Source organism: Haliotis rubra, unplaced genomic scaffold (assembly GCF_003918875.1).
Source record: "Haliotis rubra isolate DU_JTF1 unplaced genomic scaffold, ASM391887v1 Scf541, whole genome shotgun sequence".
Lineage (NCBI taxonomy): Eukaryota > Metazoa > Mollusca > Gastropoda > Lepetellida > Haliotidae > Haliotis > Haliotis rubra.
Window position 1 is genome coordinate 455,210 of NW_025767237.1, and position 205,359 is coordinate 660,568.

Sequence of the window (205,359 nt, forward strand, 5' to 3'; positions counted from 1 at the left end):
GCGTTCCATTAATGCCATTAGATGCTAAACACGAAGTTGAGCGCTCAAGATATTAACTTGTGCGCACAAGATACTAACTTGTGCGCTCAAGATATTAACTTGATGCGCTCAAGATATAACTTTGTGCGCTCAAGATACTAACTTGTGCGCTCAAGATACTAACTTGTGCGCTCAAGATACTAACTTGTGCGCTCAAGATAAGTAACTTGTGTGCTCAAGATATTAACTTGAGCGCTCAAGATAAGTAACTTGTGTGCTCAAGATATTTACTTGAGCGCTCAAGATATTAACTTGTGCGCTCAAGATACTAACTTGTGCGCTCAAGATAACTAACTTGAGCGCTCAAGATATTAACTTGTGCGCTCAAGATAATTTTTATTTCATGAGGTCCCTTCGGTTATGAGACACATCAAAAATATTTTCACTAGGTTGCATACATAGATCTACACGAAACGCAATCTTGTCAAGTATTCTGAAAAAAAAACATTCTAAAGTACTCACGAAAATAGAAATGAAATGTTTTTTGGTATAGGGTATATATTTCGTAGTTTTGAACGCATCTAAAGTTCGATTCTATAACTATCGTTTTTCCCAACTTTTGTTTTTAACACTTTTTGTAAAATCATCCGAAATAGATGAGTTTACAGGAAAGCAAATCGTGTCATTTTTACCCCTTGAAATTTCATAAAAATCGAAATGTACGTTTCTGATGCAAGCTTTGCAGACTGGTTAAATACTGCTCATAAATCGCCACCTGTTCTTTCGCAACACAGTATCGCTGTGTGGAGCTTGTCAGGGCAACTGCATGTTCCGCTATGTAGAGACAGAGCCTAGTTGTGTTTCGCGTCGATTTATCGTTGACCAACCATGTCCTTCATCAAGGGTTTTTTGTCGGGGACTGTAGCATCGGTTACATGTTACACGTTGTACTCATTGTTAGATGTCACGTCGAGAAAGTCAGATGTACTCAGTCCTGTGGATTCTGCTTTACTGGGTATACCTTCATAGGGCGCACGCACGTGTAGGGTGTTGTTTATATACACAAAGATCAATGTTGTAGCCAGATCAGTCACGTGGAAGTCATGGCGAATGTTGTTTGTCGGCTGGGCAATAGTTATGGGTTCGACTCCCGGTTCACAACACAACACGAGATACTACACGGAAATGTTACACCATGCATCACTTTCTTCCAGCATGACTTGTAACATGTACTTCATTCACTGCAATAGTGTCTAAAGCCTTGTCACACACATTTTCCCACAGTTAGTATTTAGATGGCAATAGGTATACCAATTTTCTAAACTGACTAGCAACTAAAATTGTTCATTTGCTCTAGGTGAAATGTCCCTCCTCAACTCACAGCAAACCAGGAATAGTCAGTTTTCACATAAAAAAATATATCAGTATATAATATATTTAGATAGCACATTGTCACTATATTTTCAGTAAATAACCATGTTAAACTGTATCATAATTATTTGATGTTATTCATTATATACATGTAAAACAACATATAATATTTCAAGACGAGTGAAGATCTGGGTTAAAATTTGTCTTCAACGACTGGGGCTTCTATTTCACACCGACTAGCTGGGGCTTCTATTTCTGAACACCCTCACTCTATATAGCTGGAATATTACTGAGTGTGGTGTAAAGTAACTAAACTCATGTTGATCTCACTCACTCACTCACTCTATTCTGAACTGCCCATTTTGCTTCTATTTCTGAAGACCCTTTAATAAGTAAGTGACACTAATTTTCCATGTTGATCTTATTTTCTACTTTATATGTCCCTGAGATAAAATATTAAATCTTAACTCACTCACTCATTATGCTTTGAAAGCGTGTTGTGGTATACAGGTATACCGGTAATACTGTGCAGTCCTAGTACATTGTGTCTATGTGGGGAGTTGAACCAAGGTCTTCGGCTTGAAGAACGCATTCGTAAAGTGAACACTTTACCCTCAAAGCTACTCCACTGTCACTCTGGGCTGAACTCTGTGTGTACATGCGTGCGTGTGTTTAGTTTTACGCCGCACTCAGCAATATTCCAGCTATATGGTGGCGGTCTGTAAATAATCGAGTCTGGACCAGACAATCCACTGATCAACAGCATGAGCATCGATCTGTGCAATTGGGAACCGATGACATGTGTCAACCAAGTCAGCGAGCCTGACCACCCGATCCCGTTAGTCGCCTCTTGCGACAAGCATGGGTTACTGAAGATCAATATTCTAACCCGGAGCTTCACGGGTCGGGCTGAACTGATAAGTGTCTACAAACTCCTCTTCTTGAGGCGATGAACACTTTTGGTACTGATGTGTTGTTCCATGTTAGTTGGGGCCGTGGGGTAGCCTAGTGGTTAAAGCGTTGGCTCGTCACGCTGAAGGCCCGGGTTCGATTCCCCACATGGGCACAATGTGTTAAGCCCATGTCTGGTGTCCCCCGCCGTGATATTGCTGGAATATTGCTAAAAGCGGCGTAAAAAACTAAACTCAGTCAGTCAGTCCATGTTAGTTAACCCCTCACTCACTCACTCATAATCCTGTGAAGATTTCTGGTTAGAATTGGTCTTAAGTCATGCTTGTTGTATGAAGTGACTAAAGGGATAGACAAGAACTCTCACTTTGTTATTAGATGTTATTGTCTCCCATATGAATAAATTGATGTTTGAGATATCAATATTTGGATTGTCTTGTCCAGACTTGATTATTTCCTGACAGCTGCCATATAAATGAAACATTGCTAAGTATGGCGTGAAACAACAAACACTTCCTCACTCTTGCAGAGGATGTGGCCAACTTGGAGAAGACTCGGGAGATACTGAAGTATGGGGTCCCAGACAGAGGTCCAGCCATTCGTTCCTATAGCGACCATGTGCTAGCGTATGACCAGGCCAAGAAGACCCCAATATGGGTTGCTGAGCACCTTCACCGAGGGAAGTTGACAGGTGGGTTTTGTAATGCCATAAGTACAGCTGGTATTTGTCCTTGGCGCCTATTTGATTTGATCTAAAGTTTACGCTATTTCTTGTGAGTGACTGTGTTGCATGGTGGTATAATTTATTGGAAAACAGTATTGTTATTGTGTAACAATATGTAGTTGTCAGGAATGAAGTAGTTTCTAAAATAAGTAGGGTAGAAGTTTTTTAGTGTTTTACGTTATTGGAGTCAAGAATAGACATAATCCAGAATAATACAGATACAGAACTATAAACTATTATTATTATTATTTGAGTGGGCATATCAAGATCAGAGGTCATATATTTTTTCTAACATTATTTTTAAGCTTGACCTCTGTTACTGCTAGGTGAATATTACCATCACTGACTTGACTATTGTAACAGCTATTAGTAGCCTATTACACTGTGTATCGTGTGCTGACTTGACTATTGTAACAGCTATTAGTAGCCTATTACACTGTGTATCGTGTGCTGACTTGGCTATTGTAACAACTATTAGTAGCCTATTACACTGTGTATCGTGTACTGACTTGACTATTGTAACAGCTATTAGTAGCCTATTACACTGTGTATCGGGTGCTGACTTGACTATTGTAACAGCTATTAGTAGCCTATTACACTGTGTATCGTGTACTGACTTGACTATTGTAACAGCTATTAGTAGCCTATTACACTGTGTATCGTGTGCTGACTTGGCTATTGTAACAGCTATTAGTAGCCTATTACACTGTGTATCGTGTACTGACTTGACTATTGTAACAGCTATTAGTAGCCTATTACACTGTGTATCGTGTACTGACTTGACTATTGTAACAGCTATTAGTAGCCTATTACACTGTGTATCGTGTGCTGACTTGGCTCTGTCCGGCAGAGCCACGCCCTTGGCTTGTTCACTCACTCATATGTTACACTAAATTTAATGAGCCTAAATGTGTCAGTTCACAAAGAAATTTAGACAGCCATTGACTTCACCTAGACTCATCCTCAGACTCACTCACTGTCACACCTTTACTCCTCTCATGCCCTCACTCCTCCTTCACTTACTTCACACTCACTCATTTTCACTCACTCCTTCACTCACTCATGCCCTCACTCCTTCACTCACTCACTCTCACTCACTCCTTCACTCACTCTCCTCACTCCTCCTTCACCTCCTCCACTCACTCCTCCTTCACTCACTCACTCCTTCACTGACTCCTTCACTGACTCCTTCACTCAATCTCTCTCCTTTACTCACTCTTCACTCTTTCACTCACTCCTTCACTCGGCTCACTCATTCACTCACTCACTCCTTCACTCCTCCTTCACTCAATCTCTCCTTTTTCTCCTCACTCCTTCACTCACTCACTCACTCCTTCACTGACTCCTTCTCACTCACTCACTCCTCCTTCACTCACTGACTCCTTCACACTCACTCACTCTCCTTTACTTCCTCACTCCTCCTCCCTTCACTCACTCACTCAATCTCTCCTTTACTTGCTCACTCCTTCACTCACTGACTCCTTCACTCACTCACTGACTCCTTCACTCACTCACTCACACACGTGGTTTGCTATTCTTGCCAGGTTCAGCCAATCGGAAGAAGTCTCAGTTTCAACCGGATCTGGACGTAGAGAGCATGTTTTCCTCTACCAACGACGATTATCGCCACAGTGGCTGGTCCCGTGGTCACATGGCGCCGGCTGGCAATTACAAGTTTGACCAGGTAAAGCTTTATGTCCAGTCAGTGTGGTAAGCTTACCTTACTAAGGTAAGATCTGTTTAATGTTTTGAAGTTTATCTTTCTACCCCAGTGACGACTGAAGTGAGTGAAAAATTGTCATCTTCCCGCATCTTACTTTACAGCAGTTGAGGCAAAGAGAAATAAAGTTAGGTCTTGCAAAAGTGAAGCTCCATATTGTTCAACCTTCTCCAGTTGGATGTATAGCTCAAGGGCTACAATTTCAAGATGGCTGTCATGAGCTCTTGAAGGCTCTGTGGTCACAGGAACATCAGCTGTTGAATGTTACTTATATCACCACCATCTCGTTTAAAGGGAAATGCTTGTAATACTACTGCTCCTCACAGATCCGAAGAGTTCCCATAAGGTTTGGTTTGGTTGTTTAACGCCACACTCGGCAATATTCCAGCTGTATGGCGGCAGTCTGTAAATAATCAAGTCTGGACCCAGTGATGAAGCATGGACAATGTGAATGACCCACTTAAAATATATGTACAAAGTAAGTGAAACCCCCTGCATGTCATGTACAAAATCAATGACCCCACCTCCCTTCCCATAATTTTTAAGCATAATTTTTTAATATGGACAACCTTTCCTGAACATAAGGCAATCAGAAAGCAACTTTCCCGTGTTTAACAATGCTAGTTTCAAACTGGAGACTTCCCTTCCAGACAGCACTTTGACCATGTTCTCAATCTAAAAGTTGGAAAGTGAACAAAAGAACATTCTAAACTAGACTGAATGAGATTGTATGGCTTCCCATGAGCTGTTGTAAGTCATTTCAGAAATGTTTCAGAAATGAAGCAAGTGAATCAAGATGATTTTTGTGAAAACTGTCATACTGCCTTTCACTGATCAAAATACTTTCTTTTGTATGAATAGAAAACACATAGTCACTTTCCCAATCTGGCGGTTAGCTCTGATTGGGTCGGATGAAAGGTCATTACAGGATTTCCTTTGTTCTTTAGGAGTAGTGACCATATAGGAATATTGTGTTTGATAATTCTGCCATCTTATTTTATTCTCCGGCAGTTGGCAGTAAGAGTGGTGGAAGGGTTCCAGATCTCTAAGTGCAACTGTTTAATCTGATTTTTGTGAAACATATTTGTATCTGCTTCCACAGAGAGCCATGAGTGACACGTTTTACTTGACTAACATCCTGCCTCAAGACCCAGACAACAATGCCGGCTTCTGGAACCGATTTGAGATGTACTGTCGTGACCTCACCAAGAAGTTCAAGGACGTCCGCATCTTAAGCGGTCCTGTGATGCTACCGGAGTCAGAGGAAGATGGGAAGCTGTATGTCAACTATGAAGTGAGTGAAACTGTCGTCATCGGTACTGTTTCAATATTTCAGTTCTAACTTCTTTCAGTTGCATTTTAGTTGGGAAGTACAATAATAGACAATCTTTGGAAAACAACTTCTTATATTTTGTGAGTGCGAAGTTTGATACAGAATCTTGTACCATTGTCACTCAGACTGACTGACTGAGTTTGGTTTTACGCCGCTTTTAGCAATATTCCAGCAACATCACGGCGGGGGACACCAGAAATGGGCTTCACACATTATTGTACCCATGTGGGGAATCGAACCCGGGTCTGCGGCGTGACGAGCAACGCTTTAACCAATAGGCTACCCCACCGCCCCTTGTCACTCAGAACCGACATTCAAAATTACAATCTGTATCGAAACATCACGCTCGCAAAATACAAGATTCAGTTCTACTGCTCAGTGTCAGCATAAGCGTTAGCACCAGAGGCGCCACAATTCTAACCGATCTTCACTCGTTCACTGGATAAAGGTCATTAAAATAGGTCTTCAAATATTTGGAATTTAACTTTTCCACACCAAACAATTGTAATTTTCAATAACTGAAAAACAGATTATGGGTATATTTTTCTTATGCAACCAAATGTTAAGCTCACAGGATCTGTAAGTCTAAGTGAGATTTTGCTGCTTCACATTGCGACAGACCGCCTCCGTGGTGTAGTGGTTAGAGCGTCCGCCCGGAGAGCGGAAGTCGCGGGTTCGATGCCCGACCGCGTCAAACCAAAAGACGTTAAATTATGGTACTTGTTGGTCCCTGCCTGGCGCTCGGCATTAATGGGTACAACAAGGACTGGTCGGCTCGGAGTCAGTATAATGTGTCTGAGTGGGGTATTCATGCTCCACTGCGGCATGGTATCTCAGTGGGCTAGCACTATAAAACCAGCTTAAGTCTGGGCTAGTACAAGCAGCCGCACATACACAAACACACGCATGCACGTCGTCATATCAGCGAAATATTCTCAAGCACGACGTTAAACACAATTTCACCTCACCTCACATTGCGACAAACTAAAACCTTCCAAGAGTGATCAAAGCCGTCATGATTTGATTTACACACCAGTTTCCTTAGATTTACCGGACATCTGAGAGATGCCTGGATTTATACAGCTGAAGCATTGTGTATGTGAATGATCTGATTTCAAGCAATGTAACGCTGTGTTTATGAATCTTCTCACCAATGGCGAATGGTGTCACTCATATTCCATATCACTGAAATCGCCCGCTTTCACTTCATGAGTAATAGAACACAGACATGTTAATTAATTTTGATATTTCAAGAGGCAACGACTACAGGTGTAACCCGTCTTGATGAAAGTTTCATTATTATTGTCATTGCCGTTTTGCTGGAGTGCGACGTTAAGCAACAAACGGACATTGTCATTGCAAGTTATATATCTGTTGTTCTTTCAGGTGATTGGAAAGAACCAGGTTGCTGTGCCAACCCATCTGTTCAAGGTCATTGTTGCAGAAAATGATGATTCGGATAAGAAATATGTTGGAGCATTTGTTGTTCCAAACAAACCAATATCAAGTCATAAACTACAAGATTTTGAAGTGAGTGTAGATTATTTGGAAAGAAAAACAGGTGTGAAATATTTACCCAAACTGGACAAATCAAGGCAATCAAGTTTATGTGGAAAACATGGCTGTGCCATTATGTCCAGTAGCGAGTTTGAGCTGGACATGACAAGGAAGAGAATAGAGAGGGCTTACAGTGTCCATCAGCTGGAGAAGGCTTGGACAGAACTTCAGAACAAACGTGTACAACCAGATGAGAAACTAGTTGCTCTTTACCAGAATAGAAGAAATGAACTTGTAGAAAAAGAGAAATTAAAACGTGAATTGTGACATACTTGACTTGTTGTCAAGGAGATTATGTTATGGGTGTTTGTCCATTTGATAAATCAGCCCCATGCAGATAGTTTCAGGTTTGTGCCGTTGTTATGCCAGGTTTCAGAAAGTATAGTTTACTCCACTTTTATCAATATTGCAGCAATATCACAGCAGGACTCTAGTAATGGGCTTCACACAGGAGGGGAATAGAACTGGGTCGCCATGAAGTGCATGCTGTAGGTGTCTCAGTTGGCCAGAGCCCCCCCCCCCCATGGTGGTAGCTCTTACTGTCAAGTAATGGTTACCTGGCTTCTGAATTTGTTGGACCGCCTCCGTGGTGTAGTGGTTAGAGCGTCCGCCCGGAGAGCGGAAGGTCGCGGGTTCGATCCCTGACCGCGTCATACCAAAAGACGTTAAAATATGATACTTGTTGGTTCAGCATAAGATGAATTGTTTTTGTATATGGATCAACTTAGTTTTCTTTTCGTTTTTGAAAAAGATACACTTCACTCATATCAAACATTTATTTAGTTTTCTCAACTGTCTCCTGGCTGTTATTGTATTTATGATTTAACGTTTAATATACTGTAAGCCATTAAAAACGCAATTTGACATTCATACTGTCTTTACTCACACCAATTTCAACATATAAAAACCTAACTGGCAGATATGTTTTAAGTGAACATCTGTGAATAATTTCACCTCAAAATGTCCAGTCAACAACAACATCAGTGACGCAACAACGACATCAAACAAAGGAGGGGTCACTTGCAGTCAATATCGTGTGTGTCCACCATGTGCTGCAAGACATGCTCGCAGTCTTTGGGTCATTGAAAGACACACATTTCTCAGGAACAGCTGTTGGATAGTCTGCAGCCTCCGATGGTCTGATCATCACACCACCCCCTCCAAAACGATCATGTTCAAGGACACAGTTTGGCGCAAGTCTTTCTCCTTTACGTCGATAAAGCTGTGGACGTCCATCTGCAAAGGATAAGTTAAACCTGGATTCATCTGACAAAATGACATCTGGCCATGTCCTGTTGCCAAGATTGGCCCCATTTGCTGCCCATCGCTGTCTGGCAAGTCTGTGGCGATGCAATAAGGTTGGACCATGGTACGGGTGACGACACCGGATGTTGAAGGCAGCAAGGCGTCCTTGCACCTTTTGGGCGCTGAAATGACGTTGACTTGTCCCAATTGTCTTTGCCTCATCATCAGCTGTTTGGAACCGATTTTGCAAGTGTGAAACTCGGATATTGCGGTGTTGTCGAGCAACACTTCCGGGTAGCCCAAAAACGTTGTCTGAGTCGACTTACAGTGGATGGATGCACATTAAAGTGCCTGGCAATCATCACATCTGAAGCACCTTTGCTGACCATACCGATAACCTGATTCCTGTCGTCTTGTGTCAAGTGTGGCATTTTCTCAAAGTGATTGAGTTCCACAATTCCTTGTGCTTTTACAGGGCCTGGGTGCAGGTAATGCATGTGCACAACGTGGTTCCTGAATGTGGTTGTGTTTACGAGATATATATGATAAATAGGTTCAGTTTTAAGTATCAAAGTTCATGTGAGAGGAATGTTCCGGGACTCGAACTCGAAATGGGCCAGAATAACAGCTTTTTATCCCTACATCCTCTGTATCGCAGGCAAAAATCTTCAATAGAACTTTTGTGAATTTCAGGACAACAAATACCAATTGCGTTTTTAATGGCTTACAGTACATAATCTCAACACTATTATGAGAGAGTGAGTATGGTTTTACGCCACTTTGATCAATATTCCAGCAATATTATGGCCGGCAACACTAATATGAGCATGTAGAATGCCTGATAGTGACTGAGGAGGTGTATTAACACATGCAGCAGAAACAGAAGTCTTCACATCCAATGTGGATTCGGGTCTTCAGTGGCCCATGCTTGTTGTAACGGGATCATGCTCACTGACCTGCTTGACACATCATCGTATCCCAAGTGTGTAGATTGATGCTCATACTGTTGATCACAGGATTATTTGGTCCAGACTCATGAATTTACAGACCACCCCCGTATAGCTGGAATATTGCTGAATGTGGTGTTTAACAACAAAACAACTATCCAAACCTGTTGAGGCACCGCTGTGTCTCACTGTCAAGTTCAAACACTGCTGGTCATAATCCACCCCCTTGTAACCTATATAATGGCCACTGGCAACAACAACAACAACAAACTTAGGCTAATAATGATGAATGTTTATTGGACTTGTAAAAGTTGGAGAGAAGTTGTGTTGGTACTTCCATCAATTGTACATACAACTCTAGTACAGGTTAGCATTGTTCATGTAGGATCTGGTGACAAGGTGGCATCACCATGGGAGAATAGGTAAGAATTATCTCCCCTTTCAGAGTTATCTTCCCTTAAAAACGTAAGCTGCAATCTGAGAGCACACTATGAATTTTTCAAATGTCTTCTGAATATACCATGACAAAAAAAACCTTAAAAACATCTTCAAATTGATATATATTTTGGCATATTCTGTCACACCCATAATATATCTGTTTATGTTTTTGTTCCGTGGTGATTGCAGAGACTGGTGTGACTGGTACGTGTAATTTCGTAAAGGATAGAACTTGGTGAACATTATGGGAAGATAACTCTTCAAGGGGAAATAATTATGTCAGTCTGAAGAGTAAAACACAGTACAAAACATTCACCAGATGGACGGGATACACAATCTTGTCTGTTTATATACATTAAAATAACTCTCCACTAAATATGTTTCCAGTACGGTACTCGTAACTGAACACGGTGATGCTGGACCTGTTCTCCCAATATTCACCTTGTTAGGAATTGTCAGCACACACAAACGCAGGATTACAAGTGGTGGGTATTAATGGTAGTGCAAGTGACGCTTTGTTGGTTATACAGACATTATACCAGACGGTATTTTTGTTTGGTTTACAAAGTGGCTGTAAAATACAGGTGGGTAGCATGAAAAAAGTAAAATTATTAAATCCCAATAAACAATGATATATTTTATTCTCTTGACTTAATTTCTTGTCTGAATATTTAAATAAATATTTACAAAATGTTTAGTTTTAGACATTAAATTCATTGCGATAGCGACAGTAACTGAGTAATTTTCAATTTACATATTTCAGAACAAGGGAATACAAAAAAACCCAACTGTGTTTAATTAAAAATATATATCAATTTTTTAGAGCCGGTGGATTTGTAAACCAAGTTTTTTTTCAAAAACAGTCTGGCATGAGATCTCCAAGTAAGCTTCTTTGAACTGGTGAATAGTTAAATACAAGGTACTGACTAATAGGTAATTATTGGGCCGAGGCTATATACAACAAAATGTCTTGGACAGCCTTTCGTCCAGATCAGATCTCCTGTGATCTTCTTGTAAATTTCTGCTATATATCAAGTGAACTTTGTCTCACAACAAATCATAGAACTGGGGTGTGAACAGTGTTTTGAATTATTTGATAAACTCTAGAGTCACATTCTCTAACATCTATTTCAAATTCTTTTTCCAGTGATCTGAGAAAAATAAGATCTGATGCTCTAATATTGAATAAGAAATAAGTGAAAGGCACAAATCTTTCACCACCACATTCATAATTCTTTATGCAAAGTTTTCACAAAAGGTTACTTTTTAAAACAATTCAGATAAAATGTTACATTTTAAAAGCCAGTTGATATGACTGATGAAATGACAAATAACCACATACTTCTGGGACTGCTAAATGGTCGTGGCCCAGATACTGACATTCAGTTCAATGTCCTTGTTGGCAACACTGTTCAAAGAAGCTTAAAGATGGCTGGGACGGACTACTGATACTGACTCAGATGATGACGGCATTGTTGACTGGTTCTCTCCCTTTTGATTACAGGATCTTGAGGTGCAGAGCAGGGTCACAGTGAATGTAAACAGCCCTCTTACTCTTGTCCCTTTGGGCAGGTTGCAGTGGACTGGGCCTTGGATACTGACTGTTTCTCCACCTGCCCTCAGACAACCATGAGGTTCCAGATTGGTTTGTGAGATGGTGCTGGTTGAAAGGTGGAAACTTGTCATTAGCCTCACCTCCCAAATTATCAGCCCCAGTTGAGTATTAGAAACAGTTATGCCTCTAGCTAAACATGGTTGGGCTACACTGTGTTGTCGAAGAGCCCTTGATGAGTATATATGACAGTTCACCAGCAACAAGAGCACAGTGTCACCATATTGAGTCAATGTCAGTAGCCAATGCGTGATAAAAACCTTGGCAACATAAATCTGCTTGAAAAACACATATATGATCACTCGTCAACAATTCAGATCGATACAAAAATAACATCATCTTCAAAGAATTTATACACCCAAGTTAGTCCATTATATACAAACTATTGTCGTCATGTACAAATGTTCAACATAGTCACAAAGCCCTTCTTGCACGAATATTCCCAGAGTCGATCCTCTGAGTTATCCATGGACACCCTGCCAAGCAGAAACAGGATGTAAATGTTTGGTGGGTTGAAAGCTCTTTACTCACAAACAAGTAATATATCTGGATAACGAAAAATGTTATGAATGATCTGTTACCATGGTTACGTTTTCATTATTACCAGTTATCTGGGTTACTCAAAATCTCAATATAATTCAAATCAATATGGTTGGTAATAATGGCAAGATTTATGGATTGTTTGAATGGAAATTTGGATATAAAACTTGTAAAAAATTAGTCACATTAACTGAGGTAAACTGCGACTAAAATGTCAAATAAAATGAGTTTAGAATGATAATTAAGAAATTTGAAATATCTCTTGCCTGAAAACAAGTGTCAAAGTGCAAATCTCCGGGACGGGTAAAATGTGATTCTTCATTTCACACATTCAAACATTTTGTTACTCATAGCAAACAATGAGAGAAGTACAATTTCATGAATGTAAAAAACTTCTGCTATATACAGCTGCATAAAATAAAGTATTAGTTGATATGCTGAGTGTTAGAGATCACAAACTCCTGTCATTCATGTCCACTTTAACAAACAAAGGGTCATGGGCTTTGTACAAGTAAAAAACGTTCGACGAAGATGCCCATTCTAATATTAAAATGAGATTAAACACCTGCAAAAGAAGATTCTAATACAAGTTCCAACTTGACCTTTTTACACTTATGTAACACTTATAAATACATTCATAAAAACCTTAACACAATAAATTAAACAAAACAGTAAACTTCCATAAATAATAACAATTTTGTTGCTGTTGGCTTGTTTATCTGTACATACTTGAAATATTAACCTACAGATGTTTCCCGACATGAACATAATTATGCCATCTTATGTGGAACGTAGATCTTTCATTGAGGTCTGTTCATTGAGCAAGTCCTGACGTCATGACACACAGACAGACAGCAGCTGTAATGGTCGGCCAGTAGAGATTCACAGATTTGGAAGTGGGTGCTTTATCTACTCTGTTGACAAGCCAACAAGTTAAGGATATCGTTAGCAAGCTGACAAGGTAAGGATGTCGCCAGTGGGATTATTAGTGTTGCTACAATCATTACTTAACTGTCCTGAAGGGATATCTGCTTGTTTGAGTTTGACGCTCGATTGTCGTGCGTGGCAACTCCAGGCATCTCTCTTAAGACATGGCACTGATGTGTTATCTGAGAAATAACTTTCCGACAAAATCCTATGAACATTATACATAAAAACAAAGTGCCATCTTTCCTCAACAACAATTATCAACGTCCACATCCATTTTAAGGTGTGTTGGTAGCGTGAGACACCACTCCACTTCACAACAGCCTCACCATGCTATAAACCTCATCTGTTCCAGACTGTGTTGGCTCTCTGTGCCCTGGCTGTATCATACAGTGGAACTGACCCATAACAACTCATTTATTGCAGGACGTATCACATTATGAGCCCTATCGTCACACCGATGTGATCCAGAGCTTGGCAGACTCTGTGACATTGATTATGCATAAATGTTGAAATGGAGTTGATATTGTTTGACGACAGAGTGTAAATATAGCTGAATCACACACCCCAACCTGCACAATCCAAAAGACTGCTTTCTGGTTTAAAAACAGAAAGTGACCAGAAGGGCCCTGTTTCATAAAGCAGTTGTCGTGTTATGATTTACGATAGTCACAGAACTAAGATTGTCCTAACTCCCACTGTTCAACAGACCAGAAGACATACGACAGTCATAGAACTAAGATTGTCGTAACTCCCACTGTTCAACATACACATACGACAGTCATAGAACTAAGATTGTCGTAACTCCCACTGTTCAACATACACATACGACAGTCACAGAACTAAGATTGTCCTAACTCCCACTGTTCAACAGACCAGAAGACATACGACAGTCATAGAACTAAGATTGTCGTAACTCCCACTGCTCAACATACACATACGACAGTCATAGAACTAAGATTGTCATAACTCCCCTAGTTCAACATACACATACGACAGTCATAGAACTAAGATTGTTGTAACTCCCCTAGTTCAACATACACATATGACAGTCATAGAACCAAGATTGTCGTAACTCCCACTGTTCAACATACCAGAAGACATAGGACACTCATTGATCTAAGATTGTTGTAACTCCCCTAGTTCAACATGTACATACGACAGTCATCGAACTAAGATTGTTGTAACTCCCCTAGTTCAACATGTACATGCGACAGTCATCAAACTAAGATTGTCGTAACTCCCACAGTTCAACATAGACATACGACAGTCATAGAACTAAGATTGTCGTAACTCCCACAGTTCAACACAGACAAACATGCGACAGTCATTGAACTAAGATTGTCGTAACTCCCACAGTTCAACATACACATACGACAGTCACTAAACTAAGATTGTCGTAACTCCCACAGTTCAACATAGACAAATAACACTCATAGAACTAAGATTGTCGTAACTCCAAGTGTTCAACAGACATACGACAGTCATAGAACCAAGATTGTCGTAACTCCCACAGTTCAACACAGACAAACATGCAACAGTCATCGAACTAAGATTGTCGTAACTCCCACAATTCAACATAGACATACAACAGTCATCGAACTAAGATCATCGAACTAAGATTGTCGTAACTTCCACAATTCAACATACACATACGACAGTCATCGAACTAAGATTGTCGTAACTCCCACAGTTCAACATACACATACGACAGTCATCAAACTAAGATTGTCGTAACTCCCACAGCTCAACATACACATACGACAGTCATCGAACTAAGATTGTCGTAATCCCCACAGTTCAACATAGACAGACACACGAAAGTTATAGTACTAAGTTCTTACAGTCAAAGTGTAAAAATGTCTTCATGAAACAGGGCCCTGATCAAATATGTCTTGATAATCAAACTCTGGTTTAGTTTGAGTCTACTGCCTGTTCAGCTGTGAGTCTAATACCTGTTCAGTTTAGCTACTAGTATCCCCAGTAATTAGAACCAATCACAGCAGATTTTGAAAACTTGAGTTTGATTTTGTACAGACAGCCAATGACAGAGGCGCTCATGACAAATCTGATAGAGTGAGTGAGTGAGTTGGTAGCTACACGGTGGAAACAAATACAGCATTAACTGAGATGAGATTCATACATGTGACAAACATAACAGCCCTACTGAGTGTATTATGACACCCTTTCTGTAAGTGTATTGTGACAAGCCTTCTGTTAGGTTTAATACATCATTTCCCTTAAATGTACAAAGACACCCAATTAGGAGTATCACGACACCTTTGTCAGGTAATACCCTCACAAAATGTACAAAGATGTACCTTGTGAAGTGTATCACGACACCCAACACCCTTTTCCATATAAGACAACACCCTTGTTGGGTGTACAAAAACACCCATTTTGTTAAGGACATAAAGCAAAATAGGAATGTGGTAGAATTGCAAAAACACAAAAACTCATCAAAAGTGTCAATAAAACCGAAATGTAAACAAACTCTCGTCTTCCTCATTAGTTCAACACCAAATCTCACAGAAGCATTTCCCATGGAGAAGTGAAATCTCTTGTGGTAGGAAGTGCAGTAAAGAGGTCGTATATATGTATGCCTCATTCCTGAAGCAATTGCCATATACATTATTGATAACAAGTACTTGTCTTTTAGACACCAACAATGCTGTACGCATCCATAATGTGTTCACATTGGCCTCCTGTAGACAGGTACTCATCAGCCAGTGAGTGAGTGAGTGAGTGGGTGTTCACACATTGTATCCCAGGCACCATGAGTCTACTGGGTGTGGAACAATCACCTGTACTACTGCACATTGCATGTTGCTCGAAACACGAAACACAGTACAATATAATGTTTTTACTGAAAGTGCGTGGAGAGTCAAAGAAACATAATTTTGTCGTAATTGCTTTTTTAAGGTTGTTATTGCTGTTCTGTTTGTAAAAAGTGCAAAAGGATTTGTATATGTCGTGTCATGTATGCAAATAAAAAATGGTCAGATCTGCCATGGATACACCGTTCCTTGCAAGTGAAACGCAAACAAGGTATGATCAACAACCTTATAACGTCTAAAAAAAACATGCGTAAATACGTAAAAATTGATATGTTCATAGTAAGTCACAGTTTAAAATTGAAGGTGAAGCAAGATCATCAGGCTGACTAAATATAAAAATATTGTGTCATTATGGCATGGACATTTCACACACAGGTATTGTTCTACAAGCAGACATATACTACGCAAAACAAGTTTAGGTGTATCCGATTCTTTCATAGTACTATACTGTATCTGCCCTCCGATGACTGAGTATGTATACTACTATGAAAGAATCAGGCATTCTGTAACTTCTATTGAGTAGAATATGTCTGGTGCCTGTGATAAAGGAAAAGCTCCACAGGAACAAGAGTTCAAAAACTAAAAACATCTTGTCACATCTTCAATTCTTAAAAATGAACTAAAAAACAATCTGCAGCTTACAAACATTGTCTGAATAAGTTGATATGTTCTAAAGCCATAAATCTTGTACCTGATGCAAAAATTAAGAAAAGAATTCATTCAGGAGCCTATCCCTACAACTAGTTGTGAAACATATGATTAACATGAAAATTTGGAAAGCCAAAATGTATTCAGATTACTAAGAGAAGTATCATATTTACTGAATGCTAAATCATTGTTGTATATACAGTCTAGTGAAAGCGATTCATGTCTTGAACAAAATGTCAACATAGTTAGACAATCTCAATGTTACGCCAGCTCCTTCATTGTTGATAATATCACAGATTTTTACCTCATCTTGGAATAACACACATTCATATATACAATAATCTGCACCCACCTGTTGAGGCTATAATACAAATCCTAGTACATACATCACCAGCAGAGAGTTTCTCCTGTGTCCTGTGTAAAGGCTTATTCACAAAGAACAGAGTATAATATAATAATGAGGTACACATGCACTATACCTGTGGACACATGTCGGCCATATTTGTTTGAGGAGACTAAGTGCAGAAGTAAAAAATATTCCCGTTTCGGAAAATACCGTATCCTAATTTCTGGCATTATTTGTTTAATGTACAAGCAAAGTGCAAATTGTCTCACCTATGTCTGTAGGCATTATGAGAATGCCCACCAGTTAACCAGTCTACCGATCCATGTTTTTACATGTATTTTAGCGATGTTTACGAGCCCAAGTAACACTTACAGCTCCATGTTGTCTGCACTGTTGACAAGCCCCCGGAGCACTAACTTGTCCCTAAATTTAGTAAACAGCAACTGATGAAAACCAAAACATGGCCGAAAGGTCATCATGTCACATGAGCTCTCTGCTGGCTTTGTATGAAACATCTGCTTGAGCGTTCACTGATCAACCAGAAAACACTGATTCGTCCCTCTCTCCTCCTGTAAGGTGACACTTAGACACAGCAATACAGTAACACTCAACATGAATGTAAGGTGCAATCACAGTGCTGCATAAAACACGGACCAATACTACGTGTCAGTATCTCACAGTGGAAAGTCCTGTGAAATCTGCTCTCAAACCCCAAATTTGGTCTCTGTATAAATTCCCATGGATATTAGCACATTGTTGTTACCAAGTCTGAATACTAGAGATCTCACCTAAAGTGAAAATTGTCTTACACTAAGAGTAGCATCAAGATACTGTGTATAACATGTACATCATTATTTAGAGCCCCATACTGAAAATATGACTTATTGTTAATGTTATATGTCTTACATTGATATTGTTTACTTTACGCAACCCACTAAACTAAATTGTGGCCTTTATGATAGTGCAAAATAGAACATTGTCTCCTTGAGTTATCTCCCCTTGCTGTCTCATGCCTCGGACTCCACTTGATATTTTGTGCCAGTCGGGGTGCTGGACTTCCAGAACTTGATGTTGGCAATCTTCTCCTTCATCTGGCTGGGACGATGCTGCAAAGAAAACAGTGACAGTCAGTTACAGGCCTAGATGATTCATAAGCGAGAACAGTGATGATACAAGAATCTGTATCGAAATGTTGCAATCACAATAAAAGAAGTTGTTATTGTGAATAATGTCCTTCCAACTTCTAACTGCCACTCAAAGCATAATAGTGCAGTGACAGACCAGGGCGCAGTAAGGAGATCGAGAACAGTGATAATGAACAGGAACAGGAACACACATTCAGGACACCTTGGAAAATAGTCAAACTGTCTTGACCTAGCACATATTTCACTTGAATAATTACCAACACCAATTTACACTGTCTCACTAACAACCACAATGAGATACACACAACCCAGTTGACATCAACACCATAACCCACATTCAAACACTAACACCCCATACTCTGTCCTTAACACTAATGATACGACAAAAACATCCACACTCCCACACCCATACCAACGTCCACTCTGACAGCCCGAACTCACCTCCATCAGCCACATCCCTGATGCTGAAGTAGGATGTGTGTAAGCGTAGAACACCCACACTCCCACGCCCACAAACACCACCAAGAGGAGGATGACGATGGCCACAACTGCTCCAACAGGGAAATCTGAAACACCAACAAATCATCAACACTCTCATAATGATTACATTGCCTTAAAGTAGAATTGCTAGGCTCTGTAGCTCACTTAACCCACAAACTCAAACCGTACTGTATATTACGGTCTATAAGCCGAATTTTGAGGACCCCAAAAAGCAGTCTGTAGAAGGGGGTCGTCTTATCCACGGGTTACACTTTCGACAAACTTTTTCCCAGGGGTAAGAAAACAGCATTGAATCACTTTCGTGCTGCGATTAAGACCCCAACGCTGGGGGATCGACTTATGCACGAAACATACCATTTTGACAGTGATTTTAAGGGTCAAGTTTGGGGGTCGTCTTATCCATGGGGTCGTCTTATAGACGGTCATATACGGTAAAGATAAACTTGTGCAACATATTCTTCAAAGTAGAAAACTGACTGTCAGTCAAGCAAGCCAGGACTTATCCTACTTTTAGTCATCAGTAAAGACTGCTTGGGAACAAGAATCTAATACAAACTGTCATCTGTCCCACCCAAAGTTGTAAGCCTTTGGTCATTCATATCCCCCTATTATAGGGTTCCCAAAACCTGGATTTATAAACAAGGGAAGGTAACTCTAATATGCAGGCCAACAAATAACCAAGCAACCTGCACATGGCACATAATGACCCTCTGCAGGTGTGTGGAAGATTATAACACCTTCAAGGCTCGTCGAGTGAACAGGTCATGAATCTGTGAAAGGGGCTTTCTAATAACAGAATGTTTTTTTCTTCCAAAATATGAAGATAGTTAATGTAATGCAAATGAACTGTCTCACCAAACAAACCACAAAAAAATGTGTCATCATGTCATGTTTGGCCAAACCAAAAGACCAGGAATGCAATATTGTGTTGTCAGCCAAAGAGAACCTGCCTGTAGCTAGTCGAACATCCCTCGAGTTCCAGCTCCAACCATTCACGAGAACATGAGACAAGGCATCGGAAACATTGCTTTCTCTATCAGAAACTTGCAACCATGATTTTGTTTTGTTTGTTATTTGAAGCCATACTCAGCAATATTTCAGCTCATTGACAGAGGTCTGTAATAAGCAAACCATGACCAGACAATCCAGGGACTGGCATTATCAGCATTGATCTACTCTGTTGGGATACAACGACAGGCATCAACCAGGTCAGTGAGCCTGGCCTCCTGATCCCATCTAATAGTGAGTGAGTGAGTGAGTTGGGTTTTACATCGCTTTTTGCAATATTCCACCAATATCATGGCAGGTACACCTAATATGACAAGTATAGTGGACTATTTTAACAAGCATGTGTTGGCGATGACCAACTGTAACCTGGATCTTCACAATCAAAACACAAAACACACTTACTGTCAGGCACCTTGCATAGTCCTTCAGTGTTATTCTGTAGAGAAAAAGAAAACATTATAAAATATCACCTGATGTAATAAATATCCCCTATTACTAAACATCTAGGGCTATGAAACAGTCCAGTTATTGAATACGTTTGTCATCAGTAGCCGTGACTACCAGTATCACAGACTGCAGGTACATGTTCGACAACCATACAGGTAGCTCACTTCTCATGTCCAGACTGTACAAGACCAACAACTACCCCAATCACATCAACATCAGATCATTTACTGGAATCAGACACCTCTCTGTGTGAACATCTGACAACACCATGAGACCATGTGACTTTCTAATTAGCCAATCAGCATCAATGCTTCTTTATCCAAGGTCGGAGCAAAACATTCATATCGAGTTGGATTTGTTTGTAGTTTAACACTGCAGCAATATTCCAGCTATATGATGGTAGTTGGCAAATAATCAAGTCTGGACCAGGCAATCCAATGATTCACACACTGTAGACCTGGGATATGATGACAAATGTCAACCATGTCACCGAGTTGGACCACCCACTCGTCTCTTATGACAAGCACGGGTTGCTGGTGACCGATTCTAGCCTGGATCTTCATGGTAGAGAGTTAATTAGCAAACTAAGGTTGCTGAAACCTGAAACCTTCACGGGTTGAACACAAACATAAAGACATGTGGCTACACCAGATGTTGTCAGGTGTTCACGCAGACAGGTATATCGTTATGATTAAAACATGTGATTGTGAGGATTGTGATAAGCAACAGAAGTGGTACAGTTAACCCTACTAACCAGACATGTGAGCTGTTTAATATAAACATCTCAATCTTAATCTGATTTATGTCAATACATTAATTATCAAAACAGATTAATTAACTAGACACTAATGTCTATTGTGCTTAATATATATTGAAGTTAAGACAGTATAATAATAGATTGATTCTCAGAGGGTCATGATCAGTCGGCTTTCACAATAATCTCTTTGACTCTACAAAGGAATTAATAAAAATCCTATAAAACATATTGATAATACAGAAATATGCTACTGTTAACATAAACAAAAATTAAGAAATAATTCCCAACCACGGAAGATTATTTTGTCAGATAAGTTACATAGCAGCAAAACTATTTCTAGGAATACATGCAGCCAGTGTGTGAAATACTCTCAAAATATCAATGGTTATAAGTGGCCAGCAGGGAGAGCTAACCTTCAAAATTACCAAGCAGTTTCAAACTTCACTTGCTCAAAAATGCAAAATTTTATTTCTGGTCCTAACAAAGTTTGACACTGGCAGTCAAACTTTATAAAAATAGTTTAAACAAGAAATTACCATCAATCAAAACAGGTTTTGTATACACAATGTTACACTCAGAACAGCCACTCAGACAAGATGACAGGGGATAACTCTAATCTTGAAACTGATTCAACACCAATATTAAATCATTTATTTTCATTTTTGATGGATTTACAGGAAATGGGAGAACATATATATTTAATCAACTAAGAGTTGTACATGAAAAATCCATGAAAAATCGGAACCTTCAGCCTGACCTGTTTGCTTGCCACGTGCTGGAGGGCAAGCAGCTATTTCACACACTGCATGCTACCAGTCTAAGACTGCAAACTAAACATTCATAAACTGACAAGACGGACCCATCCACAAGCATGTACAAGCAAATGTCCCCTGTACTGGGAGAGGCAGTCATTCACTGCATTGCTTTGCTGCTTGGAAGATTTAGTCTAAGCCGTACATGGTGTAGAGAAAGATAGGCAGAGAACCGGGTGAGCTGGGTACAGGAGAAGCCAGATATGTGCACATGTTACTCTGTCTTCACAGGCCAGAGGGCCTGCTCTGATTTCACAAATAGCTTTTTTTCTGAAATTGTTAGAAATCTGTACACAAAACAAACACTGTTTGCTTAGTAAGCTTCAAGGGAACATAATAAGTCACATATACAGACAAACAAGTTTTCACAGAACAGAAAAAACAGAAAAAAGAAGAAGAGGATTTGCTTGGTTCCGTACATGTTGGTACGTCAGTGTTGGAACAGAGTGAGGGTGAGAGTGAGTGTGTGTGTGTGTGAGTGTGAGTGAGTGAGTGAGTGTGAGTGTGAGTGAGTGAGTGAGTGTGTGAGTGTGTGAGTGAGTGAGTGAGTGAGTGTGTGTGTGTGTGTGTGTGTGTGTGTGTGTGAGTGAGTGAGTGAGTGAGTGAGTGAGTAGTTGTATGCTGCACTGTGCAATATTCCAGCTATATGGTGGTGGTGGTCTGTAAATAATTGAGTCTGGACCAGACAATCCCATGATCAACAGTATGAGCATCGACATGTGTCAACCAAGTGAGCGAGCCGTTAGTTGCCTCTTACAGTTTGGAACTGATCATTGTTCAGAACACCGTTCTGTGTGTCTGGTCACAGAAAGACTGCAGTCAAATATCTATCCACACCTTCTGAGGCCACAACACCTGGACTTCAACAACTATAATATACCACTCTCAGGAAGTCACAAGAACTATGAACCGGACAGTGCTGACAGATCTTAAACACTACCACGGCCATGACACCTGGACTTCAACAGCTACAATAAGTGAGTGAGTTTAGTTTTACGCCGCACTCAGCAATATTCCAGCTATATGGCCAGTCTGTAAATAATTGAGTCTGGACCAGACAATCCAGTGATCAACAGCATGAGCATCAATCTGCGCAGTTGGGAACCTATGACATGTGTCAACCAAGTCAGCGAGCCTGACCACCCGATCTCGTTAGTCGCCTCTTACGACAAGCATAGTTGCCTTTTGTGGCAAGCATTGGTTGCTGAAGACCTATTCTATCCTGGATCTTCACGGGTCTCAACTACAATACACCTCTCAGGAAGTCACAAGAACTATGAACAGAACTGTACTGACAGATCTTAAACTTTAACATGGCTGGGATTTGAATGCAATACTGACCAGCTGATTGTGCATTTTGGCCTCTTGGCCACCACAGATTATCAGAGGAAAGTGGAATGTGACCGGCTATCCGTCATACTGGATCTTGGACTGGATATAATCCTGACTGGGTCAGGTCATGTGTGAATTGATACTGATCCAAGGTGATGGGACCAATTCCATGTCACATTACAATGAACTATATTTCAGTGACATCAAGTCATCAAGGCTGAATGAAAAGCCACAGCATTTGGATATTTTCAGTTTTTGATTAATCTCTTTAGCAGTTGCATTGATGATGCAGAGGCCAAAAGATTACGGTTGAATGTGAGATTCAAACCCTCAATAATGAATCCGGCTACATCGAAGGGACAAAACACTTCACAGAATGCTTAGTTGCCCCATACAACTTATGTCCCATACAAGACATTAGTTCAGGCTGTCTGTGTCCAAAGAACTAACGAACTAAAGAACATCTGATTATATCATAACACTACAGTTAATCTATCATGACTTTGACAGAAGTCATATGAAAAGCGTGGGAATTCCGTGAGTTATTTTGAGCGGTATACATGGAAGAAGACACATGAAAGCAATCATTTGAAAATAAACAAACAGCCTGAAATAGCTACACCCAAGTGCTGCAACAATGACAACATTAAACTACTCCTAAAACAAAGTAGAGAAGAGAAACAATTGCAGATTGAGGTGAGTGCTGTATGGCAAACAATCACATGTCATTTTAATTCACTCTTTAGGTCAAAAGTGAACAAATATGGAACCATTTCAGGACAAATGAATTGCCAAATAAAAACGACTTTTCCCTCTGTGCAGCTTTGCCAGTAGAAACCTCATCTTTGAAGGTTGAAGGGTCAATGTTTCACATGTTCCTACCAAGAGCTGTAATATCTATGAAAACTTTGTAATTTGACAATTATTTAAATTGCACAAAATGACTGAGCATTCATTCATTGACATTTGAGATGATGATGATGCCACACTTCCTTGTTTTGTGCAATGTCTACAACTGCTGTGCAGGATGAAGGCAGGCCAGACAGATGCACACACATGCCACAATGAATCCATCTACACACTCTTTTACAGAACAATAGATATCTCAGAGAGAAACAGTATAAGCAGTAGTGCATCAAACAAGGGGACAGATCTCTATGACAACCAATCAAGGCCATGCATTATCCACTAAGTAGTGTATAACAACCCGTATCTCATGTACAGTCCCTTAGAGCCTTGTTCTTATCCTATGTATATTTCTTCTTCTTTCAATTAGACAAATAATTACTTTGGAGTAATAATATTTTCAGCTGCTTATTTGTAAGAACTTGGTTTTAGTCTTGATCAATGTGTTCTGCTGACAATGTTGGAATGCACACTTATTCTGTCTGTCTGTCCACCTTGTTGTATAGTCAGTGTGTGTGTTCGAAACAGTCAACCGAAGCAGATTTCACATGTACGACACTTAGAGAAACAAAGTCATTTACATCACACAGGAAACCCTCCAAGAGACTTGATGCTGATCCTGTGATTCCAGACTGTCCGGAAGCTGTGTTGCCATCGACAACGTGATAGCGGACATTCTTGTCACCGATCCTAGTTCTTGGTGTAGTGAGTATGAGTGAGTGTATGGCTCTGTTGTCGGTTGATGTCCCTTTCTCAGTGTTTTCACGCAAAGTGGATACTATTTTTGTGGAAACTGTCGTTAACATGAACTGTCGGTCATTTTGTGAAACTTTATCATATGAAGCAGCAGTATTAGTATTTGTCATATCAGCAGTATTTTCCAAAGCAGTAGCAGTAGCAGCAGTGGCAGCAGTGGTATCCCCAGCCAGGTTAGTTATCTGTGTAGCAGTGTTTTTTCAAAGGGTTAGTTGATGGTGAGTTGTCTAGGATATTGTTACTAGCAGAACTAGCTGTAATGCAACCAGTATCAATGTCAGTCTCCATGCTCGTTCTGCTCACCCCACCACAATCCGAACGTCTGGCACTAATGGGGGCTGATGATGAGGTAGATGGAGGGGTAGTAGTAGTAGTAGTGGTGGTGGTGGTGGTTGGAGCTGGAGTTGTAGGAGTAGTTGATGTTGTAGTAGGAGTAGTTGATGTTGTAGTAGGAGTAGTTGTTGTTGTAGTAGTAGGAGTAGTTGGAGATGCAGTTGTTGTACTTGTAGTTGTTGCATCACACTGGGCTGTACTATTTAGCGCCTAAAATCAAGTTGCACTTCCTTGTTAATGCACCAATATTAATGTTAAGTTTGTATTCTATAGACCTGAACATTTACTACGTATTAATGAACTTTTTGTGGATCACTCAAGATGGAGATCATAGATGACATCATTTAGCCACTGCACAGGGTTACCTAAAAACTAAAAGCACACAGCAAAAATAATAGACGGAACGTCTCGCCTGTGTTGGAACATACATGGGAAGAACATGAAGAACATTCTTCAAATTCTTGAGTAACACCCATGTGGTTAGTATAATGAGAAATGACACCGCTATTGACCTATGATGATCACCGCCAACACGCTGACACAATTACTGTCCTGCATATTTAACACCACATTCAGCGATATTCCCGCTATTTCACAGATGTCTCATGATATAACATGCACTGAGCTGACTACACTGAATAGAAGTTTACTGGACTCTGGCTTTGGACATGTGGCAAGAGTTGCAGACAGCTCATGTGGCCGTACTCCAACCATCAAACCTATTTATTATAGCAACAGAGCGTTAGAGTACCAGTACAAACATAATCATTGTGCATGTCTACCTGTGTAGTGGATTCATGATTGGTAATCCAAAAAGCATCCATGTTATTCGAATGAAAAAAAATGCTATTGTTAATTAGTCAGACTAAAGTTAAAAGAGAGGGTGTGACTACAGCTTTTAGTTGGGGTACAGCAGTTGTGTACAACAGCAATAGAGAGAGTATGGTTAAGTGAGTATTGTGACGAGTGAGTGAGTGAGTGGGTGAGGTGGGTTCAACACTGCTTTGAATAGAATACCAGACAATACATGTTCCGGTATATCTGCTTGTATGGGAGGACAGCCCGAAGTGATGAAGGTCTCCAATGTTTAACATTTCAGGAAACCTATGCTCATGGGCATGGTGGCAACAAACCATGAAACACAATCAGGTAGGTAAATGCCCTGCCTTCAGAGTTATCTCCCCTGCGATTCAGAGTTATCTCCCCTGTGATTCAGAGTTATCTCCCCTGTCCTTCACAGTTATCTCCCCTTTGCCTCAGACAAATTACTGAGCATGCTTGGTGAGCCATGTGGTCTCCAGTCAGTTACCTCAGACAAAGTTGGACAGAATCGTTTCTGCCCTATCTTCCAACATGGAATATAGGTCACAGGGCTACAGGCCAACATTGTGTCACTGTGTCACCTCATATTGTCTTGGCTTCAGACACTCCTTGATAATGAATGGACAGTATGACTTGCAGATCACCTGTCCATGGCTTCAAGGCTAGAATGGGTTAGATTGCCGACTTTGTGTGCTTGTGATTAGGTGCCTTGACAAGAATCTTTACTTTACTGAGAAAGTGCAATAAAGTCCAAACATAAACATAAAGTCTTCCACGTCTTGGCAGGGATTTATGAAGAATTCTATACCAAGTTTACTGTTCAGTCAAGTTGTGAGAAAATCCTTATTTTGTCTCAAACTAGGAATTCTCTGGTATGAATGTGAGTAAGTGTGTGAGTTTGTTTAACACTGCTTTTAAAAGCATTCCAGTTACATCATGGTGTTTCATCTCAGTGTGAGAGTCACGTGATCATTGTCTAAGAGGTGAGGTGAAATAGGGTATAACATCGTACTTGACAACATTTCGCTCATGTGACGTGCATGCGTGTTCAGGTGTGGCTGCTTGTACTAGCCCAGACTTAAGCTGGTTTTATAGTGCTAGCCCACTGAGATACCATGCCGCAGTTAAGCATGAATACCCCACTCAGACACATTATACTGACTCCGAGCCACCAGTCCTTGTTGTACGCATTAATGCCGAATGCCAACAAGTACCATATCTTTACATCGTTTCACTGTCTAAGATGTCTATATAACCTGGGAGCATGCGTATGGTTGAGACAAACCTTGGAACACAATAGGGGTGTATCGGGATCACGGCCCTCTTGATTGTACTGATTGTACTTGTACTGATGCACACAATATTGAAAAGCAACAAATGTTCAGGGAATATTTACAGGGATATGGAAATAAAAGTTCACCGACTCTGAGAACAATGCTTGCTTTGGGCCAAATGATAGCATGGGAGTTATAGGTTAATATTCAGCATGGAGATTGTTAGACAAAGAGAGGGATAGTTTCACATGGAGAATAGACTGCTACAAATATATCTGTGATTATTTAAGTAAAAATAGATAATGATATGTCATTCTGGACTCATAAGTGTTATAATCTAATTGATTCCTAAGTAATAGAAATACAACAACAGCAGCTTGTGTGATGTATCCTATGTTGATCAATATTTCCCTCTTTAAGTGAAGTTGTGTTTACTTTACTGGGCAAATTCCCAAAGCAACTTTCAAGAATACATCAATATGCTGCACACTTCCCCATGTTCCGCGTGTAATGTTTGAGCCTGCACCCACCAAGGAGAAACAGAATAATGACCAAAACAAAAGAGCAGAAGAATCTAAGAAAGAAAAATAAAATGAAAAAGTATTGAACCTTTGAGGAAAATAAAATGTGCACAATGTACACGAACTTGCCACACCATTTCACTCACTGGTAATTATCTTGATGAAATGTTTTTAATTGAATTATAAATAATTGCAAAATTTGGATTTCAATTGATTCTACAAATGGTATGCAATATCATGAAAATTGCTCCAAAATAATTTAATAATTTCATAGTATTCTTCCTGTACCAAACATTGGCATCATATTGCTGGATGCTATCTTGGATCTAAAATGTTATATAACCAACAATCTGCAGTATTCCATACCACTGAGAGAATGGTTGGTTCCTATGTCCACAAGACACGGAAATCCCCATGTCTATAAATAAACTGAATACACTGTCACTGACATCAACACTACATGCATGCTGTGATACATTAAACATACCCGAGACTGGGAAAACTGCAACGAAGCAATAAGAGAATGAAAATTGGAAAATGATTAGTTGTCTTGCAATATAAGGCCCTTTACTGACTGTCCACAGATTGTAAAAAAACCAACCCCAAATTATTTGGAAATGACAGGTAGGTTGGTTGGTTGGGTTGCTGTTTAGGTCGTACTCAGCAATATTCCAGCCATATAGCTGCGGTCATGTCAATACTGCACTGTCAAGAATTCATTGCAGGAGCATGTCCTTCCAGTAACAAGTTTTGATGGCAACGTTGATTAACTACATTGCAAGAATCTAGAAATTCATTCTGGCATTCCAGTACAAAAGTTTTTCTGGTCAGTACTGACATAAGATACACTTACACCCAGTTGATCTCCTCTAACTCTAGTAGGTTTACTGGGGGTATGACCTGAAACCCCACCTGTAGTCGAATCTGTTGACCTAAGCAGGACCATTCCTCAAAGAGACCTTACCCCTATCAATGTCACGTATCTGGGACTGGATCAAACAGTTTTAGTGAATAGTGAGTGAATTTAGTTTTACGCTGCTTTTAGCAGTATTCCAGCAGTGCCAGATAGGGGCTTCACACATTGTACCCATGTGGGGAATTGAACCTGGGTCTTCGGCGTGACAAGCGAACGCTTCGACCACAAGGCTACCCCACCACCCCTTTTAGTGATAGGAATGTTAGTCAAAATTGAAGTGGTTACATTGTTTTGTGGAATATTGTTGCAAGGATATACTGAAAGCGAGTGATCTTACAGAGGGGTCAGGTTGTCATGCAGACATGTTAACAAGTTCGACAAATACGGCGGTCCACTAGACAAGTGCCCATAAAACATAACAGGAGCAATTCGGTGATTTGATAAGTCAAGTTCGAAATCACTCCATATTTTGTGCATGTTATACTGAAAGAGAACACAAAATATTCATGACAGAGATTTTGAAAATATTCAGAAATACTTTAAACTGATGTTTCGCAAGTTAACTGTCATCAAAACAAGCCACAAGAGGCTTCATGAAAAAACATGCAATTTAGAGCCATATGATGTTGACTGCACAGTACTCCAGCCTGGCTGATATCCAACAAGACAGTTGGTAAGTGAGTGAGTGAGTGAGTGGGTGAATTTAGTTTTATGCTGTTTTTAGCAATATTCCAGCAGGGAACACCAGAAATGGGCTTCACACATTGTACCCATGTGGGGAATCGAAGCCGGGTCTTCGGTGCGACGAGTGAACGCGTCACAGTCACTAATGTGACACTAACGGCCACTAAGGTACCACAGTTTGCAGCCATTGTCCCCTTACTGCTGTCACAGAAGGCTCATGCTGGGGGTGACAACAAGTTAAAGTGTTTAATAAATGTGGATAGTTAAAAAAGTAGTTAGCCCTTATCTACAGGAAGTACAATGCACTTGTCCACTCACAGGAGAATTGGGGTTCGTGAATGTTAGTGTGTCTAAATCCTGAACAATAATTTTGACAGTACTGATAAAACAAGGTGTTTGTGTAGGGGTGCAATTAGTTCCTACCAGCTTGGAGCATCCACTGTTGAGCCACTCCGCACGGTGCCAGTCTATTCCGTCTGAACAACGTCCCAGTGAACCACACCACTTGCAGTCAAATTTCACTTGTTCAGAGTCGTGATTCACACACTTCCTGCAGTCCGAGATGATGTTGCATGCTGGAACATTCATTGGAACATCGCTTAGCAATACAAAGGCGGATGCAGGCATCGTGTGTTAGTAATGCTGAGTGTGCATTTTGTTTCTTCTGCTATAATTAAGTGCCTGGTACAGTGGGAACTATTCTTGAGGTGAAGGGAAACTGGGCTCAACATCCCATTCAAGCATGCATACACATGTGTGGCTGCTTGTATCAGGAAACAAATACTGAGAATGGGGGAATCTATTCTTGAAAAAATAAGTACTGAGGAAATAAGTACAGATAATGTTATCCGGACAGGCCAAGAAGCAAGAGGTATTGGGGACCTGTTCTGCCCTGTTATCCGCACAGATCAAACAGCAAGGTGTATTGGGGACCTATTTTGCTCTGTTATCCACACATATCAAACAGCAAGGTGTATTGGGGACCTGTTCTGCCCTGTTATCCCCACAGATCAAACAGCAAGGTGTATTGGGGACCTGTTCTGCCCTGTTATCCCCACAGATCAAACAGCAAGGTGTATTGGGGACCTGTTCTGCCCTGTTATCCCCACAGATCAAACAGCAAGGTGTATTGGGGACCTGTTCTGCCCTGTTATCCACACACAGATCAAACAGCAAGGTGTATTGGGGACCTGTTCTGCCCTGTTATCCCCACAGATCAAACAGCAAAAGGTGTATTGGGGACCTGTTCTGCCCTGTTATCCCACACAGATCAAACAGCAAGGTGTATTGGGGACCTGTTCTGCCCTGTTATACACACAGATCAAACAGCAAGGTGTATTGGGGACCTGTTCTGCCCTGTTATCCCCACAGATCAAACAGCAAGGTGTATTGGGGACCTGTTCTGCCCTGTTATCCACACAGATCAAACAGCAAGGAGTATTGGGGACCTGTTCTGCCCTGTTATCCACACCACACAGATCAAACAGCAAGAAGTATTGGGGACCTGTTCTGCCCTGTTATCCACACAGATCAAACAGCAAGAAGTATTGGGGACCTGTTCTGCCCTGTTATCCCCACAGATCAAACAGCAAGGAGTATTGGGGACCTGTTCTGCCCTGTTATCCCCACAGATCAAACAGCAAGGTGTATTGGGGACCTGTTCTGCCCTGTTATCCACACAGATCAAACAGCAAGGAGTATTGGGGACCTGTTCTGCCCTGTTATCCCCACAGATCAAACAGCAAGGAGTATTGGGGACCTGTTCTGCCCTGTTATCTGTTATCCACACACACAGATCAAACAGCAAGGGGTATTGGGGACCTGTTCTGCCCTGTTATCCCCACAGATCAAACAGCAAGGTGTATTGGGGACCTGTTCTGCCCTGTTATCCCCACAGATCAAACAGCAAGGTGTATTGGGGACCTGTTCTGCCCTGTTATCCACACAGATCAAACAGCAAGGTGTATTGGGGACCTGTTCTGCCCTGTTATCCCACACAGATCAAACAGCAAGGTGTATTGGGGACCTGTTCTGCCCTGTTATCCCCACAGATCAAAGATCAGCAAGGTGTATTGGGGACCTGTTCTGCCCTGTTATCCCACACAGATCAAACAGCAAGGTGTATTGGGGACCTGTTCTGCCCTGTTATCCCCACACAGATCAAACAGCAAGGTGTATTGGGGACCTGTTCTGCCCTGTTATCCCCACAGATCAAACAGCAAGGTGTATTGGGGACCTGTTCTGCCCTGTTATCCCCACAGATCAAACAGCAAGGAGTATTGGGGACCTGTTCTGCCCTGTTATCCACACAGATCAAACAGCAAGGTGTATTGGGGACCTGTTCTGCCCTGTTATCCCCACAGATCAAACAGCAAGGTGTATTGGGGACCTGTTCTGCCCTGTTATCCCCACAGATCAAACAGCAAGGTGTATTGGGGACCTGTTCTGCCCTGTTATCCACACAGATCAAACAGCAAGAGGTATTGGGGACCTATTCTGCCCTGTTATCCCCACAGATCAAACAGCAAGAAGTATCGGGGACCTGTTCTGCCCTGGACTCCTGGGGACACAGAACCCTATAATGGGCCTGCTAAGTACTGGAGTGAGACAGGTAGTTACTTGGCAGTGGCTTCATGATGATGACGGTTCCCTGCTCAACCTGGTCTGGGTGGAAGGACACTCGGTGATACTCGTAGATCGTTCTACGTCGTATACCTGAAACACAAACACCAACATTTTGTCACTGTGAACAAGTATATTGCCATCATGCTATATACGTCTTACAGCAAAACAAAACAACAGAAAATATCACAAACTGAAGCTGGATGGTGAATTCAAAATACTTTAAAGACAACAGTCTTTTCTGACCAAGTCAACGTTGACAAATGATTGTGTACAACAATACTTTGGACATAATTTTAGGATTCAAGATTAGCAGATCCTGGCATGGTGAAGTGAGGCAGCTGTGGTATTGAAGACAACATATGCCCAAACTTTAGCTGCTAACAACTATTAGTAAAGAGTTAATTTGAACAGTATTTCAGTCAGATCACTCTGTGCCAGCTCCTTAAGGCCGGAGGTACACGGCACACTGTTGGCTGTTTAACCACACACTCAGAAATATTCCAGTTACATGGCGGCAGTCTTTAATAATTGAGTCTGGACCAGACAATCCAGTGATCAACATCAAGATACCACACACAGACAAGTCCAAGAAAAATGAGTGTCCTCTCACCCTGGGCTTTGAGGTAGGAGTCAATATAAAAGGCGTCGGACACACCGATCTTCACTGGGTGGTTCTGACTGGATATAGCAGACAGTTTTATCGGTAACTATAACAAAGAAAACATCATATCATCACACAGAGAGGAGCAATAAGCATCATAATGACCTGCTGTCTGTATTCATTAACATTAACATCTGCTGCCATCTCAATCTGAGCATATCACTGGACAAAGTCAGAGTCATTCAAACAGTTTCAGGGGAATAAACATTAATATTTTTTTTAAATCATAGTTCATTAATATTTGTTTGCATAATGATGCAGAAAGTAATATTCCATCTTTACAATGGTGGCGTGTCTGGATCATCCAAACCAGCAACCCATGTTATGACCAATCATGGATCCTGGGATACAATGACATGCATCTTACGGTCTTACAAAGCCAGGGTTCGAAATACCCCATATATTAGGGTGCCATGGCACGGTAAATACTGAAATGGCACGGATAAAAAATGTTCTTGGTGTTCTTATGGCACGCATACCTCACCCTTAGTCATGTAATCCCCAAAACAAAACACTTACGCAAATGACAAACAAGCAAAAACATTTATTGACTTTATCGCCAAGGAAATTACTGGAATTATGATGGATGATGTCAAGAAATCTGGTTGTTTTTCCATTTAGAGTGATGGGAGTACTGATAGATTGGTTATTGAAGAGGAAATTGTGCATGTTAGATATATTGAACAAGTAAACCTGTCACAAAATTCTTAGCTATTAAAGGTGTTGGGAAAGCAGAACAAATGAAGCTTAAGAAAGCCATCTTAAACAAGACATATCGGTAAAAACAGAAAACAGGTTACATTTGTTGTTTACTGACATTACATTTCAAATGATCATCATCATTGCTACATGTGGGCACACTTGATTTCTGAAAGGCACGTTTAAAATATTTGCCTGGTGCCCTGAGGCACACTTAGAAAAAGAAGTATTTCTATCCCTGAATGCGGTTCTCTGAGAGGCCAAAGCAATTTACTTTTACCCACAACAGAACATCCACAATTACTTTTGTTTAGAAATATAACATATCCCGAACCCTCACTTGTAGAAATCCTAGCTCCTGCCCCTAACCCTCAGCCAGGTTTAATTCATATTGCAAACTCAACATGTAACACAAAAGAATAATGACAGAATGTAGGAAGAAGCCAACTCAAGTGTTTCTCTGTGAGATGTAACAAGATATTTTATGGGCGCTTCACACAGTCTGTGCTCACCTGTTTGTAGAGGAACTTTATAGTGCCATCTGCATGAAGCTGAACTTGGAAGTCGAAGGTACCAGCTGGAGCAACAACATTGTAACATTGTAGCCAACAGTCGCACCATTATGGGCAGGAAATATATCATTTATACGTTTTACCCAGCTTTCTACTGGCCTTTGGGAGTGTTCAATATATAAACATGATTAAACTGGATTCCTAGGGAATGTATACTGAGAATATATTTGCCTTCAGCGAGCATATTTCATAATTGCTAATTGATTCAGCAATCTTGGCAAACGGATTAGAAGAGTGCTCACCTAGATAGTTTGCCACTCTAAGCAGTAATCATGGAGTGAGTGTGTGACTATAACTGTGTCTGGATCAGACAATCCAGTGACTGATGTGAGTAGCGATGTATGCTGTTGAGGTACGACGTCAATCAACCAAGTCTCACCACCACATCCAGTTAGTCACCCCTTACAACCGACATGATTCTTGGGACTTATTCTAGCACCAAACGCCAAGGAGGTAGTCAGCAGGATAGTTTTCATTAAAAGATAATAGGATATGGTTTCACACTCTTTTAAAACTACTGCAGTGATGTCATGGCTGGGTCAGAAATGGGCTTATTACATTGTAAACATGTGTGGAATCAAGTGAGTGAGGTTAGTTTTACGCCACACTCAGCAATATTCCAGCTATATGGCGGCGGTCTGTAAATAATCGAGTCTGAACCAAACAATCCAGGGATCAACAGCGTGAGCATCGATCTACGCAATTGGGACCAATGACATGTGTCAACCAAGTCAGCGAGCCTGACCACCCGATCCCGTTAGTCGCCTGTTACGACAAGCATGGGGTTACTGAAGATCAATTCTAACCCGGATCTTCATGGGTATGAGTGGAATCGAACCCAAACTGAACAAGCGATTGCTTCAACTGCAAGGCGGCCCCACTGACCCCAGATATAACAAGTTCTTACTCTCGTTTTGATCCTTCAGCACAACATTTTTCCACTGGACTGCAAATCTGTCACCTGGAATAAACAAAATTACATTGAACATCCATCATCGCTTGGGTATACCCTTCGTAGACAACTTCATTAAGTCACTTATCTACAAGCCGATACAACAGGGTGTCTTGTAGAGGGTTCTCGAGCATAGCTCGCACACATGCACCATCCTTCATGGAATTCGTCTCACTTCAATTCTGAAGTTATTTTCTCGTAACACCTTCAAGTGTAGACATGACTGGCATCATGTCAGGGATCTTGTTGCAAGGTCAAGTAAGGTCAAGATGTCAATGTCTTGATTTGTCCCATAGTTAGGGTCAAGAAAAAACAGCTTGACAGTCAGAGTGTCTTGTCCTATAGTTAGGTTAAGGAGGCGATATGCTGTCAGAGTGTCTTGTCCTATTGTTAGGTTAAGGAGGGGATATGCTGTCAGAGTTTTTTTCTGGATAATCCATAAACAGTTATATACTTACATAGTCTCATAGTACTTACATTCCAGCACCAAGACGGTTATGTTCCACATTTTCTTTTGGATATTCTACCCAAAAATATTTCAGGAACACAAATACTATTGTAACTATAGTTAATCTGTCATGGCGTGACACAGTGAGTGAGTGAGTGAGTTGGGTTTAATACCATTAACATTATTTCAGTTTTCTCACAGTGGGTCAGTTACATGGAGGAGGAAACCCGAGGTAATACAGATAAACCTCAGTATGGGTCCGGTGCTGACAAACCTAGAAACAAAATCTAAGTGAACTAGGATTCAAACCCAGAATCACAGGTTCTGGTTCCATGGGTATGCACTAAGTTACACGGAAAGTGAAAGAACTGGATGTACAATATGAATACATGACCTGTTTTTCGATAACATCTTTTTTCATTTTCTATCTCAAAATTTCAGAGCTAATTCTTTCTCCCTCATCAGGTGAATGCTGAGTTATCTCTGTACATTCTCCCACCATGCTTTGTGTAAACATGTTCTATCTATATCTATCTAAGTATATACACTCCGATGAAGGAGCAAGAATTAGCCCTGATAAAGAATACAAAAGTTGTAATCCAAAAACATGTCATGAATGCATGTTCATCCAACTTCTAAATGCCTCTGAAGAAGTGGATGAAAAATAATCATGTGTACTTGACAGTCAGCTAAGCAAGGCTCTATTTCCTGTCTATCCACCGTACCTCCACCGTATCTCCCAGCATAGAGTGAGTGAGTGAGAGAGTTTGGTTTTAACCGCTAGGCTACACCACTGCCCCCACAGGGAGACAAGCATGAAGTACTGGACACCATCCTGACTGAATCTCCACAGGGAGACAAGCACAAGGTACTGGACACCATCCTGCCTGAATCTCCACAGGGAGACAAGCACAAGGTACTGGACACCATCCTGCCTGAATCTCCACAGGGAGACAAGCACAAGGTACTGGACACCATCCTGACTGAATCTCCACAGGGAGACAAGCATGAGGTACTGGACACCGTCCTGACTGAATCTCCACAGGGAGACAAGCACAAGGTACTGGACACCATCCTGACTGAATCCCCACAGGGAGACAAGCATGAGGTACTGGACACCATCCTGACTGAATCTCCACAGGGAGACAAGCATGAGGTACTGGACACCATCCTGACTGAATCCCCACAGGGAGACAAGCATGAGGTACTGGACACCATCCTGACTGAATCACCACAGGGAGACAAGCATGAGGTACTGGACACCATCCTGACTGAATCCCCACAGGGAGACAAGCATGAGGTACTGGACACCATCCTGACTGAATCTCCACAGGGAGACAAGCATGAGGTACTGGACACCGTCCTGACTGAATCTCCACAGGGAGACAAGCACAAGGTACTGGACACCATCCTGACTGAATCCCCACAGGGAGACAAGCATGAGGTACTGGACACCATCCTGACTGAATCACCACAGGGAGACAAGCATGAGGTACTGGAGACCTGTCTTGACTGAATCACCACAGGGAGACAAGCATGAGGTACTGGACACCATCCTGACTGAATCCCCACAAGGAGACAAGCATGAGGTACTGGACACCATCCTGACTGAATCACCACTAGGAGACAAGCATGAGGTACTGGACACCATCCTGACTGAATCACCACAGGGAGACAAGCCGAAGATACTGGCGGTCTATCCTGAATCGCCACAGTGGGAAATTTTGCCACCAGCGTGAAGGCCAGAATGTCAACAATACACTGTAACACATACGTCATTAAACTATTCTGGCTAAAAAACCAAGAACTTGTGAAAAGAACACCTTCCTTTGAAAGCATCACAGGATGAAACACTTGAAACAATTGTTCTTTTCAAGGACATGAATAATTTTCCATCTCATGATGGAGTGTAACATGATCTAGATATTAGCAGAGAACCCAAACATGGATCCACACATCCAACACAGATTATACTATCTCGGTTTTTCCTTCAACATCAAAGAGATCATATTCAGGTACAGCTGGCACTGGGACAACATCACAGCAGCGTGAGTGGACAAGCGATTGGCTGACAGAATGAGGGACTAAGAGAGTGAAATCAAACAATGTCAGCTTTTCACCAACAAGGGTTAATCTGAGTTATCAAGTATCATAACCAGATTCAATCGGACAAGCCTAAGGGACACAACTCTACACAGTAATGTGCATGTACCATTAACAATAACCCAACATTTTCCTCTTTTATGCTTTGTTTTCCAGATGTTCATGAATATCAATGTCTGTGTGTCCTACTGAGATTAGTCTTGCTTCAGACTGCAAGCCAGATCGATGATATCATGATGCAAAAGCACACCTCTGGACAACAGGACACCTCAGGAGAACAGGACATTTCAGGACAACAGGACACCTCAGGACAACCAGACACCCCAGAACAACAGGATCCAAGTCAAGTCCATCATTCTCTCTCCACTGCATGGCCCCACACAGGAGGTAGCTCAAATGTCGTACTGTTCCTGTCCAATATGAGCACGGGTCAACAATAAATAGCCTGATAATTGGCATCACCCATACCCCTCCTAAATCTTGAGTAGTGAGATCCCAGTCATAGACAAGACTTAAGGAAGTCATTACCTCGTTCCTCACAAAAGCCATCTATTTCATTCTTACATCATATTGCCCAGAGTCTCTGGTCGTCGATGAGAAAATGATCGGGCTTTTGGAGGCCCTCAAATAGATACCAGGCTTGAAAAAGACAGCATGGTTGAAGATTCAATTAGACCTGTGACCCTCTATAAAACCTGGGTAGAAAATCAATTTCTATTATAAAAGTCATTTACTACCTTGCATACAGTGTGGCTTCCGAATTTGACTGAACCCTGCTTAAAGTGGCCTTAATATTCACGTAAAATGTAACCGCAGTGTGATTGCTTGTAGAACAGATCCTTAACTGGAGGGTTAGTGTCTGAACCTTTCTTAATGGAACAGTCAGATGTGGACCTGTACTGGAGGGTTAGTGTCTGAACCTTTCTTAATGGAACAGTCAGATGTGGACCTGTACTGGAGGGTTATTGTCTGAACCTTTCTTAACGCAACAGTCTGGCGTGGACCTGTACTGGAGGGTTAGTGTCTGAACCTTTCTTAACGCAACAGTCAGACGTGGACCTGTACTGGGGCGTTAGTGTCTGAACCTTTCTTAACGCAACAGACAGATGTGGACCTGTACTGGAGGGTTAGTGTCTGAACCTTTCTTAATGGAACAGTCAGATGTGGACCTGTACTGGAGGGTTAGTGTCTGAACCTTTCTTAATGGAACAGTCAGATGTGCACCTGTACTGGAGGGTTATTGTCCGAACCTTTCTTAATGGAACAGTCAGATGTGGACCTGTACTGGAGGGTTATTGTCTGAACCTTTCTTAATGGAACAGTCAGATGTGGACCTGTACTGGAGGGTTATTGTCTGAACCTTTCTTAACGCAACAGTCAGACGTGGACCTGTACTGGAGGGTTAGTGTCTGAACCTTTCTTAACGCAACAGTCAGACGTGGACCTGTACTGGGGGGTTAGTGTCTGAACCTTTCTTAACGCAACAGTCAGACATGGACCTGTACTGGGGGGTTAGTGTCTGAACCTTTCTTAACGCAACAGTCAGACATGGACCTGTACTGGGGGGTTAGTGTCTGAACCTTTCTTAACGCAACAGTCAGACGTGGACCTGTACTGGGGGGTTAGTGTCTGAACCTTTCTTAATGGAACAGAGAGAAAAGAATCAATATTTGTGAGTTGTGTCTGAACATTGCTCAATACAACTGTCAGGTCTGAACCTGGTGAATTTGTGTCTGAATGCAAATGACAACCAGTTGCTCTCTTCTACACCAAGGTATATGCCTAGAGTGTGCAGGACTACACCAGAGATAATCACAAACAGAGAACAGTTAAAAAATGTGGTTTCAAGCCACTTTTAGCAATATTCCAGCAATATCATGGTGGGGGGGGGGGGGACACCAGAAATGGGCTTCACACATTGTACCCATGTGGGGATTCGAAGCTGGGCCTTTGGCGTGACGAGCCAACGCTTTAACCATTAGGGTACTTCATCGACCCCCCTTTCTCAGGTGAAATGGGGTTTAATGTTGTACTTAAGAATATTTCACTCATATGACAACATGCATGTGTGTGTCTGTGTGGCTGCTTGTACTAGCCCATACTGAAGCTGGTTTTATAGTGCTAGCTCACTGAGATACCATGCCTCAGATAAGCATCAATACCCCACTGAGACACACAATACTGACTCCGAGCTGACCAGTCCTTGTTGTACCCATTAATGCTTAGCACCAGGCAGGAAACAACAAAAAAACATATTTTACTGTCTTTTGGTATGACGCGAACCCGCGACCTTTCTCTCTTCATGCGGATGCTCTATCCACTACACCATGGAGGCGGTTGTCAGATAAACAGAACTCCTGCTTATTAAACATACACCAAACCTACCGAAGTCGTCATAGTAGATGTCAGATGCCTCGCCGATCCTGGTGTCAAAATTGGCCATCAGCGGGGCTATGTATTGTGTTGCGGTCAGCCATTGGTGGAGGAAGGGACTGGCATAGATGAAACCTGTTGACATGCAAGACACAGAGTCATGGAATGTTAGAGCAGCTCAGTCCTACTATGTGTACATAATCTGCTGTTTATCAGACTATTGGGCAGTAGTCCCTAGGTTGATATGATGCTATATCATGTGGGTGAAATGTTATAACAATCTGGAGCTTAACTATCATCATAGAGCAACAGAAAATGCCAAAACATACCAAATTTCCATATTAATTTTACTGGTGATGTCAAATAATTGATGTTACTATTGTTTTACTTGTATCTAACTTTCAGGGCTAATATTATAATCAACCATTTTACTAATAATGATTTGGAATATTCATCGGAAGCTAGTGTCAAACCAAGCAGCTTAATCAAAGTGTAATTCTTGATTCAAGCCCGTGTAGGTAACAAGGTCGTATAATTTCTCTTCCTATCGAATTCTTATTTCAGTCAGTATCCTGACCAACACTGGAGACTGTCTGTATCAGGAGGCAGGGTGTGAGACACACACACGCTAAACCATCACCTACCTCCTGTTGCAACCGTGATGTTTGTCACATTGTGTCCATAGAAACGGAACTTAAAGGTGAGGTTAATCGTCTGAAAGAAAAAGCCAATTTCATGAATCATAAAAATAACTTTCATATTGTTTTATTAATTCCTGTATGAGATTAAATCCCATAAAAAGTAACCTCATTTTGTGTCCAAGTCAGGGAGCCTGACCTGTTAATCTACTCTTATAACAAGCATGGGTTACTGAAGATCAATTCTAACCCGGATCTTCACGGGTCTTCTGGTCTTAAGGGGTGACTGAATAGATCATGTTGTCTGGCTTGGTGACGTTGTTCAAACTGTATATCCTGATGTGTTGTTATGTGACTGTGTCCGGTTATTGTGATCCAGTCGTTGATGCTACTGGCAGGAAGTGTGTAACACCACATCATGTTTCTGTTCATCATGCTTCAGCTTAAGGTCATACTTCCCTGCCCTATTGCACTCACCACAGCGGTCCTATGACTGGTTGACAGAGTCTTATGCCTCTTGGCGTTGGTCAGGTCCTCCCAGTTGGCGCTGATGGCGTCGGGGATGATGGAGGAAGAGTAGTACTGGTGGTTGTCCTGAAACAGATGGCAGAGATCACAACATGGCCCACATCTCAAACCAAATTTATGAGTCTCAATCTAATAAAACATCGCAATGGAAGAAAGCGACTGTAAAACTAGTTATGTTTCCCTCTTGGTGGATGAAGGTAAATTTCAAGTGTTGTATTCAATTTCTGAAAGGAAGGATGAACTTATCGCTCAGAGTACAAAGGTAAATTATTTTTGCCTCACCTCTCAAAGGGGGTGGGGTCAGAGCTCGACTCGGCGATGATGTTGATATATGATGTGTGTTGTTGTAGTGGGCCGTGTGGTTGTTGCTGTAGTTGTTGGAGAGGGAGTGGTGCGCAATGGAGCAGGTGTAGTTGCCGCAGGAGTAGTAGAAGCTGGTGTAGTTGGAGCAAGTATAGGTGTTGTATGTCTTACCTCCTCTCTTACTGGCTGTAGGTGTAGGTGTAGGCGTAGGCGTAAGCGTTGGTGTAGGTGTAGGCATAGGTGTAGGCGGAGGCATTGGTGTAGTATGTGTAGGCATTGGTGTAGGTGTAGGTGTATGTGTAGGCGTTGGTCTAGGCGTATGCATTGGTGTAGGGAGTAGATGTGGGCGTTGGTATTGGTGTAGGCGTTGGTGTAGGTGTAGATGCACATGTAAGTGTAGGCATTGGTGTAGGCGTTGGTGTGGGGTGGATGCAGTTGTAGGTGTAGATGTTGGATAGCTTACCTCCCGAAGGGATGGGGTTATTGTGCTTCCAGTAACACCTGAGGTCGTCTCTATGACGGGTGCTATTGTAGTGGACTGTGTGGTCATTGGTGTAGTTGGAGAGGGAGTTGTGGGTGATGGAGCAGGTGTAGTCGCCACAGGAGTAGTCGGGGCAGGAGTGGTAGGAGCTGGTGTAGTTGGAGCAGGGGTTGATGGAGCCTGAAATCAAATGTCATATGTTTAACCATAGGCAAAAGTACAGGCAGAATTGAGGTTCACACATTGTACTCATGTGAGGAATCAAACCTTGGTAATCGGCATGGTGAAGTCTTTCTCCTGGGATGTTATGGTTCTCCACAGAAGAGTGAGTGAGTTTGGTTTTATGCCACTTATAGCAATATTCCAGCAATATCACGGCTGGGGGCACCAGAAATGGGCTTCACACATTGTACCCATGTGAGGAATCGACCCCGGGTGGGCGTGACAAGCGAACGCCTTAACCTCTAGGCTATCTCACCGCCCCTCTCCACAGAAGAAACAGTTTCATCACCATAATGCTAGCCAGGCAATGTTCTCTTTACATTCGGGCAGAAGTACATAGAGACATAGACACATTCATTGTTACAAGTTGCCCAATAAAATCAGGTGTATCTGCTACAAAATGACGTATATTTTCATATGAGATGACTGAACACTTCTGCTGAGAATCAGAAGTCAGAAATGCTGAATTCTGAAACCATTTCCTTCCTCATAATGTTTTCAATTCTCTGAGACTTTATTAGCTGTACTGACTATGAAACGTGATGACTCGTTGATTATCCATTTCCTTAGTGGTGGCGATGAATAACGTAACAAACAAAATGAGAGAATTGGAAATAAGTAGATATTTACACAAGATACCTGGAAGTTTGTTGCATACGGACAAAGAGTGAGTGAGTGAGTGAGTTTAGTTTTACACAGCTTTTAGCAATATTCCAACAATATCATGGTGAGGGACACCAGAAATGGGCTTCACACATGTGGGGAATCAAACCCGGGTCTTGGGTGTGATGATCGAACGCTTTAACCACAAGGCTAGCCCACCGGCCCGAGAGTGAGTGAGTGAGTGAGTGAGTGAGTGAGTGAGTGAGTGAGTGAGTGAGTGAGTGAGTGAGTGAGTGAGTGAGTGAGTGAGTGAGTGAGTGAGTGAGTGAGTGAGTGAGTGAGGTTTAATGCTGTTTATAATAGTATTCCATCTTGGCATGCCAGATAAATGTCAGAGGAAGCCCAGAATGATGCATGTAACAGTTCCCCATGACCTTGGGTATGGTGCTGACTCTTCCACTCACTCACTCTCAGGGCGGTTGGCTAGCCTTGTGGTTAAAGCGTTCGCTCATCTCACGGAAGACCCAGATTTTTATGGATACAAATCAAGGTGGTGGTAAACCAATGTACACATGACATGCATACCTTTTCACATGATCTACAACAGCAGCCTAATGAAGCGGCTTCTTACACCGGAAAAGCTCATCCATCAAACGACCCTTCAGTCTCTTACTTGTGAGAAGATCTTCATACACTTTCCATATTTCTTTTCACACATAATTTTTTAAGATTCTATTTTGATGCCTTGAAGACAGTTCAGCCTCCACATGGTAGATTTGTCAATCATAAAGGTTCATCTCAATCCATCAAGTGACTCAAGAGAAAATGCAAGCCATACTTTTTCACACTATCACTTTCAGCAACCTTATTAGATACTGGATATGAAGGATTGGAAGAACTTAAAAACTCATAAGTTTTAGCTCTCTGCAGCTAGTAGATTCAGAGATGATTTGTAACCATTTACGAAATATTTGACCCAAAATATTTTTTGTTTAGATATAACAAAATCAAGAATACTGGGTAATGAATAAAATACTGGGTAACGAAATTAAACAAGTCAGTAGTTGATTTATTAATAATAATAATAATTATTGAAATTTAACAAAATGTTTTCTTTCACATATTTTGATCATGTTAACAGTACTATTGTATCATTTGGCAGCCAAACTAAATACATAAGACTGCTGACTGCAGCCTAGGGCATGTTCCAATTTACATATCTCGCTTTCACAAATAACCAAATTCAAATAACAACATTCCTATTTCAAAACTCAAAGAATAACAAATTTAATTCATGATGGAATATGGTTGGATTCACCAAATACATGAGCTGAAAATGATCGTTCATTTCTGAAAGAAAACACAACATTCTTCTTTCAATTTTCTATTTTTCATTTTGAGCAAAATGTGTGTGGAGGGTTATGAATAGTCAATCCCTTACATTGTCACAAAGCCGCACCCTGCTCAGAAAGCAATATCAGCCTTGGCGGAAACAAGAAAAGATCTTAACTTAAACTTTTTCTATTTCCGCACAAGTAATTAGAATACCTTGCTCTACTATTCACGTTTTATGCCACTTTCAGCAACACACCAGCCACAGGGAACATTGGACATCAGATCCATACATTATTACCCATGTGGAGAATCGAATCCAGGCCTTCAGCACAGCCTTTGAATGAACACTTGACTTATAGAATGAGTGAGTGAGTTTAGTTTTACGCCACACTCGGCAACATTTCTTCTAAATGGCAGCAGTCTGTAAATAATCGAGTCTGGGCCAGACAATCCAGTGATCAACAGCATGAGTATCAATCTACGCAATTGGGATATGATGACATATGTCAACCAAGTCAGCGAGCCTGACCACCCGATCCCGTTAGTTGCCTCTTACGACAATCATGGGTTACTGAAGATCAATTCTAAGCCAGATCTTCACGGGTCACCTATAGAATGAAGAGCAGATATACTCAATATATAGTAAAGGGTAGGTGAAAGAAAGTATTTACGTTTGTTGAGGTCACTGTGACGGCGTCCGGTGCATTGGAATTGTTCAACACAGTCGTTGTTGGAGGTACAGTCGATACGTTGCCTTGTCCTCCCGACCCTGACGCCTGGCGTCGGTAGCGCTGATTGGCCAGAGGTTCATACTCTATCACAAACTGGTGACTGGCGGACGGATTGACATTCACATCATAAGACACATGGAACTCTGGAAGAAAAGAACATTTTTGTAGGATATGCCAATATCTAGCAACAAGAGGTGAATCGAGTGGTTAAGTGAAATAAAAAACAGATACATAACAGCCAGTCCAATTAGTGTTTTGATACAAAACACGTTGGGACAAAGTATATGCAGTGATGTGTAGGGAACATCATCGGTCGTAACTCTTCAGGTGACAAGTCATAAATGTAGCATATCAGGTGTGAAGCAGTTTTAAGACAACACGTAACAGCGTACCATCTTGTACAGAAACACCTTTGAAAGGAGTATCAATTCTGAGTCAAATGCTACGACACTTGAGAGGTATATCAAGAGTGAGTGAGTGAGTGAGTGAGTTGGGTTTTATGCTGCTTTTAAAAATATTCCAGGGGACACCAGAAATTGGCTTCACACATTGTACCCATGTGGGGAGTCGAACCCAGGCCCTAGGTGTGACGAGTAAACACTTTAACCACATGGCTACCCCACCACCCCAGGAATATAAAAAACTGACTGGAAGTATTGTGTGTATGTTTGAATTGAACCCTGGTTTTGTGACAGGAGCTCCAATACTTTAGCCACCAGGCTTTTTGAACGCCCTTTGGCAAAAAAGGTTTGAGTTTATTATCAGTCTGCTCAGTTCACAGGGAAATAACAAGAGTAACCCTATAAAACGTTGAGCAGTGTCAACACAGTACATAGTCACCTTCCATGAGTAAAAACCCTTCTTGCAATGGACAATACTCACTCAAGACAGATAGACTATTATCTTTGACGAGTGTAAATCCAGTTACTATCATCTTGCTTAACTATTTCGAGAAAGAAATTGCCATAAAACAAACAACAGTCAAAGCCTAAATAAACCTTGGAAAGAAAAACGATCAACAGAAATTCAGAACTTCAGGAAAGCTGGACATTTGTAAACGCATCATTTGCATCAGTTCCTGCCTGAAAACCATAGTTAACAGGCGTAAGAAATGCCTCTGATAGAACTTGTTCCAATCTCCTGCATTAGTGGTGGCACTTTGTCCTGTAATGCATGCTACAGCTCCATTGACTCTTGTCAGGAGGTGCTGACCCACAATGCAGCACAGGAAGTGGAATGTTTGCAACACTGACAAGACCATTGCCCCGAGATGTCGGAGAATTATCGCCATGGAGCCAAAGCCCATAGGTTATTGGAACAAATCGGACTGTGAAAATAGTAGCAGCACTGCTAATTGGCACACACCACAGTCATTTTAAGGAGAGTGGATTCTCGTTCAGTAATGGCATCTGAAAGCAATATATAGATTGCTAATAGCTCAAGGACAAGTTAACCATGTACATTTAAATACAGATCTGGTCTCGATAACTACTGGCACTGTCAACAGAGAGAGAGCGAGTTGGAAGGAATGAACCAAAAGAATTCAGGGGACTTCCTGAAGAAGTTCTTCACTGACACAGGCTACAACAAAACAATTCTACATTCATCCGATTTTTTTGTTCAGATCTCACGGCCTGTATTTTTTTTCTTAATATTACAAACTGCTGCGCAAATGAAAGATAAGTCCACATTTCTGGAAGGAGACTTGTGCATCTGATACCTCTTTTCCCCAACAATATACTACCCATGTTTGGAACATAGACTGACTGACTGAGTTTAGTTTTACGCCGCTTTTAGCAATATTCCAGCAATATCACGGCGGGGGACACCAGAAATGAGCTTAACACATTGTGCCCATGTGGGGAATCGAATCCGGGTCTTCGGCGTAACGAGCCAAGCTAGCGCTTTAACCACTAGGCTACCCCACCGCCCCTTGGAACATAAAAACAAACATGTTCCAATCATACACAGGGTAGGTAATGCAGGCTGTTTTCACTTAATTTTTATAATGACTTGTTTTTCTCTTGCGAACCAAAATAAACATACACAAGGAAGGGAAATTTGGTGTGAGGTCATTTCTACCTTGGCAGTAATACTTTCAAAAATTTCAAAATCATAGTTCAATCACTTCATTGAGTCATATGTTTTGTTTGATTGATCAATGATGTATAACATCACACTTAGCAGTATTCCAGCTGTATGGCGCAGGAGTCCAATGTGATAATTTGGATGTCACGTCCAAAAAGATAACAGCATGAAGTCTTTGTAGGCTGGCCTGCTCAAATGGGCAGTGACTTGAGAATAGCCTGACTTCATGATACCATTTGGTAACCATTAAACATTAGGAGAAACAACTAAGTATTACCCACATTAGAACACGCCCAATTCAAAAAGAGTGAGTGAGTGAGTGAGTGAGTATGGTTTTATGCCGCTTTTAGCAATATCACGGCTGGGAACACCAGAAATGGGCTTCACACATTGTGCCCATGTGGAGATTCAAACCTGGGTCTTTGGCGTGACAAGCAGATGCTTTAAAAAACCCAACTGCCCCCAATTCAAAAAGAGCAACCACATTATCCACTGTGCTACTCCACTGCCCTGAAAGAATGACAACGGTTGTGAGTCACGTAAATTCTGAAAACTGATCAAAATATGATTTACTTGTGCCAAAACAAACCACAAACTCTAAACACTGGCCACAGCATACAGAAAATCATGAACAAATACTTCGATGATCACATGGAAATACCCCAACAAGAAAGTCCCACACCAGAAGATGAGTGTGTCCATGATATGAATGTGCCCTAATCGACATATAGGACATAATACAATCCTGTCAATAAAGATTATCTCGATTGTAGGCCAGCCATTCACCAGCCACTGAAGCTACGAGCTCCAGAATTCTTGTAATAAGCATGTGTCACAGGCCAGCCTGACAAGTCGACAAGAAACATTGACAGACTTATTGGATTGGGAGGGTCACTGTCAATTTGCGATCTGCTTCGATCTCATCAACCAGAGCTATATGGCAAATCGTTTTAACAGGAGCTATTAGCCCATCCAAAATGTTAGTGCTAGGACGGAACACATATTTCAAACATGTGACAGCAAATATCACACTTTGCGGTGGAAGCAACAGTGGGCTCTTTTTGCAGTTCTGGGCCTGTCTCACCGTTGGCAGAACTCCTTCCTGCTGACACATGCCACTTCTTCGGTTCCATCACGTTACTTTCTCCACGATAGGTCGACGCCATTTGAGTTGTCTACTCCATTAATCATCACTACAGAACTTTATTTTCAGTTTTTATTCTGCACGTCTGTTTTTGTCAGTAAATGAAGCTGTTAGGAGCACCGGAGTGTTCATTATTTAAACCAGCAGCGGAAATAGAAATAGGATTTCGGCATGGAGAAACTTTTTTCACCATCCTTTTTTTCTCAACCAGGATGAACTGCTGATCATACCAAGCTGGTGTCAACCTTTTTCATGTCAGATAAATGATATTTTCCCCACAAAAATTACAAGGAATTAATTATTATGGGTTTCTGATGACACAATAACTAATTGACACTATCCTCTCATCTGCGTAGAAATGTTAGTACATCCTCACTTGATCTCCAGCATACTGGAAACATAATCCCAAAGCCGTACTAATTTCTGAACTTAAACACATTTGTGTCAATCAAGAAAACAAATCTACATGTTAAATGCCCCTCCTATTCCTCCTTAATGAACAAAGATTAAAGTATCAAGAAAATATTTTGTTCTTCTCTGACATGCAAATCCTCTGACGTTCATGATCATAAGATTTGAAACAGATAAATCATTCTATTCTAGTGCTATAAAATTACCATATTCACGAAATTGGCAGTTTAGATACTGGCGATTACACAAGACAGAGTATTGATCACATGACACTGAAGGACCAATGCTGTCATAGAGTCGCTCGTTGGGTGAAATAAAGAGCTCACTTGAATCTTAACAACAAATCATTTCTCCAGGGTGGGGATGGTCCAATGACAGGATTAAATTTCCATTTTTTCCACCTTCATTCTAGGTTCAAAACGAGATTGGACGCACTGAGCCCAAAGGTACTGAACACTGACTCCGTCCCGAGAGTACCTGCGATATGGGTAGGCAGCAACTTGTTGTGCCCAAATGACCTCTACCATTTAGAGGTGTAGATCCTGCCCGAAAAGCTTTTAAGCATCAGGAGACACATATGACTCTCTATCAAATGGAGTGCTGGAGAGGGCCACAGAATCAATGACGGCCATCTCACACAGCTTCGTGTCTTGTCCTGTCCGCACAGTCCGTACAGGGGAAAAACTCTTGCATCCGAGCTCCATTGATTTTTCTCAGTAACTATCATTTGTGTGCAACATGCATAACCTAATAGAAATTGAGGGAGGCCAGCGAACATAAGAGGCTCAAGTAATCTAGCTTGCAAATACACACTGCAAAGACTTCATCTGGCATTCTGAGGCAGCATCAGCGTGCAGTCTCCAAAAGTCACAATGTTTTTTTGTTGAGCTGGTACTGGTGTCAACATGTCCGCTCCAAGACACGAGAAGCATCTTAAGTCGGCACACTACGTAAAGGAAGACATTAACGTTACTCCCCAATAAAAACTGTAACAATCAATACATCCTTCAATTTCAATATCAAAGTTAAAGATGATGGCGGCCCCTTACCCTAAGGATACCTGCTCCTGGTTCAGGGAAGACGCCTCACATTAAACAGCCATGGCTGGCTAATACAGAACTTAAACTTCCATCATCCAGCATTAAGCTGGATAGAATTTCCGTACTGTAAACTCCCTGCCGGCATCAAGTCTGATATATTTACATTCAGATCAGGATAAACAGTATTGACGAAGCAATCCATTCTCAAAGAACTCCAGAGCCCTCTTTTGGTACATAAAATGCACTTTTTTCTTAATATATTTTTCTATAAACGTTTTATGAATTTCAGCAAATATTTCATTCAATCTCATGAATGGGTGACAGGGATTAAATGCAACTGACTAGATTTTATTTAATTTAGTTCATGCTTCTTTCTTACACCTTTATTTCTATCAAGAGATTGTTTATTCCAAGCTTTCAGATACAAATTTCAGTTATGTTGGAGGAGGAAACTCAATAGTGAGTGAGTGAGTGAGTGAGTTTAGTTTTACGCAGCACTCAGCAATATTCCACATATATGGCGGCGGTCTGTAAATAATCAAGTCTGGAGGCTGGCTATGGATACAGATCACTGAAATCTATAATTGTTAACTAGATATTTATGATTCTTGATACATATCAGAGACGTACCTTTCAGTAAATATGCAAAGATATTTAAAATATCAACTGGTTACTGGTGACACATATACACATGGATAACTAACAAAAATCTTCTGAATATAATCTAAAATGATTTAACTACAAGGTTATCACACTGCCCTTTGTGACTCTTGAACAGGAATGAAGCAAAGCTTTGAAGGGGGATGGGTGCTGGGTATTTTTATCGTAACTGAAGACGGACATATTCTAATTTTGTAATGAGTGAGTTGGGTTTACGTCACTTTTACAATATTCCAGCAATATCATCAGGGTGACACACAGGAATGGGCTTACACACGTCAGGAATCGAACCCAGAACTTCGGCATGCTTAGACCACTGATACAATGTAACATGTTATATTTGGGATCACACTTTCTTAGTAAAGTACAGATTTTAGTACCTTTGTTGGGTTGAGTCCCATCCGGGATTCGAACCCACACCCTCAGAGTGAGGCGCCTAATCGCCAGCACACAAAGTCAGGCGCCTAACCCGCTCAACCATCATGGCTTCCACAAGGTTGACACAATGATGAACAATGGGGGCAATTATTGTGGGGAGGAGTCAATCACTAGAGGAGGATTATTCCAAATGTGTGTCTGCTGAAGCCGACAGACAATTCTCATTGAATAAAAGTTCACAAACAAATCTGGTGTTGAAATCACTTATGACACTCAGAAGACAAACCTATCTAAAATCCATCAGAACACAACCAGATTTCCTTCTGCTTATGAAAGAAGATAATACAAACTGAAAATTGTTGTTGATTTGGCAGATTTGTGTGCAATCAGGTGTTATTGCATCCAATAACACTACAACAGGCTGGTAATACAAAGCAGGGTGACATGAGTGCCATAAGATTCATTGGGAAAAAGCTGAAAATGACAATATTTCAAGTATGAAAACTTAGGTGAAAATTCGAATGCTAACAAAATCACTACGAAAATAGAATCGATTTGAGTTAGTTCTTTAATTTTAGATTTTGTTAGTCGTGATGACACTTTTTGTATGGTGTAATAACACCCCAAAAAATGGGTGTTGTTTGGCTTCTTTTGTGTAGAATTCACTGGAAATTTATTGCACCCGACTTGTGTTTTGGTAACACCTCACATGTGAGGTAACAGGTTTTACATGTGAGGACATAAAGGGCAACATGTGCTGCAGAAAATCAGGATACGTGACCAAACAGGTTGAACTTTTTAAGCTGGGATTATGAGATAAATGTATTTTTTGGCTACATTGGACACATTTATGTTTTTGTTTGGTTGTTTTTCTTTAGTCACATCAAGTTGACAGGTAAAATCTGTCAGTTGAAACAAAAAGCTGTCACTTGAATATGCTGTTCAGGAAGTGACACAAGTTTTCCCTTCTTATCAAGCTAATGGTGAACTGAACAAGAAACGTGAACAGCTTAACACTGTCAGCTTGCCATGTACCAGCAGCTATATCTATATGTTACTCAAACACGCTACAAACATCTCACATGTACAAAGTTACTTCACAGTCGGGAAGCCTGACTGTAGTTAATAAGTAAAATTCTTTGGTCTAGTAAGCTCATGTGATACTGTTTCATATAATAGCAATAAAATGATATTGACAGTCAAGTTTGGTGAGTAGACTCACATGTTTTAGGCTAGACTTAAATAAGTGAAAAATCTTGAAGGTAAATTTTAGTAACCCATTTGGATTGGTTGGGAAGCAATGGTTGCTATGCTTGGTCCACGATGACAGACAGGTTTTAGCTAATTGGTGCCAGCAATGTAGGATAACAAACACCTCTTCCAATGTTCCATCAAATAGAGTGTCTCTAATTGGTCCACAGTTCTGAGTTTACTTCAGGAAAACACTGGTGAGTTACCATGATCCACTGAAACTAGTTTGTCCAAAGTTCATCTTTGATTTTGAAATGCATAGCCCCACTGAGACTATGAGATTAGAAAGAAGAATCTTACTTCCGCACAACCGTCTGATTTAAACGCTCGTGACATTATACTGATCGCAACTTTACTAAAGTTGCCATAATTGGCCAAGATCTGAGTGGCACTGACAGCAAGGTTATCGGAGTTGTGAAACTGTGCTCTGTGTATTGACTGCCTGTATCACCTAGGATAAATACATGGGTGCTGTGACTGGCAGCTGGAGTTGGAGAAGGATTTAAAAAACCAGAAGAGCTAGGCTAGAATTTCTTTGGTACTACCAATCTTAGCATTATTCAAAACCATAGTGATCCTCGATTACATGCAAGTGAAAGGGGAAATAAAACTGACGAAATTCAAGCAAAGTAACACACATGCTGCTGAAACAGAAAATCATCCTGAACAGAGAAACATCTGCTGTCTTTTAACTCATCAGACTGCCACATTTAGCAGCTTGGGAAACTACTATCTATTGTTCATTTTCCTGGAGACACATGGGATTTATTCTAAGACTGTGATATAATTATATTTGACATGAAACATTATCATGGGACTGTTCTGCCAACAGCTACAAACAGCATGTTGTACCATGTCTCCCAATCTGGTACCATCAACCATCCACTGGATTCAGGAGTCCAAGCTGGGTGGAGGCACCGTTACATGCTGCATGGTGTGTCATAACTCATAGCATCATCCATCCACTGGATTCAGGACAGACAGGAGTCCAAGCTGAGTGGAGACACTGTTAAACCCTGCATGGTGAAACTGGCTGTGTCATGTCAGCTGTGGAGCCAATTCCTAGCTCACATGCACTCTCACATACTTTAATGCTGTCTTGTGACAGTCCTAGATAATATCACCTTGAGACTCTGGGAATTTCTGTCTGTATAACTGCAATTCATTTCTGGGCCGGGCAAGTCAGAAGTTGACAGCGCAAGCATACAGTGTTTCAAATTAAAGGAAGTCCTAGGTGAACGAGTGTGTTTAGTTCAAGGCTCTTTTCAGACAATATTTCAGTGATAACTCGTCATGTCAACTACACGTGGGACAACTGAGGGAAGTGATGCAGATTTTACAAGGCTCGATTTAAGTATTTAGAACATGCACCAGTAACCTGAAACTGCTTCCAGTGCATGTATATGCTTTGCAGTTGAAAAAGACTTCAGCTAGGAAAACAGAACAAGGAACTGACATGGAGCGTTGACAGTGTCCACGTCATTCCCAGAATAATTTTGTGATAATGTTTTAAATCATCCATATAAAAAGTCAGGCATTAGACATAATTGTAGATTGAGCAGCAGGTGCAACCTATTTTTGTTTGGTGCCCCAAGGTTATAACCTAAGGTTGAACAGGGTGCAAGTAATTTGTTTCCTGAAATTGAGCCCTGTCTTAGATGATGTTTACCATGTGGTAAAAGCACAAGGTAATTGTGGGACTGGAACACCTATGCCTCCAGTAATGGTTGGTTTGTTGTTTAACGTCGCACTCAGGATTATTCCAGCTAGATGGCAGGTCTGAAATAATCGAGTCTGGACCAGACAATCCAGTGATCTACAGCATGAGCATCGATCTATGCAATTGGGATATGATGACATGTGTCAACCAAGCCAGCAAGCCTGACCACCCGATCCTGTTAGTAACCTTTTATGACAAGCATGGGTTACTGAAGACCAGTTCTAATGCAGATCTTCACGGGCACTCTAGTAATAGAAGGAATATGATATATTTGGTCCAGGTGAGCTTGAAGGCTTTCCACTGAAGGAAATATTTTATTTCAAGGGAATATTCCCTTCATTTCAAACAGAATAAAAAGAATTTGCCAAAATGCTTTTATAAGTTTTAAATTGAAAACATTGGTCCTAACAAAAAAGAAGCTCTTAAAAAACTCAAATTTCAAGCAAAATAATTGAGTGCAGCAAAGTTAAACAAGTTTTAGTTTTCTTTCTCAATATTTCCCCTTATGGAAATGCATTTGGGCAAGAAGCATTAACAAGCCCTACAGTGGATGCAAACGTTCTTTCAATGTTTGCTTCAAAAGCAACTGGAATGGGTAATTTGATGTAAAAAGTTCGGTTTTAGCTGACATGTTGCATATAATCAATGTTGAACTAAACTGGAGAAATATCAAAGGTAGTTGGTGATGGCACAGGAAATTGTGATATTTTGAGTTATTGCCTAGAAGTGGGTTGACAGTGGTGGGTTCAGTTTGGTTTGTAACTGGTCATGTGTGCTTTGGGATTCATTAAAACTTGAAGATGTCACAGCAGAACTTGTAGCTGACATAACAAGCAGAGTGAATGTGTGTGGTTCTAAGACTGCTGGAGACAGTATTTCATAATGTCATGTCTGTTTGATGTAGGAGGAATGTCAGCTAGAGGTCTTTACCACAACTTCTAGCACATCCAAGGGTTGTGGCTCTGCACACACAGCAAACTGTGGTGCCTCAAATGACTGGATCATTAATGACTGACTGACTGAGTTTGGTTTTACGCCGCTTTTAGAAATATTCCAGCAACATCACGGCGGGGGAACACCAGAAATGGGCTTCACACATTGTACCCATGTGGGGATTCGAACCAAGCTCTTCGGCGTGACGAGCCAACGCTTTAACCACTAGGCTACCCCACCGCCCACTGGATCATTAATGCTACATGCCAAAAAATATATACATTGTAATATGAAACTACAAAGTTCACATTGGGTTTAACATAATTATTTCACTTCTGTAGCCAGTGCGTGTGTGTGTGTGCATGCATGTCTGTCTGTCTGTCCTGTTGGGGTACCATTGTTGAAAGTCTTCTAAAGAAGCCGGGGATCAGGGCGCTGTCTTCTTCCTTTCACTCAGATGCTCATACACTGGACCATCCACTGGTCTTTGGACAGACACTCAGTTCCCTAGACCACTGAGCAGTCCAAGAATGTAGAAGTCACAGCACAAAAATCACCAACAAATAACAAATTGGTTGCACTCTACTTTCAATGCACATGACAAGATGTTTTGGTTTGTTTCTTGTTTAACGCAGCACTCAGCAATATTCCAGCTATGTGACGGCGGTCAGTATATAATTGAGTCTGCACCAAACAAACCAGTGATCAACAGTATGAGCATCAAGCTATACAGTTGGGTGGTGGTGGAATTGGGTTTAACGTCGTGCTTGAGAATATTTCACTCATATGACGACGTGCATGCGTGTGTATGTGTGGATGCTTGTACTAGCCCAGACTGAAGCTGGTTTTATAGTGCTAGCCCACTGAGATACAATGCCGCAGTGAAGCATGAATACCCCACTCAGACACATTATACTGACTCCGAGCTGACCAGTCCTTGTTGTACCCATTAATGCCGAGCGCCAGGCAGGGACAAACAAGTACCATATTTTACTGTCTTTTGGTATGACGCGGTCGGGGATCGAACCCGCGACCTTCCGCACTCCAGGTGGACACTCTAACCACTACACCGCGGACGGTCTATACAGTTGGGATATGATGACATGTGTCTCTTACAACAAGCATGGGTTACTGAAGACCAATTCTTACCCGTATCTTCACGGGTCATGACAACATGAAAACATCACTGGAGAAACATGATGGTCATGTTGACTGGCAATCTTTATGTTTTATTATTAAATGCATTGTCTTTGACCGCAGCTAGATCATAGATAACATAATGACCTTTGCAAGAAGTCACTACTGGTTCCTATTTCATCTTAAACATCCAACATTTTACACTGAGTTTCTAAAACCAACAAGTTATCCAGCACATATTATGAGGCTTTTTGAAAATATTATTAGTTTCCATCCTACCAAATGTCTGTACACAACAGGAAAGTGTGTTCTGAGTGCGACTGAGTGACAGGCGGATAATGATTATCGACTGCAGGAGGCAACAATGTGCAACATCAAGGTAATCCTGTGCTATGATAGAAAATAAACCAACTTCTCCAGTAATACGTTTACGCCACCACATTCAGCTCATGTGGGTGAGTGGAAAGCTGGTGAATCCTTTCGTCTCTTTGCCTACAGCCATGTGATTGTTAAGGAATACTGGAAGGGACAAGGGAATTACTCCTCTCCATCGCTACCTCGTCTTAAATCAAATTAATTATCTCCATTCAATCTTACACAAGTATGATCCAATTCTCTTCTTTAATCTAGTGTAGCTGATGCTGGGATTGTCCATGATACAAACGGTGGTATTAATCAAATAAACTACTTCTTTGACGTGGAAAGAACTCATCTACCAAGCCTCGTCTACAGGCTGTGTATCATGTTGTGGAACAAGAGAAAAGAATTCAAACAAACAGACAATAGGAACTGGGCTGCTTGGAAGGTTTCACTGACTTTCTTCACATGAGCTTTCATATGTTATCCTCAAAGAAACAGCAGCAAGATCATTGTCCAACTATCAAGGGTACTTGTTGACATTAGAGCATCTCCAGTACTGTGATGATGCATTGGTGAGTGTGGTTAGGCAGTGAGTGTGGTGAGACAGTGAGTGAGTGGGTGAGTATGGTGAGTGTGGTGAGAGAGTGAGTGAGTGGGTGGGTGAGTATTGTGAGCGTGGTGAGAGTGAGTGAGTGGGTGAGTATCACATATCGATGCCTCCATAACACCAGCCCTGACTATCTATCTGAACTCTTGACTCCACATACTCCAGCACGTAAACTCCGATCAAGTGACCAAAATCTCCTCCAAGTTCCTAAATATCGACTGAAGACATTTGGCTCCAGATCCTTCTCCAGCACTGCCCCTATCCTCTGGAACTCACTTCCATCAGAGTTGAAACTGTGTCCAACTTTTGAGAAATTCAAATCAAGACTAAAGACCCATATGTTCTCCAAGTATCATAGTGACATTTAACTCCACTCAACACTCCCTGACTTTTATCTTTATACATTCCCATTGTAGCGCCTTGAGCAGGCATATCTGTCTGGATTGCGCGCATTATAAATGCACATTTATTATTTATTATAGTATGGTGAGTGTGGTGAGAGTGAGTGAGTTGGTGAGTATGGTGAGTGTGGTGAGAGTGAGTGAGTGGGTGAGTATGGTGAGTGTGGTGAGAGTGAGTGAGTGGGTGAGTATGGTGAGTGTGGTGAGAGTGAGTGAGTGGGTGAGTATGGTGAGTGTGGTGAGAGTGAGTGAGCGGGTGGGTGAATGTGTTGAATGAAGTGAGTGTGAGGCATGAGTGGGTGTGGTGAGAGAGTGAGTGAGTGGGTGAGTATGGTGAGTGTGGTGAGAGAGTGAGTGAGTGGGTGGGTGAATGTGTTGAATGAAGTGAGTGTGAGGAATGAGTGGGTGTGGTGAGTATGCTTAAGTTACTATGGTGAGTGGGTGGGTGAGTGGGTGGGTGAGTGTGTTGAATGAAGTGAGTATGAGGCATGAGTGGGTGAGGTGAGTATGCTTAAGTTACTATGGTGAGTGGGTATGGTCATTATGGTAAGTGCATATTGGTGAGATTAAGATCAAGTTGGGTAACTAAGTTAGTATGGTAAGAGAGTGAGTGAGTGAGTATGGTTTTACGCTGCTTTTAGCAATATTTCAGCAATATCGTGGTGGATGACACCAGAAATGGGCTTCACACATTGTACCCATGTAGGGAATTGAACCCCGGTCTTCACCGTGACTAGCGGACGCCTTAACCACTAGGCTACCGCCCCTAGTATGGTGAGTATCCTGAGTGTGAGAGTATAGCCAGTGAGTGAATATGGTCATTGTCTATGGTGAGTGAGTATCCTGAACGTATTGGGTAAGTGAGTGAGTCAAAGCTGATATCGAAACACGGATGTTACTACAGTAGAAAGACAACATTTTATTACTTTTCCTGCTACCCAATTCCACCTGAGATAAGGGACAGACAGTTCCTGAGTAGATCATAATCGGGCTGTGGAGGATGTCTGATATATAGACCTACTGCTTGCACTGTAGCAGCAGAGGCATTTATATAACCAAACATCAAAGCCAGAGTTGTCTTAACCAAACAAATGAAACAGAATTTCTCACACACCATAGAAGAATGTGTAGCATCTAGAAACATATTTGATATATTGAAGTCCAGGTTATGAAGTATAGGGTACTGATCTTCTTAAATGTTATCCCAACACAATATATACCACAAGTCATTTATATTACTTGCACAAAAGACATATCAATGTGCACTGACCATGCTGCAGGGAAAAGATCCTCAAATCAATGAAATCATATATATAAGCTGGATCTCCTACAGCGTTATCGGAACTGAACACATACAGTAAATCCTATCAATTCGAAAATATCAATGGCTCTTTGAGACTTGAGAAAACCTGTTTGAGCTGATGGGGCTCTTTCTTGTTCTAGTAGCACAGACATCCTAGGTCTCAACTCATGGCAAGTGGAATGGTGCCAGAGAACAGTGTGAGATAGGCAGGTCTAATCTAACAAGAGACTATTTTTTGTTTGCAGTTCAATCACACGACAAGCAATGGCAGCACAGAAGACAATCTGCTAGAAAGAGCAAGCCCAGGCTGCTCCTGGAGTCAATGCCATGTGTAGAATCAGTATGTAATACACAATCCGTATCGATACTTGTAGTGTGTAGAAAAATCTTACTGATAGGGTTGTCAACATGGAAAATAATCATGTGTGTGCCCTACATGACTGGAATAATGAAGCAGTTGGACACAGCTACAGATGGAGTAGAGGATCGTGGAACTGACGTTAAAAAACCCGCTTCCTGGCCGCGAGCTGTGGGAACAGCCTAATGATGTAACCCCGTAAAAAAAATCATGAAAGTATCATGAGGGTGCTAGATTGTTGGCCTCTTCATCCTCATCAATGAAAACAGCCTACTTGAGACTCCATTGATGTAGACAGGATGATAACGATGATATGCCAATGCGTGATACGGTAAATATGACCATGGTATAACACCAATCTACACTGGACACTAGCAAACATGCAGGCTTTATGTAAGCACATGGGTGGAATATCTGAGGACGTTCTGCCAGCCTGGTGGTGATACTGGCTCAGTTGGAGATATTTTCCTGCAGGGTTCCACATATGAGGAGTGATCAAATTTACCCTTGTCAAAAAACATGTTTGACAACCATGTGATCAGAACAGTTATTAACTGCCACGAGGGGATGAAAATAATAATTGAGCCATTTTGAATTTTTAAAAACCTGAGAAACTCAATCAGTCCATACAATGTCAGGAAATCCCTCCAACTAGTTCCTGCAGTGTTTGAGAACTCCCAGCCACTGTTCACAATTAAGCACCCTGGGGTCATGGGGGATTTCTGTCTTACAATTCAAATCAATTCATTTTCTTGGATACTGACTGATTACATCCCAAAATGTCCTCAGATTTTATCTAAATCTCGAGATAAATGTTACACAAAAAGGTAATAAAATTACACAAATGCCCCAATGACATTTGTCCACAGCAAAATCACTGAATATCTGAATAAAAGGGACATATAAATCTTTCATTGTTAATATTAGCGTTATGATGTCAGGATATCTGGATTTTCATGCTGAACACACAAACACTATTCAATGTCTTTCAGTTGTGATACGGTGGTTATATCCTGGTTGGTGCAGCCTATGGCAGCACACCAAGGATTGTTGAATGAGGAAGACATATCACATGGTCACACTTATACCATTTACATTTTTAGCCCTTCAATTGTGACTGGGGAATGTTTTCCTTCCTTGTTCAAACAGCAAATCTATGCCTCTGCTAACACTTAAATCAAACTGATCTCAAATCAAGTTATGACATCACACGCCATGCGAGGATCACATGTACATGTATCTCCACCAAGGCAAAATCATGAGGCTGAGGATCATGGGTCAATATGGAAAACTTCTGATTGAGTCTACACACTCACAGCATTATTCAACTGTCTAGCCCAGTAATGTTAAAACCATATCTGTGTACACATCTCCAAGCCATGCAATCACTTGGCATTAAGACATTGAAAGCCTGCTTTTCAGTCGAACTTGACCATCTTGACCAGACTCGTACGAATAAGAATCAATCACTGCGATTATCTCCCCTTTACACCGAAAAGAAGGTAAAGTGAGCCGGGAGTCTGGAATGTTTACTGTCAAGTTTTCCCTACTTCTGACTTGAGATATAGGAGCCAGGGCCTGTGTGTTGGTCCACAGCGTCTTTCTGTGTCAAAGGTCAGCCCAACACGCGTCCAGAACACGTTCCATTGTTGACGAAAAGCTTCGTTCCATTGAGATGGAATTCTGCGCTTAAACAAAGACAAGCTTGTTGACTGACTTACATGAAATTAGCTGTTGATGTGATTGGAGGAAATATACGTTTCCCCATTCCGACACCATGTCGGTCAAATACAATGACAGGCTATCTATTTCTGATGTGGGACGGTGGAATCAACATCCTTTAACTGACGTACAGCATTTGTTCTGTCATCTCTAACCTGACAGCGTGAAAACCACAGTTGTGGACTTTCCATTATTTTGTTTTTTGAGGCCACTCATTACATCATTAGAGCAAAAAATTCTAAAAATACAGAAGTTATACCAAAATTGAAAGGTTGTCTCCATGATAAAACATGGTCTTGCTGATCAAATGTAATTGTAATCCATGATAAAACATGGTCTTGCTGATCAAATGTAATTGTAATCCATGATAAAACATGGTCTTGCTGATCAAACGTAATTGTAATCCATGATAAAACATGGTCTTGCTGATCAAATGTAATTGTAATCCATGATAAAACATGGTCTTGCTGATCAAACGTAATTGTAATCCATGATAAGATATGGTCTTGCTGATAAAACGATTAGTATTCAGTCATAGATACAAATATACAACGAGGTTGTTTCCCCATGTGACGCTGCCCTAGTTATCTCCATGTATTATGTATACTGCTTCAACATATCTGTTCCCTTAGTCAGAACAAGGCCTTCCTCATGGCAACTGACAAGACATCTACTATTATTCACATCCAACTATATAGTCCCTTACTAAGCTAACCATTCAATATGCCATGATGAAAGCTTTGTACAAGTGACTTGAGCAGGTACAACACATCTCCCGCTTCTGTGACACTAGGTGATATTCTCTGGGGACCGATGTTCATGTAGACGTGTCAAGTGGTATGACATCTGTCTCGCTGGTGTGATTCCTACAGTAAACACAAGACTCACATAATCCGATTACCACTTGGTATGTACCTCGCCACCACAAGCCTTTGATCAGGCAGGCAGCGATGACACCCAGCATTAAATACACGAAATAACTACACGGACACTTCCACCACGCAACAAACCTTGGACCCTCCATACACTGTGCTGAGAAGATTTAGGGTGAAATGGAATACTTCCCTTGTAAGATGTACTCCAGATCATCCAAATACTGAGTTATGTATAGCACGACAACCTTATATAATGAAAGGTATTAAAAAACAGAATCTGGGACAATTTCATACGTTACTGTAATTGACCAAGTGATCACTGGAGAAGGAAACATGTCTGAGGTAGTGGGTCTGTGTGTGATAAGAAGTCAACCTTCACTTCAACACACTGTGGGGGTGGGCCTAGTGGTTAACGTGCTCTCTCACTTCAACACACTGTGGGGGTGGGCCTAAGTTTCTCTCACTTCAACACACTGTGGGTGGGCCTAGTGGTTGGTGTTCTCTCACTTCAACACACTGTGGGGTGGGCCTTGGTTAACGTGTTCTCTCACTTCAACACACTGTGGGGGTGGGCCTAGTGGTTAACGTGTTCTCTCACTTCAACACACTGTGGGGGTGGGCCTAGCGGTTAACGTGTTCTCTCACTTCAACACACTGTGGGGGTGGGCCTAGTGGTTAACGTGTTCTCTCACTTCAACACACTGTGGGGGGTGGGCCTAGTGGTTAACGTGTTTCTCTCACTTCAACACACTGTGGGGTGGGCCTAGTGGTTAACGTGTTCTCTCACTTCAACACACACTGTGGGGGTGGGCCTAGTGGGTTAACGTGTTCTCTCACTTCAACACACTGGGGTGGGCCTAGTGGTTAACGTGTTCTCTCACTTCAACACACTGTGGGTGGGCCTAGTGGTTAACGTGTTTGCTCACTTCAACACACTGTGGGGGGGTGGGCCTAGTGGTTAACGGTTCTCTCTCACTTCAACACACTGGGGGTGGGCCTAGTGGTTACGTGTTTGCTCACTTCAACACACTGTGGGGTGGGCCTAGTGGTTAACGTGTTCTCTCACTTCAACACACTGTGGGTGGGTGGGCCTAGTGGTTAACGTGTTCTCTCACTTCAACACACTGTGGGGGTGGGCCTAGTGGTTGCGTGTGTTCTCTCACTTCAACACACTGTGGGGTGGGCCTAGTGGTTACGCGTGTTCTCTCACTTCAACACACTGTGGGGTGGGCCTAGTGGTTAACGTGTTCTCTCACTTCAACACACTGTGGGTGGGCCTAGTGGTTAACGTGTTTGCTCACTTCAACACACTGTGGGTGGGCCTAGGTTAACGGTTCTCTCCTAGGGGGTGGGCCTAGCGTGTTAACGGTTCTCTCACTTCAACACACTGGGGGGGTGGGCCTAGTGGTTAACGTGTTCTCTCACTTCAACACACTGTGGGGTGGGCCTAGTGGTTAACGTGTTCTCTCACTTCAACACACTGTGGGTGGGCCTAGTGGTTAACGTGTTCTCTCACTTCAACACACTGTGGGGGTGGGCCTAGTGGTTAACGTGTTCTCTCACTTCAACACACTGGGCCTAGTGGTTAGCGTGTTCTCTCACTTCAACACACTGTGGGGTTAACGGCGTCTTCTCACTTCAACACACTGGGGGTGGGCCTGGTTAACGTGTTCTCTCACTTCAACACACTGTGGGGTGGGCCTAGTAACGGTTAACGTGTTTCTCTCACTTCAACACACTGTGGGGGTGGGCCTAGTGGGCGTGGTGGGCCTAGCGGTTCTCTCACTCAACACACTGGGGGTGGGCCTAGTGCGGTTAACGTGTTTGCTCACTTCAACACACTGTGGGGGTGGGCCTAGTGGTTAACGTGTTCTCTCACTTCAAACACACTGGGGGTGGGCCTAGTGGTTAACGTGTTCTCTCACTTCAACACACACTGGGGGTGGGCCTAGTGGTTAACGTGTTCTCTCACTTCAACACACTGTGGGGGTGGGCCTAGTGGTTAACGTGTTTCTCTCACTTCAACACACTGTGGGGGTGGGGGGGTGGGCCTAGTGGGTTAACGTGTTCTCTCACTTCAACACACTGTGGGGGTGGGCCTAGTGGTTAACGTGTTCTCTCACTTCAACACACTGTGGGGTGGGCCTAGTGGTTAACGTGTTCTCTCACTTCAACACACTGGGGGTGGGCCTAGTGGTTAACGTGTTCTCTCACTTCAACACACTGGGGGTGGGCCTAGTGGTTAACGTGTTCTCTCACTTCAACACACTGGGGGTGGGCCTAGTGGTTAACGTGTTCTCTCACTTCAACACACTGTGGGGTGGGCCTAGTGGTTAACGTGTTCTCTCACTTCAACACACTGTGGGGGTGGGCCTAGTGGTTAACGTGTTCTCTCACTTCAACACACTGTGGGGTGGGCCTAGTGGTTAACGTGTTCTCTCACTTCAACACACTGGGGGTGTGGGTGGTTGGGCTCAGTGGTTAACGTGGTTCGTGTTCTCACTTCAACACACTGTGGGGGTGGGCCTAGTGGTTAACGTGTTCTCTCACTTCAACACACTGTGGGGGTGGGCCTAGTGGTTAACGTGTTCTCTCACTTCAACACACTGTGGGGGTGGGCCTAGCGGTTAACGTGTTCTCTCACTTCAACACACTGTGGGGGTGGGCCTAGTGGTTAACGTGTTCTCTCACTTCAACACACTGTGGGGGGTGGGCCTAGTGGTTAACGTGTTCTCTCACTTCAACACACTGTGGGGTGGGCCTAGTGGTTAACGTGTTCTCTCACTTCAACACACTGTGGGGGTGGGCCTAGTGGTTAACGTGTTCTCTCACTTCAACACACTGTGGGGGTGGGCCTAGTGGTTAACGTGTTCTCTCACTTCAACACACTGTGGGGTGGGCCTAGTGGTTAACGTGTTCTCTCACTTCAACACACTGGGGGTGGGCCTAGTGGTTAACGTGTTCTCTCACTTCAACACACTGGGGGTGGGCCTAGTGGTTAACGTGTTCTCTCACTTCAACACACTGTGGGGGTGGGCCTAGTGGTTAACGTGTTCTCTCACTTCAACACACTGTGGGGGTGGGCCTAGTGGTTAACGTGTTCTCTCACTTCAACACACTGTGGGGGTGGGCCTAGTTGGTTCTCTCACTTCAACACACTGTGGGGTGGGCCGTTAACGTTCTCTCACTTCAACACACTGTGGGGGTGGGCCTAGTGGTTAACGTGTTCTCTCACTTCAACACACTGTGGGCCTAGTGGTTGGGCTCACTTCAACACACTGTGGGGGTGGGCCTAGTGGTTAACGTGTTCTCTCACTTCAACACACTGTGGGGGTGGGCCTAGTGGTTAACGTGTTTGCTCATCACACTGAAGACCTGTGTACAGTGAAGTCCATATCTGGTGTACCCCACTAAACTCACTCACTCATCAAACTGTATATTGTTTGGACTGTCATGTGTTTCCAGCATGGCACAGGAGTCTCCTAATGATGACCTGCACACTGGCCCCCACGTTATCAAGGGCACAGACAGAAGCAGGGCTGGAAACTATGAAGAATATATCGTACACCATCAACAGCATGCAAGTACAATGTTTCCCTGGCTACAGGATGCAACTGAACTAAATACACCACCATGAGGCATATTTCTGCTGGCGTCGAAGGGACTACATATTCTCTGCTGATGAACAGATACATATTATATGTAAAACTTGTGTCATTAATCAAGTTTTCTGGGCAGAAAGTCACAAGACAAGGCACAATGGTTTCAGTCGTGGACAGACAGAGACTTGCATCAAATGAGGCCACATCTGTTGGTAGCTGATCAAGAAGCTTCATAAAGATTCTGGGGAAATGAGGACAACATAATAACAGAGCAAAGAGGTTTTGCAAATAGCTTAATTTCCGAACATAAAATTGGAATATAATAAGAAATTCAATCTTCCAAATCTACAAATCCTAATTACATGATAAATTTAAATGTATGTCAGCCATTCAAACAGCAAAACTTAATCCCAAGTCATGTTTCAATTAAGCTTTTAATGAAATATGATGTTTCCAATCAGTGTTTGAAATGCAGTTCCCCATGGTATTAGGTTTCCAATCAGGGAGACAACATGGCTGAAGCTACAACAGACAACATGATAACAGAAATGACGTCCGTAACGGCGTAGTTTCACTGACACCATTGTTCCTGTATCAAGTTTTTCAAACAATGTTTGGGCTGGCCAAGATCAGTACAGCGCCATGACAGATAACTATCAGTTCCGTAATTACTAGATTGAAATTCAACAGCGTCATGTTTGTCTACTGCACAATCAGAATGTTAAAAAGCTACCTTTCGCATACATTCCCTGTTGGCGACATGATCCAAGTCTGATTTACAACAAGTGAGCTATTGTCATTCATCAGTCTCAATGTTGATATGATCTTTTCAAATTAATTGAAACAATGTCAGCTCAAACTCCATCACATTTAGATGAAATATTCCTTAAGGGACATAACTCCTGAATAATATTAAAACTAAATCCCTGTTGTCCACTGCAGCACTTTCCTCTTACATCGGACCTGAGCTGATCTTGTATCTGGGACAGTGGTCAACTGCAGCACTGTCTGGTGAGTGAGTGAGTGAGTGAGTGAGTGAATGAGGGAATGAGTGAGTGAGGGAATGAGTGAGTGAGGAAATGAGTGAGTGAGTGAGGGAATGAGAGTGAGTTAGTGAGAGTGAGTGAGTGAATGGGACTGGGACATTCACACGTGAGACATCAAGTCTAGGACACACGAGACAACCAAGTGATACACATTGTTTCAAATTATGTATTCACAGACAAGAAAAAAACAAACTGCAAATTTGATACTCAATCAGTTTTGCGTGAGTTAATCAACTGAAAACATGTCATTCCAATAACTGTTCCATTATCAACAATTTGGCAATTTCCATACAGCATTATCAAAATCAATGCATCAACTGGTTTCCTCTTTGAGATCTAAAGTGAAAGCACTGGAACGTACTAATAGCATAAAACACAAGGATTTAGAATTTCTAAATGCCACAAATAAAATTTACTGAACCAATGCTCCATTTGAGAGGACCAAATCAACTAGTCTGAGCACTTAACTCAAACATTCTTGATTAATAATGAACAGGTATCAGAGAGAGAATTCACACTAATAGTCACAGAGAAACAAACAATATCTCCTAGCAACAAGAAAACATTTACAGGTGAACAAATAATGCTAACGAGACAGCAATTCCACATTTTGGGCTGAAACCAGCGAGCACAATGACAAAGAATTCAGGAACTTGAAGTAATTATTATGTTTGTTTGTTTTTTAATGCCATACTCAGCAATAATCCAGCTGTATAACACCAGTTTGTAAATAGTTGACTCTGGATCAGACAATCCAGTGACTGTCAATCATGAGCACCGATATATCCAATTTGGATATAATGACATGCACCAGCAGTCAGTGAGCCTGACCACTCTGTCCTGTTAGTCAGCTCTACAACAAGCATAGACTGCTGAAGATTGAGTCTTACCCATTATACCCTGTAGCAAATGCCAGCTGCGAGTGAGTGAGTGTTGTTTAATGGCGATGCAAGTAATATGCCACCAAGAAGCCTATAATTTGATGTCAAGCCCCAAGGGCAAGCAGAAACTTCAGGTCAAGTAAGGTGCTATAGTTTCTCTATTTCGAAGTGCTGCAAAGTGACCACAATAGATGCTCCCTCTACATAGTCACACTAAATGCTCCCTAATGACCCTGTCTGATAAGCTGTCCTGTATTGTTCAGAAGCTCACATGATGGAAATACCAATCTTGGAGCTGTGACTGAAAAAGGATTATTTTCAGGCCAATAATTCCTGCATGATGCTACATTCTAACAACATTAAATTGTTTCCCTATAAGAATAACTGGAACTAAAACTGTAAAAGTAGCTTAACACATTGCGGGGAACTAAGGCCTTGAATGCCACAGTGAAACAACAGTATACCTGGGTACTGCACTGAATCTCACCACATGACAAGCTGGGACCGGCTACTTTGTAACACAATATACCTGGGTACTGCACTGAATCTCACCACATGACAAGCTGGGACAGGCTACTTTGTAACACAATATACCTGAGTATTGCACTGAATCTCACCACATGACAAGCTGGGACCGGCTACTTTGTAACACAATATACCTGGGTACTGCACTGAATCTCACCACATGACAAGCTGGGACCGGCTACTTTGTAACACAATATACCTGAGTATTGCACTGAATCTCACCACATGACAAGCTGGGACCGCTACTTTGTAACACAATATACCTGGGTACTGCACTGAATCTCACCAACACAATATACCTGGGTACTGCACTGAATCTCACCACATGACAAGCTGGGACCGGCTACTTTGTAACACAATATACCTGGGTACTGCACTGAATCTCACCACATGACAAGCTGGGACCGGCTACTTTGTAACACAATATACCTGGGTACTGCACTGAATCTCACCACATGACAAGCTGGGACCGGCTACTTTGTAACACAATATACCTGGGTACTGCACTGAATCTCACCACATGACAAGCTGGGACCGGCTACTTTGTAACACAATATACCTGGGTACTGCACTGAATCTCACCACATGACAAGCTGGGACCGGCTACTTTGTAACACAATATACCTGGGTACTGCACTGAATCTCACCACATGACAAGCTGGGACCGGCTACTTTGTAACACATAATATACCTGGGTACTGCACTGAATCTCACCACATGACAAGCTGGGACCGGCTACTTTGTAACACAATATACCTGGGTACTGCACTGAATCTCACCACATGACAAGCTGGGACCGGCTACTTTGTAACACAATATACCTGGTACTGCACTGAATCTCACCACATGACAAGCTGGGACCGGCTACTTTGTAACACAATCCTGTCATTCACTCTCAATCTGGACTGTCATGTCTTGCAAGGTCACCGACAAATATCATCCATTACTGGCTAATACTGGCAACAAATCGTCATGACTTTTTAAACAACAAATAGCTTGGGGGGTGGGGTCCTTTCACAAGTTGTTGCCATACACCTTCTCTACAATGGTTTCAGCTATGCACCTATTCAATTGTTTCAGCAATACACCTCTTCAATAGTTTCAGCAATACGCTTTCTCTACAATGGTTTCAGCAATAGATCTTCTCTACAATGGCTTTTCAGCAATACACCTTCTCTACAATAGTTTCAGCAATACACCTCCACAATGGTTTCAGCAATACACCTTCTCTACAATGGTTTCAGCAATACACCTTCTCTTCTCTTCAATCAAACTGCGATATGTAAACATATTCAGACCAATTCTCTGGTTCTATCATTACTTTCTTGAATCGTTCAATCAAAGGTTTTAGGAGTTATTACATGCTTGATAAAACATGGTACATCACTCAAAAATGTATGCAAATAATTTGAAGACGATAGGTGAGAGGCAATATATGTTAAAGACTCATATTTTTTTTGTCCCATATCTCTTTCAACATTGTTCAAGACACCCTAAATATCCAATGAACAATTTACTTCATAATATTAGCATCAATAAACATCATGACAATAATTTCCCGACTAAAAACAAATGAAACTAAGCTGCTGGTATTAACACGCTACAAGAAACTAAAACCGTATATCACCGTAGATGAGCCGATCTCTTGTATTCAGCTAATCTCCGGTCATATACGGCAGGTTCAAGTCAGTCCCATGGAGTACCTGCAGGACAACAGTCCCACACATCAAGTGTGTCGACATTCAACATGCCACGGTGGTGTTTCACGTCACACCTGATGCCCTGTGTCATGGAACTCAGCCTTCACCTTGACATGCTGCCATCTACGTGCTATGATGATGAGCTATGGAAATGATTACATCATGTGATCATGAAGCGTGAGACACAGTTGGTCTTAACTGTCAGTTTCCAGCTTTGGAGTATGAGTAATACATGGCGGACAAAGTGTGCCGAGTGCATGAAGCTATTACATACTTCAATAATCATAATAATGATAATAATGTGTCCATTTATATAGCGCCAAACTCCACACCAGGTATGCTCATAGTGCAAACAATGAATAGCACAGCACATTATTACTCAGGATAACCTAAGTTGCCTGTTAGACGCTAGAAGGTTATAGTCAAAGGCTCTCTTTTTGAGTGAGCGTTCGTGAGTTTAGTTTAACGCCGCTTTTAGCAATATTCCGTCAATATCACGGCTGGGGACACCAGAAATGGGCTTCACACATTTGTACCCATGTGGATAATCGAACCCGGGTCTTGGCGTGACGATCAAACGCTTTAGCCGCTAGGCTACCCCACCGCCCCTTTTGAGTGAGAGTGAGAGTGAGATGAGTGAGTGAGTCAGTGAGTGAGAGGACAAGAGACACACAGAGAAAAAGATATGCTTCTGTGTTCATAAAAGACTGAACCTGCCCAGAAATATACTCTTCTCAGCACTCACTCAAGTGAGTGTTCAGCTTAATACTAACGGCATCTAAGTTTGTTTGCCTGTTTGTTGTTCAATGTCACACTAAGCAATATTCCAGTTACATGGCGGCGGTCTGTAAATATCCAGTCTTGGCTACACAATCCAGTGATCAATATCATGAGCATCAATCTACCAGTTGGGATGTGCCAACCACGACAGTGAGGCTGACAACTCGATCTTCTTACAAGCACGGTTGCTGAAGGCCTATTCTAACCTTGATCAGGGTGGAAAGCTGATACTGAAGATATCTCAATAGATTTACTTTGTCGATTAATTCAACATGGATACGATGGAGACAGAACATGGACCAATTTAAGGGGAATATGTAGGATTCAAATCCACGAGTAGGGAGTCTCTGGACAATTCAGTATACTACAGTCCATATTGGGAAAGTATTTCTTTGGTTGGAAAATATTTTCTGCTGCTTGCTGACAACGTTTCTGCCAACAGGAAGTGAGTGAGCGAGTGAGTTTAGTTTTACGCCACACTCAGCAATATTCCAGCTATATGGCGGCGGTCTGTAAATAATCGAGTCTGGACAATCCAGTGATCAACAGCATGAGCATCGATCTGCGCAATTGGGAACCGATAACATGTGTCAAACCAAGTCAGCGAGCCTGACCACCCGATCCCATTAGTCGCCTCTTATGACAAGCATAGTCACCTTTTATGGCAAGCATGGGTTGCTGAAGACCTATTCTACCCCAACAGGAAGTGATTAACTTTGGATTAATGTGTGTCAGCTTGTTATGGGGGAGGGGCTGTAGGTCTGGAACATTTACAACCCACAAATACAGATATGTGACTGAAAACACCTAGAAACATATCAGCTGTCCATTTAGAACAACGAGGAAAGTGATTGCCTCCACCGACTTCTGGTTTGATGTATATCATTACTGGATACACATGGAAATACCATGAATATTTCATGGCATACATAGACGGAAATCAATAGATCCACAGATTGTTGATGCATCCTCTACTTGGCAATAGCTTTGAGCCTGGTAATTTGACACTTGTTGCATCAACTGTTGCTGTTTGGAGTACAAGCCACAAAGTGACCTACCTCAGAGTTTCTGGCCTTGTCAACTGAAGGAGAGAGGAAGTCGGAAATTGATCTAGATCTGTTTTGTACTTCAGAGAACGCCATGAGCATGGGTATGGCAGAGACAAACTAAGCATCACACTGGGATAGTTCTGACATTTGGATTTGTCACAAACAAGATTACATAAAGGAATTATATTTGCAGGAGTATCGTAGTTTATAACAACAAATATATTTTACAATCACCACAAAATCAGGAAGTTTCAAAACATATACCAACTGCGAAAGAACTACAACTCAACAAGCATGTACCAGTTGACAGAAATTCTGCAGAAACTCAATTCTGCATCTACACATTAACCTCCCCAAGTTTACACAACATACAGTTTTCTGGAGACACTTTTTGTACATAGTCGATTGACATGTCACTTGCATGCATGTATGTACTGATGAGTACAACCAAAGTACTGCTGTAACTAGGGTGGTGGGGTCCCTTAGTACAGGCATTTACTCTTTATGTCAGGGCAGGGTTTTATTTCCAACATTGTATCCGTACAGCACAGAACTATCATAACATTTGTTGAACTTTGGTTACTTCTGTGAAAACCCTAATTACTTCTGTAAAACCCTAATTACTTCTGTAACCCTATATACTTCTGTAAAACCCTAATTACTTCTGTAAAACCCTAATTACTTTTGAAAACCCTAATTACTTCTGGAAAACCCTAATTACTTCTGTAACATCTACCAAATGTCTGTAATAATCCGCTTCTGGTTAGGGGTGTATGTTATGCTGTCTTCTCCTACAAGACAAAGACTGGACTTACGTTTATAAGGAAAATATATAATTTTGATAGAAATAATTCAAATCAAATTAAAAGAAGCCCCAGTGAAGCGGAGATGGAACCTGAGGAAAAACTTGACTAGGTTCATTATTGTATTGCAGTAATGGTTGGATGGCGAAATATTGAGGTTCACGGTCTGTGACATACTAGACAAGTATCATCTGTTACTGTGTTTTAGAGTGAGAATTAGCATTATTACCATGGCTACATATGAAGATGACACAGCCTCCCTGTATGTGGCTGCTGAAGGACCCACCCAGCAATAAAAGATCGTTATCTTCTTAAGAGTTACACCCAGTTCTAAAACAGGCACTGAACGACTGCTACATAATCATTACCTACACCTACCTATCTTCATAAAAGAACTTCATTTATATAACGACGCTACCAACAGGATTCAGACTGCCTTATCACTCGGTCAAAAATACACCATGAATCGTGACAGTGAGACTATACCTCAATTGAATGTGCTCATGAATCATGCAGTGATATGTTGATAGGGGAACAGTATTTAAGTCCACACGAAGCGTCATGATTCTGGTGTAGCATGACCAGTCAATACAAAGAAGTCTCCGGTAGCTGTACATACTGTCTGCCTTAGTCTAGGATGTACTACAGTGTCCTTGATGGGGCAGCTCAGCACACATGACTCCATACAGAAATGTATCTTGAGTGAGGTCACACTGAAATACCCAATCTAGGTCCATGATCTCATACCCGTACAAAAACTCTTATGAAACCCTTTCATCAACAGCTTTATACCTCTTGATAGTAACCCCCCTTGTTTGGTAACATTACCGTCTCCTCATGATTATACTGCAGCTACCATACCAAGTGACCCTGATGTAGCTGTAAGTGGCCTGTAGACTGTCCATGGTATATAGTGTTTTTACCACAGATCTATTCAAAAGAAAATGCTGCAGTGTACAAGGGGTGTATATACAGTATTCGATTCATTGAGGCATGAAATCAAAAGCTTTGAGTCTGCTAGTCAAAACAGGTCTATTGACATACTTTCGGTCAACTTCATCTTTGTACAATCTTCCTTTATGAGACTGTAAAACATGCTACAGTGTTTTCCAGAGTTGATAAACATGGACACTTGGAACTACATTTTCCATCACGCATATTATGTGTATGTTTTTAATGGGTCCTAGTCAAAAGGGCCGCAAAACGGAAAATTAAAAGGGACGCAATAAAGTCAAAAGGGCTGCAAACCCCTAGTCAAAAGGGCTGCAAACCCCTAGTCAAAAGGGCTGCATCAAAAGTGAAAAAGTCCTCATCAAAAAAGCCTTTTCGACTCTTCCGTTTTACTGCCTTTTTGTCATGTGGCCCTTTTGACCTGTTCCCTTTTTAATAAGCCCCATGTCAATTTTCTGAGAACCTGGGATGTTTATTATGACGACTATGGTACATCGGAAAGGTTTCACGCAGACTGACCACGCCCAAGTAATTACAGCTCCGTGTAAGTTGTATGGAAGGAGTGAAACAGTCATGTGAAAAGATGCATTACTCACGCTGTGGCTGAAGGATGAAGATGTGGAACAACAATAGCCACCATTAAATGATACCTCAAATATAGGTCATAAACAAATTCTACCGTAGTTATGACTTTCTAAAATATGTTCTACATACCTGACCGCTGAATCTCAGTTTTAGCAAAGGCCGAAAGAAATCAGATATAATTTTTCTTAAAAATTCAATGAATGAATTAACCAAGAAGAACTTGCTTGTAACGTGTACCATACACACACACACAAAAACACCTTAAAAAGACAGACATTTTACTTGCGGTCCAGTTACCTTTAATTAAGGCCAAACATCACATGTTTTAGGTCCAGTGTCTAGTCTATCCGTACTAGTACTGTGCCTAACAACCTATGCAGAACGATCATCTTTCGTATTGTACAGATAAACAATTTTGTATATTATCCAGATAAACCATCAAGCATCTAAACCATGTTGGATATTGTACTAATAAACCATATATTGTATAACACATTGTATATTTTTCAAAAGCAGAGTACTTCCATAGACAGCAGTGTGTGTGTGTGGCTGACTATCATGTGGCATTATTTCGGTATGGCGACTAGAACTAGCTGTAACTCTAATCACACGATAGCTGGTTGGGATCAACACTGATAACTGACAATTTCCGTGACAGACCACTTGTCCTCTCTAGCCATTTCCATATGACGGAGGTGAAAATGCTGCTGTAGGTGGAGATGATGCTGTCCCCACTGCAACAGTCAGACCTCTACAACTCTACATGTCATGGTTGTGGATGGAAACAAAACTGGGTTAGACTGAATTCCATTGGAGGAAGAACTATTTCCACCATCTTGATACCTGTACCAATGTAGGCTTGTGTCCATTCGACGGACTGTTCTCAGCTGAATTCTATTAACGGCGTTCATTCATTCAGGAGGCTAAAACTGTACTGACCTGTATTCCAGTTATATTACACCTGGCCATCCTAATGTGAGAAGAAAGACTTAAGTGATGTATGTCTCACATCTTTACCTGCAAAGATGGGTATAGTGCTGACACATCTAGAAATCTAGAAACCATGTTAGGCAAACTGAGATTCTATCTCGTTCACAGGTTCCTGATGCCACCAGGGCATGGAACTATGGTCTGTGGCACAAAGGGCACCTGTTCCCCAAGTTCATACTAAAAACAACATAAAACTAAGGTTCCTGGAAGAAAAGCTTAACCCTCTCAAATCCCAGTTCATGTTGGGATCTACTCAGTCAATCTTGACCAGATTCACAATGTCACAAAACGAGATTTCTTGTCAGCTTGTCAAGATCATACTCAGTGCTCCTTCAAAGAAGTAATTACATTAAAATTTCCAAATGTGTCAATCCAGATAAATTAAATTCCACAAATTTGATTCAAATCATAAAATTTGCCATTTTCATTTTTCAAAATTGAATTTTCTGCCACGGTGATACTGGTTTGTGAAATGATCACTTTACAAGCAATAAATACCCTTTATTGATCCCTCTACGATTCTACAGCATTATGAAATATCACCCGATAATCCTTCCCTTCAGGCATGTAATTGATAAAACAGAAATTGAAATTGCAACCAGCGATCCTATTTGTCATGAAATCCTATATGCATGCTGCATCCAAATGTCTTGAGATGGCACAACTGTCATCAGGCTTCTCACGCTAATAAATTTCAGCTGAAGGAATTGCAGCGAGGAAGCCATTCTGAAGTCGACTTGAGACATGTGTCGTACCCTGTGCACACAGAAAACATGACAACTGTGAAGTGAACCTGACCATAACACGTCAAGGCAGGGCCTCCTCAACCCCCTCAGCTCACTTAATGCCAATGTGTGAAGCAGTAACAGGCAAAATTACATCTTGTTTTTCTAATAATCATGCTGAAAGTTCTTTACTCAAACAAATTCCAAAAGGACAAACAAGAATAAGAATGTTCTTTTTACACATGAAACCAGGTTAGTCAGAAGCTACTTCTGCAAACCTTCAGACCTTCAAGGAATATGCGGATTGTGACATTTCATACCCTACGGATCTCATTCAAAGGGCATTCCATTTGCAGCTAGATTTGATTCAGAAACTTGGAAAAAATAGGTCTCTTCCCAAAGCAGTTCTGCCCTATGCTAAATTCAGGGAAAACCGCAAACTGATATTTCCTTTATAAAAGGTTAACTATATGATATTTCTTACAAGTGAGAAGGAATTATCTCAAAATCAGAATGCAATGATTCCAACATGTCTTAAAAATAAGTCAACCAAATGATCAAATGAAAAGGAAGCTAATTTCTTAAAGTGACAATGTACATATTCAAATATTATATCTAAATAACATTGAAATTATTGTTTTTGTAAATACTGTTCATTGTATACAGAACATTTATACACATATATCATTGAAAACTGTGGAAATATTGGGGTAAAGTACTCTGCACTCATTCAAAACGTCATACACATGCCTGTCACCATGAGAAATACAATTCTCTAATCAGGCTACAATCTTTCAATGGGTTCCAGTAGCCGCATGCTGCCCTTTAACCATACTGCCCTACCCAAACACAATGTCTGGAGCATTCACACTCTCATTCCAATACACATCCCCGGCAGTCAGTCCAATGTTCCTGAACAATTCATAAAACATCCCCTTACTTTCTATTACAGCACTTAGGTCTGCGCTATCGCAGCCCTAATCCGATAACCCCTGCCAATATATCCTGTGAGAGAGGACAGCATCTCAGCCGCGGTGGAGCATGGGTAATTGGGCACATCACCGAGACTGCTGATTGCGTCTGTGACACCACCTGGGACATCATCTACAACGATCATCTAGCGTAGCAGGTATATTGTCATGTCTGTCATTGATGGAAGTTTTTGGTCAGCAGCACCATGTCTGTCTCAGAAGTTCAACATCACTTGACATTGGTTAACTAAGGGAGAGGGTTCAAACCCTGAAGCAGTAACTAGCAGACGGCCAAGTCTGGGAAGCGTCAACTTGGAAGAACAGGAATCTCTGTAGCTCACTGTATCACCCAAAACAATAAATAAAAGCAACAAAACCCTTTCCACATTCATAAGAAATTTCTGCTGAAAGCAGAGTCAATTGTACAAAACATATTGTGAATTGAATTCAATGAAACCTTTTTGCATCAATGTATCAATCACTTATACATGTTGACACTGTGTGAAATCATGCAGCAAGTGGTCCTTGTCGTAACCCCTTCACATCAAAATATTTAGTGAGTGAGTAAGTTTAGTTTTACGACATTTTAGCTATATTCTAGCAATAGCACGACAGGGAACACCAGAAATGGGCTTCACATATTGTACCCATGTGGGAAATCAAACCCGGGTCTTCGGCGTGATGAGCGGCCTTTAACCACTGGCAACCTCAACACCCCAAAATATTTAGAGTGAGGGTGGATAAGGGGAGGAAGAGGCCACATTGACGTACTACTACAGCAGCAAATACCAAGGACACCAGGACCCCACAACCACATGAAACTTTGACCACTGTATGTCTGTAAACCATTGACAAGGCATTGGATGGAATACATATTTGTCTAGAAAATGAATTGTGTTTTCAACAGCCAGGGACTGAAGAGTTATGTTTCTATATCCTTCACAGACAGGACTGTATTGGCAAGTTAGCACAAACATTAGTTCTATATCATAATAGGCCATGTGTTGATGTTCAGCTTCGGAACTAGCACACCAATTTCATGCAGCTTGGGACGAATCAACCTAATCAGGTTTATTGAAATCCTGATTATCACGAATTTCTTGAATTTGCCAGTAAACACGTGAGTATCCCAGTGTCATCAGCTGGATCACACCGACACATCCCCACATCTCTGGTAATTACATCTGTCAAAGTCAACACAACTCAATGCAAAACCTGACTTTCAGGAAATTGGAAGCTTTTTCAATTACAACAAAGCAGTTTTTGTCACTGTTAAACTTCCAGCATGTGCATCACCTAGACCTACAGCCCCCTCCTGTAACGAGGAATCTGATCCATCTTTTTCACATGCTGTCTGTCAAACTGACTCCATCATTGTAAATCCCATCAGGAACTAACAATCTCCGTTCCACTACCTTAATTACAATCAAATGAGCACCTGGCGACGTCGTGATGAGGAAACATCTGAATGAATGTAGAACATGTAACAGGTCCCTAGTATCATGCAATAACAGTATCTGAAGAGCATAAAGGTAACACATTACACCTGCAGCATCCAAATAGTCATGTTGGTGAATGGACCTTGGAAATAGCAAGTACTTTCATGGAAGAGCAATGGGAATGTAACTTGATGATTCTACATATTTCAACCATAACCTGTTATATGAGGATTCAAGTAACTAAGCAACATCTTCACCAGTCACCTCATCACCAACCAGACTACCCCTCACTTTCACCACCACTCTGTCTACCCTCACTCCTTCTCTGCCCCTCCCTTTTTGCCTCTCACCACCAACCAGACTACGCTTTATGCCTAACCCCTCCCTTTCTGACCCTCACTTCACCTCTCACCCACACCCTGTCTACCCCTCCCTCTCTACCCCTCAGCCTTTCCTTTCTATCCCTCCCTCTCTGACCCTCACTTTACCTCTCAACCACACCCTGTCTACCCCTCCCCCCTCCCTTTCTGCATTTCACCACCAACCAGTCTAACTCTCACTCCAAACCAGACTACCACTCCCTCTTTGCCCTCTACCCCTCCCTTTTTGCCTCTCACCACCAACCAGTCAACCCCTCACCTTCTGCCTCCCACCACCAACCTGTTTACCCCTCACCACCAACCAGTGTACCCCTCACCCTCTGCCTCTCACCACCAACCAGTTTACCCCTCACCACCAAATAGTCTACCCCTCATTCCAAACCAGATTACCACTCCCTCTCTGCCCTCTACCCCTCCCTTTTTGCCTCTCACCACTAACGAGTCTACCCCTCACCCTCTCACCACCATGGCAGCATGTATGTGCTTTGCAAGAAGGCAAGATAATAAGCCATTTTCAGAATAACAATTATTAAATACTACTCAAAAGATGTTTAAAGGCACCTGATACACCTACATATTCATAATTACACTCAGTTATGGGATAGAACCATGTTTTCTTTCACTTCTTTTATGCACTACATTGCTCAGTCATACTCAAATGATTAATTCAAATATCCTTACACCAAGCAGTGGACACTGTTTTCTGCCATAGAGCATGCGAACCTGTCTGACATTTTGTCCGAGCAGTGAAACCAGTATGAGCATTGATCAACTGCGGGGATAACCCCAGGTTGTAACCAACTCCCTCTGTCATCCTCGCAAGCTCCTTTATATCCAACAACTGTTTGGCCGTAAATACTGCCTACATCTTCAAGCTGCTGCATTATGGCAACAATTAGGCTAGGGGAAGGAAATATAATGACGGACAAACTGATCTATGCCCCGCAACACATAAGTACCATTCCCTCCATCTTGTCTCTATGCTAACAACTGATCAATCTAAAACTCATTTTGTCCACAAAAATCACCCATGGAAGGAAAATAGGTTTCGGTTGTCAGGACCATGTTAAAATGAGGACCAGAAAAACAGAAAGTTGTTGGACAAGAGCGAAGACTATTGATTTTTGGCTCCAAGTCATAAGATTGACAGCTGGTATTCTTTCCCAACACATCATGTCAGAGAGGGTTCCTTGCCAATTCTGTCAAAACTTGTTTGGGATTCAGTGCCATGTTCAAATCTTAAACAGGAAATTGATTATCCCAGAAGAGAATATGGACTTGTGCTACACACAAAAACAAAGATGAGCAATAAAACATTTTAGTTAGTTTTATTGCGACTTCGCAAACCCTTCTCCATCTTTCAATAGTTAATGTATACAAGACATCAGAATAATGTTGCACCTCATTCATTTCACCAGTCAAGAATCTGCGGCAGGACTTATTAACAGACCCGAACACTTGAATATATCATGGGTTGACTGAGGATGCTGATGGTATGGTATGCTGAGGAATTATCCCTAGCTGAACAAATACCAAGGATATACTACACAAGAGAAAATAAGGAACACTTGAATACACCATGGTAGTATGGTATATTATGGCATGCTGATGGTATGGTATGGTATGCTGATGACATTGTATGGTATGGTATATTATGGTATGTGGATGGTATGGTGATGACATTGTATGGTATTTTATGGTATTGTATGGTATGGTACCATCACATCATGTTGATTCCACCACAGGTAATCAGTCATGCTATGACATTAACAATAATGTGAAAGAACTGGGTGGTCCTTAACTTTTGTGATTAGTACAGAAAATGGCTGTCTGATCTTCCTTCATTAAACCTAGCACTGAATATACAAAGGACCATCTGGGGATATTGTCTTGTCTCTCACACACCATACATTACAATCTCCAGAACTAAGCTGGGAATAGGGCCCAGACCATAGCACCCCTTTAAGACAATTCCCTGACTTATTAATTTAATAATTATCCCTCCCCTAAACATGCAGACATAAGCATATAGAAACAGACTCCTCTGTACTGTGTACACCATGAGAAACTATGTGGATATGAGTGATATCGCTCTGGTGGAGTATACTATGTGAGACATGCTCATTCCTGTCCTACAACCAATCACATCCCTACTGTATGGCAATGATAACATGTAAGAACTGCTCGATATTGCCATGGAATACGGTCCTTGTTACCCACTGATTCATTTCAGTTGGCTCTTCCTGAAGACCGGCCCTGAACCTTCACTGGGGATCTGTGACAGTGGTAACACCCCACTGTGCTTATCTGCTTGTTCCAAACATTACACCTACATCGATCCTTCAGTGAATGATTACAACAACTGCCCAGAGATATTGTCTTGTATCACACACATCATTAATTACAATTTCTACTTGGCTGAAACTGATCACAGCACCCCTTTAAGACAATTCCCACATTTCTCGCCATGTGTCAGTGATGCTGGAATACATTTTGGTAGCCTTTGTACATAGTATAACATCTGGTCCCAAGACACTAATGAAACTGCACTACCGAGTTACAACATTCTGTACACTATATTGATTACACTTCCCTATCTGGCTGGGCTCTTTCACTGGGGAAAAGTGAGGAAAAAATGTCTAGACTAAATGATTTGCATTTCATGTTTTCAATTGAGGGGATAAATCTTTTATGTTTCAAACTAAATGCATCGAATACATGCTACTTTCCCATAAAGCCGGAAGATGATATCAAACTCTGCTGGTGACAGTGTTGAACTGGTTATGGTGTAATCAGATCCCCCAGGATGCTGCTATGTGTGAAGTCTGAAGACAAGCCGCTGAACCTGGAACTCTTGTCCAACCACCAGCACCAACAGGTAATCCAGTGTGACAGGAACAGATCCATGGCTGTAGGCTGCCTCTCGGGACTCCGGAGAGAGGAACCCATTTTTCATAGTATACAAGGAATTACAGCTTGTTTTAATGTGCCGTTGTTGGGTCAGACTTTCTTCCAAGAAGTAATTTTCTTGTGAAATGATATCAGCTATATTTCTCTTCTTCCATTAATGTAGTGATAACACTTAATACTTCTGGTGATTGATCAACTCTACTGATTCTGTTTCCAGCCTTCATTTGTCTGCTCACAATGTCTTACTGGGGGTCAAACAATGCATCCTTCACTCTTACAAATTGAAAAAAGACAAAAATAGTTCACACTGAGCATCCTTCAGGAACAAACAAATATAGGTTCATCTACACAATGTATTACATTGTAGATAGCTTGTTATATCATATTGATATTTCTATATTGGTACCTATTGCCTGGTCCACAATCATTTATTTATACACCATCACCACACAGCTGTAACATTGTTGAATGTTTTGTTACCAAAAACCCATGGTGGTAAGTGGTACACTCGTGGTTCACTACTACCTCAGTGTACAATAGGCTTACACCTGCTGAGCATGTGAGATGACATTAATAAAATGAAATCAAAGGATTGGGCAGACATGTCTAAAAGGGTTCAAAATTTCCTGAAGTCATAAAATTGACCAGCTTTCTAAGCACATTACACTCAAACTCTTCCACAAACCACCCAGACAGTTAAACCCATTTCTAAGTTAAACATGGAGCTGTTGTTTAAATTGACCCATCTGAAAAAAGATGCAAGGCATTGTGTAAATAAGTTGAACATCAGAGAAGAGACAAATCCACTTGAATCCCATGTGTGACGGTGTACCCAGATTACCATCAATGTGATACTGAACATGCAGCACCCTGGAAGTGATGGCCCCCACATGGAAGCCATGTCCTGAAGATGATTGGATAACTAATGATATTTCCCCTTTTATGTAGCTCAACAGCCTCCTTTGGTGTCGATATGACCCGTATTACACGGTGAGCTAGTTGTAAAACCAGCTCTCAGTATAGCCTTACACCATACAGTGTGACAAGTCCATGTCCAGTGTACTATATCGTCTTGGAGAAGTGCCATACTGACAGTCATGCCAGTTTCTAATAACCATTACATTATTGAATACATGCCTGAAGAGAACCTTCCCTTTACCATGTCATTTTCATGGTTTACAGTGGATTAAATCAACACTTTCAAAAGGCATGACTGATGTGATACAAATAGATGTGAAATTCTGAGAGATTATACTGTACATTCTGACACTAAACATCCTGGCTGATCCTTACTCTCACTGTTCTGTTGAGTCTGGTTACCCCCTCCCAACCCTACTGACCCTAAGATTCTGGTCAACCCTACTGACTCTCCAGAAAACCCAACTGACTCCGGTCAAACCAAGTAATTCTCCTTGTCACAAATGATTCTGGCTAGCTATTCTTGAAACGTTCATAACGCTACGAACTTCTTAAGCCCATTCTTAACACATTGGCTACGAAAAAAGTTAAGAATTCTTAGGGCTACGAACGTTTCGAGAATAAGGGCCCAGGTTATCCCTGCTGTCCTGCATTATCCCTGCTGATCTTCACATTGAAATATGCTATGAAAAAGTCATCTCCTTTGTTTTCCATGTATTTAGGACAAACATTGACATGTATGCAACACTTTGCTTCCATCCATATCAGTTTATCTATACAGCTGTGCATATCTTCCCTGACAAAGCACAATGCACATCCACCATAATAAACCTGGGTGTGACTCCAGCAACAATTACAACATACACTTGCAACAAGCACGCCTGGTTCAGCTGACTGGAACACAATTTTACCGACAAGAACTCAACTACGCTTCAAAACACATCATCAGTTGTGACACGACCCAGCTACTTGTGCCATCGAACCAAGATGAACTGAACCAGACAGACTAAAATTAGCCCAGTCATCTTGGCATGGGGTCATTGTTTATGCAGTGTGATGTTCTACACAAAGTCAGCTGACACAATGATGACCAATGGATATGTTGTTATCAGGGTTACCATAACAGAAACAAGAAGACATGGTCATCAATATCCCCCACCACAGTGTTCTGTTCCTACTTGGTTCCTGGTTTTTAACTCCATCAAGGCATTCATGTCCTGAAAACACATACCTCATTTGGTTTCCCTTTCTATAACAGTTTCTGAGAAAATCTGTCCCCATTGGGGATATTGAGCACTTCCGTGACAAAGTCAAGAAATGCATGACAAGGGCCATAACTCTGTAAACAAATTGTAACATGGTTTTCGTTTTCGAACTCAAGCAAGGTATTTATGTCCTGAAAACACATATCAAATTTGGTTTCCCTATCTGAAACAGTTTTTGAGAAAATCTGTACAGATGGACGGATGACCAGTGGATGATGTTGTTATCAAAACAGGAATAAATAAATTAGCATGACATGTTATATGGCATTAATGATATTGAGCATGAATGATATTAAGCTAGAATGAGTGAGTGAGTTTAGTTTTACGCCGCATTTCAGCAATATAATGGCTGAATATAATGATGAAGTTCAGGATCAGGAGGTGTACAAAGATAGGGTGAGTTGATGGAGTTCAGGATCAGGTGTACAAAGATAGGGTGTACAAAGATAGGGTGAGTTGATGAAGTTCAGGATCAGGAGGTGTACAAAGATAGGGTCAGTTGATGAAGTTCAGGATCAGGAGGTGTACAAAGATAGGGTGAGTTGATGAAGTTCAGGATCAGGAGGTGTACAAAGATAGGGTGAGTTGGTGAAGTTCAGGATCAGGAGGTGTACAAAGATAGGGTGAGTTGATGAAGTTCAGGATCAGGAGGTGTACAAAGATAGGGTGAGTTGGTGAAGTTCAGGATCAGGAGGTGTACAAAGATAGGGTGAGTTGATGGAGTTAAGGATCGGGGGGTGTACAAAGATAGGGTCAGTTTGTGAAGTTCAGGTTCAGGAGGTGATCAAGGCCCAGGTGGTCAAGCAACACATTTACTATTAAACAGGTAAATTTTATTGTACTTGCTCTTTCCTTACACATTTCAAAGCCATGGTTTATGACACTCAAAAGAGTGAAAATATATATTTTAAAAACATCATTAAAATGAAAACTTTCAAGTTCAGTCAATCGATAATTTTCGCTCTCAATTTATATCTTGCTTGCAAATTACATGCACAATATTTTTTACAATGTGAGTGTCTATTTCATCATTGCTCGGATGTTTTCAGTTTCAAATGAACTGATCATGGATTTATTTAAATAAATCTGCAGGGTAAGAAAGCTTCAAAAGTGTGGTGACAGACAATGTTTAAAGACCTGTGATGGTAGCAAATGTACCCAGATGATGAACTATTTGTGTAGCAAAATAACATTTAAAAGTTGTGTAGTACATTTTTTGCTATTTACACACAGGGCATTTTGAAAGATTGATCTCAATGGCAGTAGTTTTTTTTCTATTCCCTTTCATGATCAATCATTCATCAATCCACTATTACTTTTTTCAAACCAACAATCAATCTTAGAATTTTACCAGATTCCAACACCATACCGCTATGCAATGTGCATTAGTTTGAAAGGAAATTCATCAACTCAGACTCTGAGAATGACTAACATTATCTGTGGACTTGCAGGCTTACAAATTGCAAGGCCTTAAGTTCCTATGCACTAAAAAAAAGTCTTCTATAATTTTTTTTCAGGTGCGTAGCTACTTCATCAAAAAGACCTCCGTCACTGACGGCCAAAATGACGTCCTGAAGCAGACCATCTACAAATCTGTTGTCAAGAGGTTCTCTCTCCACCAAGCTGAACATAACATTGGGATCTTCTCAGGAGAACTGACTTGTCACACTCACATCTGTGTAAATGGGGCACAGACAACATAAACCCCTTATCACAGCTAACAGCGCCCATGTCCTCATTCTGGACTTCCTACATTACCATGTTAATGAATGGCAATGAATGTGATAGACATGTATAGCCAATTAGAGCAAGGCAACATTGGGCTGGTTCATATATGGAGGCTAACTGCACAATCACATATTACATGACTGCAAATTACACGAATAGTTAAAGCAATGTTCTGATATTTTAATCTTAATGACAACATCTACCCATACTAAACATTTACCATAAATAGGACATTTAGAGTAGAGAATGCTTATTGTTCCGTAATGTAAGTAATCATTTCTTGGATTGAATCTGGTTAACTAAGCTGCTAGTTCGGAAACATTGATCTGATGTTAATAGTGAGTTTCTGTTCCTCTTAATTCACTCTTTCAGTTATAACACAAGTTAGTGTGGTAACTGCAAAGCAGCTTTTTATACAAGGCTGTTGCCAACAATGTCCACACTTGGGACCTTGTCCAAATAAGCCAGCGGTCTATAGTGGGAGCACTGAGGACCACCTAAAGTTGGGTTAGATCAAGGTTGCCTTTATGCCATTCTTCAGTTACAGACTGATCTAATTCACAGACACACTAGTCACCAGACGAGATCCAGGGGAAAAGGGCACCTGCAACCTAAAAGCATAGTCCCACTTTAACAAGTCTCAGTCGACATACTTGGCACCTTCACAGAGTTTGTAGTTCTAAAGATTTGCTGGCCCAAGTCTTACAAACTTACCAACACATCTCTGCAGACCACTACTTTCACCAAGTAACTGATAGCAAATCACGAGCAGATTTATTTTATAACATATGTTATATTTGGGATAGCACTTTCTTAGTAAAGTACAGATTCTAGTACTTTTTGGGATTGAGTCCCTATCCGGGATTCGAACCCACATCCTCAGAGTCAGGCACCTAATCGCCAGCACACAAAGTCAGACGCCTAGATCGCTCAGCCACCGCGGCTTCCACAAAATGGAAGTCGGACAACTGGTAGTACCCAAAAAAAGTACTAGAATCTGTACTTTACTAAGAAAGCGTAATCCCAAATATAACATATGTTACATCTGACCACTTTCTAAAATGGCATTGTGTATTTTCACAGATTTATTTTGCTGATTTGTGAAAATTGAAATTATTCCTAAAAGCTTCCTGATATGTAAGTTACTGTCTTCAGGCGAGTGCTTGGGGGTGCAGGTTGTGAAAAGCGACTTCCTTGCCTGGGTCGTGACCCACTCCATGTCAATCATCATGTCAAGAGCTTTGGCAGAAATGGCCTATCCTTTGTGTGATTGAGATCCAATGTGACTGTAATGGAGGCGGTTATAAATGTGACCACATATACCACAGCCAAAATCAATTAAAAGCCCTTAATGTAAAATATCCAAAGAAGGCCCGAAATAGGATACATGCCAATCCTATCAAACCCTTTGGTGTAATCGCATATTGCGCAAGTTATTTCCAAATTATCATTCATTCAGAGCTTGTCCCAAGGACTTGTAATCTGTTGGAAGGAGCAGGCATTGGCAATCAATAAACATGACAAATGATATTCTTTTGTTCACAAATATTGGCAAACTGTCAAGCATTTTGAGTGGTAATAGCGAATCACAATTATACAACCAAATGGGTCAATAGTCAGAGACTCAAGCCCCGAAACCATCTCATCCTTAGAAAAGATGATTATTGGTTAGGGAAATAGCAGATCTTTAGCTGTGTAACTTCTGTAATCTGTATCATCCTGGAATAAACGTGACCAGGATCATATCAGACACTGAATATGAGAAGTAGCCAAATTATTTCCGACTTTTGTAATTCTGCAAACAATGGCTCTTCAAACAGATTTTCCCTCGAAGGATCTCTGTAAGCTTTAAAAAACCCTTTCCAAACAACAATTCCACATGCGGAAGTTTCCATTATTGAAAAGCTCAGAGGGATTGTTTTCAATCCAAGAACACAAATGACTTCAGTATAGGAAACAAATTAGATGCTAAGGCACAGTAGAGAAGAATGATCATCTATTAAAGTCAAAAAGAAAGAAATGTTCCAAATAATTCAGTGACAACAGAGTATGTGGCATCAGCAACAATTTGCTGGTCTGATTCTAGTCTGATTCATTCAGCCACATAGACTGACATGCTATATGTTCAGAATAGTACTGACTCAGTGAGTGAGTGAGTTGGGTTCAATGCTGCTCCTATCACAGTGTGCCTTCTCAAAGAGATGCAGGTCTCACATTTACCACTTCAGAGAAACAACACAGTGCTGACAAACCAAAATATACTGAGGGAAAAAAATAAGGGATCACATGAAAGGATAAGTGTTCCTTTATTTTTTTCCAGGTTTCTTCACAAGCTTTGTATCACATGTTGTTTACGCAGTTGGATAATCATCAAAACTCGAAGTGCAGTTGTCAGCTCCAGACATTGTTTGGTACTCCACTTATACACCATGCCTCAGTTTATCATGAACACCGCACTTGGACACACCATAAAGACTCCAAGCTGACAGTCCATGTGTTGGTCCTGAAGCGCAATGTACCAGTCAACTAAACAATGTGTTAGCTTCTTCTTGGTTGATGTGATCAAGATTGAGTGAGTGAGTTTAGTTTTAGGCCGCACTCAGCAATATTTCAGCTATATGGCGGCGGTCTGTAAATAATCGAGTCTGGACCAGACAATCCAGTGATCAACAGCATGAGCATCGATCTGCCTGACAACCTGATCCCATTAGTCGCCTCTTACAACAAGCATGGGTTACTGAAGATCAATTCTATCCCAGATCTTCCACTGTCTGGGTGCATCAATTGAGATTAAAGAAATAGGGTGAACCACAACGACCAGTGTTCGACCAATCATGAGATGACCACAGTGTCATTCCCTGATCTCTGCTGACCTTTCACCTCAAGGATGAAAACCACAAGGGAACACCCACCCACCCACCCACACACACACACACACACACACACAAACACACACACACACACACACAATATGAAAAAAGAAAAGAAAAACTTTTCACTTGTTTGCGAAACAAGCATGAAGTACTGGAGGCTTAGTATTCCTTGGATTGGCACTCCATGAGATAACATGCAAGGATTGTCTGGCACTCCATGAGATAACATGCAAGGATTGTCTGGCACTCCATGAGATAACATGCAAGGATTGTCTGGCACTCCATGAGATAACATGCAAGGATTGTCTGGCACTCCATGAGATAACATGCAAGGATTGTCTGGCGCTCCATGAGATAACATGCAAGGATTGTCTGGCACTCCATGAGATAACATGCAAGGATTGTCTGGCACTCCATGAGATAACATGCAAGGATTGTCTGGCACTCCATGAGATAACATGCAAGGATTGTCTGCAGATAACATTCTTCTGAATAGAAGCAATAAAACCCTTTTTACATGCATAAGAAATCTCTGCTAAAAACAGAGTCGATTGTACAATTGTGACAATATCATAAGCATGTATTTGTTTCAGCAGTCTTACATCTGTACGATGTTGTTTGTGCGTTTATCCTGCCCAACCGGTGACACTATGCTATGTCTAGTCAATTGTTGACCTGAAATAGAACCTCACATTTCATGAGATATTCACATCTCCCAACACAATGCAGTCACACTTGTGTTCACACCCAGCATGAAACTGCACATTCGGTTCAACCCACTATTCACCAACACTATTCACCAACACTTTCCAATGCTTTCTTCTCTCGCAAAACTCACATCCTGGTTGCTTTGCATAAACAACAAACCTCTCAGGCCTACACCCAAGCATGTCTCTGTTGTACAAATGACAGTTGTGGTGAGGTGAGGTGAGGTGAAATTGGGTTTATCGTAGTGCTTGAGAATATTTCGCTCATATGACGACGTGCATGCGTGTGTATGTGTATGTGCGGCTGCTTGTACTAGCCCAGACTAAAGCTGGTTCTATAGTGCTAGCCCACTGAGATACCATGCCGCAGTGAAGCATGAATATCCCACTCAGACACATTATACTGACTCCGAGCCGACCAGTCCTTGTTGTACCCATTAATGCCGAGCGCCAGGCAGGGACCAACAAGTACCATATTTTAACGTCTTTTGGTATGACGCGGTCGGGGATCGAACCCGCGACCTTCCGCTCTCCGGGCGGACGCTCTAACCACTACACCACGGAGGCGGTTGACAGTTGTGGTAATAGAATCTGAACCTATTTAAAACTCTTCACAACTTAACTTCTTTTCGCACAGGACACCTACATTGGATGTCACCTTGGCAGAAAGTATCTCACAACACAATGACTTATGGGTAGAAAACACATGCTATCCTAAAATAGTACGAAAACATAAGCTCTGTTTTACATTCTAGAGCGACATTGTGTGATACTCGATTCTGATTGGCTGAGAGCTCATCAAAACCGTTCTTAAATGGCAGTTTAAGACTGCTAATTAAAGTGACGCGTTCGGTTTTTAAATTACATATAGCGGTCTTAAATCAACGATAAAGGACCGCAAAATTGAAAACAGAATAGCTTTATCTTCTAAATAAACAACACTTAAAAATGAGCTCTTACTGCTAACATTGATATCAGTTGAGACTTCACCGGATGTGATAAGATGCTCCAATTTACAGATTGGATATTTTGCTATATTACACAAAGGTATGCAGTATAAGACTCTTGATAAACATGTTTATTCCCTGGCAAGATTTGTCTACATTCACACTATTGCCCTTCTTGCTGGGACATATAACATATTCATGGTGAATGCAACAAGGAGGCAAAACAGTTGGATACATGAAGAAACAATAGTCTTATTCCACAAAGTGTTCTTAAAGGTACAACAGTGGGTGGTTGAAGGCCCAGAGGTTAAAGCACATGCTATCCATTCAGAAGACCAGGGTTTGACTCTCATCATGGGTATAATGTGTGCAACACATTTCTAGATTGATGCTCATGATGTCAATCACTGGATTGTCTGGTCCAGGCTTGATTATTTATACACAGCCGTTGGGATATTGCTGAGTGCGGCATTAAACAAAAAACAAATACTGACATTGTCAATTTGCATTACAATGGTACAAGAATCTGTTTTGAAATGTCATACTCAAGAAATAAATGAAGTTGTTATCTATAAAGTTTGTCAATATTGTTCTTCCCATCTTTTAAAAAGCCACTCAAAGGACAAACAGATAACATGCTTCTGGCATGACTCTGAATAGCCAATTGCTGTATGTTGGACAACTGAGCACCTGAAGATTTGATGAGGAGGCATCCAGGGGAATCAGTCTTAAAACCTGGGCTACCCTTTGACAATACTAGTGAGTGAGTAAAACCTTACACCTCCATTAGTAATATTCCAGATATGAGCTGGATTCCGTTAGTCGCCTCTTACGACAAGCATGGGCTACTGAAGATCAATATTCTAACCCGTACCTTCACGGGTCACACATTGTACCCATGTGGGTATGGAACCCGGGTGTGACTAGCAAGTGAGTTACTCTCTTCTCAACCCCTTGACAACACCAAATAGTGGAAAACAGATGCTGACACTGTGGACGTCAGGAAATATGAGACATTGCATCACATTACAAGTTTGGGATAATGGCACATCATGTTGCAAAACATTTGACAATTCAAACAATGAACACAATGCTCGCAGGCGTGATTAGAATGCAAACATTTAATTGTGCCATAGAATGAAGGTGACAATGAGCAGGCTCTTCATAGGATTAATGTCAGGCTGCAACAGGATATGAAGTGAGCTTTATTACACCCTGTACATGGCATGCCGGCAGGGTAAGTTAACCTTTTGAAATTATAATGTAATTTTTTAAGTAAAATTGATATTTTATACTTATCCTGACTCATGATATAACTTGTAAATCACACACACAATGGCACACTAGGAAATGGCTGAGTTCAAGTCAGTTGAGAAGTGGTGTCCATTATTTCTGTCCTTAGAAGTAATAAATGTAACACCCAGTATGTAATCATGTTAATCACAACATGCACATTTATGCTGATCTGATTAAATACAAGAAATACTGAATTCAATTCTGATAATGAAATATGTTACAATTACACAAACTGCTTATTCAGTAACAAACCTCAAAGATTGTGGAAAACCTGAAATGAGGGCATTGGTAAGCGCCATAATGCAAGACACACTCTGTCCATTCTACCATCAGCCAATCAGGAAATAATCGTGCATCTGTGGCCTTGGACTAATTATTATTTTGGGGTTTTCAAAACATTAACTCAACAATATGTTTCACCCAAACATTTATGAAACCAAAAGAACAAATCTTTTCAACAATTGAATTATTTTTATTCTAAACTACACAGAGCTACTTTTTCAAAATGTCAAAATCAAGTTTTCAATCCTTATTAAATTTTTGCATCAAGCACACTGCCTTAAAAACAGAACTTTCAGAATATGACCAACAATTTACTGAAAATGGTTTTCAAATTGTTTGGGTTAAGTGTATGTTGAGTTTAGGTTGAGAACTCACAGAAGATTACCAGGGACCAGCAAGGAACAGCAACATCAGCCATCTTGTTGCGTATCCTACAGCAGTTGATCCAATCGTATACTGCTTTCCAAACAATTAGTGACAATGCTTTATTTCTAACCCTTAAAGATGCCTCCAGCAACCATACTTTTATTCATCACCCAAAATGACAAAATGATTTCTTGTCAGCGCTAACAAATATTACTTTCTTGAACCCAACATCGCCTCAAAGACGTTGATGTGGCACCACTGTCTCGCGATAAATAGACCTCCATCAAATTCACGGAGCTTACACACGAAGAAAACAATAAATAACTAATGACAATACAGCAATTGATTTCTTTCATAATGGTGGCGGCATCCAATCAATTAGAGGCTGGCATCTACGTTCTATGTAGTCTCCGAACCGCGGCCTGCCAGTCCCTTGGGAAGCCCTTGAGAGAACTCACAGTAAGTGGGGGGACCATCTCATAAACATTTCCGTCTTTCCTTGTCACCTTTGGCATTCCACATCTATCACAACTGACGTAATATTGCAGTAATTTATCAAATTCCATGACAAGGGAGCAAAAAGTGAGTCAATGTGTATCTTATTAATGTTGTGTTCCTATGACTACACAAGAAAATGGCCAAAGAACACAGAAATGTCCCACATCAAAAACATCTCAAGTTTCTCAAACCTGTCCTGGTACTTGTGATGATGTGTCTATTGATGTACTGCTGACTTGCTCATTCGTAGTTCAAAGGTTCGAGTCTTTTACCACACAGTATCACAGATCTGTTTCAGACGCCTCATCGATTTTAGGAATTGACAAGAAAATAAGCCATGAAGTTGATATAACGAGAGTTTTTTACCCCAACTCTGCCTCACAACACTTAGTAATCAATATGTATCATATCCAGGCTACATAAACCAGCTTAGGTGGGCAATATGGGGACATATTCCATATCAAGGGCATTTGGTAAACCACTTCACTGTTTTTTTATTGACTACAGTGAACATTTTTATGAGAACCAAGTTATGGTGAATGACATGAGTGGTGGAGTAAGTACAGGTTTATCAGTAAGTTACTCAAAGCAACCACCTTTCTCATCGAGTGATTCTGATTAATCGCATGGCACTGCCAGAGTAAACAAGTTACATCTATAACAACATTGAGAATTGGTCATTCAGTGAGAAACCAATCTGATGAAATTCTAACCAAAAATCCAAACAAAGAAAACCAAACGAAAGTAAAAACAATCTTCATGATCCAAATAGGGTAAAACACAATATTCATTACTCAACTATTAGTAAAAGACAATCTTCATGATCCAAAAGAATAAAACACAATATTCATGACTCAACTATCAGTAAAAGACAATCTTCATGACTCAACTAAGAGTACAAGACAATTTTCCTAACTCAACCATGAGCAAAACAGAATCTTCAAGTCCCATTATGAGTAAGACACAATTTATTTTTTTCAACCCAAACAAGTACAACAAGCGTCTGTGGCAGGGCTTGACAAACCTGGAGGCTTTGAGGTGTCAACATCATATAGATACTGTTCATTAACTCCCCATCATCCACGGCACTGGAGTCTAAATTCTGTTTGCTGTAGCATAGAGAAGCCGTTCAAATATTCCTGCCTGTAATTCCATTAGTGTGTTCCTGATAGGGCTTCCGACTGAGCTGCAGTAGGTCAGAATGTCTGCGATTGTCCTGGCGGGAAGACCATGTGTGTGTGTGTGTGTGTGTGTGTTCACCCTGGAGAACACGCCTCCTCGGTACAGACACTAAGTGAATTAATGGATGCATTGTATTTTCTCTGCTTATTACCATAGTGATTTGCTGGAGAACCGACACACAAATACCTGGAGCATCTCCTCAATGTGTGAGTGATCCCTAGCAGAAAAGGCCTTCTTCTCCCTCACGCTGGGTCACGCTGGGTCACATGTGAACGGTCAAGAGGGAGGCTGGGAATAGAACTGTCAAGCAATGACCACAAACATGGTGATGAGAAGGTAATTTAATTACTGTCGACTAGCTTGAAGCCATCAAAATAATTTCTTCCTGACCATTTAGGCTCTACTTGACTTGGCAAAGAAAGACCATCATTTGATTGAGGGAGTGAGAAAATATACCAATCAAAAGGAATTAAGGACCACCCGCTTCTTCCATATTAGTGCAGTTAGTCCGTCACGGCAGACTGTAATAAACGCTGTGTGTGAGACGGAGACAATATCGGTGGGCAGCTGAAGTAATCATTTATGGATGGAATGACCTGCCATGGCAAATTAACCATGGTCATGTGGAGGAATGGGGGGTCCGTCACTTCTTGTGTGAAGAATTAAAGAGAAACCATACCACAACACCATATGAATTCATACTAACCAACATTATCTGGTCTATTATGCACCTGAAGTGCTTTGAACATTAAGTGAAAGGTTTTCTCTGAAGTGCTGCCACTGCCTGAAACAGTTTCATACTTGGTTTGGGGAGACTTTGCAGCATCACAGGATTTCAAGAGTGAGTGAGTGAGTGAGTGAGTGAGTGAGTGAGTGAGTGAGTGAGTGAGTGAGTGAGTGAGTGAGTGAGTGAGTGAGTGAGTGAGTGAGTGAGTGAGTGAGTGAGTGAGTGAGTGAGTGAGTGAGTGAGTTGAGTGAGAAGAGTGAGTAAACACTGATATTGTCATTGTAGAACGACAAAGACCATTTCACGATTTTGGGTGTGTATCAATATATGGGTAAGTGTATCAATATTCGGATCAGTGGGCAAGTGAGTGAGTGAGTGTGCACTGGGTGGATGTGCGTGGGTGTGTGTGCCCGCGTGAGCGTAAATGACAGAGTTTTCTCTGCAGCTACAACTACAGAATGCCATGGAATGTCAAGATCTAGCCCATGCAACAACTTCTACAAAGAAGCTTTCATTAGTTGCTCTACATTAGCCTGATTTATGTTATGATAAAATCTCACTCTTTCATGTTGACATAAAATATCTTTTTGTCCGTTGAATTTCTTCGCCTTCTGGTTTCCCTTGCATCATCACTGATGCGTACTAACAACCAGAGAGTTCCTGACGGCCTCCGGCTATTACCTCAAATGTTAAAGGTAGTCTCAGGCTTGTCTGGCTTCATCCTGTAATAGCATTCAAATTGGCCGACTTTAAATATTAAGTTCCATCTCTGCAAACTACCATGAAAGATGGTAATGACAGAAACCCATCCTTATTCAGGATATGAAGACTTGACGACATAAAAGGTCTCACCATGCCCTGGAAACAGGCCTCACTGCTGATGGTTAGTTGTGATTATAACTCCATCCAGGTTGAAGAGGCCATCACAAGGAGGCCACACGATGATGGTTAGTTGTGATTATAACTCCATCCAGGTTGAAGAGGCCATCACAAGGAGGCCACACGATGATGGTTAGTTGTGATTATAACTCCATCCAGGTTGAAGAGGCCATCACAAGGAGCCCACACGATGATGGTTAGTTGTGATTATAACTCCATCCAGGTTGAAGAGGCCATCACAAGGAGGCACACACGATGATGGTTAGTTGTGATTATAACTCCATCCAGGTTGAAGAGGCCATCACAAGGAGCCCACACGATGATGGTTAGTTGTGATTATAACTCCATCCAGGTTGAAGAGGCCATCACAAGGAGGCCACACGATGATGGTTAGTTGTGATTATAACTCCATCCAGGTTGAAGAGGCCATCACAAGGAGGCCACACGATGATGGTTAGTTGTGATTATAACTCCATCCAGGTTGAAGAGGCCATCACAAGGAGGCCACCACGATGATGGTTAGTTGTGATTATAACTCCATCCAGGTTGAAGAGGCCATCACAAGGAGGCCACACGATGATGGTTAGTTGTGATTATAACTCCATCCAGGTTGAAGAGGCCATCACAAGGAGGCCACACGATGATGGTTAGTTGTGATTATAACTCCATCCAGGTTGAAGAGGCCATCACAAGGAGGCCACACGATGATGGTTAGTTGTGATTATAACTCCATCCAGGTTGAAGAGGCCATCACAAGGAGGCCACACGATGATGGTTAGTTGTGATTATAACTCCATCCAGGTTGAAGAGGCCATCACAAGGAGGCCACACGATGATGGTTAGTTGTGATTATAACTCCATCCAGGTTGAAGAGGCCATCACAAGGAGGCCACACGATGATGGTTAGTTGTGATTATAACTCCATCCAGGTTGAAGAGGCCATCACAAGGAGGCCACACGATGATGGTTAGTTGTGATTATAACTCCATCCAGGTTGAAGAGGCCATCACAAGGAGGCCACACGATGATGGTTAGTTGGAGATTATAACTCCATCCAGGTTGAAGAGGCCATCACAAGGAGGCCACACGATGATGGTTAGTTGTGATTATAACTCCATCCAGGTTGAAGAGGCCATCACAAGGAGCCCACACGATGATGACACTAGTGTCAGACACATGTGCAGGGCTTGACATTCACCCACATTCCCGAAAAGACAACAGGACCAGTAACTTTGAAAAATCACTGGTCCTTACAGATTCTCACTGGTCCTGCTAAGGGACTCTTATTGACAGTCTTAAACATCTACTCGACCGTTGGGATAGCACTTATCAAAGTTGCACTGGTCCTGTCAACCTTTAACTAGACCTGGGCCAGTGGGATAGCGTGAATGTCGAGCCCTGATGTGGGAGCATGGCCCCTACAACAAACAGGCATCTCCCTCTGCCTCCCACTGACCAGAGACAGTAGTGGTAGCCAAGTGGTCACAGCGTTTGCTTGTCATGCCAAGGGTCTGGGTTTGATTGCACATGATATTGAAGCCCATTTCTGGAGTCCCTGTCGTGGAATATCTCCTGTCATTGTCATACCTTGTAGCAATGTTTAAAATATGTCTGAAAGTATAGGAGGCCTTGCTCAGTTTTGATTGGTATACTTCCTGTGTTGTTTTCATCATTTTGTCCGTCTTCAGTATTCGGAAGATTAGCTCAGCTGAGTTAAGGCAGCAGCTGCCATCCTAAATAACCCCAGTTCAAAGCCTTTGAGGCACTTAATACACTGTGTACAGTATATCAATACTTCCTAGTACCCCACGAGTCTCCATATGCCTTTACATATATCCCTTGGCTTTCAGTAGATAATCAATATAATCAATTTATTTATAGCTCATCACAAAAGAAGGTATAACCCTATCATGTGTACCATAAAAGACAAATGACCTTCACCTCTCAAACCTGGACACTTATGTCATTGTGTATTGTCACCATGGTGTCGCAATACACTGTTTCACAATACATACTGTTGCTTGATCTTGTACTATTCACTTTTTGATTCACTGCTAAAATACAAACTATATCTTGTCATCCAAGCAGTATTCAATATTGAAGCATATAATAAACTGAAACATATTAAGCTTCAGGGTAAAGAAACTTACATACTCAAATCAATAATCTATCATTCAATTTTATAACAGCAATAACGAGCTCAATGTATCCCTACCAAATAATGAGCAGCATAGTAAGGCTGCAAAAACTGGGTCAGTTGTCTTGTAACTATATTACAAAATAAGAGACAATCATCTTATATTTCAACCTTGCATGCAGTCATTTCAACGTTTGCAAGAGTAGTAATAGCTCTCTGACGGCAACACTTACAGGCTCGTATCTTGGAACGTATTGATTCCAACCATTATTTTGTATGAATTTGATAACTATGTTTAATCAGACTTTGTTGCATGTCTCATTTGTGGTAGTAATTTCCTTCAGCAGAATACTCTTGTATTGAGTTTGTTGGGAGTATTTTGGCCTGTCAAGCTTTAAGAGGGAGTATTTCAGTTGTATCAAAGCTTGTCAGCCTGATGAGGGAATATTTCAATATAACCGGCATGTAATTTATACAGCAGTAAACTGACTTTGAGCTGGCCAGTTCTTGTCACCATCTCTAAACATATTTTGGCAAAATTGAGCCGCGGCATCAAGCCCCCACTGTTAGCACTACACCACAGATGCACAATTATTCTAATGACTACTCTACAAAACAAATGACATGCAAATGACAAATTACCGACATCAAACTTGATAATCATAAGACTAACCACACCAAATCAGATGGAGATCTGATGGTAACAATATAAACATGATAAATACTCCATCGTCAATACAGAATTTCTGCACATAATCATATCTAGGACGGCGATTCAGTTTCCTGATACACAATATGAAATACCTACAATAGTCAGCTGTAAATCTGTGTCCTGCCGTAAACGTTCACATTCCATTATGTTCGAATTTAATACCAGATCACAAATTCAGGAATGACAATGTATTGCCATGGTTACATGTTGATAGCATATTAGATAACAAATATAGCGGTCATATGACTAACTGAAATCACCAAAAGGCTATCAAAATAAAACTATTAAACGATTTGTTATGTTGAAATCAGTGGCTTTGCATAAGTGACAAAGTAACAGAATTATTCCAGGTTGTGTATTCCGCTGGTTGTAAGGTCAAGTTGTGCCTGGACCAGGAAGCAAGCCACATGAAGTAGCCACTGTCCCAGGAAGTTAACTGTTGAATATATCTCATATCTCCTGTTATAATATTGGGAATGTTTAAAGAATATTCTGAGGGTGACTATTGTCGTTAATGCCTTAACAACAGACATATCTTTTTCATAATAATAAGATCTGTGTTTAATTTGGTCTTCAGCCACAGGTTGATGAGTGTCATAACATCTGAACTGTGTAGATCGATGCTCATGTCGTTAATCACTGGCAAGTAGGACTCCACAGTATCACTGGTATACGATACATATTATACAATGTCAATCGATAATAAAATATTTTTTCTGATATTTAGAAAATTATATATCTGATTATGCAACATGGAATTGAGATTGCTGTTATCTGAAGCATAACCATATTTGTAGGGACTAAAAGTAGGAAATAGGATTGACATGTACAATTATTGTGACTGGCTGTCTAACACTTCAGCTCCCAATATATCGCAATACCTGAATCTCAATATATTGCAACACAATGTATATTGCAACACTAAAGGTCTGTGTATTATTGCCCAATCTGGTAATAGTGTTATCTACACACTGCCGTCATATAGTTGGTATATTGCTCAGTGTAGCAATGGACAATAAACACACTACCTGTCACTACAAACAGCTGGAGCACTGAGCTATGCACAGTGTTCCTACTCCTACAGCAAAATACACACTTCTTACAAAGGCACAAAACACTTAGAACAAAACATGCCAACCACCCGACAATGTTTCAAAAGTCATTCAACAAGTAAATTACTTTCGCTAACTGCCACTTTTGACACTAATCCGAGGCCTGGATATTATTCACCTTGATGAAAAGTCCTACATCTGAAGGAAAGTGACATGGTCTGACTTACTAAGTAGAAGAAATTCATGATAATGTATGCGATTCGTAGGGCACTAAATAGCCTGTACTATGCTAGCTCTGGATCAGGAGGCGATGACATTGGACAACTTAACACCTAGACCAAAATACCTGCTGCAGGTGCTTGAAATTACACCTCTACACTCGCACAGAGAAATAGAGCGCAAGGATGAGTGAGTAAGTACGATTTTATGCTGCTTTTAGCAATATTCCAGCAATATCATGGCAGGAGGCACCAGAAATGGGCTTCACACATTGTACCCATGTGGGGAATCGAACCCGGGTCTTCGGCGTGACGATTAACACTTTAATGACTAGGCTACCCCACCGCCCCGGAGTGCAAGTGAATCAAGTTCACTGACAACATAAAGGAGTAATAAGAAGTAACGATTAGCAGATAACAACATAATACTCTTCATGAACATGTGTGATCAAGTCTGGACCAGACAGTCCAATGATCTTGACAGTTGTGGTATGATGCTATACAATAAACCAGGTCACCCAGCATGACAACCTGATCCATTACGTTGCCTCTTACGACCATCATAGATAACAAAGACCATTTCCAATACGGAAACCCCACAGGAGTCCAGAACCGATGAGAAACAGATATTTACACTAGTAATGTAGCAGAAGGCAGTTACCCAAGCATAATTGATATCCAAAAGGCTAGTACAAGTTGTGGCAGTATTTTCCTCAGTTCAGACTATTAATAATCCATCAAGACTTGTATCTATGTGATAACCTGATTATTGCCAGCAGAATATGTAAACAACTAAACTTAATCACTATTACCCAATTTGTGTTGAGTTCAAGGACAAACATTCTATAGATGACAACACCTGTATTCTGATGTGACATTTCAGCACAGAACCTTACATAGCTGTCAATTCTTGCTACAAAAACAGGATAAGCATCTATACTGAAATGTTGTATCAAAATATCATCAAGACATCATCAGTATCTGACTTTATTATTTCCAACCAACTTCCAAACTGCCAATCAAACAGTCAAACATTTTGAGCTGCAAGCATACCAAAATGCATAATTTGTTTAATAATCGACAATGTAACACTCTGTACATACTTCAGAATGCTTAACTCAAACTACCGTTCATAATTTATGGCGCGCGCGTGTGTGTGTGTGTGTTGATGATGATGATTTTTATGGAAAAGCATGTACAATGTGAATGACCTCCCCCTAAAATTTATGTACCTAGTAATAGACCCCCTCTGCATGCAATATACAAAATCAATGACCCCCTCTCGCTTCCCATAATTTTAAATCATATTTTCTTAATATTTGTATGTACAAAATTGATGACCCCCCTGCCTCCCCAGAACAAAATGTGTGAAACACTCCCCATAATAATAATAAAATCCCCCAAAAAAAAAAAAATAAATAAATAATAATATATAAATATATATATAAATAAAAAAATAAAATAAAATAAAAATAAATATCATCATCACCCACCCCCCCTAGCCATAAATTAAGAACGGTCCCTTACAAATCTTTAATCACTTAAGAAAGCATGAAACCTACATCAACTAACAATATTGAAGTTAGGTTCCTGTTTCATATCACACATTAGTCAGTGCAACTGACATAATCTCCTCCCTAACTTGCCCCAGTGACGAGTTGCTGGGTAGAGCAGCACCCCAGCAGAAGATAATTGATATGCTGAGACAAGTGGCCCATCATCCGGCCTCACACTACCAGCATGTAAGTATAAGGCAAAGCTGCCAACTCCATTATCTAGCCCTGTGATGATATCACATTGATCCGATTGCCTCTACTAGATCCATGTGCGATGTTGTCGCGCTGGGCGATCAGAAAACCATTAAAGTATTACCTCCAGGCAGTACTGATGGTTCCCGCCAAAACAACCTCCAGCCGCTGGCCAGTGCAATAACTCACCTAGAAGTGATGGCTGACACCCTTGCAGTGAAGCAGCTACTGTAATAAGCAGCCCCAATCCAGCGGAAACTGCCAGACAATTCAATAACAATAACGACTCTACCCTATGACCACAATGCAATAGATGGGGGATTATTCCATAGAAATAATATTTGAGAAACTAATGCACATAAACAAACTTGTTTGGAGGTAAAACAACTTCAGAGGAAGATGATATTTAGGTGTGGTAAATGGCCCCTGCTAGATCAATGGAGGTAAAATGTCTCTGTTTTACACCTGAATAAGTGAGTGAGTCTGGTTTGATGCTGCTTTTAACAGTATTCCAGTTACATCATGGCGTCTCAGCTTGATGTGGGATGAAGTGATGAAGGCTCCCACACCTGAATTGTAACTTACTTAGGTAAACAATCAACATATAAATAATCTTTAACATTGGATGCTTCTCCAGGTGAGGACCAGGTGAGGTGTTATAAATCAGAACACCTTTTTACACCATTTAAAAAAATATTCCTGTAACATCATAATTGGGGACATCAGAAATCGGTTTCATACGTACCTAGTGAATAGATGGTGAGCCATTGGTGTGGAAAAGCTATCCCACTGCTTCTTTGATGTAAGGGATCAGGAAAATGTAAGGGGTTCCTGTCCTTTGAGGGCTATTCATAAATCTAGGGTTCCCCTAAATATTAATGTTCAACACAAGGACAATGACAAGGACCCCTTGAGTTTTATGCTTAATTTCAAACACTGAATGGTAAATAAATTGATTTTAAAATTAATTTTGTGTTGAAACTTTAGATAGTTCAAACAAAATTTCATTTACAAGCGAAACAAGTTGGATTCTAAATCACTGGATTTAATGTTGACAGATTCTTCAACAACTGTCTGTTTTCAACCTCACTTCATCTCCGAGAGTACCACAAGTCACGAACAACCTGGATTCTGATTCATGGTTATGTTATGCAATCTTGTGTTTAAGAGGCTGTTGTAATCAGGAAATATTCACTCATTTCTTCAATATCTGTTGGAATCAAGCAAAAGGTCGTTTGAGCCAACACAGAAAATTATTTCCCATTTTCAAAGATGACATTAGACTTTGGCATCTCCCTAAAGGAAGTCCATGATGCCACAATTACGATTTGTTTCCATCGCTGATGGATGCCGCAGCTCACGAAATCATGAAAAGGTCAATCTATCACCTCAAATCAAGGGCAGACAATCCCTGGTCTTATGTTCCCGATTTCCAGAAACATCTCTGAGTTTTGATGCTCGTGTATTTTCTTACTTCCCCAAAACATGGCTGTCAGAGCTACCATGATAACTAGCTATTGATCACACTCTGTGGCGGTATACAGAAGCGAGAAGCATTAATCCATGGACAATCATTATATCATTGGGCCATGTCACTGTTCTTGACAAACATACACCATGAAAGTTCGTAAATTCTATCCCTGTGGATCTGTACGCCAGACTCATGTGAAATTAATAAGCTTCACAATGATTGAGTGATCAGGAACTCGGCTGCCCTGGGAGAGAAACAACCATTTTGCTTTTGCATTTCCTAACAAAACGAACCTGATATTGTTTTAACAAACTGGACTGACAGATTGATAATTAATTATTTACAAATGGGAATTCTGAAAAGATGATGTCAATCAAAACGCATTTATCTGAAACCTATTTAATCATGCTTCACACTGGCTTTGCACTGTGGGAAGAAGTGACTTCCTATTTGTAAGCCAATATTAACAATATTACACTTCAAACAAAACTCAGCTACCCAATGTGAGCTTCTTCATTCCCAGAGGGTATGCTATTTCATTGGTCTTCCAAGGATCAATTCAACCAGATACCTTTTGTGTAGCAGCTTATTCACCACAACTTCCTGTGTCCCCACTGCACTACCACAGCACATAACACTGATGCCATGTGGCCTTGTTTGTGGTAAACCACCTCTAAAACCTGATGCTGCAAGGAATTGGGGAATCAAGAGATGACCACAGAGGTTTCGACAACCTGCTCCAGCCAACATCTTGCATGAGGTGGATAAAATCTCGCTTGAAGGTAATTTTCTGTTTATTGCTTCAGTCTCCAAAATGGTCAATAATTCTTGGAAATTCCATATGCTGGTGTATCACTATCACAGTTAACATCAGAGCTCATTAAGTTTTTGCATTAAGTTTTTGTCACACAAATAAAAATACATTTTGATGCAGTTCTTTACATGAAGCCAGTGACAAATACACTGTCAAATACAAAATAAATATATGAACACATTTAGAGCACTGATTTACCACAATCTGAGATTCGGAATGCGGAAAGGGCATTTAATCAATTTAGAGGAGGAAAGGAGTTAGATTTCAAAATTATAACTGCTATGGACAACATGATGCTGCTGTCTCAGTTTAAAATATTAAAATCTTCTTTGAGGCAGTATCACTTCCCCATGTTGAAGGAAGTTCTCTGATGTCAACATGAACCAGGCCATCAAGTTTCTAAAGAAGCTCTGTTTGAAGCTAACTGCTTGGAGGATAGCCACTGACTATGGTTCTTTAGGAGACATTACACCACGGTAAATGAAGAGTTGCACCATTAAATGTTATTTATCTATTTGAAAAACCAAGCATAGATGTCAAATTAAAACATTATGTTGTGACAAAAACTTTTTCAAATGGTCCTAAATTCCATTTTCAGCTGGTACAAACCCTTAGCCTAATCTTGTTAATGTCAGGCTGATATATACATTAACACAAACTGGTGTTGGAAATTATCATTCAAAAGTTCAGGAACACCAGACATTTCCCTGTGGACTACCTAACAGCATCATTAGAGAAAGTGCACCTCTGCAGCAGATCATTTCTACAGACTTGCAAAAACACTGTAGCTCACCTACATATGTGGTCAACAGTCTTAACATCTAAACAGATGAACCACTTAACAAAACTTGCTGTCAGCTTTGATATTCAAAAATTGCATGAATACTAAACAAATTATGCCTTATGTAGGAGAACCACAAAAGTTCACCTTCCATCAGTATAATACAGAGATATTCACAACAAAAACTGAAATTGTTTGTGAATCCAAAACCATATGACCAAATAACAAATTTCCATTATTTATTTCTAAAAGTAAAACATTAGATCAAACTGTCAATAGTCAAAGGTCAAATCAAGGTTTAGATTTACAATACTGCAAAATATGGAATATAAAAATGGCCAGCTTTTTCTATATGGCTGACATTATGGTTGGTTTGTAAATGAGATTTGAAATATTCAGGCATCATCACTGGCTTGCACAAGCACATGAAAGTTTAGTTTTATTGGTCCAATGAGGAGATTCTGAATACGCCTACAAGCAGGCATGTCATGAGCTGACTCCTGAAGACCCCATACACACCATGGATTCCTTGTAACCAGAGAGACAGCGTCTATAGTCCGTTATTATAACTAAGAATTCAGAAACTTGAAGTGATAATGAAGTGGAGTCTGCTCAATGAGAGTGAGTGAGTGAGTGAGTGAGTGAGTGAGTGAGTGAGTGAGTGAGTGAGTGAGTTGGGTTTTACGCTGCTTGTAGCAATATTCCAGCAATATCACGGCGGGAGATACCAGAAATGGACTTCACACAATGTGCCCATTCGGGAATCGAACTCGGTGTAACAGGCCAATCTTTCCCCACCCTTGAAACAACTTTAAAGGCTACTTCTTTCCCACTCTTGTTCTTATATCTGAAGGGGGAGATTCTGGCCCAGCTAGGCTATTTCTTCCTCAACCTTGTTTTCATGTTAATGTTCGTCTTGAAAAAGCCAGAAATGAAAACTGTGAAGACATAGCTATTCATGTGAGCACATCAATAAGAATTTCATGTTAATGTCAAGTTCCATTAACAATTTCCAGGTCAGAATCTCCCCCTTTTGATATAAGAGCAAGGGTGGGGAAGAAGTAGCGTAGCTAGGCCAGAATCTCCCCTTTTTGATATAAGAGCAAGGGTGGGGAAGAAGTAGCCTAGCTAGACCAGAATCTCCCCTTTGATTGGGGTGGGGAAGAAGGCCAGATTCTACCCGGGGAAAGTTTAGACGCGGGAAGAAATGGCCTGCTACACTGGGTCTTTGGCATGACGAGCGAACGCTTTAACCACTAGGCTACCCCACCGCCCCCTGCTCCATGATAACTGTTCATGTGCCCTGATGCTGAAAGGAGAACACACCTCACGTACAACATCCTGATGCTGAACGGAGAACACACCCCACTTACAACATCCTGATGCTGAACGGAGAACACACCTCATGTACAACATCCTGATGCGTACAGCTCGACCATACGTAAGACGATAACACTGTCCATGAAGCAGACTAATGTACCCAAGACAACTGTAACCGCCTACAGCATTTCTACATTGAGTTATTCATCTGTGGGAAAGTATTTCATGTGACTACCTATAGCAGCACTCACTTCCACAACACTTCCTGCCATTGATGGCAGATTGCACTCCAAGATGCACACACCGTAGACTTGGATTATCAGCCTGGGGCAATGTGAGGTGCTTCGACAATTGATCACACAGTACCCAGCTAAACTGTAATTTCTGCCAATCATCAGTAAAGGTTTAGTTCGCTATCCCTGACTCTCCCTTTAATGATGGCGAGCAGCAGTAATGACAGCGACTACAGCGACGACAGCAACTACAGCGACTACAGTGACACAGCGGCAGGCTCAGTCTCGACACTCAGGTCCACTCAGCTTATTCCACTACCAAAATAGTACCTGAGGCAGCAATGAAGCATCGAATGCACTTTGCACTGTGTTGTGCCAGATCCTGCCAAATACTAACAATTCAACCTTTGATAAGGATAATCTGAGATATCATTCTATTCAAAAATACACTTGATGAGAAAAACTTTCAAACAGATTAATCTGTGCTCAGGAAATTTTGAGAACTGAGAATTGCTCTTTGATTTCCAGTAAAAACTAAACAGATCCACTCTGAACTGTTACATAACAACTACATACGTTGCCAGGTTGTGCTGTCATATGATAGTCACATAAACAAAACCGGTGTCACATAATTGTCACATGAACAAAACCAGTGTCAATATGGATCCCCTCATGTGATGTTTGGCTATTGGACTGGGACAAGCAGAGTGTCTACAGAACTATTGGCTGATGCAAACAAAACCATTGGCTGATGCAAACAAAACCATTGGCAGATGCAAACAAAACCATTGGCTGATGAAAACAAAACCATTGGCTGATGTAAACAAAACCATTTGCATATGCTCACAGAAACATTTTTCCAAACAAGGTCATAGAGGTATTAAGGTCACATTTGTAACAATCTATATCCCATATTCATAAAATATTTCTGCAAACATTTCAGCACACTGGGACAAAATATTTCGGGAAAAAATATAAGAAACATATGTTTTGCGTTTCTTTACTGAGATAATGATCATATACACACATATGTACAGACTGAAGTAGATAATAGACCTTTATATACAGCGACAGGCCTCAAGGCTACTAGTTTGACAACTTATATGGAGATTATGCTGTCATACTGTAAATATCACACATAATCAATAAAACTGCATTATGCTCCCCGTTTGTTGTGAATATTACATAATTTCATTCCTAATTGCATTCATGACAGAACACTCAAGGGTAATATTTTATTTATTCTATTGTCATTCTACTTGATGGTTAAGGCATAATTTCTTTCAAAGAAGTAACTTTAGAAACAGCCTCAGTCGACCATATTATTATCAAACAGAGCCATGATCCACAGCCATGTTTTTCTACAGCTTCACATGACCTACACATATGGGGAAACCCCTGTCAAAGACTACTGGGAACATCAGTCAGTAGTTATTGATCAAGCAGACTTTGCAGTAAGGTTTGGTGTTTAAACGTAGTAGCTGCATGCTGAAACCTACTGGTATCTGGATGTTTATACCAAGTTCGTTAGATTGCTTTATCAATGACATCCATATCATACCAACAGTTGAAGGCACAATACATTTTACAAACCAGTAATTTACTCAAGCATGCTTGGGGACGACAGAAGCATCTATATGAACCAGCTAGACACATGTCTGTTTTACTTCCTGCAATAACAAATCCATACCACCAGTGGACAGGCTGGTCAACAGGAAACATCGTATCTGTTCTACATGTTCTCATGCCTGCCTGGAGACCCTCAACCAGTAGATTGTCCCTTTTCCCACTGTAATGCTATGACCTAAATGAAGCTGGAATTTTCACAGGTTAAGAATATCCCATCTCATGGGAGCTTCTTTTTAAGTTTATTGGAATTGTTTGTTTCCATCGAAATGTTATATTTTCAGCGACAAAGCATTTGTCTGAACGTGTCCATGTGATAGTGTTCATCATCATGTCTGCGTCTAATCATTTCACCAGAGCAGCTCTGAGCTGCTCAATCATCTCCTTGGCTACAGCAAAAAGCTCAGCCACAGAGAGTCCAGTCTAATCCTTAACACGTACTTGCTATCATTAACAGTCATGCGAAACAGACAATCTCTGATATAACCAACAGATCAAGATTCTTAGCTCTCTTCGACTTTTCCATGGCCAGAGCAAATAAGATTTCCCAATTTTATAATCTAACATCAAGTTGACATATCTCATCTGTCATGTTGAGAATGAGAGTCTTAGCTACATATTAATTAGTAACATATTAATCTGGATCTGAGTTGTAGATTTGTTTCATCTTTCAGACTCTGACCTTCACATACTGCATGTCTGATCACCTTGGAAACCGAAATAGCATCCCCTGTGACCTTCACCTACTGAACATATCACCTTGCAAACAGAAATAGTGTCCTCTGTGACCTTCACCTATGCACTTCTGATCACCTTGGAAACTGAAAAGGTCCTCAGTGACAAAGTTGGGATTGTTGCGGTGGACGAAAAGTGGGATAATATGACATTCACTCCTCACACCAACTTCATACTGAACAACACGCATGCAACTTAATTACGCACGGGTGAGGGGTTTCATTAATCCCTGATCGCCTTCCAGATGACTTGTACAATTACACTGTACTGTGTACCTGTTAAACGTGGTTTATTACACACTTGGCGGACAGTATCTAATAAACCTGGTTCCTTGTTACAGTGTTTTTAAAGACTGACAGTTCGGACTGTACAATTTGTCAGCAGGACCAAAATGAACATAGCTACAAATATGCAACACTGATAATCAAAGAGGCTTTCAAAACTAAATAAAGTCACTTTGTTCCAGTTTGAGAGGCCAGGGGAAAAAGTGGAGGAAAGTCATGAATAATTTGTAATCAATACAAATTACAAATACCAAACATGGGCTAGACATCATTCTTCATTTTAAACATACCACTCAACAACTGCAAGGTTCACACCTTTGATTCAACCTAACAATGTTTTGGAAAAGATTCATTACATATTTTGTAACCATCATGCTTAACCAAGTAGGCCAGACATGGTACCTCCTGAAAATCTATTATAGATAATGGCACTTATTATACATATTATGCACTTACTGCAAAGGGCATTTGAGACACGCAAACATTCGGACATAGAGGAGTGGCTGGGAGTTGAGGAGCAATAGAAAGGAACGATGGTAGAATGTTTTACAGGCCCTTTCGAAATTAGTAAATATTGAGAGATGAACACAGTGTCATTACCACTAATTACAGTGACATAGTTCATGAACTGGTTGCTTTCATTTTGTTCAGACTTGGTGACAACATTACAAACTGTCATGTGACCTTGACCTTGTCAGTATGGACTGGTTGGGCTGCCTTCATGACATGCATTTCCTGATGACAGTGCTGACTGATTGAACCTTGCTCTGATGAATCGATATTTGTTGATCTCACGACAAATTGACTGTTGATCTACGACAAATTGACTTATCTGATGGTCGGCATACTTACAGATGAGTTTATAATGAGTTAAAAACAAAGGAGAGGAGAGAGTTTTCCTGTACACAAGACTGACAATGCACGCTTGTGTGCTGCATTAAGTCGCACCCAGCTAGTAAGCAATATTCCAGTAATATGACAGCAACGATATGGGCAGTGATCCAAGCCAAATAGTATGAAGACATTATCACTTGCAATAATTTCACTTTGGTTGAGTGAGTGAGATAAAATTGAATTGTTTCAGTCGAACAGCCTTTATTTCACTTTGTGTTGATGCAAGAACTTTCTACAGGAAAAGGAAAAACCATCTGTTTCAATAGTAATCAACCACAGTAGTATACTGAAATTTGCAAAAATGTTTATTATGAATATCAAACAATCTCTCACATGACAAACCACGCATCATAACACTGATATTAACCAGGTAGTTTAGTAGCACAAACCATCTCTACCATGGTATAAATAGAAATACTCTCTACTATGGTATAATAGCAGTTCATCTTGCTTTTGGCACAAATTCCTTACCAACGGTCCGTATTGTGCTATAATAACAAAGAGCTTGTTGTTTGGCTATCATTAAAGAATCCTCCACCTAAATGTGCAGCCGCTTGTTAAACACCCACCAGGAAGAATGTGATTTAACTAAGAGACCAGCTGCAGCCGGGCTTTCACTTCATTTACGCAGATCACAGTCTCCTGCTCCCAGACAATCTCTGTAACACTTCAATAACACATATTGATTGCAATTATGAATATTTCTGTTCAAAAACGTCAGACAGACGTAGCCCGTAGCCAACAACATTTGTGGAAATATCGGTTTTGTTCATTCCAATAATCCTGATGATCCGATTGAGGAATGTCAATCTCTTGTCATATCTTGGTGTAACAAACACATAAATCTAGCCGGATGCAGGGTCTTGGAGTTTCAATATGTGGCTCTTCAAAGTTCCGTTTTCTCATTGAGGAGTAGGAAGTTCTGGTCCTGCTCTAGAATCAATGTGAGAAAATAATCCTATCAGAGGGCAAGGCGATTTGAGTGCATTGTTATGCAGGATTTGGAATGATTCATGGGAAATCTTCACAAGGAATTTCCTGACTCGTCAAATCTAATTTTGAAGCTATTTGCCCAGTCACAAACCACATGATCAACATTCCAACCCTGGCTCTGTAGCACAGCACTGTCACGATAACAAAATCATTGACGGAAGTTTTGCTGGATCAAATACATGTTGCATTAAGTACTGTTCCTAGAATAAACGGAAACTTGTATACTGTCCCAAAGTGAAATTACTGCACGCAAACAGATCATGTGTCAACCTGCTTAACCTCTACACTATGCTCTACCTTATGTCCCAATAACGTTTTGGCCTATTAAACCAAATTCGTCTCTTTGTATTGCTTCCCTGGCATGAAAAGTTAATGTGTTGGAGACATTTACAAGATTCAGCTACAGCATATTTTGGTAGTTGAAAGGTATAGACGTGAGCACAAGGAAGCTACAACCCTACTTCAATAAACATGTCAAACATCAGAGGATAACACTAAAGACTTTTCAATGTGTAGAAAACCAGCCCATATTTGTCAGTGAAACCTTCACAGTTCACATAAAAGAGTGAGTGAGAGTTTGGTTTCATGCCACTTTTATCAATATTCCAGCAATATCACGGGACACCAGAAATGGGCTTCACACATTGTACCCATGTTGGGAATTGAACCCGGGTCTTCGGCGTGACGAGCGAACGCTTTAACCACTAGGCTACCCCGCCACCCTCACATATAAGAACTGTTGCTGTATTAGCTGTTTGTTGTTCATGTTTTTGTTGGTTGTAGAAGACCGCACTGTGCAGCAGTCTCACCATATGATGGTGGTCTGTAAATAATCAAACACACAAGCCAGTGACTGGCATCATGATCATCAACCTTTGACTGTTATAATGGGTCATGATGACCTGCATGAACCAAGTCATCAAGTCCAACTGACAGATCTCTAAAGACATGCATGGTTTCCTGAAAATTGTAACTCAGTTCTTCATGGAAGTATGACCTGATCTGCAGCAAGTTTCAGTTCTATGTGGACCATTCCTTGCAGCTTGCTACAGGAAATGACAGTTTACTAGACTAATGACACTAATGACACTACTGACAGACTGGATTACATTTGTGCATAACCCTGAACTCAGCCAAAATCATTAATCTGGCACTTTGTTAGAACCATGGTATGGAATCTCACATACATTCAAAGGCTTTTTCATAAACCATAATACTATTACAGACATCATTCAACTGAAAACAGTGCTCATTAATGTGTCAACAGTAATCTTGCTTAGTTAACAGCATATTATTGCACTGGTTGAATATGCTTCTAATAGCATTGGTCTCAACTCAAGGTTATTATACATGATCAGTTAAAAGATTCTCTTACTTTTTTTCTTAGGGTAATGCAAAATAATATAAATTATTTCATTGTTTGACATACTCATGACAAACATAAAACAATTGTCATGATAATTCTCTCACATTCACATTATTTTCTTAATTTAATTGTGCCCTTACTCTAACAACCCTGTCCCTTCCTTACCAACTATTAATTTTGTGGTCAGTCACCCAAGACAAACCAACAGCTAATGTCTTCAAAGCCAAGCAAATTTATCCTTAGTCCATCATTCAATAAGCCTGTTGGCGCTGCAAGTAATGTTTCAATCATCAGGGGTGTTGAAATACCATGCTTGCATTGCCCAAACCATTAACATGATTAAGAAAGATTGATGGCTCAGCGGAATTTTGCATTTTACTTTGTAGCATCAATAGTTTGATCATTAGAGATTTATGGTCAGAAAGACAACTGACTGATGCAGATGATTCTAAAACGCAGAATCCGGATGGTAAAAGATTGTGTCTTTGAGAAAAACCACAAGTGTTTCAAGAGCATTAGCTTGTTGACTCTCTGAACTGGGGGCAGACATCACATGGGAGAGTGTCCGATGACACACCGCCAATGCAGTCTTCCAGCTACAGAATAGATGTCAGGATCATCCTTGACCCAGGAGTTTAAATGTGACCTCAGGACATTTAAATTCTAAAACTGACATTTATTAACAAAGGATGGTACACACATTCCAAAAACCTTGTTATGAACAGGCTCTGATTTCTGATTTGACAATTTTGATGACTACGCATGAAGTGAGAATCTCCAGATTTCTACAACACTGCATTAATAAAACATTAATAAAACATTAATAAAACATGATTTGTTGCACATGTCAGGTTGCCTTGTTGGGTTTCAAATGAACTGTGGACTAGTTAATGGGAGCTCATGTCCACGTCCCCTACAGCTTCTTTCTTAATAATTCACATGGGCTTCTCACTGAGGTGGGTAGGGTAGAACACTGCATCAAACAATATTTTAAAGAATTACTGCTTAATGTTGGGCCATGTCCATTATGATGCAGCCATACTCCAACATGACACAATGACTCACGTCATCAAAATGGCATTGATGACTAAATATAGACCGATACGAGGTACTCAAACTCAAAGATAAAGAGTGGATGTGTGAGTGTGGTTTTATGCTGATTCTCCTGCAATATCATGGTTGGAAATCCTGAAACAAGCGTCACACGTTGTGGGGTATAAAGCCTGGACCTCCAGCTTGGTGAGTGATGCTTAAACTACTACCCTGCAGCATCTCAAACAATATGACAATAAGGCACTTTGGTTATTTGTTTTCAAATCCCTGCCCTGCAAGAACCTCTTTAGTCCAGAAACCTTGTATCATGTTATTCAAGGCAGGGGAAATAAGTATTTTGATTGTGCCAGAGTTTGGTGGTTTGGTCTAGAAGAAACAAACAAACCATATTTAATATCCTCGCCCCATGTGAACATCTCTTCATGAAGTAGAATTATGACTTTATGACTTTTCCACAAAACCACAAAATTGGTTATTTACATTCAGAAAGCGCTGTTTGGTTCCTGTGTAATGTACATTGGCTCAGAAGCCTCTTTAAAAATGATCCAAAGCAAACATTTTCCAGCAGTTTTACATGTTGCGTAATACAGGATCAAACTAATGCAATAATACAAATAACATCATAAAACATCCTCAGTGTCACAACGACCTCTTGCTTCATTGGGTGAGTGGTTCAGGCAGTGGGTAATATATTCAGTTATATCCCGACAGCTTGTCAATAACCAGGACCGACCAATGGGTGGGTGACAGCAACAGGCTATGAGAGCTCATCAGTCAGGTCAAGCACTGTGGTAGGCACACAAGATCCTCATGTCACCACATTCAGCAACGTTCCAGCTTCATGATGACCAGACAATCCAGTGATTGACGCTGTGAGCAACAATCTATACCTCAACAAAACAATTCACAGAGCCGAATCATCCTATCCATTCAGGAATTGCCAGGGCCACTAATTTGTCAGTCCTAGACGAGTAACAATCTAGAAGGATTGTTGTTTTATCAGCAATATTTTGCAGGCATGAGAACAGTCGATTTCAATTTTGGAGGAGAATTATAACAAGTGCCATCTGCCCCCTAAAAGTGTTAATGCAGATTTAGCTTGATCTAAAAAATGACCCAAAATGATATGTAAATCTGAAAATTGGCGAAAACCGCAAAAAATTCTCATAAATGATCCTGACATTTCACTAAACCACTATGCCGAAACTCATACATCAGCTGACAACTATAACATCATTTGACCAATTTTCCCCACAATTCCCATAGGAGCATATTCATCGAAAAACCCAAATACATATAGTATGTGATTTTCAGACCTGTGTCATGTAATGATAACAACCAATGCCACGTTGTCAATCATGGACTCCTTTGTCTGAATACAGGATGCAATCACTGCAGGACAGAGTGAATTCAACACTAGGCTTGCTAGTAACCCCATATGGATTCTAATGAAACCCCCATACACCTGTTTACTCAGTGCAGTGTCATTTGTTACAGAAGCTACAAAATAGATACACATTTAGTGCAATTCAATCGCTATACATGTATCTGAGACTCAAAACATTCAGCTGAGAGGCTCAATATCCAACATATGAAACAACACAATTACATGTGAAAAATGACAAATGGATTTCAGTCAAATACCACTCTTATTTGATGGCAATAACAGGTATTTCAAAGCATATGCTAACTGCAATAAAACTGTTCCAGTCCAGTGAAACTAACAATCTGATGTTGAAAGCACATGGGTAGTTTCAGGCAAGTAGTATGTCATAGTTGACCACAGTGACCTTGACACGTCAAGGTGTCATGGAGTTGAAACTCTATAGAGACATGTGTACCAAGCTAGTCGCTAACTGTTGTGACCTATCTCGAGAGATTTAGCCTAGGGCTAATACATCTGTTCTAATCTTGTACTTCTCTAAGGACTTCACATTTTTTACATTTTACAAGAGAAGCAGGATTAAAGACAATCTCTCGTATTTCCCTTCCTTGTATTGAGATTTATTGAGGACAAGTTGATAGTAAGTCAAGGATCAGGGAATGAAACATATTGAAATAATGCATCAAAGGATGAAGTCTGATCAGGAGCCTGTTTGGCCCACTGGAAATGTCATTGTACATTTCAAGAAAACTTTCACACCAAAATTTCAAGGTTTGCAAATATGTTGATATCATTGACCACAAGCTAATGAACAACATGGTAAAGAGTATAGGACAATAGAACTATGACAAAAGCCTGTGACAAGTGACATATTTTTGTGTAGTGCTGTTTTGCCCCTACATGAGATGTTTGTTTAGCATAATAGTTAAAGCCAATAGTTGTAATACAGAATATTGAGGTTTAATTCCCCATATGGGTTCAATTTATGGTACCTATATCTAGTGTCCCAACCATGGTATTGCTGGAATATTGCAAGAAGTGGTGAAAAACTATTCTGACTCAATTTATCTACATTTCTTTATAAAATCAGTAATGTGAACACATGTTAAAGTATTTTACAACTGAATTAATGACACGTTTCTCTTTGGTGACAAACCAGAAATGGTGACTGTTACAGCATCTCACATAGGATTCATACTGACAGAATGTTCCCACGTGATGTTTTACATAAATAACAACACTACAGTGCATTTGAAAATACATAACTTATCTATACTTGGGCTTCACTTAAATAATGACAAGTGTTTTACAATGTTTACATTATTGAATTAATGACAAAATTTCTCACCAAAATATTTCAAATAGATAGTGATGTATATTATCACTTATTGTCACAATTTATCTTCTGAATTGTTCGGCTGACTGGTGACATAAATGTGATATCTTGCTTATGTAACAGGAATAATGTTACAATTTCTTACTTAAATATTTCACTGACATATATTACCACTACAACATGTTTTACTGACAATTATTACCACTAAAAGTAGTAAAACATGTTTTACTGAATGACACAATTATCTTCTAATGGGTTCCACCGAATAATCACCCGAATGGTTTACCATGTTTACAGAGGTGGACATGAAAGACGAAAAATCATCAATTGAGGCAAAGTATATCGTGTTGTGTTTGCTGAGAGGTAGGATGTTGCCGGACATGATGATTGCTTGACAGGATCAATGCCCGTATCTACACAACCTACTCAGCCCTATGACAGTCAATACTCAATTACCAATACTCATCCAGACTGGCTTTCACCCCGTGTTTCTGCTGCAGCAGGGGGAGAGGGTAAGGCAAGAGTGAAGCCACCAGATTACGGGTATCAGTACGCCAGACAGCTGTTAACTCTGTTAACTGGATGACCTGATTACTGGATTCAATAGAATGTTGTACAGGACAGACAAACTGTCAGTGGACAGTGCTTCATCATATCTATCTATCTATCTATCTATCTCTCTATCTATCTGTATATATATATATCTATATAAACGAGAGAGAGAGACAAAAAGAGAGAGAGACAAAAAGAAAGAAAGAGAAAGAGATAAGAGACAGACAGAAGTGACAATGAGGGAGGGAGAGAGAGAGACAAAAAGAAAGAGAAAAAGAAAGAGATAAGAAAGAGACAGACAGAAGTGACAGGCAGTGAGGGAGGGAGGGAGGGAGAGAGAGAGAGGGGAAAAGTGACAGACAGGCAGTGAGGGAGGGGGAGAGAGCGGAGACAGACAGCGACAGAGTATTCAGTATGTTCAGGGGAAAATCCATGTTGATCTAGGAGACCACAAATCTCCAATTAGGCAGCAAGCAGTTGAGGACGGGAGTCCCTGTAAGTATACCTAACTACAAAAGGAGCACAAATCACACTGTGCAGTAATAACAGTGAGGTCAATTAGGCAGATAGAGCACCTGCTCCCTCGTCCTCACTGTGTGATGGATAGTGCTGTCCTTGTGGACTAGCGCTGGGATGTCTCCATCTCAGCCTCCTCCCTGTCAGCTGGGCTCCAGCACAGCACCACAGACCTGCATAATCCCTACAAGTTAGTAGTACACCACTTGTTGTCTGCACTACTCACCTTATACCGAAATCAAGCCGGCAGTAACAAGTAAGCCATGGCATTAGGTTATTTAAACTTTTTTCCCAATTAGCCATTATTGAAGTGGATTGCGTGAACTGGATTTAAAAATGTTCCAATAAATGTACTGAGAAAACACTGGTAGTCTGGCTTGGGAAACATAACATACAAATATATTTACAACAAACCGTCTAATTAGACTTTGTGGAGTCTCTGAGAGACGCTAACTTTGAGAGACGGGCTCTTCTACAGGAGTGATGATCCTCTTGATGTGGACAGTGATCACAACAAACCTCCCTATAACTACCTGGAGAAACACTAACCAGCAATCGCTGTTGTATAAGACCAGCTGTCTGGTCACTGGGTCTATAGAAAATTCATAAAGAATTCAAGTATTCTCCCAAAATGCAGACCAGGTATTTATACACAAGTCCCAGAAGAGTTAAAACCTTTTATACCTTGGGTATCTACCCCTGTATACCTGTGAACCTGAGATAAATGTCTACCAGCTGTCAACATGGACAACTAGATCCAGAACTCCCCAACCATATGATTGGCCGATGTCAAGTCCCTGACCAGCCAATGGCGTGTCCAGTCTACTTGTCATCTTCAGATCAATGGAGATGAAAAACTATTAGCAGCCGTCTAACTGTCGATTAATCTTGATGCTGCTGTGATGTCATATTTCATGCGGTATCTCAACTTTCCACCTCATTTGGCAAATGTGTTCAAGGAAGTGCTCAAGTTGGCAAACAAATAGTGCATCAATGAGTATTGCAGCTGGTGTTCGGGTTTTCTGGGATATTACCTGTGTTATTTAGTTTTGGGGTCCAGGGAACTGCCCTTACTATTATGAAACAGCAGCATTCTTACCTTCACATGCACTCAACTTGCATGTGAGGACACAATGCGGAATGTCACTGAAAGTTTCCCTTGGGAATTGGATGAACTTACGATTGACACACCACCAACAAGCAGGAGATGTCAGAGCACTACATCAGTTGCTATGATTTATTCATGAAACAAGAAACTAATTTTTTACAAAGCGTTTGTTTGGCTAGATGTCAAATTGCAGTTGAACCCCTCCCAGTCCCCCAATTGAACTGGAGAAATCTACATGCAGAGATCAGTCACATCTCCGCAAGGAGTGAGTAGCGAGAGTATGGTTTTTACGCCGCTTTTAGCAATATTCCAGCAATATTACAACGGGGTACACCAGAAATGGGCTTCACACATTGTGCCCATGTGGGGAATCAAACCTGGGTCTTCTGCGTGACGAGCCGACGCTTTAACCACTAGGCTACCCCACCGCACCTCTCCGCAAGGAGCAGAACATACTCTGTAGAAATGAATAACGCACATGGAGACCATCTGAAACCATGGCAACGAAGACTAGTTGATATATATTATTTATGATAATTGATATGCAGATATGTCTCCTCCATTGATGCTGTATATGGCAACACATTCATTAACACGATATATTTTCACAAAGGTGACAATACAGTCAGGATTCATTTTTGACTCACGATTCTGCCAATCACAAACACAGCAAGCTGCCAGCTTCAGACGTTTGTCAATATCAGCTGAAAAAGCTCTGATTGTATTTCAGTTTGCCTTTTACTGACGACATTATTAACTGATGTATTTAAGAGATTTACATATTTGGTTACATATTATATTTTGAGTTTGTCACTGCTTGTTCTAGTGATGCTGTAGAGAGGATGACTGCTCAAATGAAGCTAATAAATTGACTTTTTAATCTCAAGTTCTGTTTGCAGTAGCTGTGGATTCTATCTTGCAACAATAACATGCAGACATTCCCTTTGATGTATTATCTGAACACAACTTTAAATATACTTTGTATATGACCGCAGGTAAGCAGAATTTTGAGCCCCCCCTCCCCCCATATATAATAAAAATAATAAAAAAAATTAAAAATATATATATATTAATAAATGAAAGACATTGTATCACTTCGTGTGAATGAAACGATGACTTTATCAGTGAAGATTTTAAATTTGCAATTAAACATCACTAGTCATGATTTACCTTTACAGTTTTTCAAATTTGCTTTTGCTTGGTACTGTATAATACACAGTGATTAAGATCCCAGTACATACATACACGTCTAGTAGAGCAGGAATCAGCTGTGAACACCTTTGTTTCGTAGCATAAGTGGAGTCAGTATTATTGTGCTTGCTGTGAATAATGTAAACGGAAATTGCAAGTATCGGAGGGACACATGATTTCGCCATATAATATATACATTATTGAATGACTTTTTGGAGTAATGTTCTGGTGCAGTGACTATGAGGCCGAGTAACAGTTCAGTTACATTCATGTCATTTCCAAACATTAAAAATGAACACAAACACTGATTTATAGAGATTACAAATATCATCATTGATGTCAAACTGGACGTAAATCCGTGTGAAATAATTGTCCTTCTGAACAATAGAGACCAGTACATCGGGACCAACTTACATGACTTGTGTTTCTTGTTGCCATGGTAGCATGTGATCAACATTGCACTGTCATGTGTTGTAGGTAATTACCAACAATGGAAGGTTCAGGAATATTATTGATTATAGACCAAATGATTCCTGCCCAGAAGCCTCAGCCTAAATGATAAACATAAATGTTTTCATTGTTTGCTCAATTCTAGTTGAAACAAGTTTCCTGTTTTTCAAATACATGTACATCAAGTATGTTGCAGTGTTTCAGATCAAGCAAAGTCTTTCAGGCCTTCTATGGTATTCGAATCTGGGGACTACAGAATCTCTCACACCTGACAAGGATTCTTGCTTTCTTTTGAAAAACGATTTCATACGTTACATGTGTACTCATATGTTTTCACTAGTATGGCAAAAACATGTTCCAGTTTGAGATGACTGACTGACTGAGTTTGGTTTTATGCCGCTTTTAGCAATATTCCAGCAACATAACGGCGGGGGAACACCAGAAATGGGCTTCACACATTGTACCAATGTGGGGATTCGAACCCGGGTCTTCGGCGTGACGAACCAACGCTTTAACCACTAGGCTACCCCACCGCCCAGTTTGAGATGAACACTGAGAAATATCAACTAAAATACTCAGTAGCTCTGTATGAAGCAATACACTTCTTGTCAACCTCTTATAAGGGCTGAGATACACATATGTTTTCAGACTGGTCATTTAGTCCAGAAAGCTTCAATCCCTTCTTCTCATCACTTCTGACCATTTATCGTTATACCACTGTTTCCATACTTCGGAACCCAAGGGCCTCATTGTTTTCTTGATATGCCCAAGTTAGCCTGTTTATTGTTTAATCTGCAATCAGTAATGTACAAGCTCTATGACAACAGGCTGTACACAATCAATTCTGAACCAGACAAACCAATGATTGATGGTATGACCACCCAGTGTATCCACCCAAGACACCTATCCTGAACAGTATTCCAGAATTCTTTTGGATTCCCTACAGTGGCTACACATATATTCAAATCAAGTGGAGGTTTTTAATAAAGTCTGTACATGACTAACCAATCCTTAATAGCCGCATACAAACAAAGGTAATAATTCTTGTACAAGTTTTATTGTCTTTGTGTGATGAAGCTGATTAGTCAGGCGCAGAGACCAGTTGTATGAATGTGACGAGGATGGAATATCAACTAAGCCTTACCTCCATATTTTAGTAACATGTCATTGAGTCATATGACAGGCATGGCTGAGCAGACACAATAGTGTGACTGAAACTGTGACACAGCAAAACTGGCAACAACGCTGGTGTCTAGGACAGGTGTATGGGACAGGTGTATAGGACAGGTATACTGCATATATCACACAAAACTTCAGTTGTATTGTATACAGGGATATATCACATATATGACACAGCAATCCTGGTATGTATCATAGAGAAATCCAGTAAGATAGCACTCCATACCAGAGTACCGAACTGTGTGAATTAAAGAAGGCACCCAGAAGCCATTAGTAAGTATCTGACAAAAACTTATCCACAAATGTCTTACATGTTAATGATTTTCTCTGACACAAGGACCCTACATATTTCATGCAATCTAACATGCAACTTTCTCCCACGCCATATCCTCAGCATCACCACTGACGCAAGTATTTGGCTGAGAAATATCAAAGTGTACAAATGATTAATGATATATTCCAAGTGTTGGATAAAGTGAGTGAGTCAGTGAGTGAGTTGAGTTTTACGCCACACTCAGCAATATTCCAGCTATATGGCAGCGGTCTGTAAATAGTCGAGTCTGGACCAGACAATCTGCAATTGGGAACCGATGACATGTGTCAACCAAGTTGCCTTTTGTGGCAAGCATGGCTTGCTGAAGACCTATTCTACCCCGGATCTTCACGGGTCTGTTGGATAAAGGTTTTGTATTAGAATAAGTGAAAGTGTAACATAATGTATAGTCAGATACATGAGTGCTTAGTCAGTGGACCTATTACCATGATTACCTTCAAAACAATATATTTTATTGGGAGAAACAGAAAAATACACATCTGTAAGTATCTGTCTACCCAAAACAAACACACACACATCGCTACATATGCTCATAACTGGGCCACAGACTAAGCTACAGCAAGACAGACAAGTACTATACACAGTGTGGAATATGATGCACATCTTGTACAGTGTGATGCATATCAATGAGCCAACAATGGACTAAATATTTGGTAAATATAACCCTCAATTTCAGAAAATAGGACAACTCTTAGATATATTCTCCACACATTTAACAATAACAAGAACAGTATGGATGTTTTGTGAGTGAGTGAGTTTGGTTTTACGCCGCTTTTAGCAATATTCAAGTAATATCACGGCAGGGTATGGGCGATCAGAATATCACGACCAGATATGAGCTTCACATATTTTGTCCACGTGGGAAATCGAACCCGGGTCTTCTTTGGCGTGACGAGTGTGTTTAACAATACAGGCATGACTTGCACTATTTCGTGAATCTAAAGAATACCGTACAGTACTCAGTGTCATCAGTGCTGTGAAGCAGTCAGTGTGGTTTCTACATCTATCTGTCCGTACTGAAGCAATATACACAGTGCCAGGCTATAGACATGGTTGCCACATTCAGACACATAATCATCAGATTCTGCTCCAGTCATTCATAATTTTATCCTCTAAGTGCCTAGTGTCAGACAGGGTAACAACCAGGACCAACTTTCAACGTTTTGGTATTTGGCATCACTAGTATGGGGATAGAATCCCTGAGCCTCGTGGGGACACCACAGACAGATTACATGTTCTGTACCACGTTTGCATGGCTATTGAAGGAACATGTAACCTGGCCACCATCTTGTTTGGTGATTCAATGAACTGAAGTTTGATACATATATTCTGGACTCATCCTGACTCAAGGCCACACAGAATATGTTTTCTTGTAGGGAATCAAACTCTGGTTTAAGCAGGGACAAGTTGGTGCACTAACAACCAGACTCTCCCTTCCATACCAAACATAACCTCTATTTGTATTTTAAGCTTCTCAACCTTTTTATATTTCAGTTTGTTTACTAATGCTATTCGTCTCAATCAGTTCTGCAGTTAGGCAATAAATGGAATATCATAAATTGGACATAACCACAATTCCGCTGGTTCATTTAACGTTCCAAAAATATTCAGGTAAGAAGGGGCAATTCTGATGTGTCATATATCTGTATCTGGACTTTGCCTTCTACAACTGTGACGATGGAATTTGTGAAACTGTGATCAACCAAATATTCAACACATGTACTTCCTCTGTGCTGCATATAACTTTCAATTGGATTTATGACAAATCTGGGTTTTTTTCACTGCATTGCAATGATTTACAACATGATTTATCTCTCCTTTAATTTAATATTTTAGTCAACACTGACAAAATATTCCTTCACTTAGCTTTCTATTTTTCAGTATTTTGGTTCGGTGGAATCACTTAACCAACTTACAAGGAGAAGGCCTTACTGGCCTCAGGTCCCTCATGCTCAGGTTGAAGTAAACATGTTATGTCTCTTCATAGACACAGGGACATTCACTTGTTTCATTCAGCTGACATGTTTTAGGTGACATTACACCAACTAAACACTATATTCCACTGTTTCTTTAACACACCAACCTACCAGTGTGATATTGAACACAATATTCCACTGTTTCTTTAACACACCAACCTACCAGTGTGATATTGAACACAATATTCCACTGTTTCTTTAACACACCAACCTACCAGTGTGATATTGAACACAATATTCCACGGTTTAATACACCAACCTACCAGTGTGATATTGAACACAATATTCCACTGTTTAACACACCAACCTACCAGTGTGATATTGAACACAATATTCCACTGTTTAACACACCAACCTACCAGTGTGATATTGAACACAATATTCCACTGTTTAACACACCAACCTACCAGTGTGATATTGAACACAATATTCCACTGTTTAACACACCTACCAGTGTGATATTGAACACAATATTCCACTGTTTAACACACCAACCTACCAGTATGATATTGAACACAATATTCCACTGTTTAACACACCAACAAGTGTGATATTGAACGTAATGATGATGACAGGTGTCTACTGATGGACAGCTCCAGTTGATTAAGATGGAGAAACACATCAAGAATATTGTGTCTTTGGATCTGTAACTTTTCTGCACATTTCTTTCACACTTTATTTCTGCTGCAGTGGTTGATGAATTTTCTCAAGTTTGCCAATATGTAAATATTCTCAAGCATCTCTTACCAACAACAAATTATCCCTTCGTGTGTCAGATGACAAGAATTGCCCCTGCAGGGTGAAAAGGGATGGTTTGTTAAAACTTTGCAATGTTGATATTGATAGTTTATTCGTAGCTCGAAGTTTGCAGTCGTCTCAGGTTATTTCTTGAAAACAGACAACACCATGCAAAACAATATTTCAGACCAGAATGACTGCGTAGCAAGAGACACCTTAACCACTGACCTATCCATCATCAAGAAATTATTCGACATGAATGTATGAAATATGAATAGTGTAGAAAAAGTAGAAAGGAACAGTAATTTCCATTTGACCAGAAACAACTTAAAACATGCACCAGTATTCTAGCAGTTTTCCATATGTTTAAGACATTCAGACTACTGGCGGAATGTTATTACTATGCAGGCTGGTAGACAGACATGGCAGGTTCATCTCAATAAAGGAATACTGGCGGGAATATACGCCAAACACACGATGACACAGTGGGCTTTTAGGAAACCAAACAACACATTGTATATTCATTATGTAAACCTTGTTCAATAAGCAGCTACCTTTCCTCGCTGAGAGTACCTCAAGTATTTATATAATGCACGTAACTGATACATTCTTCAGGACTGCCATGCATATTGTGTTATAAAGTTTTTAGGGAGATGTTACCTATACCTCACAGTGTTGAACATATGTAGTCAGTTATCAGTTCATCAGGCTTAAGTGGACAGTGGTATAGCCAGGTGGATTAAGTATTCGCTTGTCACACTGAACAACTTGGTTCAAATCCCCATGTCTGGTATCCTCAACTGTGATATTACTGGAATACAGCTAACAGCAGCATAAAAACAAAACTCACTCACTCACTCATGCTACTCCAACACAACACCTGATATCGTTCACCATGTTAATAGGGCGCACACAAACATCCAATGGTTCACTGTTCTAATCTGACTTTGCCAAACCATCAACCCATACAGGGGTAGAATAACCCATTGCCCGACGTCCGAGTCCTGTGTTTTTTTCTGTCGTGCAAGCAAATTTGTATATCACACTGTACCGGTGTCCAGTTGACTTTCCAATGTTAATTATGTTGTTTATTTAAAAAATCAGCAAGAAAACGGTATACTGGATAAAATATCAGGGCAAGTGACTTTACATGTGCCACTATACCGGAGTACACTATCAATTTTAAAGTTATTTCCACCCCTGCCATAATAACGTTTAATGACCATCTTTTTTTATGTGAATGCCAACAAACATGTTCAAATTCATTTATATTGATTCAAGTATTTTATGAAATAACAAAATGAAATACATCAAAAGCATCCAAACTTTGAGAACATCCAATATACTTCAACATATACATTTTGGCACAAATATAGAACATTTCCTGCATCATTCCTTGCCTCGTTTACAGATCATTCCATTTCATCTCTTTGCTTTCTAAATATAATTCTGTCTAATTCCAAAACCACTGAATACAGACTGTAAATGTCCTCAATCTGTCCCCGGAGCTTAAACACAAACAGACAAAGATGTCAGCTAAGGTATGTAAGCACTATATTTAGTCTATCATCAGTCTTGAGTATAGTAGCATGTACCTCACCAGGCTTAACAAACATTGTTTATTCAGGTAGCCGACGTGACCAGTGGAACGGCAAACTCACTGGCCAAACAAACACTTGTTTAAAAAACTTGTTCACATGTTTATTTTGCAATAACACCCATTTCATTTGTTCATAGGTGAGATGTGTTGAGTTCATCATGATAAAGAGATATTCACACTTTAAGGCTCCCACTGGGACGTCAGATCACATTGCCTTTATAATTAGAGTTCCTGATTAATGAACACTGCCATCTATCCAGGGGAGACGCTTATTTGTCAAAGATGAAAATTACTCAGCTTTTGAGTAAATATCTCCATTCTCTCAGCATAAAAACATTTTTCTAAATTATTCATGATGAATTTTGTCCCGGCTTTGACGTTGCAGTAATGATTCAATGATTCATGGAGTGAGATATGTACCACAACATATTATGCACATCTTTTCTAGGGCTGGCTAAAAATATTGATAATCGGAAATATCGTCCATTAGAAGAATGATCAATGATGATTGATATCCAACAGGCGTCATTTCCTCACACAGTACACATAGTCATGGGCTTCCTCTAAATTAGTTCAGGGCACTGTGTTTTAGAGGTGTGCAGTTATAATTATTGATCTCTATGATCTCCATGATGAACTTATAATTATTGATCTCTATGATTATTGATCTCTATGATGAACTTATAATTATTGATCTCTATGATCTCTATGATGAACTTATAATTATTGATCTCTATGATGAACTTATAATTATTGATCTCTATGATGAACTTATAATTATTGATCTCTATGATGAACTTATAATTATTGATCTCTATGATGAACTTATAATTATTGATCTCTATGATGAACTTATAATTATTGATCTCTATGATGAACTTATAATTATTGATCTCTATGATCTCTATGATGAACTTATAATTATTGATCTCTATGATGAACTTATAATTATTGATCTCTATGATGAACTTATAATTATTGATCTCTCTGATCTCTATGATGAACTTATAATTATTGATCTCTATGATCTCTATGATGAACTTATAATTATTGATCTCTATGATGAACTTATAATTATTGATCTCTATGATGAACTTATAATTATTGATCTCTATGATGAACTTATAATTATTGATCTCTATGATGAACTTATAATTATTGATCTCTACGATGAACTTATAATTATTGATCTCTATGAGCCCTAGCAATTTCATCTGTAAGAAAAGGGTCATAGCTCTTGTACACTGCAATGTTATCGCCAGTTTTCTGATGCTGTTCCCTGTGCTCACATCCAGACAGGACAAGTAAATCAGATTTCCTCTTAACACGATTCTGACAACTTCATAGTCATTGACTATTTCCTGGTTGCTGCAATTTAGTGCAAAGCTGCCACTGTTTTGTTTATTTGTTGTTTAATGCTCCACTCGGCAATAGCTGACATTGGTCATAATATCTATTACTGGATTGTGTGAACCAGACTTCAATATTACAGGCTGTTTTACACTATAGAGGGAATATTCATGATTGAAACATTAAACCAACACAAATCCTACACCCAGCCAACACATCCATCCAACAGTCTGAAGTGAAACCACCGAGTGCTTGCCTTAACCACAGCATGTTTATCAAAAGAAGTAACTGAATACTCCCATTCTGTCTGCGACTACAGCAATGTTACCAAGAGACTTTGTCTCATAAAATGTCTCTATGTTAAGGTCAGCTGCACTCATAACAACGCACATTAAGACTAAAGTCTTGTGAAAAACAACAAAAACGTGGGCTTGTGAATGCCAATGGTCTTGTCCCTGGTTGCATGCGTCAAAACAAAATTTTCATGACTTTTTCTATTAGTATGTTATTTCAGTTTTCCAACATTTTGTCTTCAGACGATAAGCTAAACTGGAAAAATCAAATATTCAACACCTTCTTGGCTGACAGGATACCATAACATGGAACTTGTTGTGTATACCAACTTCTAAATACCCATCAAAGACTTCTAAATACAAATCAAAGACTTACTGAAAAAGGTTGTTTAGTGATTGTCACATCAATTGTCGATCCTGCATCAAAGGCTCTAGCCCATGGTATGGTCCTACTAGATTAGTTCAAGGGCCAGTTTTAGACTAGCTGTAGTGTTACCTTAACTTCAAACCTTTTCACAATCAAAGGGCTGAACTCAAGGAACCTTCTTTATCTCACAGAACTGATTCAGGATTAATTTTCTATGCCTGACAATTAATTTACCGCAGTCTTCTTTCATATAGGCACAGATCCTTGTATCGGCTGAGATGCCTAAGAAGTGTTTCTTGAACTTATCCTAGAGCTATGATCATGATAATTAGTTAACACCAACACCTTTAGTGGAATGAGAGAGGCAGTGCTTGAGACTGGTATCAGCAAACTTAATGGTAATCGGGTCCCCATCATAGGCTTGTCTAGTAGATGGTTCAACAAGCTTAGAGAGACAATTAATTAAACAGATTCACAATCAATACTTATGTCTGCACCACAACAGGTTTAGTCCTCCGGCACATGACGGAACATATCCGCTCCGTTTTTACAGTCATAATGACTGATTACCTTACAAAATACAAATATTCCCACAAATCTGTGTGTGTGTATCTCTGTGTTATCACCGGTGCTGAATCCCACATTACCTCATTAACCACATCTTGAAACCTCCGAGGCAATTGGGACATGATCATGAATTGAGAGAGCAGCCTGAGCATTTCTGATGGAATGTAGCAAACACAAACCCAGTCTATTTTATATATAATATACTGTAAGTGAGTGAGTGAGTGAGTAAGTTTAGTTTTATACTGCTTTTAGAACTTTTCAGATGGACACCAGAAATGGGCTTCACACATTGTACCCATGTGGGGAATCAAACCTGAGTCTTCAGCATGACAAGTGAACACTTTAACCTCCAGGCTATCCAAATATACTTTAAGGAAATTATGAATTGAATACCACCTCAGCTGACAAGTTTAGAATAATAGAATAATTTAAAGGTTTAATTCATACCCAGACTACCACCACTATTTTGTTGCTCATGAATTCATATTAATGTAGTTTTAATTAATACAGGTAGAAATGTAAAGATCAGTGTGTCTGCAGCTGCAAATCTGAGATAAATACAACCTCAAACACCCCACTAAAAACTATTCACAAAAACTGAACAATCACTAACCACCAAGTCTGGCAGTGGGTGTTACCTGTTATTAGATGTTGGAAACAACGCACAGATAATTGGTTGGTTTGCCAATCAATTGTCATGGATGCACTTGCAATATATATATATTATATAAAAAAATGTGGATACTGAACATAACACAAGATAATCACACAACTTTTACAGTTTTCCCACAACGATAAATATTGATCGGGAAATTACAAAGTATAGTTATAGTTTCAGTTACAACATAACCTTTATGAGTCCATAAACTGTGACGCTTTCAAAGGCCTATCCTTTGCCCCACAACTTGTGAGTAGACATTAAGAGAGTATGTGTAATTCTCTCAGTAACAACACACACAGAACAACGTGTGACATTAGCGGTACACTGATACACAGAGTACATAGCAAGTTAAGCCTACAGATAATCGATTAAATGTGCCAGGTCAGATGTGATGACAGTTTTTTCCTGGTTAACCTGACTATGATTTACATCTATGGCCACAGACACAGTTCCAGGTGTGCCAGGTTTGTATCCTACCTAGTGTGCCAGGCTTGTATCCTACCTAGTGTGCCTGGCTTGTATCCTACCTAGTGTGCCAGGCTTGTATCCTACCTAATGTGCCAGGCTTGTATCCTACCTAGTGTGCCAGGCTTGTATCCTACCTAGTGTGCCAGGCTTGTATCCTACCTAGTGTGCCAGGCTTGTATCCTACCTAGTGTGCCAGGCTTGTATCCTACCTAGTGTGCCAGGCTTGTATCCTACCGCCAGGCTCAGTATCCTACCAGGCGTGCCAGGCTTGATCCCTACCTAGCGTGCCAGGCTTGTATCCCACCTAGTGTGCCAGGCTCATGTATCCCACCTAGTGTGCCAGGCTCAGTATCCTACCTAGTGTGCCAGGGTATCCTCTGGTGTGCCAGGATCCTACCTAGTGTGCCAGGCTCTTGTATCCTACCTAGTGTGCCAGGCTTGTATCCTACCTAGTGTGCCAGGCTTGTATCCTACCTAGTGTGTGCCAGGCTTGTATCCTACCTGGTGTGCCAGGCTTGTATCCTACCTAGGTGTGCCAGGCTTGTATCCTACCTAGTGTGCCAGGTATCCTACCAGTATGCCAGGCCTACCAGGTGTGCCAGGCTTGTATCCTACCAGGTGTGCCAGGCTTGTATACTACCAGGTGTGCCAGGTTTGTATCCTACCAGGTGTGCCAGGCTTGTATCCTACCTAGTGTGCCAGGCTTGTATCCTACCTAGTGTGCCAGGCTTGTATCCTACCTAGTGTGCCAGGCTTGTATCCTACCAGGTGTGCCAGGCTCGTATCCTTCCAGGTGTGCCAGGCTTGTATCCTACCTAGCGTTTAACATGTTGATCATGTTCCTAGAGTAGGTGTATATGTCAAGACCTCCTCCTGTTAGACAAACAGCATTTGGAACATAAGGCATGATTATGGCTTATTCAAAACATGAACAGGACCATCAACAGTCATAGTATTCAGTTTGTACCATCCAACAGGCAAAGAGGGCAGTCTTTCTCCGAAAATCCTTCTACCACAATCGATGTGATTGTTTCCCTGTTATGAAGCAGGTCTAAAGCTGAAAGGCTGCTATCAGCACAGTATCTACAATAACAACAATTTTCAGGTACAGGGTACTGTGTAAAATATTTGTCAGAATTAGTCTTATTGTATACTTATTCTAAAACTCAACAGATCATCCCAGTTTTGAAACAAACTTGAGTGATCACTGGGTGAGGTCCAAGCTAGAATGAGGACCTTTGTTATCGTGGACGGTCCAAGTGATTGGTCTGTGTCATATAGAGACTGTATCTGACAATTCCGGCATCAATATGCACCCATACAGCATCAGACCTACTTCCCTCAAACAGTGCTACAAAATACTCGGGGTTCTGTTTGTAGCTCTTCAGGCTAGAAACAGTACATAATAAAAACATGGGTAATCAAATAAAATTCACCTGGGATCTGAATCTGTTTGAAGTAAAATAACTCCATTGTAAAGGCCTTTAATACAGGAGTACATTGGCTCTAGCAATATATGTAATCTTGTGTTTCTTTGTAGATGACATCTTCTTGTCAAGTGGATGTCTTTGTGCAGGAGAGTGTGAGAGAACATAGCTCCTGTGGGACCTCATTACCATCAGACAAGGTTGGAACAACGCACTTCAAGAGGAGAGTAAACTAACATTCTGTACTGATGGCCAGTATCAACATTGCTGCAAGTAACATTAAGACATTGATCACTCGTCAGTGACATGCTTTTCAAATCAGGGAATCCTGGTAACTTTGTATTTTTCGGCCATACATCTTCAACCCAAGAACCACCTAAACCCGCACTAAGACAAGAATCCCTAGTTGAACCGCAGTGGACATTCCAGATTAAAAATGAGAGGTTGATAACTAAATTAATTCTCACCCTTATTTAATATTATTAACGCCAGAGATACACTCTTCAATGCACAAATCAAAATGATTGTATTTAGAATAAATTCTTAACTTCAACTCAAGATTTTGAAAACATTGCTGAAATGATTCCAAGGTGTGGTTGCATAATTTGTCATGAATAATAAAATACCAACTATCAGATACATATTAACGTAAGAATATCAATCACGTAGATTATGGGAACTGGTTACAGTATATGTTCCAACCTAATTCAAACATAACCTAATCAATTTCCATTTTAGGACTCATCCACTGCTATGATGATATTGTAAGGACTGTAAGGAGACGATTATATGAAAATAAATTTCATAGACGTGTTGTTAGAAAGAAAATCCAAATTTGTGACCATAATGTCAGAAATCGTTTGGCCTGGGCAAGGGGGCAACGATATCGTACATTGAATAATTACTGGGAAAATATTCCCCTCGATTTCATCAGAAATCTTTATTAATCGATTCCAAGGCGGATGTTGAAAATAATAAGGAACAAGGGACACATCACAAAATATTGAGGTAAGACTGTTTATATTGAACGAGTTAAGACACTTTGAACTCCCGCGTAAATTTGTCGTCAACAATCGGTCCGCCATGTTTGTACGTAATAATATGGCCATCCGCTGTATCTTACACCTGATGAGAAAAATATGGTCTTGGATAAAATGGCCTGCTGGAGTGCCTACACTTGAACCAAGCATGCTAAAATCTGAGGACCATCTGGACCATTTTGGATTCTACAATATATATGCATCTAAAATAGTGGTGGTCCGATTAATTGAAATAATCGAAGATTGGTCGCAGTGGCCAAACGACTAAGCAATCGATCACATTTTCTCATAATCGAACACAAACGATTTTGGAACCGCTGTAATAGAGTTTGAAATACTTGATGATGGAACATATCTAGGACGTTGTCAGGGCCGGGAAACGTGTTTATTTCTAAGAAAACTCATTTCACTTTCTGAAAAGTCATGACTGAATATTTCTTGAAGAATCTGGGAAGTTAATGTTACACTGGAACTGAATCATTACACTGGATGTGAAATCTGCAAATGTAATTTGTGCAGTTTCTAAAAACAACAACAGAGAACCAAATGTTTTTTCTTTATACTTATCTGCAACTACAACCTGAATAGGAAAATCTAAAAAATGACGCTAACCAATTTTTTTTCGTGGATTGGTCGTTGGTATTGAACCAATCATCAATTGTGAGATTTCAACCAATTCCCAACACTAATCTAAAAGAATAATAACTTCAGCAGTTGTCAATCGATATGGCAGACGACTTCATTCTTACCTAGGCCAGGTACGACTTGGAATTTAATGAAAACGATGGGTCTGAGCCTAGTTCTGTTGTTAAGAACGTTAAGTCATAATATGATAGCCGTCCATATATAGAACACAATCAATCTACCTTAACCCATTAACGCTATTGGAAAATATATTGATTGCAAAATGCCAGCGACAATGCTTATATCTACGACCGTTCACCTGAGGCTTCGAAGCCTGCAACTGGGGCACTTTGACAGCTGAGAAGAAAGATAGACCGGTAGCACGGGTTCTTGAGGACAGTTTTGTATGGGACACTTTCATAACATCCTCTTGAGTGATAAGTCAGCAATACATCTGACGAACAGTCACGCCATGTTAAATTGTGCTTTGAAGCAGGGAGCAGGCCGAGAAGGCAGTGTTTATATTGTGAGGCCTGTCGGCTGTTCACTTCCTTACTCGGCACACAGGTGAAAATCTTGTTTTCTTGACAAACGTAACTAAATACATACAAAATCAATAGAATTAGATACAATGACAATGTACATACCTTCTGTGGCATCGGTAGTGCCTATAACCACGAGCAAAGTCGCTAGTAATATCGCAGCTAGTAACTCCGTCCTATCACTCTGGCCCGCCATGTTGTGTTGTCGCTTGCCTAAGCCTCGCGCTCGCTAAGTTCACGCGAGAGTAGACCGTACCTCTCCACGCTCCGCGTGCTAACAAGTGAGGCGCACTGTGTTACTCCTAAATTATCAAAACTGTGAAAGAAATTCCTGTTGTAAATAAACTTAATTTCTTTTTAGCGTTGAAATGTATCTTTGTCATCTGTACAGGAACAATACTAACTCTAGACAATCATGTTTCTAATTGACACATTTATCGTATTTATCGTACATTTATCGTATTTATCGTACAATATTAAACTATTTTAAAGCACTGAATTGTTCTGCATCAAGCGAAGAAATAAATAAGTAATTAGTATTTATCGAAACCAGTAGAATTCTGGTAAATTCAACTGTTGTGACCTTTTTAAATTGTACGAAAGCATAGAAGTTCCAATACTATGCAGCGGAGCTGGAATATGGGGGGCATCACCTCAGATATCATCCAGACTGTTCACATCTGTTCTGCCAAATATTTCTTGGACTGAACAAAATTACACCGAATAATATGGCTCTTGGAGAATGTAGTAAAACCTGCTTACAGCTAACTGACAAAAGCTATTAAATTCTGACGCAGACCTATCCACCTGGGACCTTTAAGACTCCCTTACCAAACCTACTACATGTGATTAAATCCACCTCTGATACAGGACGTTATACTTGGGCTTCTGAGATTAAAAATATGCTCTTAAGCCTTGGATTGGGACAAGTGTGGATACAACACCACATGGGAAACATCGATCTGTTCTCAAACCGAAACAGGAGTCTCATTAACCAATTCAGACAATGACCTACCTTTCAGCCGAATTTTCTCGCGTGAAGGCGAAAAGAGACACCACAAACAACAATGGTTACACTGAATTCCAATTCCTTGTTTCATAAAAAAATGGTATGTACAAGTTAATTTTAATTTTTAGCTTTAATAACATCGTATTTCTATATTTTATGTCGAGGTGTAGGCATCATGACCTTAACTAAGACGTCACAGACTGTCCCTGTTTGATGAGGTCGTAAAATTATTCACAATACATCTGGCTCAATGGTTACACTTGTTATGTGTTGTTTGCGCTTATTCAGTGTAGTTTTGTAATGCACGATGTGGATTGATATAATATCAAGTCCGTACCAGACGGCCAAACTTTTTTAGCGGGAGAGCCTAGTTTTGAGATTTCCAGATTTCCGTTTGTCAGAGCACGTTGTACGACAGAGCACGCTGCACGACGTTTTTGCAAGGATTAGAAGGGGCATAGTGTTGCAATATACAAGTGCTTAGATGTATCAAATAATACTGATTAATATTTATGTATCCAGCTGAATGAATTGGTCTTAAAATTCTGGACTGGTTATTGTACTAAGTTGCGCAATAGGACGGAACCCAGTCAGCAGGAAACGAGACTGTTGTGTAATCAATGTTTTGACTTGATCGGAATTTAAGCAAAGACTAAAAGGTAATCTAATTCAGGACTGGCACTCATCCTTATATGACAACTCAAAATGTTGCAACTACAAGCTGTTTAACTCTCTCCTTGATGTTGAAAAGTACTTTACATGTGACATCCAACCTTATCCTATCAAGTATATAGCTAAATTCCGTTGCAACAACTTCAATTTAATAATATAATCTGGTCGTCATAAAAACATACCCCGCAGCCAAAGAATACGTGAAATATGCCCAACTAATAATGCAATGGCCATTGAAGATGAATCCATGCTTTTCTGTGTCGTGCCAAATATCATCATCTACGGAAAACCTATATCAGTCAATGTTTCTTTAAATACAACTTTGCATAAATTCGCTCAGCTCACGCAGTCCACTGATAAAGAGACAACCCAAGCTACAGCTATGTCCCTGTACAAAGTGTTCAACAAACGTCGTGTAAACTCATGAACTTTAAAACTAAAATTAATGTATGCAATATACATTATCAATCGATTTCAATACTGTATTTGGGGCTCGAGACCTCATGTTGTGATATATCTGTCTGTTTGTCTATTAAACAATCTTTATTCTGAATGTAATATTTAAAAAGATATATGTTGATGTCACAGAAAATATGAATAATTTTCCATATTCATTTAGGATATTATCATCTCACACTATTAAAAAAATATTAGCATTGTATCAGTTGTTTGCCCGGTGACTAAGGGGGTCGGATGGTCGGACTCAGTGACCTTGTAGATGCATGTCATCGTGTCCTCGTAGAACGATGCTCATGACGTCAACCACTGGATTGTATAGTCCAGACTTGTTTCACTGCAGGTCGCAGTACAGCTGGAATACTGACGTCGACCACTGGATTGTATAGTCCAGACTTGTTTCACTGCAGGTCGCAGTACAGCTGGAATACTGAATTAGTCAGTTACGTTTTACGCCACTTTTAGCAATATTCCATCATGGCGGGGTACAGCAGAAATGGGCTTCACACATTGTACCCATGTAGGGAATAGAACGCAGATCTTCGGCGTGACGTGCGGACGCCTTAACCACGAGGCTAGCCCACTGCCCTGGAATATTGAGACATTGTGAGACAGACAATATATAAAGTATAACTACTGGGAAAGGGCAGCCGGACATTAGAGCGACATCTCGCAATAAACGTACTTAACTGTGCAGACAGAAATATTCTTAATATCATAAGCCAGTAGGTATCCGATCCTCAAAACCTCAACATAAACAATTAACGCATAAGGCGTTAATCCACCGAACTTGGACGGACATGTTTCCAATTAGCAATAAATATTGTAAATGAAACTGTACTGCAGTAGTGACAAGGAGGACGATACTGAAGTATTACATTGGTTCACACGTCCACGCTTTCAAGAAAGGTTAATATACGAGTGATAATTAATTTCAAACTAAGTTTAAATTATCATTATAAGCAACGGTAAAATATACTAGTAAACAATTTCTGAAAGATAACCATGGATTTTACGAGCGGTTTTGCTCGGTTTTGAGATTCGCAAGAACCGACATGCCTCCTTAGACAGCGATGTTCAACCTCTTCATGTTTGTTACACGCGAGTGTGTAATTAATGAAGTAAATATATTCTGGTTCCAGAGCTCTGACTTATCCTACACCTTACACATGCAGATTGACATTGGCAAATGTGTAGGCCTATGTGTGCAGACTTGGTCTGGCCGCTATAACGCTGATGTGACGTAAACCTCAACTTAACTAACATTGGCAATCACACACTCGGGTATTTATCCCTATATTCAGAACAGTGCACGTGTTAGCAATCACAAACAACATTAATTGACACTCACTGCGGAACAAACATAAACATTTCAAAACTGGGATTTTACCCTCAAATTATAAACGTTATCGAAATGTCACAAGACAGAAAGCAGTCTCCGAAACACAGCAAACCTAAGATTCCAAACACAGAACATATGATACTCCTATCCATGACGTGTCCATGAAACAATCATTCTTGTTCGTTTCATTTCAGACACCACAAAACACCGATGTAGATTTTCCTTTGTTCGGAAGTGTACCTAAAATATGGTGTATAACTTTCTCGAGATTGACTCACTCCGAGTTTTAAGCCACCTTCTGCGGTTTACTAAAAGTAATCCTGTGTTTAAATGGTGGTGTATAATTATCGCTTTAATAGGTCTACTGCAGTAACACGCCTTTAACCGTCAGGGGTGTAAGGTGTCCACTTACTGTGATGGGAGTAACTGTTGAGCGATACTCTTCTTGCTCACGCAAAGTCGTCGTTAGTAACGATGTCCCTGTGTTGGGGCCGACCATGTGATGGTGTTGGGGGTGATATTATTTAGAATAATGTTTTAAAAGAATAAAATCTAGTCTCCTCCTTTCACAGAAACAAATCGCATGTTTCTCGGTATATGACCCAGCCTAGGTTATTTAGAGGCCATTATGACCAATCTTTTATGTGCTTGCCTCGGCGTAAGCTTAGACTCACTCACTCACTCACACGCGCACTCTAAGACGGTGTGGATCGTTGTCTGTGTCGTCACTTCTACTTCGGGGAGACCAGTGAGGATCTGGGTTAGAATATTGGTCTTCAGTAACCCATGCTTATCTCAACCCGTGAGGATCCGAGTTAGAATTGATCTTCAGCAACCCATGCTTATCTCAACTCGTGAGGATCCGAGTCAGAATTGGTCTTCAGCAACTCATGCTTGTCATTAGAAGCGACTAACGGGATCGGGTAGTCAGGCTCGCAGACTTGGTTGACACATATTATCGTATCTCAGTTACGTAGATTTGATGCTCATGATGTTGATCACTGGATTGCCCAGGCTCGATTATTTACAGACCGCCGCCATATAACTGGACTATTGCTGTGTTTAGCGTTAACTAACCAACCAAGCAACCGGGGGCGGATCCAGGATTTGGAGAAGGGGTGGTGGGTGGGTGGTTCACATACATCATGAAGTCCAAAGGTTTGGGGAAATGCTCCACTCTACTTCGAGGCAGTCTGGAACGCCACTATAGCCGAGTACGGAATAAAACAACATTCACCCTGTCGTAATGGGGATAGGTGTATTCGGATGCATGAATAACTGAATGTGTGTTTCATAAAGCCTTTCATAACCCAGGATTGGTGTTCAGTAACCCATGCTTGCTGTATTAAAGAGGCGACTGACGGGATCGGGTGGTCAGACTCGCTGACTTGGTTGACACGGGTCATCGTAACCCAATTGCGTAGACCGATGCTCGTGATGCCAGTCACCGGTCTGTCTGGTCCACATCGAATATTTACAGAACGCTATCACACAGCTGGTGTATTGATGAGCACGGCGTCCCCTCTTACCCACAAGTCAGACGAAGTTCGCCCCTTCGTGCGCTTGACCCATTGACTCCAGACCAAGCACAACCAATCAAGGACCAAGGACTACCTTGCAACTTCGTCACAATAAGGTCAAACCCGGGTCCTTCAGCAACCATCATCGGCCCAGTACCCACAGCTTGTGTGACAAGGAGACTGGGTCAGTGTTAGTGTATATACGTTATTGGACAACTGGTTTATCTTCAGCGAAGCGGAGCGCTTCACTAATAGAAGCAGCCCCACTGAAAAAAGTTGAAAACAGTGACACACTTTGAGACATTCGAAATTACAACGAGAGAAGCTACGGTAAGCCCTGGGCTGTATAAGTGTTGTGAAGAGAGGCGCAGCACTTGAATACAACGCCCAAAGTGGGACTTAAGTACTTCTGTCTCCTTTCGGAAGCTGTTGTTTTCACGTTAAAGTGTTTATTGCCTACTGAATAACACTTTTACTGACATTAAGCATTAAATATTCCATTGCATTCGACAGTACATCCGCTCACGTGATGTATCGTATAAGAAGCGATATACATTTATATCAACACATATGATTCATATAATATGATCTTAGGGTCGACAAAAATATATATTGATATTCTTGTGAAATTCGTGATACAATTTTATACACAGTCTATGTAATGGTGCATCAGACACTGACTGACTGACTGAGTTTGATTTTACGCCGCTCTAAGCAATATTCCAGCAACATCATGGCGGCGGACACCAGAAATGGGCTTCACACATTGTACCCATGTGGGGATTCGAACCCGGGTCTTCGGCGTGACGAGCCAACGCTTTAACCACTAGGCTACCCCACCGCCCCTGCATCAGACACGTAGTGATTAGACCAAGTAGATCCTTGTAATAAAAATATGTATGCTTCGATCGTATTTTGACTGGATACACGGTTAATGGCATATGTGCGTGATGGCGTGGCGTGGCGTGGCGTGGCGTGGCGTGGCGTGGTGTGGAGCTGAGTTCCGTTGGCTGGTGAGGGCGTGAAGCAAGGTGAAGTTGGCTTGCCGTGGTGTACATTAGAACGTCCAAGCGTCGGTGTGTGGCAAGTATGGCGTGAAGCTTTGCATGGAGTGAAGTAGAGTGACTTTTGTCGTTGCTTGGTGGTATTTAGCGCACCGCAGCGTGGCGTGAAGCGGAGTGGCATTGGCGTAGTGACAAGTGGCTAGGCGTGGAGCAGAGCGTTTAACTGTGGCTAGGCGTGGGGGTTGACGTGGGCGTGGCGTGGCGTGGCGTGGCGTGGCGTTGCGTGGCGATATATCCTAGCTAGTTTTGTAAACATTCAAACAAACTTACACAAAACTTCAGACTCATATGTTATTGGGGACTTTGATTATATATTCTTTAGGCTTTCTTGTATAGACAATGTCTTGTTTGGAGTTTGTTTACAAAACGTACCGGGATTTTTTGCCCGGTCCCAAGCTGCCAGATTGTAAATTGAACATATACTTATTCTGTTACTTCAATTTAAGTCATGTTCCTTGGTGTGGCATGGCGTGGAGGATATATAATACACATGCTTGGCGTGGCATGGCGTGGAGGATATATAATACACATGCTTGGCGTGGCATGGCGTGGAGGATATATAATACACATGCTTGGCGTGGCATGGCGTGGAGGATATATAATACACATGCTTGGCGTGGCATGGCGTGGAGGATATATAATACACATGCTAATTTGAGTGTTGTGTTGAGCAGCTCATAATCAGAGCACAGAAACAGAGCGCTCAAACTAGTCAAAGTAGATCTTTTTAGTGGAGCCAACAATCTTTCATACACAATGTATTCTTCAAAGCTATTGACACCACGATGGATGTGTGCAGGATACTGTCCCCATACAGTGGTTGTAACACCACCCGCCCAACACTGTACAGGTAGACACCAGGACAGGTGCTGGGATCAACATCCTTCCTCGGCGGAGTGCCGCGACCGAAACCATCCGGGGAAAGTGACTTGCCAAGCATTGCATTGTCATAGATACTCCACTCTCGTGTTTTAACGGCACCAGAACATGTAATATGATTATATAACACACGCACGCACACTAACAGTCAGATGTATATGTTATTTTATGCCCAAGGCCACCCAACTTCAAGCGGAATAAAACGCAGTTGAAGCCATTTGTTGTACATGGAAAACAGCGCATTACAAGCATGCTATTATTTTCCTTGGGTTGACTTTTACGTCATCCAAATAAACCTGAGGGATGTTGTCAAATGCTGATGTTCGGTTGGGATGCGCACGGGGGTATACTCTTTAACTATAATTTCAGTTAACAGGTTATCTGACGACATCTGTTGATTAGAAATGACTGCATATTTAATCTTTAATATTTTCAAATATGTACCTAGTTCCGCAATGCCTAATCGGGGATAGAATAGGTTGCGTTTGTTGCTTAGCGCCGCACTCAAAATATTCCAGTCAATCCGGTGATTAGCATCTTGAGTGAGTGAGTGAGTTTAGTTTTACGCCGCACTCAGTAATATTCCAGCTATATGGCGGCGGTCTGTCAAGTCTTGACCAGACAATACCGTGATCAACAGCATGAGCATCCATCTGCGCAATTGGGAACCGATGACATGTGTCAACCAAGCCAGCGAGCCTGACCACCCGATCCCGTTAGTCGCCTCTTACATACAAAAGACGCAGAATCGCGAACAGACACTATATCCTTAACCTCTTTTGGGTAATACATATCGACCGAAACAGGAGACATGCTACTAGAAGCCTCCAGTACAACCGAGAAGTTGCAGGATAAACTACCTAGGTTTTGACAAATAACAGTGCACCATTTTACTTTTTAATTGAAATGTTGACATCCTGGAAGAGATCCCTTGTCAACCTTTGATGCGGTAGATGTGTCGACATGTCAGTTGACGACATGAGCGTATGACGAGTAGACGTGCTGATATTTTCAATGTAATTCCCCTGATATGAGGTAATCGTGTCTTAGGAAAAGGTGACAGGCCTATTCACCCCACCACAGACATAATAAACTTGGGGCTTTAACCAGACATCTTTTGAACGGCTTGGTGGAGAACAAACGACAATCACATTCATGACGTTATTGTGACGTTAAATCCTAGTATTTTACGAGCGCTTCGTTCGCTGTTCTCTCAGAAGTACAAATTTTGTTATCACAGTCAGGCCTCTCTTCTCTACATCTCTCTAGGAATCATGCGATGTGTATAGGTGAGCGCACTGACGCATGAACGGCAGACAGCCACACACGCTTTCTCTCCCACATGCATATACGCACCCCCACGCAGACAGCGTAGAGAACAGTACTGGGCCCTTCATGATGTTAGAATGGGGTTGTCGGGTCCTGTTCAACGCACAAGTGGTAGGCAACACCAATGTAATAAAACAGGTAGCTTTATAACCAAGAAAGGGGAACACATACTACATGTCAACACTGACTACCCACTCCAGTATGGCTACTTTAGTGATATACTACATGTCAACACTGACTACCCACTCCAGTATGGCTACTTTATTGATATTAAAGAGGATCGTCCATGGAAACAGTTCACCAATAACCAGTAAATTACCAGGAGTTTTAATGAGTACTTATAGGATGCTGGCAATGTATGGTGTTCCGTGAAAGCCATTATCGTTTTGAGATATCCACACGAAACTGCAAGTATTGCGAGTAGGTGAAAGAGTACTTGTATGAGTAACTTTCGGTATGCAATAGCGATAGGCTGAACGATTATGTTGCGATAAGTGAATGAAAACTTAGCTTTTGTATGATTATGTCCCGTCTGTAACTTTCGATATGAAAACTTAGCTTTTGGCTGAACGATTATGTCCCGTCTGCTGCTAGTCGATATGAAAACTTAGCTTTTGGATGAACGATTATGTCCCGTCTGTAACTGTCGATATGAAAACTTAGCTTTTGGCTGAACGATTATGTCCCGTCTGTAGCTAGTCGATATGAAAACTTAGCTTTTGGATGAACGATTATGTCCCGTCTGTAACTGTCGATATGAAAACTTAGCTTTTGGCTGAACGATTATGTCCCGTCTGTAACTGTTGACATGAAACCTTAGCTTTTGGATGAACGATTATGTCCCGTCTGTAGCTAGTCGATATGAAAACTTAGCTTTTGGATGAACGATTATGTCCCGTCTGTAACTGTTGACATGAAAACTTAGCTTTTGGATGAACGATTATGTCCCGTCTGTAACTGTTGACATGAAAACTTTTGATGAACGATATGTCCCGTCTGAAAACTTAGCTTTTGGATGAACGATTATGTCCCGTCTGTAGCGTCTGTAGCTGTCGATATGAAAACTTAGCTTTTGGATGAACGATTATGTCACGTCTGTAACTGTTGACATGAAAACATAGATTTTGGATGAACGATTATGTCCCGTTTGGAACTGTCGATATGAAAACTTAGCTTTTGGATAAACGATTATGTCACGTAGCTTAGCTTTTGGATGAACGATTATGTCCGTCTGTAACTGTCGATATGAAAACTTAGCTTTTGGATGAACGATTATGTCCCGTCTGTAGCTGTTGACATGAAAACTTAGCTTTTGGATGAACGATTATGTCACGTCTGTAACTGTTGACATGAAAACTTAGCTTTTGGATGAACGATTATGTCACGTCTGTAACTGTTGACATGAAAACTTAGCTTTTGGCTGAACGATTATGTCACGTCTGTACCTGTCGATATGAAAACTTAGCTTTTGGATGAACGATTATGTCCCGTCTGTCGATATGAAAACTTTCCTGTGATTGAGAGGTTGTGTCCCACCTGTACAATCATATACCTGTTTGTAAACATCTCTACGAGATAAAACCAGTCAGACCTCTTTCAAGATAAACGTGTGTTATTACCACGAGCCATCTGTTTTAACACCACCTGTAGTGAAAGTGTTTCTTTATGTTCAGGTTTTACCGTCATGTAAATGCTATATGTTACTTGAATGTTTATGGTATCTCGTTATTCTGCCCGGAGTAGCTACTGCAGCTTGAATAACACGTGTTTTATAGCGTTGTCTTGCATAAATACAAACACGGTGAGATATGAGCAAATACACTCTTCAAAACTGAAACCCATTGGCGGTCTTTGAATGTTTTGTGCATTTCTTCTTTGATTGGCATTTTGTTTTGTTTTATGCATATTTCATTGAATTTGATTCATACAAAGATGGCACTTAGGGACCGTTCATAATTTATGGCTGAGTGTGTGTGTGGTGGTTTTTAGGATGGTGGTGCGTGTGTAATGATGATTTTCATGGAGTAGCATGTACAATGTGAAAGGACACCCTCCCCCACCTAAAATCTAAGTAAGTGACCCCGCCCTGCATGCCATGTACAAATCAATGCCTCCCCTTCCCTTACCATAATTTTTAAGCATATTTATTTGATATTTCTATGTACAAAATGCTGAACAAAACACACACCCCCCCCCACACACACACACACACCATCACCACCAGTACATGTGTACAAAATTGATGACCCCCATGCCTCCCCAGAACAAAATGGGCGACTCCCCCTTAATTCATCATCATCAAAACCCCCTCCCCCTATCGTAAGCCATAAATTATGAACGGTCCCTTACCATGGGGATAGTCATGTGTTCTGCAGACCTAGTGGCAATACTGATTGTCCTGTCATACGACACACGTGTCCACGAGGGGGCGTTCTGATCAGTGCTTGGTGTGACCATGGCGTCACAGCTCAGCACATCACTTAGCACAAGCTGAAAAGTCCACGGATTTTGTAGTGCGGAACTCTCGTCCTTCTTCCTGTAACGCTTGGACAGTATTGCAGTTTTCTGTTAGTGCATGAGTGTGTTTAGATTTACGCCGCTTGTTTATGCAATATTCCAGCAATTTCAAGGCAAGCGACACCAGAAAAGGGGTTTTCACATTGTACCCATGTGGGGAAACGAACCCAGGTCTTCGGCGTGACCCACTGTTCCGGAAGTGTCTGTGGCGCATGCCGAGGTCACTTCACAGATGCCCTAGGATATCGGGTTCAGATCCGGAGATGTGGAAGGCCATGACAAGACATCGACGTTTGAATCATGGCGGAAGTGAACAGAGACAGAGCTCTGAGTGATGTAGCGTTGTGGTGCTGTGAACAGTTCGGTTGATAATCAACAGATGACGTTGAAGGATTTGGTCGAGGTACCGATTTGATGTCAAAATCCTCCCGAATGTAGGATTTGGCATCCTCGATAATCTCCAGAGTATACGTTACGATCACTCTTCACTATACCCTGGATGCATCCACGGCTTGACCCGATAATTATATTACCTACAGGCACAAGGGGTCATCTCAATGATATTTTATTCTTTTTCATGTGTGTTGAACATGTCTCATCTATTGATTTACATCTTACGTGTCTTTCTTTCATAAAGTTTATAATGAGATATGTAAAAGAGGATGATACCCATGCCCTAGAAAAGCTTAAATCAGCCATCGTATTCAATGTCTCAAAATATAGTGGTGGCATGATCACCCGAAGATCGACAGGACTGGATATTATTTGTAAATTGTTATGACATGCCGTTTTCTTCCACAGTTTAATTCCCCTAAAGGATTATCTTATCACTATCTCCCAGCCCGACCCCAACCACCGTCTGCGACACCAGTTGTGGTTTTGCTTTTGAGACGACCCCTCTTACCTGTTTCTTTTTATAGTGATAGTGAGAGTCTGTGGGAGCTACATCCTCAATAGTTTCAGTATTAAAGCTATTATTTTGTACGTCAGCTATCATTTATAATGAAGCTAAGTTTAATTTCAAAATGGGCATTTAAAAAGTGTCCTTTGTAATACAATATCATCGCACACTAATTTGCATAAAGCCATGATCTGTTCCAAATAAGTCGCTTTGGACTTAGTAAAAACCCGCATTGCTCATTTCTGCACTAATCTCTCCTCAGTAAAGTCCCTTTTCTACGTTTTCTATCTCTCTACCGCTGAGACTATAGTTAGGCCGAACTTAGTTTAACAGATATTTCCTACTTTCACATGTTAACTACTTAAACTGTAGATATAAATGCGAAAAAAAAGTGTTTTTTCTACTTCCAACATTACTTTAGGACCACAATATGGTAATACGTTGTATTAAAGGATTGTTTCAAGTATAGTAACCAACTGCAAACTTATGCAGATGAATTGCACGAGGATCGTGCATCAATTTTCTGAAAAGCATGTGCCTATATCGTGCATGTGAACAGCTGCGTTGTGGTGTAAAGTTTTGTTAATTCGCAAATGTTCAATGAGTTTCATGATTTATTGAACTCATGAAAATAAGTGTTTCAACGTCATGAATTTGTTTTACAATACATCAGTTCATGTGTAAACAGTCCCTTTAAAGTTGTAGTTTAGAACAGTTGACTGTAGTAAGTGGCTACCTTTACACTAGTGAGTCTAAACCTTTGATGGGTAGGATATATAGACATGATGACGACGTAGCCTTAGGCGTCATAGACTTCGCAAGTTAACGAACATATTTTTCATGGGTATTCACATATCATTAAGGTTTAAGGATTATGTAAGTGAATCTTTGTGGTTTTAAATACAAGTTGCTTCATGATGCTAATGTTTGGAGTTCACGACTTTACGTTGTACCACCCGAGAACTGGAGTCAAACAAGCATCAGTCTGAGGCATTGCGGGGTCAGTTTTACCGGACTGGTCCGAACATCTTGTTAATTGTTCAAGTTAATAAAAGGTCGAAATGAGTAGTTTTAATGACGGGGTTTCATTTATAACGATGCCAATAAATGATTTATGAATTTGTACCCCCATAGAGTATATGTGATCTTTAAGGTAAAAGTCGGTCCATTAAGTACACGTGGTATGTGGCGATCAAACAGACCACCAGAGAAATAAATGGGATGAAACTATTTCAATTAACATAGGAAAACACTGCTTAAAGTAGTGTTCATTGTACTAAAGACTGATATACGTCTTTGATTGTACGATTCCGACTGTCATGATCATACGTTTATAAATCACTTTCAGACAGTGAGGCAAGCTGCTCTGACACACAGGTAGCACACGTCATAAACACACGTTAAGGCAAGGCAATTGTTCACCTATAAACATTAACACCTATAAGCATAACAGTTAAAATAAGGAACAGTATCAAACCTCACTGTTTTGCCTCTGATATCTTAAATTTGGAAATCCACACCACATGTCTAGAATTAAACTTTTTGAAAACTTTGCTGAGGCCATAATTGCCGAAACACTGGTTAAACAACTTGCGAACGTGGGAAAGAAGACAGTTCAGAACTTCAGATTGTTTTGGACCTGCAACTGTGAAAGCTGTGGGCTCACACGGAGGTAAAACACACATATTGAGGAGGAAAACTGACGATGAAACATTTGTGTTTATACAAGTTCTCATTCTTAATAAATATTCAGTGTATTTATCCAAGAGCCAGTGGTTTCTGATTCACTCGGGTCAGTTTGATAGACGACCTCCATCGGTAAGGAAGAGGATGTAAGTGGTGACGAATATGTTGCGTTGATAAACAGGAAGTCGGTAAGATGACCTCGCACTAGACCACGTGCTGACAGGAGCAGTGGGGTAGCCTTGTGGTTAAAGCGTTCACTCGTCACGCCGAACGCCCGGGTTCGATTCCCCACATGGGAATAATGTGTGAAGTCCACTTCTGGTGTCCCACGCCGAGATATTGCTGGAATATTTCTCAAAGCGGCGTAAAACTAAACTCACTCACTGATTCGTTGACAAGTTAATATGAAACCTGTCCAAGGGGCAGCACCAAGGTACGGAAGCTGCACTTGCGCTCGTCAGTGCCCCGTTTACATCACCGGCACATGCGATTATCAATTCACTATCCACAGATTCCATGTGAATTATTTTGTTACCTAAAAAGGTATTTAAGTCTCTTCGTCAATTAATGGTAGTAAAGTGATTCAACCTATTGTCAGTAATTCGGCTTTAATTCAGAATTTATATACATTACTTTCAATTTCTGTGGACAAACCACCTCCTTCCTACAAATACAAAAAACCCAAACAAACAGACCAACCCACCCTCCACCCCCAATCTAAATTATCAAAGTGTTTTCATAATACATACTTTCAAGCCTGCATTTTAAATTTTATTCTGTTCTCCATACCCGACCACTACCTGCATCTTGACCGCTGTTTTGTTACACCTGTCATCACTTACACCTGTCATCACTTACAGCTGTCATCACTTACAGCTGTCGTTCGATCCCCGACCGCGTCATACCAAAAACGTTAAAATATGGTACTTGTTGGTCCCTGCCTGGCGCTCGGTATTAATAGGTACAACAAGGACTGGTCGGCTCGGAGTCAGTATAATGTGTCTGAGTGGGGTATTCATGCTTCACTGCGGCATGGTATCTCAGTGGGCTAGCACTATAAAACCAGCTTCAGTCTGGGCTAGTACAAGCAGCCGCACATACACATACACACGCAAGCACGTCGTCATATGAGCGAAATATTCTCAAGCACGACGTTAAACCCAATTCCACCACCACCACCACTTACAGCTGTCAAATTGTTTCATGCGGCATCGTATCATGACGACCAGATATGAATAAGTGAGTGAGTGACTTTAGTTTTACGACGCTTCCAACAATATCATGGCGGGGACCCCAAACATGGGCTTCATACATTGTACCTATGTGGGGATCGTGTCCGGGGCTTTGGAGTGACAAGCAAACACTTTAACCACTAGGCTTCTCTACTGGGCCTATGACGACAAGGAAAGCACACGGTGCTCCTCGAAGACGTCACATGTATGTTTAAATTTCTCAGAACCGCCATCCTACATCCCGTGTTTGTTTACAAACATGCGTAGATGTTGCAACACAGTCCCCGAAGCCAGGAAGTAGACCCTTGTGTGTGTCCGTATATATATCACACTTCAGTCCCGCAGTAACTATATCACACTTCAGTCTCGCAGTAACTATATCACAGACAGTCTGTACACAAGCTGGCTAAAAGTCTCGCCTGGAACTAACACGCCCACTGCAACGCTGTACACAAGGACACATTCTAACCATGGCACACCTGTCCCACGAAGACAAGATGCAGTACACGCAAATATTCCTGCAAATCGATGACGAGTTCGGTGACAAGACGGGGGCTCTGGATATCAAGGCGTTTGAGAAGTTCCTGATAATGTCCGGATACAGACTCCCTAAACAAAGAGTTGCGGTGAGTAACCTGAATATTCATACACATTTCACTGCCTGGTTGAAAAATATAACTTATCTAATTCCTTTGTTTATGCTTGAGGACATAGAACCCGGATCTTCAGAGTGATGAGCGAACACTTTAACCTCTGTGCTATGGAAGTGTTTTATACATGAGTAATACATAGGCATATCACATTGGTCTCGGCAATAGAGAGGGGCGATGGGGTAGCCTAGTGGTTAGAGCTTTCACTCGTCACGCCGAAGACATGGGTTCAATTCTCCTCGTGGGAACAATGTGTGAAGAACATTTTTGGTGTCCCCCGCTGAGATATTGCTGGAATATTGCTAAAAGCGGCATAAAACACTAGTCAGTAGTCACTCATTACCGCATTGTGGGATCGAATTCCGACACTCGAAACCCGAACCACTGAACTACTGATGCAGATAAGTTATGATGGTGGCTTCATGGTGGACATATACATTTGTTGTTACCAGGAAGTGTTCTGCAACGCTGACCTAGATGGGAACTGGAAGATCACACTGGAAGAGTTCCTGGCACGGCTGCCGCAGATCGCCCCACAAGGATCCCCAGAAGCCAGGTAACACACAGGGCGTCAGTTGTCGCCTGCAGGGGCGGAGACACAATGACATGATCACCCAACATTACCATGTACTAACGTAATTAACCAACTCGTTAAAACTGAAGTCTTCAGCAACCCATGCCTTTCTCCCCTTCATGTATTTCGAAACTTCTGTAATGAGCAATTTGGTATATCACCGTGAATCCTTCCCACATTGTACCCGGATGGGGAATCGAACCTATTAATTACGTGACAAGCGAACACTTTAACCATCTTAGGTATCATGGCAGTAGACAGAATAGACTCACAAATCTCGGTCAAGTTTTCTCTTACCTTGGAACCATTTTTCAGAGCATCCGTTATTCGGCGGAGGTTTGAGAAGAGCGACATGGACCACGACGGGTACCTAACGTTTGAAGAGCTGATTGTTCTGATGGGCGGCATCCAAGACGACGAGGAAGCGTTGCGGGAACTTGTCCAGTGCATGATTGACAAGTGGGACGGGGACGGCGATGGTAAAATCAATTTTGAAGAATTTCTGACAATGTATCTTGAAGCTGATCTGGAGGAAGATGACTTCGCTGATTTAGACGCTGCTGAAGCAGAGGAGGGAGAAGTGGGAGAGGTGAACAAGGGGGAAGAAGATCAAGGGGCAAAGAGGAACATACAGAGCTTAAACCTAAGGAAGAAGAATCAGTAGAGGAAGAGCTAGAGAAGCCAGACAATGTCAGTGCAGGTAAAGAGGAAGAGCTAGAGAAGCCAGACAATGTCAGTGCAGGTAAAGAGGAAGAGCTAGAGAAGCCAAATGAAGTCAGTGCAACAACAGATGTGCAGGAGAAGCAGGACGGACGGAAAGGTTGTGGTGTAGAAAGGAAAGACGGTGAAAAAATAGTTGGAGGAGGCGTGAATGTTAAGTCTATGGCGGCGAGGCTGGAGAAAATGGCGGTGTGACCATAGCGCTGGATGGATGTGTTGGCACAATGACATTGGCCGGACTCCAGCAGAGCTGCTGCAGAGCCAATACAAAAACAAATGATAAGTTATTAGTTTTGTTCATTAAATCGAAGCTTGGCCCCTGCAAATGATTCGTCAGATTCCTTTTCGAGTCTGTAGAAAACTGGAAATGTGTGTGTGTGTGTGTGTCTGTTTGTGTGAGTGAGTGAGTGTTCGAATGTTGCATTATATCAAGGCAACTCCAGCCTGTAAACAAACCTATAAATAAACCTGGATAAGACAAACCCTTCCAACAGTGTGTTTCTCTTTTTTCAACGACTAAAGCATAAATATTTTTTTCAATGATCAATATAAACTGAACGCCAAAAGAAATGTTACACCTCTGAACATTAGAATATCCTAAAATGTTATATGGATAGAAGACTTTGGTTTGGTATGTTTTAACAACCAATCATGTGACTCTATTGAGTCAAAACATCAGACTGATGAATTCATTGATAATTAGGATATCGACATGTTTGTTTAGGTGGGGTCCATTGTCCTATTTTCAATCATGTAAAAATTCAAATCAAAAGTGTAAAAAACAGTTAAAAATGGGTCCAAATGATATTGTTTATGATGATATTGCATGCACATTCACAAAGAGTGATAAAGTTGGGTTTTGGATATGAAAGAATGGTTGTTTACCGTAAAAAGGGACCCAATGCTGAAATTGGATTTTTGTCTCTTTAAAACACATTCCAACCACTTGAGGTTTAATTTTTGGATCATCATGACTTTCGACTGTTTTAGGAAGAGTCGTCAAACGAGAAAAGACTATTTTTTTCCCTTAGATACTGTAAAATTGTGCTTATTTCTGTCCTTGTATAAGGAAGCATAACGCCAAAACGTACCCATTGTAACTTCACCTTGCATGAAATGCACGTGAAAACTGTTGGAAACGGGTATATAAGGCCCCTAGATTTATCATTTCACACCATACATTCACTACAATGCCGAGATTAACAGCAGAAGAGCGGGAGAGGGCCATTGGAATGCTGCAGACTGGGTCGACTGATCGGGAAGTGGTTGTAACTGGTGGCCTCCCGCTTCTGGGTCTGTCTCTAGTTGTGCCAATATTCTGGAATCGCTGACGCAGCCTTAGAATGGTGAGGCGATGACACCCGAATGCAGCAGCCACTTCCCGATGATCAAATCACAGATTATCTCCCTTTTTGCACACATTTTTATGGCGCTTTCCAACCCATCTAAACATTTCTTTACACGTTTGAAATCTATCCTTTTAAAGTTTATTTGGGGTGGTAAACGCGATAAGATCAAAGGAATATGTTAATAAACGACTTTGCAAAGGGGGGTCTGAAAAAATGGATCAACAGACTATTCACAGCAAAGGATTATTTCAGCATATAGCATTTGAATCATTATCGCCTTTTGGGGACATTGATCTATTTAACTTTCAAGGAGAAAAACTACTATTATACTCCACAAAAATTAAAAATTACTTTTGGAAAGATGTCTTAGTATGTTACTCTTGTATTAATAGAAACCATATTGAAAACATCGGAGACTTTATTTGTCTACCAATTATTAACTTTTACCATTTGGTGACACAGGCTTGTTTGTCTCTTGGTATAGAAAAGGAATGAAAAATATGCGGGACATCATATCAATTACACGTGACTTTAAACCTTTGGAAATACTGAAAGAAGATTTTAATCTCCATGAAACATACCTTCTTTACTTTAGATTTTTGAAAAACGTACCTAAACGATGCTTTAGTCTTCTTAAGGCTACACCTATTGTCGATGAATTAGTTACAAGAAACTGTACTATTATTAAACAAATATGTAACTCGGCTGATTGTACATTTGTTTACTCACAGCTGTGTGACAATCATGGAATATCATTAGATAATCTTCAGCATAAATGGGAATCCAAGCTTAATACTACTCTATCAGAGAATTATCTCACTGACTGTTTTGCAATGATAAATACTACTACTATAGAAAATAAGGCTAGGAACTTCCAGTTTAAATTGATGCACAGAATAGTTTCAACAAAGTCATTTCTATGTACAATAGGTATTAATCACGATAATCTTTGTACTTTGTGTGGCCGTGAAATAGAAACTCTTGAGCACTTCTTCTTTTTATGTGAGAAAACTAAACATCTAATCTCTCAGTTTACAAGCTGGTACAATTCCAAGACTGGCGCTTGCCTCAATATCGATATTACTAACTGGGGGATGCTGAAGCAGGTGTATTAGTTTATCATATTTTCATTATCACCAAGGAATATATTAATAAAGTAAGATATTTCTCCGCAGATTTAAATTTTGATCAACTCTTCTACCTCATAACAAAACACTACCAGTTGGAAAAATATATTTTCGGGGAACACCACTCTGTCTTCAAAGCAAAATGGTTATGTCTCTTTCAAGACGACTAAATTTTAGATTAGCATGGTGAGTTTCTCTTTTCTGCACCCTTACCTCTCACTTTCCCCTACCTCTCTCTTTCCCCATCCTCTTTATTTTTTTAATAATTTTTTTTTATTTTCATATGTTCATCTCAAGTTATTAATAACGGCATCAATAATTCATCAACTGTAACATGTGTTATGTCATCTGTATAACCTTGATGAAATGTAGAATATCATGTACCGAAAAAAAAAAGGATTTCCTCATCAGTCCTATTCGGTTACATACTAGGAGTCAAGAAAAAGACTTCAATCTATAAACATTAAGGAGATGTGCCAGAAATGACCAAGTATGTACTACGGTGTAAAGCAACAGAAAATGCAATTTTCCTTCTAGTAGACATAACACTTTTTAATCTTGAATATGATATTGTATATGCATGTGTATATATCCACCCAGGAGGTTCGACCTTTTATAACAAACCCGGATTATACTCCAAGAATGGAATAACGATTTTCCAGGATTATTTATCACATATACTCAGACTATCAGTGCCATCAAATGATGTATATATGTTGTTTGCTGGTGACTTCAATGCGGGTTCAATGACATCATACAAAATCTAGAATGTGTGAGTTTCTAATGGACATATTGGGGTAAACATTAATACATGTAGTTCAGCAGTATATGGCGGGAGTAGTAGATTTTAATTTAAAGTTATTCAATATTGGTTAAAATTATTGAGTATGGCTCCAAGCAGATTACCAAAAACTGTTATAATATGATTTTTATGATAGAAATGGGAAAAGAAATTGGATCACAAACGTAAAAAGAATTATTATTCTCTATTGGGTTTAGTAATGCATGGTATATATAGCATATATAATCTCACTCGTTATTCCTGCTATCTGTTAAACAACGACTTAAAGATATGTACATGCAAAACTGGAATACAAACTTATCTCTTTTTAGCAATTTGTTTTTACTATAAACTGATCAAACAATCCGTCCACAGAGAACAGTATATGTCTGTGTTAAACGTAAGAAAATTCAGAATACGCCCTGCGTAATTCCTCTGTTCATCTCATGATTTGCTAATAGAATCTGGTAGGTATTTAGGCTTAAAAAAAGAACATAGGATATGTAAAAATGTGTAATCTGAATGCATTTGAAGACGAGTACCATTTTTTTGTGTATATGTCCAACCTATTACAGAGAAAATAGAGAAGAGTAGTAGAGAAATAAGTATATTAAGAGCTACTACTATGTACATTTACAAATTCATATCCCTTTTAACCAATTCTAGTAAAGTACATTTAGCAAGATTATCTACGTATATCTGTTACGCTACCACATACAGGAAAAAGTACATTCTCAAAAATTGAACTAACTGATCAATTCTTTACTGCATTTGTACTATAGGCCTGTGGCCTCCTGAGTTCGGAAATAATATATTGATATTGATATTGATATTGATATTGACTTCCTTATTTGGAAATTTAAATTACATATAAATTCGCTTGAAAATGTAAAGCCAGGGATAGAAATGCAGATCTTGTTATGGGTTCCATAGGGCAAAAATTTAGGTGTGCCTTTGTTGAAATAGGCGTGCCCATACCTTTTGATGATCCGGTTAAACTCAAAACATCACTAAAATTATGCCTTTTCAATGTATTTTTAATAAATCAGTAAAGATCATGTAAACCTGTAAACTAGTCTGACTCTCCCATCTCACTGGGGCTCCTTCAATGTATATGGGAATATTTGTTTCTATAAAAATTGTATATACTAAGAGACTAAGCGTAAGTATAACTTGTAAACCAGAGATCTGGATTTCCTTAAACACTATCATGACTGCAAGAATAGTTCAGCTATATTTGTCCAGGACCCATAAACCAGCCCACAAACTATGTTATCATTCAAAGCGGACTTTCCTGTTATGCGCAATGGCATTCAAAATGGCTGCGCCCATGTTAACCTGTGCGATTATGAGTACCAGAGATAAACAGCTAGATGGGGTGCAAAAATAGTTCTCGAGGCATATAAGTTGGTCAAGTTTATCGCCTTTCCATCAAGTGAATCATGATGTGAATTATCTTTTACTCATGCTGCATGGGCACAATGAAAATATTTCACCCTGTCATTTCAATATTTAACGTGCCATGGCACACACATTCAGCACTGTTTCCAGCCCTGAAACCCTCTCAACCCTGTGTCTGCGTCTATACCGACAGTTACACACACAAACATACGCTGTCATTGTACTATCCGCTGCACGCGAACCGGAAGTAAACCGGAGGCTAACAGGAAGCCAGCGCTTCACCGAACACGTGATCCCATCCTTTCTACAGTTTAATCTTACAGTTTCATGTAATTGGAGCTTGTGGTGACACGCATGTTTAACAAAGTTTGTTATAGAGTTTTCCGTGCTATGTCACTGCAGACGTTGGAGTAGCTATCCATTATGGCGACTCTGTCTCGGCAGGAAGTAAAACTGTACACTGAGTTCTTCCAACAGGTAAGTATTTTTATCAAGGACATCTTTAATTATCAAAGATACAAATGAAGACGTTTTGACCTGTACAGTTTCTTTGGGTGATATTGTCGGGAACTTTTAACTCAATAACGAATCAATGTTTGAACTAAGTTGCCTTACGTACTGCATATCTAAATATCCCGATACATATATATTTATGTCATGTTAATTTTCCTGTAAATAAATAGATCATATGTTGAGTGAAAGGCCAGATTAACACATTACCACACGTACCTCGTTTTAAACGAAAAATAGCAATCTCGTCTCCGTATTGTTATGAAATTTGAACGCCGAATCGATCGTACGATTCCGATTTTATGATGAATGCGTTTATGTGTTAACGTACAGGTACGGTTGCGCACGGTTGCGAGAGAAAAATCCCCAGTCTTTCTATATGCGAGTGAAGCGAGCGAGCGTCATGTTGCGCTACCAGTTTGCAAGCTGCAGTTGGTAACGAATCACTATCAAATAGCGTGCTCGCGATGAGGTGAACGTATCCTTCTCCACTGAGGGCACTTGTTATAAATACATGAAAAGGCAAGGCAACTGTTCGACTGAAAGACAAATCAAACCGACACTTGCATCGGACATACATTTGTCAGTGATACGTCAGAAATGTTCCCAAAAATGTCTGCTATAAAATGTTTACGGAAGATTTACGGAAGGTTGCAACCTGGACAAAATAGCACCTGAGCAAGAGCCAATCTTTTGAACCTTCGTGGAAAAGAGCGTGTTCACTGGTAGCTCCAAACTTGTAAAATGAAAACACCAAAGACTGAAGCTGTTGGAATATTGCTGGACATGTAACACACACACACACACACCAGCTTGCGTTCAAGTTCAAATTCGCACACCTCCATACCGATTGACAGCGGCAGCTGAAGGTCGCACAGTTTGCTTCCTCACGAAGTTATCAGTGTAAGTCCCGGAAAATTCACCTGTCACAATACCTGTAATCCATTTATTTGCACAGTTAATTCTGTCGTGTAGATAATAAAAAGGTCTTAAACGAACCACAACGGCTTCACTATATACACTCTGTATTGTTATGCAGTCTATACTGCCTAGAAGAGTACGGGAATAACTGACGAATATGGGAATAACTGACGGATACTGCCTAGGAGAGTATGCGAATAACTGACGAATACTGCTTAGGAGAGCATGGGAATAACTCACGGATACTGCTTAGGAGAGCATGGGAATAACTCACGGATACTGGTTAGGAGAGCATGGGAATAACTGACGGATACTGGTTAGAAGAGCATGGGAATAACTCAAGGATACTGCTTAGGAGAGCATGGGAATAACTGACGGATACTGGTTAGGAGAGCATGGGAATAACTCACGGATACTGACTAGAAGAGTACGGGAATAACTGACGAATACTGCCTAGGAGAGTATGGGAATACCTCACGGATGCTGCCTAGAAGAGTACGGGAATAACTGACCAATACTGGTTAGGAGAGCATGGGAATAACTGACGAATACTACCTAGGAGAGCATGGGAATAACTGACGGATACTGGTTAGGAGAGCATGGGAATAACTCACGGATACTGGTTAGGAGAGCATGGGATTAACTGACGGATACTGGTTAAGAGAGCATGGGAATAACTCACGGATACTGCCTAGGAGAGTATGGGTATAACTCACGGATACTGCCTAGGAGAATACGGGAATAACTCAAGGATACTACCTAGGAGAGTATGGGAATAACTCACGGATACTGCCTAGGAGAGTATAGGAATACCTCACGGATACTGCCTAGGAGAATACGGGAATAACTCAAGGATACTGCCTAGGAGAGTATGGGAATAACTCACGGATACTGCCTTGGAGAGTATGGGAATACCTCACGGATACTGCCTAGGAGAGTATGGGAATACCTCACGGATACTGCCTAGGAGAGTATGGGAATACCTCACGGATACTGCCTAGGGAGTATGGGAATACCTCGCGGATACTGGTTAGGAGAGTATGGGAATACCTCACGGATACTGGTTAGGAGAGTATGGGAATACCTCACGGTTACTGCCTAGGAGAGTATGGGAATACCTCACGGATACTGCCTAGGAGAGTATGGGAATACCTCACGGATACTGGTTAGGAGAGTAATGGGTATAACCGACGGATACTGCCTTGGAGAGTATGGGAATACCTCACGAATACTGCCTAGGAGAATACGGGAATAACTGACGAATACTGGTTAGGAGAGCATGGGAATAACTCACGGATACTGCCTAGGAGAATACGGGAATAACTGACGAATACTGGTTAGGAGAGCATGGGAATAATTATAACTAACGAATACTGCCTAGGAGAGCATGGCAATAATTTACGAATACTGCCTGGGATAGCACGGGAATTACTGACTTACGTCCAGGGGGAGTTATTGTATATCTAAGAGGAACTGTTGACAGGTATTGCTGTTTACATGTCTTCTGATCAAGCACTTACATACCATTTATAGTCCACAGATGTGTCTGCTACTGCAGCCATTTTACTTGTCAGTAAAACCGGTATGTGATATTGCAGGTAGATGAAACTGACGGTGACGGGAACGGCCGCCTGTCTCTAGAGAACTGTGAAAAGCTGCTGGACAAATGTGGCCACAGAATTCCTCGGGACGTCATACAGGTATATCGCTTGGGCGCGGTGATAGTGTGGGGCGCGGTGATAGTGTGGGGTGCGGTGAAGTGGAAAGTGGGTGAGTGAATGAGGTGAAGTGATGAGTGAGTGAGTGAGTAATGGCAGTTTATACTGCTACCCCATGTTTAACCCATGGTCAGTCCAATGATGGGCACGATGAGGCACGCCATATCGCTAAATGATGCTGACGACCCGATTACGTCGCCTCTTACGACCAGTTGCAGGGGGACCCCAAGTCAAACCTGGATTCTTTGTACATGAACCGATCCCAGCCGGTATGGCCAAGAATTTGGGGTTCCAGGATTAACTGAGTATAAAAAGAGAACTGAGAGAGAGAGAGCAATACTGGTATTGCAAAACATGACCATCATGCATTGGTCAGTGTGGCCATGTTCATACCGAGGGAATGACCGACGCCCGCGTTCATGCCGAGATTTCTTCAGCCGGTGAATCCAGAACTTGAGATTGTACTGCAACATCGACAGATACAGAAATTGGTTACGTACCACGTGGTTTGATCCCAGTCCGTGATCTATTGACACTAGCATATTTTAATGTCAGACTTGGTCAATTCTATATAGGAAATAACGATAAAGAACAACTGAGGTTAGAGGTAGTCTGTGGTCATTTTAGGTCGCCATTGTTCTTGTCCTGTGAAGAATTGAATGTTTGCTAAAAATTATTGGGATTGGGATTTCAGACATTTGTCAACCCAGGCGGAGACGGAAGTTGGACGCTGACTCTGGAGGAGTTCCTTGCAGCCATGTCGGAGGTGGTGCCACCCGACTCGCCTCACTCCAAGTAAGCGTGCTGTTTTTGTTTACGAGCGTATGCGCGTGGTGTATGTTGGTGTTGAGTGCACTTGGTCTGGTGTTTTTAATGCCACGGCACTTGTAAACGTTCTACAGCATTGCATCAAACTAATTCTTGTGTTTTCAAAATTGTCTCGATTCCCCAAATCATATTGTACTTTAACCTATGTGCTAAGTTTACCTAACTAGATTGTAAACGGTCACATCACTCATTCACTCACTCACTGACTCGCTCACTGGTGTTCCAGGGCGGCTGAGTTGCGGCGATTGTTCCGTGCCTACGATCTGAACAAAGACGGGTACGTGTCGTTCTACGAGTTGAAGAACACGATGCGTGGATCGGTAACGGAAGATGAACTCCGGGACTTCATCAAAGATTGGGATAAAGATGGCGACTGGAAACTGAGCTTCGAGGAATTCATCAACATGTACGTTGCGCCGATGCCGTCTGACAACAACGATGATGTTACGGCCAGTGCGGAGTCGAAGCCCAGTAACATGTAACTTAAAGACTTATCCTATCATGTCGGTCGTGTCGAGCAAACAGAGCAGAAATAGAAACTTAATTAAAGATTGATCGCCGGCCCACATAGAAAAAGAAAAAGGAATCCACACTCGAAAATATACCCTCCACAAACCCCCAAAATATAAGTACAAAAATACATACAGAAAAATAGAAACTAAACAAACAAACAAACAAACAAACAAACAAACAAACAAACAAACAAACAAACAAACAAACAACAACAACAAAACGAAAAATACCCAAAACATAACCAACACAAAAAACAAAACAAAACAATAATGTGAAACTAACAAAACTGAGAACCTTTCGGGGAACGTGACCCTTTCAGAAACGACCAATAACTGCATTGGTTGAATTGAGGAGTGTTGGGTTTCGTTCGTCGTAACGCAATCTCTGTTAGTTCTCAGTTAGGCTATCATTTAAAGGTTAATTCTGTAAAGCTGACAATTCAATGTTTAGTGATGTGAAATAAACTGGTTATGAATGAGGCTATCTGTTTTTTACTCATTTGATTATATCTTCTATGCATTAAGCATCATGTGATTTGATACTGAAAGACACAAAGACGACAGGAATACTCTCTTTGGTACCAGGGTTGTAACATTACAACGAAGTAAGTTTTAGTCACGTGTTCGAAATGGACATTATTGTATACAAAGAATGATATGAAACGATTGAAGCAGTAGTAAAATCTCTGGCACGTCCTGATTATCCAACCAGACATTACACAACCAGCTGACGAGGTGTATATTATTCAATATCATCACCGTCGACCATTTTTCAAAGAGTTCAGCTGAGCTGTTATTGTGAAATCATCCAGAGCCGGGCTGAAGTCCGAGCTGGAACCAAACCAGGAACACAATGTGTTTCTCCCAGTGATACTGCATGACCACTGCTGGCGATGTGGGACACTCCATACTTACTGCCTTTGTGTATCTCAAACCGGAACATGAGTCTCTTTAACCTATATGACAAGGATCTACTTTTCAGCCGATCCGAATTTTCTCGTGTGAAAGTGAAAATAGACACCACAAACAACTATGGTTACACTGAATTCCTAGTTCCTTGTTTCATAAAAAAATGGTATTTACTAACGAATTTTAATTTTAAACTTTAATAACATCGTATTTCTATATTTTATGGCGAGGTGTAGGCAGCATGACCTTAACTAAGTCGTCACAGACTGCCCCAGTTTGAGTAGGTCGTAAACTGATTCACAATGCATCTGGCGCACTGGTTACACCTGTTATGTGTTTGTTTTGCGCTTATGTGATTGACATAATGTCATGTCCGTACCAGACCGCAAAACTTTTCTAGCGGAGAGCCTCGTTTTGAGATTTCCACGATTTCCAGGTTTCCGTTTGTCAGAGCTCGCTGTACGACAGAGCACGCTGCACGACGTGTTTGCAAGGATTAGAAGGAGCGTAGTGTTGCAATATACAAGTGCTTAGATGTATCAAATAATACTGATTAATAATTATGTATCCAGTTATATGAATTGGTCTCAAAATTCTGGACTGGTTATTGTACTAAGTTGCGCAATAGGACGGGACCCAGTCAACAGGAAACGAGACTGTTGTGTAATCAATGTTTTGACTTGGGTTTAAGACAAGATTATCGTAATGTAAATTTCCATATACACATGTATCTCCTATATTTGACTAAATATATTTTGTAGCTTTGGAGACGTAATGACGCGTACGTGTGGGCAGAGTAACAAGCGAACAACGGATGACCGGTCGATTAATTTCTTCATTTCTTCACAGAGATATTGCATACTGTATGCATATTTATCATTTAATTGAGGGTGTTAAATGTGCAATAATGCAATCTGATAAACTCGGTATCCAAATCTGATAACTATGCAAATTACGTCAATCCACGAACTACTTTTACAAAACTCCATACACGATATGCGAATCCTAAAACGTTTTGACATTTCATTGATGACGTCGTCGCGAGTTTACATTGAGTGGACGAGGTTGTAAACAAAATTGGTGATTCTGTAAGAATTGATGACTGAGGTTCTGGAGTCGTTACTGCAGTAATTGATTTTGGAAAACATGAAACGGAGTACTTCGTTCAAACTGAAGGTACGGATTATGAGGCACGAGTGAAAGGCGATCGTCTAAGAAAGGTACCAACCAAGGTTTTCGAGCTATCGATCACAATATAGACGACGAATCGATTCCGTCAGGTATCAGAAACTGATATTGATGAGGTGAATACCCGCAATGAAAATAGAAACACTGCCAAGAAAATCCTGCCTGATTTTGTGGTTCTTTTCAGACAGAAAGATCTTATTTTAGGCATGAGATATGTTTGCACTGTATTATCGACTAGTCACAACCATATGCCGCCGTCATGAAGGACCTTCACCTTGGTGTACCGCTAAGTATTCTTACGCGAATGCTCGGTTCTCTTCATATATATATATATATATTCACGTACGATTTGCTTCTTTTTTTTAGAGCACTTTAAGAATGACATTATATGATAAAGAGATTATTAACCTCGTGTGTTTCTGTATCATGAATATCATATATTAGGAATAAACAATATGTATTATGCTCGCCAAAGGGTCGCATAATACAAGTTTTATTCCTAATATATGATATTCATGATACGGAAACACACTCGGTTAATAATCTCTATATACTGATTATATATAATTACTGTGAGTGAGTGAGTGGGTGAGTGAGGAGTGAGGAGCGGAGTGGGTAAAGGAGTGAGTGAGTGAGTGGGTAATTGAGTGAGTGAGTGAGTGAGTGAGTGAGTGAGGTTTCACGTTCCTGGTTCAGCGTTCAAGCGACATCACAACGGGGGCACCAACAGTAGATTTCGCACACTGTATACCTCCGCTGAATTATTGATATAAATAGAGGTGGAATAACCTAGATGTTTAAGCCGAATTCCCAGGCTCTTATAGATAAAATGTGACATTTATTGTGTCAATAGACGCGATATTGTTCCGGTCCATCGGATTGAAGGAAAAAGAGAGTTAACAGTAAATATTCTTATTGAATCATAAGTCCGCCATATGGAAAGTTATCTCCCTTGCTTTCATTCACTCGCTACGTCAGAAGTGTTTTTTTAAGAATAAATGTTACAATATTTTTTACAATAACGACGGCATATAAAATAAATAATCTTCAACAGTATAATGGTAAAATTAGGCAATATGATATTTCATTTTACTTTCTGCTTATTCGTGTTCCTTCACTCCATTACCGGAAGCTGGCAGGTGTAATGGAGGCGAAGAACGATTTGATATGCGAGGAGTGGCGCTTAAAATGTTTAATAAAATATATTTTACGTGAGTAAGTATTAAATATGAGGTTGGAAATCTGAGAAAACAACCCTGTGAGGAAATGGGTGTGAGGAAATGGTGGCGATATTTTATTTCGAAATTGAAAATATTTTTCGAACCGAAGCGAGGGAAGAACGTTGCCAACCTTGGCTCGCTTCACTCGCATATCTGGTGTCCCCCGCCTTGATGTTGCTGGAATATTGCTAAAAGCGGCGTAAAACCAAACTCAGTCAGTCAGTCAGTCACTCGCATATCGGAAGACTGGTAATTTTTCTCTCTGTTGCGTAACCCTATCTGCGCTACAGTTTGCCTGTGGGCGGGGCTACTCGCCCTTACTCTCCGCCACACGTCAGCGCAAAGCACATGTAGATTGGCCACTCGGTAGGAAAAGTGGATCATTCAAATACAGAATTTTTTTGTTAATTATGAGCTGAAAAATTCAGTTCCTGAACTGAAAATCGAATGGCTGTGTCACTTCCCTTCAATAAGTCTCTCAATAAATGGAGAATACCAGAGCCATGTAGTATCAATTCAGATCCAGTGACCTAATGTGGACATCGTTTATACTGTTTCAAGGAATGGACATCAGTATTGTCCGTTAGTTGGCAATGTCCTCTTCTCAGGTCGCGAGAATCAAATAAGACATTTATATTTTGCCATGATATTGCATTACAGTTTCTGCTCAAAATCTTTTGAATACCTGGCTAGAAGTGATCTTAGGTAACCCATGCTTGTCGTTAGAGTCGACTAACGGGTGGTCAGCCTCGCTGACGTGGTTAACACATGTCATCGTATCCCAGCTGTGTAGATCGATGTTCACGATGTCAGTCACTGGATTGTATGGTCCAGACTCGATTATTTACAGACCCCGCCATATAGCTGGAATATTGCAGAGTGCGGCGTTAAACAACAAACAAACCAAACAAATAATTATCTTTTGATGCTGATGTAAAATATACTATCTCAAAAAAGAAACTCATATAAGAATTTGAACTAATTTGTTTTCTTTATCATGATATATTGTGTTGGTTTTAATAATCAACGAAATGCAATGAAACTTCGCATAGGTAATGTTCCAATATCGATGTTTGGTAGGGCTCGGGAAAAGTCAGATAAGGGATGACACAAAGATGCTTGGTGGCGCTGAAGTTAGTACCTAGTGTGACCACCATAGGCGTTCAGTTCTGCGCGACATCGGCTGGGCATCAGTCTCTGGATCTGATGTTGCTGAATTGCAGTCCACTGCCTGTAGTACATGGGCGAGTGGTTGAAGGGTCTGCGGCTGTTGGTGACGCTGTCGTACACGCCTGTACGGCAAAACGTTCATGACGGCGTTTGTACACTCTCATTCTTCCATTGCGTCGTTCCAACAGAATCTCGATTCATCGCTGAACCAGATTCAACGCCAATTAGCGATAGTCCAGACCTGAACGTTGGTGCACCACTGAACACGATGTTGTCGATGTAGCTGACGTAGCACAGGGCCAAAGTACGGTCTTCGTGCTCCCAAACCCGCCTCTCGAAGCCTGTTCCTGACAGTCTGTGCGGATAATCGTCGTTATCCGGGTATGTGTCTAGCGATACTGGTGGATGTAGCTGTACGATGACATAGGTGATGTACCCGGATGTACCGATCTTGGGCTCTAGTGGTCACTCGGGGTCGTCCACTTCTAGGTCTGTCTTCGACCGTGTTCTGCTGGTGATATCTCTCCCAGAGACGTGAAATCGTGCTCTGGTGTACGTTCATACGACGGGCAACTGCATGCTGAGTTTGTCCTGCTTCCAGAAGCCCTATAGCAATATTTACATTGGGCATTGAGTCGGCTGAGTCAAATAAAGTGTGGCATTTTTAATTCTTTTTATCAGAAACGCTCAAATAAAGTGACTTTTAAACAAAACCCCAGTGATCCATCTTTTATACCCATCAGTGATCCATCATCTTTTATACCCATCAGAGATCCATCATCAGTTTCATCTTTTATACCCATCAGTGATTCATCTTTTATACCCATCAGTGATCCATCATTTTATACCCATCAGTGATCCATCTTTATACCCATCAGAGATCCATCTTTTATACCCATCAGTGATCCATCTTTTATACCCATCAGTGATCCATCTTTTATACCCATCAGTGATTCATCTTTTATACCCATCAGTGATCCATCTTTTATACCCATCAGTGATCCATCTTTTATACCCATCAGTGATCCATCTTTTATACCCATCAGTGATTCATCTTTTATACCCCATCATTTTTATACCCATCTTTTATACCCATCAGTGATCCATCTTTTATACCCATCAGTGATCCATCATCATGATCCATACCCAGTGATTCATCTTTTATACCCATCAGTGATCCATCTTTTATACCCATCAGTGATTCATCTTTTATACCCATCAGTGATCCATCTTTTATACCCATCAGTGATCCATCTTTTATACCCATCAGTGATCCATCTTTTATACCCATCAGTGACACGATCTGTGTCCTAAGTTTCATGTGCATTACACGTGCACTATGTGTTCTGTGGCATTGCATGCACCAACTCAAGATCATGCGGTTACATACAGGTATTTCCTGCTGGATGCGTTTGGGTGCGATGTTTTCAGACAAAAACTTCATGGTGGTCATAAACAAATGAAACGTGTTTGTAAAATCCTCCCTGTACCAATACACGGATGGATCTAAATTCCAATTTCGTGATGTGTTTCCTTTTTGAGAGAGTATATATTTCACACACGTTCGTGTACAGCCCCCAACCTACGGATAAACGTCCTTCGCCTTCTAAGGCCTCGAGCTCGTACACACCGATGTGTGAAGCCCATTTCTGGTGTTCCCCCCCGCGTAAAACCATACTCACCCATGGTACACACCGACGGCTCCACATGTAAATGAATACACTATACCATTTAACATGTGGACATTTAGCCTCAACATGTCCGAAAGTAACCAATCATTCTTCATCCTTTATTAGAGAATGAAAGCAATTTCATGCAAATTCAGTAAGAATGTTAACCGAGAGACCGATGTAGTCTTACTGAGTTATTTTGATTTCTGTTGAGCTGTCACAGTTAAATTTGCCGAAAGTATAAACAAGTTATCAGAATGGGCCCTTTGCTAGATTCTGAATCACCTGTTTACACCATGGCAACGACAGATAAAATTACTAATTGACACGTTCCCACTAAAGAATGGAATCTCAAGTCTTACCTGGAGGATGGTAGAATTCTTCAGTAAAAGGACATTAATGTATTTCAATCATTTAGCGTCACGACTCCAGACATTTGTGGCCACTGTGGCCTCGTTACTGGACTCTGCTCAGACCTCACGGTTCGTCATTTGTGGTGGTTTCGCTGTGTCCGGTTACAGCTCGTATTCTACGCCAGCGGGACAACTGTCCTACATATTTCAACCTGGCCTTATTTTCAGACATCTCTAATTCTGGACGCAAGATTACAAAGGGAACATCATCCGTTTTTGCGTCCCCCTGCTAGCCAGGATTTGTTTCCAGGTGTTTCAGTTCTTGGTTTGTAAGCACCACGGCCATGCTTACTGGCTTCACAGGAATGTCATGTTCAACAACACTCGATGCGATATTTCCTCCCGGCTTAAGACCTGACCTTAATGCGGGCTTTCCTCCCAAAACAAGCTGACGTCCTAGATGCCGATGTACAAAAAAACCTTAGAGCCACAATTGTCGTCAGTCCTCGTCAGTCCTCGTTAATGTATAGGACCTACTATCACCTTAGCACTGGGATCATTTTGTACAACGGCACCCTGACCCACTGCGGGCTTTACTCCCAAATTACGCTGGCGACCTGACCCACTGCGGGCTTTACTCCCAAATTACGCTGGCGACCTGACCCACTGCGGGCTTTACTCCCAAATTAAGCTGGCGACCTGACCCACTGCGGGCTTTACTCCCAAATTAGGCTGGCGACCTGACCCACTTCGGGCTTTACTCCCAAATTAGGCTGGCGACCTGACCCACTTCGGGCTTTACTCCCAAATTTGGCTGGCGACCTGACCCACTGCGGGCTTTACTCCCAAATTAGGCTGGCGACCTGACCCACTTCGGGCTTTACTCCCAAATTTGGCTGGCGACCCCTGACCCAATTTCGGGCTTTACTCCCAAATTAGGCTGGCGACCTGACCCACTTCGGGCTTTACTCCCAAATTTGGCTGGCGACCTGACCCACTTCGGGCTTTACTCCCAAATTTGGCTGGCGACCTGACCCACTACGGGCTTTACTCCCATATCAAGATCGCACCCTGACCCACTGAACGCAAAACAAATGTGGTCTTAATTCATTTTCAAAGGGGGGTCGAAACATCCACTCCCCCCCAACCCCTCCACCCCTCTGGATCCGCCAATGGAAATTCAGGGTACCATTACAGTGTGTGACACCATCGGCATTATGGTGCGGTCCCAGTGCCGACCTCACGCTACTCGACCTTCTCGACCTGAAGGTCGAGTTGGGGGTCGAGTTGATAGAGTTTCAGAACGAGTTAGGTCGAGTCAGGTCGAGTCAGATCGAATCAGGTCTACCAAGTTTTTGAATTTTTTTTTTGACATGTCAAAAATTTTCCCCGACTTCCTTCTCGACCTTCGGTCAGAGATGGGATCGAGACCAGGTCGGGAATAGGTCGAGGTAGGTCGAGTTTAGGTCGAGTTTAGGTCGACATTAGGTCGAGTTCGTCGAGTTGAAGTTCGAGGTGGCCTGACATGCCGATCTGTGTTCGTCTTAGAGTCGATCTGTACTCTGTCTCGACTCGACCTTGAGTCGACCAACTCGAACTGGACTCGACTTGGACTCAACCTGGAGTCGACCGACTCGACCTGAAGTCAACCTATCTCGACCTCAACTCGACCTAATCGAGTCCGCGCCGACCGAATAAATGGTCGCCATCTTCCCAGATGCTTCATAAAAGCCAAACGGCAGCCAGTGGTAGCACATCATCTCCACACCAACTTGCTGCCACCCAGAGGTCCACCCAGAGGTCCACCACCCTCTCCAACACGCTGCAAAGTAGCGGAATAGGCTGGTATCTTCCCCAGCTTTGACTCCAGTGCTGCAGCAGGTATATCTCTGTACCTGCCAAGCGGTCTCTTGGACCCTACACACACCTCAGAGGATCAGTCACATGTTCAGGTCTCTCAGCAAGGACAGTGAAACTGAGAAGTAGAACTTGATACTCATATATTGTCATGAGCACTTTATACTGATCTGAAATGTTACCTTCAGATTATTTAAATGAGTTTCCAATACAAGATTTAAAAGCTTTTTTATCTGATATTTTTTTTGTATTTTCCATCCATTGCTAAGTGTAAATGTTAATACATCTTGTACGATTGTAATAAAGTTTGTTTTGTTCATCATGTATATAGTAAGTTTTCATTGTGTTTTTTTCGCATTTACCCCAATTGTAAATAGTGTACATAAAAAACAAACAAGAGTTCCTTTGTAAATGAAGCAGTCCTAAGTAATAGAGTACACTTTAAAGTCATTTGGATATCATTTTCTCTTGCCAATGAACAGCTCCTGGGCCCATGAAATAGTCCTTCAAATAGTTTCTTTGGTTGGCGCCATCTAGTGGGGTAACGTTCCTCGCACCCCGGTTATCCCCATCAAGCAGCTGTGTGCAGGAGCGCCACTCGCCTGGGGTGAGTGAACAGTCCCCATTCCCCGGTCTATGAGGTTCATCTGACTGTTCCGGTTCCTCGTTCTCAGCATGTTGTGTAAAGTGACGCAGGCCTGGGTTATCTGTTCAGCTCTGTCTGTAGTGCTATTTAGGGAGCCGAGGAAGATCTGGAACCTCATAACCAGAATCCCAAAGGTATTCTCCACCACTCGTCTGGCCCGAGACAGTCTGCAAAAGTCACAAATTAAACAGTTTTAAGTCAAAAGCATTCAAAATTCAAAACCTCTGATATAATATTGCATACACCCAAAGACACTAAGTTATAATTTGATTTAGGTATTTATGGAAAAGAATAATTACCTGCAGTTGAAGATCTGCTGATCGGGGTCCATCTGACGCATGGAAAAGGACTTCATCCAGGGGCGGAGTGGAAAGGCATCGTCTCCGATGATGAAGTATAGCACACCATACGGGGAATACAAGGTCATCGCCCGCCATCCGATCTCGTGAATGGTTGAAGACCATCAGCGTCTGATGCTGATCCCGACGTTGACCCACGGGAACTTGTAGTCGGCATCCGCGAGTGCCAGCAAGACGATAGAGAAGAAGTACTTGTAGTTGTAGAAGAGAGACCCGCTTTTGGGTACCTGGTGAAAATGCACCCTGTAATTTATACAATTTGGAAACCAAGGGTCTACTCGGCAGAAAAATGGAATTTCCGTCGAGAACCAGTCGCTCCGGTTGAACACAGGTCGCGGTGGGGTCGGGCCGGTCGACTTAGGACGAAATTAATTCGAAATTAGGTCGATATACAGGTCTAGCTGGTCGAGTATAGGTCTTCTGACCTAAGTCGAGATAGGTCGACTGAAGTCGAACTAAAATCGAACTAAGGTCGTAAAGGTCCTTACGAGGTCGTTATGAGGTCGTTGTGAGGTCGAGATAACCCCCAGGTCGAGACCGGTCGAGTAGTTTGCGAGGTCGAGTCGGTCGAGCTCCCGAGGTCGCCACTGGGACCGCACCATAAAGTAGCCATTGAGCACGTCTTCACATTTTCCGGAGATTCCTAAACTTCCCATAATGGATGCTCAATGGTTCTGATACATTTTTCTTGGCCGTCACAGGATGTCCAGTGTCCATCCACAATGATCCTGCTTGAATACAGATCGGTCAAACACGTCCTTTTTCTGACAGCGTAGTCTGACACATAGTCTGGACGGAGAAATAGATAGGGCCGTGTATTGCCCCAAATTTCGTATTGCGATACATTGCGATACACTCTTCTGTATTGAGATACGTATTGCGATACATTCTTCTGTATTGCGATACGTATTGCGATACATTGCGATACACTCTTCTGTATTGCGATACGTATTGCGATATATTGTGAAAGAACATTTTTTGAGATCTGTCCACTTTGTAATATTCTTTTACCTTCAAATTGAATCACAGTATCTGTGAGTAACCATTGTGCATTGGATAGCTTCTTTCAAAGCAAGAAAAAAGAAAAACCAGAACATTCTTCTGTTTATATTTTTAATTCAATACAGCAAGGATCGACACTCACTAAACATTTTAACTAGTCCTCCGGGCTAGTGGATTTTGTATGTCACTAGTCCTTTCCAAATATTACTAGCCCTACACTTTACTATTAAAAACTTTCAACAAGTCTTTCTTTAATGGTAACTGCTGACCAAAGGAACGTTAACACAGATAAATGTATGATTTCTCATTTCATATATATGACAAATTCAACTGAAACTAGCTTACACCATGTCCTCCATAAACCCACCCATGGTTTGTCATTTTGTAATATCAGTGATTACGACTTATTATCTATTCTTTTGCCCGTTTATATACTTTAACTTCTTGAAACAGCAAAGGATGTTGAATTTCAAATAATTTCAAATAATTTAAAGAGAAAAATTAATTGAAGTCATGATCTTGAAGTGAACATTCTAATCAAAACAATGATTTATGCACCTATGTCTTTGTATTAACATTACCTTGGACGTTGGGTACACTTTCTTATAAAGAAATGATTTAACAAAGCACTCAAGATGGGCTAACGTCACTCTGTATTAGGTAGAGTAAACTTTCTTTAGACGGAATAGAATAATGAAAAAACAGCCTTATAATAAGATAGAAGCCTACTTTTGTCAAGGAAAATATCAGCTTTGAAACATTATTGCTACTATATGTCATACACCATTAAAAAATTTCAGGTCTAATCCAACTGTTGATAAATACCAAAGGTATTTTTAACATATTATTCAAATAATACAACTTCAACGTAAATAAGTTTATTTCTAATAAAAATACAAGTTTACACACTTATAATGTCCAGTTAAACCAGGAAGGAGACGAAAACTCCCGCTATTTTAATTCATTTGTAAGATGTCATAATATCCTCTTACCTGTTTCTTTTATATTTTCATTTTTACGTAATCAGAAAATTATTATATAAAGATTAATTAAAGATCACATATACTCTAGGGGTACAAATGCATAAATCACTAACTGGCATCGCTATAAATGAAACCCCGTCATTAAAAAATACTCACTTCGATCTTTAATCAACTTTAAATCGACCTTTTTGACAACGGTGCACAATTCTCACCCGCGAACGAAATTTCAACCAATCAGAGCGGGGCGTCTCTGTGACGTCATATGAGGAATAGATATGAGGGCCGATGCAGAATTCATCTACATTTCAGGGGTAAATTATCTTGTTTTACAGTTTGTATAAACCTGAAATCGTGACAACTGTTGTGGAAAATTAAAGCTATATGTTCTCACAATCTACTGTCGATATAATTTTGTCTCCTGCTTTGCCTAGTTTCCGAGTTACAACTTGTTTTCATAGACGATTCTGTCAAAATCGCTTGGTGTCGTTAGGCCTTATTTGTATAATGACTGATCCAAATTGATCCTATTTCTGTGTTTTTTTACCTCGATATTTAATCATGTCATGTAAAACTATGACGTCTATTACGTATGATATTAAAAATTGACATTTGATTTATTTGAATCGGTAAACTAAACAACCCTATTTTGCCATTGCTAGAAGAATCTGAAATTTTACTTAAGTAAATAGGTACATACAGTTTTAGCACACAGCAAATGCTTATATGTATTTCTTATGCAACAATGAAGTTCTGTTTGTATTCTCAAAACAGTGTCGGCCCATAGTGCCTTTCACATGCAATTAAAATTGCATGCAATACAGCAATGAATACTCCCTCGTTGTAACCCATGTTAGGTGGTATAAACCTACACATGTTTTTTGTCATCATTCACTTGATGGTCAGTTAATGAATTTATAACAGGTATAATTAGTGGTAACACCACTTAGATTAACCGACAAAGGTTCCCATTTGGCATTCTTGTGTCTGGAGTAAATATTCAACATTATAAACATCGATCAAAGGATTAACCGAAAATGTAACAAATAAATCTTCGTTCACACCCATAACCCCTACATGCCACTACCCCTACACTCCAGTACCCCTACAGCTAGTTAAAACAACACCTAGCATTTACCTGTCTGATATAATAGACTAATCCTAAAGAGGGATTAGTGCATGGAGCATAGATGAGATCAAGGGATGCATAAATGTGGATTAGTCTTTTGTGGCAAGGAAATTAGTGGTCCTCATGATGAAAACAAACCTCAACCCTGAGTAGAAGAAACATACAATTGGAAAAGTGTTGTGATTGCTAAATGTTGTTAAGAAAAGTTGTTATAGTGCACTTTAATGTTACATATATTACAATGTTGAGAAGTTGAGAGAAATAAAACGTGGAGATGATACAGGAAATTGAGATTGTTCCATACAGTATATAAGTGCTGACATGAAACAAACATGGCATCAACATGGCTGGTCTTCGCAATGTTGAGTTTGTTATGTCACGGAGAGGTAGCCGTCAAGTTCTGTTGGATGGATATCTTCACACTAAGAATGTTGAGCGACAGACCTGTGTACACTGGAAGTGTGTGCAGTCAACATGCAAAGGGAAGAGTCACAACTGTTGGCGATGTGGTAAGAAATACGACTGAACACAATCACCCACCAGAGGATAGCCAGAAGGTCCGGTTTGTCAGCAACCTGGAGGAAGAGAGCCAGGGAGGAGTCAATACCGATGCGCACCATCTACAACAACGAGCTTACCAACCTGACTGATGATGACGAGACACGTACCATGCCCTCCTTTCCATCTGTTAGCAGTGCCCCTGTACCGCCACCGCCAGAAGACGATTCCTGTCTTACCACAGACGAGATCAGAAGTCGACCTCCAAGATCCCTGGACGCAGACAGCAGATGGTAGACCATTCCTCCTGTTTGCGGACGGCCATGACGACAAGATCTTGGCCTTCGGAACACAAGAGAGTCTTGAAGCCTTGCAGTCAGCTGACAACCTCTACATGGATGGAACTTTCACAGCCTGTCCTGCACTGTGGAATCAAGCATACATCATCCATGCAAGACGTGGCAGCTCAACATATCCCCTCATCTTCGCCCTTCTTCCGGACCGCCAGACAACAACCTACTCCAGACTCTTCCGATTGCTCAAGGATGAAGTTCAGCAGAGACTCAACCAGACCGCTTGATCCTGCCTGCATCCAGACCGATTTTGAGCTAGCAGCAATCCACGCCATAGAAACAGAATTTCCCACTGCTGACGTGAAGGGCTGTTTCTTCCATTTCTGTCAAGCCATCTGGAGGAAGGTTCAGGATCTTGACTAGCTGCTGCCTACAAGGAAAACCCCCGAAGTCACCAAGTGGATCAGGAGAGCAGCTGACTACCTCTACTCCCTCAAGCCGCGGTCCAAGACACTTGGATTGAAGCCATGGATGACACTCCTGACGTCCCAAGAGCTGGCGACTTCAACGACTACATCGTGACAACATGGGTCGACGACACTGCCAGATTTTTCTTCACCTGTGGAACCACAACTTGACAGCTGGGCCGAGGACAAACAACAACCTGGAAGGATTCCACAACCGTCTGAATCGAGAAATTCCACACAGGCACCCGAACATCTACAGATTTGTAGAAGTCATCAGGAGAGTCGAACACGCTGAGAGAGTGAGGATTGCTCAGATTGACTTTGGTGCTGCGCCAACAAACAGAAAACGAGTGTACAGAGAGATCGACAACCGTCTGTGCAGACTCAAGGAACAGCTTCAGCGTGGACAGAAATCCCCTCTTCAGTTTCTTGACGCCGTCGGCTACCTGCTCTAAGCTTTGATAGACTGTAACACTGACACTTGAACACTTGTGATAATGTAATAATGTGGTCTTTCTCTCATCCTGATATGTTGATATGAAACACTTGTGATAATGTGATCTTTTGTTCATCCTTATATGATGATATGAAAACACTGAATGTAAATAGACTGAAAACTTGACAATTATTGATCCTCAATGTGTGATGTATTAAGGTCACACTTTGATAATGTAATAATTTGGTTTTTCTCTTATCCTGATGTGATATGAGATGAGATGATTAAAACACTGATTGTAAATAGACTGAAAACTTGACAATTGATCCCAATGATGTGGTACTTTGTGATAACATATGTATTAAAGTCACTTTTAAAATCTGGTCTTGTGTCATGTTGTGCATCTTAAGTGGACCAGTCCACTGTATGGAATAGGTAACAGGCAGGAGATTAGTTATGCAACAGACCATAAACTATGTTGTTATAAGCTGTAGGGTAGTGGCATGTAGGGGTAATGGGAGGTTACCACCGGTACATCATAAACGTATCGCGATACGTAATTGTTACAATGTCGTATTGCGGTTTACCGGTAATACCGTGCAGCCCTAGAAATAGATATCGGGTCCTATCATAAATGCTGCAATGTATTAGCAACCTTTCAAGATCTATCACGCGTGTGAGTCGTACAGGGAATACCGGATCAGATAACCACGATTGGTGGTTGTACCGTTATCATCTAGCCTGTTAGCACGCTATGAAATAAACATCAAAGGCTTGCATCACACGTGCTCATTAGCCATAGCTTGTCTGGCATCATCTGATCATTTCTTTAGAAACTTAAAATTTGACAGAAATGTTAGCTACCGTGTGGACGGGATGTGTCCCACAATGTCGTGGTATAGCCGGTTTGATGTGGTGGTATCATACCACAGCACAGCCTTGCAAACGTGGTGGTGTGTGGTCCTGTGCACGGAGCTCAGGTCACAAATCAGTTGAGGCTAAAGGCAGTATGACACACCACATTTCTCTAAATTAATGCATTTCTCTGAATAATACTAGCTGTCAGCCTACGTGGAAGCTACCATATAATTTATTCCAAAAATAATTACGTATTTAGATTACAATATCAAATTAAAAAAGTTCCAAATGAATTAATGCAACTTTAAATCGACTCGGGCCCTCTACCGGCCGAACATTATTTCAAGCGAACCCCATAGAGTTATGTCCCTTGGAGCTCCTCTTTAACAAATATCCTCTGCACAACTTCTGATTGAAACCAGTTCAGCAAACGCCGACAACATCGCGTGCGACAGTTTTCGATGTATGGAATAACATTCCATATATGGAAATTGTTGTCTGTTTGCAAGCTGTTCGCCTCGAAGTTTCTATTATCGATTTTTTTTTCATCAGTAGTAAGTTAGTGCATATGCCCCAATATATAAATTATAGGCCAGGTATTGTCGAAAATGTGTGACATTGTGCCTTTAAGCAACGCAGAGCGCGGAGAGTCCTTGGATGGGTGACGGTGTTTGGCAGCTTGACTCCTGACAGTTACTAGGACTTCAGTCCTGCCCCAAAACGAAGCTCACGTGATACATGTGGTCTCACCCATTGGCCCCTCGCGTCTTTGCGAGAATTTATTTTGAGATGACCTCAACTCGAAATGCTTCACAGTACAATGCACCATTCTTTAGATGCTTTTGAACGTCTTTTGCAAACTTCATGGCAGAACATGTACTTGAAATGCATTTTGAAGTTATACACACAATGCACAGAATTTATGCTCTGTTAAGGCAGGAGATGAATAGAGAACATCGGATTTCATGTTCATTCATATCATTTTAAAAGTAATCACAACTCTAAACAAAGGAACTACAAATAGAGAAACATTGTGTAATATGATCCACGAAGGAGTCTTTTTTTCAGCAGCCAAAATAATTCTTGTTCAAAATGTCAATTTTGTTTTAAAATTACCTTCACATTGTACTTCTTCATCAAATGATAATTAAAATTACGGTAAGAAAATATGATAAGTTTATACCCTTGTAAAATGAAATCAAAACTGACCTTAATGTGTATAACAGATGTGTACATGTTCATGCTGCAATCAAGAGTGAGTATGGTTTTACGCCACTTTTAACAATATTCCAGTAATATGACGGCGGAGACACCTGTAAGGAGCTCTCACTGTGCATTTACCCATGCGGGACACCATCACGTGACACTATCGCATGACATCATCAAGTATCACCATTATTGTTACTTTATTGTTATTATAGGATATTTCTATAGCGCACATAACCAAGCAACCAGTACATGCTCGAGGCGGTGGTATTGTTTTCCCCTGATCACTGGATGTCAATCTCAGCGGCACATCGTACCTATCAATCTCAACTCCCTGGGGAACATACAACTCTTGCAGCCACTAGACACATGGATTTATTGCGGCTTTCCCATCCTTACGAGGTACCCATTCACAGCTGGGTGGACGGGAACACATAGTCACGTACTTTGTCCAAGTTTACTGCACGTTGCTGTACTGCAACGAGGTATTCATGTGGCCACCACCTGGTTATATACCAACGGTTCTTTTAAGAGCACATGGTTGTGTACTGTACTGGTTGTGACAACACTGAAAGAGTCTGCACACAAAGTTGACTCCAAGGTTTTTACACCCGGTCACAGGTGGGCCTCGATCCCACACACCTCAATCTCGCTGGATCACTAGCCTGGCGCCCACCTCACCCCCTATCATACTATTCAAAAATATTGTTTAGCCAAACTCACTCACTGATTAAGAAAGGACTGTAGGGTAGCCTAGTGGTTGAAATGCTTGATCGTCACTTTACTCACTCACTCACCCACTCGGACTAGTCAACCTCACTCACAATGCTGCGATAAGTATCCTGTCAGCACAGATAACACATGCCATGTGTATACGATCGAGCAAAGGATGTTGAATTTCAAATAATTTCAAATAATTTCAAGAGAAAAAATTAATTGAAGTCATGATCTTGAAGTGAACATTCTAATTAAAACAATGATTTATGCACCTATGTCTTTGTATTAACATTACCTTGGACGTTGGGTACACTTTCTCATAAAGAAATGATTTAACAAAGCACTCAAGATGGGCTAACGTCACTCTGTATTAGGTAGAGTAAACTTTCTTTAGACGGAATAGAATAATGAAAAAACAGCCTTATAATAAGATAGAAGCCTACTTTTGTCAAGGAAAATATCAGCTTTGAAACATTATTGCTACTATATGTCATACACCATTAAAAAATTTCAGGTCTAATCCAACTGTTGATAAATACCAAAGGTATTTTTAACATATTATTCAAATAATACAACTTCAACGTAAATAAGTTTATTTCTAATAAAAATACAAGTTTACACACTTATAATGTCCAGTTAAACCAGGAAGGAGACGAAAACTCCCGCTATTTTAATTCATTTGTAAGATGTCATAATATCCTCTTACCTGTTTCTTTTATATTTTCATTTTTACGTAATCAGAAAATTATTATCTAAAGATTAATTAAAGATCACATATACTCTAGGGGGGTACAAATGCATAAATCACTAACTGGCATCGCTATAAATGAAACCCCGTCATTAAAAATACTCACTTCGATCTTTAATCAACTTAAATCGACCTTTTTGACAACGGTGCACAATTCTCACCCGCGAACGAAATTTCAACCAATCAGAGCGGGGCGTCTCTGTGACGTCATATGAGGAATAGATATGAGGGCCGATAGCAGAATTCATCTACATTTCAGGGGTAAATTATCTTGTTTACAGTTTGTATAAACCTGAAATCGTGACAACTGTTGTGGAAAATTAAAGCTATATGTTCTCACAATCTACTGTCGATATAATTTTGTCTCCTGCTTTGCCTAGTTTCCGAGTTACAACTTGTTTTCATAGACGATTCTGTCAAAATCGCTTGGTGTCGTTAGGCCTTATTTGTATAATGACTGATTCAAATTGATCCCATTTCTGTGTTTTTTACCTCGATATTTAATCATGTCATGTAAAACTATGACGTCTGTTACGTATGATATTAAAATTGACATTTGATTTATTTGAATCGGTAAACTAAACAACCCTATTTTGCCATTGCTAGAAGAATCTGAAATTTTACTTAAGTAAATAGGTACATACAGTTTTAGCACACAGCAAATGCTTATATGTATTTCTTATGCAACAATGAAGTTCTGTTTGTATTCTCAAAACAGTGTCGACCCATAAGTTTTCACATGCAATTAAAATTGCATGCAATACAGCAATGAATACTCCCTCGTTGTAACCCATGTTAGGTGGTATAAACCTACACATGTTTTTTGTCATCATTCACTTGATGGTCAGTTAATGAATTTATAACAGGTATAATTAGTGGTAACACCACTTAGATTAACCGACAAAGGTTCCCATTTGGCATTCTTGTGTCTGGAGTAAATATTCAACATTATAACCATCGATCAAAGGATTAACCGAAAATGTAACAAATAAATCTGTGTCGGTATACCGGTACATCATAAACGTATCGCGATATCCGTAATTGTTACAATGTCGTATTGCGGTTTACCGGTATACCGGTAATACCGTGCAGCCCTAGAAATAGATATCGGGTCCCTATCATAAATGCTGCAATGTATTAGCAACCTTTCAAGATCTATCACGCGTGTGAGTCGTACAGGGAATACCGGATCAGATAACCACGACTGGTGGTTGTACCGTTATCATGCAGCCTGTTAGCACATCAAAGGCTTGCATCACACGTGCTCATTAGCCATAGCTTGTCTGGCATCATCTGATCATTTCTTTAGAAACTTAAAATTTGACAGAAATGTTAGCTACCGTGTGGACGGGATGTGTCCCACAATGTCGTGGTATAGCCGGTTTGATGTGGTGGTATCATACCACAGCACAGCCTTGCAAACGTGGTGGTGTGTGGTCCTGTGCACGGAGCTCAGGTCACAAATCAGTTGAGGCTAAAGGCAGTATGACACACCACATTTCTCTAAATAAATTAATGCATTTCTCTGAATAATACTAGCTGTCAGCCTACGGGGAAGCTACCATATAATTTATTCCAAAAATAATTACGTATTTAGATTACAATATCAAATTAAAAAGTTCCAATGAATTAATGCAACTTTAAATCGACTCTCGGGGCCCTCTACCGGCCGAACATTATTTCAAGCGAACCCCATAGAGTTATGTCCCTTGGAGCTCTCTTTAACAAATATCCTCTGCACAACTTGTGATTGAAACCAGTTCGGCAAACGCCGACAACATCGCGTGCGACAGTTTTCGATGTATGGTATAACATTCCATATATGGAAATTGTTGTCTGTTTGCAAGCTGTTCGCCTCGAAGTTTCTATTATCGATTTTTTTTTTGCATCAGTAGTAAGTTAGTGCATATGCCCCAATATATAAATTATATTATCACCCACAGGCCCTCGCGTCTTTGCGAGAATTTATTTTTGAGATGACCCTCAACTCGAAATGCTTCACAGTACAATGCACCATTCTTTAGATGCTTTTGAACGTCTTTTGCAAACTTCATGGCAGAACATGTACATGAAATGCATTTTGAAGTTATACACACAATGCACAGAATTTATGCTCTGTTAAGGCAGGAGATGAATAGAGAACATCGGATTTCATATTCATATCATTTTAAAAGTAATCACAACTGAAAACAAAGGAACTACACATAGAGAAACATTGTGTAATATGATCCACGAAGGAGTCTTTTCAGCAGCCAAAATAATTCTTGTTCAAAATGTCAATTTTGTTTTAAAATTACCTTCACTTTGTACTTCTTCATCAAATGATAATTAAAATTACGGTAAGAAAATATGATAAGTTTATACCCTTGTAAATGAAATCAAAACTGACCTTAATGTGTATAACAGATGTGTACATGTTCATGCCGCAATCAAGAGTGAGTATGGTTTTACGCCGCTTTTAACAATATTCCAGTAATATGACGGCGGGAGACACCTGTAAGGAGCTTTCTCACTGTGCATTTACCCATGCGGGACACCATCACGTGACACTATCGCATGACATCATCAAGTATCACCATTATTGTTACTATTGTTATTATAGGATATTTCTATAGCGCACATAACCAAGCAACCAGTACATGCTCGAGGCGGTGGTATTGTTTTCCCCTGATCACTGGATGTCAATCTCAGCGGCACATCGTACCTATCAATCTCAACTCCCTGGGGAACATACAACTCTTGCAGCCACTAGACACATGGATTTATTGCGGCTTTCCCATCCTTACGAGGTACCCATTCACAGCTGGGTGGACGGGAACACATAGTCACGTACTTTGTCCAAGTTTACTGCACGTTGCTGTACTGCAACGAGGTATGTGGCCACCACCTGGTTATATACCAACGGTTCTTTTAAGAGCACATGGTTGTGTACTGTACTGGTTGTGACAACACTGAAAGAGTCTGCACACAAAGTTGACTCCAAGGTTTTTACACCCGGTCACAGGTGGGCTCGATCCCACACCTCAATCTCGCTGGATCACTAGCCTGGCGCCCACCTCACCCCTATCATACTATTCAAAATATTGTTTAGCCAAACTCACTCACTCATTAAGAAGGGACTGTAGGGTAGCCTAGTGGTTGAAATGCTTGATCGTCACTAACTCACTCACTCACCCACTCGGACTAGTCAACCTCACTCACAATGCTGCGATAAGTATCCCGTCAGCACAGATAACACATGCCATGTGTATACGATCTTTATCACACAGTGTATACTATCTTTATCACACACCACTCTGCGCTGAAACCTTTGTTCTCGTATCACAAGGCGGTGGATGTATGGTCACGCGAGATACTACGTCAGGATGCCGTCACACAAGATGTCTACAGTGAATCTCATCGTCTCCATCTGTCTGCTCATTTATCCCTGTCTCGGCAAACAATGTGTCGGCAACGGCCCCTGCTCCTGCACCTTCGACGATGGCAGTGGCACCGTGGACCTCACCAGCCTCGGTAACCAAGACGGAGGCGCCAGGTTGGATATAGATGTTAAATGAACAGTGTTTATCTATAAATATGTATGACTTGATGTTTATCAACACAGAGATATTGAACTTCGAGCTGGATAACTGGCAAATACTATTGTTAATAGTATTTAGACTGACTGACTGAGTTTAGTTTCACGCCGCTTTTAGCAATATTCCAGCAATATCACGGCGGGGGACACCAGAAATGGGCTTAACACTAATAGTATTTAGAACTTTCAGAATATATGTTATGTAGTATTGTGAATGAGTGAGTTTAGTTTTACGCCGCACTCAGCAAATATTCCAGCTATATGGCGGCGGTCTGTAAATAATCGAGTCTGGACCAGACAGTCCAGTGATCAACAGCGTGAGCATCGATCTGCACAATTGGGAACCGATGACATGTGTCAACCACGTCAGCGAGCCTGACCACCCGATCCCGTTAGTCGCCTCTTACAACAAGCATGGGTTACTGAAGATCAATATTCTAACCCGGACCTCACGGGTTGAGACAAGCATGGGTTACTGAAGATCAATATTCTAACCCGGACCTTCACGGGTTGAGACAAGCATGGGTTACTGAAGATCAATATTCTAACCCGGACCTTCACGGGTTGAGACAAGCATGGGTTACTGAAGATCAATATTCTAACCCGGACCTTCACGGGTTGAGACAAGCATGGGTTACTGAAGTTTAATTCTAGACCGGATCTTCATGGGTTTATATAGTATAAGTAATCACAATATTTAGAAATGTATGTACTGTTGCTATATGTCCGAACATGGAATCATGATGGTGTTTTCTTAGCACTACAGTTGAACGTCTTTGAGAGGAATTTAGAAGTTGGATCAATGAGGAAGGATGACAATGTATGGATGAACAACTTCTTTATCACAGTGAGAGTTTGGGGGTTTGATGTTTTAGAAAGGGAATGCGGTTCTATGACTGAGAGACCGACAAGGGCTCTTCCATTCTTCGTAGCTTGTTGTACGCACAGAATAAAATAATCAGGTTTAGTCTCTTTCACAATGTCTTTGAGAAAGGTGTGGGTTCGAATCCCGGTCGGGACTTAACACCATAAACTATACTATAATGTGTACCTTTCTGAGAAAGTGTAGTATCCACTATTTGCGTTCCACAAAGACACAGAGTATTCATATCTATATGTCGGCGGTCAGATAATCCAGTGACTGAAATAGAAAGCATCGACCTGCGTCGTCGGGATGCAAGGTCCTACTATAAACCAGGTTGTTCCAACACATTCCCTGTCCCGAACCGCACAGCTGTGTGACTGGTCGTTTCATCATTCCGAGAAAGATGTCTTGAATGATTGAACACCATACTATTGGAAACTGTTGTACTGGATACTTACGAGGTGTATGGTCACCTTTTGAACACGTTGACGACACAGATGATGAAAATGTCATCCACGTAAACCCATTATTTTGACGTATTTCAGATTTCAAGGGATATCAGCGTCCTCCGACAGCTTCCTCTACAACTACAACCCCTGCTTCGCCTTCAGCACTGGCACCTGCACGAACGTCGCCGTGAGCGTCCCTACCTTACGACCATGACATCATCTGGGGTGTTATACACACATCATACTGTTACCATGACTACACACACTGATAGCACTGTGACCATGTCCACCATATCTAGCTATACTGTAATGTTTTCCCCATCTAGTTATACTGTAATATTTCCCTATCTGGTTATACCGTAATGTTTTCCCCATCTAGTTATACTGTAATATTTCCCTATCTGGTTATACTGTAATGTTTTCCCTGTCTGGTTATACCGTAATGTTTTCCCTGTCTGGTTATACCGTAATGTTTTCCCCATCTAGTTATACTGTAACGGTTTTCCCATCTAGTTATACTGTAATATTTTCCGTATCTAGTTATACCATAATGTTTTCCACATCAAGTTATATTGTAACGGTTTTCCCATCTAGTTATACTGTAATGTTTTCCCTGTCTGGTAACAATAATGTTTCCCCTGTCTGGTTATACTGTAATGTTTTCCCTGTCTGGTCACACAATAATGTTTCCCCTGTTTGGTTATACTGTAATGTTTTCCCTGTCTGGTCATACAATAATGTTTTCCCTATCTGGTCACACAATAAAGTTTCCCCTGTCTGATCATACAATAATGTTTTCCCTATCTGGTTATGCTGTAATGTTTTCCCTGTCTGTTTATACTGTAATGTTTTCCTTGTCTGGTTATACAAAATGTTTTCCCTATCTGGTTATACTGTAATGTTTTCCCTGTCTGGTCATACAATAATGTTTTCCCTATCTGGTTATACTGTAATGTTTACCCTATCTGGTTATACAATAATGTTTTCCCTATCTGGTTATACTGTAATGTTTTCCCTGTCTGGTTATACAATAATGTTTCCGTATCTGGCTATTCAATAATGTTTTCCCTATCTGGTTATACTGTAAGATTTCCCTATCTGTTCATACTGTAATGTTTTCACCATCTAGTTATACTGCAATATTTCCCTATCTGGTTATACTGTAATATTTCCCTATCTGGTTATACTGTAATGTTTTCCCTATCTGGTTATACAATAATGTTTTCCCTATCTGGTTATACAATAATGTTTTCCCTATCTGGTTATACTGTAATATTTCCCTATCTGGTTATACTGTAATGTTTTCACCATCTAGTTATACTGTAATATTTCCCTATCTGGTTATACTGTAATGTTTTCCCTGTCTGGTCATACAATAATGTTTTCCCTATCTGGTTATACAATAATGTTTTCCCTATCTGGTTATGCTGTAATATTTCCCTATCTGGTTATACTGTACTGTTTTCACCATCTAGTTATACTGTAATATTTCCCTATCTGGTTATACTGTAATGTTTTCCCTGTCTGGTTATACTGTAATGTTTTCCCTATCTGGTTATACTGTAATGTTTACCCTATCTGGTTATACAATAATGTTTTCCCTATCTGGTTATACTGTAACGTTTTCCCTGTCTGGTCATACAATAATGTTTCCGTATCTGGCTATTCAATAATGTTTTCCCTATCTGGTTACACTGTAAGATTTCCCTATCTGCTCATACTGTAATGTTTTCACCATCTGGTTATACAGTAATATTTCCCTATCTGGTTATACTGTAATTTTTCCCTATCTGGTTATACTGTAATGTTTTCCCTGTCTGGTCATACAATGATGTTTTCCCTATCTGGTTATACTGTAATGTTTTCCCTGTCTGGTTATACAATAATGTTTCCGTATCTGGCTATACAATAATGTTTTCCCTATCTGGTTATACTGTAATATTTCCCTATCTGTTCATACTGTAATGTTTTCACCATCTAGTTATACTGTAATATTTCCCTATCTGGTTATACTGTAATGTTTTCCCTGTCTGGTCCTTATACTGTAATGTTTTCCCTATCTGGTTATACTGTAATGTTTTCCTATCTGTTTATACAATAATGTTTTCCCTATCTGGTTATACTGTAATGTTTCCCTATCTGGTTATACTGTAATGTTTTCACCATCTAGTTATACTGTAATATTTCCCTATCTGGTTATACTGTAATGTTTTCACCATCTAGTTATACTGTAATATTTCCCTATTTGGTTATACTGTAATGTTTCCCTATCTGTTAATACAATAATGTTTACCCGATCTCTTTATACAATAATGTTTTCCCCACCTGGTTATACTGTAAATGTTTTCCCTATCTTGTTATGCAATAACGTTTTCCCTATCTGGTTATACTGTAATGTTTACCCTATCTGTTTATACGATGTTATACAATAATGTTTTCCCTATCTGGTTATACTGTAATATTTCCCTATCTGTTCATACTGTAATGTTTTCACCATCTAGTTATACTGTAATATTTCCCTATCTGGTTATACTGTAATGTTTTCCCTGTCTGGTTATACAATAATGTTTCCCTATCTGGCTATACAATAATGTTTTCCCTATCTGGTTATACTGTAATATTTCCCTATCTGTTCATACTGTAATGTTTTCACCATCTAGTTATACTGCAATATTTCCCTCTCTGGTTATACTGTAATGTTTTCCCTGTCTGGTTATACTGTAATGTTTTCCCTATCTGGTTATACTGTAATGTTTTCCCTATCTGTTTATACAATAATGTTTTCCCTATCTGGTTATACTGTAATGTTTCCCTATCTGGTTATACTGTAATGTTTTCACCATCTAGTTATACTGTAATATTTCCCTATCTGGTTATACTGTAATATTTCCCTATCTGGTTATACTGTAATATTTCCCTATCTGGTTATACTGTAATGTTTTCCCTGTCTGGTCATACAATGATGTTTTCCCTATCTGGCTTACTGTAATGTTTTCCCTGTCTGGTTATACAATAATGTTTCCGTATCTGGCTATACAATAATGTTTTCCCTATCTGGTTATACTGTAATATTTCCCTATCTGTTCATACTGTAATGTTTTCACCATCTAGTTATACTGTAATATTTCCCTATCTGGTTATACTGTAATGTTTTCCCTGTCTGGTTATACTGTAATGTTTTCCCTATCTGGTTATACTGTAATATTTCCCTATCTGTTTATACAATAATGTTTTCCCTATCTGGTTATACTGTAATGTTTCCCTATCTGGTTATACTGTAATGTTTTCACCATCTAGTTATACTGTAATATTTCCCTATCTGGTTATACTGTAATGTTTTCACCATCTAGTTATACTGTAATATTTCCCTATTTGGTTATACTGTAATGTTTCCCTATCTGTTAATACAATAATGTTTACCCGATCTCTTTATACAATAATGTTTTCCCCACCTGGTTATACTGTAAATGTTTTCCCTATCTTGTTATGCAATAAATAACGTTTTATATCTATCTGTTTATACTGTTTCCCTATCTATCTTGTTCCCTATCTGCAATAACGTTTTCCCTATCTGGTTATACTGTAATGTTTACCTATATCTATCAATAATGTTTATATCGTTATACGTTTCCCTATCTACTATACAATAATGTTTTCCCTATCTGGTTATACTGTAATATTTTCCTATCTGTTTTTCACCATTTATACTGTAATGTTTTGGTTTATACTGTAATCCCTAGTTATACTGTAATATTTCCCTATCTGGTTATACTGTAATGTTTTCCCTATCTGGTTATACAATAATGTTTCCCCCTATCTGGCTATACAATAATGTTTTCCCTATCTGGTTATACTGTAATATTTCCCTATCTGTTCATACTGTAATGTTTTCACCATCTAGTTATACTGTAATATTTCCCTATCTGGTTATACTGTAATGTTTTCCCTGTCTGGTTATACTGTAATGTTTTCCCCTATCTGGTTATACTGTAATGTAATGTTTTCCCTATCTGGTTATACTGTAATATTTCCCTATCTGTTTATACAATAATGTTTTCCCTATCTGGTTATACTGTAATGTTTCCCTATCTGGTTATACTGTAATGTTTTCACCATCTAGTTATACTGTAATATTTCCCTATCTGGTTATACTGTAATGTTTTCACCATCTAGTTATACTGTAATATTTCCCTATTTGGTTATACTGTAATGTTTCCCTATCTGTTAATACAATAATGTTTACCCTATCTGTTTATGCAATAATGTTTTCCCCACCTGGTTATACTGTAAATGTTTTCCCTATCTTGTTATGCAATAACGTTTTCCCTATCTGGTTACTGTTTTCCTATCTATAATGATGTTATACAATAATGTTTTTATATACTGTAATGTGTTTACCCTATCTGTTTATACGTTTTCCCTATCTAGTTATACAATAATGTTTTCCCTATCTTGTTATACAATAATGTTTTTCCCTATCTGGTTATACTGTAATGTTTTCCCTATCTGGTTATACAATAATGTTTTCCCTATCTGTTTATACAATAATGTTTTCCCTATCTGGTTATACAATAATGTTTTCCCTATCTGTTTATACTGTAATGTTTCCCCTATCTGGTTATACAATAATGTTTTCCCTATCTGTTTATACAATAATGTTTTCCCTATCTAATGTTATACAATAATGTTTTCCCTATCTGGTTATACAATAATGTTTTCCCTATCTGTTTATACTGTTTTCCCTAATGTTATTAATGTTTTTTCCTATCTGTTTATACTGTAATGTTTTCCCTGTCTGGTTATACAATAATGTTTTCCCTATCTGGTTATACTGTAATGTTTTCCCTATCTGGTTATACTGTAATGTTTTTCCCTATCTGGTTATACTGTAATGTTTTTCCTATCTGGTTATACTGTAATGTTTTCCCTATCTGGTTATACAATAATGTTTTCCCTATCTGGTTATACAATAATGTAATGTTTTCCCTGTCTGGTCATACAATAATGTTTTCCCTATTTGTTTATACTGTAATGTTTTCCCTGTCTGGCTATACAATAATGTTTTCCCTATCTGGTTATACTGTAATATTTCCCTATCTGTTCATACTGTAATGTTTTCACCATCTAGTTATACTGTAATATTTCCCTATCTGGTTATACTGTAATGTTTTCCCTATCTGGTTATACTGTAATGTTTTCCTTGTCTGGTTATACTGTAATGTTTTCCCTATCTGGTTATACAATAATGTTTTCCCTATCTGGTTATACAATAATGTTTTCCCTATCTGGTTATACTGTAATATTTCCCTATCTGGTTATACTGTACTGTTTTCACCATCTAGTTATACTGTAATATTTCCCTTTCTGGTTATACAATAATGTTTTCCCTATCTGGTTATACTGTAATGTTTTCCCTATCTGGTTATGCAATAATGTTTTCCCTATCTGGTTACTGTAATGTTTTCCCTATCTGGTTATGCAATAATGTTTTTCGTATCTGGTTATGCTGTAATGTTTTCCCTATCTGGTTATACAATAATGTTTTCCCTGTCTGGTTATACAATAATGTTTTCCCTATCTGGTTATACAATAATGCTTTCCCTATCTGGTTATACTGTAATGTTTTCCCTGTCTGGTCATACAATAATGTTTTCCCTATTTGGTTATACTGTAATGTTTTCCCTGTCTGGTTATACAATAATGTTTCCGTATCTGGCTATACAATAATGTTTTCCCTATCTGGTTATACTGTAATATTTCCCTATTTGGTTATACTGTACTGTTTTCACCATCTAGTTATACTGTAATATTTCCCTATCTGGTTATACTGTAATGTTTTCCCTATCTGGTTATACTGTAATGTTTTCTCTATCTGGTTATACAATAATGTTTTCCCTGTCTGGTTATACAATAATGTTTTCCCTATCTAGTTATACAATAATGTTTTCCTTATCTGGTTATACTGTAATATTTCCCTATCTGGTTATACTGTAATATTTCCCTATCTGGTTATACAATAATGTTTTCCCTGTCTGGTTATACTGTAATGCTTCCCTATCTGTTTATACAATAATGTTTCCCTATCTGTTGATACAATAATGTTTTCCCTATCTGGTTATGCTGTAATGTTTCCCCTATCTATTTTTACAGATATTCACATAATGTCTTAAAAAACTGACATACCATAGGTGGATATACAGCCTCACAACAGCGAATTGTCACAGTAAAACATTTCATCACTATCCCCTAAATGTCGCTGTTATTTCCCTATAACGTGTGGATTCTTCTGTTTAAAACATTGACTGTTTGATTGTGTACCCTGCAGGCATGTCAGACAACTCCCGATATTTCCGAGTCCTACAACTTGGGGGCACAAGAATCGGCCACGTGGTCCTACGACGGCAACAACATTCAGGTGTCCTACACCTCCACGACAGACATACTGAGGTGGGCGGCTGTAATATTTCTGAGCTCAGGGCATGTAAACAGATTCTCGTACTTTTTTGAGTTAAGTCCCACCCGCGATTCGAGCCTACACTCTCCGAGCAGGCACATGATTGCCAGCACACAAAGTCAGCGATCCAACCCACTCAGCCACCAAGGCTTCCACTTAAAGGGAAGTATGACAACAGAAAGTTAAAATCACGTGTTTTGTGTACCCCTCTGACAAGCGTAAATTGGTAGGGCCCCCACGGCTGAAGGTTATGAATGTAGTAAACTCGGAGAACTTATGAGCACCCTGGGGGCCTGATGTAGCTTTGTGGTAAAAACGTTCGCTCGTCACGCCGAAGACCCCAGTTCAATTCCCCACATGGGTACAATGTGGGAACTCCATTTCTGGTGTCATATTGCTGGCATATTGCTAAGCGGCGTAAAATATACTCACTCACTCATTAACTCACTCACTATGATCGCCAGCTAGAATCTCTGAATGAGTTCTTTCAGAAAAAATCAAATACAATGTTTTGCCTGTGCCTCCTTTTGCAGAAACACTTTCGTGACAGTTGTGTGTGACCCCGACCAAGAAGAGGCCACTTTGACAGCTCAAGGGGAGGCAAACCCGCAGCAGTATGTACGTGACACCACAGCTGCCATCGGCTCTTGCTTTCTCAAACACGGACATCTCGATCTTTACCTTCTCCATACAGTACCTGTATTACCTTGATAATCTTAACGCGGATGTCTTAAACTAGTTATTCACCTATATTCCTATCTTTCGACTTCTCCATTGTTATTTACAATATTTGTTACTTATGATTTATGCAAAAATGACCCATTTTAAAAATAGTTATTAATTTGAACATTGTCACATTCACAGCAATGTTATAAGTGGAACTGATGAATTCTCCCGACCTCGTCATCACTCGAATAACGGAAAATATATATGTCATTTTGGTGTAAGTACATTAAAATTTAAGCATCCAGCTTTTATTTACTTTGATATATCCGTTTTTGTTTACAGTATATGGAATTAAGAAGCCAGTGCGCATGTGCAGACGGATGTTCCGCCTTTGGTCCGGCTGACGAAGGGCTGAGCGGAGGCACGATACTCCTGATTTTGTGAGTAGTCATGGGTATTATAGCCACAATCCAGTGCTGAGTATTCCGCGAGCACTGACGGCAGAAGCCACGGCCTTCCAGGGAAAGTTTATACACACCCAGTGTTTATTTTGTAGCCACATGGAATAGTCGTGTTTAGAGTCACGAATGTGTTTATCTTGCTGACGTTACGTCACGCGTGGACTGCCGGTCCGAGGCAAATCTCTCTTGTGCACATTATGTTTAAAACCTCACCATAGAGATGAGATCGTGTTTCAATGGACACAAACATGCCGGGGTCACTTCATTTTGGGCCATTCCAGCCTCCAGCACAACCACGGCGCGGATACGCTTATTTTCTGAAAGTCGTGTCGTGACGTACGCGCAGTTTAAGCTGCAATCAACGCCCTTTCCACAGTATTCAGAGGTTAGAGAATAATCAAAGGTTCTTCTTTTTTCAATATCAGGTGTGTGAACATCAGGTGTAATAAAGCATGCAAATAATGAGTAAGTTCATTGTGCACAAAGTGCACGTGCCACGCGCGATACGTGACATCAAATTTCATGCAAAGTGCTTTGCCACATGTTTATTTGGGTTTATTTATATAACGTTTCAAATTACATTTATTTTTGGGAATTCTATGTTATGCACAGTTACTTTTTTCCGTTAGTATACTGAACATCATTGAAAACGCACCAGTCTAAAATTGTCCATATTTTCATCAAGATGGATTTCAGCATGACAATGATCAATGAATATAACTAACATGAAGTCGAAGGGCATGTCCGATTGAAAAAATGCTTTAGAAACAAATTCCTGTCCACAGTATGACTCTTAATTCCAAAATGCATCAACATGCAGCCACGCCATGAAAAAAGCGCGAATTTCATTCTGAAATCATACTGACTGTGACATTAAAATCAGGTGTATGAGAACCGATTCTCATTGCTTCACTAACGATTGTGAAACGAAGGACCGAGATGCCGAGGTTAACACCTCACGAAAGAGAACGTGCACTAGGCATGATTCAGGTTGGCACCAGCAGCAGACATATTGCTCGACAACTTGGACTTGGCCACTCCACCATCGTTAGGCTTCATAGACGACATCAGTAGACAGGCTGCACCCGTGACCTTCAATGACCTTGGCAACAACGTGTTACGACGCTCCATCAGGATCGCCATATTGACCTTGTCCATATCAGTGATTGAACACTGCCGACTGCCAGGACTGCTGCACTAGTTCAAGATTGACGTGGAGGGTCATCAGCGCTGACTCCATGCGACGCCGTCTACACGCTGCGGGCTCCATGCTCGACGTCCTTATGTTTGACCAATTCTGACTGACAGACACCGTAATGAGCGTATACAATGGGCTAGCAGGCATTTTCAGTAAAGGTTACAACAATGGCATGACGCGGTAGTCACTGACGAGTCACGTCTTGATCTACGTAATGCTGACGGCCGATTACGTGTTTGGCGTAGACGTGGTGAACGTTATGCTGATGAATGTGTGGTTCAGACAGACCTTTGGGTGGTGGGAGTGTCATGGTCTGGGGTGACCATGACTTAATGAATTATTGTGAAGAATATAAACTACCTGGTCTTTTAGTTGCAATAGATTTTGAGAAGGCATTCGATACTGTCGAATGGGACTTTATTGACAAGGTACTGGAAGTATTTAATTTTGGCCCTGTACTTGGAAATTGGATTAAACTCTTTCAGCGTAATAGCTGTAGTGCTTCAATTTTATCGGGTTTGTTGTCAAACTTCTTTTCCTTAGGACGCGGGTGTCGTCAAAGAGACCCAGTAGCGCCATACCTCTTTGTTACATGTGTCGAATTATTGGCTTTTGCAATTAAATCTAATAAGCATATCAATGGTATTACTATAAAAGATATAGAATATCTCATCTTCCAATACGCAGACGATAATAATTTCACTTTAGATGGATCTGAACGAGGACTGTCAGAGCAAATTCATATTATTAAAACATTTGCAATAGTATCTGGTCTAAATCTAAGGGGGCGGTGGGGTAACCTAATGGTTAAAGCGTTGGCTCGTCACGCCGAAGACCCGGGTTCGATTCCCCACATGGGTACAATGTGTGAAGCCCATTTCTGGTGTCCCCCGCCGTGATGTTGCTGGAATATTGCTAAAAGCGGCGTAAAACCAAACTCAGTCAGTCAGTCAGTCTAAATCTAAGCTGTGATAAAACTATAGCTGTCTGGATAGGGTCCAAACGAGACACAAATGAACAACTCTGTCCACATATACCTCTTCGCTGGTCCGAAGAACAATTCAAAATCCTGGGAATAATTTTTTAAACAAATTTAGAAGAAAAGATTACATTAAATTTCGAACCGCAGTTTTCAAAAATTAGAAAAATATTATTCTCGTGGTCAAATAGATCATTAACTTTGATAGGCAGAATAACGATACTTAAAACTCAAATTATCCCCCTTTTTACACACTTGATTATCGCCCTCCCTAATCCATCTAACTCTTTTTCAAACGTTTGAATACTGGGAAGCGCGATAAAATCCAAAGGAAAATGTTGATAAACGACTACTGTAAGGGTGGCTTAAAAATGATCGATGTTATATCATTCTGTAACTACATGAAAATCAAATGGATAAGGAGATTACTGACATCAAAAGGGTTGTGGCAGCACTTAGCATTCGAGACATTATCACCTTTTGGTGACATTAACCTATTCAGCTTTCAAGTGGAAAAAATACAATCCTACTCTAAAAATATTAAAATCTTTTTTAGGAAAGATGTTGTTTCATGCTATGCATGTATCCATTCTGAAATTAGTGAAAGTGTTGAAGATTTTATGTGCTTGCCACTTCTTAATTTTGTACCTGTTACCGATATTGAATTGTTTGTCTCATTGATAAAAAAAGCATGAAATATATGAAAGACATTGTCTCGAACAACGGTGAATTCAAGTCCTTTGATACGCTTAAAGAAGAATTTAATCTTAACGAAACATCTCCTTTATTTCAGATTGTTTTCAATATATACCCAAACATTGCATCAAAGCCACCAAAGATACAAATCAAAAAGATAGAATCAGTAAACACTCAATGTAATACTTTCATACAAATACTCAAGTCAGCTGACTGTAAATTCATATACTAGCCACAAAAAGAAACTGTGCACACAGAAAATTCCTTCAGAATTGGAATGCAACACAGAAAAGACGACATGATGTAGACACTTTATAAGCTGAAGTATCGGGCTTCAACAACATGTCAAAAGAACATGAACAATATCCGTAACGATGACGTCAGAAGTTCAAAATTGAGTCGGGGGTCACACGTCGAAGTCACAAAGTCAATAACGGGTATGACCATCATGCGCGTGAAGCACAGCAGTGCATCGACGACGCATAGAGGCTACCAAATTTTCCAAATGAAGGCCTGGGGAATGGTTTGGGACGTGGTCACTGCCGTCTGGAACCTGTGTCTGATATGAGTCACCCGAATCCATCTGTCCTGTCTTGGCGTCGTTACTCGGGGACGCCCTGAACGTGGGTGGTCGGTGACGTCATTACTGTTTCCCTAACGCCTGACCAATGCAGATATCGTGTTACGATGGCATTGAAAATGTGCTGCCATCTGTTGTTGGCTCATGCCTGCTCGAACCATTCCAATGGCCTCATGACGTTGAACACATGTTAATCTTGGCATGATGTGCATGTGACTTTTCATGTGAATTTGTGAACGTTTGAATGACCAAAGATCAAGCTTTCGACAGTGACATCAATTTCTGAGTTTCACATGTTGTGTGCAGCTGCACAGGCTACACGTGCAGTAACACATTGCAAGTCCACAGGCCACCATCAATGACGTCACGTCGCCTGGCACCTGCATGAGCGTTTGATTGTCTCCAATACTTGATATGTTCACACCTTTATTTATGCATAAAGACGCTGTCTGCCTATCTTTATATTTTCTGTGTGCACAGTTTCTTTATGTGGCCAGTATATATACTCAGCTATGTGAAAGTCAAGGAAGTTCTCTCTATTATCTTCAACTGAAATGGGAAACCAAACTTAATATTACTCTAGCAGATGACTATCTTCGTGACTGTTTTGCATTGATAAATAAAACTACAATAGAAAATATAGCCAGGAATTTTCAGTATAAACTGATTCATCGAGTAGTAATTACAACTAAGTCATCTCTGTTTAATATAGGTATCAGTGATAATAATGTCTGTACCCTCTGCAACAAAGAAAGAGAAACTTGAGAACATTTATTCTATTTCTGTGAAAAAACAAAACACCTTCTCTCTACATTTGTTGAGTGGTATCGATACAAAACCAGCTGTAATCTAAGTATAAATGTTGAACATTTCCTGCTGGGAGACCCGGAGGCACCTGTCCTGATTAACCATCTTTTTATCAATATCAAGAAATATATTAACAAAACAAGATATGACTTTACGGAATTAAATATCAACCAACTTATATATTTCATAAAATACTATTTCAAACTAGAAAAACATATTCTCGGTGAAAATGATGAAAAATTTCGTATTTAATGGAATTCTCTGTTCCCTTGTGAGTAAGCCCTTCTGCACCCTGTGTCTATACCGGTATCTTTCTCTTTTCAAACTCCTTTCGTCTGCACGTTTAATTTTTTGTGAATCAAACCTTATCTGTATCTTTTCGATTCAATTAAAAAAAAAATCAAAAAAAAAAAATCTTCATGGATTTACCGAAACAATGTCAAATAGATTCATAAATTTTAGATTAGAGGTAATAACTAGGTGATACAAAAATTAATTTCATTATCTCTTTCCAGATTCCAAATAGCAAAGGCAATCCCTTATGCTACAAGTATTTATTCACTTCAGTTGGATACATCACCTTACCGAGACTTTAAGTGAGAGACAACACACATAAAAAGGCAAACACATATTCACAGTTACATAATGTTCTGGGAATAGTAGACTAAGTGGAATCACAGTGAAATGCAAGTTCTGCATCATCGTAAGATAAAGTCATAACAGTGACATCACAATGAAATGCAAGTACTGCATCATCGTAAGATACTGTCATAACAGTGACATCACAATGAAACGCAAGTACTGCATCATCGTAAGATTATGTCATAACAGTGACATCACAATGAAATGCAAGTACTGCATCATCGTAAGATACTGTCATAACAGTGACATCACAATGAAACGCAAGTACTGCATCATCGTAAGATAATGTCATAACAGTAACAGCGCTGGTGATATTACATCCAATTTTCTATTAAATGAATCCATGTTGATATTTTTCGAAGAAATAGATTTTTCAATTTGATACACATCTTTTTATACTGCTTTATAGATACTAAACCTGGAGTTCAAACCCTTTATTTTCATTACAAATATATGGCGTTTAGCCAATAAAATCATGTGATTGAGTAGGTGGTTGCTACTGCAGCAAAATAAAATATCTGTAGTAGAAAGTTTATATGTTATGTTGAACAGTACTAGTCTATTATTTAACGAGATTGATGAATTCTTTCCAAAACAGTTTTTTAGTTGGACATTCAATATGTACATGATAGATGTTCTCACCTACTGTACCGCATAATGAACATAAACCATTATCAACTCGCAGCTCCCTTTTTGTATAAATGGCTTTATGTATAAATATATATTGAAACACTAGACGTTTTGTGTCTCTAAAAGCGGGGTAAAACAATACTCACTCACCTGATAGTCTGGCCTGAGTCTAGTGGTGACCCTGTGGTGGTTCAGGAAAGACTCTATTAGGTGAGTGAGTGAGTATGGTTTTACGCTGTCCGAGCAGGGATGACTGGGTTCGTCATGTCTACTGTTTCCAGGGTGATCGTGTTTGGGTTCATCTACCTAGTGGTCGGGATGACCTTCAACCGGTACCGTGGAGGGAAAGAGGGGGTCGAGATGTTTCCGAACAGGGGATTCTGGTCGGCCCTGCCGGGCCTGATCAAGGTTAGTGGTACTTGATTACCCTCTTCTGGCCAGAACTGGTAAGGGTAAGGAGAGAATGGATATTATAAGTTGTATGCTTCTCTCGAGGGTAATACGGTCTGATGTACGCCTCTTTGTAGCAGTGTCCTGTCGTATCCTATGTGTCTATAGGTATATATCCCATGTATGTATCTTATATACCAGTAATGTGTCCTATATGTATATTCCATGTATGTGGATATGTCCTATATATATATATATATATATATATATATATATATATATATATATATATATATATATATATATACGCACAAAATGTCCAAAGTAGTACAGGTGTTCAGTCATAAATATTGCATAGATAAATAAAAACAGAATGCCGGTATTCTTTTCTCACAAAATGTCCAGTACAGGTGTTCAGTCATAAATATTGCATAGATAAATAAAAACAGAACTCGTTTTTCAACATGTTTCGTTCTTTACTCTTCAGGGAGATTGTAGCGGTTACAGTATGACGTCATTACATATATATTGTGACGTCATAATAGGGACAACATTCTAGAGCGACATTGTCACAGCTTGCAATGGTTTAACATTGGTTTGTACTTGTCTATGAAGTAGTGTTCTTTTAAAATTCGTTTTACTTTGTCCGAATTTTGAACTTGATAAAAAGGAAATATTGTAAATTTAACATCGTTTCCTTTCGCACAGACATCTAGATGTTCACTCAGTGGGATACATCGGGTTTCAGGACACTTTATTTGTTGTTTGTGGACACGAACCCGGGCTCTTAAATTTTCTGATTGACCAATATACTGTTCATTACAGCCTGTGCATGTTATGACATATATTATGTTTTTGCAAGGGCAAAAAAAACAAATATGTGCATCTTAGAACAAGATGAAAAACTGAAATCTATGCTGAAATCTAGAAAAATAATAAATAGCAAAAGACAAAATCAGAATCTTAAAAAGATACTTACAAAAGCCAAATTTATTTCAAAGAAACAGAATTTATCAAATCCTACTGTGTCTAGATGCAACAGAGGTAACTGTGGAACGTGTCGACATATTGTTGAAGGACACTCTGTAACTTTCACGAGACACGGAGAATTCTATGTAAAACAGAATTTTTTTGCTCTTGCAAAAACATAATATATGTCATAACATGCACAGGCTGTAATGAACAGTATATTGGTCAATCAGAAAATTTAAGAGCCCGGGTTCGTGTCCACAAACAACAAATAAAGTGTCCTGAAACCCGATGTATCCCACTGAGTGAACATCTAGATGTCTGTGCGAAAGGAAACGATGTTAAATTTACAATATTTCCTTTTTATCAAGTTCAAAATTCGGACAAAGTAAAACGAATTTTAAAAGAACACTACTTCATAGACAAGTACAAACCAATGTTAAACCATTGCAAGCTGTGACCTTGTCGCTCTAGAATGTTGTCCCTATTATGACGTCACAATATATATGTAATGACGTCATACTGTAACCGCTACAATCTCCCCTGAAGAGTAAAGAACGAAACATGTTGGAGAAAACGGCATTCTGTTTTTATTTATCTATGCAATATATATATATGTCCCAAGTATGTGTCCTTGTATGTGTCCTGTACACTGTCCTATGTATATATCCCATGTAATATGTGTCCTGGATGCGTCTCCTATGTATATACCACATGTATGTGTCCTCTGTATGTGTCCTGTATACGTGGCCTATGTATATATCCCATGTAATATGTGTCCTATGTACGACCGCCATGTATATGACCTGTACATGTGTCTTATAAGTGTATCGTGTATACGTGTTCCATGTATGTCTCCTATATACAGTACAACCAGAAATTATTGAGAATTTAAGATTGTAATTTTTTTTTTCACTCATTACTCACGTATTAAATGTGAATATTAGCAGAACATAACTCCAGATGCAAAGACAGGTGAACAGTTAGTATTTTGTCAGGTCACCATGGGCAGCAATGCAGGCTTCAATGCGGCGGGGCATACTACTGATCAAAGAAGTTAGAAAGTCGTGGTCCATGCTGTCCCAATATCAGACCATCTCTTCTTTCATTTCAGCAATATTTGTCAGATTTTGCTTATTGACACTTTCCTTCATAAGCCCCTAAACGTTTTCTATTGGATTTAGGTCAGGGCTATAGCTTGGCCAATCTAATAATGTCATATTATGAGTCCAAACCAGGCCTGTGAATGCTTTGAACGATGTTTTGGGTTGTTGTCCTGCTGGAAAATCCAAACATTTCCATAGAACACGTGAGCAGATGGAAGTAAATGTCCCTCGAGAATATCTGTGTACCGCTCACTGTTCATATTCCCTTCAAATACACAGAGGGGCGTTGCCCCTAACACAGATATGCCACCCCACACGTTAAATTTCGGGCTGTACTTTGGGCGCTGATACAAAGGTTTTTCAGTTTGTTTGGTCCAGAATTTCAGTGTATTAGGAAACAGCCACACAGAACTTTCATCTGAGAAAATCACATTGTCCCAATTAAAATTTCTATGCTGTAAGCACCAGTTCAACCTTCGCTCCTTTGGTTCAGGTTTCATGATCGGTGATTGAATTCCTCGACTTTTCTGCCAACCCATTGCATGCAGCTCAGTTCTAATTGTCTCTTTACAGACAGCCACAGTTCCTCTATCAATCATATCCAGCCTTAAGTTTTCTAAACTCCTTCTGTTTGTTTTTAGAAACAAGAATACCAAGCCGCCTCCTGTCACCGAGAGTCAATTTTCTGGGCCTACCTGCGCCTCCCTGGTGCTCAATGCCATATCCATTTGCAATATTTTTCAAAACACGATAAACAGTGGACAAAGGGATGCCTGTTCTACTAGAAATCACTTTAGCTGATCTGATGTCCTTGTTATAATACTCTAAAACATAGCTTCCTCTTCTCTAAAGCATCCATACTGAGGATCACTGAAAATGTCGTCTGCTAGCAAGTTAATAAAGGGGGACAACTCTTCACAAAGTAATGAAAAAGGATTAACGGAGTTGTCTCTCTTGAATGAAGCCAAGCACTTGATAGTTGGTCAAGGTTGTTTATACTAGAAATCTAATTAAACATATTCCTAAAATTCTCAATAATTTCTGGTCATACTCTATGTGTTCCATGTATGTGTCCTATATATGTGTTCCATGCATGTGTGCTATATATGTGTTCCATGTATGTGTCCTATATATGTGTTCCATGTATGTGTCCTATATATGTGTTCCATGTATGTGTCCTATATATGTGTTCCATGTATGTGTCCTATATATGTGTTCCATGTATGTGTCCTATATATGTGTTCCATGTATGTGTCCTATATATGTGTTCCATGTATGTGTCCTATATATGTGTTCCATGTATATGTCCTATATATGTGTTCCATGTATGGGTCCTAAATATGTGCTCCATGTATATGTCCTATATACGTGCATGTGTCTTTTGTATGTGTCCTATATATGTGGTCCATGTATATGTCCTATATATGTGTCCCTATATATGTGTTCCATGTATGTGTGCTCTGTATATATGTGTCCATGTATGTGTGCTATATATGTGTTCCATGTATGTGTCCTATATATGTGTTCCATGTATGTGTCCTATATATGTGTTCCATGTATGTGTCCTATATATGTGTCTATGTATGTGTCCTATATATGTGTTCCATGTATGTGTCATATATATGTGTTCCATGTATGTGTCCTATATATGTGTTCCATGTATGTGTCCTATATATGTGTTCCATGTATGTGTCCATGTTCCATGTGTCCTATATATATGTGTTCCATGTATGTGTCCTATATATGTGTTCCATGTATGTGTCCTATATATGTGTTCCATGTATGTGTCCTATATATGTGTCCATGTATGTGTCCATATATGTGTCTATGTATATGTGTGTCCATGTATGTGTCCTATATATGTGTCCATGTATGTGTGTCCATATATGTGTCCTATATGTATGTGTCCTATATATGTGCTCCATGTATGTGTCCCATATATGTGCTCCATGTATGTGTCCTATATATGTGTGTCCATGTATGTGTCCTATATATGTGTTCCATGTATGTGTCTATATATATGTATGTGTGTGTTCCATGTATGTGTCTATATATGTGCTCCATGTATATGTCTAATATATGTGTTCCATGTATGTGTCCTATATATGTGTCCATGTATGTGTCCTATATATGTGTCCATGTATGTGTCCTATATATGTGTTCCATGTATGTGTCCTATATATGTGTTCCATGTATGTGTCCTATATATGTGTTCCATGTATGTGTCCTATATATGTGTTCCATGTATGTGTCCTATATATGTGTTCCATGTATGTGTCCTATATATGCATGTGTCCATGTATGTGTCCTATATATGTGTTCCATGTATGTGTCCTATATATGTGTTCCATGTATGTGTCCTATATATATGTGTGTCCATGTATGTGTCCTATATATGTGTTCCATGTATGTGTCCTATATATGTGTTACATGTATGTGTCCTATATATGTGCTCCATGTATGTGTCCCATATATGTGTCCATGTATATATATATGTGTCCATGTATGTGTCCCCATATATGTGTTCCATGTATATGTCTATATATGTGTTCCATGTATGTGTCCTATATATGTGTGTTCCATGTATGTGTCTATATGTGTTCCATGTATGTGTCCTCTATATATGTCCATGTGTCCTATATATGTGTTCCATGTATGTGTCCTATATATGTGTCCATGTATGTGTGTCTATATGTATATGTGTTCCATGTATGTGTCCTATATATGTGTTCCATGTATGTGTCCTATATATGTGTTCCATGTATGTGTCCTATATATGTGTTCCATGTATGTGTCTTATATATGTGTTCCATGTATGTGTCCTATATATGTGTCCATGTATGTGTCCTATATATGTGTTCCATGTATGTGTCCTATATATGTGTTCCATGTATATGTGTCATTATATATGCATGTGTCTCCATGTATGTGTCCTATATATATGTGTCCATGTATGTGTCCTATATATATGTGTCTCCATGTATGTGTCCTATATGTGTCCATGTATGTGTCCCTATATATGTGTTCCATGTATGTGTCATGTATATATATATGTATCCATGTATGTATGTCCTATATATGTGTTCCATGTATGTGTCCTATATATGTGTTCCATGTATGTGTCCTATATATGTGTTCCATGTATGTGTCCTATATATGTGCTCCATGTATGTGTCCTATATATGTGTTCCATGTATGTGTCCTATATATGTGTTCCATGTATGTGTCCTATATATGTGTGCTATATATGTGTTCCATGTATGTGTCCTATGTATGTGCTTCATGTATATGTCTAATATATGTGTTCCATGTATATGTCTTATATATATGTTCCATGTATGTGTCCTATATATGTGTCCATGTATGTGTCCTATATATGTGTTCCATGTATGTGTCCTATATATGTGTTCCATGTATGTGTCCTATATATGTGTTCCATGTATGTGTCCTATATACGTGCATGCGTCTTTTGTATGTGTCCTATATATGTGTTCCAGGTATGTCTCCTATTTATTTGTTCCATGTATGTGTCGTATATACGTGCATGTGTCTCATGTATGTGTCATATATATGTGTCCATGTATGTGTCCTATATCCATGTATGTGTCCCATATATATATGTGTATATATGTGTCCATGTATGTGTCCTATATATGTGTTACACGTATGTGCCCTATATATGTGCTCCATGTATGTGTCCTATATATGTGTCCATGTATGTGTCCTATATATGTGCTCCATGTATGTGTCCTATATATGTGTTCCATGTATGTGTCTACTATATATGTGTTCCATGTATGTGTCCTATATATGTGTTCCATGTATGTGTCCTATATATGTGTTCCATGTATGTGTCCTATATATGTGTCCATGTATGTGTCCTATATATGTGTTCCATGTATGTCTCCTATATATGTGTTCCATGTGTGTGTCCTATATACGTGCATGTGTCACATGTATGTGTCCTATATATGTGTCCATGTATGTGTACTATATATGTGTTCCATGTATGTGTCCTATATATGTGTTCCATGTATGTGTCTTATATATGTGTTCCATGTATGTGTCCTATATATGTGTTCCATGTATGTGTCCTATATACGTGCATGCGTCTTTTTTATGTGTCCTATATATGTGTTCCAGGTATGTCTCCTATTTATTTGTTCCATGTATGTGTCCTATATATGTGTTCCATGTATGTATCGTATATACGTGCATGTGTCTCATGTATGTGTCCTATATTTGTGTCCATGTATGTGTACTATATATGTGTTCCATGTATGTCTCCTATATATGTGTTCCATGTATGTGTCTTATATATGTGCTCCATGTATGTGTCCTTTATATATGTTCCATGTATGTGTCCTATATACGTGCATGTGTCTCATGTATGTGTCCTATATATTTCGTCCCATGTATGTGTTCTATATATGTGTTCCATGTATGTGTCCGATATATACTGATGGAAACAAAGAAAGGAACACACGAAAGCGCATGTGTTCCTATACTCTTTTCCGTCTTTCCTGTCATGCTATAATTGCACTGTTGGTGACAGTCTGGAAATAAATAAAGAAACACTTGTACTTCCATGCTTTCTCTTATTCGTTTCCATGTGTATATGTGTTTCATGTATGTGTCCCCTATGTCTGTGTTCTATATATGTGTCCAGAGGGTGTATCCATATATGTACATGTATACCACTTTATCACCTTTGTCCATCAGGACGGAGCCATGTTTACAGTCAGCTGTGTCAAACGCCGCGGCAGCTCGTACGACGAAGTGTAGGAAGAGATTTCTTTGAGTGTCTACCTTCCATCACGTGACAGTACCACCTTCCATCACGTGACAGTATCACATACCATCTTGCGACAATTACATCAGAAGGAACGTGGACTGATCGATTATTCAAGACGTTCGAGAGCAGAGTGATCGTTGATTCAAAGACTGTACCAAAGAACGAATGACTGTTTCTGAGTATTGACGATATGAATCACATTTGTGTGGACCAGTTTGTCAGGATCTCATGCATTATGTCTGTATAAGAGCACATAAACTTCGTATTTTTGTTTCGAAAGTAGGTAATTCCAGTTTTGATCATTGTCATTGCTTCACGGGTTAATATGCACCATGTTCCTACATCACCCGTAAATTAATCCGGTCGCCACGCATCCCTGGTCAAGTGAGTGTGAGTGAGTGAATTTATTTTTATGCCGCTTTTAGCAATATTCCAGCAATATCACAGCGGTGGACACCAGAAATGGGTTTCACACATTGTACCCATGTGGGGAATCGAACACGGGCCTTCGGCGTGACGAGCGAACGCTTTAACCACTAGGCCCAATGATGCGATCCTAAATCATACCAAAACAAGTTAAAAGGTGGCACTTGTTGTCGCCATGCCTCAGCAGAAGGAGGATACGGGGACTGGTCGGCTCGGAGTCTGAGTGGGGTAGCCATGTTATACCACCGCATCAGTGGGCTGACACTGTAGACCGTCAGCACTTCCTGTCACGAGTTGATACAGTTATGTACGGAGAGGAGGTCATTGACCTCCGTGGGATGTACACAGCGTCATTACAACCATCATTGTTACAGCGCGTGACGGCCGTATACATTCACGGTGATCGTGGAACGTGGCACATACTAACATGTACAATAAAGTCAGAACTCCAGTATGAACTCTTGTTTCTTGTAGATTTCTGCTGAACTCTGGGTTATTGGTAAAGACGCCTGCTCTTAGTTGAAGGTCATACCTTATATTCCCAGCTCTGATGTCACTTGTTGTAAACAGCGTCAGGTTTCCAGGAAGTGGACCATTTTCGTTTGTAACTCGAACTGTCTAGAGTCCACGTGCCGTTTTTGAAGGACAACGGGAGGAGGTGCCTCTCACAACTCCACCGCTCTCGCCACCAGGAATGATGCCCTTCTCACTGTCCCTTTGTATTCCGAGTTAGAACACCGGCAACCTTGATTGTCGTCAGGGGCAACTAAATAGATCGGGTAGTATATCAGTCACTGGATGGTGTGGATGGTGTACACGCCACCGTCAGAATTATGGGGGTCGTGTGCAGAGACACAAACTACTGGTTGTCAAGAAAACAACCACACTTTGTAATACTAAGTAGAGACACAACCTACTGGCTGTCAAAAAAAAAACCACACCTCGTAATACTAAATAGAGACACAACCCCATGGTTGTCAAGAAAACAACCACACCTCGTAATACTATGTAGAGACACTATCCCATGGTTGTCAAGAAAACAACCACACCTCGTAATACTATGTAGAGACACAACCCCATGGTTGTCAAGAAAACAACCACACCTCCTAATACTAAGTAGAGGCACAACCCCATGGTTGTCAAGAAAACAACAACACCTCGTAATACTAAGTAGAGACACAACCCCATGGTTGTCAAGAAAACAACCACACCTCGTAATACTATGTAGAGACACAACCCCATGGTTGTCAAGAAAACAACCACACTTTGTTATACTACGTAGAGACACAACCTACTGGTTGTCAAGAAAACAACCACACTTTGTAATACTACGTAGAGACACAACCTACCGGTTGTCAAGAAAACAACCGCACCTCGTAATACTAAGTAGAGACACAACCCCATGGTTGTCAAGAAAACAACCACACCTCGTAATACTACGTAGAGACACAACCTACCGGTTGTCAAGAAAACAACCACACCTCGTAATAGTAAGTAGAGGCACAACCTACTGGCTGTCAAGAAAACAACCACACTTTGTAATACTAAGTAGAGACACAACCTACTGGTTGTCAAGAAAACAACCACACCTCGTAATACTAAATAGAGACACAACCCCATGGTTGTCAAGAAAACAACCACACCTCGTAATACTAAGTAGAGACGTAACCCCATGGTTGTCAAGAAAACAACCACACCTCGTAATACTAAGTAGAGACACAACCCCATGGTTGTCAAGAAAACAACCGCACATTGTAGTACTACGTAGAGACACAACCCCATGGTTGTCAAGAAAACAACCACACCTCGTAATACTAAGTAGAGACACAACCCCATGGTTGTCAAGAAAACAACCGCACATTGTAATACTACGTAGAGACACAACCCCATGGTTGTCAAGAAAACAACCACACCTCGTAATACTAAGTAGAGACACAACCCCATGGTTGTCAAGAAAACAACCGCACATTGTAATACTACGTAGAGACACAACCCCATGGTTGTCAAGAAAACAACCACACCTCGTAATACTAAGTAGAGACACAACCCCATGGTTGTCAAGAAAACAACCACACTTTGTAATACTACGTAGAGACACAACCCCATGATTGTCAAGAAAACAACCACACCTCGTAATACTATGTAGAGACACAATCCCATGGTTGTCAAGAAAACAACCACACTTTGTAATACTAAGTAGAGACACAACCTACTGGTTGTCAAGAAAACAACCGCACCTCGTAATACTAAGTAGAGACACAACCCCATGGTTGTCAAGAAAACAACCACACCTCGTAATACAATGTAGAGACAAAACCTACCGGTTGTCAAGAAAACAAACCACACTTTGTAATACTAAGTAGAGACACAACCTACTGGTTGTCAAGAAAACAACCACACTTTGTAATACTAAGTAGGGGCACAACCTACTGGTTGTCAAGAAAACAACCGCACCTCGTAATACTAAGATAGAGACACAACCCCATGGTTGTCAAGAAAACAACCACACCTCGTAATACAACGTAGAGACAAAACCTACCGGTTGTCAAGAAAACAAACCACACTTTGTAATACTAAGTAGAGACACAACCTACTGGTTGTCAAGAAAACAACCACACTTTGTAATACTAAGTAGGGGCACAACCTACTGGTTGTCAAGAAAACAACCGCACCTCGTAATACTAAGTAGAGGCACAACCTACTGGCCGCAAGAAAACAACCGCACTTAGTAATACTAAGTAGAGACACAACCCCATGGTTGTCAAGAAAACAACCACACTTTGTAATACTAAGTAGAGACACAACCCCATGGTTGTCAAGAAAACAACCACACCTCGTAATACTAAGTAGAGACAGGACATCGGCTGTTGCTGGTAAAACATCATGAAATGACGTAATGTTAATTTGGTGTGTAGAGTCAGAACGTTTGTGGCTGTCAACAAACTAGTGGGTGAGTGAGTGAGTATGGTTTTACGCCGCTTTTAGCAATATTCCAGCAATATCGCGGCGGGGAACACCATAAATGGGCTTCACACATTGTATCTATGTGGGCATTCGAACCCGGGTCTTCGGCGTGACGAGCGGACACTTTAACCACTAGGCTACCCCGCCGCCCCTCAACAAACAAAGAAGGAAGTCTATATGTATACAGTCTAGGATGGACATTTGATTGTAGTGCCACTGGTAATTCAAACTGAATCGTTCAGTCCACCATGTCAGGACACTCGCACATTTGATGCATGACCATACACAAACTGGGGTGTATAAACACATTAGCCAATGAGAAGCCGGCACTGAAACCCCTTGAGTGAGTGAGTGACAACACAGTATGCATTCGTCTTACAGGATCTCTCGGGTAGTACATGCAAGTACCATATGATAACATACAAGACGTATCATCAGGTAACATTGCTGAAGTAAGGCCGGGAATGCTTGGAAAATGCTTTTTGGCTTCAATATCAATATGATGAATTTGACTACAAGATAAAAGCACATATATGATACATGTACGACTCTACCTAGTTGGATATTAAAGCTCAGATGAAAAAATGCACTTGATGGGTGACTTCACAGGAGGAAATTTTGACGTTTTAACAACATTCGTAAATATTCTAAGTACAAACTGTAGTTTTGAAACACAGACTAAATTATTCATATAGCCTCAACTAATTAAATCACATAAATGATTGTAAAAAGTTTTGTTTTTTTAACATCTATATGTGAAAAAGATGGAACTCTTGTAGTAGTTATATTCAAAATAATTACGTAAAAAAGTCTTAATTCAAATCGCATAGATATTCTTGTTCACCCACAGTATGAGCATTGATTGAACTGGCAACATGCGACTTGATATCTCCGCAGAACAATTAATTTCAAATTTATATCAGTATTTCATACTGGAGAAACAAAGTGGAAAACTCACGTCAGCTATGACAGGGTTTACTATAGAATGTGTAAAGCCCTTAATTTGACATGTAGTCAGGTTTACAAAGTTGTAAACAAATCAGTTACCTCAGGGGTCGTGTCAAAATCAAAACCAGGTAGGAAACACAAACTAGATAGGTTTGATAAGGGTGCCATACGCTGTACAGTTTATAAACTGTATGAACGCCAAATCCCCCTAACGTGTGCTAAAATAGAAGATGAGATCAAAGATACAATAAATGTCTCGAAAACAACACTTATTGTAGCTCTGGTAGAAATGGGGTTCAGGTACACCAAAAGGGGAGATGACAGAGCTGTGTTTAGAGAAAAGTACACCATCCTGTCCATGCGATCAGCTTATCTCAGAGCAGTTGAAGAATACCCTCAAATTATATACCCTGATGAAACCTGGTGTAATATAAATCACTCAACCGATCGGATGTGGCTTCCTTCAGATTGTTATGGCACTGGTTAAGGCACCAGCGTGGACAGATGTAGTATATTTGGGATTACACCTTCTTAGTAAAGTACAGATTCTAGTACTTATATTGGGTTGAGTCCCATCCGGGATTCGAACCTACACCCTCAGAGTCAGGCACCTAATCGCCAGCACACAAAGTCAGACGCCTAACCCGACTTTGTGTGCTGTTGAATTACTCAATCAACAACCTCATGCAGGATACATTCAAATCCCTTTTTCACAACCTTGTATTCCGACAATGTATGTATGTATGTATGTATGTATGTATGTATGTATGTATGTATGTATGTATGTATGTATGTATGTATGTATGTATGTATGCATGTATGCATGCATGTATGCATGCATGTATGTATGTATGTATGTATGTAGGAGAGCGGAAGGTCGCGGGTTCGATCCCCGACCGCGTCATACCAAAAGACGTTAAAATATGGTACTTGTTGATCCCTGTCTGGCGCTCGGCATTAATGGGTACAACAAGGACTTGTCGGCTCGGAGTCAGTATAATGTGTCTGAGTGGGGTATTCATGCTTCACTGCGGCATGGTATCTCAGTGGGCTAGAAATATAAAACCAGCTTAAGTCTGGGCTAGTACAAGCAGCCGCACATACACATACACACGAAAGCAAGTCGCCATATGTGCGAAATATTCTCAAGCACGACGTAAAACCCAATTTCACCTCACCTCACCATGTATGTATGTATG

The 205,359-nt window shown here is 40.5% G+C and overlaps 5 protein-coding genes and 2 long non-coding RNA genes across 10 annotated transcripts; 5 read left to right on the forward strand and 2 right to left on the reverse strand.

Moving 5' to 3' along the window:
• The first annotated feature begins 685 nt into the window (after window positions 1-685).
• Window positions 686-7,997, forward strand: LOC124253468 (nuclease EXOG, mitochondrial-like). Of its 2 annotated transcripts, none has more exons than XM_046687253.1 (5): window positions 686-883; window positions 2,789-2,950; window positions 4,528-4,667; window positions 5,806-5,997; window positions 7,423-7,997. In XM_046687253.1, exons 1-5 carry the CDS (start codon window positions 868-870, stop codon window positions 7,858-7,860), a joined length of 948 nt encoding a protein of 315 aa, XP_046543209.1. In that variant the 5' UTR covers window positions 686-867; the 3' UTR covers window positions 7,861-7,997. The 2 variants fall into 2 exon arrangements, with proteins under 2 accessions (XP_046543209.1, XP_046543208.1); XM_046687252.1 differs by having other exon boundaries at window positions 696-994.
• Window positions 7,998-15,246: 7,249 nt separating this feature from the next.
• LOC124253467 (plexin domain-containing protein 2-like) lies at window positions 15,247-131,384 on the reverse strand. Of its 3 annotated transcripts, none has more exons than XM_046687249.1 (15): window positions 131,260-131,384; window positions 44,562-44,764; window positions 41,713-41,910; window positions 40,896-41,012; window positions 40,425-40,494; window positions 39,793-39,915; window positions 34,812-34,865; window positions 33,845-33,909; window positions 32,583-32,679; window positions 31,967-32,062; window positions 29,771-29,922; window positions 25,101-25,340; window positions 20,190-20,223; window positions 18,720-18,844; window positions 15,247-18,239 (listed from the first exon to the last, which is right to left on the reverse strand). In XM_046687249.1, the coding sequence occupies exons 1-15, from the start codon at window positions 131,348-131,350 to the stop codon at window positions 18,141-18,143; spliced, it is 1,764 nt and encodes a 587-aa protein (XP_046543205.1). In that variant the 5' UTR covers window positions 131,351-131,384; the 3' UTR covers window positions 15,247-18,140. The 3 variants fall into 3 exon arrangements, with proteins under 3 accessions (XP_046543205.1, XP_046543206.1, XP_046543207.1); XM_046687250.1 differs by lacking the exon at window positions 25,101-25,340 and adding an exon at window positions 28,235-28,249; XM_046687251.1 differs by lacking the exon at window positions 25,101-25,340 and having other exon boundaries at window positions 131,260-131,383.
• On the forward strand, window positions 16,542-44,279 carry LOC124253469. Its single transcript, XR_006892219.1, has 3 exons — window positions 16,542-16,610; window positions 27,036-27,038; window positions 44,250-44,279. It is a non-coding gene; the product is annotated as an uncharacterized LOC124253469 (long non-coding RNA).
• Window positions 131,385-143,753: 12,369 nt separating the features above from the next.
• LOC124253489 lies at window positions 143,754-164,644 on the reverse strand. The gene is made up of 3 exons (XR_006892221.1): window positions 164,558-164,644; window positions 157,884-157,893; window positions 143,754-143,763 (listed from the first exon to the last, which is right to left on the reverse strand). It is a non-coding gene; the product is annotated as an uncharacterized LOC124253489 (long non-coding RNA).
• On the forward strand, window positions 146,102-148,193 carry LOC124253487 (caltractin-like). The gene is given in 4 exon segments (XM_046687281.1): window positions 146,102-146,387; window positions 146,864-146,967; window positions 147,301-147,578; window positions 147,581-148,193. Coding segments are annotated over 4 exon segments (858 nt in total). The 5' UTR covers window positions 146,102-146,231; the 3' UTR covers window positions 147,901-148,193.
• Window positions 152,675-157,332, forward strand: LOC124253488 (troponin C, isotype gamma-like). The gene is made up of 4 exons (XM_046687282.1): window positions 152,675-152,840; window positions 155,393-155,494; window positions 156,207-156,307; window positions 156,567-157,332. The coding sequence occupies exons 1-4, from the start codon at window positions 152,787-152,789 to the stop codon at window positions 156,820-156,822; spliced, it is 513 nt and encodes a 170-aa protein (XP_046543238.1). The 5' UTR covers window positions 152,675-152,786; the 3' UTR covers window positions 156,823-157,332.
• Window positions 164,645-177,875: 13,231 nt separating the features above from the next.
• Window positions 177,876-200,699, forward strand: LOC124253497 (cation-dependent mannose-6-phosphate receptor-like). Its single transcript, XM_046687295.1, has 7 exons — window positions 177,876-178,093; window positions 179,546-179,636; window positions 185,775-185,896; window positions 186,437-186,521; window positions 186,912-187,009; window positions 192,844-192,970; window positions 199,750-200,699. Exons 1-7 carry the CDS (start codon window positions 177,894-177,896, stop codon window positions 199,810-199,812), a joined length of 786 nt encoding a protein of 261 aa, XP_046543251.1. The 5' UTR covers window positions 177,876-177,893; the 3' UTR covers window positions 199,813-200,699.
• Window positions 200,700-205,359: the final 4,660 nt, after the last annotated feature.

Bases quoted from the DNA above. Each gene is read 5' to 3' on its own strand.
- LOC124253468 (XM_046687252.1), top strand. From the start codon at position 868: ATGTCCTTCATCAAGGGTTTTTTGTCGGGGACTGTAGCATCGGTTACA. The intron at 2,951-4,527 runs GTGGGTTTTGTA...TATTCTTGCCAG, and splicing joins TCACCGAGGGAAGTTGACAG to GTTCAGCCAATCGGAAGAAG. The intron at 5,998-7,422 runs GTGAGTGAAACT...TTGTTCTTTCAG, and splicing joins AGCTGTATGTCAACTATGAA to GTGATTGGAAAGAACCAGGT.
- LOC124253467 (XM_046687249.1), bottom strand. From the start codon at position 131,350: ATGGCGGGCCAGAGTGATAGGACGGAGTTACTAGCTGCGATATTACTA. The intron at 40,495-40,895 runs GTGAGTGCAATA...TTTTTCTTTCAG, and splicing joins CCAGTCATAGGACCGCTGTG to ACGATTAACCTCACCTTTAA. The intron at 33,910-34,811 runs GTAAGAACTTGT...TTGTTGCTCCAG, and splicing joins GCTGAAGGATCAAAACGAGA to CTGGTACCTTCGACTTCCAA.
- LOC124253488 (XM_046687282.1), top strand. From the start codon at position 152,787: ATGGCGACTCTGTCTCGGCAGGAAGTAAAACTGTACACTGAGTTCTTC. The intron at 152,841-155,392 runs GTAAGTATTTTT...GTGATATTGCAG, and splicing joins ACACTGAGTTCTTCCAACAG to GTAGATGAAACTGACGGTGA. The intron at 156,308-156,566 runs GTAAGCGTGCTG...CTGGTGTTCCAG, and splicing joins CCCGACTCGCCTCACTCCAA to GGCGGCTGAGTTGCGGCGAT.
- LOC124253497 (XM_046687295.1), top strand. From the start codon at position 177,894: ATGTATGGTCACGCGAGATACTACGTCAGGATGCCGTCACACAAGATG. The intron at 187,010-192,843 runs GTGAGTAGTCAT...TACTGTTTCCAG, and splicing joins GGCACGATACTCCTGATTTT to GGTGATCGTGTTTGGGTTCA. The intron at 192,971-199,749 runs GTTAGTGGTACT...TTTGTCCATCAG, and splicing joins CCCTGCCGGGCCTGATCAAG to GACGGAGCCATGTTTACAGT.